A 247,966-nucleotide genomic window follows, 5' to 3' on the forward strand; every position below is an offset into this window, starting at 1 on the left:
GTGGGAAGATTATATAAGGAATGGGGCTTATGAGAAGTGGGATGGGTCAAAAAGGAAGGCCGGGGTCTGGCGCACCCCCATCCTAAAACTTCACCAGCCGCCACTGTTCTGACCCCTCCCCCCCTTTCTAGACCTCATTGTAAGAATTATGTCCTATAATAAAAAAAATAGATTGTACTGCATGCTACAGTCTGATAACCCGCCCATTATTCTTCATCATGAAATTACCATTCTATAGAGACTAAAAACGATGTAAATCAGATGTTCCGTTGTGTTCTGGGGGGGTCACTGCCCGGCTGTGGTGAGGGAAACCTGCTGTCTGTGTTTCTGAGCCAATTGTTCAGTGGGACACTTTAATGGCTAAATATGGATTTTGATTATAACCCCCCCCCCCCCCCCACCCCCGCCAAAAAAAAAAGGGACTCAGTACAGTATCGTAAAGTGAAAAGCTTTCTTTTTTATTTTGTGAAATAAAAAAAAAATTAACAGACCACAAACTGAATCAAAAAAGATTACATTTAGTATAAATTGGAGTAAAAAATGTATTACATTTATTGATAATTATGAATCTTCAGTAAAGCAAAAAGAAAAGAGTGATGAAGTGCAAAAGTCCAGGCACCTTTAATTGCATGGCTGGGGATTCTCTTCATCTATACCAGACACTTATCCTAGATAAGGGTCTAATAGAGATCTTAATGGTGATATCCCATAACACGGTATATCAGGCCCTTCAGGAACAATACATGTGAAGGGGCAAGAACAGTGGTCGCAGTGGTGACATCATTTCCCTGTAGCCATATTTAGCCAATAATGTCATTGCCTATCCCCACCCCTTTGCTTACGTGGACTAAGAATCCCCAGCCATATCATTGAATAAGTCAAGTGACATCAGTGGTTGCTAAGGACATGGTGGGTGCAAGCACCTGCTGCTTCCACAGAAACCATTGTTCCACACTGAAAGCTCTAAATTTATTAATGGGGAATCGCCACAAAAAAAAAAAACAAACAAAAAAAAACAATCAGCATTATATCAGGCCCTTGAGGAACAATACAAGTGAAGGGGCAAGAACAGTGGTGACATCATTGCCATGTAGCCATATTTAGCCAATGATGTCACTGTAACGGAACCCCGTTGCACTCCGCTTGAGTGCTTCCGTTATATACCTCCTTCTCCAGTCTGAATATAACTATTAGATATTATAGCCGCATATTACAACCAAGAACTAGGCATGACTTGTTTGGCTGCAAAGCTGGAACTCTTTATCTGAACAAGAATACAGGCTTTTATACACTTGACAAGGAGGTTCCTCCCTCCTGATCATACTGTATTACCCTAACAATACAAACTGTAACCAGAAACATAAATTAACATGAGCTAATTAACTAGTCATTTAACCAGCCTAGGTGACTCAGAGGTCTGACCTTTCAGGTCAGACTTGCCATCTTCTAACTCAGAAGACACAATACACATTATCATAAGTATAAACACAGAAAACCTTCACACAATAGCAGGAGCCCCCAGTAGAAGACGGATCGGCTCCTACATTGAAGACCATGAAATTCCATATCTAAGCAATGCTTTGATTAATCAGGGATTGCAGAAGGCATGGCAACAGTCTACAAAACTCTTACAATGTTCCATCATTTTCTCAGTCACCCTGTGCCCCTAATAGACTCAGGGTGACTTAGACATAGGAGGTGCATGGGGAGCTGAAACAAGGGTTTCCCAACCTCTCCAAGGGATTCTGGGTTCCATGCCCCCCCCCCCCCCCCCAAAGTGACTCCTGTCACAGTCATCACCTATCCCAACCCCTCTGCTAACGTGGCCTGAGAATCCCCACCGCCCAAAGTGACTCCCGTCACAGTCACCACCTATCCCAACCCCTCTGCTAACGTGGCCCGAGAATCCCCACCCATGTCATTGAGTAAGTCACGTGACAACAGTGGTTGCTAAGGACATGGCAGCTGCTGCTTCCTCAGAAACCACTGTTCCACACTGAAAGCTCTGAACTTGTTAATCAGGGATCCCCAGAAAAAAAAAATCAGCGTGGGGTTCCCCCATAATATCAGACCCTTCAGGAACAATACAAGTGAAGGGGCAACATCAGTGGTGACATCCTTGCCGTGTAGCCATATTTAGCCAATGATGTCACCACCTATCCCAACCCCTTGGCTTACATGGCCTGAGAATCAACCGCCCAAGGCAAATGACATCACTGGTTGCTAAGGACATAGCAGGTGCAAGCATCTGCTGCTTCTTTAGAAACCATCGTAAGCTCTAAACTTGAGTTTGGACTGAACACGAAGCTCATCTCCTTTCTCCGGGTGAAGGAGGAGGATCAGAGGTTGGTGGGTAATAAAAATCTCATGGTATGCATTCATCTCTTCAGGTCAGGGTCGGTATATATGATGGACCTTAATGGGGGACTCCCACTCATCTTCCTGGATTTGGTTATTGGGGAGAATGGAAAAAGAGGAATGGGGACAACTCAACTTGGCCAGAAAGAGAGCCAGGACTTTCAGCAGATGGAGTCTCCAAGAAAAGGAAGAAGCCAGTAGAAGACTCAACTTGACAGACTCCACCTGTAAATAAAAAATACCTTTTCCCGGGATGTACCCCTTTAAATAATCATTTTGGGAATCCTTGTGTGAATTCTTTGATGCCCAATTAGATTTCCTTGGTCTGTAACGCATTTCCCGCACTCTGAACCTGAGAAAGATGCTCACCGAGGTGACTTCTCTGGTGTTTAAGAAGGCTTATTTTCACAGTGAAACATTTCCCGCACTCTGAACATGAAAAAGGACGCTCACCCCGCGTGAAGTTTCTGGTGCTGAACAAGGTATCTTTTTGTAGCAAAACATTTCCCGCACTCCGAACATGAGAAAGGACGCTCAGCTGTGTGGATTCTCTGGTGTACGTGAAGCTTTTGCTTCAAAGTGAAACTTTTCCCGCACTCCGGACATGAAAAAGGACGCTCCCCCGTATGAATTCTCTGGTGATGAACAAAGTATATTTTCTGAGTGAAACATTTTCCGCACTCTGAACAAGAATAAGGACGTTCGCCCGTGTGAGTTCTCTGGTGCACAAGAAGTTTTTGTTTCAGAGTGAAACTTTTCCCGCACTCTGAACATGAGAAAGGACGCTCACCGGTGTGAATTTTCTGATGTATAAGAAGGTATTGTTTTGCAGTGAAAGATTTCCCGCACTCCGAACAAGAAAAGGGACGCTCACCCGTGTGAACTCTCTGGTGGTCCAGAAGGTATTGTTTCATAGTGAAACATTTCCCGCACTCTGAACAGGAAAAAGGACGCTCACCCGTGTGAACTCTCTGGTGTTTAAGAAGGTTTTGTTTCATAGCAAAACATTTCCCGCACTCTGAACATGAGAAAGAACGCTCACCCGTGTGAATTCTCTGGTGTGTAATAAGATATTCTTTCGTAAGGAAACATTTCCCGCACTCTGTACAAGAAAAACGAAGCCTATCTGCGTGAGTTTTCTGGTGTAGCAGAAGGCTTCTTTGATAGGGAAAACATTTTCCGCACTCCGAACATGAAAAAGGACGCTCACCTGTGTGCATTCTCTGGTGTTTAGAAAGATCTCCTTTTTGAGTGAAACGTTTCCCGCACTCTGAACATGAATAAGGACGCTCACCCGTGTGTATTTTCTGGTGTCTATGACGTATTCCTTTGTCAGTAAAACATTTCCCGCACTCGGAACATGAAAATGGACGTTCACTCGAGGGACTTTGTTGCTGTATAGGCGGTGCTCTATTATAAGTGAGAGATTTCTCACAATCTGCAGATGGCGAGGAACTCCCCCCTGTATGATCTCCATCATATAAAGAAGACTTCATGGATGGATGTATTGATTGATTGGCACTGTGAGATCTCAGATGGACATCTGAAGTCATAGTATGGGATTTATCAGAATGTTCCTCAGGATTAGAAGGACCCATTGATCTTAGATGGACATCTGAAGTCATAGTATGGGATTTCTCAGAAGGTTCCTCAGGATTAGAAGGACCCATTGATCTTAGATGGACACCTGAAGTCATAGTATGGGATTTATTAGAAGGTTCCTCGGGATTAGAAGGACCCATTGATCTTAGATGGACATCTGAAGTCATAGTATGGGATTTATTAGAAGGTTCCTCGGGATTAGAAGGATCCATTGATCTTAGATGGACATCTGAAGTCATGGTATGGGATTTATCAGAAGGTTCCTCAGGATTAGAAGGACCCATTGATCTTAGATGGACATCTGAAGTCATAGTATGGGGTTTATCAGAAGGTTCCATAGGATTAGGATTCATTGATCCCTCCAGATGGTAAGGTCTGCGATGTGCGGTTGGAGTAATGGGATCTTCTCCTGGAGAACATTGTGTGATCTCATCAGCTTCTGCTTTTAAATCTGGCGATAAAATTGGATCTCCCTCTGAAGTTTTCAGAAGAAAGCGTCCATCTGTAAGAAAACAATTTGTAAATAAAAATTAAAAATTATTTTTCTAGTCTTACATTCAGGAGTCATATATTGTATGTTGGTCCACCACTAAGAAGTGTCCCAGGGCTCTGGTATGGCATTGGGTGCAATAAGGGCAGGAATAAGTGCAGGAACTCAACTACGCCCCTAGTGATGGTGGTTGTTGCAGGGGGGGGGCACATTGCATCAAATGGTGGGCGCGGCCAGATTCCACAAACAGCGGGAGGGTCTTAAAGGGGCATTGTTAAATCGGTAGTAAACCACTAAAAAAAAAAAAAAACCTGCAAGACAATGGCATAATGTGCTAGTATAAATCGCACAGTACATAAAATACTTACCTTAGAACGAAGCTCCCGCAGCCCTACCTGGTCAACGCTGAGGGGGCTGACATGTTGCCTCGCCGTTTCTTCTGGGTTCACTGGCTCCGGCGCTGTGAGTGGCATGCACGCGAGAGTCCTCCGTTCCGGCTACACAGGACCTTCACTGCGCATGTGCCGCTGCATGCAAGGTGAATATCTCCTAGACCATGTAGGTTTTAGGAGATATTCATTTTACCTACAGGTTACATGTTACATACAGAATACAGGGTTTAGGAGTGTGTTACGCACAGTGTGCAGGGTTCAGGAGTGCAGGGTTCAGCAGTGTGCTACATGCAGGGTTCAGGAGTGTGTTACACACAGAGTGCAGGGTTCAGGAGTGTGTTACACACAGAGTGCAGGGTTCAGGAGTGTGTTAAGTACAGAGTGCAGGGTTCAGGAGTGTGTTAAGTACAGAGTGCAGGGTTCAGGAGTGTGTTAAGTACAGAGTGCAGGGTTCAGGAGTGTGTTAAGTACAGAGTGCGGGGTTCAGGAGTGTGTTACGCACAGAGTGCAGGGTTTAGGAGTGTGTTAAGTACAGAGTGCAGGGTTCAGGAGTGTGTTAAGTACAGAGTGCAGGGTTCAGGAGTGTGTTAAGTACAGAGTGCAGGGTTCAGGAGTGTGTTAAGTACAGAGTGCAGGGTTCAGGAGTGTGTTAAGTACAGAGTGTGGGGTCAGGAGTGTGTTACACACAGAGTGCAGGGTTCAGGAGTGTGTTAAGTACAGAGTGCAGGGTTCAGGAATGTGTATGCAGGGTTCAGGAGTGTGTTAAGTACAGAGTGCGGGGTTCAGGAGTGTGTTACGCACAGAGTGCAGGGTTTAGGAGTGTGTTAAGTACAGAGTGCAGGGTTCAGGAGTGTGTTACATACAGAGTGCAGGGTTCAGGGGTGTGTTATGCACAGAGTGTAGGGTTCAGGAGTGTGTTACACGCAGAGTGCAGGGTTCAGGAGTGTGTTCCATGCAGGGTTCAGGAGTGTGTTACGCGCAGAGTGCAGGGTTCAGGAGTGTGTTACGCACAGAGTGCAGGGTCTCAGGAGTGTGTTACGCACAATGTGCAGGGTTCAGGAGTGTGTTGCGCACAAAGTGCAGGGTTCAGGAGTGTGTTGCGCACAGAGTGCGGGGTTCAGGAGTGTGTTGTGTACAGAGTGCAGGGTTCGGGAGTGTGTTAAGTACAGAGTGCAGGGTTCAGGAGTGTGTTAAGTACAGAGTGCGGGGTTCAGGAGTGTGTTACGCACAGAGTGCAGGGTTCAGGAGTGTGTTGCGCACAAAGTGCAGGGTTCAGGAGTGTGTTGCGCACAGAGTGCGGGGTTCAGGAGTGTGTTGTGTACAGAGTGCAGGGTTCAGGAGTGTGTTACACACAGAGTGCAGGGTTCAGGAGTGTGTTAAGTACAGAGTGCGGGGTTCAGGAGTGTGTTACGCACAGAGTGCAGGGTTCAGGATGTGTGTTACACACAGAGTGCAGGGTTCAGGGGTGTGTTTATGCACAGGAGTGTAGGGTTCAGGAGTGTGTTACACGCAGAGTGCAGGGTTCAGGAGTGTGTTCCATGCAGGGTTCAGGAGTGTGTTACGCGCAGAGTGCAGGGTTCAGGAGTGTGTTACGCACAGAGTGCAGGGTTCAGGAGTGTGTTACGCACAATGTGCAGGGTTCAGGAGTGTGTTGCGCACAAAGTGCAGGGTTCAGGAGTGTGTTGCGCACAGAGTGCGGGGTTCAGGAGTGTGTTGTGTACAGAGTGCAGGGTTCAGGAGTGTGTTATGCGCAGAGTGCAGGGTTCAGGAGTGTGCTATGTACAGTGTGCAGGGTTCAGGAGTGTGTTGCGTACAGAGTGCAGGATTCAGGAGTGTGTTATGCACAGAGTGCAGGATTCAGGAGCGTGTTATGCACAGAGTGCAGGGTTCAGGAGTGTGTTACGCACAGAGTGCAGGGTTCAGGAGTGTGTTACGCACAGAGTGCAGGGTTCAGGAGTGTGTTACGCACAGAGTGCAGGGTTCAGGAGTGTGTTATGCACAAAGTGCATAGTTGCCAACACTTCAAATAGAGTTCCTGGGACATCTTTTTTAGTTGTGCGTTCAGCAAGCCACTGTAGAATGTGCTTTATGTGGGGGGCATTCATTTAAGTATAGAGTGTAAGTACAGGAAAGGAGAGCGCTGTGCATGACTATATGTACAGGAAAGGAGTGTGGTGTGTATGGCGGTGTGTGCAGGAAATGGAGCCACATGGCCATATTTGGGCAATGATGTCACCACTATCCCGGCTGCCAATAGTTGTTAAGAAAACAGCGGGGAATGAGCCCTAAATATGGGCACACGGCCATGTTAGGGTGATAACATTATTATTTTTAATGGGGCTTCCAGATTCCGATAAGCTCCCTTCAAGCAGACCCCCACAACCAACGGCCAAGGGCTGAGGGGGATGAGGCCCATGTCCAAGGGGGTCCCCCCTTACAAGGCATCCCCTCATTTTTTTTTTTTGCCTTGGTACATGTTCCTCAGGACAGTGCCCACCCCACATAGTATTTTTTGACACCACCTTGCCGATTAGCCCAGATAGGACAGATTCGGCTCCCGTTGATTATACTTTGGCATCTGAACTTCTTCGAAGTTTGCTGTGCCCCTGCTGCGTCGTACCCAGGAAAGTTCAGCTCATCACTATTGATGACGCTGGAACTGTAAGAATGGAGATGGACCTTCCTCATTTCTTGAACACATGACAACATACTGAAGAAGGGGGTTGTACTGTTCATATGATGTACATAAGGCACTAGATATAGGATTCTCTGACATCACTAAAGGACTACACATAATATTCAATGTACGATGAAATAAAAAAGATTTACCTCCGTTTATGGAAAGGGTTCTCTTCCGTAAGAGCTGTAAAAATATTTAATAATCTTCCACAGGAACTTGATCTACACCTGACTTAGCATATTATTTTTTTTAAATATCACTGGCTGTGTTTCTAAATACTCAAATACACATGGCATTGATATTTGTAGGAAGAACTATACAATCCTAATTTTAAATCCACAAATCATAGAAGTAAAATAAAAATGTGAATTGTTTCTGAAATGAGTGTATATTACTTACTTGTGTCCATATGTATCGAAGATTCCTCCTGTTTACTTTCCATAATCATCTCCCCCTCCTCCATAGACTGCTGATCTCCACTCACCAACCTCTCTTCTTCTTTAACCTCAACTTTGAGGTCTTTCTGTTCTTCACCCTAAACCCCAAAGATGATAGAATACAATTATAAAAAAAGGAACAAAAAATTATAAAAAAGAATGTCTACTTAAAGAACTATTTTTGAGTTATTTTTGGCCAGTCCCAGCTACCTCATCGTTTTCTGTATAATTGTGATCTTCTCGGGTGGAATCCCGATAATACAGAGGACCTCTCTCCTCAGTAGACTGTTGATCTCCACTCACCAACCCCTCTTCTTCCTCTTTAACTGTGATATCCTTCGGTTCTTCACACTACATCCCAAGGATAAAGAACATTTTAGTATCAAAGAGATTTCATAGTAGAATGTCCTCTCATAGAATTAATTCTAAGTTCTTTTTGCCCAGTTCCATCTACTTGATCATTCTCTGTATAGCTATGATGTTCCTGGGTGGAATCCCGGGAATACAGAGGACAACCCTCCTCCATAGACTGCTGCTCTCCACTCACCAACGTCTCTTCTTCTTCCTCTTTTACCTCAACTTTAAAGTCTTTTAGCTTTTCACCCTAAACCCCAAAGATGATAGAAAACACTTTAAAAAAAGGAACAAGAGATCACATAGAAGAATGTCTGATGGCTTAGAATGCATTGTTAAGTCTACATGGTCAGTCTCACCTACCTGATAATGGTGAGGGATGGTGTGACCTTCCTGTGTGGAATCCCGGGAATACAGAGGACGGGGACATCTCTCTGGTGGGTTCCCATTACTAGATCCATCTGTAGGAAACACACACACTGACTGAATACATTGTTTCTATGTGTTTATCAGATGATGGGGGATCTAGGTGGACCCTCCGTACTGCTCTTTCCTTTACAATAAAGTCTCCTCTTACCCGGTGATGTGAGGGGTGGCTGATTGTCCATCATGACGTCCTTGTAGAGATCCTTGTGTCTTTCTAAAGATGGTTCTTGGGATTGGCAGCTGTTAGTTAGATGTCCTCTTCACTATTTCATTTATCCTGTGCAATGAAATTATCACTAAGTACATTCCCAGACTCCCCCTCACCTCTCTGATCAGGTCTGTGTTTTATTAATATAGATAAGAGTGATGTCATGTGATTTGAATAAATGGTTCTATATTTAGGGTGTATCCGGTCTATAAACCAGAGGCTCTGGATGGACAGTTGGATAAATGGTTCTATATTTAGGATGTATCCGGTCTATAAACCAGAGGCTCTGGATGGACAGTTGGATAAATGGTTCTATATTTAGGATGTATCTGGTCTATAAACCAGAGGCTCTGGATGGACAGTTGGATAAATGGTTCTATATTTAGGATGTATCCGGTCTATAAACCAGAGGCTCTGGATGGACAGTTGGATAAATGGTTCTATATTTAGGATGTATCCGGTCTATAAACCAGAGGCTCTGAATGGACAGTTGGATAAATGGTTCTATATTTAGGATGTATCCGGTCTAAAAAACAATTAGAATGTATCTGGACTATGAAAACAAAGTTTATAAACATTTATAATATATACATATTTTATGTATCATCGTCTGTTGGAGATAAAAGACGTCACAGTGACTATGGAGGAAGAGGACGGACATGATGGGGGATTACTGGGTGTTAATATAAAATAATATCTTATTACCTCCTCTGCTTCCAGTTCCAGCAATGTCTCCTCTCTACTTCCTCCCAACTCACCGCTCACCTGATACTTCCTATTTATACTCTGACATCACTTCCTGTCTGTACCTGACATCACTTCCTGTCTGTACCTGACATCACTTCCTGTCGCTGCGCTCCACTGACAGCACATGAGATCACCACCTTGCGTTAAATATGAATACTGCAGTCTACGTTACAATCCATCGTTTTGCCCTCTGCCCTGTGGTCCATTCTTCTATTAGGTTACAATATTATTAGTATACAGGATGTATATAGTGATAACAGTTTGCGCAGCGCTTTACAATATAAAGGTGGACAGTCAAATCACAACACAGTTCCAAACAGAAGGAATAGTAGGGCCCTGCTCATGGACAATACAAAAAAATAAACAAAAAAACAATTGTAATATTTATAAATGTGAAACTAAAAATATTTATAGCAATTATATATAATTATATAAATATATGAATTGTTGACAATCCTGTAATTTAATTACCAATATACACAGGGTTCATTTAATTCATATACAGTATGTCATGTTCCTTTGCACGGTTCCTCTATTTCATGGATGATCCATCTTCTTGTTATTATGAAAAGAGATGAAACTTCCTCTTCTCACCGGGGATTCAGTACTTGTGTCTCCGGTAAGTGCTCAGTGCATAGAGTAGAGCCCAGATCTGAGTCCTCAGCCCTGACCAGATGATCACAGCTCAGATTTATACCACAGATTGGAACTTTCACTTTCACCGCCAGCAGAATCTACCACCAGGAATGGATGTACTATAAGAGGATATGTACAACTTATCACATCCGGTCTCTTCTGGAGTTTCCAAAGTTCTCTCCCAGTTCTCCTCCCACCATCCACATTACTTTCTATGGCACCTGTTTGATGTGATGGGGGAACCTCTGATGTTATGAGAATACTCTGATGTGAAGGGGGGACTATGATGTAAAGGAGGTGTTCTGATGTGAAGGTGGGGTCCTCTAAAGTGATGAGGGACCTCTGATGTTTTAGGGGTGATTTTGATGTGATGGGGGAATCTTTGATGTGATGGGGGAACCTCTGATATGATAGGAGGACCTCTGATGTGATGGGGGGACCTCGGATGTAATTGGGGAACCTCTGATGTTATGGGGAACCTCTGATGTGATAGGAGGACCTCTGATATGATGGGGGGACATCTGATGTGATGGGGAACCTCTGATGTGATTGGGGAACCTCTGATGTGATGGGGAACCTCTTATGTGATAGGAGAACATCTGGTGTGATGGGGGAACCTCTGATGTGATTGGGGAACCTCTGATGTGATGGGGAACCTCTGATGTGATAGGAGGACCTCTGATGTTATGGGGGAACCTCTGATGTGATAGGAGGACATCTGATGTGAGGGGGGAACCTCTGATGTGATAGGAGGACCTCTGATATGATGGGGGAACCTCTGATGTGATGGGGAACCTCTGATGTGATAGGAGGACCTCTGATGTGATGGGGGACCTCTGATGTGATAGGAGGACCTCTGATGTGATGGGGGACCTCTGATGCAATGGGAGGATGTCTGATGTGATGGAAAGACATCTGATGTGATGGGAGGACCTCCGATGTGATGGAAGGACCTCCGATGTGATAGGAAGATCTCTGATGTGATAGAAGGACCACTGATGTGATAGGAGTACATCTAATGTGATGGGGGGACCTTGGATGTGATTGGGGAACCTCTGATGTTATGGGGAACCTCTGATGTGATAGGAGGACCTCTGATATGATGGGGGAACCTCTGATGTGATTGGGGAACCTCTGATGTGATAGGAGGACCTCTGATGTGATGGGGGAACCTCTGATGTGATAGGAGGACATCTGGTGTGATGGGGGAACCTCTGATGTGATTATGGAACCTCTGATGTGATGGGGGGAACCTCTGATGTGATAGGAGGACCTCTGGTGTGATGGGGGGACCTCTGATGTGATTGGGGAACCTCTGATGTTATGGGGAACCTCTGATGTGATATGAGGACCTCTGATATGATGGGGGAACCTCTGATGTGATTGGGGGACCTCTGATGTGATGGGGAACCTCTGATGTGATAGGAGGACCTCTGATGTGATGAGGGAACCTCTGATGTGATAGGAGGACATCTGGTGTGATGGGGAACCTCTGATATGATGGGGTAACCTCTGATGTGATGGGGAACCTCTGATGTGATAGGAGGACCTCTGGTGTGATGGGGGGACCTCTGATGTGATTGGGGAACCTCTGATGTGATAGGAAGACCTATGATATGATGGGGGAACCTCTGATGTGATTGGGGAACCTCTGATGTGATGGGGAACCTCTGATGTGATAGGAGGACCTCTGATGTGATGGGGGAACCTCTGATGTGATAGGAGGACATCTGGTGTGATGGGGGAACCTCTGATGTGATTGGGGAACCTCTGATGTGATGGGGGAACCTCTGATGTGATAGGAGGACCTCTGATATGATGGGGTAACCTCTGATGTGATGGGGAACCTCTGATGTGATAGGAGGACCTCTGATGTGATGGGGGGACCTCTGATGTGATAGGAGGACCTCTGATGTGATGGGGGACCTCTGATGCAATGGGAGGATGTCTGATGTGATGGAAGGACATCTGAAGTGATGGGAGGACCTCCGATGTGATGGAAGGACCTCCGATGTGATAAGAAGACCTCTGATGTGATAGAAGGACCACTGATGTGATAGGAGTACATCTGATGTGATGGGGGAACCTCTGATGTGATGGGGAACTTCTGATGTGATAGAAGGACCTCTGATGTGGTGGGGGAACCTCTGATGTGATGGGGGAACCTCTGATGTGATAGGAAGACCTTTGATGCAATGTGAGGATGTCGGATGTGATGGAAAGACATCTGATGTGATGGGAGGACCTCCGATGTGATAGAAGGACCTCCGATGTGATAGGAGGACCTCTGATGTGATAGGAGGACCTCTGAAGTGATAGGACCACTGATATGATGGGGGATCTCTGATGTGATGGGAGGACCTCTGACATGATGGGAGGACGTCTGATGTTGAGGTTTGAGCGTCAATTGCCGAATGCCCTCAGCTGTTCGGACATTGGCGCCGCCTCCCCCCTGATCATGCAGCGTGACATTGGCAGCACACCGTGGCTGTCTGTTGCTACAAATAGCGCACGCTGCTGGAGCACTCCTCCTTTTCACCCTGAGGCCATACGCACCTTGGTTACTGTGCACTCCTTTTCAAGTTTAAGGTATTAATCGGTTGCTTGTTTGCTTTTTTACCCTTTTCACTGGGCTCTTTTGGTAATTCCTTCACCATACTAGCCTTCGTCAGCTATGTGGCTTCTATCACTAAGTGGTTGTACTCTCCACCTAGCCTTTCCACACTATCACATGCCCTCATGGCCTGTAGTCTTACCATCTGCCTTTGTGCAGGTTCACATACATATTTACACATTGTTATTTTTTCACAGAAGTCCTCTGGAATCATCATGCAGTATATACAACACAATTGCTTTTGGGGACTACAGTCCTTTAGATGTTGCACTCCCTGCTGTTTGTGCCACCACGTGGCCGTGGAGACTACTGCCTCAGCTCCCGAGGATGTTTGTTCCCATGGCGCCCTCAGCTGTCAGCACTACCTCCTTGAAGGTTTAGCTTACCTGTAGGTAAGAGCGATTGGGGAATTTTTGGCCCTCCTCTTCCTTCTCCCCCCCCCCCCCCCCCCCCCGTTCCAACTATCTGATCCTTTTGCATTAATTTATTTCTTTATAGATACTTTTACTTCAAATTGCTCCTGATGAGTGAATAACTCCACCAAACGCGTAGAGCCGTTATATGCTACACCTTGCACTCATGTGTTTGAGATTCTCCAGGACTGTGCATTTTATCAACAATTTTATCCTCACTATTGTCAATTTTAAGATCATTTATGTTTACATCTAACCTGAACAATGGATTCTATATCAATATGTTTATCACTACAATTGTGAATCATGTTGAGATATGTGTGTATATATATGAAATATAAAATATTAAGATGATATCTATTGTTACCAATGTTACATCATTTACTAAGGAATCATTAAACATGTTTTTGCATACTTACTTCGCAGTTATGCTTCATATAAAGTCCCACAAACCCTTCCCGTTTTTAGGATGTCTGATGTGATGGGAGGACCTCTTATGTGCTAGGAGGACCTATAATGTGATAGGAGGACCTCTGATCTGATGGGAGAACCTCTGATGTGATAGGAGTATCTCTAATGTAATGGAAGGGACCTCTGATGTGATAGGAGGACCTATGATGTGATAGGAGGACCTCTTATGTGCTAGAATTGGAAAAATCAGCGTGGGGTTCCTCTATGATTCATATCAGGCCCTTCAGGAACAATACAAGTAGGAGGACCTCTAATGTGATGGGAGAACCTCTTATGTGCTAGGAGGGGAAAAATCAGCGTGGGGTTCCTCTATAATTCATATCAGGCCCTTCAGGAACAATACAAGTAAAGGGACAACAACAGTGGTGACTAGGAGGACCTATAATGTGATAGGGGGACCTCTGATCTGATGGGAGAACCTCTGATGTGATAGGAGTATCTCTAATGTAATGGAAGGGACCTCTGATGTGATAGGAGGACCTATGATGTGATAGGAGGACCTCTGATCTGATGGGAGGACCTATGATGTCATAGGAGGACCTCTGTTCTGATGGGAGAACCTCTAATGTGATAGGAGTATCTCTAATGTAATGGAAGGGACCTCTGATGTGATAGGAGGACCTCTGATGTGATAGGAGGACCTATGATGTGATAGGAGGACCTCTTATGTGCTAGGATTGGAAAAATCAGCGTGGGGTTCCTCTATAATTCATATCAGGCCCTTCAGGAACAATACAAGTAAAGGGACAACAACAGTGCTGACTAGGAGGACCTATAATGTGATAGGGGGACCTCTGATCTGATGTGAGAACCTCTAATGTGATAGGAGTATCTCTAATGTAATGGAAGGGACCTCTGATGTGATAGGAGGACCTATGATGTGATAGGAGGACCTCTGATCTGATGGGAGGACCTATGATGTGATAGGAGGACCTCTGTTCTGATGGTAGAACCTCTGATGTGATAGGAGTATCTCTAATGTAATGGAAGGGACTTCTGATGTGATAGGAGGACCTATGATGTGATAGGAGGACCTCTTATGTGCTAGGATTGGAAAAATCAGCGTGGGGTTCCTCTATAATTCATATCAGGCCCTTCAGGAACAATACAAGTAGGAGGACCTCTAATGTGATGGGAGAACCTCTTACGTGCTAGAAGGGGGAAAAATCAGAGTGGGGTTCCTCTATAATTCATGTCAGGCCCTTCAGGAACAATACAAGTAAAGGGACAACAACAGTGGTGACATCATTGCCACATGGCCATATTTAGACAATGATGTCACCACCTATCCCCACCTCTTTGCTTACGTGGCCTGAGAATCCCCGATCATGTAATTGAATAAGTCAGGTGATGTCAGTGGTTGCTAAGGACATGACGGGTGCAAGCACCTGCTGCTTCCCCAGAAACCACCCTTCCACACCGTAAGCTCTAAACTTGAGTTTGGACTGAACACGAAGCTCATCTCCTTTCTCCGGGTGAAGGAGGAGGATCAGAGGTTGGTGGGTAATAAAAATCTCATGGTATGCATTCATCTCTTCAGGTCAGGGTCGGTATATATGATGGACCTTAATGGGGGACTCCCACTCATCTTCCTGGATTTGGTTATTGGGGAGAATGGAAAAAGAGGAATGGGGACAACTCAACTTGACCAGAAAGAGAGCCAGGACTTTCAGCAGATGGAGTCTCCAAGAAAAGGAAGAAGCCAGTAGAAGCCCCAACTTGACAGACTTCACCTGTAAATAAAATATAAACTTTTGCCGGGATGTACTCCTTTAAATAATCATTTTCTGAATCCTTGTGCAAATTCTTTAATACCCAATTACATTTCCTTGGACTGTAAAGCATTTCCCACACTCTGAACATGAGAAAGTTGATCACCGAGGTGACATCTCTGGTGTCTAAGAAGGCTTATTTTCACAGTGAAACATTTCCCACACTCCGAACACGAAAAAGGACGCTCACCCCCGTGAACTCTCTGGTGTTGAACAAGGTATCTTTTTGTAGTGAAACATTTCCCGCACTCCGAGCATGAAAAAGCCCGCTCAACTGTGTGGGTTCTCTGGTGTACAAGAAGTTTTTGCTTTAAAGTGAAGCTTTTCCCGCACTCTGAACATGAAAAAGGGCGTTCGCCCGTGTGAATTCTCTGGTGATGAACAAAGTCTCTTTTCGAAGTGAAACAGTTGCCGCACTCCGAACAAGAATAAGGACGTTCGCCCGTGTGAATTCTCTGGTGTACAAGAAGCTTTTGTTTCAGAGTGAAACTTTTCCCGCACTCTGAACATGAGAAGGGACGCTCACCTGTGTGAGTTCTCTGGTGTATAAGAAGGTATTGATTGGTAGTGAAACATTTCCCGCACTCTGAACACGAAAAAGGACGCTCACCTGTGTGAATTTTTTTCTGGTGTTCAAGGAGGTATTGTTTCATGGTGAAACACTTCCCACACTCTGAACAAGAAAAAGGACGCTCACCCGTGTGGATTCTCTGGTGCTTAACAAGGTTTGCTTTCTGAGTGAAACTTTTCCCGCACTCTGAACATGAAAAAGGACGCTCACCCGTGTGAATTTTCTGGTGTCTATGAAGTGTTCCTATGTCAGTGAAACATTTCCCGCACTCTGAGCATGGAAAAGGACGCTCACCCGTGTGACTTCTCCCCTGTGTAGGTGGTGCTTTGTTATTAGTGGAAGGTTTCTCACAATCTAGAGATGCCAACAAACTCTCTCCTGTTTGACTTCCACCACAGAAAGAAGGCTCCTTGGGATTGGATGGATGTGTGGATTGATCCACATTGTGAGATTTCGGTTGGGTATCTGAAGTCATAGTATGGAAATGTTTAGAAGATCCCTCAGAAAAAGAAGGATCCATTGATCTTAGATGGACATCTGAAGTCATAGTATGGGATTTCTCAGAAGGTTCCTCAGGATTAGAAGGATCCATTGATCTTAGATGGACATCTGAAGTCATAGTATGGGATTTATCAGAAGGTGCCTCAGGATTAGAAGGATCCATTGATCTTAGATGGACATCTGAAGTCATAGTATGGAAATGATCAGGAGATTCCTCAGGATTAGAAGGATCCATTGATCCCTCCAGATGGTAAGGTCTGAGATGCATAATTGGAGTAATGGGATCTTCTCCTGGAGAACATTGTGTGATGTCATCATCTTCTGCCTTGAAATCTGGAAATAAAATTGGATCTCCCTCCGAGGAATTCTGAAGAAAAAGTCCATCTGTAAGAAAGCAAGAAAAATGGTTCCAGTCTTACATTCAGAAGTCATATATGTTGGTCCGGTGCTAAGAAGGTTGGAGGAGCTCCGACATAGAATTGGGTGCAATCATAACACCAAACTACAAATACAAACCAGATAAAGAATGCTATGCACCCAAACCACACCAGGAAAGAGCGCAGTGTTCAGTCTGAACGTTAGGTACTTATTATGGGGCTTCCATATTCCAATAAGCCCCCTGAACTTGGACCCCCACAAACACCGGGCCAGGGTTGTGTGGAAGAGGCCCTTGAGCCAGTGATGAGAGAGAGGGAGCAGGGCCGAGCTAGGGAGGATGTGGGCTGCTCTGTGCAAAACCACTGTACATAGCAGATAAGAATAACATGTTTGTTATTTAAAAAGCAAAAAAAAAAACTCAGCCTTCAATATCACTTTAATGCAGTTCGAGGTTGGCATATAAACTTCTTTGAAGCTTGGCGAGCCCCAACCAAACCAAACCCATGGCAGTTCAGCGCATTGCTATTGATGACACTGGAGCTATGAGAATGGAGATGGACCTTCCTCTGTTACATTTCTTGGAAATATGACAACATACCAAAGAACGGAGATGTACTATTCATGTGGTGTACAGAAGGCACTAGATACAAGAGTCTTCAAGAGTGGCTGCTGGCATCCCCCAAGGGCTGCACATAATATTCAGTGTATTGTTAAATCAGCCTTTCTCAACCTTTCCAACATAGAGGAACCCTTGAAATAACTTTCCAGTCTCAGGGAACCCCTGCTAAACATTGCTATATCTACAACTCATGATACATTAGTGTGATGGCCAGTCGGCAGAATGCTCCTTACACTTGTGGTCATTTGGAAGAATTACCCCCTTACAGATAGCTAAAAGTATCAGTGGTAACTTATCTTAGAGGAAGAAATTGCTCATTGCTCAAGGAACCCCTAGCAACCTCTGAAGGAACCCTAGCATTCCATGGAATCCTGGCGCTCCTTACACTTGTGGTCATTGGGAAGAATTACCCTCTTACATATAGCTAAAAAAAACAGCGGTGTCAGTGGGAACTTATCTGAGAGGCATAAATTGCTTATTGCTCAAGGAACCCTTAGCAACCTATGGAGGAACCCTAACGTCCCATGGAACCCTGGTTGAAGAAGAATTCTCCTTACACTTGTGGTCACTGAGAAGAATGACCTCCTTACAGATAGCTAAAAAGTTCAATGGTGTCAACGGGAACTTCTCTGAGAGGTAGAAATTGCTCATGGAACTACTAGCAACCTCTGGAGGAACCCTAGGTTTTAATGGAACCCTGGTTGAGAAACCCTACTGTGGAGGAAGCTTAGGTTCCATGGAGCCTGGTTGAGCAAGAATGTTCCTTGCACTTGTCATCATTGGCACCTTCCAGATAGCTAAAAAGATCAGTGGTGTCAGTGGGAACTTATCTGTTAGGCAGAAATTGCTCAAGGAACCCCTAGCAACCTCTGCAGGAACCCTAAAGTTCCATGGAACGCTGGTTGAGGAAGAATTCTCCTTACACTTGTGGTCACTGAGAAGAATGACTTCCTTACAGATAGCTAAAAAGTTCAATGGTGTCAGTGGGAACTTCTCTGAGAGGTAGAAATTGCTCATCGAACTGCTAGCAACCTCTGGAGGAAGCTTAGGTTCCATGGAACCCTGGTTGAGCAAGAATGTTCCTTGCACTTGTCATCATTGGGAAGCATTGGCGCCTTCCAGATAGCTAAAAAGATCAGTGGTGTCTGTGGGAACTTATCTGAGAGGCAGAAATTGCTCATTGCTCAAGGAACCCCTAGCAACCTCTGCAGGAACCCTAAGGTTCCATGGAACGCTGGTTGAGGAAGAATTCTCCTTACACTTGTGGTCACTGAGAAGAATGACCTCCTTACAGATAGCTAAAACGTTCAATGGTGTCAGTGGGAACTTATCTGAGAGGCAGAACTTTCTCATTGCTCAAGGAACCCCTAGCAACCTCTGGAAAAATCCTGAAGTTCCAGGGAACCCTGGTTGAGAAACCCTGGGTTACATAAAAAGCTTTACCTCTGTTTACTCTGTAAGGGTTTTCTTCTGTAAGAGCTGTAAAATAATGTAATACTCTTCGGCAGTAACTTGGTCTACACCTGACTTAGTATATAATTTTTTTAATATGACTGGATGTGTTTCTAAATACACAAATACACAACTGATATTTTTAGAAAGAACTATGTAGAATGTTTGGTTACAGGATCGCCTTTTAAATCCAGAGATCATAGAAATAAAATAAAAAAATGTGAAGTTGTTTCTTCATTTAGTGTATATTACTTACTTGTGTCCATATGTAGAGAAGATTCCTCCTGTTTAATTTCCATAATCATCTCCCCCTCCTCCATAGACTGCTGATCTCCACTCACCAACCTCTCTTCTTCTTCCTCTTTAACCTCAAATTTGATGTCTTTCCGTTCTTCATTCTAAATTCCAGAGATGATAAAATATAAAATCAGGAACTACTGCTAACTATAAATGATTACATAGAGGGATGTCCACTCATAGAATTATTTTAATTTTTTTTTCCCTGGTCCCATCTACCTGATTATAGTCTTTATAGGTGTGAACTTCCTGGGTGGAATGCCGGGAATACAGAGGACCTCTCTCCTCCATAAACTGATGGTCTCCACTCACCAACATCTCTTCTTCTTCTCCTTTAACTTCAACTTTGATGTCTTTCAAATCTTCATCCTAAACCCCAAAGATGACAGAATGTATTTAGAAAAAGGAACAAGAGATTACAAAGAAGAATGTCTTCTCATAGAATTATTTTTAAATTCTTTTTGGCCAGTCCCATCTACCTGATCATTATCTTTATAATTGTGATCTTCATGGGTGGAATCCTGGGAATACAGAGGACCTCTCTCCACCATAGACTGCTGAACTTCACTCACCAACATCTCTTCTTCTTTCACCTCATTTTTGAAGTCTTTCAATTCTTCACCCTAAACTCCAAAGATGACAGAACACATCAATAACTAGAAATAGATTACATAGTGTACACTATAATTTAGGGCTACATGCTCACTCCTACCTACTTGAGAATAGTGAGGGATGGTGTGATCTTCCTGTGTAGAATCCCGGGAATACAGAGGATGGGGACATCTCTCTGGTGGGTTCCCATTACTGGATCCATCTGTAGGAAACACACACACTGACTGAATACACTGTTTCTATGTGTTTATCAGATGATGGGGGATCTAGGTGGACCCTCCGTACTGCTCTCTCCTTTACAATAAAGTCTCCTCTTACCCGGTGATGTGAGGGGCGGCTGATTGTCCATCATGACGCCCTTGTAGAGAACCTGGTGTCCTTCTAAAGATGGATCATGAGATTGGCAGCCGTTTTTCAACTGCTCAGATGTCCTCTTCATTACTTCATTAATCCTGTGCACAAATAAATTATCACTATGTATATTCCCGGAAACCTCCTCACCTCTCCAGTCAGGTCTGTGTTCCTCACCTACCTGGTCAGGTTTAAAACCATCCAACTGTTTCTGCCCTATATTGGCACTATATGTCCATTAGTGTATGCTGTAAGCAGATATATTTGTTTGCATTTTGATTAGAGTCGGGATTGACCAGAGAAGGATTACTCCGATGCAGTTGGACAGTGAGAACACTTATTGCAAGAATTCCAAAATTCCCGAAATATAGAAACATGTAAGAGTGTATAGAAGCATGCAGAGCATTCATCTAGAATTTTCGTAATATCCTTTCATTCACTTGACTGTGGTCCTAATTTATCCTTATCTATGTGGTCGTGTGATAAACCAGAGGCTCTGGATGGACAGTTGGATAAATGGTTCTATATTTAGGATGTATCTGGTCTATAAACCAGAGGCTCTGGATGGACAGTTGGATAAATGGCTCTATAATTAGGATGTATCTGGTCTATAAACCAGAGGCTCTGGATGGACAGTTGGATAAATGGCTCTATATTTAGGATGTATCTGGTCTATAAACCAGAGGCTTTGGATGGACAGTTGGATAAATGGCTCTATATTTAGGATGTATCTGGTCTATAAACCAGAGGCTCTGGATGGACAGTAGGATAAATGGTTCTATATTTAGGATGTATCCGGTCTATAAACCAGAGGATGGACAGTAGGATAAATGGTTCTATATTTAGGATGTATCTTTATTTGAAACCCCAGTAGACATCACGGTGACTATGGAGGAAGAGGATGGACATGACGGGGGGGGTTACTGGATGTAAATATAAAATAATATCTTATTACCTCCTCGGTGTAATCCAACGATGTCTCTTCACTACTCGTATTTCTCTCTCTTCCAAAACTTCCTGTCTTTACCTTATAAAATGCCATTTCTTTGTCATACATCATTTCCTGTTCCTACTTTCCATCACTTCCTGTTCTTTTTTACATCACTTCCTGTCTGAGCACGCGGAGTAAGTGATATTACCATCTTGTGGTGATTTTATTAACTGCATCCCATGTTGTGTGTTATTATTTTGCCCTCTGCCCTGTAGCTCATTCTTCGGTTATATTTCATACATTATAACACATGCACATTATACTGAATCAATAATAAATACGTTAGACCTATTTTTACGCCCTCTGCAGCCACCTGCAGCACAGCATTTTTTTTATTTTGCTCACACATTTTAAAATCTGCATCTTTGACTAGAAATACCATATATTTAATTCCCCCAGACTATTATGTTTTCTGAAAGCAGAGATCCTCTAGAATACAATAGTGGATGTTGCAATGTATCATGACTTTTTATAAATCTACATTTTCAAGAAAAAATGCACAAAAATGAATTTTAGTGCACACGCAATATAATCTCTAGTCTTTTTTGTGTACAAAATAAAAAGATGAAGTTGTGTCGAGTAAAAAAAGATATCAAAATGTGTTAGGCATAAAAACTGCATGTGCCCACAAAATAGTGAAAAATGTTGGTACCCAAAATGATGTTACCCAATCTCTTCCCATTCACCGTCCTGAAGTTAGTTGCTTTGTCCCTGACTCCAGGGAGGAGCAGAAGAGCTAAGGAAGCACCAAGGCTGAGCTCAGTATCTCCACCCTATTTGTCTGGAACATATTGTGACATTGAGGAATGCAGATGGACCTTTCATATGGTGTACACACTGTATAGTATCTCCTCATTTGTTGGGAACATGACAGTCAATTGAGGAATGGAGATGGACTTTTCATATGGTGTACAGTATCTCCTCCTCATTTGTTGGGAACATGACGTTATATTGAGGAATGGAGATGGACCTTTCATATGGTGTACAGTATCTCCTCCTCATTTGTTGGGAACATGACGTTATATTGAGGAATGGAGATGAACCTTTCATATGGTGTACAGTATCTCCTCCTCATTTGTTGGGAACATGACGTTATATTGAGGAATGGAGATGAACCTTTCATATGGTGTACAGTATCTCCACCTCATTTGTTGGGAATATGATGTTATATTGAGGAATGGAGATGGACCTTTCATATGGTGTACAGTATCTCCACCTCATTTGTTGGGAACATGACGTTATATTGAGGAATGGAGATCGACCTTTCATATGGTGTACAGTATCTCCTCCTCATTTGTTGGGAACATGACATTATATTGAGGAATGGAGATGGACCTTTCATATGGTGTACAGTATCTCCACCTCATTTGTTGGGAACATGACATTATATTGAGGAATAGAGATGGACCTTTCATATGGTGTACAGTATCTCCACCTCATTTGTTGGGAACATGACATTATATTGAGGAATGGAGATGGCCCTTAATATGGTGTACAGTATTTCCTCCTCAGTTGTTGGGAACATGACATTATATTGAGGAATGGAGATGGCCCTTCATATGGTGTACAGTATCTCCTCCTCGTTTGTTGGGAACATGACATTATATTGAGGAATGCGTCTTGTCTACCCCAACACAGGTGGTCAGACACTATAGCTGGCTACTGTGTGCTTCACCTATAGCAGCCCCCTTTCCCTTAAGACAAGCAGGCCTACCGGTACTTGGTTGCCCCCAGGACTTATACACGATGCTATAGTGTCTGGATACTATGCCAGGGCAGAGGCGAACTGAGCAAAGCAAACAGGTACTTGCAGTTAGCAGCCAGTAGCGTGGTTCAAAGACAGTTCAGGTAATAAGGCAGGCTGAGTTCAGGGGATAATCCAGTATCTGTTCCTGGGTAAAGGCAGGCTGAGTTCAGGGGATAGTCCAGTATCCAATCCGGGTCATACACAGGAGATCCAACAACAAACAAGGCAGACTAACCTGAGGCTTGATCTAGAACAATGCAGGTAAGTCTGTCTCTATCACAAGCAAGGGATATAGTGTTCAGTTTGCTTATATCAGGTGACTGATATACCCTGATCAATCACCAACAGGTGAACACAGACAGGGAGGATGCAACAGCCAACACCGGGCTGCTGGAATAGGGAGCAGGAGCACTTAAAGTGGTTGTGCACCCTTACAGACCACTTTTTACTACAGGTAAGCCTATAATAAGGCTTACCTGTAGCTACCCAGGATATCTCCTAAACCTGCATGGTTTAGGAGATATCCCCTGTCCCCTGCATGTCATCGGAACATGCGCACAGAAGCAAACTGAAGCAATGGCACGTATGTGCTGTTGCTTCAGTGAGTGTGCTGTTACAGGCGGCTCCCGCGCACATGCGCGGAAGTGACGTTATGGCGGCTCCAGTCAATCACAGCGCCGGAGCCCGCGATACCTGGAAGTAACCCCCAGGAGTGATTTTGCCGGCCGGTGCTGTATACAGCCACCGCAGCGAGGGCTTTGATCTGAGTATTACGGTATTACTATGCATACTAGCTCATTATGCTTTTGTCTTGCAGGTGTTAGTTTTTTAGTTTTTTTTCAAAGTGGGTTTACAACCACTTTAAGTGATCATGACAGAAATGAGATGGACTTTTTATATGGTCACCTCACCATCCAGAAGCTGAGAAAGACACTAGGGTGAGGGTAAGACGGGGGAATACATCATGCTAGGGGATACCTGGACTTTATCCCAGTAGGCCAAGGCACAGGTCTCTTTCTGAAGACTTAAGTGTAACTGTTTGTGCTGTGTTACCAAGATATTGTGTCACTGCCTGGGGAGTGGCCGAATGTACTGAACCTTGTTTCTTTGAATTATTCAGTAAAAAATACAAATGATATGCATCAGTCTGGACATTGCATTATTTCTAAGGAACAGGAACTTACACTGAAACTTTCCTGTGCACTTTGTAAATGTGGGGTCCCTAGCAGGAGATGCAGAACCAATATGCCATGAGATCCTGGTCAAGCCAGGTTAGGCTACCTTAAGGGGCTTCCAGATGGAAAAGAGCTAATGGCGGGCCCCCCCCTAGGGTTGCCACCTCATCCCTTTAAACCCTAACACATATGAATTACACAGGTTCTGAGGCTAATTAAATGCAGATAAGGCAACAAGTGAGTTTAATTACCACCTAATCAGCCACAGAACCTGTGTAATTAATATGTGTTCGGGTTTAAAGGGATGAGGTGGCAACTCTACCCCGCCCCTCCCCCCCCCTCCAGGGGTGGAACCCTGAAGGCCGCATTGGTAAAGGGTTCAACTGAGTCGTTGGGCACCACCCACTGCTGAGCTCGAGAGGGTTAAAAATGTATACAAGCCATTCAGCTACATGACATCACAAACCTCCCAACTTTAGAACTTGGGAATGAAGGACATCTCAGAGAGAGAACAAGACCAAAGTGCACCATGGGAAAAAGTCAGTGTGGTTAAAGTATGCTACATATTGGGCATGAATTAATTATCTGATTAGATGGGACAAATAAACCAAACTCAGGAAGTACTATACACCCAATTCATTTCTACACCTGTACACAATGACCCGCCCTCTCTACACACTGCTCATTTCTCCTGCAGGGTGGTGGCCCCTTTTCCCGGTAGAGAGGAGTCAGGCTGGCTCGCCAAAACTGTTATGACTAATTTCTGGTCTCCGAATAGAGGCAAGAGGGTATAGGCACAAGTAGAGGAGACTGTAATGGAAATTTGTAAGTTCTGTATATAATTGTATTCTATTTTGTATGTATTGCACACTGCCCTCACTGTGCACACGGCACTAATAATGTTTTCAGTACATGTTTGCATTCTTTCGAGTCCTGATTAGAATTAGCCTGCCTATGTTACGCCCCTTGTTACCATAAACGTACAATTGTAATATTAATGTGATACCTACGTAATCATGTTTATAAAAACCTTTAATTGTGTCATAATAAAGTAGAACAATTTGGAAAGATGCGTATCTTTTGTGTCTGTTCCCTACTGCAGTAGTTATTATTAATTTGAAACCACTAATCAATATGAGGATAGGAGTTGCCTATCTATAGAATGTCCAGCACAGAGACGTCAGGAGTACAAAATAAAATGAGTGCAGGAGTCAGGGGTGTGTAACGCACAGTGTAGGGGTCAAGAGTACAAAATTCCCCCCCACTATCCCCATTTAGGCAAAGACTCCTTCTCCCAACCCCCCCCTTTCAAAAAAATCCAGCATTAATCTTCATGCTCGCCCCTCCCAGCACAAATCTTTTCCCCCACTCAATCCCCTACCCCCTCTTAGAACAAATTATCTGTGTAGCTACACTAATGCCGCGTACACACGGGTGGACTTTTCGACGGACTAGGTCTGACGGACTTTCCGACGGACTTTCCGAATGAACGGACTTGCCTACACACGATCAACCAAAGTCCGACGGATTCCTACGTGATGACGTACGACCGGACTAAAACAAGGAAGTTCATAGCCAATAGCTGCCCTAGCGTCAATTTTTGTCCGTCGGACTAGCATACAGACGAGCGGACTTTTCGACCGGACTGGAGTCCGTCGTAAAGATTTGAAACAAGTTTCATTTCTAGGTCCGTCGAACTTTTGGGAAAAAAAAGTCCGCTGGAGCCCACACATAATCGAATTGTCCGACGTACTCCGGTCTGCCGGACCAAGTCTGCCGTAAAGTCCGCTCGTGTGTACGCGGCATTAGGAGTCTGAGACTGGGTAAACTGGAGATGCACGGAAGAGATAGGAAGGTGGAACTAGGACTGGGATCAGGAACGGGACGAATCAGTGGTTTATTTATTCTCCCACATGTACAACGCACTTCTGGTCACCCTTGGATAGGTGACTCTTTAAACATTTTAAATGGGGTCTAGACCAGACACTTACGTTGTATGGATGCAACTTTTAACTATGTGTATGAATAAAGCATTTTTCCTTTTAATTATATTGTTTCTGCACATCTTTCTTTGGCTGTCATAAAGTCCCACGGGAGATACCTCCACTGTACCTAGTCTATAGGGACGGAACAGCCTCTGACACAACATTATGAGGTCAGGAACAAGAGGCGTAGATAAGAGGCAGTAGGGCACAGGATGCAGGGCAGGAGCACATCAGGGTCGGGATCAGAATAAAAGGCACGCTGTCTCTGGCAGCAGAGCAAAACACTGGCGCAAGAGACATTAGTAAGGGAGGGCCTAAATACCCTACCAGCAGATCTAATAATCCATTTCCACTTGATGCTGGCTGATGGTAGGGTATTAGTGCCTCTCGCTAGCTGCTGCCATAACAACGATCTCCGCTGGCAAAGTTTGGACGTACATCGGCATGCGGCGGCCTGCAAGTGGTTAATGTGATACCTACGTAATCGTGTGTATAAAAACCTTTCAATTGCGTCATAATAAAGCAGAACAGTTATTTGGAAAGATGCGGAGTGTATCTTTGGTGTCTGTTCCCTACTCCAGTAGTTATTATTAATTTGGAACCACTAATCAATATGAGGATAGGAGTTGCCGATCTATAAAATGTCCAGGTCAATACACAATTTTCAACTCACTCTATATACACACACTAATTGACCCCTCTCATCATCTTCTATTAGCTATTTGATCATTGTATTTGCACTATTATTATTATTATTATAGTTATAGAACCATTTTTTTCTCTCTCACACAGAAAGTGGTAGACAACAATTTCGCACATATTTTGCACCATACCTCCGTGCTGTGGCCATCGGACCTGCTCCATTGGCTGTGTGCCCCCCATGGTTCTCCCTCTCTTTTTTTTTTGGGAGGTCTCCCGCCTCAACTTCCGGGTGAGACCACTTATACCGAGCCACCGATTTTACCCCATCTTTGGAGCCGACCCCTTTTTCTTGGGCTGCTTGGTAAGTAGCGCTGAAATTGCTCTTTTCTTTATTTTTTTAAAGGTAGACTGCATTTGCTTTTCCAAATAACATTTTATTAAAGTTTTGTGGTTGCGATACAAAATAAAGAGGTGCATATCATTTTTGTGCATCAGTACAAGTAGACTGTGTTTTCATAGATAGTTCATCTAAGTTATCAAATTTCATGAATTATTCATTTATTTACTTTGTAGTTCAATCTATGCCTCCAACTCCTGACGATTGGCAAAAGGCCATGAAACGCGTAGAGTGTTCATCCAGGGATGCCAAGTTAAGCTTGCCCCAACAACTGTAACAAAACATCATGCTTATTGTCTACATTTATTACGCTAAATTATGTATCTATTATCGGTATATCCTTGATTCTTCCAATGATTTTTATTGTCTGTCACAAATCATGTTTAGTAACTCATTAATTAATTATTAAATGTATTATTATTATACCAATTATGTTGATTGATTTTTTATGATTACATTATATATATCATAAATGTTTTATTCATTCGTGGTCTAATCATGTGCTTGAGTATTACTACCATGAACTACCCCTAGGGAGTTTTAACATTCAACTCATTTATATTTCATATACAGGTGATACTTGAAAAATTTGAATATCGTGCAAAAGTTCATTTAGTTCACTAATGCAACTTAAAAGGTGAAACTAATATATGAGATAGACCATGGCTCTTCAAACTATGGCCCTCCAGTTGTTCAGGAACTACAATTCCCATCATGCCTAGTCTACAATTCCCACCATGCCTAGTCATGTCTGTGAATGTCAGAGTTTTCCAATGCCTCATGGGACGTGTAGTTCTGCAACAGTTGGAGGGCCGTAGTTTGAAGATCCCTGAGATATGCAGAAATGAGAAATGCACAGCTACTGTAAGTGGAAAAGAGAGTCAACAATGCCCATTTGCAGCCTCACTGTGCCCATTTGCATGCCTCACTGTGCCCATTTGCAGCCATAGGTCCCCCGAACTTCAAACTCGGTAGTTAAGAGTTCCTAGATGCCCCCTAGCTGCAGCCAAAATTTGGGGTCTCTGAACCCAAAGGGTCCTGAAATGACATTGCTGCAGATGGACACAGCTGACCGACTTTGGGGCCCCGTTTATCAGGGCCACTTGGTTCTAGGAACCCCAAATTTGTTGTGCAAACCCAGTGGAACTAGCACTACAACATATCAAAAGCTGGGGTTCTTAGCACCAAGTGGCCCCGAGATACGGGGCCCCAAATTCGGTTCGGAAAATATCACGCACTTTTCTGCAGCAGAGAATGACATTTTCCAAATCGAATTTGGGGCCCCGTATCTCAGGGCCACTTGGTGCTAGGAACCCCACATTTGGTGTGCAAACCCAGTGAAACTCGCTCAACAAAATATCCAAAGCTGGGGTTCCTAGCATCAAGTGGCTCCGAGATATGGGGCCCCAAATTCGGTTCGAAAAATGTCAAGCACTTTTCTGCAGCAGAGAATGACATTTTCCAAATCGAATTTGGGGCCCCGTATCTCAGGGCCACTTAGTGCTAGGAACCCCACATTTGGTGTGCAAACCCAGTGAAACTAGCACTACAAAATATCCAAAGCTGGGGTTCCTAGCACCAAGTGGCTCCGAGATATGGGGCCCCAAATTCGGTTCGAAAAATGTCAAGCACTTTTCTGCAGCAGAGAATGACATTTTCCAAACCGAATTTGGGGCCCCGTATCTCGGGCTCACTTAGTGCTAGGAACCCCAGCTTTGGATATGTTGTAGTGCTAGTTGAACTGGAATTGTACACCAAATGTGGGGTTCCTAGCACTAAGTGACCCTGAGATACGGGGTCTCAAATTCGGTCAACTGTGTCCATCTGCAGCAATGTCATTTCGGGACCCTTTGGGTCCAGAGACCCCAAATTTTGGCTGCAGCTAGGGGGCATCTAGGAACCCTTAACTACCGAGTTTGAAGAAGTTTGGGAGACCTATGGCTGCAAATGGGCACAGTGAGGCTGCAAATGGGCATCGTTGACCCTCTTTTCCACTTACAGTAGCTGCGCACTTCTCACCCTAGGCTTATACTCGAGTCAATAGGTTTTTGGGTTCCCAAATTTAGGGTTCCCAGCACCATGTGGCCCGAGATACGGGGCCCCAAATTCGGTTCGGAAAATTCGTAAATTCCCGAAATTCGAAAAATCAAAAATCTGAAAAAGAAGAAAGAAAAATCAGTTTAATTTGAAATAATAACTAACTATTAAATTCTAGGTATTGGAATTCCCTTTCAAATTTGGCTGTTAGCGAACGTAACGAGTACGAATTTATCCGAAGTCACAAATTATTTGAAATAACGAATGTCGCATCTAAACAAATGAAACGGAAGGAATTAATAATAAATAATTAATAATAATAAAAAGGTTTTATTATTTTTATTATTGTTGTTATTTCTTATTATTATTAGATCGTTCCATTCCATTTGTTTAGATGCAGCATTTGTTATTTCAAATAATTTGTGACTTCGGATAAATTCGTATTCGTTACGTTTGCTAACAGCTAAATTTGAAAGGAAATTCCAATATCTATAATTTAATATTTATTATTAGTTAGTTATTAATTCAGATTTTCGGGTTTTTGAATTTCCAAAATTCCGAATTTTTCGGAAATTAGAAATTCGGAACTTCGAAAATTCGGAACCTCGAAAATTCGGAACTTCAGAACCTCGAAAATGCGGAACTTCGAAAATGCGGAACTTCGAAAATTCGGAAATTCGGAACTGCGAAAATTCGGAACTTCGAAAATGCGGAACTTCGAAAATTCGGAAATTCTGAACTTCGAAAATTCGGAACTTCGAAAATTCGGAAATTCTGAACTGCGAAAATTCTGAACTTCGAAAATTCGGAACTTCGAAAATTCGGAACCTCGAAAATTCGGAACTTCAGAACCTCGAAAATGCGGAACTTCGAAAATTCGGAACTTCGAAAATTCGGAACTTCGAAAATTCGGAACCTCGAAAATTCGGAACTTCAGAACCTCGAAAATGCGGAACTTCGAAAATTCGGAACCTCGAAAATTCGGAACTTCAGAACCTCGAAAATGCGGAACTTCGAAAATTCGGAACTGCGAAAATTCGGAAATTCGGAACTTCGAAAATTCGGAACTTCGAAAATTCGGAACTTCGAAAATTCGGAACTTCGAAAATTCGGAACTTCGAAAATTCGGAACTTCGAAAATTCGGAACTTCGAAAATTCGGAACTTCGAAAATTCGGAACTTCGAAAATTCGGAACTTCGAAAATTCGGAACTTCGAAAATTCGGAACTTCGAAAATTCGGAACTTCGAGAATTCGGAACTTCGAGAATTCGGAACTTCGAGAATTCGGAACTTCGAAAATTCGGAACTTCGAAAATTTGGAACTTCGAAAAATTTGGAAATTCTGAAATTTCGGAAAAATTTAAAAATTTGAAAATTCGGAAATTTCGGAATTAACGAATTTGTCAAAATTCGTTAAAGAAATGAATTTGGTACTACACGAATTGCACGTCTAATAAGAAGGGGGTTTCTTTCTCGGAAATACATCTTCCACACTCCGACCATAAATATGGACAGTCATCTGTGTGATCTTTTTTCATGTCTGCGAAGGTTTCCTTGTTCAGAAAAACATTTCCCGCACTCCATACAGGTATAGGGACGCTCGCCCGTGTGAATCCTCTGATGCTTAAAAAGGTTTCCCCGGTCAGAAAAAGTTTTCCCGCACTCTAAACAGGAAAAGGGGCGCTCGCCCGTATGAATTCTCTGGTGCACAAGAAGGGATCCTTTCTTAGAAAAACATTTCCCGCAATCCGAACACGGGTAGGGGCGCTCCCCGGTGTGACGTCTCTGGTGTTTGTGAAGGCTTCCTTTTTCGGAAAAGGTTTTTCCGCACTCTGAACAGCAAAAGGGGCGCTCGCCCGTGTGAATTCTCTGGTGTATAAGAAGGTTTTGTTTCTCTGAAAAACTCCTCCCGCACTCCGAACAGGAGAAGGGGCGCTCACCCGTGTGTGTTCTCTGGTGTACGAGAAGTTTTTGCTTCTTAGGAAAACATTTCCCACAATCTGAACATGTATAAGGAAGCTTAGGCTTGTGAGATAGCTGGTGTGCTTTAAGTGCGTTTTGCTTCGAGAACGTTTTCCCGCACACCAAACATAACAATGTGCGCAAATCTGTGACCTGCGGCTTGGGAATGGGGCCCATTCCTGTAAAAGCTTCCTCCTGGCTTGAAGAGGGTTCCAGGGATTTGGCTGGAGCTATTTTTCTGGGAGCCTTGTGAGAACGTCGACGGGCAGCGGAGGTCTTAGTACGGGAATTATCAGACGATGCCCCAGGATTAGGAGGGTCCGTTGGTTTTACGTACCAGTAAAGTGTTACTTTTGGAGGAGCTTGTGCAACGTCACTACCTTCTGTAGTGCAACCTGGAGATGTAGGAAGATTTTCCTCCGAAGTATTGTTCCCCGAACAATAATGTCCATCTGTTTGAAACAAACATTGCATATTTAAACATTCTTTCCAACACCTGGTACTCAGGAGTCATATATATCAGTTCAGCATTCAAAACTTTGGTAACATGATGCTATATTGAGAAACAGAGATGGACCTTTCATATGGTGTACAGTATCTTCTCCTCATTTGTTGGGAACATGACATTATATTGAGGAATGGAGATGGACCTTTCATATGGTGTACAGTATCTCCTCCTCATTTGTTGGGAACATGACATTATATTGAGGAATGGAGATGGACCTTTCATATGGTGTACAGTATCTCCTCCTCATTTGTTGGGAACATGACATTATATTGAGGAATGGAGATGGACCTTTCATATGGTGTACAGTATCTCCTCCTCATTTGTTGGGAACATGACGTTATATTGAGGAATGGAGATGGACCTTTCATATGGTGCACAGTATGCTCTCCTCATTTGTTGGGAACATAACCTTATATTGAGGAATGGAGATGGACCTTTCATATGGTGTACAGTATCTTCTCCTCATTTGTTGAGAACATGACGTTATATTGAGGAATGGAGATGGACCTTTCATATGGTGTACAGTATCTCCTCCTCATTTGTTGGGAACATAACCTTATATTGAGGAATGGAGATGGACCTTTCATATGGTGTACAGTATCTTCTAATCATTTGTTGAGAACATGACGTTCTATTGAGGAATGGAGATGGACCTTTCATATGGTGTACAGTATCTCCTCCTCATTTGTTGGGAACATAACCTTATATTGAGGAATGGAGATGGACCTTTCATATGGTGTACAGTATCTCCTCCTCATTTGTTGGGAACATGACGTTATATTGAGGAATGGAGATGGACCTTTCATATGGTGTACAGTATCTCCTCCTCATTTGTTGGGAACATGACGTTATATTGAGAAATGGAGATGGACCTTTCATATGGTGTACAGTATCTCCTCCTCTTTTGTTGGGAACATGACATTATATTGAGGAATGGAGATGGGCCTTTCATATAGTGTACAGTATCTCCTCCTCATTTGTTGAGAACATGACGTTATATTGAGGAATGGAGATGGACCTTTCATATGGTGTACAGTATCTCCTCCTCATTTGTTGGGAACATGACGTTATATTGAGGAATGGAGATGGACCTTTCATATGGTGTACAGTATCTCCTCCTCATTTGTTGGGAACATGACATTATATTGAGGAATGGAGATGGGCCTTTCATATGGTGTACATTATCTCCTCCTCATTTGTTGGGAACATGACGTTATATTGAGGAATGGAGATGGACCTTTCATATGGTGTACAGTATCTCCTCCTCATTTGTTGGGAATATGATGTTATATTGAGGAATGGAGATGGACCTTTCATATGGTGTACAGTATCTCCTCCTCATTTGTTGGGAACATGACGTTATATTGAGGAATGGAGATGGACCTTTCATATGGGGTACAGTATCTCCTCCTCATTTGTTGGGAACATGACGTTATATTGAGGAATGGAGATGGACCTTTCATATGGTGTACAGTATCTCCTCCTCATTTGTTGGGAACATGATGTTATATTGAGGAATGGAGATGGACCTTTCATATGGTGTACAGTATCTCCTCCTCATTTGATGGAAAACGTGACTTTCTATTGAGTGTAGGGATCTGCTGCCTTCTACTGTCTGTATTTGTAAATGCCTGTGAATATATTATGTATGCACTTCCTGTCCCTGTGTTGTTGGGTAAAAAACCCTAAAAAGGAGAAAGTTAAGAGAGAAAGAGGTTTTTTGGAGGCCACATGTGTACACATAGGAGCTGCATATATTTCACCAAGGTCAGAAGCAGAGATTATTATGCAAGTATTCCTACATTCTAAAAGTTTACCTGCAGCTGACCATAGCTTCTTGAGTATTTTTCTAAATTCTTATGACAGACATATCTCTGTCCTATTGTTATTATCTCACATGCACAGTGCCAGATAGCTAGGTTTGTGCTGTATGTATGTAGTGGTCAACTTCCAGTATATTAGTAGGCGAACCTGTTTATCACAATAGAATTTATATGCAGCTCCTGTTATTTTAGTCAACGCTGTCCCTCCTGGTCTGGGATTCCATAGCTAGTTTTAGCTTAGGGCTCAACACCCAGCATAGGCTAGAGCCAGGTTAGGCATCCAATGGCCACTTCTGGTAGTTAGAGGTCCAGTTGGTTGCATGTTAGTTTAGAAACTACTAGGAAGGTACTAGAGAACAGAGTATATAGGCTGATTCTGTGTTCCAGTGGCACACCACAGTTTCTGCGTGTGAGAAACTGCGTTCCAGGCTGGTTGGACAACCGTTGGAGTTACCACTGATCTTATATTCCGGTCTCCAACACAAGGACGAAGGCCATATCAGGCTCAGCCTTAGGGGCCCCTGGAACTAAACCTCAACATTCATCTGAATGTATCTATATTAATAACTATATATACCCGGGTATGCAGTATGTGAACAATTTCACCAGGACTCCTATCAGGCCCTTTGCTGATATCTGTTCATTGAATGTATGTACTGTTATTAATCTCTGCTTATATAAAGCTTGTATTATTTCTATACTGGTGTTCATCTATATACGTATGGTTAATGGTACATGCTGGGTGTAATACTAGTTCTTCTCCCAATTACTTTGATTAGATTACTGGTTAATTTCCCAGGAAGGGAATCCTGTTAAGTCAGCACTTGGGTAGTAACGGGTTCTCCAGAAGCATTTCTAGTGACCTTAAACTGTAAAAGCAAAATGTGAACAGTGTCTGCTCATTACTTACACGGGTTGATATACAGAGAAGGATCCTCCTCTTTAATGGTATCCATAACCTCATCCTCCTTCATATATTGCTGATCACCCATCACATACGTCTCATCTTCTTCCTCCTTCTTCACCTCGGCTTTTACATCAATCTGTTCTTCACCCTAAAACCACAAAATGATAACAAGGAACATCCTGAAAACATGAGCACTAAAACCCAGACATGTTTATCTCGTACAGTTTGGAATCATTTTTAAGTCATAGATGCTCCAACTCCACCAACCTGATGATGGTGAGGGATGGTGTGACCTTCCTGTGTGGAATCCCGGGAATACAGAGGACGGGGACATCTCTCTGGTGGGTTCCTGGTATTAGGTGGCTCCATCATATCCTTGTGTTCATCTGAAAACTCTTCCTTCACTCCATACTCCTCATCCTCCTCTTTATAATCTTTAACATCATTGTTGTCTCCAAGGTCTCCACTCTGAATAATAAATAAAACATTCATTGTAACAAACATGCTTGTGTATAGATCATAACTACTAATAATTGTCAATCACCTACCTGATGATGGTGAGGGATGGTGTGACCTTCCTGTGCAGAATCCCGGGAATACAGAGGACGGGGACATCTCTCTGGTGAGTTTCTGTAGCTGGATGACTCCACCATGGTGTCCTGGTACAGATCTTTGTGTCCCTTTGGAAACTCTGACTCCTCCATCACCCCATCCTCATCATCCTCCTCTTTTATCTCTTCTTTAACCTCAACTTTAGAATCTCTCAGGTTTCCACTCTGAATATATAATAAAAATGACATCAGTGGTAACAATGCAGATAATGTACAGATCCTAATGATACTATCAGTGATTGTTCCTCATCTACCTGATGATGGTGAAGGATGGTGTCACCTTCCTGTGTGGAATCCCGGGAATACAGAGGACGGGGACATCTCTCTGGTGGGTTCCCATTACTGGATCCATCTGTAGGAAACACACACACTGACTGAATACATTGTTTCTATGTGTTTATCAGATGATGGGGGATCTAGGTGGACCCTCCGTACTGCTCTCTCCTTTACAATAAAGTCTCCTCTTACCCGGTGATGTGAGGGGCGGCTGATTCTCCATCATGACGTCCTTGTAGAGATCCTTGTGTCCTTCTAAAGATGGATCGTGGGGCTGGCAGCTGTATTTCAAATGTCCAGATTTCCTCTTCGCTACTTCAATAATCCTGTACACAATTAAATTATCACTAAGTACGTTCCCAGAATCCTCCTCACCTCTCTGGTCAGGTCTGTGTTTTATTAATAGAGATAAGAGGGATGTCATGTGACCTCCCAGAATCCTCCTCACCTCTCCGGTCAGGTATGTGTTTTATTAATAGAGATAAGAGTGATGTCATGTGACCTCCCAGAATCCTCCTCACCTCTCCGGTCAGGTTTAATACCCTCCAGCTGTATCCCTCATATTGGCACTATATGTCCATTAGAGTATGCTGTAAGCAGATATGTATCTGCATTTTGAGTCGGGACTGACCAGAGAGGTATTACTTTGATGCAGTTGGCCAGTTTGAACACATATTGCAAGAATTTCCGAAATTCATGAAACATAGAAATATGTAAGAGTGTATAGCAGTGTGCAGATCATTCATCTACAATTTCCGTAATATCCTTTCATTCACATGATGGCGGTCCTTATCTATATGGCCATGTGATTGGATAATTGGTTCTATATTTAGGATGTATCCGGTCTATAAACCAGAGGCTCTGGATGGACAGTTGGATAAATGGTTCTATATTTAGGATGTATCCGGTCTATAAACCAGAGGCTCTGGATGGACAGTTGGATAAATGGTTCTATATTTAGGATGTATCTGGTCTATAAACCAGAGGCTCTGGATGGACAGTTGGATAAATGGTTCTATATTTAGGATGTATCTGGTCTATAAACCAGAGGCTCTGGATGGACAGTTGGATAAATGGTTCTATATTTAGGATGTATCTGGTCTATAAACCAGAGGCTCTGGTTGGACAGTTGGATAAATGGTTCTATATTTAGGGTGTATCTGGTCTATAGACCAGAGGCTCTGGATGGACAGTTGGATAAATGGTTCTATATTTAGGATGTATCTGGTCTATAAACCAGAGGCTCTGGATGGACAGTTGGATAAATGGCTCTATATTTAGGATGTATCTGGTCTATAAACCAGAGGCTCTGGATGGACAGTTGGATAAATGGTTCTATATTTAGGATGTATCTGGTCTATAAACCAGAGGCTCTGGTTGGACAGTTGGATAAATGGTTCTATATTTAGGGTGTATCTGGTCTATAGACCAGAGGCTCTGGATGGACAGTTGGATTAATGGTTCTATATTTAGGATGTATCTGGTCTATAAACCAGAGGCTCTGGATGGACAGTTGGATAATTGGCTCTATATTTAGGATCTATCCGGTCTATAAACCAGAGGCTCTTGATGGACAGTTGGATAAATGGCTCTTAATTTAGGATGTATCCGGTCTATAAACCAGAGGCTCTGGATGGACAGTTGGATAAATGGCTCTATATTTAGGATGTATCCGCTCTATAAACCAGAGGCTCTGGATGGACAGTTGGATAAATGGTTCTATATTTAGGATGTATCTGGTCTATAAACCAGAGGCTCTGGGTGGACAGTTGGATAAATGGTTCTATAATTAGGATGTATCTGGACACATATTATAAAATGACTCCAATATACAGGATGTGATATGTCTGTAGTAGTGGATGTTGGAGATAAAAGACATTACAGTGACTATGGAGGAAGAGGACGGACATGACGGGGGGGGGTTCTGGGTGTATATGTAAAATAAGTTAGCAATCTGCCTAGCAGCACTCGGGTTGTCAGTTCGAATCCCAACCACGGCGCTATCTGCCTGGAGTTTGCATGTTCTCCCTGTGTGGGGTTTTCTCCAGTTACTCCGGTTTCCTCCCACACCCCAAAGACATGCTGGTACTATGGTTGCCACCTCATCCCTTTAAAACCAGAACACACATTAATTACACAGGTTCTGTGGCTAATTAAGGTGGTAATCAAACTCACTTGGTGTCTTATCTGCATTTAATTAGCCTCAGAACCTGTGTAATTCATATGTGTTCGGGTTTAAAGGGATGAGGTGGCAACCCTAACTGGTACATCAATTGTCCCTAGTATGTGTATGTATAAAGGTACGTTCGGGGCCTTGGATTGTAAGCTCCTTGAGGGCGGGAACTGACGTGAATGTACATGTATATATAAAGCGCTGCGTAAATTGACGGCACTCTGTAAATACCTATAAAAAAAAATGACATTACCTCCTTCGTGTAATCCAAGCAATGTCTCCTCTCTATTTCCTCCCGACTCACCCCTGACCTGGAATTTCCTGTTTATACTCTGACATCACTTCCTGTTTGTACCAGACATCACTTCCTGTCTGTACCAGACATCACTTCCTGTCTTTGCGTTCCACGGACAATACGCGAGATCACCACCTTGTGTTGAATACAAGTACTGCAGTCTACGTTACGTTCCATCATTTTTGTCCTCGGCCCTCGTTGTCCATTCTTCGATGAGATTATGATTACAAACACACACACATAGGTTATCAGTGACGTCTCCAGCTTTCATATTTAGGGGGGGTACATGGGGGGACAGGGACAAAAGTAGGGGGGCAACTATAAAATGCAATTATATATATAATTATATATATATGTATCCTGGGGCCCTTTACTACGATCCCACAACGGGCCCTTTCACATGTTCTGCAGTGAGCTCCCTTCCTACTGTATTGCCCCCCCCCCCCCCCCCAGGGTGGCAGAAAACAAGAGATATATGTCACCAGCATACCAATTAAATATAAGGGTCCAAAGCGGTGGGAGAACTATCAGGGTTGCAAAGGTTGTCTAGCCACCGGGCCTTGGTGTTCTGCCACTGTGGGGTTCCCCAGCCTCCTCTTGCTGTCCTGCCCCTGCTATTGACAGCGCTGGTCTGGCATCTCTTGGAATTTACAGGCTGGTTCTCCTGTCCTAAGGACGGGAGAAATCAGTCTGTTTTTTCAGTAACTGAGAGTCCTGGTGGAGTCCTTCCTGCAACTCGCTCTTCTCCCTGCCAATGAGGATGCAGGGGAAGGAGCAGATCGGGCGGCCGTGGTTGTGTGAGCGCTCGTATTATGCAGTGTCAGCGAGCAGAGGGGGGGGGAGGAATCACCCGCAGGAGCTGACTGGGGATGCTCTCCCTCTCAATAGAGACTGTGTTGCTCCAGCAGCGGCCCGAGTAAGATGCCGCCGCTGGAATAACACAGCTTTACACAGATTTATAACACAGCTTGGGACTTTCACTTTCACTCCCGGAGGATTCTACTACCAGCAATAGATGTACTAGGAGAGGTTATGTAGAACTCATCACTACATTCTCCGACAGCTCTCCTCCACCAACCACACTACATTCTCCGACAGATCTCCTCCACCATCCACACTACATTCTCCGACAGATCTCCTCCACCATCCACACTACATTCTCCGACATCTCTCCTCCACCATCCACACTACATTCTCCAACATCTCTCCTCCACCATCCACACTACATTCTGCGACAGCTCTCCCCCCCCCCATCCACACTACATTCTCCGACAGCTCTCCTCCACCACCCACACTACATTCTCAGACAGATCTCCTCCACCATCCACACTACATTCTGCGACAGCTCTCCCCCCCCCCATCCACACTACATTCTCCGACAGCTCTCCTCCACCATCCACACTACATTCTCCGACAGATCTCCTCCACCATCCACACTACATTCTGCGACAGCTCTCCCCCCCCCCATCCACACTACATTCTCCGACAGCTCTCCTCCACCACCCACACTACATTCTCCGACAGATCTCCTCCACCATCCACACTACATTCTCCGACAGCTCTCCTCCACCATCCACACTACATTCTCCGACAGATCTCCTCCACCATCCACACTACATTCTCCGACAGCTCTCCTCCACCATCCACAATACATTCTCCGACAGCTCTCCTCCACCATCCACACTACATTCTCCGACAGCTCTCCTCCACCATCCACACTACATTCTCCGACATCTCTCCTCCACCATCCACACTACATTCTCCAACAGATCTCCTCCACCATCCACACTACATTCTCCGACAGCTCTCCTCCACCATCCACATTACATTCTCCGACAGCTCTCCTCCACCATCCACACTACATTCTCCGACAGATCTCCTCCACCATCTACACTACATTCTCCGACAGATCTCCTCCACCATCCACACTACATTTTCCGACAGATCTCCTCCACCATCCACACTACATTCTCCGACATCTCTCCTCCACCATCCACACTACATTCTCCGACAGCTCTCCCAGCATCCACACTACATTCTCCGACAGCTCTCCTCCACCATCCACACTACATTCTACGACAGATCTCCTCCACCATGCACACTACATTCTCCGACAGCTCTCCTCCACCATCCACACTACATTCTCTGACAGATCTCCTCCACCATCCACACTACATTCTCCGACAGATCTCCTCCACCATGCACACTACATTCTCCGACAGCTCTCCTCCACCATCCACACTACATTCTCTGACAGATCTCCTTCACCATCCACACTACATTCTCCGACAGCTCTCCCCACCATCCACACTACATTCTCCGACAGCTCTCCTCCACCATCCACGGTACATTTTCCGACAGCTTTCCTCCACCATCCACACTACATTCTCCGACAGATCTCCTCCACCATCCACACTACATTCTGCGACAGCTCTCCTCCACCATCCACACTACATTCTCCGAGAGACAGCTCTCCTCCACCATCCACACTACATTCTCCGACAGCTCTCCTCCACCATCCACACTACATTCTCCGAGAGACAGCTCTCCTCCACCATCCACACTACATTCTCCGACAGCTCTCCTCCACCATCCACACTACATTCTCCGACAGATCTCCTCCACCATCCACACTACATTCTGCGACAGCTCTCCTCCACCATCCACACTACATTCTCCGAGAGACAGCTCTCCTCCACCATCCACACTACATTCTCCGACAGCTCTCCTCCACCATCCACACTACATTCTCCGACAGCTCTCCCCCACCATCTACACTACATTCTCCAACAGCTCTCTTCCACCATCCACACTACATTCTCCGACAGCTCTCCTCCACCATCTACACTACATTCTGCGACAGCTCCCCTCCACCATCCACACTACATTCTCCGACAGATCTCCTCCACCATCCACACTACATTCTGCGACAGCTCCCCTCCACCATCCACACTACATTCTCAGACAGCTCTGCCACCATCCACACTACATTCTCCGACAGCTCTCCTCCACCATCCACACTACATTCTCCGACAGATCTCCACCATCCACACTACATTCTCCGACAGATCTCCTCCCACCATCCACACTACATTCTCCCAACAGATCTCCTCCACCATCCACACTACATTCTCCGACAGCTCTCCTCCACCATCCACACTACATTCTCTGACAGATCTCCTCCACCATCCACACTACATTCTCCGACAGCTCTCCTCCACCATCCACACTACATTCTCAGACAGATCTCCTCCACCATCCACACTACATTCTGCGACAGCTCTCCTCCCCACATCTACAATACATTCTCCAACATCTCTCCTCCACCATCCACACTACATTCTCCGACAGATCTCCTCCACCATCCACACTACATTCTCCGACAGATCTCCTCCCACCATCCACACTACATTCTCCGACAGATCTCCTCCACCATCCACACTACATTCTCCGACAGATCTCCTCCACCATCCACACTACATTCTCCGACAGCTCTCCTCCACCATCCACACTACATTCTCCGACAGCTCTCCTCCACCATCCACACTACATTCTCCGACAGATCTCCTCCACCATCCACACTACATTCTCCGACAGATCTCCTCCCACCATCCACACTACATTCTCCGACAGATCTCCTCCACCATCCACACTACATTCTCCGACAGATCTCCTCCACCATCCACACTACATTCTCCGACAGATCTCCTCCACCATCCACACTACATTCTCCTACAGATCTCCTCCACCATCCACACTACATTCTCCGACAGATCTCCTCCACCATCCACACTACTACGTGTCTGTCTTTTAGATCTGCGTTGCTCCTTCTCGTGAACAGAATCCTGTACAGTAGTTATGGCCCTCTTTTTGTTTGTGTATTGTTTCAAAATGTGATTGTACTGCTTGCTACAAGCTGATAAGCCACCTATTATTGTTCAGGTGACGTTACCATTCTATAGAGACTAAATACGATATACCTCGGATGTTCTGATGTTTTCTGTGAGGAAGGTACTGTCTGGCTGTATTATTAGATGCCTGCTCTATGTTTCTAAGCCAATTGTTCTATAGGACACTGATGGCTGAATGTGAATTTTGATTATGATCCCCCCCACCCACCCAATTCCCAAACCTCATTATAAGAATTATGATTCTTTGTAACAAAAAGAAAAGGACTCAGAACAGAATATCGTAAAGTGAAGAGCTTTCTTATTTATTTCCCAAATTTAAAAAAAAATAGATTAACAGACAATAACATTTTATTGAATCAAAATCACATTTAGTATAAATTGGGAACAAAAATGTATTACTTTTATTGATGATTATGTATTGGTAGGACCACATTCTTCTATAAAGCAAAAAAAAAAAAAAAAAGTAATGACAACCTAGACTCCTTAATTTGCATGGCCGGGGATTCTCTTCATCTATTCCAGACCCTTATCCTAGAGATCTATTATGGATGTCAATAGGGGATTCCCACAGCGTGGGATTCCCCCATAATTCATATCAGGCACAATATAAGTAAAAGGGCAAGAACAGTGGTGACATCATTGCCACGTTGTCATGTTTAGGCAATGATGTCATCCCCTACCCCCAACCTCTTTGCTTATGTGGCCAAAAAAGTCATTGAATAAGTCAGCTGACGTCAGTGGTTGCTAAGGATGTGGTGGTGGGGGGGGGGGAAGCACCTGCAGCTTCCTTAGCAACCATTGAAAGCAGGAAGCTGTCACGTTCATCCAAACTGAACACTCTAAACATTCAGCGAGTGTTCGGTCCGAACTTATGTGTGGGCCAAGCACAAAGCTCGTGCCCTTTCTCCGGGGGAAGAGGAAAGCTCAGAAGTTGGTGAGTAATAAAAGTCCTGTGGTATGCATTAATCTCTTGAGGTCAGGGTCCGTATATACACTATATTACCAAAAGTATTGGGACGCCTGCCTTTACACGCACATGAACTTTAATGGCATCCCGGTCTTAGTCCGTAGGGTTCAATATTGAGTTGGCCCACCCTCTTCTGGGAAGGCTGTCCACAAGGTTTAGGAATGTGTCTATGGGGATGTGTGACCATTCTTCCAGAAGCGCATTTGTGAGGTCAGGCACTGATGTTGGACGAGAAGGCCTGGCTCACAGTCTCTTCTCTAATTCATCCCAAAGGTGTTCTATCTGGTTGAGGTCAGGACGATGTGCAGGCCAGTCAAGTTCCTCCACCCCAAACGTGTTCATCCATGTCTTTATGGACCTTGCTTGTGCACTGGTTGTGATGTCAGGCACTGATGTTGGACGAGAAGGCCTGGCTTGCAGTCTCTTCTCTAATTCATCCCAAAGGTGTTCTATCTGGTTGAGGTCAGGACGATGTGCAGGCCAGTCAAGTTCCTCCACCCCAAACGTGTTCATCCATGTCTTTATGGACCTTGCTTGTGCACTGGTTGTGATGTCAGGCACTGATGTTGGACGAGAAGGCCTGGCTTGCAGTCTCTTCTCTAATTCATCCCAAAGGTGTTCTATTGGGTTGAGGTCAGGACACTGTGCAGGCCAGTCAAGTTCCTCCACCCCAAACGTGCTCATCTATGTCTTTATGGACCTTGCTTTGTGCACTGGTGCGCAGTCATGTTGGAACAGAAAAGGGGCCATCCCCAAACTGTTCCCACAAAGTTGGGAGCATGAAATTGTCCAAAATATCTTGGTATGCTGACGCCTTAAAGTGGTGTTCCGGCCAAAATTATACTTTTTAAATAAAAATACCCCTATAATACACAAGCGTAATGTATTCTAGTAAAGTTAGTCTGTAAACTAAGGTCTGTTTTGTTAGTTTATAGCAGTAGTTTGTTATTTTATAAACTTACAGCAGGCCGTTGCCATCTTAAGTGTGGGCATCTGAAGCCAGACTGTATTTCTTCCTGGATCTCATCCTTGCAGATCTCGCACATGCTCAGTGCAGCACAAGCAGTGTAATAGGTTTCAGGTCAGGTTTCCATAGCAACGGCAGTGTCAGAGGAAGTTGCCGCCCCTTCCCAGAAGGCATTGCAAACAGGAAATGATGCGATGAGCCGCGGCCAGGGAGGAGGAAGTGAAAAATGAATACAGCAGATATACAGTGGGTGCTGAGAAATTTTTTTTTTAAATATCCAATTCGTTTGCAGTGCACAGTTTAGTGAGGGATGCTGAAGAGTTGTAAAAGTGGGCGGAACTCCACTTTAAGGGTTCCCTTCACTGGAACTAAGGGGCCAAGCTCAACCCCTAAGGCCAGGACTAAGGTGCAGGCCGGTCAAGTTCCTCCACCCCAAACTCGCTCTATCATGTCTTCATGTACCTTGCTTTGTGCACTGGTCCAAATCATTTGGTGGAGGGGGGATTATGGTGTGGGGGATGTTTTTCAGGGGTTGGGCTTGTCCCCTTAGTTCCACTTAAGGGGAACTCTTAAGGCGTCAGCATACCAAGACATTTTGGACAATTTCATGCTCCCAACTTTGTGGGAACAGTTTGGGGATGGCCCCTTCCTGTTCCAACATGACTGCTCACCAGTGTACAAAGCAAGGTCCATAAAGACACAGATGAGCGAGTTTGGGGTGGAGGAACTTGACTGGCCTACACAGAGTCCTGTCCTCAACCCGATAGAACGCCTTTGGGATGAATTAGAGTGGAGACTGTGAGCCAGGCCTTCTCGTCAAACATCAGTGCCCGACCTCACAAATGCTCTTCTGGAAGAATGGTCAAACATTCCCATAGACACACTCCTAAACCTTGTGGACAGCCTTCCCAGAAGAGTTGAAGCTGTTATAGCTGCAAAGGGCGGGCCAACTCAATATTGACCCCTACGGGCTAAGACTGGGATGCCATTAAAGTTCATGTGCGTGTAAAGGCAGGCGTCCCAATACTTTTAGTAATATAGTGTATGATGGTCCTATTCTGAAGGACTCAAACTCATCTTACTAGCTTCTTAGGTTACTGTGGAGAATGGATAAAGAGGAATGGGGACATCCCAACTCCTGGAAAAGAGAGTCAGAGATTTCAGTAGACCAACTCCTGGATTCTCCAAGAAACAGAAGAAGCCAGTAAGAGTCTCGACATGACAGGGTCCACCTGTAACTGGAATGTAACTTTTGCCAGGATGGACACCTTTAAATAGTCATTTTTACTGTACACTACAGTTGTCCTATGTCTTGAACTTCTTCACCTGTTAAATGCCACCTTAAAATCGTCCATAGCATCAGTTAGTCTCTGAGGCCTAATTCGATTTCCTAGGACTGTAGAGCATTTCCCGCACTCTGGACATAGGAAAGATGCTCACCGAGGTGACACCTCTGGTGTCTAAGAAGGCTTATCTTCTGGGTGAAACATTTCCCGCACTCTGAACATGAAAAGGGACGCTGGCCCGTGTGAATTCTCTGGTGTTGAACAAGGTACCTTTTCGTAGTGAAACATTTCCCGCACTCTGAACACGAAAAAGAACGCTCGGCGGTGTGAATTGTCCTGTGCACAAGAACCTTTTGCGGCGAAATAAAACATTTCCCGCACTCCGAACACGGAAAGGGACGCTCACCCGTGTGAGTCCTCTGGTGCTGAAGAAGGTATCTTTTCGTGGTGAAACATTTCCCGCACTCTGAACAAGGAAAAGGGCGCTCGCCCGTGTGACTTTTCTGGTGTTTAAGAAGGTCTTGTTTCTTAATGAAACATTTCCCACACTCTGAACACGAGAAAGGACGCTCACCCGTGTGAATCCTCTGGTGTATAATCAGATATTCTTTCGTAAGGAAACTTTTCCCGCACTCTGAACAAGGAAAAGGGCGCTCGCCCGTGTGAATTCTCTGGTGCTTAAGAAGGTTTTGTTTCATAGTGAAACATTTCCCGCACTCGGAGCATGAGAAAGAATGCTCGCCTGTGTGGATTCCCTGGTGTATACGAAGGTATTGCTTGGTAATGAAATATTTCCCGCACTCTGTACAAGAAAAGGGAAGCCTACTGGTGTGAGTTTTCTGGTGTAACAGAAGGCTTCTTTGGTAGGGGAAACATTTCCCGCACTCTGAACATGAAAAAGGACGCTCCCCTGTGTGAATTCTCTGGTGTCCCTGAAGTGTTCCTTTGTCAGTGAAACATTTCCCGCACTCTGAACATGGGAAAGGACGCTCACCCGTGTGACTTCTCTGGTGTCTACGAAGGGTTGCTTTGTCAGTAAAACATTTCCTGCACTCCGGGCATGGAAAAGGGCGCTCACCCGTGTGACCTCTCCGCTGTTTAGGTGCCGCTCTGTTGTTAGTGTGAGATTTCTCACATTCTAAAGATGACGAAGAACTCTCTCCTGTGTGGCCTCCATCACATAAAGCCTTGGGATTGGATGGATCGATTGATTGATCGGCACTGTGAGATCTCAGTTGGATATCTGAAGTCGTAGCATGGAAATGTTTAGAAGGTTCCTCAGGATTAGAAGGATCCATCGATCTTAGATGGACATGTGAAGTCATAGTATGGGATTTCTCATAAGGTTCCTCAGGATTAGAAGGACCCATCGATCTTAGATGGACATCTGAAGTCATAGTATGGAATTTATCAGAAGATCCCTCAGGATTAGAAGGATCCGTTGATCTTAGATGGACATCTGAAGTCATAGTATGGGATATATCAGAAGATTCCTCAGGATTAGAAGGATCCATTGGTCTTAGATGGACATCTGAGGTCATAGTATGGGATTTATCAGAAGGTTCCTCAGGATTAGAAGGACCCATTGATCTTAGATGGACATCTGAAGTCATAGTATGGGATTTATCAGAAGGTTCCTCAGGATTAGAAGGATCCATTGATCCCTCCAGATGGTAAGGTCTGTGATGTGTAGTTGGAGTAATGGGATCTTCTCCTGGAGAACATTGTGTGATGTCATCATCTTCTGTCTTGAAATCTGGAGATAAAATTGGATCTCCTTCCGAAGAATTCAGAACTAAGCGTCCATCTGTAATAAAACCAATTTTTAAATAAAGATTAAAAATATTTGACATATACATTCAGTATTTGGATCTGCTGAAGGTTGATTGTGTTTCCTTCCTTTGCTTTAGCATGACATACATATTTTTCAGCGCTTCTAACAATGTAAATATGTACTTTAAACTCATAATTGTAAATTAAAAATGTGAAATTGTTTCTGCATTTAGTGTTTATGACTTACTTGTGTCCATATGTAGAGAAGATCCCTCCGGTTTACTTTCCATATCCATCTCCCCCTCCTCCATAGACTGCCGATCTCCACTCACCAACCTCTCTTCTTCTTCCTCTTTAACCTCAACTTTGATATCTTTCGGATCTTCAACCTAAACCCCAAAGATGATAGAAAACATTTATAAGAAGGAACAAAACGTTTCAAAGTCAATCAATAGAGTTTTTTTTTTGGTCAGTTTCATCCACCTGATCATTCTCTTTATAATTGTAATCTTCCTGGGTGGAATTCCGGGAAGACAGAGGACCTCCCTTCTCCATAGACTGCGGATCTTCACTCACCACTGTCTCTTCTTCTTTTACCTCAACTTTGATGCCTTTCTGTTCTTCGCTCTAAAATATTTTTAGAAAACATTTATAAAAAGAAACGAGAATACATCATTTAGACTATCTTTTAGGTCTGTTCAAAAGGAAAAAGAAAAGAGCAGCGCCACAGGAAATAATTGGGAAATGGGACACAATTTGCTTGCCTATATTTTAGGTCTACATGCTCAGTCCCCACCTACCTGATGATGGTGAGGGATGGTGTGACCTTCCTGTGTGGAATCCCGGGAATACAGAGGACGGGGACATCTCTCTGGTGGGTTCCCATTACTGGATCCATCTGTAGGAAACACACACACTGACTGAATACATTGTTTCTATGTGTTTATCAGATGATGGGGGATCTAGGTGGACCCTCCGTACTGCTCTCTCCTTTACAATAAAGTCTCCTCTTACCCGGTGATGTGAGGGGCGGCTGATTATCCATCATTGAATCCTTGTAGAGATCCTTGTGTCCTTCTAGATACCCCAGAATCCTCCTCACCTCGTCCTGATCTATAAGGGACGCTCCCCTCTGTAGACATACAATAAACTGAGAATTACCTGGACTGTACTGGGGTGAATAGTGTCTCTATAGTTCCTCGCTAGTTCCTGGATACATCCCCTTTAGTTCCTGCTTAGTTCCTCCATAGTTCCTGCTTAGTTTTCCCATAGTTCCTACTTAGTTCCTCCATAATTCCTACTTAGTTCCTCCATAGTTCCTCCATAGTTCCTACTTAGTTCCTCCATAGTTCCTACTTAGTTCCTCCATAGTTCCTACTTAGTTCCTCCATAGTTCCTACTTAGTTCCTCCATAGTTCCTACTTAGTTCCTCCATAGTTCCTACTTAGTTCCACCATAGTTACTACTTAGTTCCTCCATAGTTACTACTTAGTTCCTCCATATTTCCTACTTAGTTCCTCCATTAGTTCCTACTTAGTTTCTCCATAGTTCCTACATAGTTCCTCCATAGTTCCTACTTAGTTTCTCCATAGTTCCTACATAGTTCCTCCATAGTTCCTACATAGTTCCTCCATAGTTCCTACTTAGTTCCTCCATAGTTCTTACTTAGTTCCTACTTAGTTCCTTCATAGTCCCTGCATATTTCCTCCAACGTTTCTGCATATTTCCTCCATAGTTCCTGCTTAGTTCCCCCATAGTTCCTGCTTAGTTCCCCCATAGTTCCTCCATAGTTCCTGCTTAGTTCCCCCATAGTTCCTCCATAGTTCCTGCATAATTCCTCCACAGTTCCTGCTTAGTTCCTCCATAGTTTCTGCTTAATTCCCCAAAAGTTCCTGCTTAGTCCCCCCTTAGTTCCTCTTTAGTTTCCCTATAGTTGCTCCATAGTTCCTGCCTAGTGCCTCCATAGTTCCTGATTTGTTCCTCCACAGTTCCTGCTTAGTTCCGTCATAGTTCTGACACCTCTGAAGCCTTCCTATAAGGCCTCTTTCACACGGGGCAGATCAGTCATGATCCGCCCCGTGAACACACGCTGGCTCAGCGGGGATCGCTCCGCCGATCCCCGCTGAGCAGGAAGATGACAGGTGCATCGCTGCACGCTGTGCAGCGACGGACCTGTCAGAGCGCCGCTCTCCCCTATGGGGGGATCGGATGATGACGGTCCGTAGTGTCCGTCGTCATCCGATCCGATCCGAAAATGGAGGGAAAAGTAGGTTTTTCCTCCGTTACACTTTTCGGATCGGAGCGGGGTCGGATGTCAGCGGACATGTCACCGCTGACATCCGACGCTCCATAGGGATGACTGTATGTCCGTTTTTCATCCGAAAACGGATGGATGAAAAACGGACATACGGATCATCCGTGTGAAAGAGGCCTTACAGACCTTGTTCATATCACTGAAAGAAAATCTGGGACTCTCGTCAAAGCATGACTCTAACATTTTATCTATTGTAGGTTTGGATTGACTGGAGAAGAGTTAGAAGCTCTGTTGAAGGGGTCTTCTTCCTATGTTACAGTTTCAGAGAATTCCTTTCACTTCCTTTCCAGGTGAAGAGAGTCATAGAGAATGAGACATGAATGAAATCAGCCCAATAGGGACACCGAGAAAGATCTGACTAAAGTTCCAACCCCTCTTTTCTTTATATAAAAGTAAAGAGAAAACCTGTGGCTTCAGTTAGGCTTATTGAAGATGCATTGTCTGGTAAATATTGGATTGGAGAGAATAGAGGTTTACTAAATAGTACTGACCATGTATGATGGAGGATATGTAGACATGATGTTGTTCTGTGTGCACAGTTGTCGGGAATGTCTATATTGTGAGCCCCGTCCTATTAGTGTCAGTGGACACGGCATGTACTGTACACATTGATGTCACCCTGACAGCCAACTCCACCAAAATAGGTCTGGAGGCATCTGTACTGTGATTGGTTATCAGTATCACATGACAGAGACAGGGCAACCAGTCAGGTTATGGTGAGGGGCTAAAGGGAGACAAAAATCCTTCACCAACATACTTTAGAGGTATAGAATGGTAGCATCACTTCCATCAAATCACAAAAATCAGGAGCTTCATCCCTTATTCTATGTACTGTAGGGATGTTCATTCCTTCTGCTGCCTTCATTAGAACTTGTAATGTAGTTCAGTCTTCTTCCTCCCCATATCCTGATCCAGAGAAGACATGGTGTCCATTATCTCACAGTGACGAGAGCCAACAACCCTGAGACAGCTCTATGGAGGATGGATAAATGGTTCTATATTTAGGATGTATCCGATCTATAAACCAGAGGCTCTGGATGGACAGTTGGATAAATGTTTCTATATTTAGGATGTATCCGGTCTATAAACCAGAGGCTCTGGATGGACAGTTGGATAAATGGTTCTATATTTAGGATGTATCCGGTCTATAAACCAGAGGCTCTGGATGGACAGTTGGATAAATTTTTCTATATTTAGAATGCATCCGGTCTATAAACCAGAGGCTCTGGATGGACAGTTGGATAAATGGTTCTATATTTAGAATGCATCCGGTCTATAAACCAGAGGCTCTGGATGGACAGTTGGATAAATGTTTCTATATTTAGAATGCATCCGGTCTATAAACCAGAGGCTCTGGATGGACAGTTGGATAAATGTTTCTATATTTAGAATGCATCCGGTCTATAAACCAGAGGCTCTGGATGGACAGTTGGATAAATGGTTTTATATTTAGGATGTATCCGGTCTATAAACCAGAGGCTCTGGGTGGACAGTTGGATAAAGGGCTCTATATTTAGATTATCTCTGTCCTATAACAATATAAACATCAATAACATATATACTGTATATATACATATAATATGTATCATCATCTGCTGGAGATAAAAGACATCACAGTGACTATGGAGGAAGAGGACGGACAAGACGGGGGGTTACTGGGTGTAAATATAAAATAATATCTTATTACCTCCTCTGTTGCCAGTTCCTGCAATGTCTTCTCTCTACTTCCTCCCAACCCACCTCTGACCCACAACTTCCTGTCTGTATATTACATCACTTCCTGTCTGTACCTAACATCACTTCCTGTTGTTGCGTTCCACTGACAATACATGAAACCACCACCTCGTGTTGAGAATAAATATCGCAGTCTACCTTACGTCTCATCATCTTGCCCTCTGCCTCGTGGTCCATTCTTCTATTAGGTTATATTGATGATTACACAAATAATATAGCAAAGTAGTGGTATAAAATATAATTTTTATTTTTTTTTACAATGTCTTAATTTGATTACCAATATACACAGTATTCATTCATTTATTATCAGTCGTGCCTTTTCTTACATATTTAGCACTACCTCCCACAGGGGCTGCTGGTATCTGGCTCCCCTACTCCTGCACAGCCAGGCAACACGCATTTTCCACTTCCATCCGGACACAAGAAATCAGTCTCTGGGCTTGTTTTTGTTGTTTTTATTTGGGAAAAACAACTTGGATGGGGTACAGGGGTTATGGGGATGCCCAACATGATTGAAAAAACAGATGAGGACACCTTCCTTCCTATGTACAGAGAAAAGATCCCGGACTGTCCTCCTTCCTGGACTCAATCTGTCTTTAACCACTTTCCATCCGGGCCAATTCGATACTTCGCTCCTACATGTAAAGATCTACTTTTTTTTGCTAGAAAATTACTCAGAAACCCCCAAACACTATATATATATATGTGTGTGATGAGAGGACCCCTGATGTGATGGGAGGACCTTTAAAATGATGCAGGGGGGGACCTATGATGTGATAGATGAACCTCTGATATGATGGTAGGACCTCTGATGTGATAGGAGGACCTCTGATGTGATGGGAGGTGCTTTGATGTGATAGGAGGACCTCTTATGTGATTGGAGGGCCTCTGATGTGATAGGAGGACCTCTGATGTGATAGGAGGAACTCTGATGTGATAGGAGGACCTCTGCTGTGATAGGAGGACCTCTGATGTGATGGGAGGTGCTTTGATGTGATAGGAGGACCTCTTATGTGATTGGAGGGCCTCCTATGTGATAGGAGGACCTCTGATGTGATAGGAGGACCTCTGATGTGATAGGGGACCTCTGCTGTGATGGGAGGACCTCTGATGCGATGGGAGGTGCTTTAAAGTGATAGGAGGACCTCTTATGTGATTGGAGGGCCTCTGATGTGATAGGAGGACCTCTGATGTGATAGGAGGAACTCTGATGTGATAGGGGACCTCTGCTGTGATGGGAGGACCTCTGATGCGATGGGAGAACCTCTGATGTAATGGGAGAACCTCTGATATGATGGGAGGACCTCTGATGTGATGGGAGGACCTCTGATGTAAAGTGAATTTCATCAAAGTGGTTGTGTTCACTGTCCCAGGCTCAGGTTTCTCATTAATAAGTTTACATTTTTCAATTTTAAACTGGGCTCCTCAGCCCTGACCAGCTGATCACAGCTCAGATTTATACCACAGATTGGAACTTTCACTTTCACTGCTGGAGAATTCTACCACCAGGAATGGAAGTACTAGGAGAAGTTATGTAGAACTTATCACATCCGGTCTCTTCTGGAGTTTCCAAAGTTCTCTGACAGCTCTCCTCCCACCATACACACTACTTTCTATGGCAGCTCTATGGTGTGATGGGGGAACCTCTGATGTGATGAGAAGACTCTGATGTGAAGGGGGGGGGCTATGATGTAAAGGAGGTGTTCTTATGTAAAGGTGGGGTCCACTAAATTGATGCAGGACCAGTAATTTTTTAGGGGAGATTCTGATGTGATAGAGGAACCTCTGAGGTAATGGGAAAACCTCTGATGTGATAGAAGGACCTCTGATGTAATGGGGGGGGGTCTGATGTGGTGGGGGGAATTCTAATGTGATGAGAGGAGCTCTGCTGTGATGGGAGGACCTCTGATGCGATGGGGGAACCTCTGATGTAATGGGAGGACCTCTGATATGATGGGGGGACCTCTGATGTGATGAGAGAACCCCAGATGTGATGGGAGGACCTCTGATGTGATGGGGGGACCTCTGATGTGATAGGAGGACCTCTGATGTGATGGTAGGACCTCTGATGTGATAGGAGGACCTCTGATGTGATGGTAGGACCTCTGATGGGATAGGAGGACCTCGGATATGATGGGGGGACCTTTGATGTGATAGGAGGACCTCTGATGTGATAGGAGGTACTCTGATGTGATGGGGGGGGGACCTCTGATGTGATAGGAGGACCTCTAATGTGATAGGAGGACCTCTGATATGATAGGAGGACCTCTGATAAGATTGAGGGGGCTCTGATGTGATAGAAGGACCTCCGATATGATGGGGGGACCTCTGATGTAATAGGAGCATCTGATGTGATGGGGGACCTCTGATGTGATAGGAGGATGTCTGATGTGATGGAAGGAAGTCTGATGTGATTGAAAGAACGTCTGATGTGATGGGAGGACCTCTGATAAGATGAGAGGACCTCTGATGTGATAGGAGGACCTCTGATGTGATGGGGGGGGGACCTCTGATGTGATAGGAGGACCTCTGATGTGATAGGAAGACCTCTGATGTGATAGGAAGACCTCTGATGTAATGGTAGGACCTCTGATGTGATAGGAGGAACTTTGATGTGATGGGGGGACCTCTGATATGATTGAGGGGGCTCTGATGTGATAGGAGGACTTCTGATATGATGGGGGACCTTTGATGTGATAGGAGACAGCCTTCAACCTCCACCTCTGCAGCCTCAGCTGTACACAATGAATGGACAGGAAAAGCTCTGTACAGAGGCCTCCCCTTCATTCACAAACTGAAGCATAGGAAACACAGTAATGGATGAATACAGTTTACTACACTTCAGCTATGAATGAACAGAGTCAGTGATTGTGTCCATTCAGAAAAGGAAGAGGCCGGTAAATGACACATTTAGCGTCCCCTTTCCCCGCTCTCCATCCTGACACATCCCCTCAACAGCTGGTGGGAGAGGGGAAGGGGGGGGGGAGCCTGGCAACGCTGCTATACCAAAGTTATGAATGAGCAGTCAGTCATGGGTACCTATCGCTGACTGTGTCCATTCAGAAAAGGAATGACTCGTTTACCAGCCCCTTCCCCGCTCCTCATCCTGACACATCCCCCTTAACAGCTGGGGAAGAGGAGGGGGGAACTGCAACGCTGGGGGGGGGGGGGGGGGTCAGGGGATCTCACAGGGGCTCAGGGGAACCTGGATAAGAGGGGTGGTGAGGGTGGCATGTAGAGGTGCCAATCCCCTCAATGGAGGGCATCGGTTGCTCTATATGCCGCCCCCAGTTCCCCTCTTATCCATGTGGAGCATGGGTACCCTGTAGGTATGCACCTGTTTCAGACTTCATCATTGCGTGCAGCATGACCCTCCCCCCGCCCCCCCAAAAGCTGTGTTACCTATGCTGTGATTGGCCCACAGCTATCACATGGTACCTGGGCCAATCACAGCACCATGTACCATGTAATTTAAAGTGTAAAAAAAAAATCCCTGATCACCCCTCCAGTGTCATATAGTGTTACTACGGTGAAACTGGACTACTCTGATGAAAGTATTTTAAAAAAATACTAATAAATTTTTTAAAAAAATGTAAAAAAAAAATCCTTGATTACCCCTATGGTGACACTCGCCGCACTCACTCACAGTAAAAATGTAATAAAAATAAAATAATAAAATTTTAAAAAATGAAAAAAAATGTTTAAAAAAAAAAATGTTTAAAAAATTTAATAAAAAATGAATTCCATTTTTTTTTAATTAACATACTGTCACCAGTGTCCCTGATCTCCGCCGCACCAGTGATATGATGACGCTGTACTGCACTGGTAACAGGATGTATAAGAAAAAAAAATTTGTGAAAAAAAATGTGTAAAAAAAAAAAAATTGTGTGAAAAAAAAATGTGTAAAAAAAAAAAAAAAAATTGTGTGGAAAAAATACAAATAAATTATATATCTTAATTTTCTGTTTCAATATATTTATTGAAAGTTTTTCCAAAGAGGACACAAATTGTAGGCAAAGAATAACATCAAAAATAGGGTCCACAACGCAGGTGGAACATATCAAAAGGTTAAGAACAAATATAAAAAGGGTCCAAGTATTATACCAGCAGTCATTTCCAACACAAAGGGTTGCCATATAAAGTATGAAATTCAACATAAAAAGATAAAAGTTCTTGTAAAGCATCCAGCAATCCTCAGAAAACCCCACTAGGGGAAATATTAGAACCTTTCGCCACCACCATCCACCGGAGAGCCGGTACCGGCCACGAGTACACGAAACGCACCAAAACATTTCTTCATTTTCAAAAAAATTGTGCCAAAAAAATTTCCAAAAACTCCCTACTAAATACCTCGGAATGTCTACTTTCCAAAAAAGTGGTCATTTAGGGGGTATTTGTACTGCCCTGGTATTTTCAGGTCTGAAGAAATGAGATCGGCCGTCAGTACATCTGGTCTGATCAGTCCATAGTTTCTGGACTCCATAACAGACCGATTAAAATACACTTGTTGGGATTTTTTCGTGGGCCGTTCTTTTTCAGGCTTACCGTTTTCACTGGTGCATCTGAGAAACGATCTAACGGTGACGTTTGCTGGTCACAGAGGCAATGAGAGTCTAGATCGTCTCTGATCACCTCTATGACCTAGGAGAACCAGAGCAACGTCATCACCTCATTTCCAGTCTAGGGCGGAAGTAAACTATTTTTTTTTTTTAAAGCAAAAGATCACAAAAAAAAAATGTTTTATATATATCTTTTGCTTTTAAAGGTAAATGAGAGATTTGGGGTTCTTCTGACCCCTGATGGCTCCATAAAGAGGACCTGTCATCCCTTATTTCTATTACAATGGATGTTTACATTCCTATTAGTGCCCATCAGTGCCACCCATCAATGCCACCTATCAGTGTTGCCTATCAGTACAGCCTATTAGTGCCACCTATCAGTGTAGCCTATCAGTACAGCCTATTAGTGCCACCTATCAGTGCCCACCAGTGCCAATCAGTACAGCCTATCAGTGTCCATCAGTGCAGCCTATCAGTGTCCATCAGTACACCCTATCAGTGCCCATCAGTGCAGCCTATCAGTGCCCATCAGTACAGCCTATCAGTGTCCATCAGTATACCCTATCAGTGCCCATCAGTACACCCTATCAGTGCCCATCAGTACAGCCTATCAGTGCCCATCAGTACACCCTATCAGTGCCCATCAGTGCAGCCTATCAGTGCCCATCAGTACAGCCTATCAGTGTCCATCAGTACACCCTATCAGTGCAGCCTATCAGTGCCCATCAGTGCAGCCTATCAGTGCCCATCAGTGCAGCCTATCAGTGCAGCCTATCAGTGCCCATCAGTGCAGCCTATCAGTGTCCATCAGTGCAGCCTATCAGTGCCCATCAGTGCAGCCTATCAGTGCCCATCAGTGCAGCCTATCAGTGCAGCCTATCAGTGCCCATCAGTGCAGCCTATCAGTGTCCATCAGTGCAGCCTATCAGTGCCCATCAGTGCAGCCTATCAGTGCCCATCAGTGCAGCCTATCAGTGCAGCCTATCAGTGTCCATCAGTGCAGCCTATCAGTGCCCATCAGTGCAGCCTATCAGTGCCCATCAGTACAGCCTATCAGTGCAGCCTATCAGTGTCCATCAGTGATGCCTCATCAGTGCCCATCAGTGCAGCCTAACAGTGCCCATCAGTGCAGCCTATCAGTGTCCATCAGTACAGCCTATCAGTGCAGCCTATCAGTGTCCATCAGTGATGCCTCATCAGTGCCCATCAGTGCAGCCTAACAGTGCCCATCAGTGCAGCCTATCAGTGTCCATCAGTACAGCCTATGAGTGCCCATCATTACAGCCTATCAGTGCCCATCATTACAGCCTATCAGTGCCCAAAAGTGTCCATCAGTACAGCCTATCAGTGTCCATCAGTGCAGCCTATCAATACAGCTGAACATTGTCCTGGGCAGGAAGGGGAGTAAAAGCACCCTGATGGTATAGAATGGGTTAAAGCGTATTTTTTTCCCCCTAAAAAATTGCGTTTGGAAAACGGCCGCGCAAATTCCGTGTGACATAAATAACGGCAACAACCGCCATTTTATTCCCTGGGGTCTCTGCTACAATATATCATGTTTGGGGGGTAGAAGTCATTTTCTGATCTAAACCTGGTCAGCCCGTGGGCAGCCTCACTTGGTGTGAACACTCTGATGTCTGAGTACACTTCTTTGGCTTGCGAAGCTTTTCCCGCACTCTGAGCACGAATAAGGGCGCTCGCCGGAATGGGTTTTCTGGTGCTTTCGAAGGGTCCCTTTCTCGGTGAAACATTTCCCGCACTCCGCGCACGAGAAGGGACGCTCGCCCTTGTGGGTCCTCTGGTGCGCGTAAAGGTGCTGCAGCTGAATGAAACGCTTCCCGCACTCTGAACACGGGTAACGGCGCTCCCCCGTGTGGCTTCTCTGGTGTATGAGAAGGTATTGCCTCTGGGTGAAACACTTCCCGCACTCCGAGCACGGAAAAGGGCGCTCGTCCGTGTGCGTCCTCTGGTGTCTGATGAGGTTTCCTTTCACGGTGAAGCGCCTCCCGCACTCCGGACACGAAAAAGGGCGCTCGTCCCTGTGTATCATCTGGTGTCTAAGAAGGTTTCCTTTCTCGGTGAAAGATTTCCCGCACTCGGAACATGAAAAAGGAGACTGGTTTTTGTGGCTTTTCTGGTGTTTAAGAAGGTGGTCTATCCTAGAGAAAGATTTCCCGCACTCGGAACATGAAAAAGGACGCTCGCCCGTGTGAATTTTCTGGTGTCTGAGAAGTTTTCCTTTGTCGGCAAAACGTTTCCCGCACTCTGTACATGAAAAAGGAAGCTCATCCAAGTGATTTTCCTGGTGTTTGAGAAGTTTTCCTTCATCAGTGAAACTTTTCCCGCACTCTGAACATGAAAAAGGACACTCCCCCGTGTGAATTTTCATGTGTGTGAGAAGCTTTGCTTTATCAATGAAACATTTCCCGCACTCCGAACATGAAAAAGGACGCTCACCCGTGTGAATTCTCTGGTGTATGAGAAGTTTTCCGTTATCAATGAAACGTTTCCCGCACTCTGTACATGAAAAAGGACGCTCATCCAAGTGACCTCTCTGGTGTACACGATGTGCAGCTTTGTCAGCAAAACATTTCCCGCACTCCGAACAACAAAAAGGACGCTCACCCGTATGTGTTCTCTGATGTATAATAAGCTGTTGCATCCTAATAAAACATTTCCCGCACTCTGAACATGGAAAAGGACGCTCGCCCGTGTGTATTCTCTGGTGTTTATCAAGCTCTCCTTTGTGAGCGCAACACTTCCCGCACTCTGAACATGAATAGGGATACACACCGGTATGAATTCTCTGGTGTCTAAGAAGGGTGTTTCGTGAAATGAAAGATTTCCCGCACTCTGAACATAAAAAAGGATTCTCACACGTGTGAATTCTCTGGTGTATAAGAAGGTCACCTTTCTGAATAAAACGTTTCCCGCACTCCGAACATGAAAAAGGACGCTCACCCGTGTGTATTCTCTGGTGTCTGTTAAGTGTTCCTTTGTCGGTGAAACATTTCCCGCACCCTGAACAGGAAAAAGGACGCTCCCCTGTGTGAAGTTTCTGGTGTTTTTGAAGTTGTTCTATCTTCCCGAAACCTTTCCCGCACTCAGAGCATGAAAAAAGATGCCCACCTGAGGGACCGCTCTGCTCTTCAGGTAGTGGTCTGCTTTCATTGTGAGATTTCTCCAAATATGAAGGTGACAATGAAGGCTCTACTGTGTGGCCTCCATCACATACACAAGATTTCTTGGGATCTATTGATCTCTCCACATTGTGAGAACTTGGATGGACATCTGAAGTCATAACCTGAGAAGGTTCCTCAGGTTTAGAAGGACCCATTGATCTTAGATGGACATCTGAAGTCATAATATGGGATTTATCAGAAGATTCCTCAGGATTAGAAGGATCCATTGTTCTTAGATGGACATCTGAAGTCATAGTATGGTATTTATCAGAAGGTTCCTCAGGATTAGAAGGACCCATTGATCTTAGATGGACATCTGAAGTCATAGTATAGGATTGACCAGAAGGTTCCTCAGGTTTAGAAGGACCCATTATTCTTAGATGGACATCTGAAGTCATAGTATAGGATTGATCAGAAGGTTCCTCCGGTTTAGAAGGATCCATTATTCTTAGATGGACATCTGAAGTTATAGTATGGTCTTTATCAGAAGATTCCTCAGGATTAGAAGGACCCATTGATCCCTCCTTATGGTAAGGTCTTTGATTGGTAGTTGGGGTAATGGGGTCTACTTCTGGAGAACATTGTGTTATGTCATTATCTTCTGCCTTGAAATCTGGAGATAAAATTGGATCTCCCTCTGAAGTTCTCAGAACGAAATGTCCATCTGTAAGGAAACAAATTTTAAATAAAAATGTAAACATTTTTTATAGTCTTGTAATAAGGAGTCATATATGTTGGTCCAGCAAATTGGGTCAAACTCTATATGAGATCGTTGGGAGCCACTGTAGGTTAAGGATTGTGTCTACTGTTTTTCCTGTGGCCTGAATGCCTGATAAACAGTATGTCTTTTTTTCAACCCATCTACCAATGTAAGTATATACTTTATATTCATAGAAATAAAATAAAAATGTGAACTGGTTTTATATTTAGTGTTTACGACTTACTTGTGTCCACATGTAGAGAAGATTCCTCCAGTTTACTTTCCTTAATCATCTCCCCCTCCTCCATAGAGTCCTGATCTCCACTCACCAACCTCTCTTCTTCTTCCTCTTTAACCTCAACTTTGATGTCTTTCCGTTCTTCACCCTAAACCCCAAAGATGATAGAATACATTCATAAATAGGAACAAAAAATTACATAGAAGAATGTCCTCTCGTAGTTTAAGGTCTACATGATCTACCTGATGATGACCTTCCTGTGTGGAATCCCGGGAATACAGAGGACGTGGACATCTCTCTGGTGGATTCCCATGACTGGATCCATCTGTAGGAAACACACACACTGACTGAATACATTGTTTCTATGTGTTTATCAGATGATGGGGGATCTAGGTGGACCCTCCGTAATGCTCTCTACCTTTACAATAAAGTCTCCTCTTACCCGGTGATGTGAGGGGCGGATGATTCTCCATCATGACGTCCTTGTAGAGATCCTTGTGTCCTTCTAAATACTCCCACTCCTCCATGGAGAAATAGACAGTGACATCCTGACACCTTATAGGAACCTGACACACACAATGATACAGTCACCATCCAGACACATCCCTTGTCTGTTACTGGATAATGTCCCAGAATTCCCGGCACCGCTCACCTCTCCTGCCAGCAGCTCCATCATCTTCTTGATGACTTCTAGAATCTTCTTATCGCTGTCTCTCTTGGGTTTCATTGAGTGGGGTGGAGGCACTGTGATGGTGAAATGGTCACTCGACTCCACTGGAGGGCATCTCTGTTTGTAAGAAGCAACACCAATGTTATGTTACCCTCCCAGAATCATCCTCGCCTCTCCGGTCAGGTCTGTGTTTTATTAATAGAGATAAGAGTGATGTCATGTGACCTCCCAGAATCCTCCTCACCTCTCCGGTCAGGTCTGTGTTTTATTAATAGAGATAAGAGTGATGTCATGTGACCTCCCAGAATCCTCTTCACCTCTCCGGTCAGGTCTGTGTTTTATTAATAGAGATAAGAGTGATGTCATGTGACCTCCCAGAATCCTCCTCACCTCTCCGGTCAGGTCTGTGTTTTATTAATAGAGATAAGAGTGATGTCATGTGACCTCCCAGAATCCTCCTCACCTCTCCGGTCAGGTCTGTGTTTTATTAATAGAGATAAGAGTGATGTCATGTGACCTCCCAGAATCCTCCTCACCTCTCCGGTCAGGTCTGTGTTTTATTAATAGAGATAAGAGTGATGTCATGTGACCTCCCAGAATCCTCCTCACCTCTCCGGTCAGGTCTGTGTTTTATTAATAGAGATAAGAGGGATGTCATGTGACCTCCCAGAATCCTCCTCACCTCTCCGGTCAGGTCTGTGTTTTATTAATAGAGATAAGAGTGATGTCATGTGACCTCCCAGAATCCTCCTCACCTCTCCGGTCAGGTCTGTGTTTTATTAAAAGAGATAAGAGGGATGTCATGTGACCTCCCAGAATCCTCCTCACCTCTCCGATCAGGTCTGTGTTTTATTAATAGAGATAAGAGTGATGTCATGTGACCTCCCAGAATCCTCCTCACCTCTCCGGTCAGGTCTGTGTTTTATTAATAGAGATAAGAGTGATGTCATGTGACCTCCCAGAATCCTCCTCACCTCTCCGGTCAGCAGGTAGATGATCTCCAGGGTGAGGTTTAGTATCTTCTGAGTCATCTGACTCCGGTCCTCTTCCTCCATCTTCACTGGTGGAATCATGTCATCCACACAAGATCTCTGTAGATGGATAATATATAGCGGCCTCGCTGATCATTATAACTCAAAGACTAGTAGAGATTCATTTTAAACCCTCTGTGTAAAAGCGAAGGAAGTTTATGTGTTAATAAATACCAAGATATACTCAGCATCAAAACAACAAGCCTTTGCAAAAATTCTAAAATAAAAAACGAAGATACCTAAAATTGTAATTGTGTTTAAAAAGTCACATTCACGGTTTAAAATAAAAATACTTCTAATTATTCTCATATCTTATGGGGTCTTGTGCAAGGTCATTCAACATTTTTTTTTCTTAAATTATTTAATATATTTAAAAATATATTTTATTAATATATTCTATTAAGGTAGTAAGAATTTTTCATGGTTGTAGATATCGTACGTCCATCTAGTGGAAATTTAAAGTTTCATATTTAGGTGTATCTTTCATATAACCCATTTATATATATCATCATCTGCTGGAGATAAATGACATCACAGTGACTATGGAGGAAGAGGACGGAACATGACGGGGGGGGGGGGGATTACTGGGTGTAAATATAAAATAAAATCTTATTACCTCCTCTTCTGCCATCTCCAGCAACGTCTCCTCTCTACTTCCTCCCGACTCACCTCTCACCCGGAACTTCCTGTCTGTAAGTTACATGACTTCCTGTCTGCACATGACATCACTTCCTGCTGTTGCGTTCCATTGACAATACGTGAGATCACCACCTTGTGTTGACTATAAATACTGCAGTCTACGTTACGTTCCATCATTCTGCCGGCTCCAGCGGGGTCCATTCTTCTTTCAGGTTACATCGATGATCACACACACACAGATTATATACCTTGTGTCAAATCCAGACAATAACACCCACAGCCCCACCTCTCTCCAGTCTTTAGTGCAGGTACCCCGGGGGGGCACTCTGATGTAAGGGAAGGTATGATTGGGACTCTTACTTAACCACTTGCCCTCCTTAACCACTTAAGCCCCGGACCATTTGGCTGGCCAAAGACCAGAGCACTTTTTGCGATTCAGCACTGACAATTGCGCGGTCATGCGACATTGTACCCAAATAAGATTAAAGGTCTTTTAAAGACTGAAAATTTTGAAATAAAAAAAACAATATTTTTTACTTTCTGCTATAAAACACACCCAATAAAAAAAATGTAAAAAAAATGTATTTCTCCATCAGTTTAAGCGGATATGTATTCTGCTACATGTTTTTGGTAAAAAAAAAAAAAAAAATTTGAATAATCGTATCTTGATTAGGTTGCGCAAAAGTTATCGCGTCTACAGACTATGGGATATATTTAAGGAATTTTCATTTATTTTTTACTAGTAATGGCAGCAATCAGCGACCTATAGACTGCGATATTGCGGCGGACAAGTCGGTCGCTAAGTGACTCTTTTTGGGAAACCAGTGATCAGTGCTAAACATATCCACTGTCACTGTACTAATGACACTGGCTGGGGAGGGGTTTAACATCAGGGGGCTCAGATGGTAAAATGTGCGCCTAGGTAGTGCTTGCTAACTGCGTGGGAGGTGCTTGTACTATGGGAAGGCAGAGATCTGTGTTCCTGCTTTTGTAAGTCAGGTCACAAGTCTGAGACAGCAACAGGGAACAAGAAGGGTCAACAAGCCGGGGTCAGGATACAGATGAACACACGGGATAAAAGTCACAGGCAGAAGTTGTCGATGACCACTCAACATCGATCCTGAACCCTGTAGAGCTTTAAATAGGCCACTGGGTGCCAAAGTCCATCCAGACATGCACGTTCACGCCAATTCTATGCACATTTCTGTGGACCAGTATTTGCAGGGTATCAGTGAAATGGGGTTCCCAAAGGGATTCCAGGCTGGGGCACACCTGACTCCTGGTAGAGACCTCCTGTCTCCCGACTCCTGGTTGGAGCTCACCTGACTCCTAGTACAGACCTCCTGTCTCCCGATTCCAGGCTGGGGCACACCTGAACCCTGGTGGAGACCTCCTGTCTCCCAATTCCAGGCTGGGGCTCATTTGACTCCTGGTAAAGACCTCCTGTCTCCCGATTCCAGCCTGGGGCACACCTGACTCCTTGTGGAGACCTCCTGTCTCCCGATTCCAGGCTGGGGCTCATTTGACTCCTGGTAGAGACCTCCTGTCCCCCGATTCCAGCCTGGGGCACACCTGACTCCTGGTGGAGACCTCCTGTCTCCCAATTCCAGGCTGGGGCTCATTTGACTCCTGGTAGAGACCTCCTGTCTCCCGATTCCAGGCTGGGGCTCATTTGACTCCTGGCGGAGACCTCTTGTCTCCCAATTCCAGGCTGGGGCACACCTGACCCCTGGTGTAGACCTCCTGTCTCCCGACTCCTGGCTGGGGCTCACCTGACTCCTGCACATAAGTGGGGGGGAAACAGAACAACAGGAAATTTTGGCCTTTGGGTTAGGTCTTCTCTAAGATCACAGGTAACCACTTGGCCACCAACAGAAGTGGACAGGGATAACATATTTTGTACTATAGCATGGGTATAAAACAACAAGAACAATATAAACACTGGGAGGTGGACATCCATACAGATACCCCTGGAATCATAATATGGGATTATAAGATATAAGATATATAAGATTTTGTGGTTGAGACCACCTTAAAACTGGAAATAGGCCTACAAGATAGGAAAGCCTCTATCCAGTGGATATAGCTTGGTGTCCCCATGTTTTAAGTGAGTTTGCTTGCAAGAGTGGTTCAGCCCTGGTTGCTTTAGGTGTTATTATGAACTGATTGAATACATTCCAATCACCGATCATCTCAGACTTAACATTTGGAAAAAAAACAAAACAGAATATTGTAAAAGCATAGAACTTTCTTGTTTATTTTACAAAATCAGAATAAATGATTTATATACAAGGAAACAAATCTTGAATCAAAACAATTTCTTGAATTGTAAAATACATGCAATTTCTTGATAATTATCTATTGGCTGGACCAGCTTCTTCAATAAAGAAAATAAAGAGGTGAGAATAATACGGAGTAATGAGTAGAACATGAAGAATACAGAGTAGAACAAACTGACGAGAATTACAAGTATAACAATCTGCGTGCCTGGCACACTATTTATCTGGGGTATGGACCTATAAGATAGGAGCTACACCTGTCATAGACTATATGTCCTTAGAAGAATGTCAGGGTGGTCTTAACCACTTGACCTCCGGAAGATTTATCCCCCTTCATGACCAAGCCATTTGTTTGTTTTTTGTTTTTTTCTTTCTTGGTGTGGTGGTGGTGGTTGTTTTTTGTTTTTCCTTTATGACCAGGCCATTTTTTGCGATACGGCACTGCGTTATTTTAACTGACAATTGCGCCGCCGTGCGATGCTGTACCCAAATAAAATTGATGTTCTTTTTTTTGGTGGTATTTGATCACCTCTGCTTTTTTTATCTTTTACGCTGTAAACAAAAAAGAGCGAGATTTTTGAAAAAAAAATTATATATATATATTTTTTACTTTCTGCTATAAAACCAGGGCTTTTTTTCTCAGAGAGTAGGTGCAGGAACTCTGCCCTTTTGAGTCACCCTTCATCTCCACCGCCTACCCACTTCTAGGCATGTCCCTTGGTTCCACCCCCAAGCATGTCCCTTGGTTCCACCCCCAAGCATGTCCCTTGGTTCCACCCCCAGGCATGTCCCTTGGTTCCACCCCCAGGCATGTCCCTTGGTTCCACCCCCAAGCATGTTCTTTGGTTCCACCCCTACCCACCCCCAAGCATGTCCCTTGAATGAATAACTTATATAGCGCTACATATGCAAACAAAATCACTTCAAGGTGCTTTTGTCGCCAGTGTCCATCTGGGTTTTCAGAAGAGTTGGGTCTTGAGCTTCTTCCTGAAGGCCAGATGGTTTTCTTCCAAGCGGATGTCCGCGGGTAGAGCGTTCTGTAGCCATGGTCCTTGGACTGCGTACCTTCGTTCGCCTTTTAATTTGTAACGGGTCTTGGGGATCTGGAGGAGGTTCTGGTTAGTTGACCGGAGGGGGCGACTTGGGGTGTAGTGCTTTATTTGGAGGTATTGCGGGGCTTTTCCTTGTGTACATTTGTGAGTGAGGCAGAGGGTCTTAAATGTAACTCGGTCCTTCACGGCTAGCCAATGGAGGGTCCTCAAGGACGGGGTGATTGATTCCCAGGGTTTTTTTTTCAGTTACCAGTCTGGCTGCTGTGTTCTGGACAATTTGTAGACGTGAAATTTGGTATTTGGGAAGTCCTAGGTAGAGGGAATTTGCGTAGTCGAGTCGGAAATTGATGATTGTTCCAACTACTGCTGCTGTATCTCCTTCCAGGATGATGGGAATGAGTCTACGCAATAGGCGAAGAAGGTAGTGGGATCCGTTGAAGACTGATCCTATTTGTGCATCCATCGTCATGTCTGAGTCATCCCTTGATTCATCCCTTGGTTCCTCCCCCTACCCACCCCCAAGCATGTCCATTGGTTCCACCCCCTACCCACCCCCAAGCATGCCCCTTGGTTCCACCCCCTACCCACCCCCAAGCATGTCCCTTGGTTCCACCCCCTACCCACCCCAAGCAGGTCCCTTGGTTCCGACCCCTACCCACTTCCCAGGATCACCCCTTTTAGAGAAAACAGAACCAAGTATCATTCTGTGGTGCTTTGTAGGGAACTTGTTAGTTTAAAAAAAAAAGAAAAGCAGCAAAATATATCCCAGCAGCCAGCATCAATAGACCTAGCAGCAATTATCCTTCCAGGAATACAAGAACCCTTCCAGCAACAATAAATCACCCACACAACAATGCCACGCCCCCCCACCCCCGCAACAAACTACCACCCCAGCAACCATGGACCCAGCAGCCAGCACCAATATACCTCCCTCTCAGCAACAAATAACTCCCCAGGAATATAAGACCCCTCCCAGCAACAATAGACCCTCACACAAAAATAGATCTCCACCAGTGACAATAGACCCTCCAGCACACCCCAGCATTACTTCGCCATTACATACATTCAGTGCAGGAGGTGCCGGAACTGCGTTCCCCCACGTTCCTTTGAAAAAAAAGCCCTGTAAAAACATCCAAATAAATAAAAAAAATAAAAAAATGTAAAAAAATCAAATCTCTTCATCAATTTAGGCCAATATGTATTCTACAACATATTTTTGGTAAAAAAAATCCCAATATGGGCTTCTGTTAGCGGGAAATCGGTCCCCTCAGTGCAACCTCTCAGTGCGACCTATCAGTGCCACTTATTAGTGCCACCTCATCAGTGCATATCAGTGCTGCCTCATCAATGCAGCCTCTCAGTGCCCATCAGTGCAGCCCATCAGTGCCCCCTATCAATGCCACCTGATCAGTTCAGGCTATCAGAGCAGCCTGTGCCCATCAATGCCGCCTCATCAGTGCCTCCTGATCAGTGCCCACCCATGCCACCTCATCAGTCCTACCTATCAATGCCCATCAGTGCCACCTCATTAGTGCAGTCTATCAGTGCCGCCTCATCAGTACCTCCTGATCAGTGCCACCTCATCAGTGCAGCCCATCAGTGCCACCTCATCAGTACCCCCTGATCAGTGCCACCTCATCAGTGCAGCCCATCAGTGACACCTATCAGTGCCCACCAGTGCTACCTCATCAGTGCCACCTATCAGTGCTGCCTCATCAGTGCCTCCTGATCAGTGCCACATCATTTGTGCAGCCTATCAGTGCCCACCAGTGCCACCTCATCAGTGCCCTTCAGTGCAGCCTCATCAGTGAAGGAGAAAAATTACCTGTATTACCTGCAAAATTTTATAACAAACTATGAACTATGTTTTTTTTTTTTTTCAAAATTTTCCGTCTTTTTTTTTGTTTGTTTAGCAAAAAATTAAAAACCCGAGCTGTGATTAGATACCACCAAAAGAAATCTCTATTTGTGTGAAGAAAATGATACAAATGTCACATGGGTACAGTGTTGCATGACCGAGCAATTGTCAAAGTGTGACATCGCCAAAAGCTGAAAATTGGCCTGGGCAGGAAGCGGGTGAGAGTGACCAGTAGGCAAGTGGTTAAAAAAGCGTGTCCATACCAAATTTTGAAGGCCGGAGCCTGCAGGGTCCCTGAGCTTTGGTTTTCTTGTTGTCCTTCATGGTGTTTGGCGCTGTAATCTCCCAGCAGGAGTAAGACGAGATGGGCGAGGGTTCTGAACCGTTGCTTGGAGTCTCATGGCGGAGCGCAACCAAGGCTTCAGGCGGCCATCCCGTTCCGCTGCCAAGCCTCGCCTCCTCCTGGATCCTCTTTTTACTGGACATTGTACAGAATGAGATAATAGACACTGGGACACCCCCAATGTGGGCGGGAACAGGAATTTTAACACTTGGAGCTCATCACTGAGGTCTCCAAGAAACACAAGAAGCCAGTAAGAGACTCTGCCCGATTTTTTACTCCATACCACAGTTGTCCTATGTGTTGTACGTCTTCTCCTGTTAAATGCCACCATACGGTTGTCAAGAGCAGTGGTCTCCAAACTGGGGCCCAGGGGCCGGATGTGGCCCTTTGCTTGGCTTTATCTGGCCCTTCTTTCTACTGGACACGGTACGGAATGGAATAATAGGGTTCTGGGTTCTGAACTATTGCTCGGAGTCTCCTGGCAGAGCACAACCAAGGCTTCAGGCGGCCATCCAGTTCCGCTGCCAAGCCTCGCCTCCTCCTGAATCCTCTTTCTACTGGACACTTTACAGAATGGAATAATAGACACGAGGACAACCCAATGTGGGAGGGAACAGGAATTTTAGCACTTGGAGCTCATCACCAAGATCTTCAAGAAGCCAGTAAGATACTCAGCCCCATTTTATTTTATCCATACCACAGTTATCCTATATATTGAATGTCTTCTCCTGTTAAATGCCACCATACGGTTGTCAAGAGCAGTGGTCTCCAAACTGCGGCCCTTTGCTTGCCTTTATCTGGCCCTTGGGGCACTATTCCACCCAATGACACCATTAATAGGGCATTATTCATCTCATAAAAACCAATGATGGGGTATTTTCTACTCTCACTGGTCACAGTCCGGCCCCCGCCCCCCAAGCCTGAAGGACAGGAAACTGGCCCCTTGGATCCCCACGACTAAGCTCTGAGGGATGGAGTGAAACATGTTGGGGGCGTGGCCTGGTGGGAGCCCAGGCTGAGGTTGTGTCTCTCATACCACCATAGGACTCCGTGGATGTGCGGCACCAGGGAACTTTCCTCTCTTCCTCCCTTGCTTACAAGGTTTGGAGACCCCTGGTCAAGAGCATCGTTTTGCAAAAAATGAGAAGAGGGTGGCCGCACTCCAATATAATACCTTTATTTAAAAAAGCTTTGTCCATACTATAATGAGCTATGATTAAGCTCCATTAACGGTGCGAAACGCGTCGAAACGCATCATTTTTTGCCGTTGACTTTGCCGAGCCAGCACCCTTTATCTCCTACACACTAGGATGGTGTGAATACAAGTGATAGCACCTGGAGCGGTAATTATTCTGATCAAGAGCATCATTTAGTGTGAATTTTCTGATGTCTGATTAGATTCATTTGGTTTGCAAAGCTTTTCCCGCACTCCGAACATGAGAAAGGTCGCTCACCTGTGTGGACTCTCTGGTGTTTAAGAAGGACTTCTTTCAAGCCAAAACATTTCCCACACTCGGAACATGAGAAAGGACGCTCGCCTGTGTGAATTTTCTGGTGTTTAACAAGGGATCCTTTCATGGCGAAACATTTCCCGCACTCCGTACATGAGAAAGGGCGCTCGCCCTTGTGGCGTTTCAGATGCGAAACAAGGTGCTGTTTCTGAGTAAAACTATTCCCGCACTCCGAACAGGAATAAGGACGCTCGCCCGTGTGAATTCTGTGGTGTCTGAGAAGTTTTCCTTTCTCCGTGAAACATTTCCCGCACTCTGTACACGAAAAGGGGCGCTCACCCGTGTGACTTCTCTGGTGTATACGAAGCCCTATTCTGTCAGTAAAGCTTTTCCCGCACTCTGAACAATGAAAAGGACGCTCGCCCGTGTGAATTCTCTGGTGCGTATGAAGGTGCTGTATCCTAAGAAAACTTTTCCCACACTCTGAGCATGAAAAAGGACGCTCGCCTGTGTGTCTTCTCTGGTGTTCATCAAGCTCTCCTTTCTGAGTGAAACATTTCCCGCACTCTGAACATGAATAAGGGCGCTCACCGGTATGAACTCTGCGGTGTCTAACTAGGACTTTTTGCGAAGTGAAACATTTCCCGCACTCCGAACATAAAAAAGGATACTCGCTCGTGTGACTTCTCTGGTGTATGAGAAGTTCCCAGTTCTGAATAAAACCTTTCCCGCACTCAGAACATGAAAAAGGACGCTCCCCTGTGTGGATTCTTTGGTGTCTGTTAAGTATTCCTTTGGCAGTGAAACATTTCCCACATTGCGAACATGGAAAAGGACGCTCACCCGTGTGAGTTTTCTGATGTGCCTGAAGGTGTCCAATCCTAATGAAACATTTACCGCACTCTGAACATGAAAAAGGATACTCGCTCGTGTGACTTCTCTGGTGTATGAGAAGTTCCCAGTTCTGAATAAAACATTTCCCGCACTCAGAACATGGAAAAGGACGCTCCCCTGTGTGGATTCTCTGGTGTCTGTTAAGTGTTCCTTTGCCAGTGAAACATTTCCCACATTGCGAACATGGAAAAGGACGCTCACCCGTGTGAGTTTTCTGATGTATATGAAGGTGTCCAATCCTAATGAAACATTTACCGCACTCTGAACATGAAAAAGGACGCTCGTCCGAGGGATTTCTCCATTGTGCTCCGTGTGTAGTGTGAGATTTTTTGCAATGCCAAGTTGACAATGAAGGCTCTCCTGTGTGGCCTCCATCACCTAACGAAGACTCTTCGGGATTGGATGGATGGGTTGGTTGATCAGCTCTGTGAGATCTTAGATGGACATCTGAAGTCATAGTATGGGATTTATCAGAAGATTCCTCAGGATTAGAAGGATCTGTTGATCTTGGATGGACATCTGAAGTCATAGTATGGGATTTATTAGAAGATTCCTCAGGATTAGAAGGATCTGTTGATCTTGGATGGACATCTGAAGTCATAGTATGGGATTTATTAGAAGATTCCTCAGGATTAGAAGGATCTGTTGATCTTGGATGGACATCTGAAGTCATAGTATGGGATTTATTAGAAGGTTCCTCAGGATTAGAAGGATCTGTTGATCTTAGATGGACATCTGAAGTCATAGTATGGGATTTCTCAGAAGGTTCCTCAGGATTAGAAGGACCCATTGATCTTAGATGGACATCTGAAGTCATAGTATGGGATTTATCAGAAGGTTCCTCAGGATTAGAAGAATCCATTGATCCCTCCAGATGGTAAGGTCTGTGATGTGCGGTTGGAATAATGGGATCTTCTCCTGGAGAACATTGTGTGATGTCATCATCTTCTGTCTTGAAATCTGGAGATAAAATTGGATCTCCTTCTGAGGAATTCAGAAGAAAGCGTCCATCTGTAAGAAAACACATTTTGAATAAGAATTAAAAATATTTTTCGAGTCTCACATTCAGGAGTCATATATGTTGGTCCACCACTAAGAAGTCTCGGAGCTTCAGCATAGAATTACATTACACCAAACTATGAATACAAACCAGATACGGGATACAATACGGGGGGGGGGGGGGGGGCTTGAAATAAAGTTCACAGAGGTCCAATCAGACAGTTTTCTTCCAGCAGAGATCTGAATTACATCACAGTCCCCTTTTATGTCACAGCCCCCCCTGTACATGAATGTATTCAGCCTATCCTTCACATACTAGCCCCCTTTACATCACAGTCCCCTCTTTACATTAGTGTCCTCTGTCCCCCCCTGCACATCACAAATCCCCTTTACACCATAGTCCCCCCCCCCCCCCTTTACATCAGTGTTCTCAGCCCCCCTTTGCATTAGTGTCTCCAGTCCCCCCCTGCGCATCACAATCCCCTTTACATTACAGACCCCCACCCTTTAAATCAGTTCCCTCTTCACCCCCCCTTCCACATTATAGCCCCCCTTTATATCACTGTCCTCAGCCCCCCCCCCCCTTCACATTATAGCCCCCTTCCTCCTTACATCACAGTCCCCTCTTTACATCAGTGTCCTCTGCCCCCCTTTCTTTACATCTGTGCCCTCGGCCCCCCTTTAAATCAGTGCCCTCGGCCCCCCTTCACATCACAAATCCCCTTTACACCATAGTCTCCCCCCTCCTTTACATTAGTGTCCTCAGCCCTCCCTTCACATAATTGCCCCCCCCCCTTTTATATCAGTGTCCTCAGCCCCCCCCCCCCCCCTTTGCATCAGTGTTCTCATCCTCCCCTTTGCATTAGTGTCTCCAGTCCCCCCACCCCCACACACATCACAATCCCCTTTACATCAAAGACCCCCACCCTTTAAATCAGTTCCCTCCCCCCCCTTCCACATCAGTCCCCACGGCCCCCCTTTACATCAGTGTCCTCGGCCCCCCAGCCCATCAAGGCCCTCGGCCCCCCAGCACATCAGGGCCCTCGGCCCCCCTTTACATCAGTGTCCTCGGCCCCCCTTTACATCAAGGCCCTCGGCCCCCCAGCACATCAGGGCCCTCGGCCCCCCAGCACATCAGGGCCCTCGGCCCCCCAGCACATCAGGGCCCTCGGCCCCCCAGCACATCAGGGCCCTCGGCCCCCCAGGACATCAGGGCCCTCGGCTCCCCAGCACATCAGGGCCCTCGCCCCCCCCCCCCCCTCTAGAGGGCCGGTTCACACCTGAATCAGCCTGGTGCAATTTTTAGCCCATTCATTTCAACGGACTGAAATCATACTGAACTGTACAAGAAGTAATGCATACACTACATTTCATAAATGCACTTCCCCAAATGGTATGGTATGGTGGTACCATGCGATCCGGTGCAGGCAAACACGCTGCATTTGTGACCTGTATTTGGGGTGTCGTTAGGAATATATTGACACCCGCAGCGATTTGATTGCGGTGAGGAAACGCGCACGGAACCGCGTTCTGGTGTGAATGAGCCCTTACATCGCAGCCCCCCCTTCATATCACAGTCCCCCCTTTAACAGCAGTCCCACATTGTCCTCAGTTACCCTTCACATAGCAGCCCCCCCTTTACATTCCAGTTCCCCTTGCATCGGGGTACCCCTTAAATGACAGCCCCCCCAACACAATCCCCCCTGCAATCACAGCTCCCTCTTTTCTCCCTTGAATATTACAGCCCCCCTTTCAATTGCAGCCTCCCCTGCACAGTACCATGATAGTTGTAGAAAAAACGATTCAAAATGTTGTGTTATAAAATTCTTGTTTCCTTGTTGGAGGAAATTGGACCAAGCTCTACTAGAAATCCTTGGGATCTGCTGTACGTTTAGGACTGTGCTTCCCTTTTCTCCCTTGGAGTGAAAAATATAAAACTGTTTCTGTATGTATTTGTTACTTACTTGTGTCCGTATGTAGAGAAGGTTCCTCTTGTTTCATCATCTCCCCCTCCTCCATAGACTGCTGATCTCCACTCACCAACCTCTCTTCTTCTTCCTCTTTAACCTCAACTTTGATGTCTTTCAGTTCTTCACCCTAAACCCCAAAGAGGATGGAATGAATTTAGAAAAAAGAACAAGAAATTACATCAAAGAATATCTACTCAGAGAATTGCAGTATTTTCAAGTCCCATCTACCTGATGATTCTCTTTATAAGTGTGATCTTCTTGTGTGGAATCCCGGGAATACAGAGGACCTCCCTCCTCCAATGACTGCTGATCTCCACTCACCAACCTCTCTTCTTCTTCCTCTTTAACCTCAACTTTGATGTCTTTCCGTTCTTCACCCTAAACCCCAAAGATGACAGAGTACAGTATACTTGTTAAAAGGAAAAAGAGTTTCCATAAAAGAACGTCCTGTCATTATTTAGGTCTTCATGCTCAGTCCCACCTACCTGATGATGGTGAGGGATGGTGTGATCTTCCTGTGTGGAATCCCGGGAATACAGAGGACGGGGACATCTCTCTGGTGGGTTCCCATTACTGGATCCATCTGTAGGAAACACACACACTGACTGAATACATTGTCTCTATGTGTTTATCAGATGATGGGGGATCTAGGTGGACCCTCCGTACTGCTCTCTCCTTTACAATAAAGTCTCCTCTTACCCGGTGATGTGAGGGGCGGCTGATTCTCCATCATGACGTCCTTGTAGAGGTCTTTCTAAATACTTCAACTGTATTATAATCTACTGGAGATAAAAGACGTCACAGTGCCTATGGAGGAAGAAGACGGACATGACAGGGGGTTACTGGGTGTAAATCTCATGGAAGAAGAGGACATAATGAGGAGGAGGGGTCTGGATTAGGGTTGCAACCTTCTCGTCAAGCCAAAACCCGAACAATTTTATATTTTTTTGTAGTACATTAAATTCATGACCTCTGTACAAGGCAACGCAGAGCAATTTTTTATGTAGAATACAATATACATATAGTTTTTTGATTAAATAACATTTCTAATCATATGGAGTTAATCACAAGAGTTCCCCTTACAGTGTGGAGGGTGTGACAGTGGGTGGTTTGTACAGGAGAGGAGTGTATGACAGTGGGCAGTATGTACAGGAGAGGAATGTGGAGGGTATGACAGTTGGCAGTATGTACAGGAGAGGAGTGTGGAGGGTATGACAGTGGGCAGTATGTACAGGAGAGGAGTGTGGAGGGTATGACAGTGGACAGTATGTACAGGAGAAGAGTGTGGAGAGTATGACAGTGGGCAGTATGTACAGGGGAGGAGTGTGGAGGGTATGACAGTGGGCAGTATGTACAGGAGAGGAGTGTGGAGGGTATGACAGTGGGCGGTATGTACAGGAGAGGAGTGTGGAGGGTATGACAGTGGGCGGTATGTACAGGAGAGGAGTGTGGAGGGTATGACAGTGGGCGGTATGTACAGGAGAGGAGTGTGGAGGGTATGACAGTGGGCAGTATGTACAGGAGAGGAGTGTGGAGGGTATGACAGTGGGCAGTATGTACAGGAGAGGAGTGTGGAGGGGATGACAGTGGGCGCTATGTACAGGAGAGGAGTGTGGAGGGTATGACAGTGGGCGGTATGTACAGGAGAGGAGTGTGGAGGGTATGACAGTGGGCAGTATGTACAGGGGAGGAGTGTGGAGGGTATGACAGTGGGCAGTATGTACAGGAGAGGAGTGTGGAGGGTATGACAGTGGGCGGTATGTACAGGAGAGGAGTGTGGAGGGTATGACAGTGGGCAGTATGTACAGGAGAGGAGTGTGGAGGGTATGACAGTGGGCAGTATGGAGAGGAGTGTGGAGTATGTATATCTGTCAGCTGTGATCGGGCTGCAGACTCCCCTGTAGTAGTAGCCTCCAATTCCCAACACAACACAGGCACAGTGTATTTATCTAGAAGCAAGGACACTGCTGCTGTCTTTACAGTGACAAGTATGCTAATGCCCCCCGACCAAACGGTCTGTCCCTGGTCTGGACTTAGTAATGTGCCTGGGTTTCAAGAAGTACAAAAACCAGGCACATGATTCAAGACACGGACTGGTGGAAACCCTAGTCTGGATGTAAATAAAAAAAAATATCTTATTACCTCTGTTGCCAGTTCCAGCAATGTCTCCTCTCTACTTCCTCCCGACTCACCTTTCACCTGGAGCTTCCTGTTTATATTCTTACATCACTTCCTGTCTGTACCTGACATCACTTCCTGTTGTTGCATTCCACTGACAATACCACCTTGTGTTGAATATAAATACTGCAGTCTACGTTCTGTTCCTTCATTTCTGCCCTTTGCCCGGTGGTCCATTCTTCTAACAGGTTACTTCGATAATCACACACACAGATTACACCTCACAGCAAATCCAGACAAATATAAAATTAAAATGATGGGGAACTATTCCTCCCATGTACACCAATAGGGATGAGCTTTCTGTTCGAGTCGAACATGAGTTTGACTCGAACATCGGCTGTTCGATCGTTTGACGAATGTCGAACATTATGGGGCGTTCGCTCCAAATTTGAGCAGTGCGTCACGCCCCATAATTCACTGCGTTATCGCAGTGCATTGCTGGCTGATGATTGGCCAAGCATGCACTATGACCCGCATGCTTTGGTCAATCACAGCGCCGTCAGCAAAGAGAGCCATAATTGGCCAAAGGCAGGGTGCCTTTGGCCAATTATGGCTCAGGGGGTTAAGTTCACGCCCCACACTATATAAGGCCGCCTGCACGTCGGCCCTGTGTAGTGTGTTGCTGGCGTTAGATTGAGCAGGCACAAAAACATATTTGGGGGGCACACCCTAAAATGCGTTTAAATTCAAGATGGTGCTGCTATAAGACCAACAAACAGTACAAAACAGATTACAGCGCACACATTCAAGAATGACATTTCCTGCAAGGCTAGTTAAAAACACCTGAACATATTCAAAAAAATACGGGGGTTTGGTCACACTATATGGTCATATAGTGGTAAGCCCACTTACTGCGACAAAGTACCCCGAATTAGAGAGCCATAATTGGCCAAAGGCAGGGTGCCTTTGGCCAATTATGGCTCAGGGGGTTAAGTCCACGCCCCACACTATATAAGGCCGCCTGCATGTCGGCCCTGTGTAGTGTGTTGCTGGCGTTAGATTGAGCAGGCAGTCTGTTCCTGGTGTACTGTTTCTAATCTACTTCAGGCAGGCAGGTGATTCAGTTAGCTGCAGTGCATAAAGATATATATATACAGTCTCCTACATATTTATACACTGCATTCTATTCTAGCCAAGCCTATACCTGACTAAAGGCCATTCCTGGTGTAATTTTTCTAGTAAACTTCAGGCGGTGTTTTGTTAATCCAATGTCTGGAAGGCCACCAAGGAGAGACAGACACTCACAGGCCACTAAAAGAGGGCAAGCAGGCTCTGTGTCTACAGCCAACAGTGCTGGTCATGGACACGGTGTATCCTCAGCACGTGGCCGTGGGGCACGCTTGTCCTTTTTTTCGACAGCTGGCCGTGTTGAGCCACAACATGCAGAAGAGTTGGTAGAATGGATCACAAAGCCGTCCTCATCCTCCTCATCCTCTGTCAACCAGGCTAAGACAAGTTTGGCAGCCAATGCAGCTGCCAAAGCGGCCTATTCCATCGGCTCAATGGCATCAGTCACTCTTTCCTTAGCCCCACCATCATGTCCTGAGGAGTCCCCCGAACTGTTCGACCACAGTGTCAGGTACATGCTGCAGGAGGATGCGCAGCATTTTGAAGGCTCTGATGATGGTACCCAGGTTGAGGATGAAGGCAATAACGTGAGCCCAGAGAGAGGGGGTGCCCAAGAAGGACAAGAAATTGGCAGTCATGTTCCCCCAGCTGCAGCATACTGCCAGGTTTGCTCCAGTGACAAGGAGGGAGGGGGTGATGAGGAGGAGGAGGCACATCTCCAACGAGGCAGGATGCCCTCCAGGGGCCAGCTTAAGAACAGCCAACCGACTGCATCACACCGCAGAGCTCCGCATGTGCAGGGCGCTGCTGACTCAGCAAGTTTTTTCAAAAGTTCTTTGGTGTGGGACTTTTTTGAGACGTGTGCAGAAGATCGCACCATTGCTGTTTGCAACATATGTCTGAAGCGTATCAAGCGTGACCAAAACAGCAGCCGCTTGGGCACCACATGCTTGACCAGACATATGTCGAGCTCCCATGCAGTCCATTGGCAAAAGTACTTAAAAGACCCACACCAAAGAACAAGGCGGACCTCTCCTTGCTCCTCATCAGCTGGGATCTCCAACCCCACTATACCATCAGTCCTCTCAGAGTAGAATTAGGTGTCCCAAGCACTTGCGGAAAATCTGCTAGCGGTACACCTAAATCCAATTGTAGCAGGCAAATTTCCCTACCCCAGTTGCTAAACCATCGAAAGAAATTCAGTCCCAGCCATCCACATGCTCAGCGGCTGAATGCTAGTTTGGCTAAATTGCTAGCACTCCAACTGCTGCCTTTTCAGCTGGGAGACTCTGCCCCCTTTCGAGAATTTGTGGAACCTCAGTGGCAGGTTCCCAAACGCCATTTTTTTTCTCGGAAGGCTATTCCGGCTCCCTACTGGCATGTGGAAGGCATTGTCTTGGCCTCGTTGGACAGGGCGGTCAGCGGTAAGGTGCATATTACCGCTGACTCATGGTCCAGCAGGCATGGACAGGGACGTTACCTTTCTTTGACGGCGCACTGGGTAACTCTGCTGGCAGCTGGGAAGGATGCAGGACAGGGTGCAGTAATGTTGGAGCTTGTTCCGCCACCACGCCTCCAAAATGCTGGTAGTGGTGATTCTGCCACACCTCTCTCCTCCACCCCTTCCTCTTCTTCTTCCTCTATGGCCTCTTCCTGTGCAGATTTGTCCTCGGAACCAGCAGTGCTCCGTAGGCGTTCTAGGGGCCAATCAAGCACTCAGGCAAAAAGATGCCATGCGGTGCTTGAGTTGGTCTGCTTAGGGGACAGGAGCCACACTGGGGCAGAGATTCTGGCAGCTCTGCAGGGACAGGTTCAGAGGTGGCCGACGCCATGCCAGCTTCAGCCAGGAATTGTCGGTTTGCAACAGTGGCACCAACCTCCTCTCCGCCCTCCGACAGGGACACTTGACCCATGTTCCCTGTTTGGCTCACGTCCTTAATTTGGTGGTGCAGCGGTTCTTGTGCAGGTACCCGGGCTTACAGGACCTCCTGAGGCAGGCCAGGAAAGTCTGTGGGCATTTCTGCCTGTCATATAATGCCAGTGCTCGGCTGGCTGACCTACAAAAGGAATGCAACCTCCCAAAGAACCGCCTCATCTGTGACATGCCCACCAGGTGGAACTCAACGTTGGCAATGCTGCAGCGGCTGCACACGCAGCAGAGGGCCATTAATGAGTACCTGTGCGAGTATGGCACCAGGACAGGGTCAGGAGAGCTTGGCTTTTTTTCACCACGCCAGTGGCTAATGATCAAGGATGCATGCACTGTCCTGTCACCATTTGAGGGGGCCACGAGGATGGTGAGCAGTGACAGTGCACGCATCAGTGATACTGTCCCTCTTGTCTTCCTGTTGGAGCACACGCTGCGTGGAATAATGAACAGGGCACTTGAGGCAGAACAGAGGGAGGAAGAGGAAGACTTCCTTACCTCTCAAGGCCCCCTTTATCCAGACAGTATTCCTGCAGGCCCGCCTATCACACAGGAAGAGGAGGAGGAAGATGAGGATTGTGTCAGCATGGAGGTGAAGCCTAGCACTCAACAGCAGCAGCAGTCTTCAAGGGATCGTTTTCAGTCCCCAGAAACCCATGGACTTGTACGTGGCTGGGAGGAGTTGGCTGCGGATCATGTCATCCTTAGTGACCCAGAGGACTGCAGACCGAATGCCTCAACAAACCTACGTTGCATGGCCTCCCTGATCCTGCAAAGCCTGTGAAAGGACCCTTGGATTCGTGGTATCAAGGAGAGGGATCAGTACTGGCTGGCAACCCTTCTTGCTCCACGTTACAAGGGTAAGGTTGCGGAACTTATCCAGCCTTTGCAGAGGGAGAAGAGGATGAAACATCTTCGGGAGGCCTTGCAGAAAGGTTTGTGCAAAGCGTTTCCAGAGCCTGGGAGGTTACAATTTCCTGGTCCTCCTGGACAACGTGTTGCTGAGGCTTCGGTCAGTCACAGAAGGAGCGGTGGAGAAGGAGGCCGTCTGACCGATGGGTTCAGACAATTTTTTAGTCCGCAGCCCCAAGGTCTGATCTGTTCCAGCAACCATCGCCAGCGTCTGATTTATATAGTGCAGGAATACTTAGGGGCAAGATCAGACTTGGAGACCTTTCCGACGAAAATCCACTGGGTTACTGGGTCTTGAGGATGGATCACTGGCCAGAGCTTGAACAGTATGCAATTGAGCTACTGGCCTGTCCTGAATCCAGCGTTCTATCTGAACGCACATTCAGTGCTGCTGGAGGCTTTGTAACCGATGAAAGAGTGCGCCTGTCCACAGACTCGGTTGATCGCCTCATCTTCATAATAATGAATCAGTCTTGGATCACCAGCTACAAGCACCTGATGCAGATGTAACCAATACATTTTTTTCTGAATGTGAGATCCCTTGAAGACTGCCTATGCTGATGCTGAGTGACTATCCTGTTATGCTGAGTGACTATCCTATTCCTCCCCAATGTTAGCTTCTAAAAACATTTTTGGTTCTGGGCACCAGCACCAGTGCCTAAAGCCCAATTTTCCTGCCCCTGTTTAACAGGGGCGTGTAATTACAATTTCTGCTGTAATATTTTGCAGCAGGGCTCGTTCCTGCGCTCAACTAGAGTATCTGTGAGGGTTGCAGTGTTGTGGCACCACCACCGTCGCCTAAGGCCCAATTTTCCTGCCCCTGTTTAACAGGGGCAAGTAATTACAATTTTTGATCTAATATTTGACAGCAGGGCTCGTTCCTGCGCTCAACAGAATCTGTGAGGGGTTACAGTGTTTAACAGGGGCGTGTAATTACAATTTTTGATCTAATATTTCACAGCAGGGCCCGTTCCTGCACCCACCAAGAGTAACTGTGAGGGCTTACAGTGTTGTGGCACCACCACTACCACCGAAGGCCCAATTTTTCTGCCCCTGTTCAACAGGGGCATGTAATTACAATTCTTGATCTAATATTTCAGAGCAGGGCCCGTTCCAGCACCTACCAAGAGTAACTGTGAGGGCTTACAGTGTTCTGGTACCACCAACACCTAAGGCCCAAATTTCTGCAGAGTATATAGGGAAGGCCGTATAGTTTATACAGGCGGTCCCCTACTTTCAAACATCCGACTTACAAATGACTCCTACTTACAAACGGAGGGAGACAACAGGAAGTGAGAGGAAATCTACTCTTAGGAAGGGAAATTCTCTCCTGTAAGAGTTAATATGGGAAACAGGTGTCTCCACTGATGCTTTATCACCAATTCTTGTTTCCCTAAAAACCCCAAATTTTCAAAATCCAATTGTCATTGGGACAGAAAGTGAGGTGAAATCTTCTGAACAGGGGCACAGACAGCAAAACAAACGTTACAGGGGTGATTAAATCCCTTCCCTATGTTATCCAAAAAGCTTAAAAATAGATTTTTTGGCTGGAGCTACACTTAAAAAATGTACCTGTTCCAAAATTACAAACACATTCAACTTAAGAACAAACCTACAGTCCCTATCTTATTTGTAACCTGGGGACCGCCTGTATACTGCTGTCCAGAGTATCTTCTACCGTGCAACCTGACTAGTAGGGTGCTACAACTTCTAAGAACAAATGGACTCAGAAAAGAACATCGAAGAGTGTAGAACTTTCTTGTTTATTTTACAAAAACTGGAATATTTGATTATTAGACAATGAAACAAATTTTGAATCAAAACAAAAACACAACTTGTGAACAGGACTGTAAGGAAACCATTTTATTTAGTGACAGGGGCTTTGAATGGCATTCAGAGCGCTTTAAAAAGTGTGTCCGATGCCACATTCTGAAGGCCTGGGCCAGCAGGGTTTCTGGAACTTTGGTTTTCTTGTGGTCCTCCATGGAATCTCCCAGCAGGAGTAAGATGAGATGGACGAGGGCGCTGAAGCGTTGTTTGAAGTCTCTGGGTGGAGCGCAACTCAGGCTTCAGGAGGCCATCCCGTTCCGCTGCCAAGCCTTGCCTCCTCTTCCTACTGGAACTTCTTTCTACTGGACATTGTACAGAATGGAGTAATAGACATGAGGACAACCCGATGTGGCCGGGAACAGGAATCTCAGCACTTGGAGCTCATCACCGAGGTCTCCAAGAAACACAAGAGGCCAGTAAGAGATGATTTACTTCATACCACAGTTGTCCCATGTATTGAACGTCTTCTCCTGTTAAATGCCACCATACAGCTGTCAAGAGCAGTGGTCTCCAAACTGCGGCCAAGGGACCAGATGTGGCCCTTTACTTGCCTTTATCTGGCCCTTGGGGCACTATTCCTCCCAATGACACCATAAATAGGGCATTATTCATCCCATTAAATCCAATGATGGACCATTTTCTGCTCTCACTGGTCACAGTCCGGCCCCCCCCAAATCCTGAAGGACCATAAACTGGCCCCTTGCTTAGAAGGTTTGGAGACCCCTGGTCAAGAGCATCATTTGGTGTGAATTTTCTGATGTCGGATTAGATGCATTTGGTTTGCAAAGCTTTTCCCGCACTCTGAACATGGAAAAGGACGCTCGGCCGTGTGAATTTTCTGGTGCCTATGAAGGTGCTGTAACCTAACAAAACTTTTCCCGCACTCTGAACATGGAAAAGGACGCTCGCCCGTGTGAATTCTCTCGTGCGAATGAAGGTGCTGTATCCTAAAAAAACTTTTCCCACACTCCGTACAAGGAAAAGGACGCTCGCCTGTGTGTCTTCTCTGGTGTTCATCAAGCTCTCTTTTGTGAGTGAAACTTTTCCCACACTCTGAGCATGGAAAAGGGCGCTCACCTGTGTGAACTCTCTGGTGTTTAAGAAGGGATCCTTTCAGGGTGAAACATTTCCCGCACTCTGTACATGAGAAAGGACGCTCGCCCTTGTGAAATTTCAGATGTGAAACAAGGTTCTGTTTCTGAGTAAAACGTTTCCCGCACTCTGAACAATGAAAAGGACGCTCGCCCGTGTGAATTCTCTGGTGCGAATGAAGGTAGCGTATCCTAAGAAAACTTTTCCCGCACTCTGAGCATGAAAAAGGACGCTCGCCTGTGTGTCTTCTCTGGTGCTCATCAAGCTCTCCTTTCTGAGTGAAACATTTCCCGCACTCTGAACATGAATAAGGGCGCTCACTGGTATGAACTCTGCGGTGTCTAACAAGGGCTCGTAGCGAAGTGCAACATTTCCCGCACTCCGAACATAAAAAAGGATACTCGCTTGTGTGACTTCTCTGGTGTTTGAGAAGTTCCCGATTCTGAATAAAACCTTTCCCGCACTCAGAACATGAAAAAGGACGCTCCCCTGTGTGGATTCTCTGGTGTCTGTTAAGTATTCCTTTGGCAGTGAAACATTTCCCACATTGCGAACATGGAAAAGGACGCTCACCCGTGTGAATTTTCTGATGTATATGAAGGTGTCCAATCCTAAAGAAACATTTCCCGCACTCTGAACATGAAAAAGGACGCTCACCCGTGTGACTTCTCTGGTGTATACGAAGCCCTGTTCTGTCAGTAAAACTTTTCCCGCACTCTGAACAAGGAAAGGGACGCTCACCTGTGTGAATTCCCTGGTGCCTATGAAGGTGCTGTATCCTAAGAAAACTTTTCCCACACTCGGAGCATGAATAAGGACGCTCGTCCGAGGGATTTCTCCATTGTGCTCCGTTTTTAGTGTGAGATTTTTTGCAATCCAAAGTTGACAATGAAGGCTCTCCTGTGTGGCCTCCATCACCTAACGAAGACTCCTCGGGATTGGATGGATGATCCGCTCTGTGATATCTCAGATGGACATCTGAAGTCATAGTATGGGATTGATCAGAAGGTTCCTCAGGATTAGAAGGATCCATTGATCTTAGATGGACATCTGAAGTCATAGTATGGGATTTATCAGAAGGTTCCTCAGGATTAGAAGGACCCATTGATCTTGGATGGACATCTGAAGTCATAGTATGGGATTGATCAGAAGGTTCCTCAGGATTAGAAGGATCCATTGATCCCTCCAGATGGTAAGGTCTGTGATGTGCGGTTGGAGTAATGGGATCTTCTCCTGGAGAACATTGTGTGATCTCATCATCTTCTGCCTTCAAATCTGGAGAAAAAATTGAATCTCCCTCTGAGGAATTCAGAAGAAAGCGTCCATCTGTAAGAAAACACATATTGAATAAGAATTAAAAATATTTTTCGAGTCTCACATTCAGGAGTCATATATGTTGGTCCACCACTAAGAAGTCTCGGAGCTCCAGCATGGAATTGGGTGCAATAATTACACCAACTATGAATACAAACCAGATAGAGGATACAATACATGGGGGGGTCGTGAAATAAAGTTCACAGAGGTCCAATCAGACAGTTTTCTTCCCACGGTCCCCTCTTTACATCAGTGTCCTCAGTAGTCCCCCCTTCACATCACAAATCTCCTTTACACCATAGTCCCCCCCCCTTTACATCAGTGTCCTCAGTCCCTTTCACATCATAGTCCCTCTTTACATTAGTGTCCTCAGCCCCCCCTTCATACCATTGCCCCCCCCCCTTATATCAGTGTCCCCAGCACCCCCTTTACATCAGTGTCCTCAGCCCCTTTCACATCATAGCCCCCCTTTACATTAGTGTCCTCAGCCCCCCCTTCACATCACAATCCCCTTTACATCACAGACCCCCCACCCTTTAAATCAGATCCCTCTTCCCCCCTTCCACATCATAGCCCCCCTTTATATAAGTGTTCTCAGCCCCCCCTTCACATTATAGCCCCCTCTCCCCTTACATCACAGTCCCCCCTTTAGATCAGTGTCCTCGGCCCCCCTTTACATCAGTGTCCTCGCCCCCCCTTTACATCAGTGTCCTCGGCCCCCCCTTTACACCAGTGTCCTCGGCCCCCCCTTTACACCAGTGTCCTCTGCCCCCCCTTTACATCAGTATGCTCGGCCCCCCCTTTACATCACTGTCCTCGGCCCCCCCCTTTACATCACTGTCCTCGCCCCCCCTTTACATCAGTGTCCTCGGCCCCCCCTTTACATCAGTGTCCTCGGCCCCCCCTTTACATCAGTGTCCTCGGCCCCCCCTTTACATCAGTGTCCTCGGCCCCCCCTTTACATCAGTGTCCTCGGCCCCCCTTTACATCAGTGTCCTCGGCCCCCCCTTTACATCCGTGTCCTCGGCCCCCCCTTTACATCAGTGTCCTCGGCCCCCCCTTTACATCAGTGTCCTCGGCCCCCCCTTTACATCAGTGTCCTCGGCCCCCCCTTTACATCCGTGTCCTCGGCCCCCCCTTTACATCAGTGTCCTTGGCCCCCCTTTACATCAGTGTCCTCTGCCCCCTTTTACATCAGTGCCCTCGGCCCCCCTAGAGGGCAGATTCACACCTCAATCAGCATGGTGCGATTTTTAGCTCATTCATTTAAACGGACTGAAATCATACTGAATCGTACAAGAAGTAATGCATACACTACATTTCATAAATGCACTTCCCCAAATGGTATGGTATGGTGGTACCATGCGATCCGGTGCAGGTAAACACGCTGCGTTTGTGACCTGTATTTGGGGTGTCGTTAGGAATATATTGACACCCGCAGCGTTTTGAACGCAGTGAGGAAATGCGCACGGAATCGCGTTCTGGTGTGAATGAGCCCTTACATCACAGACCCCCCTTCACATCACAGTCCCACAGTGTCCTCAGTTACCCTTCACATCACAGACCCCTTGCATCAGGGTACACCTTAAATTACAGCCCCCCCCCCTAATCACAATTCCCCCTGCAATCACAGCTCCCTCTTTTCTCCCTTATATATCACAGTCCCCCTTTTACATTACAGACCCCCTTGTAATCACAGCCCCCCCATCATGAGACCCCCCTGCATTTACAACCCTCCTTTCAATTACAGCCTCCCCTGCACAGTCCTACCTTAACACAGCAGAGGTACTCATCAACCTGGATGTCCTCTCCTGGGTCTTCCATCCCATTGTCCTCCTTGCAACAGAGCAGGGAGCGGGAGATGGGGCAGGTCTGGACGGAGGGCGGGAGGTGCCCAACTTACTATAATAACAAGCGGGTAATTACCTGTACCTGATTGTTAATTTGAAAAGACTCCCACTCTCTGTGCGAAGAGGACAATGGCAGCCGGACGGGAGAGCTGCTAAATAGCAAAAACCGTGGTCCAGACAGGACTGGACTGTCACTTGGTCCAGGTGCGGACCGCGGTCCGCCATTTAACGATCCCTGCAAACTACACTGGGTAACAGGGTTTTAGGGCGTTGATGGCATTGGAACTGTGAGAATGGGGATAACTGGATGTGTTTCTGAACACAAAATAAATTATATTTGTAGGAAAAAATTATTCTTGTTTCCTTGTTGGAGGAAATTGGACCAAGCTCTACTAGAAATCCTTGGGATCTGCTGTAAGTTTAGGACTGTGCTTCCTTTTACTCCCTTGGAGTGAAAAATATAAAACTGCTTCTGTATGTATTTGTTACTTACTTTTGTCCGTATGTAGAGAAGGTTCTTCTTGTTTAATCATATTCCCCTCCTCCATAGACTGCTGATCTCCACTCACCAACCTCTCTTCTTCTTCCTCTTTAACCTCAACTTTGATGTCTTTCAGTTCTACACCCTAAACCCCAAAGATGATGGAATGAATTTAGAAAAAAAGAACAAGAAATGACATTGAAGAATGTCTACTCAGAGAATTGCAGTATTTTCAAGTCCAGTATCATCTACCTTATGATTCTCTTTATAAGTGTGATCTTCTTGTGTGGAATCCCGGGAATACAGAGGACCTCTCTCCTCCAACGACTGCTGATCTCCACTCACCAACCTCTCTTCTCCTTCCTCTTTAACCTTAACTTCGATGTCTTTCCGTTCTTCACCCTAAACCCCAAAGATGACAGAGTACAGTGTACTTGTTAAAAGGAAAAAGAGATTACATAAAAGAAGGTTCTGTCACAGCTTGGAATCATTATTTAGGTCTACATGCTCCGTCCCACCTACCTGATGATGGTGAGGGATGGTGTGATCTTCCTGTGTGGGATCCCGGGTATTCAGAGGACCTCCCTCCTCCATGGACTGCTCATCCCAAAACCTCTCTTCTTTTTCCACTTTAACCTCCACTTTGATGTCTTTCAGTTCTTCACCCTAAACCCCAAACATGACAGAATAGATTTGTAAAAGAAAGCAAGAGTTGACATAGAGGAAGATTATCTCAAAGCATTGAATTCTATTTGCGTTCTAGTTGCTCAGTCCCACCTACCTGATGATGGTGGGGGATGGTGTGACCTTCCTGTGTGGAATCCCAGGAATACAGAGGATAGGGACATCTCTCTGGTGGGTTCCCATTACTGGATCCATCTGTAGGAAACACACACACTGACTGAATACATTGTTTCTATGTGTTTATCAGATGATGGGGGATCTAGGTGGAGCCTCCGTACTGCTCTCTCCTTTACAATAAAGTCTCCTCTTACCCGGTGATGTGAGGGGCGGCTGATTCTCCATCATGACGTCCTTGTAGAGGTCTTTCTAAATACTTCAACTGTATTATAATCTACTGGAGGTAAAAGACGTCACAGTGCCTATGGAGGAAGAAGACGGACATGACAGGGGGTTACTGGGTGTAAATCTCATGGAAGAAGAGGACATAATGAGGAGGAGGGGTCTGGATTAGGGTTGCAACCTTTTCGTCAAGCCAAAACCCAAACAATTTTGTATTTTTTTTATAGTACATTAAATTCATGACCTCTGTACAAGGCAATGCACAGCATTTTTTTATGTAGAACACACTATACATATATTTTTGTGATTAAAGAACATTTCTAATCATATGGAGTTAATCACAAGAGTCCCCCTTTACATCAGAGTCAGAGTTCCCCTTACATCTGAGGCCACAGTTTCCCTTTACATCTGAATCTGCAGGAGAGGAGTGTGGAGGGTATGACAGTGAGCAGTATGTACAGGAGGAAGAGTGTGGAGGGTATGACAGTGGGCGGTATGTACAGGAGAGGAGTGTGGAGGGTATGACAGTGGGCAGTATGTACAGGAGAGGAGTGTGGAGGGTATGACAGTGGGCGGTATGTACAGGAGAGGAGTGTGGAGGGTATGACAGTGGGCAGTATGTACAGGAGAGGAGTGTGGAGGGTATGACAGTGGGCAGTATGTACAGGAGAGGGGTTTGGAGGGTATGACAGTGGGCAGTATGTAAAGGAGAGGAGTGTGGAGGGTATGACAGTGGGCAGTATGTACAGGAGGAGGCGTGTGGAGGGTATGACAGTAGGCAGTATGTACAGGAAAGGAGTGTGGAGGGTATGACAGTGGGCAGTATGTACAGGAGAAGGGGTATGGTGGGTATGACAGTGGGCAGTATGTACAGGAGAGGAGTGTGGAGGGTATGACAGTGGGCAGTATGTACAGGAGGAGGAGTGTGGAGGGTATGACAATGGGCAGTATGTACAGGAGGAGGAGTGTAGAGGGTATGACAGTGGGCAGTATGTACAGGAGGAGGAGTGTGGGGGGTATGACAGTGGGCAGTATGTACAGGAGAGGAGTGTGGAGGGTATGACAGTGGGCAGTATGTACAGGAGGAGGAGTGTGGAGGGTATGACAGTGGGCAGTATGTACAGGAGAGGAGTGTGGAGGGTATGACAGTAGGCGGTATGTACAGGAGAGGAGTGTGGAGGGTATGACAGTGGGCAGTATGTACAGGAGAGGAGTGTGGAGGGTATGACAGTAGGCGGTATGTACAGGAGAGGAGTGTGGAGGGTATGACAGTAGACGGTATGTACAGGAGAGGAGTGTGGAGGGTATGACAGTGGGCAGTATGCACAGGAGAGGAGTATGGAGGGTATTACAGTGGGCAGTATGTACAGGAGAGGAGTGTGGAGGGTATGACAGTGGGCAGTATGTACAGGAGGAGGAGTGTGGAGGGTATGACAGTGGGCAGTATGTACAGGAGAGGAGTATGGAGGGTATGACAGTGGGCAGTATGTACTTGAGAGGAGTATGGAGGGTATGACAGTGGGCAGTATGTACAGGAGAGGAGTGTGAAGGGTATGAATGTGGGCAGTATGTACAGGAGGAGGCGTGTGGAGGGTATGACAGTGGGCAGAATGTACAGGAGGAGGAGTGTGGAGGGTATGACAGTGGGCAGTATGTACAGGAGAGGAGTATGGAGAGTATGACAGTGGGCAGTATTTACAGGAGGAGGAGTGTGGAGGGTATGACAGTGGGCAGTATGTACAGGAGAGGAGTGTGGAGGGTATGACAGTGGGCAGAATGTACAGGAGGAGGAGTGTGGAGGGTATGACAGTGGGCAGTATGTACAGGAGAGGAGTATGGAGAGTATGACAGTGGGCAGTATGTACAGGAGGAGGAGTGTGAAGGGTATGACAGTGGGCTGTATGTACAGGAGAGGAGTGTGGAGGGTATGACAGTGGGCTGTATGTACAGGAGAGGACTGTGGAGGGTATGACAGTGGGCAGTATGTACAGGAGAGGAGTATGGAGAGTATGACAGTGGGCAGTATGTACAGGAGGAGGAGTGTGAAGGGTATGACAGTGGGCTGTATGTACAGGAGAGGAGTGTGGAGGGTATGACAGTGGGCGGTATGTACAGGAGAGGAGTGTGGAGGGTATGTCAGTGGGCAGTATGTACAGGAGAGGAGTATGGAGGGTATGACAGTGGGCAGTATGTACTTGAGAGGAGTATGGAGGGTATGACAGTGGGCAGTATGTACAGGAGAGGAGTGTGAAGGGTATGACAGTGGGCAGTATGTACAGGAGAGGAGTGTGGAGGGTATGACAGTGGGCAGTATGTACAGGAGGAGGCGTGTGGAGGGTATGACAGTGGGCAGTATGTACAGGAGGAGGAGTGTGGAGGGTATGACAGTGGGCAGTATGTACAGGAGAGGAGTATGGAGAGTATGACAGTGGGCAGTATTTACAGGAGGAGGAGTGTGGAGGGTATGACAGTGGGCAGTATTTACAGGAGGAGGAGTGTGGAGGGTATGACAGTGGGCAGTATGTACAGGAGAGGAGTGTGGAGGGTATGACAGTGGGCAGTATGTATAGGAGAGGAGTGTGGAGGGTATGACAGTGGGCAGTATGTACAGGAGGAGGCGTGTGGAGGGTATGACAGTGGGCAGAATGTACAGGAGGAGGAGTGTGGAGGGTATGACAGTGGGCAGTATGTACAGGAGAGGAGTATGGAGAGTATGACAGTGGGCAGTATTTACAGGAGGAGGAGTGTGGAGGGTATGACAGTGGGCAGTATGTACAGGAGAGGAGTGTGGAGGGTATGACAGTGGGCAGAATGTACAGGAGAGGAGTATGGAGAGTATGACAGTGGGCAGTATTTACAGGAGGAGGAGTGTGGAGGGTATGACAGTGGGCAATATTTACAGGAGAGGAGTGTGGAGGGGATGACAGTGGGCGGTATGTACAGGAGAGGAGTGTGAAGGGTATGACAGTGGGCAGTATGTACAGGAGGAGGCGTGTGGAGGGTATGACAGTGGGCAGAATGTACAGGAGGAGGAGTGTGGAGGGTATGACAGTGGGCAGTATGTACAGGAGAGGAGTATGGAGAGTATGACAGTGGGCAGTATTTACAGGAGGAGGAGTGTGGAGGGTATGACAGTGGGCAGTATTTACAGGAGGAGGAGTGTGAAGGGTATGACAGTGGGCTGTATGTACAGGAGAGGAGTGTGGAGGGTATGACAGTGGGCTGTATGTACAGGAGAGGACTGTGGAGGGTATGACCTTGGGCAGTAGTACAGGAGAGGAGTGTGGAGGGTATGACAGTGGGCAGTATGTACAGGAGGAGGCGGGCGTGTGGAGGGTATGACAGTAGGCAGCATGCACAGGAAAGGAGTGTGGAGGGTATGACAGTGGGCAGTATGTACAGGAGGAGGCGTGTGGAGGGTATGACAGTAGGCAGTATGTACAGGAAAGAAGTGTGGAGGGTATGACAGTGGGCAGTATGTACAGGAGAGGAGTGTTGAGGGTATCACAGTGGGCAGTGTGTACAGGAGAGGAGTGTGGAGGGTATGACAGTGGGCAGTATGTACAGGAGGAGGAGTTTGGAGGGTATGACAGTGGGCAGTATGTACAGGAGGAGGAGTGTGGAGGGTATGACAGTGGGCGGTATGTACAGGAGAGGAGTGTGGAGGGTATGACAGTGGGCAGTATGTACAGGAGGAGGAGTGTGGAGGGGATGACAGTGGGCAGTATGTACAGGAGGAGGAGTGTGGAGGGTATGACAGTGGGCAGTATGTACAGGAGAGGAGTATGGAGAGTATGACAGTGGGCAGTATGTACAGGAGGAGGAGTGTGAAGGGTATGACAGTGGGTGGTATGTACAGGAGAGGAGTGTGGAGGGTATGACAGTGGGCTGTATGTACAGGAGAGGACTGTGAAGGGTATGACAGTGGGCAGTATGCACAGGAGAGGAGTGTGAAGGGTATGACAGTGGGCAGTATGTACAGGAGAGGAGTGTGGAGGGTATGACAGTGGGCAGTATGTACAGGAGGAGGCGGGCGTGTGGAGGGTATGACAGTAGGCAGTATGTACAGGAGAGGAGTGTGGAGGGTATGACAGTGGGCAGTATGTACAGGAGGAGGAGTGTGGAGGGTATAACGGTGGGCAGTATGTACAGGAGAGGAGTGTGAAGGGTATGACAGTGGGCAGTATGTACAGGAGAGGAGTGTGGATGGTATGACAGTGGGCAGAATGTACAGGAGAGGAGTGTGGAGGGGATGACAGTGGGCAGTATGTACAGGAGAGGAGTGTGGTGGGCATGATAGTGGGCAGTATGTACAGGAGAGGAGTGTGGAGGGTATGACAGTGGGCAGTATGTACAGGAGAGGAGAGTGGAGGGTATGACAGTGGGCAGTATGTACAGGAGAGGAGAGTGGAGGGTATGACAGTAGGCGGTATGTACAGGAGGAGTGTGGAGTATGTATATCTGTCAGCTGGCACAGTGTATTTATCTAGAAGCAAGGACACTGCTGCTGTCTCTACAGTGACAAGTATGCTAATGCCCCCCCCCGCCCAAACGGTCTGTCCCTGGTCTGGACTTAGTAATGTGCCTGGGTTTCAAGCAGTACAAAACCCAGGCACATGATTCAAGACACGGACTGGTGGAAACCTGAGTCTGGATGTAAATAGAAAATAATATCTTATTACCTCTGCTGCCAGTTCCAGCAATGTCCCCTCTCTACTTCCTGCCAACTCACCTCTCACCCAGGACTTCCTGTTTCTATTCTTACATCACTTCCTGTCAGTACCTGACATCACTTCCTGTTTTTGCTTCCACTGACAATACCTGAGCTCACCACCTTGTGTTGAATATAAATACTGCAGTCTATGTTCTGTTCCTTCATTTCTGCCCTTTACCTCGTGGTCCATTCTTCTATCCGGTTACTTTGATAATTACACACACAGAATACACCTCACGTCAAATCCAGACAATAAAAAATAAAATGATGGGGAACTATTCCTCCCATGTACACCAATAATGGGACACTATTTCTCCCACTGACACCAAAGATGGGGCACTATTCCTTCCACCAACACCAAGGATGGGGCACCATTCCTCCACGTAACACACCAAGGATAGAACATCCACCAGGACATTTTCTACTCCCACTGGCCACTGTTCGACCCCCTCAAAGTTTAAAAACCAGTAAATTGGCCTTTTGGTTAGAAAGTTTGGAGACCCCTGCTCTAGAAGCTTCTTCTAGAGGCAGAGGGAACCAATCAAACTCTCAGCCTATGAAATCCTGAGCAGACCAAATCAAACAATCTCTGCTCCCTCAATTACAGAAGGAGCCAAAAACGAAATTTACAGAGCAATCTGACTAGTAGGGTGCTACAACTTCTAAGAAGAAATGGACTCAGAAAATAATGTCGAAGAGTGTAGAACTTTCTGGTTTATTTTACAAGACAGGAATATCTGATTAATATTCAATGAAACTCATCTTGAAGATCATTTCTTCATCCAGTAGAATACAAAAGATAGTAGACCGGGCTCCAGTTATTGTTCCTTCATGTTCTTGCCTAGGTATTGCCACTATTGGTTGTTTGTTGCTCGTGTATTGGAACAGCTGTCTTTGTATAGTCATGATTGTCCATTTCGTTCCTCCGTGTATTGCCATACCTGGCCATGTGTTACAACTGGTTAGTGCTATGGTGCCATCTATGTGAGTGTGGGGCCAAGTCAGCACTGCTTGTTTAGAGCACTGCGGCTCGGGGGCTGGATGTGGCCCTTTGCTTACCTTTATCTGGCCCTTGGGGCACTATACCTCCCACTATCACCAATGATGGGGCACTGTTCCTCCCCCTAACACCGAGGATAGAACACCTATCCCACATATTCCCACTGATACCAGGATATTTTCTTCTCCCACTGGCCCCTGTTCAGCCCCCTTAAAAGACTGAAGAGCAGTAAACTGGCCCTTTGGTTAGAAAGTTTGAAGACCCCTGCTCTAGAAGTTTCTTCTAGAGCAGGTGTCTCCAAAGGTGGCCTTTTGCTTGCCTTTATTTGGCCCCTGGGGCACTACTCCTCCAACTGACACCAATGGTGGGGCATCATTTTCATTCACTGTTGCCTAGGCATTTTCTGCTCCCACTGGCCACAGTCTTGCCCCCTAACGCCCGAAGGACAGTAAATGGGCCCATTGCTCCAAAAGTTTGGAGACCCCTGTTCTAGAGGCAGGGGGAACTAATCAAACTCCCAGCCTGGGAAATCTTGAGCAGACCAAATCAAACAATCTCTGCTCCCTTGATTACGGAAGGAGCCCAAAATGAGATTTACCGTGCAACCTAACTAGTAGGGTGCTACAACTTCTAAGAAGAAATGGACTCAGAAAAGAACATCAAAGAGCCTAGATTTTTCTGGTTTATTTTACAAAAACTGGAATATTTGATTATTAGACAATGAAACAAATCTTGAATAAAAACAAAACACAACTTGTGAACAGGACTGTAAAGGAAACCATTTTATTTAGCGATAGGAGCTTTGATTGGGATTCATAGCGCTTTAAAAAGCGTGTCCGATGCCACCTTGTGAAGGCCTGGGCCTGTAGGGTTCCGAGGGGGGGGGTTTGATTTTCTTGTGGTCCTCAATGGTCCTCGGCCCTGTAATCTCCCAGCAGGAGTAAGATGAGATGGACGAGGGCGCTGAACCGTTGTTCGAAGTCTCTGGGCGGAGCGCAACTGAGGCTTCAGGCGGCCATCCCGTTCCCGCTGCCAAGCCTTGCCTCCTCTTCCTACTGGAACTTCTTTCTACTGGACATTGTACTGAATGGAGTAAAAGACATGAGGACAACCCAATATGGGTAGGAACAGGAATTTCAGCACTTGAAGCTCATCACCGAGGTCTCCAAGAAGCCAGTAAGAAACTACGCCAGATTTTTTACTCCATACCACAGTTGTCCTATGTATTGAATGTCTTCTCCTGTTAAATGCCACCACACAGCTGTCAAGAGAAGTGGTCTCCAAAACTGTGGCCCTTTGCTTGCCTTTATCTGGCCCTTGGGGTCGATTTTTTTACTCCATACCACAGTTGTCCCATGTATTTGAACGTCTTCTCCTGTTAAATGCCACCATATGGTTGTCAAGAGCAGTGGTCTCCAAACTGCGGCCCAGGGGCCGAAAGTGGCCCTTTGCTTGGCTTTATCTGGCCCTTCTTTCTACTGGACATATTAGAGAATGGAATAATAGACATGGGGACACCCCAATGTGGGAGGGAACAGGAATTTCAGCACTTGGAGCTCATCACCGAGATCTCCAAGAAGCCAGTAAGAAACTCAGCCAGATTTTTTACTCCATACCACAGTTGTCCTATGTATTGCATGTCTTCTCCTGTTAGATGCCACCACACAGCTGTCAAGAGCAGTGGTCTCCAAAACCGTGGCCCTTTGCTTGCCTTTTTCTGGCCCTTGGGGCACTATTCCACCCAATGGCACCATTAATAGGGCATTATTCATCCCATAAAACCAATGATGGGACATTTTCTACTCTCACTGGTCACAGTCTGCCTCCCCCAAAGCCTGAAGGACAGGAAACTGGCCCCTTGGATCCCCAGGACTAAGCTCTGAGGGGCGGAGTGAAACATGTTAGGGGTGTGGCCTGGTGGGAGCCCAGGCTGAGGTTGTCTCTCTCATACCACCATAGGACTCCGTGGATGTGCGGCACAAGGGATCTTTCCTCCCTTCCTTTAAGGTTTGGAGACCCCTGGTCAAGAGCGTCATTTGGTGTGAATTTTCTGATGTCTGATTAGAGTCATTTGGTTTGCAAAGCTTTTCCCGCACTCTGAACAAGGAAAAGGACGCTCACCCGTGTGAATGCTCTGGTGCTTAAGAAGGTGCTGTGGCCTAAAAAAACGTTTCCCACACTCTGAGCATGAAAAAGGACGCTCGCCTGTGTGTCTCCTCTGGTGTTCATCACGCTGTTCTTTCTGACTGAAATATTTCCCGCACTCTGAACATGAATAAGGGCGCTCACCGGTATGAACTCTGTGGTGTCTAACTAGGACTTGTTGCGAAGTGAAACATTTCCCGCACTCTGAACATGAAAAAGGACGCTCCCCAGTGTGGCTTCTATGGTGTCTGTTAAGTTTTCCTTTGTCAGTGAAACATTTCCCGCACTCTGAACATGAAAAAGGACGCTCACCCGTGTGAGTTTTCTGATGTAAACGAAGGTGTCCAATCTCAATGAAACATTTCCCGCACTCTAAACATGAAAAAGGACGCTCACCCGTGTGAGTTTTCTGATGTAAACGAAGGTTTCCAATCCTAATGAAACATTTCCCGCACTCTGAACATGAATAAGGGCGCTCGCCGGTATGAACTCTGCGGTGTCTAACTAGGCCTTGTTGCGAAGTGAAACATTTCCCGCACTCCGTACACGAAAAAGGACGCTCACCCGTGTGACTTCTCTGGTGTATATTTAGCCCTGTTCTGTCACTAAAACGTTTCCCGCACTCTGAACAAGGAAAAGGACGATCACCCGTGTGAATTGTCTGGTGCTTCTGAAGGTAGCGTATCGTAAGAAAACTTTTCCCACACTCTGAGCATGAAAAAGGACGCTCGCCTGTGTGTCTCTTCTGGTGTTTATCAAGCTGTATTTTCTGAGTGAAACATATCCCGCACTCTGAACAAGGAAAAGGACGCTCCCCCGTGTGGATTCTCTGGTGTCTGTTAAGTGTTCCTTTGCCACTGAAACATTTCCCACATTGCGAACATGAAAAAGGACGCTCCCCCGTGTGAGTTTTCTGATGTGCATGAAGGTGATCAATCCTAATGAAACATTTCCCGCACTCTGAACATGAAAAAGGACGCTCGTCCGAGGGATTTCTCCATTGTGCTCCGTTTTTAGCGTGAGATTTTTTGCAATCCAAAGATGACCTCTCTCCTGTGTGACCTCCATCACCTACAGGAGACGCCTCGCGATTGGATGGATGGGTTGGTTGATCCGCACTGTGAGATCTTAGATGGACATCTGAAGTCATAGTATGGGATTTATCAGAAGGTTCCTCAGGATTAGAAGGACCCATTGATCTTAGATAGACATCTGAAGTCATAGTATGGGATTTATCAGAAGGTTCCTCAGGATTAGAAGGATCCATTGATCTTAGATGGACATCTGAAGTCATAGTATGGGATTTATCAGAAGGTTCCTCAGGATTAGAAGAATCCATTGATCCCTCCAGATGGTAAGGTCTGTGATGTGTGGTTGGAGTAATGGGATCTTCTCCTGAAGAACATTGTGTGATCTCATCATCTTCTGCCTTGATATCTGGAGATAAAATTGGATCTCCTTCCGAGGAATTCAGAAGAAAGCGTCCATCTGTAATAAAACACATATTTAAGAAGAATTAAAAATATTTTTCGAGTCTCACATTCAGGAGTCATATATGTTGGTCCACCACTAAGAAGTCTCGGAGCTCCAGCATAGAATTGGGTGCAACCATTACACCAAACTATGAATACAAACCAGATAGAGGATACAATACACGGTGGGGGGTCGTGAAATAAAGTTCACAGAGGTCCAAACAGACAGTTTTCTTCCAGCAGAGATCTGAATCACATCACAGTCCCCTTTAACGTCACAGTCCCCCCTCTACATGAGTGTCTTCAGCCTGTCCTTCACATACTAGCCCCCTTTACATCACAGTCCCCTCTTTACATCAGTGTCCTCAGCCCCCCCTTTACATCACAAATCCCCTTTACACCATAGTCCCCCCCCCCTTTACATCAGTGTTCTCAGCCCCCCCATTCACATCATTGGCCCCCCTTTACATCAGTTTCCTCAACCCCTTTCACATCATAGCCCCCCCTTTACATTAGTGTCCTCAGCCCCCCCTTTGCATTAGTGTTCCCAGTCCCCCACCCTGCACATCACAATCCCCTTTACATCACAGACCCCCACCCTTTAAATCAGTTCCCTCTTCCACATCATAACCCCCTCTTTACATCAGTGCCCTCAGTACCCCCTTCACATGACAAATCCACTTCACACCATAGTTCGTTCCCCCCCCACCCCCAGTTACATCGGTGTTCCCAGCCAATTTCACATCATAGCCCCCCTTTATATCAGTGTCCTCAGCTCCGCCTTCACATTACAGCCCCCTGCCTCCTTTACATCACAGACCCCCCTTTACATCAGCGTCCTCAGCTTCCTTTTTCCTCCTTGGAGAGAAAAATATAAACTGTTTCTGTATGTATTTGTTACTTACTTTTGTCCGTATGTAGAGAAGGTTCTTCTTGTTTCATCATCTCCCCCTCCTCCATAGACTGCTGATCTCCACTCACCAACCTCTCTTCTTCTTCCTCTTTAACCTCAACTTTGATGTCTTTCCGTTCTTCACCCTAAACCCCAAAGATGATAGAATACATTTCGAAAAAAGAACAAGAAATTACATAGAAGAATGTCTACTCAGAGAATTATTTTCGAGTCCAGTCCCATCTACCTGATCGTTCTCTGTATAGGTGTGATCTTCCTGGGTGGAATCCCGGGAATACAGAGGACCTCTCTCCTCCTTCAAAGACTGCTGATCTCCACTCACCAATGTCTGTTCTTCTTCCTCTTTAACCTCAACTTTTACGTCTTTTTGTTCTTCACCCTAAACCCCAAAGAGGATGGAATGAATTTAGAAAAAAGAACAAGAAATTACATGGAAGAATATCTACTCAGAGAATTGCAGTATTTTCAAGTCCAGCCATCTACCTGATGATTCTCTTTATAAGTGTGATCTTCTTGTGTGGAATCCCGGGAATACAGAGGACCTTCCTCCTCCAACGACTGCTGATCTCCACTCACCAACCTCTCTTCTCCTTCCTCTTTAACCTCAACTTTGATGTCTTTCCGTTCTTCACCCTAAACACCAAAGATGACAGAGTACAGTATACTTGTTAAAAGATTACATAAAAGAATGTCCTGTCAGAGCTTGGAATCATTTAGGTCTTCATGCTGAGTCCCACCTACCTGATGATGGTGAGGGATGGTGTGATCTTCCTGTGTGGGATCCCGGGTATTCAGAGGACCTCCCTCTTCCATGGACTGCTCATTCCAAAACCTCTCTTCTTTTTCCACTTTAACCTCCACTTTGATGTCTTTCAGTTCTTCACCCTAAACCCCAAAGATGACAAAATAGATTTGTAAAAGGAAACAAGAGTTGACATAGAGGAACATTATCTCAAAGCATAGAATTCTATTTGAGTTCTAGTTGCTCAGTCCCACCTACCTGATGATGGTGTGGGATGGTGTGATCTTCCTGTGTGGAATCCCGGGAATACAGAGGACGGGGACATCTCTCTGGTGGGTTCCCATTACTGGATCCATCTGTAGGAAACACACACACTGACTGAATACATTGTTTCTATGTGTTTATCAGATGATGGGGGATCTAGGTGGACCCTCCGTACTGCTCTCTCCTTTACAATAAAGTCTCCTCTTACCCGGTGATGTGAGGGGCGGCTGATTCTCCATCATGACGTCCTTGTAGAGGTCTTTCTTTCGAAGTACTTCAACTGTATTATAATCTACTGAAGGTAAAAGACGTCACTATGCCTATGGAGGAAGAAGACGGACATGACAGGGGTTACTGGGTGTAAATCTCATGGAGGAAGAGGACGTAAGATAATTCGTCAAGCCAAACCTGAACAATTTTGGAGGTGGTGTGGGTGTGGAGGGTATGACAGTGGGCAGTATTTTTTTTCAAAAAAGTGTATTTTTTGTGTAGTGCATTAAATTCATGACCTCTGTACAAGGCAATGCGCAGCAATTTTTTATGTAGAATACACTATATAAATATATTTTTGTGATTAAATAACATTTCTAATCATATGGAGTTAATCACAAGATTCTCCCTTACATCTGAGTCCAGTTTCCCTTTACATCTGAATCTGCAGGAGAGGAGTGTGGAGGGTATGACAGTGGGCAGTATGTACAGGAGAGGAGTGTGGAGGGTATGACAGTGGGCAGTATGTACAGGAGAGGAGTGTGGAGGGTATGACAGTGGGCAGTATGTATAGGAGAGGAGTGTGGAGGGTATGACAGTGGGCAGTATGTACAGGAGAGGAGTGTGGAGGGTATGACAGTGGGCAGTATGTACAGGAGAGGAGTGTGGAGGATATGACAGTGAGCAGTATGTACAGGAGAGGAGTGTGGAGGGTATGACAGTGGGCAGTATGTACAGGAGAGGAGTGAGAAGGGTATGATAGTGGGCAGTATGTACAGGAGAGGAGTGTGGAGGGTATGACAGTGGGCGGTATGTACAGGAGAGGAGTGTGGATGGGATGATGGGGCAGTATGTACAGGAGAGGAGTGTGGAGGGTATGACAGCGGGCAGTATGTCCAGGAGAGGAGTGTGGAGGGTATGACAGCGGGCAGTATGTCCAGGAGAGGAGTGTGGAGGGTATGACAGTGGGCAGTATGTCCAAGAGAGGAGTGTATGACAGTGGGCAGTATGTACAGGAGAGGAGTGTGGAGGGTATGACAGCGGGCAGTATGTCCAGGAGAGGAGTGTGGAGGTTATGACAGTGGGCAGTATGTACAGGAGAGGAGTGTGGAGGGTATGACAGTGGGCAGTATGTACAGGAGAGGAGTGTGGAGGATATGACAGTGCGCAGTATGTACAGGAGAGGAGTGTGGAGGGGATGATGGGGCAGTATGTACAGGAGAGGAGTGTGGAGGGTATAACAGTGGGCAGTATGTACAGGAGAGGAGTGTGGAGGGTATGACAGTGGGCAGTATGTACAGGAGAGGGGTGTGGAGGATATGACAGTGGGCAGTATGTACAGGAGAGGAGTGTGGAGGGGATGATGGGGCAGTATGTACAGGAGAGGAGTGTGGAGGGTATGACAGTGGGCGGTATGTACAGGAGAGGAGTGTGGAGGGTATTACAGTGGGCAGTATGTACAGGAGAGGAGTGTGGAGGGTATGACAGCAGGCAGTATGTCCAGGAGAGGAGTGTGGAGGGTATGACAGTGGGCAGTATGTACAGGAGAGGAGTGTGGAGGGTATGACAGTGGGCAGTATGTACAGGAGAGGAGTGTGGAGGGTATGACAGTGGGCAGTATGTACAGGAGAGGAGTGTGGAGTATGTATATCTGTTAGCTGTGATCGGGTTGCAGACTCCCCTGTAGCAGTAGCCTCCAATTCCCAACACAACCCAGGCACAGTGTATTTATCTAGAAGCAAGGTATCGGAACAGTAGAGATCTCCTCACGAATTGTATCAATCTTCTGTTTGAAGTGATTGGCGATCTCCTGGGCAGTGAATGAGTTGGCGGGTGGAGGCCGAAGTAGAGAGTAGAAGGCAGAGAAGAGTTGATGGGGACGGGATGATAAGGTGTTAATGAGAGTGATGAAATAGGTCTGCTTGGCAGAGAGGAGGCTGGAATTGTATTTTTGGAGGGCAGATTTATATTGGTTGAAATCTCTCGGAGACTTAGTCTTACACCACTGGCGCTCGTGAGCATGACTACGTTTTTTCAGACTTCTAGTATCATCTGTTTGCCAAGGTTGAAGGGGTCGAGGCCTGATTCTGTGTGTAGTGAGGGGGGCCAGTGAGTCCAGTGAGGCTAGAAGTGAAGCATTGTAGACAGAAGTGGCTAGGTTGGTGCAGGATAGGGGTGAGATTTTGTCGTAGAGGTTGTTGATAGCAGAGTAGAGAAGAGTTGAGATGACGTAGGTTTCTGTGGGTAACTTTAAGGTGGTTGGAGGGAGAGGAGGTGAAGGAAAGGGAGAGAGTGAAACTAATAAGGTGGTGATCATAGAGAGGCAATGGATAGTTAGAGAGGTTGCATGGAGTGCGAAGGTGAGAGAAAACGAGGTCAAGGGTATTGCCTTCGGAGTGAGTAGGAGCGTGTATCCATTGCTTTAGGTCAAAGGAGGATGTTAAGCTGAGAAGTTTGGAAGTGGCAGGAGTGTTAGTATTAATAGGGATGTTGAAGTCCCCGAGAATGATTGTGGGGATTTCAGAGGAAAGAAAGTAGGGTAGCCAGGCAGAGAAGTCATCAAGAAAGGTTGATACTGGTCCAGGGGGCCTGTAGATCACAGCTATCCTTAGCAAAATTGGAGTGAAAAGACGAATGCAGTGTGCTTCGAAAGAGGAGAGTGACAGAGAGGGAGGTGGCTGAAGTACCTGAAAGGTGCTATGTGGGGCTAGAAGGATTCCGACACCTCCTCCCTTACGTCCGCTGGATCTGGGGGAGTGAGTCCAGAGAAGACCACCATGGGATAGGGCAGCAGAAGACGCAGTGTCGGATTCGTGGAGCCAGGTTTCGGTGATGGCGAGTAGGTTAAATGAGTTGGCGATAAAGAGGTCATGGAGAGAGGCGAGTTTGTTTGCAGACAGAGCGGGAGTTCCAAAGGGCACAAGAGACAGGGAGTCTGGTCTTGGGAAGAATAGAAATGGGAACTAGATTGTGTTGATTGCGGCTGCTGCCAGAGGGTGCAGGGTGATGGGGTACAGTTAAATGATGGAGGCCCAGGGTTTGGGGATATATCTCCGGAGGTTAGGAGAAGCAGGAGAGTGAGGGAGGTAATATGGGAGTGCGATTTATATGAAGGAACATGCCCCAGGGTCTTGGAGATTTTTAGTGTGTGTGGATTTAGAATTAGCAGGAGTTGGTGGGTGCAGTAATAAGGAGAGGACAGAAGTGAGGGTGATCTATATATATGCTGTGAGGGGGAGAAGAGGGGTGAAGGAGAGATAGTTAGGATAGAGGACAGAGTTGTCAAAAGGAGTGGTAGAGAGTGCATGTTACAAGGAGAAAGAGCTGAGGGAGTAAAAAAAGGTCACCTGATGTCTCTCTGGTGTTTTTCAAAATGTTTATCTTGTGTCCCTTCACTTTGTGCATTCGCTAAAGTGCAGAGTCAGAAGTGCTTCCACTTATAGAAATCGCCCCACTTTGAGAAAGAGCCCCAGTTGCAAATGTGTGCCCCCCACAAATGCTTCCCCCAAGAGAAGCTTATATTTATACTGATAGGGGTGGGGTGGTGGATGGATTTCAATTATCACTCAGGGGGTACTAAAGCTTGGCTGGTTAACAGGGCAAGATTCCTAAGTCAGAAACAGGCTAGCAAGAGGGCACTAAAGTTAAACGGGCCATCATTTTGGGTAAGACAAGGGAGATAATAAAGCATTGTAATGTGGACAGGTCTACAGACAGTTACGTAGAAATAACATACCAGCAATTATTAGAGATACATAAGAAAAAAAAGATAGCAGTGTTTCAGTTTTTGGGTGGAGTTGCAGCAGTAAGAGCATACCAAAAGTTAGGAGACATAGGAGACAGCCCAGCTTGTCTGTCCCTGGTCTGGGCTTAGTAGTATAAAGCAGTATAAAACCCAGGCACGTGATTACAGACACCGACTGGTGGAAACCCGAGTCTGGATGTAAATAGAAAATAATATTTTATTACCTCTGCTGCCAGTTCCAGCATTGTCTCCTCTCTACTTCCCACCGACTCACCTCTCACCTGGAATTTCCTACTTATATTCTTACATCACTTCCTGTCAGTACTTGACATCACTTCCTGTTGTTGCGTTCCACTGACAATACGTGAAATCACCACCTTGTGTTGAATATAAATACTGCAGTCTACGTTCAATCCCTTATTTCTGCCCTTTGCCTCGTGGTCCATTCTTCGAACAGGTTACTTCGATAATAACACACACAGATTACACCTCACGTCAAATCCAGACAATAAAAAAATAAAATGATGGGGAACTATTCCTCCCACGTACACCAATAATGGGACACTATTTCTCCCACTGACACGAAAGACGGGGCACTATTCCTTCCACCAACACCAAGGATGGGGCACCATTCCTCCACGTAACACAACAAGGATAGAACATCTATCCCACATCCGCTAATACCAGGACATTTTCTACTCCCACTGGCCACTGTTGGACCCCCTCAAAGTTTAAAGAAAAGTAAATTGGCCTTTGGGTTAGAAAGTTTGGAGACCCCTGCTCTAGACGCCTCTTCTAGAGGCAGGGAGAACCAATTAAACTCTCAGCCTATGAAATCCCAGAGCAGACCAAATCAAACAAACAATCTCTGCCCCCTCGATTACAGAAGAAGCCAAAAACGAAATTTACAGAGCAACCTAACTAGGAGGGTGCTACAACTTCTAAAATGAAATGGAGTCAGAAAAGAATATCGAAGTGTGTAGAACTTTCTGGTTTATTTTATAAGACTGGAATATCTGATTAATATACAATGAAACTAATCTTTCTTGGCTCAAAACCACATCTTGTATAATCAGTGTCAAAATATATACATGTATTGATCATTATAAATTGGCTGGACCACCTTCTGTAGACAAGCGAATGAAGAGTGATGACGTTCAACGGTCAATGGCTATCTATAAAAAGGTTCATTGGTGAAGGACAAGTCCTGATTGCATACTGGGGGTTGATGTACCTTCAGAGATCATTTCTTCATCCAGTAGAATACAAAGATAGTAGACTGGGCTCTTGTTATTGTTTTTTTCACGTTCTTGCCTAGGTATTGCTATCATTGGTTGTTTGTTGCTTGCTGTCTTTGTATAGTCATGATTGCCCATTTCATTCCTCCATGTATTGCCATACCTGGCCATGTATTACCCCCCGGTTAGTTCTACGGTGCCGTCTATGTGAGTGTGTTCTCTATTTTCACTCACTGTTTCACTCACTAGACATTTGCTGCTCCCACTGGCCACAGTCTTGCCCCCCTAAAGCCTGAAGGACAGTAAATTGGCCCTTTGCTCAAAAAGTTTGGAGACCCCTGTTCTAGAGGTAGGGGGAACCAATCAAACTCCCAGCCTGGGAAATCCTGAGCAGACCAAATCAAACAATCTCTACTCCCTTGATTACAGAAGGAGCCCAAAACGAGATTTACCGTGCAACCTAACTAGTAGGGTGCTACAACTTCTAAGAAGAAATGGACTTGTTATGGAAATGATTAAGAGCTCCAATCGAGCTCAAGGTTATCTGCTGCTGTCTCTAATTTGAAAAGTGTTGATATGCATGCATATAAAAGTAAACACACTGAGACACGCTCAGTTTCGTTACTGTTACACTTCTAATTTATTCAAGGCGGTGTTAATGTTTTATACACACAAATACGTCATTGCTATGTCAGTCTAATAGGTACATCTCATTGGTCAAGATAGAAAAGAAGATGGATAATTTTCATAACGAGGTTTGGCTCTCTTTGTTCTTATCTCCAGTTCCGCGTTCTTCTGTGTGTGGGAGGTAGGGGGTAATCGCCATCTTGAGAAAATATAGGAACAGAGCAAATCTGTATACTTATATAATGAGTAAGGAGAAAAATATGTATGCACATAAGAAAATAGACATTTTCAGATTACTATTATTATTATCTACATCACATTCCTTCACAATCCCCCCTAAAATGACTATTTTCTCTTTTCTGTCCCTAATACTAAAGGTCCTACTTTTTAGCCTGGCCCTTCTCCTCAGCAACTCTTTTAGGCTGTATATAGAATTGGGCAGCAACTGTTCACTTCCCTCCTCGATACAGCTGGAGAGGTGCAGTCAGGCGCTATCTATCCCTATAACCCTATAGGATTGTGAGATTATGGACAGGGAGTGATTGTAGAGGAGTGAAGGGTTTGTCATCTTCCATCATAAGGGGGTCCTCTTCTTCTTGGTGGAGAAATGTAGGTGTGCTATTGTCTACAGCCTTGCTCATTAACTTTTTTACAAAAGGTAGAATACAGCATATAATCAGGGCTAAAAGATCCAGGATTATTAATACCGTTACCCGTATCTGGGCGAGCACCTTCTGCCACCCACTCATCCAGCTAAAGTATTGATCCCATGGGTCTGTGATACCTGAGTTCTTCAACTCCAATGACAGATCTTCTAATTTCTTTATAGCTAAAGTAACGTTACCATTTGGGCCAGTATTATCAGGAATGTATGTGCAGCAAGTTCCTGTTTTTTTCTATCATTTTACAGACACCCCCCTTCTCGGCTAACACCATGTCTAAGGCCATCAGGTCCTGGAATGTCATGTAGGAAGTGGGGGCTAGCTGGTCAGCAATTCCCTGGAGGGCGTCTTTAGTGTAATTTACGAATCTCTGTTGGTTATAATATGTGTAGTGTCAGGTCACCTAGAGGCTGGATGACAGATGCACACCGTTGGGATCAGGAATGCACCGCAAGGTAGTGGACCCTAGCACTGACTGCTGCGGATTGTACCCTGGGAGGTTCAGGAAGCAGGTTTACTGGATCACTGACACAGATCCCACTGGGAGCTAGAACATAGATTCCCCAGGGCGCGGAGTCTAAGAGCCAGCAGGTGTTCACCAGAGCCTCTAGTGGTGAGGATGGACTGCGCTGCAGTCTGGCTCCAGGTCGCGGCCCCCAGGGTCTCACAGCTCACGCTCACGGTAGACTACAGGAGCAGAGGAAGGAGGGAGCTGGCTGGAACATCAGGGTCACAGGCAAACAGGGATGGCCGGGAACAGGCCAAAGTCGGTAACAGAAATCAGATGAGGGAAACATAGCAAGTACACGTAGAGGCTAACACACAGTGGTTGATCAGCACTGCTGGCTTGCAGTGCACAGGTTAATATAGGGTTCCCTGATAGGGCCTGGGGTGGGGCCATGCTTAGAGGGGAGGTTACAAAAGCAGTCAGGTGAGGGTCAGCTGGTCTCTAGAGATGAACACATGGAGACAGGTAAGCTGATCGACAAACTCTATTGCATAACCATGACATGTAGTTAATTCAATCTACATTCTTGCTGACAGTTGTTATGGGGATCAAAGACTCAAAACCAGCTTTTACCTGATCCCTGCCTTTAAACTCATCAGGGACCCCCCTTGTAACCCCTATGACATGTATGTATACATGAGGATCAAAGCTTCCGGAGAGAGCTGCTCGCTTCCTCCTCTGACTGTGTGCTGGGTCAGTGTATGTATCAGGGGTATCTTTGGTTAGGATATGGGGCTTTCTATTTTCATCTTTTTTGTCTAATGCACTCTGTGGTCGCCCAGTCTGGCCCTGTGTTCCAACCCACTGGCCCCCACAGAAGCCACAACTCTGTCCCCAGTAACTGTCTGTGTGGCATACATATATGTCCTTACCGTCAGGGATATCACTGTACCAATGGCATCACCATGAAGGGTCAAACGGACAAGGTACTATGTCACAGTAATCTAAGGTAAAGGTGGTCACATGTGTACCTGAAGAGTTACACCAAAACGTAATTATGTTATCATTTTTGTGATGGCCACCTCCTGGGCCCCTCCCCCCTAGATCAAACAGAAAAAGGATATGCAGCACCCGAAAACACGCTCTCCTGCAGTGATAAGCGTGCATTCAGGTGTTCTTCCTGGCCAACTTGACTGAGGTGGCTGTGGTCAGCAAAACTTGGAATGGACCATCATAACTTGGCTCAAGGATCTCCAGACAGTAGTTGGTGTGTTCCTGTATCTAATTCAGGATCTGGAATGGAAGAAAACACCTGGACATGCATTCAGGTTAATTCTCGTGATAATGTGGTTACATAATTAGTCAACACATCAGACTGTAACTGTAACTGTTGTGGAAAGTAACAACCAAGTCTGGAAGCTGAACCAAACAAAATTTCATAAGGGGATAGGGCATGTTTCCCCTGGGGGTGTGTCTGACACTGAACAGGGCAATGGGCTAACTGTCTGGCCAACTCATGTTAGTCTCTTGGGCCATCTTTAACATCCTGTTTTTAGTGTCCCATTCATCCTTTCTACCTTCCCGCTACTTTGAGGGTGGTATGGGATGTGTAGTGCCAACTGAACCCCCAGTGCTGCCCAAATCTCTTTAGTAAGGGTTGTTGTTAGGGCTGGTCCCTGATCTCTCAATATCACCTCTGGGACCCCAAATCTACATACTATCTCACTCAGTAATTTCTTAGCTGTGGTCCTGGCAGTCATGACCACTTCCACTAGGGCGTATTCCAATCTGCCACTTCTTGGCACTTGAGAATGATCAATTTGCATCCTCTGGAATGGGGTATAGGGCTTTTGCCAGGTGCTTCTTCTGTGCATTCTGGGTTACATTTGGTGCAGATAATGCATGATCTGCAGAAGCTGTCGGTCAGTGGAGTAACTCTTGGTGCAACACTTGTTGATAAGAGAGTTCATAAAAGTCTTTGTCAAGTGGGCAGCTCCATGTGCCCATTGCACCACGGCTGGGTACATACTCCTGGGTAGACAAGGCTTCTTGTTGCACTCGAATAGTCCATTTCTGAGAGTTGTTCCTCTCCGTTTCCAGCTTTCCTTCTTATCCGGACTTGCTGTTTCCTGTAGTTCTTTTAGATAAACTCTGTCCACTGGGAAAGTCTGTAAGGTAAGCACGGGGTGGTCTTCTTCTACCACCCTGCTGTCCACTTCCCGTGGACCACCAGCTGTCTGTTTGGCAGCTGTATTGGCTCGATGATTGCCTCGAGCTTCCTTTGAGTTCAGTTTGTAGTGTGCTTTTACTCAGAATAGTCACTTGGGTTGTGAGAAGCAAGGCATCAATCAAGTTTTCACAGGTGTTCCTGCAGCCATCAGGAATCCTCTGTTCTAGATAACACCATAATCATGGGCAATGTTGAAAGCATATCTTGAGTCCATATGAATGTTGGCTCTTTTTCCCTCTGCCCATTTACGTGCTGTAGTAAGTGCTTATAGCTCTGCCTCCTGTGTAGACATCACCGGTGTTAAGGCTTCAGCTTGTAGAACAGTGTTTTCAGTGGTGACCGCGTGTCCTGTGCGGTCACGGGGGTAACAAGTCAAGACTCTACTCCTCCTCCTCCTTTCCCCCCTCGAGAAATGGAAGAAGGGTGGTAGGGTTCAGTGTTTGACAACTTAATAGAGTAATGCTGTCCAGTAGGAGGGAACACAGGAGTCTCAAGTGTCTGGTAGTGGACAAGTGTTTCGGCTGGATCTTGGTTGAATATGGCAACAATGTCATGGGGAACAAGCAGAACGAGGCAGTGTCCGAGGACCAAGTTCAAGGTTTTGTCAAGCAAGTCTTGTGTAGCAAATCCAGCTCGCAGACACAATAGGCCTCCTCTTGCTACCGCATCCAGCCGACAGGAATAATATCCTATGGGGCGTAGGCTGATGTCGTGTGATTGGGTGAGTACACCTGCAGCATGTCCCAGACGTTCGGATACAAAGAGCTTGAGCGTTTTGTCGTAGGCTGGGAGCCCTAGCGCCGGGGGTGGCGCACTCAAGGGTTTCAAACTTTAGATATTTCTTCAGGAGACATCTGGAAGGGTCTGATTGCAGAGCATCAGTAGGAAGGCTTCTGGAATCCATGCTCTGCACTAGGAAATTAGTCCAAGGAAAATGACAGGTGTTGAGCACCACTGCAATTTGGGCTTTGAGGCTCTGCAGCCCTGGTTGGCAAGATAGCACAACAGGCTTTCTGAGGTGACTTCAAGAGGGGGTAAGTCAGCTGCACAAAAGAGAAGGTCATCAACATGTTGGAAGAGAATCACTTCCGGGTGTTCCTTTTGTCATGTGTCAAGGATGATAGCCATAGCTTTTGCAAACTGGCTTGGAAAGTTCTGTGCCCCTTGTGGCACAACTGTTTAGGTATGTTGCCGTTTCTTTCCGTGGATGAATGCGAAAAGGTACCAGCAGAAGGGGTGAGGGTGGACACTGAAGAAAACGTTTGTAAGGTCCACCTCTGTGAGGTATTTTGCAGTCAAAGGCATCCACAGTAGGTACCTGGTTCTCTTTTTAGGATTCTCTTCTTGGGGTTATTGTGGTTTCCGGGGCAATGAAGCGCCCTCTTTTAGCTTGACTGAAACTGGTGGCACCTTTTAGTTACCGTTGTCTCCCGGTCCTGTGGACCATAGGCACGCAGGGATTCTGTCAAGTACTTCCTGCAGTATTGAACTTGAAGTTTTTTTTTTTTTTTTTTTTTTCTTCATTAAGTGTCATCAGGAGAGGCAGAGAACACAAAGCAGATGAGTCTTCTAAAGATAGGGGAGTATGTAACTTCACCCCCCTTCAGGCGTGTCCTGATTGAGGCCTGTAGTCTGGACAACACATCAGCTCCTAGTAGATTCAAGGGACATGTAGAGGACACCACAAATCTGGCAAGCAAATCAGGAAGTGGAAAGGAAAGAATTATTAGGCAGGTTCACCGCTCTCAACACACTTTTGGCTGCACCCCTGTCAATGAGGAAAGTGGTAGGTTTTTCGTCTGGGACATCTTGGGGCTCTGCATTCTTTCCTTATGTGACCCCGTTTCCCACAGTTGTAACAGGTGATCCTTACCCTGGTATTGGGCAGTGGTGGTGGACGAGTGTAGGCGGGATCTTCATCATGGGTTACCATGAGGGGCGTTGGTTTTTTACCTTTTTGATTTTCTATACCTCTGGCCACCAACAATAAATCAGACATTTTCATTGAATGGTATTCAGGGCGGGCCACCATCAGGCCTTTTCTGATATCCTCTCTGAGCCCTGAAACAAAAGCAGTTGATAACATGTGTGTGTGTGTCTTTATGAGTCTAGCATGATACTTCTTCACACACTACCCTTTATCTTGGGTAATATCTTGGATTGTGGTCTTCTGATCCGTCAACTTCTCCTTTGCCCAGTCGTGGAGTTGTGCACAGAACTCCACGCCTGAGGTGTAGGAAGTGGCACTTGTCAGGCAGGCATCATTGAAGGCCATCTGCATGACTGGCCAAAAGACATATCCTGCTTTGATTTGGCATAGGCTGATCAAGTCTCTCCAGGCAGCTGAGTAAGTTTCTTGTATCTGCACTATCCTGTGGTAGAAGGGAATTGGCTGCTTCTCTGGGTCAGGCAGACTTGTCACTAAGGCCGCTGCTTGTGATAGAGTAAAAGCGACATACATCACTGGTGCCCCTTCTGGTAACCGAGACTGTTGTTGGGGCGGGGGCTGACAAGAGGCACTGTTCTTTACGGTTGCCAGCATGTGTTTGAGATCCTCTCGGAACTGAGAGTCTGGAGCCGGATTGGGGGTTAAATCAGTGGGTGGCCTTGCTGCCTGCTGTCGGGCTTCCCACTCAGATGCTTCTTCATCATTAACATATCCGGCCTGGGAATGTGATGCTCCCGTATTGGGGAAGACAGGTGTGTGGTATGAACCATCTTGGTTTAAAACAGCGAGGGCTGGGTACAGGCTGTTTAAGCTTACTGGGTGTACCAAGATGGCCGCCGGCAGGAAGTGCACTGGACTGGGTAGAAAGTGAAGGCATGGGTGCACTAAGATGGCCGCCGGGCTGAGTTGTCACAGTGGGTTGTGCTTGGGTGGTGAGAAAGGAGTGGTTGTTAGACGGAGGGCAGTGCTGTCCCTCCCCTCCTTTGTTTAAAGTTCCAACATATCATCAGCTATACATACATAATACAATCGCCATCTTTCTTAACTTCCTTTATCCAATTTTCTTTATCACACAGGATTTTTCTCCCTGTCTCTTCAGCAACATAACTTTCGTCACTTCTTTCAACTTTGTTAACTATTTCAACATCTTCTTCTCTCCTTCTTTACAATATCACTTTCATTACAATATCACTTTCTGTTTCTCGGCTAACGGCTTGAGAGGGGAATACATACAACCAAGGAGTTAATATTTTTCTCAGCGTTCTTATCAGCAAATTCCTTCGGTGTGGGCACATAAGACTAATGTACAGTTAATCTCAGAACAAGAACAAACACATCAGGGGTAGTGAGGAGCAACGGCCCGCGACCCAACAGATCCCCCGGGCAGCCCCCCTCCCCCTCTCGTGTATATCAAACAATAAACCACAAATACACTCAGGACAGGACATTACACCTGCCACTCTCTGAACCGTAAAGCCTCAGCAGGCTAAGATAAACGCAAGGGCAGACCACCCTGCAAAAATAAACCCGTTTATAGACGTTTTTCTACAGCTCTACACCAAGAGGCCGACAACTCTTCTTGGGGTGAGTCCTCTGTAACGCTTTCAGACTGCAAAGCCCGCAGCTGAGATAACCCTCAAAGGTTCCTTGAACCTAGAGTACACCCGTCTATAAACGACTGCTACAAGGAAACTATCTCATCCCAGAGGCCGACAGCTCGTCTGGAGATGAGACCATACATTCACGCATGTAGCACTTTTAGACTGCTGAGTTTCGTAACCCAAAGAATGACAGACAGTGAACAAAAAAATACAGTCAGCAGAAACCCATCAGCAGGTTCGTTAAACAACCTCAGGCGAGGAAATACCTGCCTCTAAGACAGTCTCAGCATACCGACAGAATCCAGCCGTCAACCGAAAGATAAGAGAGTCGTACAGTGGTAAGAATATCAATCAACTCACCGGTACTGTTAGGGCTGCGCAAACCCCACTCTCATTAATCAGTTAACGCCCGAATGCTTGTCGCGGTATAACTTCGACCGTAGCCTGAGATCCCGGGTTTCGGCACCATCTGTTATGGAAATGATTAAGAGCTCCAATCGAGCTCAAGGTTATCTGCTGCTGTCTCTAATTTGAAAAGTGTTGATATGCATGCATATAAAAGTAAACACACTGAGACACGCTCAGTTTCGTTACTGTTACACTTCTAATTTATTCAAGGCGGTGTTAATGTTTTATACACACAAATACGTCATTGCTATGTCAGTCTAATAGGTACATCTCATTGGTCAAGATAGAAAAGAAGATGGATAATTTTCATAACGAGGTTTGGCTCTCTTTGTTCTTATCTCCAGTTCCGCGTTCTTCTGATGTGTGGGAGGTAGGGGGTAATCGCCATCTTGAGAAAATATAGGAACAGAGCAAATCTGTATACTTATATAATGAGTAAGGAGAAAAATATGTATGCACATAAGAAAATAGACATTTTCAGATTACTATTATTATTATCTACCCTTCACAGACTCAGAAAAGAATATCGAAGAGTGTAGAACTTTCTTGTTCATTTTACAAAAACTGGAATATTTGATTATTATACAATGAAACATATCTTGAATCAAAACAAACACAACTTCGACTGTAAGGAAACCATTTTATTTAGCTACAGGAGCTTTGATTGGCATTCAGAGCACTTTAAAAAGCGTGTCCAAAGCCACATTCTGAAGGCCTGGGCCTGCAGGGTTCCGGGGCTTTGGTTTTCTTGAGGTCCTCCATGGTGCTCAGCACTGTAATCTCCCAGCAGGAGTAAGATGAGATGGACGAGGGCGCTGAACCGTTGTTTGAAGTCTCTGGGCGGAGCGCAACTGAGGCTTCAGGCGGCCATCCTGTTCTACTGCCAAGCCTTGCCTCCTCTTCCTACTGGAACTTCTTTCTACTGGACATTGTGCAGAATGGAGTAATAGACATGAGGACAACCCAGTGTGGGCGGGGACAGGAATTTCAGCAGTCAGAGCTCATCACCGAGGTCTCCAAGAAACACAAAAAGCTAGTAAGAGACTCAGAGACCTGATTTTTTTACTCCATACCACAGTTGTCCTATGTGTTGAATGCCTTCTCCTGTTAAATGCCACCATACAGTTGTCAGTGGTCTCCAAACTGCAGCCCAGGGGCTGGATGTGGCCCTTTGCTTACCTTTATCTGGCCCTTGGGGCACTATACCTCCCACTAACACTAATGATGGGGCACTGTTCCTCTCTCTAACAAACACCTATGCCACATATTCCCACTGATACCAAGATATTTTCTTCTCCCACTGGCCCCTGTTCTGCCCCCTTAAAGTTGGAAGAGCAGTAAACTGGCCCTTTGGTTAGAAAGTTTGAAGACCCCTGCTCTAGAAGTTTCTTCTAGAGCAGAGGGCTCCAAACTGTGGCCCAAGGACTGGATGTGGCCCTTTGCGTGCCTTTATCTGGCCCTTGGGGCGCTAATCCTCCAACTGACACCAATGATGGGGCATCATTTTCATTCACTGATGCCTAGGCATTTTCTGCTCCCACAGGCCACAGTCTTGCCCCCTAAAGCCCGAAGGACAGTAAATTGGCCCTTTTGCTCAAAAAGTTTGGAGACCCCTGTTCTAGAGGCAAGGGGAACCAATCAAACTCCCAGCCTGGGAAATCCTGAGCAGAGCAAACCAAACAATCTCTGTTCACTTGATTACAGGAGCCCAAAACGAGATTTACTGTGCAACCTAACTAGTAGGGTGCTACAACTTCTAAAAAGAAATGGACTCAGAAAAGAACATCGAAGAGTGTTGAACTTTCTTGTTTATTTTACAAAAACTGGAATATTTGATTATTAGACAACGAAACAAATCTTGAATCAAAACAAAAAGGCAACTTATGAACAGGACTGTAAGGAAACCATTTTATTTCGCAACAGGGGCTTTGATTGGCATTCAGAGCACTTTAAAAAGTGTGTCCGATGCCACATTCTGAAGGCCTGGGCCTGCAGGGTTCCGGAGCTTTGGTTTTCTTGCGGTCCTCCATGGTGCTCGGTGCTGTAATCTCCCAGCAGGAGTAAGATGAGACGGACGAGGGCGTTGAAGAGTTGTTTGAAGTCTCCGGGAGGAGCGCAACTGAGGCTTCAGACGGCCATCCCGTTCCCGCTGCCAAGCCTTGTCTCCTCTTCCTACTGGAACTTCTTCCTACTGGACATTGTACAGAATGGAGTAATAGACATGAGGACAACCCAATGTGGCCGGGAACAGGAATCTCAGCACTTGGAGCTCATCACCGAGGTCTCCAAGAAACACAAGAAGCCAGTAAGAGATTATTTACTCCATACCACAGTTGTCCCATGTATTGAATGTCTTCTCCTGTTAAATGCCACCATACAGCACTCAAGAGCAGTGGTCTCCAAACTGCGGCCCAGGGACCAGATGTGGCCCTTTACTTGCCTTTATCTGGCCCTTGGGGCACTATTCCTCCCAATGACACCATAAATAGGGCATTATTCATCCCATTAATACCAATGATGGAGCATTTTCTGCTCTCACTGGTCACAGTCCGGCCCCCCAAAGCCTGAAGGACCATAAACTGGCCGCTTGCTTAGAAGGTTTGGAGACCCCTGGTCAAGAGCAACATTTGGTGTGAATTTTCTGATGTCTGAATAGATGCATTTGGTTTTCAAAACTTTTCCCACACTCTGAACATGGAAAAGGACGCTCGCCCTTGTGAATTCTCTCGTGCGAATGAAGGCGCTGTATCCTAAAAAACCCTTTCCCGCACTCTGAGCATGAAAAAGGACGCTCGCCTGTGTGACTTCTCTGGTGTTCATCACGCTCTCCTTTCTGAGTGAAACATTTCCCGCACTCTGAACATGAATAAGGGCGCTCACCGGTATGAACTCTGTGATGTCTAACTAGGACTTGTTGCGAAGTGAAGCATTTCCCACACTCTGGACATGGAAAAGGACGCTCCCCTGTGTGGATTCTCTGGTGTCTATTAAGTGTTCCTTTGCCAGTGAAAAATTTCCCACACTCTGAACATGAATAAGGGCGCTCACCGGTATGAACTCTGCGGTGTCTAACTAGGACTTTTTGCGAAGTGAAACATTTCCCGCACTCCGAACATAAAAAAGGATACTCGCTCGTGTGACTTCTCTGGTGTATGAGAAGTTCCCAATTCTGAATAAAACATTTCCCGCACTCTGAACATGGAAAAGGACGCTCCCCTGTGTGGATTCTCTGGTGTCTGTTAAGTGTTCCTTTGCCAGTGAAACATTTCCCACATTGCGAACATGAAAAAGGACGCTCACCCGTGTGAGTTTTCTGATGTGCCTGAAGGTGTCTAATCCTAATGAAACATTTCCCACACTCTGAACATGAAAAAGGACGTTCATCTGAGGGACTGTTCCATTGTGCTCTGTTTTTAGTGTGAGATTTTTTGAAATCCAAAGATGACCTCTCTCCTGTGTGACCTCCATCACCTACAGGAGACGCCTCGGGATTGGATGGATGGGTTGGTTGATCGGCACTGTAAGATCTTAGATGGACATCCGAAGTCATATTTTGGGATTTATCAGAAGGTTCCTCAGGATTAGAAGGATCTATTGATCTTAGATGGACATCTGAAGTCATAGTATGGGATTTATCAGAAGGTTCCTCAGGATTAGAAGGATCTATTGATCTTAGATGGACATCTGAAGTCATAGTATGGGATTTATCAGAAGGTTCCTCAGGATTAGAAGGATCCATTGATCTTAGATGGACATCTGAAGTCATAGTATGGGATTTATCAGAAGGTTCCTCAGGATTAGAAGGATCTATTGATCTTAGATGGACATCTGAAGTCATAGTATGGGATTTATCAGAAGGTTCCTCAGGATTAGAAGGATCCATTGATCCCTCCAGATGGTAAGGTCTGTGATGTGCGGTTGGAGTAATGGGATCTTCTCCTGGAGAACATTGTGTGATTTCATCAACTTCTGTCTTGAAATCTGGAGAAAATATTGGATCTCCCTCTGAGGAATTCAGAAGAAAGCGTCCATCTGTAAGAAAACACATATTGAATAAGAATTAAAAATATTTTTCGAGTCTCACATTCAGGAGTCATATATGTTGGTCCACCACTAAGAAGTCTCGGAGCTCCAGCATTGAATTGGGTGCAACCATTACACCAAACTATGAATACAAACCAGATAGAGGATACAATACACGGGGGGGGGGGGGGGGGGGGTCTTGAAATAAAGTTCACAGAGGTCCAATCAGACAGTTTTCTTCCAGCAGAGATCTGAATCACATCACAGTCCCCTTTTACGTCAAAGTCCCCCCTCTACATGAGTGTCTTCAGCCTGTCCTTCACATACTAGCCCCCTTTACATCACAGTCCCCTCTTTACATCAGTGTCCTCAGCCCCCCCCTTCACATCACAATCCCCTTTACACCATAGACCCCCCCCTTACATCAGCGTCCTCAGCCCCCCTTTGCATTAGTGTCCCCAGTCCCCCACCCTGCACATCACTATCCCCTTTACATCACAGACCCCCACCCTTTAAATCAGTTCCCTCTTCTCCCCTTCCACATCATAGCCCCCCCTTTATATCAGTGTCCTCAGCTTCCTTTTTCTCCCTTGGAGTGAAAAATATAAAACTGTTTTTGTATGTATTTGTTACTTACTTGTGTCCGTATTTAGAGAAGGTTCTTCTTCTTTCATCATCTCCCCCTCCTCCATAGACTGCTGATCTCCACTCACCAACCTCTCTTCTTCTTCCTCTTTAACCTCAACTTTGATATCTTTCAGTTCTTCACCCTAAACCCCAAAGAGGATGGAATGAATTTAGAAAAAAGAACAAGAAATTACATCAAAGAATATCTACTCAGAGAATTGCAGTATTTTCAAGTCCAGTCCCATCTACCTGATGATTCTCTTTATAAGTGTGATCTTCTTGTGTGGAATCCCGGGAATACAGATGACCTCCCTCCTCCAACAACTGCTGATCTCCACTCACCAAACTCTCTTCTCCTTCCTCTTTAACCTCAACTTTAATGTCTTTCCGTTCTTCCATCTAAACCTCAAAGATGACAGAGTACAGTATACTTGTTAAAAGGAAAAAGAGATTACATAAAAGAACGTCCTGTCAGAGCTTGGAATCGTTATTTAAATCTTCATGCTCAGTCCCACCTACCTGATGATGGTGAGGGATGGTGTGACCTTCCTGTGTAGAATCCCGGGAATACAGAGGACGGGGACATCTCTCTGGTGGGTTCCCATTACTGGATCCATCTGTAGGAAACACACACACTGACTGAATACATTGTTTCTATGTGTTTATCAGATGATGGGGGATCTAGGTGGACCCTCCGTACTGGTCTCTCCTTTACAATAAAGTCTCCTCTTACCCGGTGATGTGAGGGGCGGCTGATTGTCCATCATGACGTCCTTGTAGAGGTCTTTCTAAATACTTCAACTGTATTATAATCTACTGAAGGTAAAAGACATCACAGTGACTATGGAGGAAGAAGACGGACATGACAGGGGGTTACTGGGTGTAAATCTCATGGAGGAAGAGGACATAATGAGGAGGAGGGGTCTGGATTAGGGTTGCAACCTTTTTTTGTCAAGCCAAACCCCAACAATTTTGGAGGTGGTGTGGGTGTGGAGGGTATGACAGCGGGCAGTAATTTTTTATTTGTGTAGTACATTAAATTCATGACCTCTGTGCAAGGCAATGTTCAGCATTTTTTTATGTAGAATACACTATACATATATATTTTTTTGATTAAATAACATTTCTAAACATATGGAGTTAATCCCAAGAGTCTCCCTTTACATCTAAGTCCAGAGTTTACCTTTACATCTGAATCTGCAGGAGAGGAGTGTGGAGGGTATGACAGTGGGCAGTATGTACAGGAGAGGAGTGTGGAGGGTATGACAGTGGGCAGTATGTACAGGAGAGGAGTGTGGAGGGTATGACAGTGGGCAGTATGTACAGGAGAGGAGTGTGGAGGGTATGACAGTGGGCGGTATGTACAGGAGGAGGCGTGTGGAGGGTATGACAGTGGGCAGTATGTACAGGAGAGGAGTGTGGAGGGTATGACAGTGGGCAGTATGTACAGGAGAGGAGTGTGGAGGGTATGACAGTGGGCAGTATATACAGGAGAGGAGTGTGGAGGGTATGACAGTGGGCAGTATGTACAGGAGAGGAGTGTGGAGGGTATGACAGTGGGCAGTATGTACAGGAGAGGAGTGTGGAGGGTATGACAGTGGGCAGTATGTACAGGAGAGGAGTGTGGAGGGTATGACAGTGGGCAGTATGTACAGGAGAGGAGTGTGGAGGGTATGACAGTGGGCAGTATATACAGGAGAGGAGTGTGGAGGGTATGACAGTGGGCAGTATATACAGGAGAGGAGTGTGGAGGGTATGACAGTGGGCAGTATGTACAGGAGAGGAGTGTGGAGGGTATGACAGTGGGCAGTATATACAGGAGAGGAGTGTGGAGGGTATGACAGTGGGCAGTATATACAGGAGAGGAGTGTGGAGGGTATGACAGTGGGCAGTATGTACAGGAGAGGAGTGTGGAGGGTATGACAGTGGGCAGTATGTACAGGAGAGGAGTGTGGAGGGTATGACAGTGGGCAGTATATACAGGAGAGGAGTGTGGAGGGTATGACAGTGGGCAGTATATACAGGAGAGGAGTGTGGAGGGTATGACAGTGGGCAGTATATACAGGAGAGGAGTGTGGAGGGTATGACAGTGGGCAGTATATACAGGAGAGGAGTGTGGAGGGTATGACAGTGGGCAGTATATACAGGAGAGGAGTGTGGAGGGTATGACAGTGGGCAGTATGTACAGGAGAGGAGTGTGGAGGGTATGACAGTGGGCAGTATGTACAGGAGAGGAGTGTGGCGGGTATGACAGTGGGCAGTATGTACAGGAGAGGAGTGTGGAGGGTATGACAGTGGGCAGTATGTACAGGAGAGGAGTGTGGAGGGTATGACAGTGGGCAGTATGTACAGGAGAGGAGTGTGGAGTATGTATATCTGTCAGCTGTGATCGGGCTGCAGACTCCCCTGTAATAGTAGCCTCGGATTCCCAACACTGCTCAGGTACAATGTATTTATCTAGAAGCAAGGACACTACTGCTGTCGCTACAGTGGCAAGTATGCTAATGCCCCCCGCCCAACTGGTCTGTCCCTGGTCTGGACTTAGTAATGTGCCTGGGTTTCAATCAGTAAAAAAACCAGGCATATGATTCAAGACACCGACTGGTGGAAACCCGAGTCTGGATGTAAATAGAAAATAACATCTTATTACCTCTGCTGCCGGTTCCAGCAATGTCTCCTCTCTACTTCCTCCCGACTCACCTCTCACGTGAAGCTTCCTATTTATACTCTTACATCACTTCCGGTCTGTACCTTACATCACTTCCTGTTGTTGTGTTCCACTGAAAATACCGATACAGATCACCACCTTGTGTTGAATATAAATACTGCAGTCTACGTTCAGTTCCTTCATTTCTGCCCTTTGCCACGTGGTCCATTCTTCTAACAGGTTACTTCGATAATAACACACACAGATTACACCTTATGTCAAAAAATAAAATGATGGGCAACTATTCCTACCACGTACACCAATAATGGGACACTATTTCTCCCACTGACACCAAAGATGGGGCACCATTCCTCCACGTAATACAACAAGGATAGAACATCTAATACCAGGACATTTTCTACTCCCACTGGCCACTGTTCGACCCCCTTTAGAGTTTAAAGAACAGTAAATTGGCCTTTTGGTTAGAAAGTTTGGAGACCCCTGCTCTAGAAGCTTCTTCTAGAGGCAGGGGGGACCAATCAAACTCTCAGCCTATTGTTCCTCCCCCCTAACATCGAGGATAGAACACCTATCCCACATATTCCCACTGATACCAGGATATTTTCTCCTCCCACTGGCCCCTGTTCAGCCCCCTTAAAGTTTGAAGAACAGTAAACTGGCCCTTTGGTTATAAAGTTTGAAGAACCCTGCTCTAGAAGTTTATTCTAGAGCAGGGGTCTCCAATCTGTGGCCTGAGGGCTGGATGTGGCCCTTTGCTTGCCTTTATCTGGTCTATCTATCTATCTATCTATCTATCTATCTATCTATCTATCTATCTATCTATCTATCTATCTATCTATCCTTGGGGCACTACTCCTCCAACTGACACCAGTGATGGATCATCATTTTCATTCACTGATGCCTAGGCATTTTCTGCTCCCACTGGCCACAGTCTTGCCCCCCTAAAGCACAAAGGACAGTAAATTGTCCCTTTGCTCAAAAAGTTTGGAGACCCCTGTTCTAGAGACAGGGGGAACTAATCAAACTCCCAGCCTGGGAAATCCTGAGCAGAGCAAGTCAAACATACAATCTCTGCACCCTTGATTACAGAAGGAGCCCAAAACAAGATTTACCATGCAACTTAACTAGTAGGGATGAGCTTCGATTTCGAGTCGAACTCATGGCTTATATGCATGGTATTGTCATAAAAAGTGTTTCGGGACCTGGGTCCTGCCCCAGGGGGCATGTATCAATGCAAAAAGAAGATTTAAAAACGGCAGTTTTTCGGGAGAAGTGATTTTAATAAAGTCAAACAATAAAAGTGTAATATTCCTTTAAATTTACACATAAAAGTACATTGATAAAAACGGCATGGGAATTCCCCACAGGGGAACCCCGAACCAAAATTAAAAAAAAAAATGGTGTGGGGGTCCCCCTTAATTCCATACCAGGCCCTTCAGGTTTGGTATGAATATTAAGGGGAACCCCCGCGCCAAAATTAAAAAAAAAATGGCATGGGGGTCCCCCTCAAAATCCATACCAGACCCTTATCCGAGCACGCACCCTGGCAGGCCGCAGTAAAAGAGGGGGGGATGAGAGAGCACCCCCCCTCCTGAACCGTACCAGGCCACATGCCCGCAACATTGGGAGGGGTCTTTGAGGTAGCCGCTCAAAGCACCTTGTCCCCATGTTGATGGGGAGAAGAGCCTCATCCCCACAACCCTTGGCCAGTGGTTGTGGGGGTCTGCGGGTGGGGGGCTTATCGGAATCTGGAAGCCCCCTTTAACAAGGGGACCCCCAGATCCCGGCCCCCCCTGTGTGAATTGGTAATGGGGTACAAATGTACCCCTACCATTTCACAAAAAAAGTGTCAAAAAGGTTAAAAAACACAAGAGACGGTTTTTGAAAAGTCCTTTATTAATTTCTTCTTCTTTCGGCTTCTTCTTCCATCTTCTTTCTTCTAGTGTTCTTCTTCTTCCTCCATCTTCTTCCGCTCTTCTCGTCCTGCATCTGCCTCCAGGCTTCTTGTCCGCTCCATCTGCACGATCCGCCTCAGTGGGAGTCTTCAGCCGTGTGACGCTTCGCTTCTTCTGACATTTCTTATATCACGGAGGGTGGGGCCACCCGATGACCCCACCCTCCTCTGACGCACAGGGAATTCACGGGAGTTCACTCTGGCTTTCCCCGTGTTGTCAGAGGGGGGCAGGGTCACACTATTCTCTAAAGACTTCCCGAGATGGTATTATGCCGACTTGACTACAAAGAGATCTAAAGGAGTGGCAATTGGATTTGCCGCTGGGATAAGGTTCAAGTTGGGGGACAGGATGACTGACCCCGCAGGTAGATACCTCTTTTGGGGGATACGGAATGCACATTGGCAAATACATATGCCCCCAATTTGAAGCCAATAAAATACCTGAAAGGGGCTATGGAGAATTTGATGGATTTTAAGAAAGGAATTGTGATAAGGATGGGTGACCTGAACTTCTGCTTAGACCCTGGACTGGATAGTAGGTCTCGTGTACAGGGGACTGGAAGCGCATTACTAAAGAAGATCAAACAGAAATTGTATCAACATCAATTAATAGACGTATGGAGGATCATGCATCCTAAAACGCAAGACTATATGCTCTACTCCCCTGTACACGGGACGCACACTAGAATCGATTATATAATAGTAGACCATAAAGCTCTGGAACTAGTAACTGAAACAAACATAGAAATAGCGACGTTATCAGATCATTCCCCAGTAACTATGAAAATGAGAGTAACAGGATTACAAAGACCATCTTATACCTGGAGACTAAATGAATCGTTAATACAAAGTAAAAAAGAAGTAGAAATAATCCAAAAGGAGTTGGAGAACTCCTTCCAGTTCAATGATACGAAAGATATTTCCTCCGCTACCCTATGGGAGGCCAATAAGGCCTATATTAGGGGCATCCTCATCTCCATAGTAGCGGGGGAAAACAAAAGAAAGAACAAAAAATATGAAATTAGTAATAGAGGAAATAAATAGATTAGAACAAGCACATAAAAAGCATAAGGGCAAAAATCAGGAATTTTTTCATCGGTTGGTAGTTATGATAGATGGATTAAAGGATCTTATGGTACAGGATAGAAAAAGGACATTTAATAGAATACTAAAAGACAGATATCAATATCCCAATGTTGAGGGCATGTGGCCTGGTACGGTTCAGGAGGGGGGGCGCTCTCTCATCCACCTCTGTTCCTGGTCTAGTAGGGATTTTTGGGGGGACCCCACGCCTTTTTTTTTTTTTTTTTTTAAATTTTGGTGCGGGGTTCCCCTCAAAATCCATACCAGACCTGGAGGGCCTGGTATGGATTTTGAGGGGGACCCCCACGCCATTTTTTTTTTTTTTTAATTTTGGAGCGGGGTTCCCCTTAATATCCATACCAGACCTGAAGGGCCTGATATGGAATTTAGGGGGACCCCCACGACATTTTTTTTTATAATTTTGGCGTTTGTTCCCCCTAATATCCATACCAGACCTGAAGGGCCTGGTATGGAATTTAGGGGGACCTCCACGCCATTTTTAAAAAAATTTTGGTTCGGGGTTCCCCTGTGGGGAATTCCCATGCTGTTTTTATCAATGAACTTTTATGTGTATTGTTGGACCGACAATTCATTAATAGCCGCAAGTAGTTTTAAATGACTTTTTTTCCTTTGAAATGTCATTTTGCTGTCAGACTGTTCTAAACACGGGAAACATGCGCCCCTTTACAGGCATACTATAGACACCCCCCAGGTACGAAATTTAAAGGAATATTACACTTTTATTGTTTCACTTTAAGCATTATTAAAATCACTGCTCCCGAAAAAATGGCCTTTTTAAAAAATTCTTTTTGCATTGATACATGTCCCCTGGGGCAGGACCAAGGTCCCCAAACACTTTTTATGACAATACCATGCATATAAGCCTTTAAAATTAGCACTTTTGATTTCTCCCATAGACTTTTAAAGGGTGTTCCGTGGCTTTCGAATTTTCCGCGAACACCCCAAATTGTTCGCTGTTCGGTGAACTGGCGAACAGCCGATGTTCGAGTCGAGACTTTAACGGTGTTCGAGTGTTCGAACAAATTTTTTGCCTGTTCGCAAGTTCTGCTGCAAACCGAACTGGGGGGTGTTCGGCTCATCCCTATTAACTAGTAGGGTGCTACAACTTCTAAGAAGAAATGGACTCAGAAAAGAACATCGAAGAGTGTAGAACTTTGTTTATTTTACAAAAACTGGAATATTTGATTATTAGACAACTAAACAAATCTTGAATCAAAACAAAAACACAACTTGTGAACAGGACTGTAACGCCGCGTACACACGAGCGGACTTTACGGCATACTTGGTCCGGCGTACCGGAGTCCGTCCGACAATTCGATCGTGTGCGGGCTCCAGCTGACTTTGTTTTCTCAAAAGTTTGGACGGACTTAGATTTGAAACATGTTTCAAATCTATCCGACGGACTCGAGCGAAAAGTCCGCTCGTCTGTATGCTAGTCCGACGGACAAAAAAAACGACGCTAGGGCAGCTATTGGCTACTGGCTATCAACTTCCTTATTTTAGTCCGGTCGTACGTCATCACGTACGAATCCGTCGGACGTTGGTTGATCGTGTGTAGGCAAGTCCGTTCATTCGGAAAGTCCGTCGAAAAGTACGCCGGCCAAAGTCTGCCGTATAGTCCGCTCGTGTGTACGCGGCGTAAGGAAACCATTTTATTTAGCAGCAGGGGCTTTGATTGGCATTCAGATCGCTTTAAAAAGCGTGTCCGATGCCACATTCTGAAGGCCTGGGCCTGCAGGGTTCCAGAGCTTTGGTTTTCTTGTGGTCCTCCATGGTGCTCGGTGCTGTAATCTCCCAGCAGGAGTAAGATGAGATGGACGAGGGCGCTGAACCGTTGTTCGAAGTCTCTGGGCGGAGCGCAACTGAGGTTTCAGGCAGCCATCCCGTTCTACTGCCAAGCCTCGCCTCCTCTTCCTACTGGAACTTCTTTCTACTGGACATTGTACAGAATGGAGTAATAGACATGAGGACAACCCGATGTGGCCGGGAACAGGAATCTCAGCACTTGGAGCTCATCACCGAGGTCTCCAAGAAGCCAGTAAGAAACTACGCCAGATTTTTTACTCCATACCACAGTTGTCCTATGTATTGAATGTCTTCTCCTGTTAAATGCCACCACACAGCTGTCAAGAGCAGTGGTCTCCAAAACTGTGGCCCTTTGCTTGCCTTTATCTGGACATTGGGGTCGATTTTTTTACTCCATACCACAGTTGTCCCATGTATTGAACGTCTTCTCCCGTTAAATGCCACCATACGGTTGTCAAGAGCAGTGGTCTCCAAACTGCGGCCCAGGGGCCGAAAGTGGCCCTTTGCTTGCCTTTATCTGGCCCTTCTTTCTACTGGACATATTAGAGAATGGAATAATAGACATGGGGACACCCCAATGTGGGAGGGAACAGGAATCTCAGCACTTGGAGCTCATCACCGAGGTCTCCAAGAATCCAGTAAGAAACTACGCCAGATTTTTTACTCCCTACCACAGTTGTCCTATGTATTGAATGTCTTCTCCTGTTAAGTGCCACCACACAGCTGTCAAGAGCAGTGGTCTCCAAAACTGTGGCCCTTTGCTTGCCTTTATCTGGCCATTGGGGTTGATTTTTTTACTCCATACCACAGTTGTCCTATGTATTGAACGTCTTCTCCCGTTAAATGCCACCATTCGGTTGTCAAGAGCAGTGGTCTCCAAACTGCGGCCCAGGGGCCGAAAGTGGCCCTTTGCTTGCCTTTATCTGGCCCTTCTTTCTACTGGACATATTAGAGAATGGAATAATAGACATGAGGACACCCCAATGTGGGAGGGAACAGGAATCTCAGCACTTGGAGCTCATCACCGAGGTCTCCAAGAAACACAAGAAGCCAGTAAGAGATTATTTACTCCATACCACAGTTGTCCTATGTATTGAATGTCTTCTCCTGTCAAATGCCACCATACAGCACTCAAGAGCAGTGGTCTCCAAACTGCGGCCAAGGGACCAGATGTGGCCCTTTACTTGCCTTTATCTGGCCCTTGGGGCTCTATTCCTCCCAATGACACCATAAATAGGGCATTATTCATCCCATTAATACCAATGATGGACCATTTTCTGCTCTCACTGGTCACAGTCCGGCCCCCCCCAAATCCTGAGGGACCATAAACTGGCCCCTTGCTTAGAAGGTTTGGAGACCCCTGGTCAAGAACATCATTTGGTGTGAATTTTCTGATGTTGGATTAGATGCATTTGGTCTGCAAAGCTTTTCCCGCACTCTGAACATGGAAAAGGACGCTCGGCCGCGTGAATTTTCTGGTGCGTACGAAGGTGCTGTAACCTAACAAAACTTTTCCCGCACTCCGAACAAGGAAAAGGACGCTCGCCCGTGTGAGTTTTCTTGTGCGAATGAAGGTGCTGTATCCTAAAAAACCTTTTCCCGCACTCTGAGCATGGAAAAGGACGCTCGCCTGTGTGCCTTCTCTGGTGTTCATCAAGCTCTCTTTTGTGAGTGAAACTTTTCCCGCACTGTGAGCACGGAAAAGAGCGCTCACCTGTGTGAACTCTCTGGTGTTTAAGAAGGGTCCCTTTCACGGTGAAGCATTTCCCGCACTCCGTACACGAGAAAGGATGCTCGCCCTTGTGGCGTTTCAGATGCGAAACAAGGTGATGTTTCTGAGTAAAACATTTCCCGCACTCTGAACAGGAATAAGGACGCTCGCCCGTGTGAATTCTCTGGTGCCTGCGAAGTTTTCCTTTCTCAATGAAACATTTCCCGCACTCTGTACATGAAAAGGGCCGCTCGCCAGTGTGACCTCTCTGGTGTATACGAAGCCCTATTCTGTCAGTAAAACTTTTCCCGCACTCCGAACATGGAAAAGGACGCTCGCCCGTGTGAATTTTCTGGTGCGTACGGAGGTGCTGTATCCTAAGGAAACTTTTTCCGCACTCTGAACAAGGAAAAGGACGCTCGCCCGTGTGAATTCTCTGGTGCGAATGAAGGTGCTGTATCCTTAAAAAACTTTTCCCGCACTCTGAGCATGGAAAAGGACGCTCGCCTGTGTGACTGCTCTGGTGTTCATCAAGCTCTCCTTTCTGAGTGAAACATTCCCCGCACTCCGAACATGAATAAGGATGCTCACTGGTATGAACTCTGCGGTGTCTAACAAGGGCTTTTTTCAAAGTGAAACATTTCCCGCACTCTGTACACGAGAAAGGACGCTCGCCCTTGTGGCGTTTCAGATGCGAAATAAGGTGATGTTTCTGAGTAAAACAGTTCCCGCACTCTGAACAGGAATAAGGACGCGCGCCCGTGTGAATTCTCTGGTGTCTGAGAAGTTTTCCTTTCTCAATAAAACCTTTCCCGCACTCTGTACACGAAAAAGGACGCTCACCCGTGTGACTTCTCTGGTGTATACGAAGCCCTATTCTGCCAGTAAAACTTTTCCCGCACTCTGAACATGGAAAAGGACGCTCGCCCGTGTGAATTTTTTGGTGCGTACGAAGGTGCTGTATCCTAACAAAACTTTTCCCGCACTCTGAACAAGGAAAAGGACGCTCGCCCGTGTGAATTCTCTCGTGGGAATGAAGGTGCTGTATCCTAAAAAACCTTTTCCCGCACTCTGAGCATGGAAAAGGACGCTCGCCTGTGTGTCTGCTCTGGTGTTCATCAAGCTCTCCTTTCTGAGTGAAACATTCCCCGCACTCCGAACATGAATAAGGATTCTCGCACGGGTGACTTTTCTCGTGTACAAGAAGTTCCCATTTCTGAATAAAACATTTCCCGCACTCAGAACATGAATAAGGACGCTCGTCTGAGGGATTGTTCCATTGTGCTCCGTTTGAAGTGTGAGATTTTTTGCAATCCAAAGAGGACCTCTCTCCTGTGTGACCTCCATCACATACAGGAGACGCCTCGGGATTGGATGGATGGTCCACACGGTAAGATCTTAGATGGACATCTGAAGTCATAGTATGGGATTTATCAGAAGGTTCCTCAGGATTAGAAGGATCCATTGATCTTAGATGGACATCTGAAGTCATAGTATGGGATTTATCAGAAGGTTCCTCAGGATTAGAAGGATCCATTGATCTTAGATGGACATCTGAAGTCATAGTATGGGATTTCTCAGAAGATTCCTCAGGATTAGAAGGATCCATTGATCCCTCCAGATGGTAAGGTCTGTGATGTGCGGTTGGAGTAATGGGATCTTCTCCTGGAGAACATTGTGTGATCTCATCATCTTCTGCCTTGAAATCTGGAGATAAAATTGGATCTCCCTCCGAGGAATTCAGAAGAAAGCGTCCATCTGTAAGAAAACACATATTGAAGAAGAATTAAAACTATTTCTCTAGTTTTGCATTCAGGAGTCATATATGTTGGTCCACCACTAAGAAGTCTCGGAGCTCCAGCATGGAATTGGGTGCAACCATTACACCAAACTATGAATGTAACCAAATATAGGATACAATACATTGGGGGGCTTGAAATAAAATTCACAAAGATCCAGTCAGTTTTCTTCCAGCAGAGGTCCAGATCTCATCACAGCCCCCCCTTTACATCACCGTCACCCGCTTTGCATCAGTGTCCTCAGCCCCTTTCACATCATAGCTCCCCTCCTTTACATCAGTGTCCTCAGCCCCTTTCACATCATAGCTCCCCTCCTTTACATCAGTGTCCTCAGCCCCTTTCACATCATAGCTCCCCTCCTTTACATCAGTGTCCTCAGCCCCCCTTACATCAGTGTCCTCAGCCCCCTTCACATCATAGCTCCCCCCCTTTACATCAGTGTCCTCAGCCCCCCTTACATCAATGTCCTCAGCCCCCCTGCACATCATCGCCCCCCTTTACATCAATGTCTTCAGCCCCCCTTTACATCATAGTCCCCCCTTACATCAGTGTCCTCAGCCCCCCTGCACATCATTGCCCCCCTTACATCAGTTTCCTCAACCCCTTTCACATCATTGCCCCCTTTACATCAGTGTCCTCAGCCCCCCTTACATCAATGTCCTCAGCCCCCCTGCACATCATCGCCCCCCTTTACATCAATGTCTTCAGCCCCCCTTTACATCATAGTCCCCCCTTACATCAGTGTCCTCAGCCCCCCTTCACATCATAGCTCCCCCTTTACATCAGTGTCCTCAGCCCCCTGCACATTATTGCCCCCCCTTTACATTAGTGTCCTCAGTCCCCCCTTAAACCATCATACATCATACCCCCCTTGTTACATCAGTGTCCTCAGCCTTCCTTCCGCATTATAGCCCCCCCTTACATCGGTGTCATCAGCCATCATTCACATCATAGACCCTCCCCCCCTACATTAGTGTCCTCAGCCCCCCTTCACATCATAGCTCCCCCCCTTACATCAGTGTCCTCCGCCCACCTGCACATCATTGCCCCCTTTACATAAGTGTCCTCAGCCCCCTTCACATCATAGCTCCCCCCTTACCTCAGTGTCCTCCGCCCACCTGCACATCATTGCCCCCTTTACATAAGTGTCCTCAGCCCCCTTCACATCATAGCTCCCCCCTTACCTCAGTGTCCTCAGCCCCCCCCCTTCACATCATAGCTCCCCTCCTTTACATCAGTGTCTTCAGCCCCCCTTACATCAGTGTCCTCAGCCCCCTTCACATCATAGCTCCCCCCCTTTACATCAGTGTCCTCAGCCCCCCTTACATCAATGTCCTCAGCCCCCCTGAACATCATCGCCCCCCTTTACATCAATGTATTCAGCCCCCCTTTACATCATAGTCCCCCCTTACATCAGTGTCCTCAGCCCCCCTGCACATCATTGCCCCCCTTACATCAGTTTCCTCAACCCCTTTCACATCATTGCCCCCTTTACATCAGTGTCCTCAGCCCCCCTTTACATCATAGCCCCCCCTTACATCAGTGTCCTCAGCCCCCCTTCCCATCATAGCTCCCCCCCACTTACATCAGTGTCATCAGCCCCCTTCACATCATAGCCCCCCCCCCCCCCCACTTACATCAGTGTCCTCAGCCCCCTTCACATCATAGCTCCCCCCCACTTACATCAGTGTCCTCAGCCCCCTTCACATCATAGCTCCCCCCCACTTACATCAGTGTCCTCAGCCCCGCTTCACATCATAGCCCCCCCACTTACATCAGTGTCTTAAACCTTCCTTCCGCATCATAGCCCCCCTTACATCAGTGCCCTCAGCTCCCCCTCACATCATAGCTCCCCCCGTTACATCCGTGTCCTCAGCCCCCCTTCACATCATAGCACCCCCCCTTACATCAGTGTCCTTAGCCCCCCTTCACAACCCCCCCCCAATCACAATCCTCCTTGCAGTCAATCCCCCTTTTATCACACACAGCCCCCCCCCCCCCGCTTCCGATCGTAGCCTCCCCTGCACAGTTCTACCTTAACACAACAGGCCATAGGTATTTATCAACATGGATGTCCTCTCCTGGGTCTCCCGTCCTGTTGTCCTCCTTGCAGGAGGGCAGGGAGCGGGAGATGGGGCAGGTCTGGACGGAGGGCGGGAGGTGCCCAACCTCATATATTAACAAGCGGGTAATCACCTGTACCTGCTTGTTAATTTGAAAAGACCCCCCCTCTCTGTGCAGATCTGCCCCACCTCTTGTCCCCTGCCCTGCTGTGAGGAGGACAACGGCGCTCCGTTGGGAGAACCAGGAGAGGACACCCAGTTGCTAAGTGGCACATCCACGGTCCAGACAGGAGCGTCATCTGGTCCAGGACCGGACCGCGGTCCGCCATTTATTGATCCCTGCAAACCACACTGGGTAACACTGTTCGGGCATTGATGGCATTGGAACTGTGAGAATGGAGATGACTGGATGTGTTTCTGAACACAAAATACAAATAATTGTATGAAAAAACTATGTAAAATGTTGCGTTCTAACATTACCTTTAAGATAAGAAGAATTTCTTGTTTATTTGTTGAAGAAATTTGGGCCAAGCTCTACATGAGATCCTTGGGATCGGCTGTAAGTTTAGGACTGTGCTTCTTTTTTTCTCTTTGGAGTGAAACGCCCCTCAACACCTGATATATGTCTATTTTCAACCCATAAAACCATCTACCAAGGTAAATACAATAAAAATATGAATTGTTTCTATATGTATTTACTTACTTGTGTCCGTATGTAGAGAAGGTTCCTCTTGTTTCATCATCTCCCCCTCCTCCATAGACTGCTGATCTCCACTCACCAACCTCTCTTCTTCTTCCTCTTTAACCTCAACTTTGATGTCTTTCCGTTCTTCACCCTAAACCCCAAAGATGATGGAACACATTTAGAAAAAAAATGAACAAGAAATTACATAGAAGAATGTCTACTCAGAGAATTATTTTCGAGTCCAGTCCCATCTACCTGATCGTTCTCTGTATAGGTGTGATCTTCCTGGTAGGAATCCCGGGAATACAGAGGATCTCCATCCTCCATAGACTGCTGATCTCCACTCCCCAATGTCTGTTCTTCTTCCTCTTTAACCTCAACTTTGATGTCTTTCCGTTCTTCACCCTAAACCCCAAAGATGATAGAACGCATTTAGAAAAAGGAACAAGAAATTACATAGAAGAATGTCTACTCAGAGAATTATTTTCGAGTCCAGTCCCATCTACCTGATCGTTCTCTGTATAGGTGTGAACTTCCTGGGTGGAATCCCGGGAATACAGAGGACCTCTCTCCTCCTTCAAAGATTGCTGATCTCCACTCACCAACCTCTCTTCTTCTTCCTCCTTAACCTCAACTTTTATGTCTTTCCATTCTTCACCCTAAACCCCAAAGATAACAGAGTACAGTATACTTGTGAAAAGGAAAAAGAGATTACATAAAAGAACGTTCTGTCACAGCTTGGAATCATTATTTAGGTCTACATGCTCCGTCCCACCTACCTGATGATGGTGAGGGATGGTGTGACCTTCCTGTGTGGAATACAGAGGAGGAGGACATCTCTCTGGTGGGTTCCCATTACTGGATCCATCTGTAGGAAACACACACACTGACTGAATACATTGTTTCTATGTGTTTATCAGATGATGGGGGATCTAGGTGGACCCTCCGTACTGCTCTCTCCTTTACAATAAAGTCTCCTCTTACCCGGTGATGCGAGGGGCGGCTGATTGTCCATCATGACGTCCTTGTAGAGGTCTTTCTAAATACTCCAACTGTATTATAATCTACTGAAGGTAAAAGATGTCACAGTGCCTACGGAGGAAGAAGACGGACATGACAGGGGGTTACTGGGTGTATATCTCATGGAGGAAAAGGACGTAACATAATGGGGAGGAGGGGATGTAAATAGAAAACAATATTTTATTACCTATGCTACCAGTTCCAGTAATGTCCCCTGTCTTCTTCCTCCCTGACTCGCCTTTCACCCGGAAGTTCCTGTCTTTATACTGCTACATCACTTCCTGTTTGTACCTGACATCACTTCCTGTCTTCACCTGACATCACTTCCTGTTGTTGCCTTTCATTGATAATACATGATATCACCACCTTGTGTTGAATATAAATACTGCAGTCTACGTTCTGCTCCTTCATTTTTGCCCTCGGCCTCGTGGTCCATTCTTCTATCAGGTTACATCGATAATTAAACACACACAGATTATACCTCATATCAAATCCAGGCAATAAAAAATAAAACGAAAAACAACAAATTGATAGAGTTCTACTATTTATAAAAATGTGAAGCTATAGAATGAAAAATGCACAGTTGAAATACAACATCATAGGCTTAATTCACAAAGCTTTAATACAAGTGGAAGAAAGGTGGTCTTTACTTTGATTTTCATTATCTAGGAACTGGAAGTAGTTACACTATATTACCAAAAGTATTGGGACGCCTGCCTTTACACAGACATAAACTTTAATGGGACCCCAGTCTTAGTCCGTAGGGTTCAATATTGAGTTGGCCCAGCCTTTGCAGCTATAACAGATTCAACTCTTCTGGGAAGGCCGTCCACAAGGTTTAGGAGTGTGTCTATGGGAATGTGTGACCATTCTTCCAGAATCGCATTCGTGAGGTCAGGCACTGATGTGGACAAGAAGGCCTGGCTCGCAGTCTCCGCTCTAAATCATCCCAATGGCGTTCTGTTGGGTTGAGGTCAGGACTATGTGCAGGCCAGTCAAATTCCTCCACCTCAAACTCGCTCATACATGTCTTTATGGATCTTGCTTGTTGCCATGGCTGTCCGAATGGGACAGTGACTTGGTGGCCTGTGGTCCACCTTTTAGTGATGCCTGCTATACAGTCGCAGGTATACATTTTTTGGGTCTTTACTCACAAGTCCCAGGACAGCTGTCAACCTCAAACTTCCACTCAGTGAGGAAGTTGATCCTTCTCCAGGCCAGGTCCTTTGTATAAACCTTGAAATCAAATCCAGGCTACTTCTAGGTCCCAGCACTGCAGCTTCTGATACCTGGCAGGACAGCAACACAGTCCTTAGGCTGCCACAAGGGCAACAGCCCCACTGAGGATGGGAGTTCTTCCTGAGGAAAGACCATCGCTGCAGGGCTCAAAAATATTTATCAGCTCCCCAGCCACCATCTGGGCACACCTCTCCAGGCATTGGCTAGGCCCTGATCATTATTTAGGCTGGTCATTTGAATTCTGCCTCCTTAAGCTCTAGAAAAGTGATCTTCAATCTGTGGCCTGGGGCAGGATGTGGCTCTTGCTTGCCTTTATCTGGCCCTTGGGGCAACATAACTCCAAATGACACCACTAAAGGGGCATCATTCCTGCTGCTGAAACCAATAAAGGGGCACTATTCCTCCCACTAACACAAAATATGGGGCACTATTCCTCCTACTAACACCATTGATGGGACACCATTTCTCCCCCTAACACCAATGATGGGGCACTGTTCCTCCTACTGAGACCAATGATGGGGTGCTATTCCTCCCACTGATACCAATGATGGGGCACTATTCCTCCCACTGATACCAATGACGGGGAACTATTCCTCCCCCTAACACCAATGATGGGGCACTATTCCTCCTACTAACACCATTGATGGGACACCATTTCTCCCCCTAACACCAATGATGGGGCACTATTCCTCCCACTGATACCAATGACGGGGAACTATTCCTCCCACTGATACCAATGACGGGGAACTATTCCTCACCCTAACACCAATGATGGGGCACTATTCCTCCCACTGATACCAATGACGGGGAACTATTCCTCACCCTAACACCAATGATGGGGCACTATTCCTCCTACTGATACCAATGATGGGGAACTATTCCTCCCACTAACACCAATGATGGTGGGGCACTATTCCTCCCACTGATACCAATGACGGGGAACTATTCTTCCCACGAACACCAATGATGGGGCACTACTTCTCGTACTGACACCAACAATGAGTCACTGCTCCTCCCACTGTCCCCAATGATGGGGCTCTATTCCTCCCACTGACACCAATGATAGGGAACTATTCCCCCACTGACACCAATAATGGGACACTATTCCTGCCACTAATACCAATAATGAAGCACTATTCCATCCAATTACACCAACAATGGGGCACTATTCTACCCACCGACACCAATAATGGGGCACTATTTCTCCCACTAACACCACTGATGGGTCTATTCTTTCCACCAAAACCAATGATGGGGCACCATTCCTCCCCGTAACACCAAGGATAGAACATCTATCCCACATCCTCCCACTGATACCAGTACATTTTCTACTCCCACTGGCCACTGTTCGGCCCCCTTAGAGTTTAAAGAACAGTAAATTGCCCCTTTGGTTAGAAAGTCTGCAGACCCCTACTCTAGAAGCTTCTTCTAGAGGCAGGGGGAACCAATCAAACTCCCAGCCTGAGAAACCCCGAACAGACCAATCCAAACAATCTCTGCCCCCTCGATTACAGAAGGAGCCAAAAACTAGATTTACCGAGCAACCTAACGAGGAGGGTGCTACAATCTCTAAGAATGGACTCAGAAAAGAACATCGAAGAGTGTAGAACTTTCTGGTTTATTTTACAAAAACTGGAATATTTGATTATTATACAATGAAACAAATCTTGAATCACAATCACATCTTGTATAATTGGTGTAAAAATATATACAATGTATTGATCATTATAAATTGGCTGGACCACCTTCTGCAATAAAGAAAATGAAGAGTGATGATGTTCAACAGCCAATATCTTTATTGGTGAAGGAAAAGTCCTGATTGCATACTGAGGGTTGATGTACCTTTACGGAGATCATTTCTTCATCCAGTAGAATACAAAGATAGCAGACCGGGCTCCAGTTATTGTTCCTTCATGTTCTTGCCTAGGTATTGCCACCATTGCTTGTTTGTTGCTCGTGTGTTGGTTTCAGCTGTCTTTGTATAGTCATGATTGCCCATTTTGTTCCTCCATGTATTGCCATACCTGGACATGTATTACCGCTGGTTAGTTCTATGGTGCCGTCTATGTGAGTGTGGGGCCAAGTCAGCACTGCTTGTTTAGAGGAATGGTAATACTATAATGTAATCCCTGCCGTTCAGCAGATCCCCAGCTCATTAGTACCCTCGTTCAGCAGATCCCCAGCTCATTAGTACCCTCATTCAGCAGATCCCCAGCTTATTAGTACCCCTGTCCAGCAGATCCCCAGCTCATTAGTACCCCTGTTCAGCAGATCCCCAGCTCATTAGTACCCTCGTTCAGCAGATCCCCAGCTCATTAGTACCCCTGTCCAGCAGATCCCCAGCTCATTAGTACCCTCATTCAGCAGATCCCCAGCTCATTAGTACCCCTGTTCAGCAGATCCCCAGCTCATTAGTACCCTCGTTCAGCAGATCCCCAGCTTATTACTCTCGTTCAGCAGATCCCCAGCTTATTAGTACCCTCATTCCACAGATCAACCAGCTTATTAGTACCCTCATTCAGCAGCAGATCCCCAGCTTATTAGTACCCTTGTTCAGCAGATCCCCAGCTTATTAGTACCCTTGTTCAGCAGATCCCCAGCTTATTAGTACCCTTGTTCAGCAGATCCCCAGCTTATTAGTACCCTTGTTCAGCAGATCCCCAGCTTATTAGTACCCTTGTTCAGCAGATCCCCTACTCAGTAGTACCCCCAGCTCTGCTGACACATCACTTAGTAGTACCCCTCTCTTTCCGGTCCTCTCTCACCTTACCCAGTTTATTAGTACCCTCATTCAGCAGATCCCCAGTTTATTAGTACCCTTTCAGCAGATCCCCAGCTTATTAGTACCCTTGTTCAGCAGATCCCCAGCTTATTAGTACCCTCGTTCAGCAGATCCCCAGCATATTAGTACCCTTGTTCAGCAGATCCCCAGCTTTTTAGTACCCTCGTTCAGCAGATCCCCAGCTTATTAGTACCCTTGTTCAGCAGATCCCCAGCTTATTAGTACCCTTGTTCAGCAGATCTCAGCTTATTAGTACCCTCGTTCAGCAGATCTCAGCTTATTAGTACCCTCGTTCAGCAGATCCCCAGCTTATTAGTACCCTCATTCAGCAGATCTCAGCTTATTAGTACCCTCGTTCAGCAGATCCCCAGCTTATTAGTACCCTTGTTCAGCAGATCCCCAGCTTATTAGTACCCTTGTTCAGCAGATCCCCAGCTTAGTACTACCCTCGTTCAGCAGATCCTCAGATTATTAGTACCCTCGTTCAGCAGATCCCCTACTCAGTAGTACCCCCAGCTCTGCTGACGCACCACTTAGTAGTACCCCTCTCTTTCCGGTCCTCTCTCACCTTCCTCTATAGCGTTCCCATGTTGCGCACCACGTGTGCCGTCTGCTCGTTGCTCCGCTCCGGACCCCGCTCATCTTCCTGCTGCTCCATGCTGCACACCAGATGTGACGTCTGCACCACACACTCCTAGAATTTATACACATGAACTGGAAGTGACTGCTGATGACGTCTTTCCGGTTCGCTTGTCGGTTTCCCAGTGCATCCTGGGATATCTCATACCTGCAATACCTCCAAAACAAAGGAAGGTAACGCTGAATAAAAGCCTCTCAAAAAAGCTTCAGGTGCTGTAAGCGAGCGTTGTCATAGACTTGTATGGAGGCTTTGGAGACGCTTTGAAGCACCAAGAAAGCGACACGGGGGATCATTTTTGAAGTGAAGCAAACACGACGTGTGACCAGGACTGTAAGGTGACCATTTTATTTGGCGGCAGGAGCTTTGGTTGGCATTCAGATCATGTCCAATGCCAGAGGTTGAAGCAAGTGTGAAGGAGCCCTTAGAGTTTAAGGTAGTGGGAGGATCAGAGGCTGGGTGGGGGGGGGGTAACAAAGGTTCACAAGTATGCTTTTATCTCATGGTCGGGGTCTGCATAGTTGCTGGGCCTTATATGAGAGACTCCCATAGTTCCTGTTGGATCAATGAAAGGGGAAAAGAGAGGTAACAAACCTCAGGACTTTTAAGGTGCTGGGTAGGAGAATTTTTTTTTTTACTTTTACCTCTATTCTCCAAATTGATGTCCATTAGACATACATATTTTTGTTTCTTTATAGGAATTTTGTACTAGTTAATTTTCCTTCTACCAACACCGGAGGACATCTCTATAACGGGACGTCTCGTGTACCTATGGGATGTATCTTTCCATTTAAATTTCAAATTGTTTATAGATCTATAGCAGTTTTGGTAAGGTTCATTCTTCTCTATATCTCTACACTTTAAATGTCCTTTAATGTACCGTATATACTCGAGTATAAACCGAGTTTTTCAGCACATTTTTTTGTGCTGAAAATGCCCCCTCGGCTTATACTCAAGTCAAGCACTTTTCTGGTGCAAAGAATGACATTTTCTGAACCGATTTTGGGGCCCCGTATCTCGGGACCACTTGGTGCTAGGAATCATAAATCTGGTTTGCAGCCTCACTGTACCCATTTGCAGCTATAGGTCCCCCGAACTTCAAACTCGGTAGTTAAGGGCTCCTAGATTCCCCCTAGCTGCAGCCAAAATTTGGGGTCTCTGGACCCAAAGGGTCCCGAATTTACATTGCTGCAGATGGACACAGTTGACCGACTTTGGGGCCCCGTATCTCGGGGGCCACTTGGTGCTAGGAACCCCAAATTTGGTCTGCCCAGTGGAATTAGCACTACAACATATCCATAGCTGGGGTTCCTAGCACCAAGTGGCCCTGAGATATGGGGCCCCAAACTCATTTCGGAAAATGTCATTCTCTGCTGTAGAAAAGTGCTTGACATTTTCCAAACCGAATTTGGGGCCCCGTATCTCGGGGCCACTTGGTGCTAGGAACCCCAGCTATGGATATGTTGTAGTGCTAATTCCACTTGGTTTGCAGACCAAATTTGGGGTTTCTAGCACCAAGTGGCCCCCCAGATACGGGGCCCCAAAGTCGGTCAACTGTGTCCATCTGCAGCAATGTCATTTCGGGACCCTTTGGGTCCAGAGACCCCAGATTTTGGGTGCAGCTAGGGGGCATCTAGGAACCCTTAACTACCAAGTTTGAAGTTCGGGGGACCTATGGCTGCAAATGGGCACAGTGAGGCTGCAAATGGGCAAAGTGAGGCTGCAAATGGGCACAGTGAGGCTGCAAATGGGCACAGTGAGGCTGCCAATGGGTACAGTGAGGCTGCAAATGGGTACAGTGAGGCTGCCAATGGGCACAGTGAGGCTGCCAATGGGTACAGTGAGGCTGCAAATGGGTACAGTGAGGCTGCAAATGGGCACAGTGAGGCTGCAAATGGGTACAGTGAGGCTGCAAATGGGCATTGTTGACCCTCTTTTCCACTTACAGTAGCTGCGCATTTCTCACCCTAGGCTTATACTCGAGTCAATAAGTTTTCCCAATTTTTTGTGGTAAAATTAGGTGCCTCGGCTTATATTCGGGTCGGCTTATACTCGAGTATATACGGTAATTGATCTTTCCTTCTAAAATTTGAACATATGCATATTTATTATATGCCAACATGGTTGATAATTATTGTTTTGTTGTTTCGAAACAAATCTACATGAGTACTTATTCCAATGTCTTTGTTGTCTATAGCATATAATACGCCACACCGGAATCTCCTGATGAAGCTTTATAGAGCGAAACACGTTGAGTGGTAGTTTCTGTTTGTATGCCTTTCTGTAGATCAAACAATATGCGATGTGGATGAAATATTGTTCTCATGGTTTTTATCTTTGTAATAAATATTGAATTTTATCGATTTTGTAAATGTCTATTTCTCCTACCCAACACCTTAAAAGTCCAGAGGTTTGTTACCTCTCTTTTCCCCTTTCATTGTTCTAGTCTATTGGAATGTGGTGTTAAATTTGATTCCTCTGTCTCTCTCTGTTAAAATTGAGTTCCTGTTGGATGTTTTATTTATTGTAGAGAATGTGGACACCCCAATGTGGGCGGGAAAAGGTCCAGCAGTCAGATCTCACCACAGTGGTCTTCAAGAAATAGAAGAAGAAGCCTGAGAGACTCCATCTGTAACTGAACCGTAACTTTTGCCGGGATGTACCCCCGTCACCGACTCAGCCTCAGTTGCTGTGAGTTACCTGATGTCTGATTAGATTTCCTTGGAGCGAAAAGCATTTCCCGCACTCTGAACACGAGAAAGGACGCTCTCCCGTGTGGACTCTTTGGTGTTTGAGAAGGTTCCCCCTCTCGTTGAAACATTTCCCGCATTCCGTACAGGAGAAAGGCCGCTCACCCGTGTGTCTCCTCTGGTGTTTAAGAAGGTCGGCATTGAAAATGAAACATTTCCCGCACTCCGAACATGAAAAAGGGCGCTCGCCCGTGTGAATTCTCTGATGCCTAAGAAGGTGCTGCTGCTGAACAAAACGTTTCCCGCACACTGAACACGAAAAAGGACGCTCCCCCGTGTGACTCCTCTCGTGCGCAAGAAGGTAATGCTTCTGAGTGAAACTTTTCCCGCACTCCGAACATGAAAAGGGACGTTCACCTGTGTGAATTCTCTGGTGTACGAGAAGGTGTTCTTTCTTAGTGAAGCACTTCCCGCACTCGGAACATGAAAAAGGACGCTCGCCCACGTGACTTTTCTGGTGCGTATGAAGGTGTTGCTGCTGAATGAAACATTTCCCGCACTCCGAACATGAAAAAGGACGCTCGCCCGTGTGGCTCCTCTGGTGTATGAGAAGGTGTTCTTTCTTAGTGAAACATTTCCCGCACTCGGAACACAAAAAAGGACGCTCTCCCGTGTGTATTTTCTGGTGTCTGAGAAGTTCCCCTTTCCTACTGAAACATTTCCCGCACTCTGAACAAGAAAAAGGACGCTCGCCCGTGTGAATTCTCTGATGTATGATGAGGTTTTGTTTTGTGGTGAAACATTTCCCGCACTCCGAGCATGAAAAAAGACGCCCACCTGAGGGACCTCTTTGCTGTTTCGGTAGTTCTCTGTTTTTACTGTAAGATTCATTACAAACTAAAGATGACAATGAAAGCTCTATGGTCTTACTTCCATCACATAAAGAAGACTCCATGGGATTGGTTGGATGTGACAATCCAACCGCATTGTGAGATCTCAGATCACTATGTGAAGTCATAATATGGGATTTATCAGAAGGTTCCTCAGGATTAGAAGGATCCATTGATCTTAGGTGGACATCTGAAGTCATATTATGGGATTTATCAGAAGGTTCCTCAGGATTAGAAGGATCCATTGATCTTAGGTGGTCATCTGAAGTCATAGTATGGGATTTATCAGAAGGTTCCTCAGGATTAGAAGGATCCATTGATCTTAGGTGGTCATCTGAAGTCATATTATGGGATTTATCAGAAGGTTCCTCAGGATTAGAAGGATCCATTGATCTTAGGTGGTCATCTGAAGTCATAGTATGGGATTGATCAGAAGATCGCCCATGATTAGAAGGATCCATTGATCCCTCCAGATGGTAAGGTCTGTGATGTGCGGTTGGAGGAATGGGATCTTCTCCTGGAGAACATTGTGTGATGTCACCTTCTTCTGCCTTCAAATCTGGAGACAAAATTGGATCTCCTTCCAAGGTTTTTAGAACAAAATGTCCATCTGTAGGATAAGATTTTAAATAAAGGATTAAAAATATTTTTCGAGGTCTTACATTCAGGAGTCATATATATATTGGTCCACCACTAACAAGTCTCTCGGAGCTCCAGCATAGAATTGGGTACAATCTTTACAGCAAACTACGAATACAAACCACATAAAGGATACAATACATCCAAACCACACCGAGTAACAGGATTTGTGCATTGATGACCAGGAAAGAGCTACGTGTTCAGTCTGAATGTTAGCTATTTATTATGGGACTTCCAGATTCCAATAAGCCCCCATCCTCAGACCCCCAAAACCACAGGGCCAGGGTTGTGGGGTAAAGGCCCTTGTTCTCATCAGTGTGGGGACAACGTGCCAGGCACCCCCCATTTTGAAGCCATGTGGCCTGATATGGTTCAGGTTCAGAAGTGGGGGGGGGGGGGGGGGGCGCGCTTATCGCCGCTCCCCCCCTTCCCTGGCCAGCCGGGCTGCATGCTTGGATTAAGGATCTGGTATGGATTTTTAGGATTCTTCTTTATTATTTGTACATTTATGACATTGGAACAGTGAGAATGGAGATAGACCTACCTCCACCTCATCTCTTGGAAACATGACAACATACTGAAGAACATGGGATGGACCACTCAAAAGGTGTATAGTAGGTACTAAATATGGGAGGTCTTCAAGGATGGTTACTGACATTACTTAAGAGTGTCCCGTAATATTTGGATTTGTACATTGATGACATTGTAACTGTAATAATGAAGATGGGCCTTCTTCCACCTCATCTTATAAAAACATGACAACATACCGAAGAACATGGAATGGACACTCAAAAGGTGTATAGTAGGTACTAAATATGGGAGGTCTTCAAGGATGGCTACTGACATCACTTAAGAGTGTCCCGTAATATTTGGATTTGTACATTGATGACATTGTAATAATGAAGATGGGCCTTCTTCCACCTCATCTTATGGAAACATGACAACATAACTGAAGAACACGGAATGGACCACTCATATGGTGGACACATGAGTCTTTCTGTGCTGCCCCTGATGTCAATGACTTCCATTCTTTTTCTGCTGTAGGTTTAAGATCGTGTTTCTTTATTCTCTCTGAGGTGAACACACTCAATATTTGTCTTTTTCAACCCATCTAACAATGTCAATACATATTTTATTCTCCTAGAAATAAAATACAATGTTTCTGTATTTATTAATTACTTACTTGTGTCCATTAGGAGAGAAGATTCCTCCTGTTTACTTTCCATAATCATCTCCCCCTCCTCCATAGACTTCTGATCTCCAATCACCAACCTCTCTTCTTCTTCCTCTTTAACCTCAACTTTGATGTCTTTCAGATCTTCACCCTAAACCCCAGAAGATGATAGAATACTTTTAGAAATAGGAGTAAAGAATACAATGAAGAATGTCCTCTCATTGAAATTATTTTGTCCAGTCCCATCTACCTGAGCATTCTCTTTATAATTGGTGGAATCCCGGGAATACAGAGGACCTCCCTCCTCCATAGACTGCTGATCTTCACTCACCAATCTCTCTTCTTCTTCTTTTACCTTAACTTTGATGTCTTTCAGTTCTTCAGCCTAAATCCCAAATATGATATAATATATTTGTGAAAAGGAACAAAAATTACATAGAAGTATGTTCTCTCATAGTTTAAGATCTACATTCTCAGTCCCACCTACCTGATGATGGTGAGGGATGGTGTGACCTTCCTGTGTGGAATCCCAGGAATACAGAGGACGGGGACATCTCTCTGGTGGGTTCCCATTACTGGATCCATCTGTAGGAAACACACACACTGACTGAATACATTGTTTCTATGTGTTTATCGGATGATGGGGGATCTAGGTGGACCCTCCGTACTGCTCTCTCCTTTACAATAAAGTCTCCTCTTACCCGGTGATGTGAGGGGCGGCTGATTGTCCATCATGACGTCCTTGTAGAGATCCTTGTGTCCTTCTAAATACTCCCACTCCTCCATGGAGAAATAGACAGTGACATCCTGACACCTTATAGGAACCTGACACACACAATGATACAGTCACCATCCAGACACATCCCTTGTCTGTTACTGGATAATGTCCCAGAATTCCCGGCACCGCTCACCTCTCCTGTCAGCAGCTCCATCATCTTCTTGGTGACTTCTAGAATCTTCTTCTCATTGTTTCTCTTGGGTTTCATTGAATGAGGTGGAGGCACTATGATTGTTAAATGGTCACTTGCCTCCACTGGAGGGCACCTCTGTTTGTAAGAAGCAACAACAATGTCAGGTTACCCTCCCAGAATCCTCCTCACCTCTCCGGTCAGGTCTGTGTTTTATTAATATAGATAAGAGTGATGTCATGTGACCTCCCAGAATCCTCCTCACCTCTCCGGTCAGGTCTGTGTTTTATTAATATAGATAAGAGTGATGTCATGTGACCTCCCAGAATCCTCCTCACCTCTCCGGTCAGGTCTGTGTTTTATTAATAGAGATAAGAGTGATGTCATGTGACCTCCCAGAATCCTCCTCACCTCTCCGGTCAGGTCTGTGTTTTATTAATAGAGATAAGAGTGATGTCATGTGACCTCCCAGAATCCTCCTCACCTCTCTCTGGTCAGGTCTGTGTTTTATTAATAGAGATAAGAGTGATGTCATATGACCTCCCAGAATCCTCCTCACCTCTCCGGTCAGGTCTGTGTTTTATTAATAGAGATAAGAGTGATGTCATGTGATCTCCCAGAATCCTCCTCACCTCTCCGGTCAGGTCTGTGTTTTATTAATAGAGATAAGAGTGATGTCATGTGACCTCCAAGAATCCTCCTCACCTCTCCGGTCAGGTCTGTGTTTTATTAATAGAGATAAGAGTGATGTCATGTGACCTCCCAGAATCCTCCTCACCTCTTGGGTCAGGTCTGTGTTTTATTAATAGAGATAAGAGTGATGTCATGTGACCTCCCAGAATCCTCCTCACCTCTCCGGTCAGGTCTGTGTTTTATTAATAGAGATAAGAGTGATGTCATGTGACCTCCCAGACTCCTCCTCACCTCTCCGGTCAGGTCTGTGTTTTATTAATAGAGATAAGAGTGATGTCATGTGACCTCCCAGAATCCTCCTCACCTCTCCGGTCAGGTCTGTGTTTTATTAATAGAGATAAGAGTGATGTCATGTGACCTCCCAGAATCCTCCTCACCTCTCCGGTCAGGTCTGTGTTTTATTAATAGAGATAAGAGTGATGTCATGTGACCTCCCAGAATCCTCCTCACCTCTCCGGTCAGCAGGTAGATGATCTCCAGAGTGAGGTTTAGTATCTGCTCAGTTATTGGACGCCAGTCCTCCTCCATCCCTATTGATGTGATCATGGGATACATGCAAGTTCTCTGCAGACAGATAATATAGTAGTTTGGCTCATCATTATAACTTATAGACTAGTAGAGATTCTTTGTAAACCTTCCTAAAACAGAGGAACATCTGTGGATCCCCAAGTGGCAAAACATGACCCCACACGGGTGTACGGTATTGCATGCACTGTGTGAACGGGGCCGTACACAGCAACACCCGGCTTTAAAATTAACAACCAAGAAATGCTGCAAATGAGAATCAGGGGGGTATGGAAGCCGGGCAAACGGACTGGGCGTGCTACACCTGTCCTAACTACTTTGATGACATTTTTTGTCGTGTGTAGCACGTCCATTGTTATTATTGATTTTATTATGGTAGCTAAGAGTTCTATTTATACCAATATCATACATCCATATAGGGGAATATATGGCTCTATTTTTAGGATAGATCTATGTACATATTAAAAAAAATAACCTAAGTGTGTATCATCATCTGCTGGAGATAAAAGAGGGGGGCATGACGGGGATTACTGGGTGTAAATAGAAAATTAGATCTTATTACCTCCTTCGCTGCCAGTTCCAGTAATGTCTCCTCTCTACTTCCTTCCCACTCACCTCTCACCCGGAACTTCCTGTCTGTATGTGTCATCACTTCCTGTCTGTACCTGACATCACTTCCTGTTGTTGCGTTTCACTGTATACACAAGACCACCACCTTGCGTTGAATATAAATACTGCAGTCTACGTTACGTTCCATAATTTTGCCCTCTGCCTCACGGTCCATTCTTCTATCAGGTTACATCGATGATTACACACACAGATTATACTTTACCTCAAATCCAGACAATAAAGAATGAATTGGGAAAAAAAATAATTCTGTGGCACTCTAAGCTACGCATTTTATAAATGACTCTTCCTTTACTGACATGCTGTGTCTGAACTGTCTCTCAACTGTCATATTTCAGACTCCATCATCACTGACCCATAGAGTTGCCACCTCATTCCTTTAATCCCGAGCACATATGAATTACACAGGTTCTGAGGCTGAATAAGGTGGTAATTAAACTCACTTGGTGCCTTATCTGCATTAAATTAGCCTCAGAACCCGTGTAATTCATATGTGTTCAGGTTTAAAGGGATGAGGTGGCAACCCTACTGTCCCCTGTTGGTCAAACCCCCAAGCATATATTGAATACCTCTCGACAACGTGGTATTTGTAATGGCTTCATGTATGTAGGAAGGAGCCACCATACGGCACCACCGCCTTGGCAGCAAGGGGGAACCCATTTCAAATATGCTTCCAGCCCCACTACAGTAGAGATAATTATTGTGCGAGTTGTCTCCCTATTATGGCCAAGTATCGGTTAACCCCACTGGGTCTCACACAAGGACAGCGTCATCTTGTCAGCTGGTGACCTTGATCTGTTCCTACCTGTCCCAGCACTGGACTTCAGAGCAGAGGCGTCAATACAATCTTCAGGGCAAGAAACCATGAAGGGCCCCCTTGACCACGTCCCAAGGCCCTTTCCATCAGTCCCAGGGCCCTTCCTTTCGAACCCAGGGCCCTTCTCAGCAGCAGGAACCTTTCAGATGTTCTGCAGCAGGCCCCCTTTCTGCGATCTTGGGGCACCCCACAGTGGCGGAATGTCAGGGCCTAGTCGCAAGTGGGACCCTGGTAGTTTCACCACTGACTTTACTATTACTAGGGGGGGCATTTTGAAGGATGTAAGGGGGACCTCTGGAAGATGTAAGGGGGAACTCTGGAGTGCTCCCTTAATGTCTCCAGAGTGCACCCTAACATCCTCCGCAGTGCTCCACTACACTCCTGCACTGTGGTGGAACGCCAGTGCCCAATCACAAGTGCAAACTTTGTGACCCTGGTAGTTACTGCTTCAGAGACCTTTTGAGTTTAACAGTGTAGAACACTATGGTGGATATTTACTAAAACTGGTGCACACAGAATCGGGTGCAGCTGTGCAAAGTAACCAATCCACTTCTAAATTCAGCTTGTTCAATTAGGCTTTGGCGTTAAAACCTGGAAGCTGATTGGTTACTATGCACAGCTGCACCACATTCTGTGTGCCCCCAGGTTTAGTAAATCCCCCCAACTATCCACCACCAGTTCTCCAGCACAGGACACTTGTCTTTCTCCAACCTGTAGGCATGGAATGGGCAAGGATATACATTTCAATTGCGAGGTCTTCTTTCTTCTGTGGTCCAAGCCCTGCTCCTTGGAAGGTTCTGTACCGCAGCGGCCCTAAGATAAGGACCCATCTCTGAGAAGGGCATAACTAGGCTGACAGAACGCTACTCTTCCGACTGGAACCCTCTATCACAGGTCACCACGTTCCCCATCGCGAACTGGCTTGTCACGGTCTAGTCTGAAATTTTCTGTGTGTAAAATTCTTACCCCCTTGCAGCAATGGTTCTGATAGGTCTGTGATTCCATTCACATGTGCTGCTGGCTCCTGAGTTCACCTATGGGCGTTGCCTGCTCTACTGTGGATTTATATCCATTTCCCTTCTATCACTTCCTGGCCCGCCTCCCAGTTTGCTTCCCTATGTAGCACCCTGATGGTTAGGCAGGGTTGCTAGTAAATTTACCTGCCATGTATAGTTGCCTTGGCCAATTGTTAGGGATCAATTGACCTCACCCTAAGTATGGAATTGCTGCACTTCCGGTTTCTGCACTTCAGGTACCCGGCCACTGGGTGGCCAGGTACCTGATGACATTAGATAAGACAACAGCGATGCAAGGAAAGATTAGGAGTATATGGGGTGTCTCAGCCAATGGGCAGGGGTTTTCCTGGCCCCTTAGCCTGCTCGGAGAACCTATATATTTAGGTGGAGTCAGGTGATCAGGGTTCTGTGCCACCTGGACAGCTGTCTGGGTGGACATGTTGTTGGCTGGCCGGGCTGCTAGGCCAAGGTTCCCGAGTACATCTAGCTGCTAGGCTGTCTGAGGGCCTATCCAGAAGCAAGAGAGCAGCATAGGGTTGGGACTGTGGCTTGCAGTCCAACCAGAAGTGATGGTTCTGACGGCCGGAAACTTCAGCAGGTGCCAAGCCAGGGACCCAGCCAGTGGGGTGAGGGTTGAGGAGTATCTGGAGTGCCAAGCCAGGAACCCAGCAGGGAAGCGGGGGGGGGGGGGGGACGCTTGAGGAAGATACTGAGTAGGACGACTGGAAGAGCTCATGGGGCTCAGTGGCAGTGAACCAACAAGTTTAGTGAGAGAGACTGGGAGCTCAGTGGGCTGAGAATCTACAAGAAGTTATCGTAGGAGGAGTAAAGGAGTTTATTGCAACTTGTTTTAGGAACTGTTATAAGACTGTTGCCATAGGAGACAGCGCTCCCACACATGCAGATGTGGTGTCTTGCTGGATGCCTTTCCCTGCATGGCTGTTTAGCTTAGAAATCTCAGAGTCTGCAAATTAACATTGCAACTACTAAAGGGTGTCCTGGCCCTGAACCTTCTCTCCCACAGTTCTGTTTAAGAGACAATGAATCTTATTGCATTCAATAAGTGTCTTGCACTACACCCACCATGCCTTGTAACCCGCTCTACAAAGAAGGATGTCAGCTATCCCTAAGTCTAGAGGTTCTCATTAGACCAAAGGAGGCCTGGGACCTTGCTACAACAATAACAAAACGACGCGCTTAGTGCAGCCCAGGTTCCCTGGGCAACTTTCTGTTTTCTCGGAGCTCCTGGTTTGCCTTGTATAACGTGTATTCTGTGCCTGACTTCCCGTGTACCGACCCTGGCTTTGTCTACCATTTTTCGCTTGCCTTCCGCCCACCCTGACATCGGCTCATTTCCCGGTTCCTCTTCTGTCTCCTGCCATCTGTACTCTTCACACCCAAGCGGTCTCCGCATTGTCAGCTGGGCTTACCTGGGAGCCGTGACCTGGATTCAGTTTGCTGCAAGTCCATCCCCACCATCAGGGCCCTGGCAAAGAAGCAGACTGGGGCTTAGGCTCCACGTCCTGTTGAACCCTGAGATGGCTTTCTACAAGGGCTCACTATTATAGGAACCTGACATGGCTGCTCTTCCTTCTATATAACAATATTATTCATTTCATTCACTTACACTTTATTCACCTTTTATATTCACTGGCACACATGAACTCATCTTCATAAAGTGACCAGCCTCCGCAGAACAAATGAATCTGTTTATTGAAGACCGTATCTGGTCATGATATACAATGCATCAACACAGTTCAGTAACAGAGGAACTTTTGCGTCATAAGCATATCACAACAGACTTCTTCACTTCGATGTTACACATGTACGATAACGTCACTGTAACAATCACATGGTAGAGGTAGACACTTGAGAATAGGGCTTAAGCGGTAACAATGGTAATGGCTGAAACAACGGTACACATGCCCTCAGCTTAAACCAGGGTTTTTCAACTAGGTTTCCTCCAGAGGTTGCTAAGGTTTCTTTGAGCAATTTCTGCCTGATAAGTTTCCACTGACGCCATTGATCACTTTAGCTAGCTGTAAGGGGGGGGGATTCTTTTTAATGACCACAAGTGTAAGGGGCATTCTTCCTCAACCAGGGTTCCATGGAATCCTAGGGCTCCTCCAAAGTAGGGTTTCTCAATCAAGGTTCTATGGAATCCTAGGGTTCCACCAGAGTAGGGTTTCTCATTCAGGGTTCCATGGAAACCTAGAGTTTCTCCAGAAGTTGCTAGGGGTTCCTTACTCTCAGATAAGTTCCCACTGACACCATTGATCCTTTTAGCTATCTGTAAGGGTGTAATTCTTCCCAATGACCACAAGTGTAAGGAGCATTCTTCCTCAACCAGGGTTCCAACCGCTTGTTACTGACCTTTGGCTTGTTCCTCGACTATGCTTCTGCTTGATCCCAACCTGCAACCACTCGTTACCGACCTTTAGCTTGTTCCTCGACTACACTTCTGCTTAATTCCAACCTGCAACCACTCGTTAGTACCCTTGAGCTTGTTCCTCGACTATGCTTCTGCTTGATCCCAACCTGCAACTGCTTGTTACTGACCTTTGGCTTATTCCTCGACTATGCTTTTGCTTGATCCCAACCTGCAACCACTCGTTACCAACCTTTAGCTTGTTCCTTGAACTACACTTCTGCTTGATTCCAACCTGCAACCACTCGTTACTGACCTTTAGCTTGTACCTCGACTATGCTTCTGCTTGATCCCAACCTTCAACCACTCAATACCGACCTGTAGCTTACTCCTCGACTATACTTCTGCTTAATCCCAACCTGCAACCACTCGTTAGCGCCCTTTAACTTGTTCCTTGACTATGCTTCTGCTTGATCCCAACCTGCAACCGACCTTTGTCCTGTTTACGGACTACGTTTCTGCTTGATCCCTACCTGCTTTTTCTACTGAACTCTGGCTTGCTCACCTCCTGGTGGGGCGATCCTGAGGGCGGCGACCTGGTACTAAGACACAGCACTAACACCATCAGGAGCTCTAGCGAATACCGTTTAGAACCTTCACTCCACACCTAGGGTGAGCTTACATCATCTGCCAGGGGGACCTGCTTGTATACCTATCCTGCTGGTCGGTGGGAGCCTCTCTACTGCTATAGCTACTGGTCTCTGACCCTGACCCCTGCTTGTGACAATGGGGCACCATTTGGGTCTATTCTCTTAGTAAAGGGGTTTGATCAAAGGCTTGGAGGGATAACAAAAGTCCCCTTGGTTTGCTTTTATCACTTGCGATCAAGGTCTGTATATCTGATGGACCTACTATGATGGACTCCAATCCTCGCTGCTGAATTTTTAATGGATTATGAAGAATGGAAAAAAAATCGGAATGGGGGCACCCCAATGTGAGAAAGACAAGAGCACTCAGATCTCACCACAGGGGTCTACAGGAAGAAGTGGAAAACAGGAAGAGACTTCGTCAGGTAGACTTCACCTGTAAATGAAGTGCCACTTTTGCCAGTATGTATACTACATTTGTTCTATGTATAGAACTGTTCCACCTGTTAATTGCCACCATACAGTTCTCAGCTAGAGTTGGGCGAACATTTCGAGCAAAGCAAAAGTGTGGCCCAAACATCGCCTGTTTGGCGAACACCCAAATTTACAGGGTGCTCGGGGGGATGTCCCTCCCCCCACCCCACCGCCCCACAATGCCCAAAGGGCCTGGTATAGATTGAGGGGGGGGGGGGGGGGAACCACCACGCTATTCTTTTTAAACATTTTTCTATTGCCGGCAATTTAATTTCTTTTCTTTAAAAATGTTAGTTTTGCTGCAGCAGGTTCTATACATGGTACAGATGCACCACTTTACAAGCAGACTAAGGGGATCCTCCAGGCACTATATTTAAAGGAATTTTTCATTTTTATTTATTTTATTTTATTTCACTTTAAACATCATTAAAATCATTGCTTCTTTAAAAACAATCTTTTAAAAAAAAAAAAGAAACTTGCATTGACACATGTCCCCCAGGGCAGGTACCCGTGCCCCCATGCCCTTTTTATGGCCAATAACTTGGATATAAGCCTTCAAAATGGGGATTTGGGCCCCAAAGGACTTCAATAGGGTTTGTGGTTCAGGTCGGAACTTTTGCGGTGTTCGAGAGTTCTGGCGCGACCTGAACCAGCGGGTGTTTGGCCAACTCTATTCTCAGAAGCATCATTTGGTGTGAATCTGGTTAGATTTCCTTGGTGTGTAAAGCATTTCCCGCACTCTGTGCATGAGAAAGGATGCTCACCGGAGTGAAGTTTATGTTTCTTAAGGTTTCCCTCCTCAGTAAAACATTTTCTGAACTCTGTACATGAGAAAGGGCGCTCCTCCGTGTGACATCTCTGGTGTCTACGAAGGCTTATTTTCCAAGTGAAACACCTTCCCCACTCCGTGTGAATTCTCTGGTGCGTAAAAAGGTGTTGTTGCTGAATGAAACATTTCCCGCACTCCGAACATGAAAAAGGACGCATCATTTGGTGTGAATCCTCTGATGTCTAATTACATTTCCTTGGTTTGTATAGCATTTCCCGCACTCCGAACATGAGAAAGGACGCTCGCCTAAGTGAAGTTTCTGGTGTTTGAGAAGGTTTCCTCTCTCGGTAAAGCATTTCCCGCACTCGGTACAGGAGAAAGGGCGCTCCCCCGTGTGGCTCCTCTGGTGTCTACGAAGGCTTATTTTCCAAGTGAAACATTTCCTGCACTCCGAACATGAAAAAGGACGCTCGCCGGTGTGAATTCTCTGGTGCGTATGAAGGTGTTGTTGCTGAATGAAACATTTGCCACACTCCGAACAGGAGAAAGGACGCTCGCCCGTGTGACTCCTCTGATGTTTAAGGAGGTGTTCTTTCTTCGTGAAGCATTTCCCGCACTCCGAACATGGAAACGGACGCTCGCCCGTGTGAATTCTCAAATGGATGAGGAGGTTTTGTTTTGTGGCGAAACATTTCCCGCACTCTGAACAGGAAAAAGAACGCTCGCCCGAGGGAGTTCTCCGCTGTTTGCGACGGGCTTTGTTTTTACTTCGGGTCTTTTTACGAAAAGAATGCTCTCCCAGGAGATCAGGAGATTCCTCAGGATTAGAAGGATCCAATGATCTTAGATGGACATCTGAGGTCATAGTATGGGATTTCTCAGAAGGTTCCTCAGGATTAGAAGGATCCATTGATCTTAGATGGACATCTGAAGTCATAGTATGGGATTTATCAGAAGGTTCCTCAGGATTAGAAGGATCCATTGATCTTAGATGGACATCTGAAGTCATAGTATGGGATTGATCAGAAGGTTCCTCAGGATTAGAAGGATCCATTGATCTTAGATGGACATCTGGAGTCATAGTATGGGATTTATCAGAAGGTTCCTCAGGATTAGAAGGATCCATTGATCTTAGATGGACATCTGAGGTCATAGTATGGGATTTATCAGAAGGTTCCTCAGGATTAGAAGGATCCATTGATCTTAGATGGACATCTGAAGTCATAGTATGGGATTGATCAGAAGGTTCCTCAGGATTAGAAGGATCCATTGATCTTAGATGGACATCTGGAGTCATAGTATGGGATTTATCAGAAGGTTCCTCAGGATTAGAAGGATCCATTGATCTTAGATGGACATCTGAAGTCATAGTATGGGATTTATCAGACGATTCCTCAGGATTAGAAGGATCCATTGATCCCTCCAGATGGTAAGGTCTGTGATGTGTGGTTGGAATAATGGGATCTTCTCCTGGAGAACATTGTGTGATCTCATCATCTTCAGACTTGAAATCTGGAGATAAATTTGCATCTCCTTCCAAGGAATTCGGAAGAAAGCGTCCATCTGTAAGAAAACACATATTTAAAAAGAATTAAAAATATTTTTCCGAGTCTTACATTCAGGAGTCATATTTGTTGGTCCACCACCAAGAAGTCTTGGAGCTCCAGCAAGGAATTGGGTGTAAGAAACAATTTTTAAATAAAAAATAAAAAAAATTCTGCTACATATTTTTGGTAAAAAAATCCCAATAAATCGTATATTGATCGGTTTGGTTTACGTGAAAGTTAAAGCGTCTACAAAATATGAGATATATACTGGAATTCTTTCTATACTAGTAATAGTGGTGAACAGCGACTTATAGCGGGACTGCTACATTGCGGTGGACAATCAGACACCAACTGACACTTTTGACACATTGTGGGAACCAGTGACCCTAATACAGTGATCAGTGATAAAAAATATGCACTGTCACTGTACTAATGACACTGGCTGGGAAGAGGCCACCTAAAAGTAGAAGCTCCTGTTATCTGCCCCCCCCCCCCTCCAGTGCCACATTTGGCACCTTTCGGGGGGAGGGGGGGCGGGTACCTGTTTTTGACAGGTACCCTTTCCGACTTCCGAGAGATCTCGCAGCCCTTCTTCTTTCCTCCGCCGCCGGGCCATTCAGAAAGCGCAGCTCCATCCAGTGTGTCTCCTCGCCGATCAGCAGGTGTCGGTGGTCCTCTATTGGCCGGCACCCACCGATTGGCTGTGGCTAATCAGAGTACAAGTGGCGCGTACGAGGAGCAGAATCATGTATATATCCGTGACTCCACACAGCCGGCCCGTACTACTGTAGAAGTAAAGCTACAATAGGGCGGTGGATAATTGAAGGGAAGTGGTTTGCCTTTGTATATGGAAAGAGTTCTCTTCTGTAAGAGCTGTAAAAAAAATGTATATAGTCTTCCACAAGGACTCCGTCTACCTGGCTTAGTATATTACTGTAAAATTGTGTTTCTGTATATACACTCATTGGCCACTTTATTAGATACACCTGTTCAATCGCTCGCTAACACAAATTGGTAATCAGCCAATCACATGGCAGCAACTCAATGCATTTGGGCATCTAGACCTGGTGAAGACAACTTGCTGAAGTTCAAACCGAGCATCAGAATGGGGAAGAAAGGGGATTGAAGTGACTTTGAACATGGCATGGTTGTTGGTGCCAGACAGGGCTGGTCTGAGTATTTCTGGGATTTTCACACACAACCATCTCTTTACAGAGAATGGTGGGAAAAGAGAGAAAATATCCAGTGAGCGGCAGTTGTGTGGAGGAAAATGCCTTATTGAGGTCAGAGGAGAATGGGCAGACTGGTTCCAGATGATAGAAAAGCAAAAGTAACTCAAATAACCACTCGTTACATCCAAGGTATGCAGAATACCATCTCTGAACGCACAACACATCCAACCTTGAAGCAGAAGGGCTACAGAAGACCACACCGGGTGCCACTTCTGCCAGCTAAGAACAGGAAAATGAGGCTACAGTTGGCACAGGATCACCAAAATTGGACAATAGAAGATTGGAAAAACGTTGCCTGGTCTGATGAGCCTCAATTTCAGCTGTGACATTCAGATAGTAGGGTCAGAATTTGACGCATGGATCCATCCTGCCTTGTATCAGCGGTTCAGGCTGGTGGTGGGGGTGTAATGGTGTGGGGGGGATGTTTTCTTGGCACACTTTGGGCCCCTTAGTACCAATTAAACATGGTTTAAACTCCACGTCCTACCTGAGTATTGTTGCTGACCATGTCCATCCCTTTATGACTACAGTGTCCCCATCTTCTGATGGCTCCTTCCAGCAGGATAATGCACCATGTCACAAAGCTCCAATCGTCTCACCACTTGACAATGAGGTCACTGTACTCCAATGGCCTACACCCTCACCACATCTCATCCAATAGAGCACCTAGTGGAGATTGGCATCATGGATGTGCAGCCGACAAATCTACAGGAACTGTGTGATGTTATCATGTCACTATGGACCAAAATCTCTGAGGAACGTTTCCAACACCTTGTTGTATCTATTCCACCAAGAATGAAGGCAAAAGGGGGTCCAACCTGCTACTAGCAAGGTGGACCTAATAAAGTGGTGGGTGAGTGTATATGCTCTCTAATGTCTGTTGGAAAAGCAATATTAAATGTTGGTATATAAAATTATCTTTTCCGGATCAAGAAGGAATTATTTTATCCCTGTTGGAGCAAAGTGGGCCAACTCTAGCTGAGTTTTCTACCTTCTTCTGGATCTGCTGTAAGTTTAGGATTGGGGTGAACGTGCTTCATATACATCTTTTTCAGTCCATGTAAATCCATACTTTATACTCATAGAAGCGAAACAAAAATGTGAACTGTTTCTGGATTGATTTATTACTTACTTGTGTCCATGTGTAGAGAAGGTTCCTCTTGTTTAATCATCTCCCCCTCCTCCATAGACGGCTGATCTTCAGTCACCAACGTCTCTTCTTCTTCCTCTTTAACCTCAACTTTGATGTCTTTCAGTTCCTCACCCTAAACCCCAAAGATGAAAAAACATAATATCTGGAAAAGTCACAGCTAATAATAAGATATAGATAGAAGAATATCATGTCATAGAGCTATTTTTGAGTTATTTTTGCCAAGTCCCATCTACATGGTCATTCTCCATACAGTTGTGATCTTCCTGGGTGGAATCCCGGGAATACAGAGGACCGCTCTCATCCACAGACTGCTGATCTCCACTCACCAACATCTCTTCTTCTTCCTCTTTAATGGTGATATCCTTCATTTGTTCATCCTACACCCCAAAAAGAGAATGTTTTAGTATCAGGGGATCACATAGAAGAATGTCCTCTCATTAAATTCGAGGTTTTTTTTGCCCAGTCCCATCTACCTGATCATTCTCTGTAGAGTTCTTCAGGTTCCACCCAGGAACATCATAACACAGTGGACCTCTCTCCTCCATAGACTGCTGATCTCCACTCACCAACATCTCTTCTTCTTCTTCTTTTACCTCAACTTTGATGTCTTTCAGTTCTTCACCCTAAACCCCATGGATGATAGAAACATTTATAAAAATAAACAAGAGATTACATAGAAGAACATCCTCTCATGGCTTAGAATACATTTTAAGGTCTACTCTACCTCATGATGGCGAGGGATGGTGTGACCTTCCTGTGTGGAATCCCGGGAATACAGAGGACGGGGACATCTCTCTGGTGGATTCCCATTACTGGATCCATCTGTAGGAAACACACACACTGACTGAATACATTGTTTCTATGTGTTTATCAGATGATGGGGGATCTAGGTGGACCCTCCGTACTGCTCTCTCCTTTACAATAAAGTCTCCTCTTACCCGGTGATGTGAGGGGCGGCTGATTCTCCATCATGACGTCCTTGTAGAGATCCTCGTGTCCTTCTAAATACTCCCACTCCTCCATGGAGAAATAGACAGTGACATCCTGACACCTTATAGGAACCTGACACACACAATGATACAGTCACCATCCAGACACATCCCTTGTCTGTTACTGGATAATGTCCCAGAATTCCCGGCACCGCTCACCTCTCCTGTCAGTACAACCCCGAGACAGATTTATGGACAGTTGGATAAATGGCTCTATATTTAGGATGTATCTAGTCCATAAACCAGAGGCTCTGGATGGACAGTTGGATAAATGGTTCTATATTTAGGATGTATCCGGTCTATAAACCAGAGGCTCTGGATGGACAGTTGGATAAATGGTTCTATATTTAGGATGTATCCGGTCTATAAACCAGAGGCTCTGGATGGACAGTTGGATAAATGGTTCTATATTTAGGATGTATCCGGTCTATAAACCAGAGGCTCTGGATGGACAGTTGGATAAATGGTTCTATATATAGGATGTATCCGGTCTATAAACCAGAGGCTCTGGATGGACAGTTGGATAAATGGTTCTATATTTAGGATGTATCCGGTCTATAAACCAGAGGCTCTGGATGGACAGTTGGATAAATGGTTCTATATTTAGGATGTATCCGGTCTATAAACCAGAGGCTCTGGATGGACAGTTGGATAAATGGTTCTATATTTAGGATGTATCTGGTCTATGAGAAGAAAAACAAATTATAAACACCAATAATTTACACATATTTCATATAAAGCATCATGTGCTGGAGATAAAAGACATCACAGTGACTATGGAGGAAGAGGATGGACAGGACGGGGGGGTTACTGGGTATAAATAGAAAACAATCCCTCCACCCCTCTCTGCCAATCTCTACACCGGCTTCCCATTGCCCAACAAATAAAATTCAAAACACGAACAATAACATACAAAGCCATATAAACTCTGCCTTGAGCTACATCTCCAATCTTGTCTCCAAATATCACCCAACCCGTCCTCTCCGCTCCTCCCAAGACCTCCTGCGCTCTAGCTCCCTTGTCTCCTCCCCCCATGCTCGTCTACAGGAGTTCTGCAGAGCCTCTCCCATCCTTTGGAACTCACTACCCCAATCTGTCCTGTTATCTCCTACTCTGTCCATCTCCTACGCGATCCCCGAAAACTCATGTCTGCAGGGAGGCCTATCCTGCCTCCATCTAACAACCGAATCTTCTACTTCCCTCAACAGTTCATCCCTCTCAGTTACTACCTTTTGTTTTACCAGCCCCTTCCTATTAGATTGTAAGCTCACAGGATTAGGGTCTTCCTAATCTTCTTGCATTGAATTTTATTGTTGCTGTATTGTCTCCCTTTATATTGTAAAGCACTACTGTTGGCCCTGTATAATAATAGTAATAATAATACTATCCTATTACCTCCTCTGCTGCCAGCTCCAGCAATATCTCCTCTCTACTTCCTTCCCACTCACCTCTCACTTCCTGTTTATACTCTGACATCACTGCATATCTTCCATAGAGACTTCCTGTCTGTACCTGACATCACTTCCTGCTTTTGCGTTCCATTGAAAAAAACATGAGATCACCACCTTGTGTTGATAAGAAGTAGTGTAGTCTACGTTATGTTCCATCATTTTCGCCGACGGACTTGTGGCCCATTCTTCTATTAGGTTACAGTTGATTACACCTCCAGATCAAATCCAGACAATAAAAGATCCTGACACAAAAATCTTCAGTTTGATAGAGTTTTATTATTTATAAATGAAAAACAAAAGAACGAAAAAAAATGTAAAAACCTGAACCGTGAAATACAACATATGAGGGTGAATCACAAAGCTTTAATACAAGTTAGAAGGATCGGTATTTTAACCATTTGACCGGAACTTTCAAATCTCAGTGAACTTTTTGTGGATACATTTTAACATTATTATTAACAAAGTAACAATTAAAAGACCTGACAAGAAGGTCCATTGCTTTAGAGCAGTGGTCTTCACACTGTGGTCCGCGGGCTGAATGTGGCCCTTTGCTTGCCTTTATCCGGCCCTCGGGGGCCCTGTTCCTCCTAATGACATCAACAATGGGGTACTATTCCTTCCAATGGCACCACTAATGGGATATTATTCCTTCCAATTCCACTACCGATGGGGTACTATTCCTTCCAATGGCACCACCAATGGGATACTATTCCTTCCAATGGCACCACCGATGGGGTACTATTCCTTCCAACGGTACCACTGATGGGGTACTACTCCTTCCAATGGCACCACCGATGGGGTACTATTCCTTCCAATGGCACCTCCGATGGGGTACTATTCCTTCCAATGGCACCACTGATGGGGTACTATTCCTTCCAATGGCACCACCGATGAGGTACTACTCCTTCCAATGGCACCACCGATGGGGTACTATTCCTTACAATGGCACCACCGATGGGATACTATTCCTTCCAATGGCACCACTGATGGGGTACTACCCCTTCCAATGGCACTACCGATGCGGTACTATTCCTTCCAACGGTACCACCGATGGGGTACTATACCTTTCAATGGCACCACCGATGGGGTACTATTCCTTCCAATGGTACCACCAATGGAAAACTATTCCTTCCAATGGCACCACCGATGGGGTACTATGCCTTCCAATGGCACCACTGATGGGGTACTATTCCTTCCAATGGAACCATCGATGGGGTACTATGCCTTCCAATGGCACCACGATGGGGTACTATTTCTTCCAATGGCACCACCGATGGGGTACAATTCCTTCCAATGATGCCACTAATGAGGCACTATTCCTCCAATACCAATGACAGGGCACTATTCCCTATCCTACTGACCAAGTCTGAGACATTGTTTTTCTCCCACTAACGTTAGGACATTTTCTACTCCCGGGGGGACCACAGTCCGGCCCCTTTAATGGGTGAAGGACAATAAATTGGCCTTTTGCTTAGACAGTTTGGAGACCCCTGCTTTAGAGTATAGAGCCTACCAAGCATGTGCACGTGCAGATGCACGCAGGGTCCTAATTCTGTGGATCGTTCTGCATGCATGCGCATTCCTTTGAACACGGTTTTCCTGACAGCCTGAGGAACCCTGATGGGGTATGGATCACATACTTGCCCATTATGTTGCACTTACCTGCCAAGGAAGCCCATGCTGTCCCCGCTGTGTGGAAGCGTCCATCTTCATCCCTCTTCCTTCCGGGGACGCGGATTCCGGCTCTCTGACTGGCCGGAGTGACGTCATGCGCGCGGGAGCCACGGCACAAGCCCTTTAGAAATGGCCCTTTCTTCAGTGCGCATGCGCCGAGGACGTTGGCGCAAGGGTATATGGTAATTATCTCCTAAACCGTACAGGTTTAGGAGATGTTTCCAGTACCTACAGGTAAGCCTTATTATAGACTTACCTGTAGGTAATAGTGGTTGTACAGGGTTTACAACCGCTTTAACAGATGAAGCCCACCTTGACACTATCTAGGGACTTTGGTGAACAAACTTGGCTACCTGAGGGGGGGGGGCTGCCATCAGCAGGTACCAATTTTCTTATCACTTTTCCTATCCTATGGTGTACCTCGAGATTAACCACTTCAACACTGGGCAATTTCACCCCCTTCCTACCCAGGCCAATTTTCAGCGCTGTCACACTTTGAATGACAATTACACAGTCATGCAACGCTGTACCCATATGGCATTTTTATCATTTTTTTCACACAAATAGAGCTTTCTTTTGGTTGTATTTAATCAATTTTGCTAAACAAATAAAAAAAGACAGGAAATTTTGAAAAAATAAAGATTTTCTTCCTTTCTGCTATAAAATTTTGAAAATAAGTAATTTTTCTCCTTCACTAATGAGGCTGCACTGATGGGTGGCACTGATGGGCACTGATGAGGCTGCACTTATGGGCACTGATAGGCGGCACTGATGAAGCTGCACTTATGGCACTGATAGATAGCACTGATGGGCACTAATAGACGGCACTGATGGGCACTGTGGGCACTGATAGATAGCACTGATGGGCACTAATAGATGGCACTGATGGGCACTGTGGGCACTGATAGGTAGCACTGATGGGCACTGATGGGCACTGATAGGTAGCACTGATGGGCACTAATAGACGGCACTGATGGGCACTGTGGGCACTGATAGGTAGCACTGATGGGCACTAATAGGCGGCACTGATGGGCACTGATAGGTGGCACTGATGGGCACTAATAGACAGCACTGATGGGCATTGTGGGCACTGATAGGTAGCACTGATGGGCACTGATAGGCAGCACTGATGGGCACTGATAGGTGGCACTGATGGGCACTGATATGCAGCCTTTATGGGCACAGATTGGCGCCACTGATAGGTGGCATTGTTGGGAAGCCTTTATGAGCACTTATAGGCGGCACTGATGGGCACTGATATGCAGCCTTTAATGGCAGTGATAGGCAGCACTGATGGGCACTGATAGGCAGCCATTATGGGCACTGATTGGTGTCACAGATGAGCACTGATAGGCGGCACTGATGGGCACCGATAGGTGGTACTGATAGGTGGCACTGATGGCACTTATAGGCAGCACTCATGGGCATTTATATGCGGCACTGATAGATGGCACTGATAAGCAGCAATAATGGGTACTGATAGGCGGCTCTGATGTGTACTGATAGGCGGCACTAATGGGCACTGATAGATGGTACTGATAGGTTGCACTGAAAGGCATCACTGGTGGGAAGCCTTTATGGGCACTAATAGGCGGCACTGATGGGCACTGATAGGTGGCACGATGGGCAGCCGTTATTGGCACTGATAGGCAGCACTGATGGGCACTGGTAGGTGTCATTGATGGGTACTGATGAGCAGCCTTTATAGGCACTGATAGGCAGCACTGATGGGCACTGGTAGGTGTCATTGATGGGTACTGATGAGCAGCCTTTATAGGCACTGATAGGCAGCACTGATGGGCACTGGTAGGTGTCATTGATGGGTACTGATAGGTGTTATTGATGGGCACTGATGAGCAGCCTTTATAGGCACTGATAGGTGGCACTGATAGGCAGCAATAATAGGCACTGATAGGCGGCACAGATGTGTACTGATAAGCAGCACTGATAGGTGGCACTGATGTGTACTGATAAGCAGCACTGATAGGTGGCACTGATGTGTACTGATAAGCAGCACTGATAGGTGGCACAGATGTGTACTGATAAGCAGCACTGATAGGTGGCACTGATGTGTACTGATAAGCAGCACTGATAGGTGGCACAGATGTGTACTGATAAGCAGCACTGATAGGTGGCACTGATGTGTACTGATAAGCAGCACTGATAGGTGGTACTGATGGGCACCACTGATGGAGCTGCACTGATAACCTGATTATCAGTGCAGACCCCCCTGTCAGAAGAGACGCTTATCGTCTCTCCTCTCCTTACGCTCTTTCAGCAGTGAATAGAGGAATGCCAATAACCGGCACTTCCTAGTTACGCTGTGATGAGCTGTGATTGGACACCTCATAGGCTCTTTACTGCGGTTGGAGGTGCAGTGTGTCAGAGCGACACACCGCACTACCGATCGCCGCGCTGCACGCCCCCCGCGGGGCGCACACAAGCGGCTTGGTTTGAAAGACGTCATATGACATCCAGTCATAACAGGAACGCCACCGTTGGGAGCATGAAATTGTCCAAAATGTCTTGGTATGCTGACGCCTTAACAGTTCCCTTCACTGAAACTACGGGGCCAAGTCCAACCCCTGAAAAACAACTCCACACCATAATCCCCCCTCCACCAAATGATTTGGACCAGTGCACAAAGCAAGGTCCATAAAGACATGGTCTCCGCTCAGCCCGGTCCCCCTCCGCCGCCCTCTGCAAACCTGTCTCTGGAGGACAGACAGCCTGTGTCTGCCGGACCGTCCTCCTCCTCCTCCTCCCCCCTGGGCTCTCCTCCCGGGGACACGGACCACTTTCCTCTGGTGCCATCATCCGGGGGCTGTACATCGCTCCATCACCGCCACCGAGTACCGCCCCCCTACTATTCTACGTATACCGCTACTTGCCTTATACATCCCCCATAAGCGCCAGGCATCCAATAGGGTTGCCCTGCGCTTTGGCCAAACAGGAAGCAGGTCTGACTCCCTGCCTCCTTATTGGCAGAGAGGACGGTTAGTGTGGAAATATTGAAAATGAATTCGCTATCGTCACACAATTTGGTGGGGTTAGGGCGCACTCTCTGCGCCCCGAGCCCACCCTATTTTGAAGCCTATTAGAGCCTCTGCTTCTAATCAGCTGCTTCAAAAAGTACCACCCCCTCCTGCCCCCGCCATAGGAATCCATGTGTCCGGGCGTCCTGAAAGGAGCCAGGCGCATGGATGGGAGGGCGGCGCCCGTGTGACCACAGTGCACAAGCCCCCCTAATCCATGCACCCCAGCCCCTAATCTATGCAGGGCGCCAAACGCATGGATTCCAATGTTTTTGGTTTTTTTTCGAAGCATGTGATTAAAGGCTGAGGCTCTAATTTGCTTCAAAAAAGGGTGGGCTTGGGGGGCGCCCGGAGCCCACCCAGTTGCGTGACATTAGTGAATTAATATTTGCCAATGCCTTCCCGTTTCTCCTTCACGGCCAATCAGGAAACAGGTCCTGAAACTCGATTGGCCAGTAGTCCTAAGACCCGGTTGGCCGCAAGTCCTAAGTCCTGATTGGCCCGGGAGGAGAAGCGACCGCCGAGACTCGGAAGGAGACGCAGGGGGGGGGAAGCTGCCAAAGCCGTGACCTGGAAGTGCGGGGCTGGCAGGGGGCGATGTGGCAATTGAGCGATGGGGGGGCGATGAGCAAGCAAGCACTGGGGGTGGTTGGTGGGCTGGCTGGCTGGGGGGTGTCTGGCTGGCTGGGTAGGGTTGCCACCTCATCCCTAATTTAATGCAGATAAGACACCGAGTTTAATGACCACCTTAATCAGCCACAGAACCCGTGTAATTCATATGTGTTTGGTTTTAAAGGGATGAGGTGGCAACCCTATGGCTGAGTTGTGGCCTGGGGGGGGCCACGGCCTCCCCTTTCGAAGAAAAATTGAGTATCAGCCGCCCCCTGGTGGGAACAAGTTGTGTTAGGAAAATATAGGAACAAAAAATGTATAGAGGAAAAAGCTATATAGAGGCGGTGCAGGAGTATTTTATTATTTTGTTTTTGTTTTTAGTTATTGCATTGTGAATAATGACAGCAAAATGCATTTGTTTCCCCAGATATTTTAGTATTTATTTCCAATTAAAAAAAAAAAGGAAATACGAGTGATAAAATATTTTAAATGTATAAATGTCGATAAAATGTATAAAATATAATTATATAAAAAATGTGTATGCAAATTTGCTACCAAATTACTGGCCGTGCCCAAAATATATGTTATAGTAGACTACAAACTCTCAAAGGTAGACACCACCAAAAATGAAAAAATAAAAATAAAACACTCTGGGAGTCGGGGGAATTTAAAGAGAAAAAGGTTCAGGCACTGGGGGGGTTAAAAAAGAAGAAGAAGCTTGGCTGCAGTTTGTAGTTTGTCCATGAGATGGCGGTGTGAGAAGACACAGGAAGTAGGGAATGGTGGGGTTGGCGGAGTGGAGAAGACATCTCTGGAAGAGTCTGTAGAGGAGGTAATGAGATCTTCTTTTATATCCTCCCCTCCCCCCGGGTATAATCTGTGATTGGACGGACATGAATATATCGCAGTGAATGGTGGAGATGTGAGGAACACAATTCCAGGTTCTGACTTTGGCCAAACATGGAGATTTCAGGAAATGGTGACAGTGAAGGGCCGAGACCGGAGACCGGCCTAGAAACCGGCCTAGAGACCAGAGACTAGAGACCAGAGACCGGAGACCGGAGACCGGAGACCGGAGACCGGAGACCGGCCTAGAGGGATAGGAGGAGGAGTGGGGGAGGGGGAGGGATGTGAGGACTGGTTGGGGGTGCTAAAGGACCTTCATGTGAGCGACCAACCATGGAGGACTTCACATTGTTCATTGATTTGTTCCTCTGTGGGGGGGGGGGGCTCAGCTCTGCTCCTCTGTCATCTGTGGGGGGGGGGCTCAGCTCTGCTCCTCTGTCATCTGTGGGGGGCTCAGCTCTGCTCCTCTGTCATCTGTGGGGGGGGGGCTCAGCTCTGCTCCTCTGTCATCTGTGGGGGGGGGCTCAGCTCTGCTCCTCTGTCATCTGTGGGGGGGGGCTCAGCTCTGCTCCTCTGTCATCTGTGGGGGGGGGGGGGCTCAGCTCTGCTCCTCTGTCATCTGTGGGGGGGTGGGGGGGCTCAGCTCTGCTCCTCTGTCATCTGTGGGGGGGTGGGGGGGCTCAGCTCTGCTCCTCTGTCATCTGTGGGGGGGTGGGGGGGCTCAGCTCTGCTCCTCTGTCATCTGTGGGGGGGGTGGGGGGGCTCAGCTCTGCTCCTCTGTCATCTGTGGGGGGGGCTCAGCTCTGCTCCTCTGTCATCTGTGGGGGGGCTCAGCTCCTCTGTCATCTGGGGGGGGGGGGGGCTCAGCTCTGCTCCTCTGTGGGGGGGGGCTCAGCTCTGCTCCTCTGTCATCTGTGGGGGGGCTCTGCTCCTCTGTCATCTGTGGGGGGGCTCTGCTCCTCTGTCATCTGGGGGGGGGGGGCTTTGCTCCTCTGTCATCTGTGGGGGGGCTCTGCTCCTCTGTCATCTGTGGGGGGGCTCTGCTCCTCTGTCATCTGTGGGGGGGCTCTGCTCCTCTGTCATCTGTGGGGGGGTGGGGGGGCTCAGCTCTGCTCCTCTGTCATCTGTGGGGGGGGTGGGGGGGCTCAGCTCTGCTCCTCTGTCATCTGTGGGGGGGGCTCAGCTCTGCTCCTCTGTCATCTGTGGGGGGGCTCAGCTCCTCTGTCATCTGGGGGGGGGGGGGCTCAGCTCTGCTCCTCTGTGGGGGGGGGCTCAGCTCTGCTCCTCTGTCATCTGTGGGGGGGCTCTGCTCCTCTGTCATCTGTGGGGGGGCTCTGCTCCTCTGTCATCTGGGGGGGGGGCTCTGCTCCTCTGTCATCTGGGGGGGGGGCTTTGCTCCTCTGTCATCTGGGGGGGGGCTCAGCTCCTCTGTCATCTGGGGGGGGGGGGGGGGCTCAGCTCTGCTCCTCTGTCATCTGTGGGGGGGGGGGCTCAGCTCTGCTCCTCTGTCATCTGTGGGGGGGTGGGGGGGCTCAGCTCTGCTCCTCTGTCATCTGTGGGGGGGTGGGGGGGCTCAGCTCTGCTCCTCTGTCATCTGTGGGGGGGGCTCAGCTCTGCTCCTCTGTCATCTGTGGGGGGGCTCAGCTCCTCTGTCATCTGGGGGGGGGGGGCTCAGCTCTGCTCCTCTGTGGGGGGGGGCTCAGCTCTGCTCCTCTGTCATCTGTGGGGGGGCTCTGCTCCTCTGTCATCTGGGGGGGGGGCTTTGCTCCTCTGTCATCTGGGGGGGGGCTCAGCTCCTCTGTCATCTGGGGGGGGGGGGGCTCAGCTCTGCTCCTCTGTCATCTGGGGGGGGGCTCAGCTCCTCTGTCATCTGGGGGGGGGAGGGGGCTCAGCTCTGCTCCTCTGTCATCTGTGGGGGGGGGGGCTCTGCTCCTCTGTCATCTGGGGGGGGGGGCTTTGCTCCTCTGTCATCTGTGGGGTGGGGGGGCTCAGCTCTGCTCCTCTTTCATCTGTGGGGGGGGGGGCTCAGCTCTGCTCCTCTGTCATCTGTGGGGGGGGGCTCAGCTCTGCTCCTCTGTCATCTGTGGGGGGGGGGGGGCTCTGCTCCTCTGTCATCTGTGGGGGGGGGGGCTCAGCTCTGCTCCTCTGTCATCTGTGGGGGGGGGGGCTCAGCTCTGCTCCTCTGTCATCTGTGGGGGGGGGGGCTCAGCTCTGCTCCTCTGTCATCTGTGGGGGGGGGGGGGCTCAGCTCTGCTCCTCTGTCATCTGTGGGGGGGTGGGGGGGCTCAGCTCTGCTCCTCTGTCATCTGTGGGGGGGTGGGGGGGCTCAGCTCTGCTCCTCTGTCATCTGTGGGGGGGTGGGGGGGCTCAGCTCTGCTCCTCTGTCATCTGTGGGGGGGGGGGGGCTCAGCTCTGCTCCTCTGTCATCTGTGGGGGGGGGCTCAGCTCTGCTCCTCTGTCATCTGTGGGGGGGGGCTCAGCTCTGCTCCTCTGTCATCTGTGGGGGGGGGGGGGGCTCAGCTCTGCTCCTCTGTCATCTGTGGGGGGGGGGGGGCTCAGCTCTGCTCCTCTGTCATCTGTGGGGGGGGGGGGCTCAGCTCTGCTCCTCTGTCATCTGTGGGGGGGGCTCAGCTCTGCTCCTCTGTGGGGGACTCAGCTCTGTCATCTGTGGGGGGGGGGGGGGGGGGGCTCAGCTCTGCTCCTCTGTCATCTGTGGGGGGCTCAGCTCTGCTCCTCTGTCATCTGTGGGGGGGGTTTCAGCTCTGCTCCTCTGTCATCTGTGGGGGGGGGGGCTCTGCTCCTCTGTGGGGGGCTCCTCTGTCATCTGTGTGGGGGCTCAGCTCTGCTCCTCTGTCATCTGTGGGGGGGCTCTGCTCCTCTGTCATCTGTGGGGGGGCTCTGCTCCTCTGTCATCTGGGGGGGGGGGCTTTGCTCCTCTGTCATCTGGGGGGGGGGCTCAGCTCTGCTCCTCTGTCATCTGTGGGGGGGGCTCAGCTCCTCTGTCATCTGTGGGGGGGGCTCAGCTCTGCTCCTCTGTCATCTGTGGGGGGGGCTCAGCTCTGCTCCTATGTCATCTGTGTGGGGGCTCAGCTCTGCTCCTCTGTCATCTGTGGGGGGGGGCTCAGCTCTGCTCCTCTGTCATCTGTGGGGGGGCTCAGCTCCTCTGTCATCTGTGGGGGGGCTCAGCTCCTCTGTCATCTGGGGGGGGGGGCTCAGCTCTGCTCCTCTGTGGGGGACTCAGCTCTGTCATCTGTGGGGGGGGGGGGGGGGGGCTCAGCTCTGTTCCTCTGTCATCTGTGGGGGGCTCAGCTCTGCTCCTCTGTCATCTGTGGGGGGGGTTCAGCTCTGCTCCTCTGTCATCTGTGGGGGGGGGGGCTCTGCTCCTCTGTGGGGGGCTCCTCTGTCATCTGTGTGGGGGCTCAGCTCTGCTCCTCTGTCATCTGTGGGGGGGCTCTGCTCCTCTGTCATCTGGGGGGGGGGCTTTGCTCCTCTGTCATCTGGGGGGGGGGGGCTCAGCTCTGCTCCTCTGTGGGGGACTCAGCTCTGTCATCTGTGGGGGGGGGGGGGCTCAGCTCTGCTCCTCTGTCATGTGGGGGGGGGGCTCAGCTCTGCTCCTCTGTCATGTGGGGGGGGGGGGGGGCTCAGCTCTGCTCCTCTGTCATCTGTGGGGGGGGCTCAGCTCTGCTCCTCTGTCATCTGTGGGGGGGCTCAGCTCTGCTCCTCTGTCATCTGTGGGGGGGGGTTCAGCTCTGCTCCTCTGTCATCTGTGGGGGGGGGGGGGGCTCTGCTCCTCTGTGGGGGGCTCCTCTGTCATCTGTGTGGGGGCTCAGCTCTGCTCCTCTGTCATCTGTGGGGGGGCTCTGCTCCTCTGTCATCTGGCCAATCAGATGAGTTTGCGGTGATTTGACACCCTGGTTCCCAAATCTTCTTCCCCCTGGACTTCAGTTTGGGGCGAGGACTTCTTTAAACCCCAACTCTTAGCAGCATTGACCCTTCAGTTACTTCTCCATCCTTTGTTTTATTAACCCGCAGAGTAAAGCTGGCCTTGCAATGCCTCATGGGACTTGTAGTTCCGCAACAGCTGGATGGCCACAGGTTGAGCACCCATGACGTAACGCGTAGGATGGGGCCAGGCCCTGTTCACACTGGCATTAAATCCAGGTGTCTGAGGCTCGTTTTTTAACTCCCGAAACGCCTCATAAAGCATCTGCAATTGATAATATGGACAGCGCACAGAGTTCCTCACATTATCTAAACATGAAGTCACATGTTTTGAAGCATCTCAGCTTCTTCCATCCAACTCTATGGTAACATGCCAGACACACGTTGGGGATCAGCATTGCTAGGGTTACTACCGAGTGAGGGATGGGCAGAGCTGGGGGTTACCACCGAGTGAGGGATGGGCAGAGCTGGGGGTTACCACCGAGTGAGGGATGGGCAGAGCTTGGGGTTACCACCGAGTGAGGGATGGGCAGAGCTGGGGGTTACCACCGAGTGAGGGATGGGCAGAGCTGGGGGTTACCACCGAGTGAGGGATGGGCAGAGCTGGGGGTTACCACCGAGTGAGGGATGGGCAGAGCTGGGGGTTACCACCGAGTGAGGGATGGGCAGAGCTGGGGGTTACCACCGAGTGAGGGATGGGCAGAGCTGGGGGTTACCACCGAGTGAGGGATGGGCAGAGCTGGGGGTTACCACCGAGTGGGGGATGGGCAGAGCTGGGGGTTACCACCGAGTGAGGGATGGGCAGAGCTGGGGGTTACCACCGAGTGGGGGATGGGCAGAGCTGGGGGTTACCAGCTCTAGGTTCTTTAATGTGTGTTAAAGTTGAATCAAGTGTAAACAAACCTGAAGAGTTTTACACTTGTAGCTTTCTTTGTTGTATTGTCCACCTGCACTGTCCAGAACAGGACGGGGCAGAGACGGAGGGTGAGTAACCTGTGCCACACTGGTGGGCTCTCCAAATTGGCATAATGGTTTCATTAAGGAGTTTTGGGACATTGGCTCACCAAGGTCAAGAGTAGAGACTCATGCGGTGCTATTTGGAAGGCTTGGGCTTGAGGTCCCCAAGATGTCAGCTGAAAATCCTTAATGTGACTTTAAACGATGACCCCCAGATACTGTGCACCACACCACCACCGTGCCACTTAAGATGTGCTCTCACCTTGAGTGATGGACCTCACTGTTTTTATAAATAAGAGGTCAACAGCGCTTATAAATAATAAAACTGCTCCTCCCGGGTGAATGGTTGTCCACATGTACACACCAACTGGCATCTACCTTTAAAATTTGCTTCAATCTCCGGTAAGGCATGAAATCGGAAAAACGGTTCCATAGCATAAAACCGTTTGATTTTTTGATTACAAGGTGGAAAATGCACCTATTATTTCTTGATATAATAAAAAGCAGAACATCCACAGAGATACTATTTCAGTATACACTCCTCTTGGAAATCCAAGATGGCGCCTCGTACAACGTGATCATATCACTCCCGCCTGACGAGTTGCGTCCCTCCCGGACTTTCTCAAGGTCTTTCACTTATAATGTTGTGGCATCCAGCCTTGAACTAGAGTCGAATTTAGATTTTGTCTTTTTTTTGTGTGGTTGCTATGGTTGACCACATTATTTGTACTGATTTGCTAATTAACATCTGTCTAAAGCTCCACTTCAGTGAAAATTTAAATTGTTACGATTTCCTTTTATGCAGTATTATGAAGGAGTGAAGAAGGCAGATATTCAACAGTCATCTCCCATGTGCCATTTCCACCTCGCTCCCTGATACCTGAGAGGAACACCAACAAAAAACATTCCCAAGGTCACCAACAAGATCGCTGAGCTGCTGACAGGAGAGGTGAGGAGAATTCTGGGACATTATCCAGTAACAGACAAGGGATGTGTCTGGATGGTGACTGTATCATTGTGTGTGTCAGGTTCCTATAAGGTGTCAGGATGTCACTGTCTATTTCTCCATGGAGGAGTGGGAGTATTTAGAAGGACACAAGGATCTCTACAAGGACATCATGATGGACAATCAGCCGCCCCTCACATCACCGGGTAAGAGGAGACTTTATTGTAAAGGAGAGAGCAGTACGGAGGGTCCACCTAGATCCCCCATCATCTGATAAACACATAGAAACAATGTATTCAGTCAGTGTGTGTGTTTCCTACAGATGGATCCAGTAATGGGAACCCACCAGAAGCTAACACCATCCCTCACCATCATCAGGTAGGTGGTTAACGAATCCATTAATAGTCATGTTACGCCCTTAATAGGAGTTGCACTGTTACATTTAAGATTGTTTTCATTATATATTCAGAGTGGAAGCCTAAGCAATTTGAATGTTGCTGTCAAAGAAGAGATCAAAGAGGAGGAGGATGAGGTTGGTGTGATGGAGAAGTTTTTAGAAGGACACAAGGATCTCAACATGACGGAACCATCTGTTGACAAAAATCCTTCAGAGAGCTGTCCTAGTCTTTCTCATTCTTTGGATGGTACACAAGAAGGTCACAACTATGCGCATCATTATCAGGTAAACTGGACTGAGCGTTTTTAAGGCGTGAAAGTGCCTCAAAACTCTTGAGTTGATCCTACAAGCTAATGTTCTTCTATGCGGTGTCACAATTCTTATATGTTGAATATGTTATTTTGTATCATTTTATTGTCTCAGAATGAAGACCACACGGATATAAAGGCTGAGGTGAAAGAGGAAGAAGGAAAGCCATATGTGAAGGATGATCAACAGTCTCCAAAGGAGGATGGAACTTTGGTGGTAATTAAGGAGGAGGAATCTTCTCTGGATAGCAGTTCAGGTAAACAAATTCTAAATACAGGAAAAACCATTTGCAGTATATACTTCATTTTCTGAGAGTCTGTGTTTCCTTCCTCAATATAACGTGAAATTCCCAACAAAGGAGGAGGAGATACTGTACACCATATGAAAGGTCCATATCCATTCCTCAATATAACGTCATGTTCCCAACAAATGAAGAGATACTGTACACCATATGAAAGGTCCATCTCCATTCCTCAATATAATGTCATGTTCCCAACAAATGAGGTGGAGATACTGTACACCATATGAAAGGTCCATCTCCATTCCTCAATATAATGTCATGTTCCCAACAAATGAAGAGATACTGTACACCATATGAAAGGTCCATCTCCATTCCTCAATATAATGTCATGTTCCCAACAAATGAGGAGGAGATACTGTACACCATATGAAAGGTCCATCTCCATTCCTCAATATAACGTCATGTTCCCAACAAATGAGGAGGAGATACTGTACACCATATGAAAGGTCCATCTCCATTCCTCAATATAACGTCATGTTCCCAACAAATGAGGAGGAGATATTGTACACCATATGAAAGGTCCATCTCCATTCCTCAATATAATGTCATGTTCTCAACAAATGAGGAGATACTGTACACCAGTGGTTCTCAACCTCGGTCCTCAAGTACCCCCAACAGGCCATGTTTTGGGAATTTAACTTGGATAGAATAGCTGTCCTAAATACCAAGCCGTTGACTCAGATTTAAAGTACCTGTGCAAGATATAGGAAAACCTTGCATGTTGGGGGTACTTGAGGACTGAGGTTGAGAACCACTGCTGTACCCCCATATGAAAGGTCTCCATTCCTCAATATAACATTGTCAAGTTCCCAACAAATGAGGAGTAGATACTGTACACCATATGAAAGGTCCATCTCCATTCCTCAATATAATGTCATGTTCCCAACAAATGAGGAGTAGATACTGTACACCATATGAAAGGTCCATCTCCATTCCTCAATATAACATCATGTTCCCAACAAACCTGAAGAGATCGGTAAAAACAATTCTGTAATAGGTCAATATACTAGGGCTGCAACTAACGATTATTTTCATAATCGATTAGTTGATCGATTTATTGTTTCGATTAATCGGTTAATAACCTTAAAAAAAAAAAGTGTGGTGTATAATTTAGTTAATATGTAAAGTTTTTTAAAAAAAAAGCAATTTATTCTTAAATATCTCTATGCCGTGGTAAATATAAACAACCAACTATATGGTTAGGGAGCAAAATATTGAATCCACTCTGAGAATAACAGACAGAAGAGATATACTGTATACACTATTAGAGGAGAGATATACTGTATACACTATTAGAGGAGAGATATACTGTATACACTATTAGAGGAGAGATATACTGTATACACTATTAGAGGAGAGATATACTGTATACACTATTAGAGGAGAGATATACTGTATACACTATTAGAGGAGAGATATACTGTATACACTATTAGAGGAGAGATATACTGTATACACTATTAGAGGAGAGATATACTGTATACACTATTAGAGGAGATATACTGTATACACTATTAGAGGAGATATACTATTAGAGGGGAGATATACTGTATATACTATTAGAGGAGATATACTGTATATACTATTAGAGGAGAGATATACTGTATATACTATTAGAGGGGAGATATACTGTATATACTATTAGAGGAGAGATATATACTATTAGAAGAGAAATACAGTTTTTTGGCCAATTTGTTTTGTTGGGCAGATTAAAAAATACAAATTGCTGCAAAAACGCATTACATGCTTTTTTGCAGCTTCTGCATTGAAGTATATTGAACCAAAAAAGCACTGTTTTGCGTTAAAAAAAAAAAAAGTCGACTCTTTCCAAATACGCAGTGGCTGAAAAAAAGCATAGATGTGAACGTGTCCCATAGAAAACCATGTTAAATGAACTGTAGTGCGTTTCTGCAAAAAGCACCAAAAAACACGTAGATGTGAACCAGGTCTAAGACGTTTAGTAACATAATGGGGTTAAAAAAACTCAAATTAGCCCTTTTATAGTACAAAAAGAGCAAATATTCACTACTGTAAGGGGTTCATTTTCTTACCGTAGAACAGTGAAAGTAATATTTATAGTAGTGATTATTTGCTCTTTTTTGTACTATAAAAGGCTAATTTTATTATTTTTAACCCCATTATGTTACTGGCCGATTAATCTATTGATGAAAATAGTAATTGATTTCATAATCAATTAGTTGTCGATTAATCGATTAGTTGTTTCAGCCCTACAATATACTTGAATGTATTTCAATAATTCTTTTTTTTTACCAGCAGATAGACATGGTGCCAATGAGAAGACACACCCAGGGGAACATTCATTTTTATGTTCAGAGTGCGGGAAATTCTTCACATCAGAGGCAGATTTTACCAGACATCAAAGACGTCACGTTGAAGTGTGGCCCCACACGTGTAAAGAGTGTGGCAAATCTTTCCAAAAGAGATCGCAGTTTACCAGACATATGAGGAATCACACAAACGAGAGGCCCCACTCATGCTCGGAGTGCTCTCGATGTTTTAAATTGAAGAGCCACCTGATGGCACATCTCAGACTTCACAGAGGCGACACCCCTTTCTCGTGCGCGCAGTGCGGAAAAGCTTTTACGTCCAGATCGCGGCTTTTTAGGCATCGGATGTATCACATTGGCGTGCGGCCCTATTCGTGCTCGGAGTGCGGGAAGTCTTTCACCGAGAAGTTCATGCTTGTTCATCATATGAGAGTTCACACCGGCGAGAGGCCTTATCCTTGCCCGGAGTGCGGTCAACGTTTTAAGGATAAAAGCGTTCTGAAGGGACATCTGAGGGTTCACACCGGCGAGACCCCCTTCCAGTGCCCTGTGTGCGGGAAATGTTTTACGCGGAAAGATATCCTCACCATACACCAAAGGAGCCACTTGGACAAATTGCCGTACACGTGCGAAGAGTGCGGGAAAGGCTTTACGTGGAAGAGTACCTTCATCAGTCACCAGAAAACCCACACGGGCGAGCAGCCTTTTTGCTGCACAGAATGCGGCAAACGGTTCAGCCAAAGATCTTCTCTTTCGCAGCATCTGAAGCTTCACTCAGATGAAGGTTCGTTGGCGTGTGCGGAGTGCGGGAAATCATTCGAAACGAAATATGAACTTGGTATACACCGGAGAGGTCACACGGGCCAGGAGATCTTTTCCTGTTCGGAGTGCAACAGATGTTTTTTGCAGAAGGGACACCTTCTTATCCACCAGAGGAGTCACACGGGCGAGCGACCTTATACCTGTCCGGAGTGCGGCAAATCTTTCTCGCGGAAAGGAAACCTCCTTACGCACCAGAGGATCCACACGGGCGAGCGCCCTTTTTCCTGCTCGGAGTGCGGGAAGTGTTTCCCCCAAAAAGGATATCTGATTCAACACCAGAAAAGCCACGAGGGCGATCGCCCTTACTCCTGCCTGGAGTGCGTGAAGCACTTCAAAACCAAATCTGAACTCCTCCTGCACCAGAGACGTCACAACGGCGAGAAGGTTTTCTCCTGCCTGGAGTGCGAGAGGTCCTTCCTGAAGAAGTGGCAGCTTGTCGAACACCAGCGGGTTCACACCGGCGAAAAACCTTTTTCCTGTTCGGAGTGCGGGAGACATTTCTCGCACAAGGCGAGCCTCAAAACTCATCAGAAGCTTCACACCGGCGAGAAGCCGTTTTCCTGTTCGGAATGCGGGAAAAGCTTCTTACAGAAAGGACATTTAACGAAACATTATAAAACCCACTCCCGTTCGTGCCGGCCGAAAAATGTTTCTTAGCCTTTTTATAGGATGGGTTATTGTTTTTTTCATAGCATATGCAAGAAAGATCTAAAGCTTAAAGGCCTGTTCTTCAAAAACTGATCTTCAGAGTTTTCAAGAGTTGATCATCTCCAAGTAATCGAATGAGAACTTTAATGTCACTGCTGGGCAAATTTGGTCCTCAAATATTCATGATTAGATTTCTAATTTTTCAGATTTAAGAGCTGAGGAATATGTGTAGTAATACCACTGTATAAGTCAAAGGTTTGACCACACGGAAGGTTCCAAGCTAGGTCTTCTGCTCTTTGTTTGTCTCTCAGAAATTTGCATGTAATAATAAAGAGTTACAATTGGCACAACTCAAACGCAGCATGTAGAATGATGGGAGAGAAGACCACCATAAATCCAAATAATCTTCCCATTTCTAAGAGATAGGAGGTGTGGAAGGACATACCGAAGCTTGATGGGGTTCAGAGGCTTCAGTTATACTTGCCCAAGGCATACACAGTCCTGTAGGACAAAACTTACCTTTGACAATGCTTTTCAGTCCTTTGGCTACCAAGACCTGTATTTGACAATAATGTTCAATCTTTTGGTGACCAAGCCTTGGTGGAAAATCTTGGCAAGGCCTACCTTTTGACAGTCCTGTTCAGCCTAATGCCGCGTACACACGATTGGACTTTACGGCATACTTGGTCCGGCGTACCGGATTTCGTCAGACAATTCGATCGTGTGTGGGCTCCAGCGGACTTTGTTTTCTCAAAAGTTTGACGGACTTAGATTTGAAACATGTTTCAAATCTATCCGACAGACTGGAGTCCGGTCGAAAAGTCCGCTCGTCTGTATGCTAGTCCGACGGACAAAAAGCCACGCTAGGGCAGCTATTGGCTACTGGCTATGAACTTCCTTGTTTTAGTCTGGTCCTACGTCATCACGTACGAATCCGTCGGACTTTGGTTGATCGTGTGTAGGCAAGTCCGTTCATTCGTAAAGTCCGCTGGGCAAAGTATGCCATAAAGTCCGGTCGTGTGTACGCGGCATAAGACCTTACTTTGACAATTCTGTTCATTCCTTTGGTGAGCAAGCCCTGGTGGAATATCTTGGGAAAACTTTCTTTTTATTGGCACTGTTCAATCTTTTGGCAGCCAAGCCCTGGTGGATAGTCTTGGCAAGACTTGCCTTTGGCAGTCCTGTTCAGTCCTTTTGGCTACCAAGACCTACCTTTTGAAAATCTTGTTCAGTCCTTTTGGCGACCAAACCCCGGTAGGGAATCTTAGCAAGACCTTCTTTTTTAATGGCCCAGTTCAGTTCTTTGGCTACAAAGCCCTAGTAGAAAATCCCGGCAAGTCCTACCTTTGATGGTGTTGAAGAACCATACTGAAACTTGATGAGGTTCAGAGGCTTCAATTTTACTTGCCGAAGGCATAGATGGTTCTGCAGGGCCAAAGAGTGAGCTACAAAGCCCTGGTAGAAAATATCACGCAAGATCTACCATTTGACACTTCTGTTTGGTCCTTTTTGGCTACCACACCCTGGTGGTAAATCTTGGCAACACCTACGTTTTAGTGGCACTGTTCAGTCTTTTGGCTACTAAGGCCTCGTAGAGTATCTTGGCATGTTCCACCTTTGATGGTGTGGAAGGACATACCAAAGCTTAATGGGGTTCAGAGTCTTCAGTTTTTACTTGCCAAAGGCATAGACAGTCCTGTAGGGCCAAAGAGTATCATTTTAAGTTACAAAGCCTTGGTATAAAATCTAGGCAAGATCTACCCTTGACAGTTCTGTTCAGTCATTTGTCTACTAGGCCCTGATGGAAAATCTTGGCAAGACCTACAGTTTAATAGCCCAGTTAAGTCCTTTGTCCACTAAGCCCTAGTAGAAAATCTTGGCAAGACGCTCCTTGGATGGTGTGAAAGGACATACTGAAGCTTGATGGGGTTTAGAGGCCTCAACTTTACTTGCCGAAAGCATTGACATTCCTGTAGGCCCAAAGAGTAGCTCATTTTAAGCTACAAAGCCCTGGTAGAATATCTTGGCAGAACCTACCTTTGACCGTTCTGTTCAGTCCTTTGGCTAGGCCCTGGTAGAAAATCTTGGCTAGACATACTTTTTAATGGCACTGTTAAGTCTTTTTGGTTACCAATCCCTGGTGGAAAGTCTTGGCAAGACCTACCTTTTGACAGTTCTGTTCAGTCCTCTTGGTTTTCAAGCCCTGGTGGAACATCTCGGCAAGACATTCTTTTTAATGGTCCAGTTCAGTCCTTTGAATACTAAGCCATAGTAGAAGACCTTGACAAGACCTCTGACAAATCTGTTCAGTCCTACCACACCCTGGTGGAACATCTTGGCAAGACCTACCTTTTTAATGGTACTGTTCAGTCCTTTGTCTACTAGGCCCCACTGGAAAATCTTGGAAAAACTTACCTTTTGGTGGTCCTGTTCAGGCCTTTGGCTACAATTTTTTTTTTTTTTTTTGACAAATGAAGGTCTTAAAGTCAACCAGTCCAAGCGTGTCCATTTCAAACTTGGCATATAATGGGGTTCAGTAGGGGCAATTTTATAAGAGGGGTGGAGAGTTTATTCAGTCCTCTGGCTACTAAACCCCATTGGAAAATCTTGGCAAGGCCCACCTTTTGATGGTCCTGTTCAGCCCTTTGGCTACTAATATTTTGACAAGTGGCAGTCCTCAAGTCAACCTGTCCAAGAGTGGCAATCTCAAACTGAAAATGTGCCAGGGTTCAATGGGGGCTATCTTATAGGGGTGGAGAGTTTATTCAGAATCTTAAGAGGCGACTATTTGGATATGATTCTTCTAGAAAGAAGGGCAGCTCAGCAGAGATCTGATTATGTTTTGGAGATATCAGCAGTCGGTAATAAAGGACCACCAAGTGAGCAAACCTCTACAAAGCCCTGGGTAATGAGCAGCCTGAATAGGACCTACCTTCTAGATTTTTTGCAGTCCTGTTCAGCCCATTAGCTGTTAATTTTTGATAATCCAGGGTCTTAAAGTAAAACTGCTTCAAACTAAATATATATGGAAAAAAGCTGAAGTAGAGGTCTCCTCTCCATGTCAAAATGATGAGTAGATCTACAGATTTAGCAAGCTGGTGTAACTAGCAAATCTCCACTTTTCCGACAAGAGCCAACTCTGGTCCTGTCCCCACTTATCTCCCTAATGTCCCCTATTGGTCTATTAATCTGATAAGCAGTCTGGCCGATAGCAAGGCTCAAAAAGAGACAGGGCCAAGCTTAAAATTCAGTTAAAAGTTCATAATGGGCAATTCCTAACTCCGCTTAGAAAAGTCCATCATTGTCCCACCTCCTAATTATTTCTGCTGGCCATCATTGCAATAGGGAGAATGGCTGGGGGACCAGGTCTGACTTTTATAGGAAACCTTGAGACCTTTTAGATAACTCCTGCTGGGTCCCTCTTTGGATCTACAGATATTTTGATGCTGATGTGTTTTTCCAATTATATGTTGACTTTGAATTGCCCAGATTGGTGATGGGCTTGTTCTTGAGCCTCATTAGTACCACAGAAGTGCAACCCAACCAAACAACTACAAGAAAAATGAGATTTGTAGAAAGGCACTGTTGAGTGGGGGCACCCCAAACACCTCCTGAACTGTCCAAAATGACCCGTTTTAGGTTTTGCCTGTAGTCTTGGAACATCCAGGATTTGGTTCCTGTTTGATGGCCATGCCCTGTCCCTTAGACAGGAAAACAAGCTGAATGCAGTAAATTTTCTCCCACTGCGTTATCATATTCCTACCCCCCCTTACTTGAAGGCCTGTACTGTCAGTGGTTAACCTATAGCTGGTTAATATGGAACATCACCATTAGCACTATCATGACCTCCTGAGCTCAAACCTGGAATATTGCTACCACCATCACTTTCCATTTGGTCTTGTCTTTTGCCAAGTTGATATTCTGCCATAACCTGGATGTCATCTCTCCACTGTGTTAGTCTCCTCCCTGACCCTTTCTTTACCTTGCTCCCTTCCACAACCTTGAATAGCTCCTCTACTGGTGAGTTTATTGGGATATGGCCCCAGATAATTTGGTTTTCTTCATTTCAGTTTAATGACTCTTTGGAGCCATGATCCTTCTTTTTGTAGAGCGATCAAGAGGGAAAACCTTTTTGCCATACTGGAGAACAGACCAGGCTTGTATTTGTACAAGTCTTTTCTTTGTGCTTAGAGGAAGATTGTTCCTCATAAGCTGTTTATATCTCCAGAGACTTTGGTCTTGGTAATTCCAGCTTTGATGTCAACCTCTACTGAAGTCAAAGATCAACTGACCAACCACCCCATGGCAGTCCCCTTTTCTGGTCAGTCCTACAATAGCTAAAGATGAAATCAAAATCAACTGACCAACCAACTCATGGTTGTCCCCTTTCTGTAGCCAGTTCTACACTAGCTAAAGATGAAGCCAAAGATCAACTGAGCAACCACCCCATGGTCATTCCCCTTCTGTGGCCAGTCCTACACTAGCTAAAGATTAAGTCAAAGATCAACTGACCAACCACCCCATAGTTGTCCCCTTCTGTGGCCAGTCCTACACTAGCTAAATATGAAGTCAAAGATCAACTGACCAACCACCCCATGGTTGTCCCCTTCTGTGGTCAGTCCTACACTAGCTAAAGATGAAGATTTTGGCAATGTGAGATCTGGTGCTCAGATTTTGACCCATAATTGGCCTGTAGTGAATTGAGCCCAGTCTCTCGAGATACAGTGGAAGCTCCGTCTGTAATGTTTTGTCACCAGCTGACTAGACAGAGGTCATCTATACCGGAAAAATTGACCTATAGATTATAATGATTTTTTTTGATAATATATTTTTTCCCTATCAGCAAGCTTGTGATTTTGAAAAAGAAGGTTGATTGCACTGTTGACTTTACAATCATCATTTAGTGGATATAAATCAAGTGGTTTCTAGAGTGGCATAGGGCTATTGGTAAGACGTTGTAGTTACAGACAGCAGGTTTCTAGAATGTAATTGTTTGTTGTATGGAAATGCTTAGTTCAACGAGCCAAGCAATAAAGAAAAATCTATGTTGTGTGTGACTCTCTTTTGTGTATCTCAGGCATGTCCAAAGTCAGGCCCGTGTTCCGGTTTCATACGGCCCGCTGGTAATTTGGATATATATATATCTATATCTTTTGTGCCCCCCCCCCCCCCCCCCCCCCACGAATCCCCGAGTGCTGCGGGGGCCACAAAAGATATATTACCTGTATTTATCGTGCCTCGGAGGGGAGGCGGAACTAGTGCCGACAGATTACGTACAGGAGACTCTCCGGTTTACTCGACGGACCCTATTAGGAAGTCACGTCTCCTGGGGTGCCATTGGACGGCTGTTCTGTCTATCATAGGAGGCGGGACTTTGTAATAAAGAGGCCGCCAAGTAAACAGGAGATTCTCTTGTATGTAATCTATTGGTGCTCATCCCGCCCCCCCTCCAAGGCTGCAGATGGGCCTTGATCAGGCTGCATTCAGAGGCTGCGTTCATGGCACTGGTGAGGCTCCATTCAGAGGCTGCGTTCATGGCACTGGTGAGGCTCCATTCAGAGGCTGCGTTCATGGCACTGGTGAGGCTCCATTCAGAGGCTGCGTTCATGGCACTGGTGAGGCTCCATTCAGAGGCTGCGTTCATGGCACTGGTGAGGCTCCATTCAGAGGCTGCGTTCATGGCACTGGTGAGGCTCCATTCAGAGGCTGCATTTGGGCACTGGTGAGGCTCCATTCAGAGGCTGCATTCATGGCACTGGTGAGGCTCTATTCAGAGGCTGCATTCATGGCACTGGTGAGGCTGCATTCGGGCACTGGTGAGGCTCTATACAGAGGCTGCATTCATGGGACTGGTGAGGCTCCATTCAGAGGCTGCATTCATGGCACTGGTGAGGCTGCATTCGGGCACTGTTGGGGCTCTATTCAGAGGCTGCATTCATGGCACTGGTGAGGCTGCATTGGGGCACTGGTGAGGCTCTATTCAGAGGCTGCATTCATGGCACTGGTGAGGCTCCATTCAGAGGCTGCATTCATGGCACTGGTAAGGCTGCATTCGGGCACTGGTGAGGCTCCATTCAGAGGCTGCATTCATGGCACTGGTGAGGCTGCGGATGGGCACTGACCCTTATTCTGCTTCACAGTTCTTTATTTAAAATTTTCTTTTTTTTCTTGAAACGTCCCTCTTAAAGTGAAGGTGTGTGTTATACGCCGATAAATACGATATATCCAAATAACACGCCCGAGCTCGTCCTTAGTCCTGAGCGGCGCTCGGGGATTAGTTGGGGGCCACAAAAGAGATATATATCTAAATAACACGCCCGAGCTCATCTCTTCACCACACACAGCCACAAAGGCAGGAGAATTCTTGTTGGGCAGTGTATTAGTGCTCAGATGAACACACTTAGACCGAATTTTAATGGTTCAAAGGATGTCAGGCTAAATGGTCGCCCCTCACGCATGTTCACTTCACCAAATCTGGTCCTCTTTGAAAAAAGTTTGGAACCCCTGGTTTATGTATATGTAATAAATATATATACACTATATGAGATAGTTGAAGAGGCACCAGCCTGCAAAAGTCTATGGAAGATGTAGATGTGGTGCAGCGGTCAGAAGATCGAGGTTCTCAGAAGGATTTGCTGTACCCATCCGACACAATAAAGTCGCATTCCTTTGTTTCTATTGGTTGACCTATCTAAAGGAACCAAACATAAGGTACCATCCCATTGCTGATGGGAAGTGGGGGCCCAAGAGTTAGGTGATAGTATCGTTTTTGAGCTTAAACAGGAACTGAACTCGAGAAGCTGTGCCCAAAAATGGGCAGACCAAGGATTAGGCACCAGTATTGCCTGTGGTCTCCAACCAGCTGATTCTTTCCTAGCTATGGACCTACCATGCCCTGTTCTGCATGGTGTCTCTGGGTAGAGGTGGCCATATTGGTAGAAGAGCACCAACAGTGGAGCATAATTCCTTCCACTCCCATATGGTGGGGCACTATTCCTTCCACTGACACCAATGATGGGGTACTATTCTTCCCACTGATACCAATGATGGGGTACTATTCCTCCCACTGACACCAATGACGGGGCACTTACTGAGGGTCTCTATGTATACAAAGTATGCTCAACACATTTGTTCAGCAAATGTCTACATGGAGACCCTCAGTAAGTGACGGCTATCATATAACTCCAGGGAGAGTAGAGGGGGCAATGAATCCTCAGCCCCCCGAGAAGCTCTACTGCCATCACCTCCTATGAGTGGTAACTTATCTCCTCTACAAGATGATTCTGGAAAGGGGTCATCTTGTGCTCTGTGTTTCTGCTTGTTTTATTTGGTGTAGAATCAATAAAATGGAATCAGTCCAAAATATATATATTTTATTGAGAGTCTTCTATCACCTATCGCTGAGATTTCTACGCTGAGGTCCCAGGTCTGTACACCTGCTATTCCCAGTAAGAGGGGTTCCCACCATCCCTGCTCTCCTCATTATGAGGGGTTCCCACCATCCCTGGTGTCCCTGTTATGAGGGGTTCCCACCATCCCTGGTGTCCCTGTTATGAGGGGTTCTCACCATCCCTGCTCTCCTCATTATGAGGGGTTCTCACCATCCCTGCTGTCCATTATGAAGGGTTATCACCATCCCTGCTGTCCATTATGAGGGGTTCCCACCATCCCTGCTGTCCACAATATAAGGGGTTCCCACCATCCCTACTGTCCATTATGAGGGGTTCCCACCATGCCTGCTGTCCATTATGAGGGGTTCCCACCATCCCTGCTGTCCATTATGAGGGGTTCCCACCATCCCTGCTGTCCCCATTATGAGGGGTTCCCACCATCCCTGCTGTCCCCATTATGAGGGGTTCCCACCATCCCTGATGTCCATTATGAGGGGTTCCCACCATCCCTGCTGTCCCCATTATGAGGGGTTCTCACCATCCCTGCTGTCCCCATTATGAGGGGTTCCCACCATCCCTGCTGTCCCCATTATGAGGGGTTCCCACCATCCCTGCTGTCCCCATTATGAGGGGTTCTCACCATCCCTGCTGTCCCCATTATGAGGGGTTCCCACCATCCCTGCTGTCCCCATTATGAGGGGTTCCCACCATCCCAGATGTCCATTATGAGGGGTTCCCACCATCCCTGCTGTCCCCATTATGAGGGGTTCCCACCATCCCTGCTGTCCCCATTATGAGGGGTTCCCACCATCCCTGCTGTCCCCATTATGAGGGGTTCTCACCATCCCTGCTGTCCCCATTATGAGGGGTTCCCACCATCCCTGCTGTCCCCATTATGAGGGGTTCCCACCATCCCTGCTGTCCCCATTATGAGGGGTTCCCACCATCCCTGCTGTCCCCATTATGAGGGGTTCTCACCATCCCTGCTGTCCCCATTATGAGGGGTTCCCACCATCCCTGCTGTCCCCATTATGAGGGGTTCTCACCATCCCTGCTGTCCCCATTATGATGGGTTAATTTTCTTTATTGAAAAATCTTACAAACAGCAACTTATATGCAATAAAACCATAATAAATAAATAAAACATATTTACAAAATAATTGAATATGATTATACAAAACAAGAACATTATAAATGGTACAAACCAAATTGTGCACAACACAATTCCTACGGGAGAGCCAGACTAAGGAACATCACCGTCACCATGCATGTAGCCTTTTATCAAAAATAGATTTCATCTTGAAAATCTAGGGGAGTGAATCAAGAATAGAAAGAAAAGCCACACACCCCGAGATCAACAGGCAGCAGCTACAGAGTCCTGATATTCCTCCACACCCTTATCCAGGCCACCTGCCTTTCTCAAGACCCCGAATCTTCCCAACCTCACCCAGAATGTCCTGCACCACCACTTCGACAGGGAGGATTTTACTCCGTAAGGATACCTGACACCGTGCACTCCATGTGAAATAACGGACTACTAGACTAACTAAAAAAAGTTTTTCCAAATCATAATCCCGACGAGTCTGGAATGCCCCATACACCCACTCTGCATAACTCATATGGGGGAGGAAGGGTATACTCAGAGCCCTCCCCACCCTCTTGTACACCTCTATATTAAAAGGGCATTGAAGTAGAAAGTGATCCATGGACTCCACTACTCCTCCACACTCCACTCTCGGGCAGCCCCGATCACTCATGGAAAGAAACTTCAAGTTGCCCTTCACATATAGTTTTCCATGAAGGGAAGCCAAGCCTGATCCCTAAACTTCTTTGGGATTCTCTCCAAATTAATCAGTCGCAAACCCACCCCCAAAACCATACTTGGGCAATCCCTCAAGGCCAGTGGCTCGCAAAAAGCAGAGCTCATGATTCATTTCTCAAGAAGTTTCCTTGGAAGAGATCTGACTTCTCCTACTGTTACTTGCCACTGCCAAAGCATTTTCAAACACGGGGCAACATAAGCCGGGAGCTGTTCATGCTTGACCCTCAGGCTTTTCACTGGCTACCATTTTCCCAGTCTCGCTGAAAGGGCCTAAACCAGGATTGGAAAATATCAACCCACCCAGGCAGTCTCTCTGCCAACATGTTACCAAGATTGTACTTCACAAACATCAGAGAGAAAAAGACTACAGGGTTGATCATCCCTAGACCACCCTCCCGCCTAGGAAGGTAAGTCACATTCCTTTTGACAAGGTTTATTCTGTTCCCCCATAACAGCTGGAAGAAACAACTATAGACCCTGGTATAGAGAGAAACTGGCAAAATGCAAACAAAACTGACATACAGAAAAATTGGAATCAGGTAAGTCTTGATCAGATCAACCTTTTCCCTCAAGGAAAGCTGCCAACCTTTCCAGCTTGCCACCTTGACATCAGCATTCTCCAGCCTGTTCACCCAATTTGCATGACCATAGTCACCTGGACCGAATTCAATGCCTAGAACTCGAATTTTTTGTTGGGGCTCCGGGAAGTCATCCGGGAAAACAAAGCTCTCACCTTCCACACCCATCCAGAAAGCTTCACACTTGTCCTGGTTGACCTTTGAACCTGATGCCTCTGCACACTGCCTTATCACTGAGACCACCTCCTGCGCCTCCGCAGTCCCAGAGATAAAAACAGAAACATCATCAGCATAGGCCACAACCTTCAAAGGAGGCTCACCAGCGATGCCCAAAGGTACCCCAAACAGTGGTCCACTCTCTAGCGTTCTAATGAAGGGGTCGGTTGCAAACACATATAGCAGAGGACTCAATGGACACCCCTGAGGGCTGCCCGAGCCAACCATTACCCAGAGGAAAGCTTTCAGCCCCTTTGTACAAAATCTTGAGCCAATCAATGAAACCCCCCTCCAGGCCATATTTGTCAAGAAGGAGCCACAAGTACTCATGATTAACCCGATCAAAGGCCTTAGCCTGATCCAATGTCAGCAAAAATTTACCCCAACCAACAGCTCTACAACTCTCCAAAGCCTCCCGGACAGCTAACACTGCTGAGAAAGTTCTTCTACCTTGGACCGAACAGTGCTGGTGGCGGGATAACAAACTGCCTGCCACTGGTGATAATCGCCAGAAGAAAATCTTTGCCAGTATCTTTCTATCGACGTTAAGAAGGCTAATGGGGCGCCAATTCCCAATCATCGAAGGATCTTTACCCTTTGACAGAAGGATCACTGCAGATTGCCTCATGGAGAGAGGGAGAGAACCCTCATTCAAACAGCAATTAAAAACCTCCGCAAGGTAGGGAGCCAGGATCGTCTTAAAACATTTATAGAACTCGGCTGTCAAACCATCTGGCCCTGGCGTTTTCTTGATGGCTAGTTTATCAATAGCCTGGATTACCTCATCTGCAGTGATTTCATCTGTCAAATTCATCAAAGGAACATTACTTTCCAGTCCTGGTGTAGAGTCCAAAAAACCCAACATCCTTGTCCGATCAAGGTTCCTTCCTCCCAGGAGACCGGCATAGTATGACCTGACAACCTCCAGGATCCCTGACCTAGACTTCGTCAGAGAGCCCGTACTGTCCCTCAGGCCATTGACCGTCTTAACTGCTACGCTCTGTTTACAGTTCTGGTAAGGGTCAGGCGAAGTGAGGGGTTCCCACCATCCTTGCTGTCCCCATTATGAAGGGTTCCCACCATCCCTGCTGTCCATTATGAGGGGTTCCCACCATCCCTGCTGTCCCCATTAAGAGGGGTTCCCACCATCCCTGCTGTCCTTATTATGAAGGGTTTCCACCATCCCTGCTGTCCCCATTAAGAGGAGTTCCCACCATCCCTGCTGTCCTTATTATGAAGGGTTTCCACCATCCCTGTTGTCTCCATTATGAGGGGTTCTCACCATCTCTGCTGTCCCCATTATGAGGGGTTCTCACCATCCCTGATAATTAATTTTAGGTCAAAAGATGCTCATGTGTGTAAATACGGTATATATATATATAATAATTGTACAGACATAAAACTTCAACCATAAATGAGCCTCCACACGTGTGTCCTGGGTATGAACAGGTAGGTGTTCTCTAGTGTTCAGTTATATGTGCTTCCTCTGGTGTTCGGTCAGATGTACTTTCCTCTTATAAGTTTTCCCGCACACGGAACATGAAAACGGACGCTCTTCCGTGTGAATAGTCTGGTGTTCCCTGAGGTGAGCCTTCTGCGAGAAACATTTCCCGCACCTCAAACACGAGTACGGCTTCTCGTCCGTGTGCGACCTCTGATGAGCGATTAAAACCTCTTTCCGCACAAAGCTTTTCCCGCACTCTGAGCAAGCGTGCGGACGCACCCCGGTGTGAAGGATCTTGTGCCTGGCGAGACTCGCCTTCCATATGAAACTTTTCCCGCACTCTAAACATGTATAAGGACGCTCGCCCGTATGATGCCTCTGGTGCGCCAGGAGATACTGCTTCTCGCTGAAACCTTTCCCGCACTCTGTACATTGGAACCGCTTATTCCCGATATGAAGTCTCATATGGAGGGTGAGGCCTCGATTTTGTGAAAAACATTTCCCGCACTCGGAACAGGAATAAGGCTTTTCATCAGTGTGAGTTACTTTATGTCTATAGAGCTTCTTCTTTTTCTGGAACAGTTTCCCGCACACCGGGCAGGAAAACGGACCCTTGTCTATGTGATATACATCAAGAGGAGGTACAGATATCATACATTCCGAAAATTTCATATCACCCATATTGACCACAGAAAATTCCTCGGGATTAGGTGGATCGTTGGATTGATCTTCACTGTGAAATATTGGGATGATATCTTCATAAATTGAATATGATTTATCAAAACCTTCTGCAGGATCAGAGGAACCCGTTCTGTGGTGCCATCTGCAACGTGAGGGTTTAAAAACAAGGTTCTGTCCTTGAGGATATGGCACTGCGCCACGATCTTCTGCCTTACTGTCTGACGATGATACATGATGTCCCTCCAGTGTAATCGGGAGATGGTTGTCATCTGGTGGGAAGTCAATTTTTAATGATTATTTTATCCATTGTAGTTAAAAATTATATGTATTGGTCTAGTAATCAGTTGTATACCCTTCTTCAAGTGTCCCGAACAAATGAGGAGATGCTGTACACCATATGAAGGGTCCATCTCCATTCCTCAATATAACATCATGTTCCCAACAAATGAGGAGGAGATACTGTACACCATATGAAAGGTCCATCTCCATTCCTCAATATAATGTCATGTTCCCAACAAATGAGGAGGAGATACTGTACACCATATGAAAGGTCCATCTCCATTCCTCAATATAACGTCATGTTCCCAACAAATGAGGAGGAGATACTGTACATCATATGAAAGGTCCATCTCCATTCCTCAATATAACGTCATGTTCCCAACAAATGAGGAGGAGATACTGTACACCATATGAAAGGTCCATCTCCATTCCTCAATATAACGTCATGTTCCCAACAAATGAGGAGGAGATACTGTACACCATATGAAAGGTCCATTTCCATTCCTCAATATAATGTCATGTTCCCAACAAATGAGGAGGAGATACTGTACACCATATGAAAGGTCCATTTCCATTCCTCAATATAATGTCATGTTCCCAACAAATGAGGAGGAGATACTGTACACCATATGAAAAGGTTCATCTCCATTCCTCAATATAATATTATGTTCCCAAAAAATAAGGTCGAGATACTGTACAGCACATAAAAGACTCATCTCCATTCCTCAATATAATTTCATGTTTCCAAAAAATTAGAAGATACTGTACACCATATGAAAGGTCCATCTGCCTGTCAATTGATGGGAACACAAAGTTACATTTAGGAATGGAGATGGACCTTTCATATGGTGTACAGTATCTCCTAATTTTTTGGAAACATGAAATTATATTGAGGAATGGAGATGAGTCTTTTATGTGCTGTACAGTATCTCGACCTTATTTTTTGGGAACATAATATTATATTGAGGAATGGAGATGAACCTTTTCATATGGTGTACAGTATCTCCTCCTCATTTGTTGGGAACATGACATTTACAGTAGGGAGAACTAGTTAAACAACTGACCACTAGACCTTTTTCTGCATTTATTACTCACCTGAGCTGATATCTAGAGAAGATTCATCTTCTTTCATTGCGGCCAACATCCCAACCTTCTCCATCGACTGCTGATCACTCCTCGCAGGTTCCTCCTCTTCCTCTTCATCCTCAACTTTTATATCCACGTCGTCCCACTAAAGCAACACAAATGATTTGATGAAAATAGGGAGTACTAATAAACGAATATTACATATAATGAAACAAGGTCATACCTGGAGAATCGTGAGTCCTAGATCCTCATCTACCTGATGATGATGAGGGATGGTGTGATCTTCCTGTGAGTTATCCCAGGAATACAGAGGACGGGGACATCTCTCTGGTGGGATCCCATTACTGGATCCCTCTGTAGGAAACACACACACTGACTGAATACATTGTTTCTATGTGTTTATCAGATGATGGGGGATCTAGGTGGACCCTCCGTACTGCTCTCTCCTTTACAATAAAGTCTCCTCTTACCCGGTGATGTGAGGGGCGGCTGATTGTCCATCATGACGTCCTTGTAGAGATCCTTGTGTCCTTCTAAATACTCCCACTCCTCCATGGAGAAATAGACAGTGACATCCTGACACCTTATAGGAACCTGACACACACAATGATACAGTCACCATCCAGACACATCCCTTGTCTGTTACTGGATAATGTCCCAGAATTCCCAGCACCGCTCACCTCTCCTGTCAGTAGCTCCATCATCTTCTTGGTGACTTCTAGAATCTTCTGCATGTTGTGTCTCTCAGGTTTTAGGGAGTCACATGGAGGCACTGTGATGGTCCTATGATCACCTGACTTCACAAGAGGAAATCTCTGTATTGAGAAACAAATAGGAATATCATGTTAGAGTCCCAGAATCCTCCTCACCTCTCCGGTCAGGTCTGTGTTTTATTAATAGAGATAAGAGTGATGTCATGTGACCTCCCAGAATCCTCCTCACCTCTCCGGTCAGGTCTGTGTTTTATTAATAGAGATAAGAGTGATGTCATGTGACCTCCCAGAATCCTCCTCACCTCTCTGGTCAGGTCTGTGTTTTATTAATAGAGATAATAGTGATGTCATGTGACCTCCCAGAATCCTCCTCACCTCTCCGGTCAGGTCTGTGTTTTATTAATAGAGATAACAGTGATGTCATGTGACCTCCCAGAATCCTCCTCACCTCTCCGGTCAGGTCTGAGTTTTATTAATAGAGATAAGAGTGATATCATGTGACCTCCCAGAATCCTCCTCACCTCTCCGGTCAGGTCTCTGTTTTATTAATAGCGATAAGAGTGATGTCATGTGACCTCCCAGAATCCTCCTCACCTCTCCTGTCAGGTCTCTGTTTTATTAATAGCGATAAGAGTGATGTCATGTGACCTCCCAGAATCCTCCTCACCTCTCCGGTCAGGTCTGTGTTTTATTAATAGAGATAAGAGTGATGTCATGTGACCTCCCAGAATCCTCCTCACCTCTCCGGTCAGGTCTGTGTTTTATTAATAGAGATAAGAGTGATGTCATGTGACCTCCCAGAGTCCTCCTCACCTCTCCGGTTAGCAGGTAGATGATCTGCAGGGAGAGGTTTAAGATCTTCTCAGCCATGTGACTCCCATCTCTGTCTGTCCTTGAGTTGATCATGTCATCTATCTTCTCTGCGGATGGAAAATAAATGAGATTTCTCTGGACTGTAGTAGGACACATGATGTTTATGATAGAAAGTCAATCACAATAGTCCTAAAAAACAAAACAAAATCTGTATTGTTTTAAAAAGAAAATGCTTCTACTCCACGTTGATGTCACCAGTAAAGGTCCCATCTGTCGTTCAGAAGCTGCAACCGATTATACAAGACATGTATTGATCCATAGAGGGAAGTGAAGCCAGTGGCCAATGGTAAACCAGTGTGCCTTATGCTCCCCTGTCTCTCCAATGTGTCCCCGTGCACCCCCTTGTCTCCAAGTGTGCCCCTGTAACCAAGTGTGCCCTGAAGAACTGTGTTTTTCAAGTGTGCCCCATGTGCCTCTGTCTCCCCAGTGTACCCTATGGGTCCTTGTGTCTCCAGTGCGTCCTTGTGCTCACCCTTGTCTCCAAGTGTGCCCTATGGTCCCCTGTGTGTCCCCGTGCACCCCCCTTGTCTCTAAGCGTGCTCTGTAGACCCCAATAAAAATATTGAACACCCGCACCTTGGTGATAAACACCGGCCCAGAGAGTTGAACGCACGCCATGCTATAGGCAGCGACCACTACTCTTACACGTGCAGGGCCGTTTTTTGCTTTTGTGACGTTCAGTTTGGTCACATTTTGACAATTCAATCAATAGCAATACAATTTTGATGGATTTTTAATCATGTATAATGCCGATTTTCAATAAATTGTTTGAGGATTTTATACTATCAGGAGCTTTTTTCTCCATGTATCGCACATGTGCACATTCTGATCCTGGAGCTCCGGGGTCACCATTGGAGGTGACTCCACATCAGTGGGAGACATCAGAGGATATCACAGGGGGATAGGTCCCCATAAAGACCTACAAGCTCAGCAGACTTTTCTTGCTATATGGTAAGGGAGTCCATCATATCTGGTGAGTGCGGAGTGTTTACAGTCCCTCGTGAGGTGGATGCACAGATACCATAGGGATACGGAGCACACAGGACTTTATTACATTATAAAGAAAAGACTTTGTTTTGTACAGCCATCACTTTATATGTTACTTTAAATTTTCTATTCATCTATTTGACAAATTTATTACAAAGAAAAAACTTTGGTTTACACAGCCATCGCCATGTGCACTTTATATGTCACTCAAACATTTTTTTGACTTGATTTAGCAGATGTTTGGTTTATGAACTGATATGGTTTAGCAATAGACACAGAGTATATATTATTGTAGTACTGGTACTTTACCACATTATTAGGTGGAGCAAGCGCTGTCTATAATTCATTTATCCTAATCTGGAAAAACGGAGTGGCAAGAATTGGTCTGAAAGCGCTGCGACGGCCGAGAGAGGAGGGAGGCCTGGCGCTGCCAGGACCCCTGGAGTTACTTTTTGGCAGCCCAAATACAGTTTATGGGAGGCAGTAATCTGGTGGAAGAAAGGGTAGGAAGAAACAGTGTATGGATGTATAACATCAGTCATGATACGGAGGTGGAAGCAGTGGAGGCTGAATTTTTTGGATACAGCTGCCCAACAACTCAGCTAATGATTAGATGCTGGAAGACTGTAAAGGCTGTATTGGGATACACGGGGTTCTCCGAGTTTTCCCCGATATGGAACAACAAAAAGCTGAACAAGCTTAATATGATGGGGATAATAGAAGAATGGGACAGGAGGGGTATTCACTGCTTGGTGCAACTGTATAGGGCAGGGAGGTTGAAAACGTTTCAAGAGATAAGAGAGGAGTTTGAAGTGCCCAATAGATTGTTTTTTTAGCTATTTGCAAGTGAGGCATGCCCTGGAGGTACAATTCAGAGGTAAGGCGATAGAGTGGAGCGAAATGCCCTTGTTAAGGAAATTGGTAAACACTAAGGGGTCTAAAGGGCTGATTTCGGAAATGTACAGGAGTATAAATAAGGTGGGGCAAGAAGGGGAGGTGGAGTCCAGGAAGAGAATTAAATGGGAGGAAGAGGATGGTACAATAACGGAGGAACAATGGAAGTTTATTCTGGCATTAGGGCCAAGGATATCTCTATCACCGTCACAGGGGGTCTCTTATTTGTATTTGATTTATAGACTTTATTACACACCAGAGAAATTATTTAGGTTTGGTAAGAGGCAGGATGCGAATTGTCAGCGTTGTGGAGATGGGAGAGGAGACCTAGTGCGTATGTTTTGGCCATGCTCCAAGTTATATAGGTACTGGGAAAAATTAGTGGAGGAAATCAACGCAATATTTGGGTCCTCATTAGAAATGGAGGCCAGAACTTGTCTTTTGAGTTTGCTGGAGGAAAATGATATGCTGAAAGACACCCAGACCGCAATTATGAGATGCCTGTTCCAGGGTAGGAAAATCATAGCACGGAAGTGGCAGGCGAAAGAACCCCCAAAAGTAGGAGAATGGAGAAAAGAGGTTAAGGATATGATCATGAAAGAGGAATTCTGGTATAAAAGGAGAGGCAGTTTAAAGGAATATAAGAACATATGGAAGTTATGGCTGGAGTGTGAATGGGCTGGATAGGTATAAGAGTATTAGGTGGAGTAGGTGGTGTGTGTATGGGGTGAGAGGAGGGTGGAGGTGAATGGGGTGATGGGGGGGGGGGGGGGGGGGGTATGAGAGAAAAATGGAGGGCAAAATGTTTGGGGATACCACTGAAGATTGTACTTGTGGTGTTTATATTATCTGCTCACTTGGAGGAAAGCTGTGCTTCGCCTTTATTTTTAACTATAATGTTCAGGATTAATAAAGATAAGTAGAATATTAGCCACAATGATGTGAAAAAACAAGAGGGATGGGAGATATTTTGATTTCCAAAGTTGATACAACTTCTCTTAAGATAAATTTCGCTGAAATGGCAAAAAAAAAAAAAAAAAGAAAGAATTAATTTATCCTGTAGACCCCAATGTCTCCAAGCGCGCCTCTATGTCTCCTAGTGTGCCCCATGCACCCTTGTCTCTCCAAGTGTGCCCCTATGCACTCCCTTCTCTCCAAGTGTGCCTTTTTCTCTGGCGTTTCTCAAGTGTGTCCCTGTGCACCCCCTTGTCTGTAAGTGTGCCCCTGTGTCTCCAAGTGTGCCCTATGCTCCCCTGTGCCTCTAGTGTGTCCCTGTGCACCCCCATGTCTCCAAATGTGCCCTACGTGCTCCAGTGTGTACCCGTGTACCCCCTTGTTTCCAAGTGTGCTCCTGTGTCTCCAAGTGTTCCGTGTAGACCCCCATGTCTCCAAGTGTGCCTTATGCGCCCTTGTGTCTCCAGTGTGTCCCCGTGCACCCCCTTGTTTCCAAGTGTGTGCTGTAGACCATCATGTCTCCAATTGTGCCCCTGTGTCTCTCTGTGCACCTCCTTGTCTCCAAGTGTGCCCTATGCTCCCCTATCTCTCCAGCGTGTCCCCGTGCACCTCCATGTTTCCAAATGTGCCTGTGTCTCCCAATGTACCCATGTCTCCCTGTGCTCCCCTATGTCTCCAACAGTGCCCTATGAACCCTTGTGTCTCCACTGTGTCCCCATGCACCCCCTAGTCTCCAAGTGTGTCCTGTAGACCCCCCTTGTCTCCAAGTGTGTCCTGTAGACCCCCCATGTCTCCAAGTGTGCCCCTGTGTCTCCAGGTGTTCCGTGTAGACCCCCATGTCTCCAAGTGTGCCTTATACACCCTTGTGTCTCCAGTGTGTCCCCATGCACACCCTTGTTTCCAAGTGGGCCCCTTTGTCTCAAAGTGTGCCCTATGCTCCCCTGTCTCTCCAGTGTGTCCCCGTGCACCCTCATGTTTTAAGATGTGTCTGTGTCTCCCAATGTGCCCTGTAGACCCCCATGTCTCCATGTACGCCCCTATGTCTCCAAGTGTGCCCTATGAGTCATTGTGTCTCCAGTGTGTCCCCGTGTACCCCCTTGTCTCCAAGTGTGTCCTGTAGACCCCCATGTCTCCAAGTGTGCCCTATGCTCCCCTGTCTCTCCAGTGTGTCCCCGTACACCCTCATGTTTCCAAATGTGTCTGTGTCTCCCAATGTGCCCTGTAGACCCCCATGTCTCCAAGTGTGCCCTATGAGCCCTGAGCATGCCATATACATCCCTGCATCTTCAGTGTGTCCCTGCACACCCCCTTGTCTCCCAAATGTGTCCCTGTGACTCTGTGTCCTGTGCACCCCCGTGTTTTCTGTTCACCTCCATGTTAACAAGTGTCTTTTTGACTCCAAGCATGCCCTCTGCACCCCATGCGTCTTCAGTACACTCCCCATGTTTTCAAATGTGCCCCCCCCACTGTATCCAAGAGTGCCCCTGTGTTTCCAAGTGTGGTCTGTGCACCCCTATATTTCCAGAGCCTTCAGTGCACCGACATGTCTCCAAGTGACCCTGTGCACCCCTCTGTCTTTGGTGCACCCCAGTGGTTTAGGTGTAACCCAGTGCTACCAATGTCATGCCTCGTGCACCCGTGTCCCCACTGCACCCTAGTGTTTCCAGCCCACACCCATACCTCCAAGTGTGCCCTGTGGACCCCAGTGTCCCCAGCGCACCCCTGTGTTTCTGTAGCACCCCTGTGCACCTCCGGGACACCTGTGTCCCCGCATAGCCTCCGGTACGCTCATGCAAACACTTGGACTGTCCATCTCTCAGTGGATACGGCCCTCAGTCCCCGACACTAAATATCTGAAATTCGCAATACGATGCAATTCACGACCCTTCTCCTATCGATGTTTTGAATGAAAGTCTGGCAGCAATTCCCATTTTGTGGGATCAGTTAAAAAAAAAACAAAAAAATGCCAATCCTGGGAAATTATTATAAATAGCATTGTAATATATTAATGTATAACTGCTCCAACTTATTACCTCCTCTTCTGCCAGTTCCAGCAATGGCTCCTCTCTACTTCCTCCCGACTCACCTCTCACCCGGAACTTCCTGTCTGTATGTGACGTCACTTCCTGTCTGTGTGTCTTACGTCCAATACGACATACAAACTGCAGCTTTGTTATTTTTTTGGGGAAATGGCTGAATTCTGGCTTTTCAAGTTTTTTTGTTTTTTTTTTTTTACCATCCTTCTGTGCACATCCAGCTTATATCTTATTAAAAATCATAACCGCTAACAAACAATAAGGGGGCATATCTGGATGCCCCCTTATTGTAAAAAAAAAAAGGGTCTCACATTCTAATAGGACCCCCACAACCACCGGGCCAGAGTTGTAGGGAAGAGGCCCTTGCCCTCATCAACTTTGGAATAAGGTGCTTTAAGGACATGTGACCTGGTATGGTTCGGGGGGGGGCACCCTGGAGGGGGGGGGGGAACATCCAAGCACCTTTCTCTTTCTTGGCTAATGTGGGGGAAAGGGGTGGGGTTCCCCTTGACCGGCCAACCAGACCTCCGTCAAGGACATTGGGTCTGGTATGTGTTTTAGGGGGAACCCTATGCTGTTTTTTTTTGTGGCGTCCCCACTGACATCCAGACTCTCATCAACAATAGGAATACAAGGGCTGCTGAAATCAGTTTATAACGAGGAAGGGAATGGTACAGATATACACCGAACAATCCAAAAACCCCCCAATGTTCCATCCAGCTAGTCAGCAGGAAAGACCCAATTATAATGTTTCCAGCCTTTAATATGGGAGGGTACAAAGGTGAACGCGTACTTTTTATGGGATGGGGAGGTGCAGAGGTAGAGAGATACATGTTGTGGGAAATTGGTCATAAAATGTGATCTGATCTTCATCTAAGTCACAACAACAGACAATCACAGTCTGCTTAAACTAATAACACACAAAGAATTAAATGTTACCATGTTTTTATTGAACACACCATGTAAACATTCACAGTGCAGGTGGAAAAAGTATGTGAACCCTTGGATTTAATAACTGGTTGAACCTCCTTTGGCAGCAATAACTTCAACCAAACGTTTCCTGTAGTTGCAGATCAGACGTGCACAACGGTCAGGAGTAATTCTTGACCATTCCTCTTTACAGGACTGTTTCAGCAATATTTTTGGGATGTCTGGTGTGAATTGCTTTCTTGAGGTCATGCCACAGCATCTCAATCGGGTTGAGGTCAGGGCTCTGACTGGGCCACTCCAGAAGGCGTATTTTCTTCTGTTTAAGCCATTCTGTTGTTGATTTACTTCTATGCTTTGAGTCGTTGTCCTGTTGCAACATCCATCTTCTGTTGAGCTTCAGCTGGTGGACAGATGGCCTTAAGTTCTCTTGCAAAATGTCTTGATAAATTTGGGAATTCATTTTTCCTTCGATGATAGCAATCCGTTCCAGGCCCTGACGCAGCAAAGCAGCCCCAAACCATGATGCCCCCACCACCATACTTCACAGTTGGGATGAGGTTTTGATGTTGGTGTGCTGTGCCTCTTTTTCTCCACACATAGTGTTGTGTGTTTCTTCCAAACAACTCAACTTTGGTTTCATCTGTCCACAGAATATTTTGCCAGTACTGCTGTGGAACATCCAGGTGCTCTTGTGCAAACTGTGAATGTGCAGCAATGGTTTTTTTGGACAGCAGTGGCTTCCTCTGTGGTATCCTCCCATGAAATCCATTCTTGTTTAGTGTTTTACGTATCGTAGATTTGCTAACAGGGATGTTAGCATATGCCAGAGACTTTTGTAAGTCTTTAGCTGACACTCTAGGATTCTTCTTCACCTCATTGAGCAGTCTGCGCTGTGCTTTTGCAGTCATCTTTACAGGACGCCCACTCCTAGGGAGAGTAGCAGCAGTGCTGAACTTTCTCCATTTATAGACAATTTGTCTTACCGTGGACTGATGAACAGCAAGGCTTTTGGAGATACTTTTATAACCCTTTCCAGCTTTATGCAAGTCAACAATTCTTAATCGTAGGTCTTCTGAGAGCTCTTTTGTGCGAGGCATCATTGACATCAGGCAATGCTTCTTGTGAAAAGCAAACCCAGAACTGGTGTGTGTTTTTTATAGGGCAGGGCAGCTGTAACCAACACCTCCAATCTCATCTCATTGATTGGACTCCAATTGGCTGACACCTCACTCCAATTAGCTCTTGGAGATCTCATTAGTCTAGGGGTTCACATACTTTTTCCACCTGCACTGTGAATGTTTACATGGTATGTTCAATAAAAACATGGTAACATTTAATTCTTTGTGTGTTATTAGTTTAAGCTGACTGTGATTGACTATTGTTGTGACTTAGATGAATATCAGATCACATTTTATGACCAATTTGTGCAGAAATCCATATCATTCCAAAAGGGTTCACATACTTTTTATTGCAACTGTATATGGGTGAAAGGTCATGTGTTATGAAATGAGGAGGTGCATGGGTGAAGGGGTATGCGTATCGGATAGGGAGGTGTACAGGTGAAGGGGTACGCTCTTTTGGATGAGGGGTGCAGAGGTGAAAGGGTGTGTGTTGCGGGATGGGGAAGTGCAGAGGTGAAGGTGTACTTTTTATGGGATGGAGAGGTGTATGGGTGAAGGGTCATGTGTTATGAAATGGGGAGGTGTACAGAAAAAGGGTTACGTGTTATGAGATTGAGAAGAGCAGAGGTGAAAGCATACTTTTTTTTAGGATGGGTTGATGCAGAGGTGAAGAGGTACAGTGAGGGAAAAAAAGTATTTGATCCCCTGCCGATTTTGTACTGACAAAGAAATGATCAGTCTATAATTTTATTGGTCGATTCATTTTAACAGTGAGAGACAGAATAACAACAAAAATATCCAGAAAAAACGCATTTCAAAAAAGTTATCAATTGATTTGTATTTTAACGAGTGAAATAAGTACTTGACCCCTTCGCAAAACATGACTTGGTACTTGGTGGCAAAACCCTTGTTGGCAATCACAGAGGTCAGACGTTTCTTGTAGTTGGCCACCAGGTTTGCACACATCTCAGGAGGGATTTTGTCCCACTCCTCTTTGCAGATCCTTTTCAAGTCATTAAGGTTTTGAGGCTGACGTTTGGTAACTCGAAACTTCAGCTCCCTCCACATATTTTCTATGGGATGAAGGTCTGGAGACTGGCTAGGCCACTTCTTCTTCTTGAGCCACCCCTTTATTGGCTTGGCCGTGTGTTTTGGGTCATTGTCACATTGGAATACCCATCCATGACCCATTTTCAATGCCCTGGCTGAGGGAAGGAGGTTCTCACCCAAGATTTAACGGTACATGGCCCCGCCCATCGTCCCTTTGATGTGGCGAAGTTGTCCTGTCCCCTTAGCAGAAAAACACCCCCAAAGCATAATGTTTCCACCTCTATGTTTGATGGTGGCAATGGTGTTCTTGGGGTCATAGGCAGCATTCCTCCTCCTCCAAACACGGCAAGTTGAGTTGATGCCAAAGAGCTCGATTTTGGTCTCATCTGACCACAACACTTTCACCCAGTTCTCCTCCGAATTATTCAGATCTTCATTATTCAGATGGACCTGTACATGTGCTTTCTTGAGCTGGGGGACCTTGCGGATGCTGCAGGATTTCAGTCCTTCGCGGCGTAGTGTGTTACCAATTGTTTTCTTGGTGACTATGGTCCCAGCTGCCTTGAGATCATTGAGAAGATTCTCCGGTGTAGTTCTGGGCTGATTCCTCACCGTTCTCATGATCATTGAAACTCCACGAGGTGAGACCTTGTATGGAGCCCCAGACCGAGGGAGAGTGACAGTTATTCTGTGTTTCTTTCATTTGCAAATAATCGCGCCAACTGTTGTCACCCTCTCTTGACGATGGTCTTGTAGCCTATTCCAGCCTCGTGTAAGTCTACAATCTTGTCCTTGACATCCTTGGACAGCTCTTTGGTCTTGGCCATGGTGGAGAGGTTGGAATCTGATTGATTGCTTCTGTGGACAGGTGTCTTTTATACAGGTAACAAGCTGAGATTAGGAGCGCTCCCTTTAAGAGAGTGCTCATAATCTCAGCTTGTTACCTGTATAAAAGTCACCTGCGATCCATAAATCTTGCTGATTGATATAGGATCAAATACTTATTTTACTCATTAAAATGCCAATCGATTTATAACTTTTTTTAAATGCATTTTTCTGGATATTTTTGTTGTTATTCTGTCTTTCACTGTTAAAATAAACCGACCATTAAAAGTACAGACTGATCATTTCTTTGTCAGTGGGCAAACATACAAAATCAGCAGCCGATCAAATACTTTTTCCCCTCACTGTACGTGTTATGGGATGGGGAGGTGCATGGCTGAAGGGTTACGTGTTATGGGATGGGGAGGTGTATGGATGAAGGGTTACGTGTTATGGGATGGGGAGGTGTATGGATGAAGGGTTACGTGTTATGGGATGGGGAGGTGCACAGGTAAAGGGGTACATATTAGGGGATGGGGAGGTGTATGGATGAAGAGTTATTTATTATGGGATGGGGAGGTGCATGGATGAAGGGTTACGTGTTATGGGATGGGGAGGTGCACAGGTAAAGGGGTACATATTAGGGGATGGGGAGGTGTATGGATGAAGAGTTATTTATTATGGGATGGGGAGGTGCACAGGTGAAGGGTTACGCGTTATGGAATGGAGAGGTACATGGCTGAAGGGTTAAGTGTTATGGAATGGAGAGGTGCGTGAATGAAGGGGTACATATTATGGGATGAGGAGGTGCATGGTTGAAGGGTTATGTGTTATGGGATCGAGAGGTGCACGGATGAAGGGTTACGTGTTATGGGATGGGTAGGTGCATGTATAAAGGGTTACATGTTATGGAATGGAGAGGTCCATGGGTGAAGAGTTACGTATTATGGAATGGAGAGGTGCACAAGTGAAGAGTTACGTATTATGGGATGGGGAGGTGCACAAGTGTAGGGTTAGATGTTATGGGGTGGGGAGGAACATGAATGAAGGGTAACGTGTTATGGGATGGGTAGGTGCATGGATGAAGGGTTAAGTGTTATGGAATGGAGAGGTGCGTGAATGAAGGGGTACATATTATGGGATGGGAAGGTGCATGGCTGAAGGGTTACGTATTATGGGATGGGGAGGTGCACAGGTGAAGGGTTACGTGTTATGGGATGGGGAGGTGCATGTATAAAGGGTTACGTGTTATGGGATGGAGAGGTGCATGGATGAAGAGTTACGTATTATGGGATGGGGAGGTGCACAGGTGAAGGGGTACATATTAGGGGATGGGGAGGTGCATGGATGAAGGGTTACGTATTATGGGATGGGGAGGTGCACAAGTGTAGGGTTACGTGTTATGGGGATGGGGAGGTGCATAGGTGAAAAGTTACGTATTATGGGAAGGGGAGGTGCACAAGTCTAGGGTTACATGTTATGGGATGGGGAGGTGCACAGGTGTAGGGTTACATGTTATGGAATGGAGAGGTGCATGGATGAAGGGTTACGTATTATGGGATGGGGAGGTGCATGGATGAAGGGTTACGTATTATGGGATGGGGAGGTGCACAGGTGAAGGGGTACATATTAGGGGATGGGGAGGTGCAAAAGTGTAGGGTTACATGTTATGGGATGGGGAGGTGCACAGGTGAAGAGTTATATGTTAGGGGATGGGGAGGTGCATGAATGAAGGGGTACATATTATGGAATGGAGAGGTGCATGGATGAAGGGTTAAGTATTATGGGATGGGGAGGTGCACAGGTAAAGAGTTACGTGTTATGAAATGGAGAGGTGCATGGATGAAGGGGTACATATTATAGAATAGAGAGGTGCATGGATGAAGGGTTAAGCATTATGGGATGGGGAGGTGCACAGGTGAAGAGTTACGTATTATGGGATGGGGAGGTGCATGGATGAAGGGTTACGTGTTATGGGATGGGGAGGTGCACAGGTGAAGAGTTACATATTAGGGGATGGGGAGGTGCACAGGTGTAGGGTTACGTGTTAGGGGATGGGGAGGTGCGAAGCGGGGAAGGGTGCATATGTTATTTTAATCATTTAAAAAACCTGTTAAAAAAAATAAGGTTCAAACCTCCACAACTGAGAACTGGATTTATTGCGTCATCTATGCCAACAGAACAAGCTTTTACTCAACAACGTTTTTATACAGGATTACATAATTTTCACTGATAAAAGTCAACAGAGCGGCATTAGTAATTATCCTTAATGAAAACGTCTAGTCAATATATCCACCATGTGCCTTTATCAGCGTGACATCAGCGGGTTTCAAGAATATAAAATGTCCAACGTTACCGGAACCCGTCTAGGACTGGGTGGGTAGAGGTGTACTGGTTACATAACATTCATGTGGCTCCCCCAATCTCATAGCAACGTTATCAGCAATCCTTGATAAGAATAATCACTGTGTCAATAGGGAGAAAAATCCAGTGATGGACCTGCCAGGTCATAGGTCACATGACAGGAACACACTGGGCCACGGTCAGCCAATCACTAAAAGCTGTAGCTAGTTGAAAAGACTAATGTAATGTCCAATATAACGTCACAGACACTGAAGATGTGCCAGCATAAGAAGCCAGAGGAGGAGACTTTTAGCTGAGCCTAAAAAATGGTGGAGAACATAAAGGACCATCACCACAGGCTGATGGTCCCACATAGTACAATGACCAGTCTTGTAGGAGGAAAGGATGAGGGCTGTGGGCTCTTAATAATGGTGTCTCCCATCTATGAAGTGTTGTAGGATTGACTGAATAGGTATATTTAATTGTGTAGTTGTAGTTCTGACCTAAGATATATTATGGACAGTCTGAATAGTGATGGTCCACTAGAAACATAGCCTCTGACCGCCATCTAGTTCCACTTTCTCCTTCTACATCTCCTCCATCTTGTAGATTGTAAGATTGTTCAGGAAAGGTCCTCTTCTACTCTCGTGTTCAAGAAGGGTTCTTTTCTGCTCTTGTGTTTGAGAAGGCTCTGCTTTTTTTCTCTTATGTTTGGAAGGGTCTTTTATTCTTGTATTTGTAAATGGTCCTCTTCTCCTCTTTCGACCAACAAGGCTCCTCTTCTTTTCTTGGGTTCTGGTGGAGTCCTGTTTGCCTCATAAGTTAAGGAATGGTCCTCTTCTCCTCTTAGCTTTGGGAAGGGTCCTCCTCTCCTTCCAAGTTTGGGAAGGGACCTCCTCCCCTCTCAAGTTCGGGAAGGGTCCTCCTCCCCTCTCAAGTTTGGGAAGGGTCCTCTTCTCCTCTCACGTTTGGGAAAGGTCCTATTCTCCTCTCAAATTCGCGAAGGGTGCTCTTCTCCTTTCAAGTTTGGGAAGGGACCTCCTCCCCGCTCAAGTTCGGGAAGGGTCCTCCTCCCCTCTCAAGTTTGGGAAGGGTCCTCTTCTCCTCTCACGTTTGGGAAAGGTCCTATTCTCCTCTCAAATTCGCGAAGAGTGCTCTTCTCCTTTCAAGTTTGGGAAGGGTCCTCTCAAGTTCGGGAAGGGTGCTCTTCTCCTCTCAAGTGTGGGAAGGATCCTCTTCTCCTCTCAAGTGTGGGAAGGATCCTCTTCTCCTCTCAAGTGTGGGAAGGATCCTCTTCTCCTCTCAAGTGTGGGAAGGATCCTCTTCTCCTCTCAAGTTTGGGAAGGATCCTCTTCTCCTCTCAAGTTTGGGAAGGATCCTCTTCTCCTCTCAAGTTTGGGAAGAGTCCTCCACTCCTCTCAAGTTCGGGAAGGGTCATCTTCTCCTCTCAAGTTCGGGAAGGGTCATCTTCTCCTCTCAAGTTCGGGAAGGGTCATCTTCTCCTCTCAAGTTTGGAAAGTGTCATCTTCTCCTCTCAAGTTTGGGAAGGGTCCTCTTCTCCTTAAGTTTATAAAGGGTCATCTTCTCTTAAATTCGGAAAAGGTCCTCTTCTCCTCTTAAGTTGGGGAAGGGTCCTCTCCCCTCCCAAGTTTGGAAAGGGTCCTCTCATTCTCTCAAGTTCGAGAAGGGTCCTCTTCTCCAGTCAAGTATGGGAAGAGTCCTCTTCTCCTCTAAAGTTTGAAAAAGGTTTAATTTCTTCTGTTGTATTCGGGAAGGGTCTTTTTGCCCTTCTCATGTTTGTTTGGGTTCTTCTTTTCCGCTCATATTTGGAAAGGGTCCTCTTCTCCCATTGTGTCCTCCTCATGTTCCAAAGGGATCCTCTTATTTTGTGTTTGGGAAGGGTTCTCTTCTTGTGTCGGGGAAGGCTTTTCTCCTCCTCTTTTGTCTTATTTCTCTGAATGCTATGGTTGGCGTGCATAATTCGTCCACTATAATTCGATGTACAGTACTGTGTAGTATATATATATATATATATATATATATATATATATATATATATATATATATATATAATATAAATAGACAAAGGCCTGACCCTGTGCAGACTACTGTGGGTTTGTGTCTGAAAAAAAAGTACCCCTACAACATTTCTATTTACCTGTTCCACGGTGGAGCAAAAACAAAAAAAATGCTATCAAAAAAAGATCAGTCTCCTTTGGAGAATTAAAACACCCCCGAAAGTTTCTTATATCTCATGGGGCTTTGGTGGAGAGATCTCTGACAGGATCCCCCAGGTCTACACACATGCTGTGACTATATAGGGGATCCTCCGCTTCATGTTTATTTTATTTTTCAATACGGAAAATGGAACCAGTAGGGTTGGCACTCCAAGCCATTCCCCAGTGAAAAGGGCAGGAGCATAGGCAGGAGCTTTGCCCAGCATGTCTCAATAATGTCCCCAGGGCATAAGGAGCAAGCATGTGACTTAGTTCATCACGTCTACTCCATGTAAAGGGTTTCCCTCACTTGAGGCAGCAATGTGCTTCCCGCAAGCACGGCGTTTTAAATGCTTGTTAAGGCTTTCCTTTTGGGTAAAAAATCTGCCACAGGCAAGGCATGAGAAGGGCTTCTCGCCCGTGTGAACCCTCAAGTGCCTGAGGAGATGTGTTTTTGTGGTGAACGATTTCTCACACTCGAAGCAGGCAAACGGCTTCTCCCCGGTGTGAGCCTTCTGGTGCCTCTGGAGCTTCTTCCTGGTAATGAACAGTTTTCCGCACTCTAAGCACGGGAAGGTCTTCTCGCCGGAATGGCTCCTCAGGTGTATGTCAAACTGCGACTGCGTTGGGAAAGACAGCTCGCACTCGGTGCACGAAAAGGTCTCCTCGGCAGCGTGGATTTTGCGATGAAGGGCAAGGGCGGACTTCAGGCGAAAGTCTTTCCCGCACTGCGGACAAGGAAACGGACGCTCGCCGGTATGGATCAGGCGGTGATGGATCAAGTTACCTTTCTGCTTGAAGCTTCTCCCGCACTCCATGCACATATATGGCATTTCGCCCGTGTGCGTCCGCCGATGCATGTTGAGCGTGCTTTTTGCCGTAAATCCTTTTCCACAATCCTGACAAGAAAATGGAGTCTCTCCAGTGTGTGCCCTCAGATGCGTCATTAGATATGTCTTTCGCGTGAAGCACTGGCCACACTCCGTGCATAAATAAGGCTTCTCGCCCGTGTGGCTCCTCAGATGTTGGACCAGGTCTGACTTCTCTTTGAAAGATTTGTCGCACTCTGGGCATGAATAGGGGCGCTGACCGGTGTGATATCGTTGGTGCCTGGCCAGATGCGATTTGGACGTGAAACATTTCCCGCACTGTGCACATAGAAAAGGACGCTCGCCCGTGTGCATTCTCTGATGGACAATAAGATCGGACTTGTTTCTAAAGCTTTTATCGCATTCAGAACACCCGTGTTTGAATGATACATCAACATGACGGAGTCGGCCCATTCGGGTAACAGGGTTCCCTTCTGGAGAGATGTCACCGTCTTCTTCATTATAATCGTCAGCTGAGTTGTCCTGGACATAACGTCCATCTGTAGAGAAAGAACGTTTTCACATTAAAACATTTTCATCTTTTGTGAGAGTCATGTATATTGATCTTGTATATTGTCAACTATTTCACAGAACTATATCGAGTAATGGAGGTGGACCTTTCATATGGTGTACAGTATCTCCTCCTCATTTGTTGGGAACATGACATTATATTGAGGAATGGAGATGGACCTTTCATATGGTGTACAGTATCTCCTCCTCATTTGTTGGGAACATGACATTATATTGAGGAATGGAGATGGACCTTTCATATGGTGTACAGTATCTCCTCCTCATTTGTTGGGAACATGACATTATATTGAGGAATGGAGATGGACCTTTCATATGGTGTACAGTATCTCCTCCTCATTTGTTGGGAACATGACATTATATTGAGGAATGGAGATGGACCTTTCATATGGTGTACAGTATCTCCTCCTCATTTGTTGAGAACATGGCGTTATATTGAAGAATGGAGATGGACCTTTCATATGGTGTACAGTATCTCCTCCTCATTTATTGAGAATGTGATGTTATATTGAGGAATGGAGATGGACCTTTCATATGGTGTACAGTATCTCCTCCTCATTTGTTGGGAACATGACCTTATATTGAGGAATGGAGATGGACCTTTCATATGGTGTACAGTATCTCCTCCTCATTTGTTGGGAACATGACATTATATTGAGGAATGGAGATGGACCTTTCATATGGTGTACAGTATCTCCTCCTCATTTGTTGAGAACATGGCGTTATATTGAAGAATGGAGATGGACCTTTCATATGGTGTACAGTATCTCCTCCTCATTTGTTGGGAACATGATGTTCCATTGAGGAATGAAGATGGACCTTTCATATGGTGTACAGTATCTCCTCATTTGTTGGGAACATGACATTATATTGAGGAATGGAGATGGACCTTTCATATGGTGTACAGTATCTCCTCATTTGTTGGGAACATGACATTATATTGAGGAATGGAGATGGACCTTTCATATGGTGTACAGTATCTTCTCCTCATTTGTTGGGAACATGACGTTATATTGAGGAATGGGGATGGACCTTTCATATGGTGTACAGTATCTCCTCCTCATTTGTTGGGAACATGACATTATATTCAGGAATGAAGATGGACCTTTCATATGGTGTACAGTGTCTTCTCATTTGTTGGGAACATGACATTATATTGAGGAATGGAGATGGACCTTTCATATGGTGTACAGTATCTCCTTCTCATTTGTTGGGAACATGACGTTATATTGAGGAATGGAGATGGACCTTTCATATGGTGTACAGTATCTCCTCCTCCTTTGTTGGGAACATGAAAATATTTAGGACAAATAAAAGAAAAGATGGCAACTGTTTGGAAAGCCAAGATTGGCTGAAAAGCTACCTGAGCTGATGTTTAGAAACGGTTCCTCCACTTTGACGGTCACCATCATCCCATCCTCCTCTGTAGACTGCTGATCACCAATCACATACACGTCTTCTTCTTCCTCTTTGATCTCAACTTTCATACCCATTGGTTTGTCATCCTAAACTCACGGAATGATAAAAAAAAAAAAAGCATTAAGACTCATAAATGAGCCTCATGCACAGTAATAGGAGATAATATGGTCTCGGTTTTTTTAGGTCTGAACAAACCTCATGATGTTCCTGTGAACCGTCCTGGAAATTAAAAGGACTTCTGCTTCTGGGTGACTCCATCACATCTTCCATGGGTCCTTCTGAAAGTTTCTCCATCACACAAACCTCCTCATACTCCTCTTTTATCTCTTGTTTTACAATAATATTAAAAATACCATTCTGTAACCGTAACAAAATATGAACGTTAATTGTCAAGCTAAGGCGGAGAACAGAATGTCACTGTTGCTCATGTTCATCATACATCTACCTGATGATGGTGGGGGATGGTGTGATCTTCCTGTGTGGAATCCCAGGAATACAGAGGACGGGGACATCTCTGTGGTGGGTTCCCATTACTGGATCCATCTGTAGGAAACACACACACTGACTGAATACATTGTTTCTATGTGTTTATCAGATGATGGGGGATCTAGGTGGACCCTCCGTATTGCTCTCTCCTTTACAATAAAGTCTCCTCTTACCCGGTGATGTGAGGGGCGGCTGATTGTCCATCATGACGTCCTTGTAGAGATCCTTGTGTCCTTCTAAATACTCCCACTCCTCCATGGAGAAATAGACAGTGACATCCTGACACCTTATAGGAACCTGACACACACAATGATACAGTCACCATCCCAGAATCCTCCTCACCTTTCCGGTCAGGTCTGTGTTTTATTAATAGAGATAAGAGTGATGTCATGTGACCTCCCAGAATCCACCTCACCTCTCCGGTCAGGTTTGTGTTTTATTAATAGGGATAAGAGTGATGTCATGTGACCTCCCAGAATCCACCTCACCTCTCCGGTCAGGTCTGTGTTTTATTAATAGAGATAAGAGTGATGTCATGTGACCTCCCAGAATCCACCTCACCTCTCCGGTCAGGTCTGTGTTTTATTAATAGAGATAAGAGTGATGTCATGTGACCTCCCAGAATCCTCCTCACCTCTGCGGTCAGGTCTGTGTTTTATTAATAGAGATAAGAGTGATGTCATGTGACCTCCCAGAATCCTCCTCACCTCTCCGGTCAGGTCTGTGTTTTATTAATAGAGATAAGAGTGATGTCATGTGACCTCCCAGAATCCACCTCACCTCTCCGGTCAGGTTTGTGTTTTATTAATAGGGATAAGAGTGATGTCATGTGACCTCCCAGAATCCACCTCACCTCTCCGGTCAGGTCTGTGTTTTATTAATAGAGATAAGAGTGATGTCATGTGACCTCCCAGAATCCTCCTCACCTCTGCGGTCAGGTCTGTGTTTTATTAATAGAGATAAGAGTGATGTCATGTGACCTCCCAGAATCCTCCTCACCTCTCCGGTCAGGTCTGTGTTTTATTAATAGAGATAAGAGTGATGTCATGTGACCTCCTCACCCCCTGGTCAGTGTTTTCTGTACAGCACTTTGGTATATGTCAGAGCTATATAAATGTTACATAGTAGGTGAGGTTGAAAAAAAGACACAAATCCATCAAGTCCAACCTATGTGTGTGATTATATGTCAGTATATCCCTGTATGTTGCGGTCATTCAGGTGATTATCTAATAGTTTCTTGAAGCTATCAATGATCCCCGCTGAGACCACCGCCTGTGGAAGGGAATTCCACATCCTTGCCGCTCTTACATTAAAGAACCCTCTCTGTAGTTTAAGGTTAAATCTCTTTTCTTCTAATTTTAGTGAATGGCCGCGTGTCTTTTTAAACTCCATTTCACGGAACAGTTTACTCCCTATTGTGGGGTCACCAGTACGGTATTTATAAATTGAAATCTTCTCCAGAGAGAATAAGTTCAGTGCTCGCAACTTTTCCTCATAACTAAGATCCTCCAGACCCTTTATTAGCTTTGTTGCCCTTCTTTGTACTCGCTCCATTTCCAGTACGTCCCTCCTGAGGACTGGTGCCCAGAACTGGACGGTATACTCCAGGTGCGGCCGGACCAGAGTCTTGTAGAGCGGGAGAATTATCGTTTTATCTCTGCAGTTGATCCCCTTTTTAATGCCAATATTCTGTTTGCTTTGTTAGCAGCAGTTTAGCATTGCATGCCATTGCTGAGCCTATCATCTACTAGGACCCCCAGGTCCTTTTCCATCCTAGATTCCCCCAGAGGTTCTCCCCCCAGTGTATAGATTGCATTCATATTTTTGCCACCCAAATGCATTATTTTACATTTTTCTACATTGAACCTCATTTGCCATGTAGTCGCCCACCCCATTCATTTGTTCAGATCTTTTTGCAAGGTTTCCACATCCTGCGGAGAAGTTATTGCCCTGCTAAGCTTAGTATTGTCCGCAAATACAGAGATTGAACTGTTTACCCCATCCTCCAGATCGTTTATGAGTAAATTAAATAGGATTGGTCCCAACACAGAACCCTGGGGGACCCCACTACCCACCCCTGACCATTCCGAGTACTCCCCATTTATAGAAATCAAGATGAAGAGAAGATATCACCGCTCCAGGTGGGTCAAAAAGAAGTAAAAAGCCTCACCTCCAGTTTAGAAGCCTAAGTGCTGGCAATGCATATAGCAATTGGACATCAAAAGAAGTTCTGGACAGCCGCACTCCAAAAAATATTTTTTGCCTTTTATTCAAAAGTGCGAAAACGTACGCGTTTCGCAGTACAAACAGTGCTTAGTCATAGAATGACTAAGCACTGTTTGTACTGCGAAACGCGTAAGATTTTTTCTGCCCTGCTGTGATTTGTATCTTGGATGACACTTTTTTGAATAATAGGCATAAAATATTTTTTGGAGTGCGGCTGTCCAGGAACTTCTTTTGATGTCCAATTACTCCCCATTTATCGCCACCCTCTGAACTCTTTCGGTCTTTTTTTAGTTTGTTTAGCAAAAAATAAAAACCCCAGACGTGATCAAATACCACCAAAAGAAATCTCTATTTGTGGGAAGAAAATTATAAAAATGTAGTTTGGGTGCCGTGTTGCATGACCGCGCAATTGTCATTCAAAGTGCGACAGTGCTGACAGCTGAAAATTGTCCTGGGCAGGAAGGGGGCAAAGGTGCCCGGTATTGAGGTGGTTAAGGACCCTTGGGTGGAAGACATCTGGTCCCCATGACTTATTAATGTTGAGTTTTTCAAGTCTATTTCTAATTCTGTCCTCTGTTAACCATGGAGGTGCTTCCTATGATGTGTCCTGAGGATAAACACTGCAGTTTTGGTTACTGAATCCCCCCGATTCACTCGTGAAGACTGAGGAGAAGAATAAATTCAACACCTTCACCATCTCCCCATCCTTAGTACCCAGATTCCCTTCATCGTTCTTTATGGGATCAATATGATCAATATGATCTGACCTCCCTTTCTTACTATTTATATACTATACTTTTTTGCTCTCCTCCGCTATATGTACCTTTCGTGTTCTATCTTAGCCGCCCTGATTGCACCCTTACATTTCTTGTTGCATTCTCTGTAAAGTTGGAATGCTGATGATGACCCCTCAGCCTTGTATTTTTTGAAGGCCTTCTTCTTTTGCTTTTATATGCATTCTTACGTTGGAGTTAAGCCACGAAGGACTTTTATTAGCTCTTGTAAAATGTATTTCCCAGTGGGGTGCATTGGCTAATGCCCTTATTTAATATGCTCTTAAAGCACACCCTTTTTTTCTCCGTGTTCTTTGTTCCTAAGATTTTATCCCATATAGTATCTTCTAGCAACAATCGTAGCTTAGGGAAGTTGGCTCTTTTGAAAGTTAGTGTCCTTTTATTCCCCTTATGTTTCCTATTTGTGTGATTTACACTGAAACGAATGGACCTGTGATCGCTGTTTCCTAAATTCCACATCCGTGATCAGGTCTGTATGGTTGGTAATCAGTAGGTCTAGTAACGCTTTGTTTCTAGTTGGTGCATATACCATCTGACCCAAGAAATTGTCCTGCAAGACATTTAGGAACTGGCAAGCCTTAGATGAATGCGCGGTTCCCTCCGCCCAGTCTATTGCCCCGTACACACGGTCGGACATTGATCAGACATTCCGACAACAAAATCCTAGGATTTTTTCCGATGGATGTTGGCTCAAACTTGTCTTGCATACACACGGTCACACAAAGTTGTCGGAAAATCCGATCATTCTGAACGCAGTGACGTAAAACACGTATGTCGGGACTATAAACGGGGCAGTAGCCAATAGCTTTCATCTCTTTATTTATTCTGAGCATGCGTGGCACTTTGTGCGTCGGATTTGTGTACACACGATCGGAAATTCCGACAACGGATTTTGTTGTCGGAAAATTTTATAGCCTGCTCTCAAACTTTGTGTGTCGGAAAATCCGATGGAAAATGTGTGATGGAGCCTACACACGGTCGGAATTTCCGACAACAAGGTCCTATCACACATTTTCCATCGGAAAATCCGACCGTGTGTACGGGGCATATGTCTGGATAATTAAAATCCCCCATTATGATAAAACTTCCCATCCTTGCTGCTAATCCAAATTGTGATAGGAGATCTGTCATCACTTCCTCCCTCAGGTTAGGGGGCCTATAGCATACTTCCAGTATTATTTTCCCCTTAGCTTCATCCTTTTGGAGCTCTACCCATAAGGATTCCACCTCCTCCCCAACTCCCTCAGTGATGTCATCTCTCACATTGATGTATAACAATAATAGTGTGTGACTGTGGGGGGAGGGGACATTAGAGTGTAAGCTCCTCTGGTACAGAGACCGATGTGACTGGCTCAGTGTTCTCTGTACAGTGCTGCGGTATATGTCAGAGCTATATAAATGTATAATAATAGTAGTGTGTGACTGTGGGGGGAGGGGACATTAGAGTGTAAGCTCCTCTGGTACAGAGACTGATGTGACTGTGGGGGGAGGGGACATTAGAGTGTAAGCTCCTCTGTACAGAGACTGATGTGACTGTGGGGGGAGGGGACATTAGAGTGTAAGCTCCTCTGGTACAGAGACTGATGTGACTGTGGGGGGAGGGGACATTAGAGTGTAAGCTCCTCTGGTACAGAGACTGATGTGACTGTGGGGGGAGGGGACATTAGAGTGTAAGCTCCTCTGGTACAGAGACTGATCTGACCGTGGGGGGGAGGGGACATTAGAGTGTAAGCTCCTCTGGTACAGAGACTGATGTGACTGTGGGGGAGGGGACATTAGAGTGTAAGCTCCTCTGGTACAGAGACTGATGTGACTGTGGGGGGAGGGGACATTAGAGTGTAAGCTCCTCTGGTACAGAGACTGATGTGACTGTGGGGGAGGGGACATTAGAGTGTAAGCTCCTCTGGTACAGAGACTGATGTGACTGTGGGGGGAGGGGACATTAGAGTGTGAGCTCCTCTGGTACAGAGACTGATGTGACTGTGGGGGGGAGGGGACATTAGAGTGTAAGCTCCTCTGGTACAGAGACTGATGTGACTGTGGGGGAGGGGACATTAGAGTGTAAGCTCCTCTGGTACAGAGACTGATGTGACTGGGGGGGGGGGGAGGGGACATTAGAGTGTAAGCTCCTCTGGTACAGAGACTGATGTGACTGTGGGGGGAGGGGACATTAGAGTGTAAGCTCCTCTGGTACAGAGACTGATGTGACTGTGGGGGGGAGGGGACATTAGAGTGTAAGCTCCTCTGGTACAGAGACTGATGTGACTGTGGGGGAGGGGACATTAGAGTGTAAGCTCCTCTGGTACAGAGACTGATGTGACTGGGGGGGGGGAGGGGACATTAGAGTGTAAGCTCCTCTGGTACAGAGACTGATGTGACTGTGGGGGGGAGGGGACATTAGAGTGTAAGCTCCTCTGGTACAGAGACTGATGTGACTGTGGGGGGGAGGGGACATTAGAGTGTAAGCTCCTCTGGTACAGAGACTGATGTGACTGTGGGGGGAGGGGACATTAGAGTGTAAGCTCCTCTGGTACAGAGACTGATGTGACTGTGGGGGAGGGGACATTAGAGTGTAAGCTCCTCTGGTACAGAGACTGATGTGACTGGGGGGGGGAGGGGACATTAGAGTGTAAGCTCCTCTGGTACAGAGACTGATGTGACTGTGGGGGGGAGGGGACATTAGAGTGTAAGCTCCTCTGGTACAGAGACTGATGTGATGTGGGGGAGGGGACATTAGAGTGTAAGCTCCTCTGTATAGAGACTGATGTGACTGTGGGGGGGAGGGGACATTAGAGTGTAAGCTCCTCTGGTACAGAGACTGATGTGACTGTGGGGGAGGGGACATTAGAGTGTAAGCTCTTCTGGTACAGAGACTGATGTGACTGTGGGGGGAGGGGACATTAGAGTGTAAGCTCCTCTGGTACAGAGACTGATGTGACCGGCTCAGTGTTCCCTGTACAGCACTGTGACATATGGAAGAGCTATTAAAACAAATAAAATTATTATATGATACTGGGGGTGTTAATGTGCCTCTGCTGGAGATAAAAGACGTCACAGTGACTATGGAGGAAGAGGACGGACATGACGGGGGGATTACTGGGTGTAAATATAAAATAAGATCTTATTACCTCCTCTGCTGCCAGTTCCAGCAATGTCTCCTCTCTACTTCCTCCTAAACTCACCTCTCACCCGGAACTTCCTGTCTGTGTGTGACATCACTTCCTGCCATGACATCAGCACCCAGTGGAGAATCTAAGAACTGCTTCTACACTAATGCCCCGTACACGCGATCGCACATTCCGACGGATGTTGGCTCAAACTTGTCTTGCATATACACGGTCGCACAAAGTTGGTCGGAAATTCAGAACGTCAAGAACGCCCGTGGTGACGTACGACGTGCCGAGAAAAACGAAGTTCAATAGCCAGTGCGGCTCTTCTGCTTGATTCCGAGCATGCGTGGGACTTTGTGCGTCGGAATTGTCTACACATGATTGGAATTTACGACAACGGATTTCGTTGTCGGAAAATTTGAGAACCAGCTCTCAAATTTGGTGCGACGAAAATGTCCGATGGAGCCTACACACGGTCGGAATTTCCAACAACAAGCTCCCATCGAACATTTCCCGTCGGAAAATCCGATCGTGTGTACGGGGCATTAGGCACAGTTGCACACTAATGCCCCATAGACACGATCTGACATTCCGACAACAAAATCCATGTTTTTTTTTCCAACGGATGTTGGCTCAAACTTGTCTTGCATACACACGGTCGCACAAATGTTGGTCGGAAATTCCGAACGTCAAGAACGCGGTGACGTACAACACATACGAGGAGCCAAGAAAAACGAAGTTCAATAGCCAGTGCTGCTCTACTGCTTGATTCCGAGCATGCGTGGAGCTTTGTGCGTCGGAATTGCGTACACACGATCGGAATCTCCGACAACGGATTTCGTTGTCGGAAAATTTGAGAACCAGATCTCAAATTTTGTGTGGAGGAAACTCTGATGGAAAATGTCCGATGGAGCCTACACACGGTCGGAATTTCCGACAACAAGCTCCCATCGAACATTTAACGTCATTTTCTCGGCTCGTCGTAGTGTTGTACGTCTCCGCGTTCTTGGCGGTTGTAATTTCAGCGATCTTTTGCATGACCGTGTGTATGCAAGGCAAACTTGAGCGGAATCCCATCGGAAAAAGCCGTCATGTCTTTTTCCGACGAGAAAAACGATCGTGTGTACGCGGCATAAGGCTTCATGTACACGGGACGTTTTTACAACCTCTCCTGAACGATTTACCTTGAGAGACAGTAACTGACATTTAAAATGTCCATTTTGCCGCATTTAAACAGGCAAAAATGAAAAACGCCTGTAAACGAAACGCGGCTAAACGCGAGTTACCGCAATTATCCACGTTTAGCGCTTGAAATGCCTGTATTCTCAGCTTCTGAATGCATTTTTTTTGCGTTCCAACTGCCTAGAAACGACTGTAAACGACCCTGTGTACATGGACAGTAATGTTTCTACTATACTGGAGGTGATTGTAGCCGTATTTTAGTGCACTTGCAGCAAAAAACAATTGAGTATTGTCCGCGATCCTTTTTTTTTTTTTGCACTGACATCCAAGTTTTCCTTAAAGTGGAGTTCCACCCACTTTTACAACTCTTCAGCATCCCTCACTAAACTGTGCACTGTAAAGGAATTGGATATTTTTAAATTTTTTTTCTCAGCACCTACTGTATATCTGCTGTATTCATTTTTCACTTCCTCCTCCCTGGCCGCGGCCCATCGCATCATTTCCTGTTTGCAATGCCTACTGGGAAGGGGCGGCAACTTCCTCTTAAACTGCTGTTGCTATGGAAACCTGACCTGAAACCTATTACACTGCTTGTGCTGCACTGAGCATGTGCGAGATCTGCAAGGATTAGATCCAGGGCAATTTTTTATTTTTGCAGTAAACACTATAGGATTATAAAAGACCAGTGGGTGTGGCCAAATCGCTCTTGCTGACATCATCACCCCACCCTTCAGCGATGCCAAACCTGCCCCCAAACAGCCGCCCGCATCGGCAACAGATTTGTGTATGACTATCTCGGTTACTTGGGGAGCCACAGCCTGGTCTGAATAAGGTGGATTGAAACCCGGACACATGATTCAAAACCCGAACTGTGAATCCTGGACAGGTGGCAAGTCAGCCAATATGGAACTACAAGTCCCATTAGCTCAAAGCAGTATAGGCAAGGAACTACAAATTCCAGCAGCTAGCACCATGCAGTCAATATGGAGCTACACAGGGCTGGTGCAAAGGTTTTTGATACCCTAGACGAAACCTCATTTTGCCGGCACCCACCCTTGGCTCTACCCCTGACTCCACCCCATTTTCCCTGCCCATGTAAACCCCACCTTTTTAATGAAGCGTCCATCAAATGCAGCCTCACCAGCGCCCATCAAATGCAGCCTCACCAGCGCCCATCAAATTCAGCCTCACCAGTGCCGATCAAATGCAGCCTACCAGCGCCCATCAATGCAGCCTACCAGCACCCATCAATGCAGCCTACCAGTGCCCATCAATGCAGTCTCACCAGTGCCCATCAATGCAGCCTCACCAGCACCCATCAAATGCAGCCTACCACCGCCCATCAAATGCAGCCTACCAGTGCCCATCAATGAATGTTTGCTTGCTTCCATTCATTCGGAAGTCAGGACACAGACACAGTCCTCTGCCACCGCTGCTCCTCTGACACTATGTGTGAACGGTGTGCAGCTGCCTACTGTTGCTGAGACTTAGTTGCTTGCTATAGAGAGAAAGGAGTAGGAAAACCAGTGGCCAGGCGCCCTAGGCAGCAGGGCACCCTAGGCAGCTGCCTAGTTTGCCTAGTGGTAGCACCAGCCCTGGAGCTACACGTTCCAGCATTTGCTCACTACTGTTTAAATCTCCTTCTAGTAAGATCCTGTGACCATAAGTATCTCCATATCTATCACTGGAGTACACTCTGAACACAGGATTGTTCAACAGTCAAATAGATTCCAACTGTCCCGTATTTGCTGGGACAGTCTCGTATCAATGTGCTCTGTCCCGATGATGTTGTGTCCCAGGCTATGTCACATCAAGGTCCACAAGGAAGACTGCTGTTCCCCTATTCATCTGAAGTCGGTGTTGCCAAGGATGCCACGCTATACTCACCGGGCTCTGGAGAGAGAGGGAATGGGTCTGTTTCTAACCACTGCAGACGCTACCCATGGCCATCATGATTAGCAAAAGTGAGGGAACATCCAACCTTCTAAGGAAGGTATTGAGACATGGAGCCAGGGGCTGACTGGCAACTTTTGGCCCGGGGGGGCAAGTAGAACCCATAGCCCTATGATGCAGCGACTCGGTCCCCCTCCCACTTTCCCTCTTCCTCCTCCTGACCCCCATCCCAGGCTGAAGCTCCGCTCCATGTACTCTCTGTTCACCGGGCGGGTTGGGCTTGACCGATTCGGGTTTCCCAAACTGGGTGGCAAAGGCTGCAGAGGGGGGCTGTGGCGGCTTGGTCAGGGCTGGCTGGGAGACAGGAGCCTCCCATGGGGCACAGAGTAGGCCTCTGATCGACCTGCATTCTGTTCTTGTCTCGCACTTGGTAGGACACCAGCTGGGACTTTTCACTCCTCCACCAGAAAGCCTTTAGGCCCATTGCGGCAGAATCTACATGTGAACAGGACTGTAAGCTTACTATTTTGTTTAGTAGCAGGAGCTTTGGCTGGCATTTAGAGTGCTTTAAAATAGAATGTCCAATGTCACATTTGAAGTAAGTGTAAATGAGGACTTCAGATATCGTCGCCCACCTCTGTGAGTGGACATTGTTTTGTTTGTTACCTGGCGGTAGGTTACAAATTCTTGCTGCTCAAATCCTGAAGACTGAGCAGGTAGTTTTGGTTAAAGTTTTAAAATTTGGTATTGCTATGTTTGTCCAAGGTCTCATTCACACAGCTGCTTCAGGCCTCACACCATCAGGAATGTACATCTCAGGTGGGTTCCATAAGTATATATGATCAGGCATTCAGCATTTACAAATCAAAAACAAGCAGATAATGCCACCATGGCTGTTCACATGTCAACTGATATCAGAGGTGATACATAATGATTATGGCGCCGCTCAAGCCTGGGGGAGCCGCTTCCCATCCATTGGAAGACAGGGTGCCGGCATGTCCATGTGCTGCTCCAGATGGCTAACTTGTATGAATGGAAGGATCGCAGCTCCCCCAATCAGCCCACGGCTTCAGCCTACATGCCTCCACCAAAAGACCACCCGCTGATGCATTTCATTCTGCTCACGCCCCCTGACTAAGCCCCTATAGGTGGGGTGAAATGCTTCAGCTGGCCTGGTTTTGGCGTAGACATGCAGGCTGAGGCCACCTCTTATTTTTTGTCTACACGGGCTGATCAGGAGAGCGGCAATCCTTCAATTCATTCAGATATCAGAGGTGTTCAATGTGATTAGGGACATGTAACCGCCTCTTCCAGCAGGTTCATCTAAGCATCAGGACCTGCAAACACTATCCAGAAAGTTTCACTCATGGGAAGAGTCAGAGACCCACAATCTAACTTCTCAACAGAATTTACCAAAGCCATCGGCCCCAAGGGTGAGATCAATTCCTCCAGAACAGTCTCTACAGTACATACATTGATTTTTGTGGTTCCCCCATACACACACAAAGATATACTGTCGCTTCTACTTCACGACGGGACTGGCAGAGAGGGTTGGAAAACACTGAATGGAAGCCAGTGGAGGGATTGGCAGAGAGGGGTGAAGGACACTGTATGGATGCCAGTGGAGGGATTGGCAGAGAGGTGTGGAGAACACTGAATGGAAGCCAATACAGGGAAAGGCAGAGAGAGGTGGAGGACACTGAATAAATGCCAGTGGAGGGATTGGCAGAGAGGGGTGGAGAACACGAAGCCGAGGCCTGTGGAGGAATTGACAGAGAGGGGTGGAGGATACTGAATTGAAGCCAGTGGAAGGATTGGCAGAGAGGCGTGGAGGACACTGAGCGGAGACCAGTGGAGGGATTGGCAGAGAAGGGTGGAGAACACCAAGCAGGGGCCAGTGGAGGGATTGGCAGAGAGGGGTGGAGGACACTGAATGGAAGCCAGTGGAGGGATTGGCAGAGAGGCGTGGAGGAAACTGAGCGGAGACCAGTGGAAGGATTGGCAGAAAAAGGTGGTGGACACTGAGCGAAGGCCAGTGGAGGGAATTGGCAAGGAGGGGTGGAGGACACTGAGCGGAGGCCAGTGGAGGGACTGGCAGAGAGGGGTGGAGGACACTGAGTGGAGGGATTGGCAGGGAGGGGTGGAGGACAATGAGCGGAGCCAGTGGAGGGATTGGCAGAGAGGGGCGGGGCGCCGTGTTCTAATGCCGGGTACACACAGTCGGACTTTCCGACGGGAAATGTTGGATGTGAGCTTGTTGTCGGAAAGTCCGACCGTGTGTATGCTCCATCGAACATTTGCTGTCGGACTTTCCACCAACAAATGTTTCTTAGCAGGTTCTAGAGAAAATTGAGTACTGTTCGTGATACTTTTTTTTATTAATAATTTTCTCTATCACAATTGCACTAATACTCCCAGAATCCTCGTCACCTCTCCGGTCAGGTCTGTGTTTTCTTAATAGAGATAAGAGTGATGTCATGTGACCTCCCAGAATCCTCCTCACCTCCTCAAGTATTAGCAGGTTCTCAAATTTTCCAACAAAACTTTGTTGTCGGAAAGTCCGATCGTGTGCACACAAGTCCGTCGCACAAAAGTTCACGCATGCTCGGAACCAGGCAGAAGGAGCCGCACTGGCTATTGAACTTCCATTTTCTGGACTCGTCGTACGTCACGGCGTTCTCACGTTCGTGATTGTTGACCAACATTTGTGTGACCTTGTGTATGTGTAGCGCACTACTCCCTTGGGAGCTGCTAGTTAGTTCATTACAGGACATGCTGGTTTAACCCCCCGCTTCTTCCACCCCGCTGTAGTAATCACAGACACAGTTGAACAGTTCAAACAATAACTCTTATTCCTGATTCGGCAGTAGTGTTACTTGAATGATGCAAATGGATATAAGTTGCCTATTGTCTAAGCTGCTCGAGTAGTTAGAATCTTCCCTTAATGAACTGGCTTATGCCCCTCTGAAAAGCATGCGGTACTACTGAAATGCTGGGTGTCCCAGGCCTCACCTCCGGTCATTTCTTCCCTTGCCAGCTCAAGGAAGTCCAGGAAACCCCCCCGGTCTACTCAGGTCGATTTGCAGCCACTTCTTTGATTCTTGGTTGATTAAACCTTCCAGCTATGGAGTCTCTGAACCTCCATGCCTTCCGGCAAAGCTCCGTGGCTTTCCAGCTCTGGGTCTCTGAACCCCAGGCCTTCCAGCCCTGATCCCTAACGTCACATCTTGCTGCCTTTCCACTCCTACCCCACCACCCCGGGAACATGTGACCCCCCAGTGTATATGTATGAACCCGCCCCTGCCCAAACAAATTAACCATTGGCCCAGGGCCATACACACTGCCTGTCCTTCAAGCCCTGACCAGTATCCTTTCCAGAACATTACTCTGGAGAAGCAAAGCAGGGTTTTCCAGGGTGATGATGAACAGGTGGTCACACCCCCCTCTAACCTACAACTCCACCCTAACCGAAATCAAACCTCCAGACCTGTACAAACAGTAATGCCGCGTACACACGGTCGGACTTTTCGTCTACAAAAGTACGACGGACGCCGACGGACTAAAGCTGGCTGACAATCCGATCGTGTGTGGGCTTCCCCGGACTTTCAGCGGACTTTTCCAGCCTCAAATCTGATGGACTTTAGATTTGAATCATGCTTTAAATCTTTACGCCGTAACTACGCCGGACCCAGAAATCCGCTCGTCTGTGTGCTAGTCCGACGGGCGAAAAGCCCACGCTAGGGCAGCTATTGGCTACTGGCTATCAACTTCCTTATTTTTGTCCGGTGTACGTCATCACGTACGAATCTGTTGGACTTTTGTGTGAACGTATGTAGGCAAGTCCGCTCGTAAGAAAGTCTGCCGCAAGTCCGCCAAAAGTAGAGTTGCCACCTCATCCCTTTAAACCCGAACATCTTTGAATTACACGGGTTCTGAGGCTAATTAAATGCAGATAAGGCACCAAGTGAGTTTAATTATCACCTTAATCAGCCACAGAACCTGTGTAATTCACATGTGTTCGGGTTTAAAGGGATGAGGTGGCAACCATAGCCAAAAGTCCGCCAAAAGTCTGTCGAAAGTCTGTCGGACTTTTGTAGATGAAAAGTCCGACCGTGTGTACGCGGCATAAGGCACTGGTAATTTAACCTGTCTTTTAACCTAACAGCACCCACCTAAAGGTGGTGGGCGCTACATATGCAAGACAAGTTTGAGCCAGCAACCTTCAAAACAAAAATCCACGGTTTTGTTGGCGGAAAATCCGATCGTGTGTACGGGGCATTATTCTCCACACGAAAGAGCGCACGCACAGACAGGAAGTGATGTTAGGCGAAGGCAGGAAGTGATGTCAGGCACAGACAGGAAGTTCCGGGTGAAGGGGTGAGTCAGGAGGAAGTAGAGAGGAGACATTGCTGGAACTGGCAGTAGAGGAGGTAATACATTTTTTAATATATACATCGATGATGAATGATTGTGCTGGGATTGGGACTATGTAAAGGGGAAATCAGTCAATGCTGATGAGTAGATAAAAGTGTTTATACAGAAAACACATAAAATGGGATTACCTTATAGAAATATTGGGGAGAGGTGAGCTACTTCCAGGCACAGGAGGGTTTGGAATTCTGCATGAAATCCCATTACTCCTCCGACATATCTCGTAATGAAGTCCACTCCGATCCTCTCTGATGTCAAGTGCCGTACGTGCGTAAAAACCAAGAGCCTATGCCATAATCAAGGCCGAAATTCACCGGTGGAGATGTGCACGAGGGAAAAATTATTTTTGTTTCGGTTTCATTTGTTAAGTAAATCATTTTGTTTTGCCATAATCGTTCTGTTATAATGATTCGTTTTCGGAACGATTGATTATTTTCGGAGAGAGTATGTATTCGTTTTTTCGGAAGTTCTGTTACTGCTTTGTTATCTCAGAAGATGGTCTATATTCATTATGGTATTAAGTTGAAATCCGTTTCCCCAGGTCGTTGTCTTTGAATTCAGATATTCTTCACTCTCCTGCTTGGAGTGAAAAAAAAAAGGTTGAAATACTTTAACAATTTTATTTTAAACGTAAACTTCACTCAGCAAATTTACTTTATATTTGTTCCTCTGCAATAATAGCCAATGTTTTCTTATGGTTTTTATGTTTTGTTTTTTTTTGTTTTTTTGTTGTTTTTTTTTTTTGGGTCTGGTAATTCAGTTTTTTTTTTTCCCCCCAGCGTTTTGAGGAATCAGAGCTATGGAGGAGATTTCTGCAGACGGGATTCATACCAGTCTACTCTAGATAAATCTCAGTTTATTATCTGTCTACAGAGGGGAAAGTCCTGCATAAATCACAAAGCCACATCTACAAGGATGGATGAGGACCAAAGTCACATGACCAAGAGGCTATTAGACCTCACCCTGGAGATCATCTACCTGCTGACCGGAGAGGTGAGGAGGATTCTGGGAGGTCACATGACATCACTCTTATCACTATTAATAAAACACAGACCTGACCGGAGAGGTGAGGAGGATTCTGGGAGGTCACATGACATCACTCTTATCTCTATTAATAAAACACAGACCTGACCGGAGAGGTGAGGAGGATTCTGGGAGGTCACATGACATCACTCTTATCTCTATTAATAAAACACAGACCTGACCGAGGAGGTGAGGAGGATTCTGGGAGGTCACATGACATCACTCTTATCTCTATTAATAAAACACAGACCTGACCGGAGAGGTGAGGAGGATTCTGGGAGGTCACATGACATCACTCTTATCTCTATTAATAAAACATAGACCTGACCGGAGAGGTGAGGAGGATTCTGGGAGGTCACATGACATCACTCTTATCTCTATTAATAAAACACAGACCTGACCGGAGAGGTGAGGAGGATTCTGGGAGGTCACATGACATCACTCTTATCTCTATTAATAAAACACAGACCTGACCGGAGAGGTGAGGAGGATTCTGGGAGGTCACATGACATCACTCTTATCTCTATTAATAAAACACAGACCTGACCGAGGAGGTGAGGAGGATTCTGGGAGGTCACATGACATCACTCTTATCTCTATTAATAAAACACAGACCTGACCGGAGAGGTGAGGAGGATTCTGGGAGGTCACATGACATCACTCTTATCTCTATTAATAAAACACAGACCTGACCGAGGAGGTGAGGAGGATTCTGGGAGGTCACATGACATCACTCTTATCTCTATTAATAAAACACAGACCTGACCGGAGAGGTGAGGAGGATTCTGGGAGGTCACATGACATCACTCTTATCTCTATTAATAAAACACAGACCTGACCGGAGAGGTGAGGAGGATTCTGGGAGGTCACATGACATCACTCTTATCTCTAATAATAAAACACAGACCTGACCGGAGAGGTGAGGAGGATTCTGGGAGGTCACATGACATCACTCTTATCTCTATTAATAAAACACAGACCTGACCGGAGAGGTGAGGAGGATTCTGGGAGGTCACATGACATCACTCTTATCTCTATTAATAAAACACAGACCTGACAGGAGAGGTGAGGAGGATTCTGGGAGGTCACATGACATCACTCTTATCTCTATTAATAAAACACAGACCTGACCGGAGAGGTGAGGAGGATTCTGGGAGGTCACATGACATCACTCTTATCTCTATTAATAAAACACAGACCTGACCGGAGAGGTGAGGAGGATTCTGGGAGGTCACATGACATCACTCTTATCTCTATTAATAAAACACAGACCTGACCGGAGAGGTGAGGAGGATTCTGGGAGGTCACATGACATCACTCTTCTCTCTATTAATAAAACACAGACCTGACCGGAGAGGTGAGGAGGATTCTGGGAGTATACATAGTCATTATATATGCTTTCATTTTGCACTCAGAACTATGACGTAGTGAATAAAACCTCTGGTGAGCAGTCAACAACTAGCATCTATGCCCATGAGTTATCTCCCGACACAGTGTCTCAACCCAACTTCTCAGAAAGACACAATAGGCAGAAGATTCTAGAAGTCACCAAGAAGATGGTGGAGCTGCTGACAGGAGAGGTGAGCGGTGCCGGGAATTCTGGGACATTATCCAGTAACAGACAAGGGATGTGTCTGGATGGTGACTGTATCATTGTGTGTGTCAGGTTCCTATAAGGTGTCAGGATGTCACTGTCTATTTCTCCATGGAGGAGTGGGAGTATTTAGAAGGACACAAAGATCTCTACAAGGACGTCATGATGGACAATCGTCAGATTTTATGTTGTCTGAAAAGGGAATTTCAATTGAATGAGAAAATATTGAAGTTGTCTTTGGAGGTCATCTGCCTTCTAATCAGAGAGGTGAGGAGGATTCTGGGACTGTCAAATGTCATTACCCTTATCTCTTTTATAGATAGACCTAATCATAAAGGTGAGGAATTGTGGGTTTGTAATATTTGTTGAATCACATAGGACTGTGCGGTAGTGATGAAGAAGTCTATTAGACATAAGGCAACAACTGGATCTTCAGATCTGTCCACACAGCTAAGCAAAAGCCAGAGCCCCATTATCATTCTATCACAATGCCATCTGAAACCTGAAATACTAAATATCCAGAAGCTTCTAGAAGTCACCAAGAAGATGATGGAGCTGCTGACAGGAGAGGTGAGCGGTACTGGGAATTCTGGGACATTATCCAGTAACAGACAAGGGATGTGTCTGGATGGTGACTGTATCATTGTGTGTGTCAGGTTCCTATAAGGTGTCAGGATGTCACTGTCTATTTCTCCATGGAGGAGTGGGAGTATTTAGAAGGACACAAGGATCTCTACAAGGACTTCATGATGGACAATCAGCCGCCCCTCACATCACCGGGTAAGAGGAGACTTTATTGTAAAGGAGAGAGCAGTACGGAGGGTCCACCTAGATCCCCCATCATCTGATAAACACATAGAAACAATGTATTCAGTCAGTGTGTGTGTTTCCTACAGATGGATCCAGTAATGGGAACCCACCAGAGAGATGTCACCGTCATCTCTATTCCCGGGATTCCACACAGGAAGATGAGACCATCCCTCACCATCATCAGGTCGGTGGATTTGAGGGTCTGAAATGCCAAAGTGACTCTAGACTTTGAGATTGTATGTTTTCAGGTATTTGAAGGTATTATTTTTTTTGTTTGTTTAGCATGACAAACAAATGGATATAAAAGTTGAGGTTAAAGAGGAAGAAGAAGAGACATATGTGATGGATTATCAGCAGTCTATGACAGAAGTTGGGATGATGGGGACAACTAAACAGGAGAAACCTCCTCTACTTATCAGCAAGGGTGAGTGATGAACAAGACATTCAGAAACTGTTCAGGTATAAAGATTGATGATCTGTAGACCATCACATCATCAGATGAAAACATTTCTAGAACTTATTGTAAAGGAGAGAGCAGTACGGAGGGTCCACCTAGATCCCCCATCATCTGATAAACACATAGAAACAATGTATTCAGTCAGTGTGTGTGTTTCCTACAGATGGATCCAGTAATGGGAACCCACCAGAGAGATGTCCCCGTCCTCTATATTCCCAGGGTGCCACACAGGAAGATCACATCATCCCTCAACATCATCAGGTAGGTGGGGCTGAGAGTCTAGAACTCAAGAATGACTTCAAACTTAATGAGATTGTATCCTTGTGCGTGTTCTTCGGTTATCAACACTCATTTAGAGATGTTATCATCTTGTTTGTTATAGAGTGAAGAATTGATTTATATGAAGGTTGAGGTTAAAGAGGACGAAGAGGAGACATCTGTGAGAGATGATCAGCCATCTACAGTGACCACTGGAGAGAGGCAATCTTCTCGAGATACCCGCACAGGTAGGTAACACAAGTGTCTTTCACATTTTCGATATGCTATCCTGAAAGTATACAGGGTGACGAAAGATGACGGAGAATCCACAGACCTTCTGTTCATTTGGTAGGAGATTGGATAATAAATGGAGGGCCAGAAAAGTATAGCTGGCAATTTCATATGCAAAAGTCCCCTTACTATGATTGGCAGCTGATTTTCTCTTACATTTCTTTCGAATTTTACTCATAGCCAGGGCTAGGACAAGGGGTGGGCAGGAGAGGCAGCTGCCCTGAGCACAGTGGAGCAAAGGAGGCAGAGAATAGACACAGAGCAGTAAATCAACTCTAAGGCATGCATATATATAATTATATTTTCGAAGAGTTAATTGGAGGACACGATAGACATCAGAGTACAGGCCTAGGCTCAAGGAGCATGGACCCTAACCAAAAGCAGGAGGACCCTTTCCCTTGAAGTCTATGCTCCTCTGCCCAGAAGTAAGAGCTCAACTTTAGGTTAGTGTCATAGGAAGAAGAATGTCTAATTCATTTTCCTAGCTTGTTGTGAAGGTTGACCATTTTGACAGAAGATCGAAAAATTTCCTGGACTTGGAGTTATTCTATCTAGATACTGGCAAGATCAAACTAGGCTAGTTTTCAGATTCCCTGCCAGAGTAACACCAGGTAGCTGCTTTCGTTCATCATTTTTGAATTCCATTTCCTGGAGAATAAATCTAAAAAGTCTCAGAGGAGGAGATACTGTACACCATATGAAAGGCCCATCTCCATTCCTCAATATAATGTCATGTTCCCAACCAATGAGGTGGAGATACTGTACACCATATGAAAGGTCCATCTCCATTCCTCAATATAATGTCATGTTCCCAACAAATGAGGAGGAGAAACTGTACACCATATGAAAGGTCCATCTCCATTCCTCAATATAATGTCATGTTCTCAACAAATGAGGAGGAGATACTGTACACCATATGAAAGGTCCATCTCCATTCCTCAATATAACGTCATGTTCCCAACAAATGAGGAGATATTGTACACCATATGAAAGGTCCATCTCCATTCCTCAATATAACGTCATGTTCCCAACAAATGAGGAGGAGATACTGTACACCATATGAAAGGTCCACCTCCATTCCTCAATATAATGTCATGTTCCCAATAAATGAGGAGGAGATATTGTACATCATATGAAAGGTCCATCTCCATTCCTCAATATAACGTCATGTTCCCAACAAATGAGGAGGAGATACTGTACACCATATGAAAGGTCCATCTCCATTCCTCAATATAACGTCATGTTCCCAACAAATGAGGAGGAGATACTGTACACCATATGAAAGGTCCATCTCCATTCCTCAATATAACGTCATGTTCCCAACAAATGAGGAGGAGATACTGTACACCATATGAAAGGTCCATCTCTATTCCTCAATATAACGTCATGTTCCCAACAAATGACCTTCACATGTAACATTTGACTGTGAAAGAGGAAAAAGTCATTTACATTTAATATAATTAATTTCTAACAGATGGATGCCATGTCTGGAACACCTCAGATGGACATCTTACCTTGTCTACTGATTATAACGCAGGAGATCGAGGCGGAAAAAAAGGAAGCGGTTATCGTTCCAAACTCCTCAATGGTGAGAAGCCCTTTTGCTGCCCGCAATGTGGAAAATGCTTTGTTTGGAGAGGAGACCTTCTTCGGCACCAGAGAAGTCACACGGGCGAGCGCCCTTTTTCCTGTTCAGAGTGCGGGAAGTGCTTCACCCAGAAAGCTAATCTCATAGTGCACGAACGATTTCACACTGGAGTGAGGCCCTATTCCTGCTCGGAGTGCGGGAAATGTTTTACTCGGAAAGGAGACCTTCTTAGACACCAGAGAACTCACACAGGCGAGCGTCCTTTTTCCTGTCTGGATTGTGGGAAAAGTTTCACGCAGAAAGCCAGTCTCATTCTGCACGAGCGACTTCACACCGGAGTGCGGCCATATTCCTGTTCGGAGTGCGGGAAAAGTTTCACCCAGAAAGGAGACCTTCTTACACACCAGAGCAGCCACATGGTGGAGCGTCCCTTTTCGTGTGCGGAATGTGAGAAAACGTTCAAAAAGAAATCTGAACTTGTTCTGCACCAGAGAGTCCACACCGGGGAGACTTTTGCATGCTCGGTGTGTGGGAAATCGTTCACAAAGAAATACAAGCTCGTTACGCATCAGAGAGTCCACACTGGAGAAAAACCCTTTCCTTGTTCCGAGTGCGGGAAATGTTTTTCCATTAAAGGGAACCTTAGTAAGCATATGAAGTGCCACACCAGCGAGAAGCCGTTTTCCTGCTCCACGTGCGGGAAATGTTTCACCTTTAAAAACAGTTTTATCAGGCATCAGAAGGTCCATTCTGGGGAGAATGCGGGCCCCAAAAGTGCGGGAAACGATGTCGATCAAAAGTCAACACTCCCCTGAGAGTTCCAGAGAAGAACCTTTTTTTAGGTTGGGTGTGTGGATGTTGCTCTATGGTGTAGAGAAGCTCTTGTCCATCGCCAAGGAATCCACGCTGGAGAAGTTGCATTTTCCTTCTTGGAGTGCAGGAGAGTTGTTTGGCAAATGTTTTTGACTTTGTACAGAGGCATAACTAGAACCTTCAGGGCCCCGGTGCAAGAAACCAAGGGGGCCCTTTCCAGTGCTCCCAGGGCCCTTCCCTCCGAGGCTTTCCACTGAACCATGAAAGGCCCCTCTGACTGCCAAGGGGGCCCTTTCCATTGGTCCCAGGGCCCTTCCCTCTGAGGCTTTCCACTGATCCCAGGGCCCTTTTATAATCCCCGGTTCACAGTGCGGCGACTTATCATGCGACTTGCGACACAAAAAGCTGCGACCCCGGTAGTTTCACCACTGACTTTCTAAGTCTTAGGTTATTTTAGACCAGGGTTCTCCAAACTACGGCCCTCCAGCTGTTGCTGAGCTACACGTTCCACGAGGCATCCACTGAGTATTACCAGGGAGGCGGACTTTTTAGGCTAAGAAACAGTGGAGAAGATATAGCAGTATAAAAAATATAAATTTATTAAAAAATACAAATATCTAAAAAACAATGACAATTGTAACATATAGCATCTATGATTATTGTGCAGTGAGCCCTTGTATGTCTACGCGTTTCACCGTTAGGCTTCCTCAGGACACGGCCAAGGTTCACAGATGAGACAGAGAAGGGAATATGTCTCTCTATCTTAAATTGGAATGCAAAATCATGCAAGTCACGGTAGCATGAGAAAGTTCAATCAGCAGTAAGAAAGTATATTAGATATAGCTAAATATCTCAGCAGGGGCATGTAAACAATATTCCTAATTAAGGGAGCAGCCATTAGAGGGAGGAGGGCCAACACCGGATGCACCACTTAGATCCTGGATTTAGTATCAGCAATGCTGAAGGCTCAATACAATCCCATCGCTGCATATTCAGGATACAAATAATCCAGCGTGCCCCTGGGAGACAGCAATACTCTGCACTTCTCCACTGTTTCTTAGCCTAAAAAGTCCGCCTCCCTAGTAATACTCAGTACTACCTTATTTTGTATCCTCAATGATTTATGGACGTGGCTCATTTTTGGTGCGCTTTCCTCTCTTTTTTTTTTGCATTGTAAAACTCTTGACATTCACAGACATGACTAGGCATGATGGGAATTGTAGTTCCCGAACAACTGGAGGGCCATAGTTTGGGGACCCCTGTTTTAGACCATCCTTTCTCAACCAGGGATTTGTGAAACCCTACAACCCTAGGGTTCCTACAGAGGTTACCAAGGGTTCCTTGAGAAATGGTTAATTGACTTTCTCTTTGAGGGTCCATAATAATGGTAGCCGGCAACTCGGGGGCTTCTTAGTATAAATTCTTTATTGGTTCCTTGAATGCTGATACAGAATCCACAGTACTAACGTGTTTCGGCTTATGCTATGAGGAAGGCTTTGTAAGCCGAAATGCATTCGCACTTTGGATTCTGTATCAGCATTCATGTAACCAATAAAGAATTTATACTAAGAAGCCCCAAGTTGCCGGCTACCATTATTATGGATTTACACTGTGAAGGGTGCACATCTTAGTCAGACCACCGGTCTCCTGTCTCCACAATTCTAACACAGCAGTTGAGCTTGGTTAAGGTTTGTTTTTCTCTTTGAGGGTGCCTGGATAGTCCAACTGGGAGAGTCATTGGCATGACACCCATGGTGTTTTTAGTGATTTCTAGAGGAGACATTCTGACCACCATTGTAAAAAAATCATTTAGCTCCCCTGACCGCGAGGGTGTTCCTATAGTAGACTTCCAGCTTCCATTTAAAGCTGGTGGTCTTCATAATCTCATTTAGAATTGGAAATATGAATAGATCACATGGGGAGAAGCCACAGTCTTGCTCTGAGACGAGAAGGTATGAAAATCAGATCATCTAGATATTAGAATGTTCAAAGACCTTAGGGATCTTTTTAGTCAAGGACTGATGGAGATATTCTGGGAAGACGAGTGGTCCCACTCGAAGAATAAACTTCTTGTGACTGTAAACAGTATCATCCATAGATGAATATGATTGGTTGACATTGAGGCAGTTCCTGCAGTGTACTTTCTCGGCTCCCCGTCACCTTGGTGGTCCCAAAGGTCACCTTTGGCAGGCCCAAAGGAATTAAAAATAACATGAGAGGACTGAACCAACGTTTCCCTTGTTGTTTTGTACATGCTTTTTTTTCTTTTTCTTTTTTATGAATTATGAAGAGATCTGTTACCGGAGATGTATGCCGATATTGTTTTTTTATATTTCGATGGAGAGTAGACTGCAAGCTTCTACTTTTTGAATAAACCGGGAAATAAAACCAGAGCAACTAATCAGAAATGGTCTTTCACTTCCAATAGTATGTGGTCACCTGACCATTACACCTACTATGTGGCCAGACATATGTGGACGTCCCTCCAAATGATGGTGTTCCAGTGAAGAGTGCTGGTAATACTACGACAAACCCTGTGGTAACAGTTTGTTGAAGGCCCTTTTCTGTTCCAGTTTGACTATGTCCATGTGTACAAGGCCAGCTCCTTTAAGACATGGTTTGACCAGTTGGGTGTGGAGAAAATCTGAAGAGTCTGGATGGAGTCCTGACGTCAAACCTTACGGAACAACTTTGGGATGACCAGGAAACCAGGTCTTCTTATCCAACATCTCATCCAACATCATCCAATATCTGACCTGCGACCTGGGTAAAGAGCTTAGAGCCCCACTCAAAGCTGAAGAGTAGCCTGTTCCCTAGATCCAGAGAAAGGGTGTGACGGCATGTCAGTACACCCATCCAGAAAGTAACAAACATAAATAGAAAGGACCCGGCCCACCCGACCAGCCTGTGCAAATGTTGGCCTTAGCCTACATTTTTCTGCAAGACCACACCCCTCTGACGTGTTTCGCCCCACCCACCGAGACCCCTATGACTAAGCCCCAGTGGCGAAATGTGTGAGAGAATGGTCTGGCGAAGAAATATAGGCTCAGTAAGGCCGCTTCTTCCACCTTGCACGGGCTGGTCGGGAGAGCCGCGTTCTTTCTATTCATCGGTACCTGACCTCACAAATGGGCACAAATGCCAACAAGCACCCCCCAAAACCTTAGGGAAAGACTTCCCAGAAGAGTGAAGGCTCAAATGGCAAGAAAGCAGAAGAAGGGAAGGGTGGAGGTGCTATTCCTCACTAATGTCCAGAAAATGGAATGTCCAACAAGCTCATAGAGGAGGTGTGATGGTCAGGTGTTCTTATGGCCATATACAGTATATCTTTCATTTTGTTGCTGGGCGTATTACTTGACTCGTTGTAAATCTTTGGTTCCAGTTAATGACTCGTTGGATGTGTGCGATATTTGTATGTTGTAAGTTTACTCAATAAATATGAGCCCTTAAATCTATAATCTGAGATTGTTTCGTTTTTATCTACTTTATACAAATTCTTTTGGTGTCTGGAAATTAGATGCTTCTAATTTGAGTGTAGGAATGGGCCATACCAAGTCGTGGGTAGGAGGAGATAATGAGACATTCTCAATGATGCAAACATTTTTCATCTTCATTGAAAATAATGGTAGGAGATGGCATTGATCCATTGCCTTTTTATGGTGATACGGAAGGAGTTGACCAATTTTCAGCTGTAAACTATCACCATTATAGGTTTATTTCACCACTCTGAGTCTTCTCTACTTAGATAATTGCTAGCCACTGCCTGGTGATCATTGTTAGGGTCTTTGAGGTCTCCATTGAGGAATGGACTACACAAAGTCCTTGGTAGGAGGAGATAATGATTTCTTGGAAGATGGAAACATCTTCATTAAAAATATTGCTGAGAGCTGGTGTTGATCTATTTATTTTCTTTTTATGGAGATAAGGACAGGGTTGGCCACTTTTCAGCTGTAAACTATCACGGTTAAAGGTTTATTCCACCACGCTAAGTCTTCTCTTCTTAGATAATTGCTAGTCACTGCCTGGTTATCACTGTTAGGATCTATGAGGTCTCCATTGAGGAATGGACCATGCCAGGTCCTTGGTGTGAGGAGATGAGACCTTCCCAAATGATAAAAACATTTTCCATCTTCTTTGAAAATATTGGTGGGGACTGGTGTTGATCCATTCCCTTTTTATGGAGATGAGTAAGGGGTTGGCTACTTTTCAGCTGTAAATTACCACTGTTAGAGGTATATTTCACCACTCTGGGTCTTCTCTCCTTAGATAATTGCTAGCCATTGTTTGGTGATCACTGTTAGGGTCTACGAGGTCTCCATTGAGGAATGGACCATACCAAGTCCTTGGTAGGAGGAAATAATAAGGCCTTCTCAATCATGGAAACATTTTCTATCTGCATTGAAAATATTGGTGGAAATCTGGTGTTTATCCATTCCCTTTTTATGGAGAGGGAAGAGGCTGACCAACTGACTTATTTCACCACTCTGGGTCTTCTCTCCTTAGATAATTGCTAGCCACTATCTAGTAATCACTGTTAGGATCTATGAGGTCCTTGGTAGGAGGAGATAATGAGACCTTCTCAATCATGGAAACATTTTCCATCTTCATTGATAATATTTGTGGGAGTTGGTGTTGATCCATTCCCTTTTTATGGAGATAAAGGGGTTGGCTGTAAACTATCACGGTTAGAGGTTTATTCCACCACTCTAGGTCTTCTCTCCTTATATTTCACCACTCTGGGTCTTCTCTCCTTAGATAATTGCTAGCCATTGTTTGGTGATCACTGTTAGGGTCTATGAGGTTAACTCCATAATCTGAGATCATTTCATTTTTGTTTATGTAATACAGATTGTGTTAGATGCTTCTAATTTAAGGGGAGGAATGGGCCACACCAGGTCCTTGGTAGAAAGAGATAATAAGACCTTCCCAATGATGGAAACATTTTCCATCTTCATTGAAAATATTGGTGGGAACTGGTGTTGATCTGTTGCCTTTTTCTGGAGATAGTGAAGGGTATTTGTCTTCTAAAGTAAGGGTTTATTTCTAAAACATTTGTTGGATGAATGTTGCAACCATTCGGCCAACCTGCCCAAATTTTCTCTTGTCTTTTTCTCTAATACGATTATCGCCTATGATGGTCGGCTCCATCTAGTGTCCAGAATGCCATATTATATGGTATTTAAAAAAAATACTGCATTTGGCCGCTAGATGGGGCTGAGGAATACAACTGCTTGTGACATTCGTCCAACAAATGTTTTAGAAATAGACCCCCCTTCATGATAGGGTAGCAAATACTTCAATAGTCACTCTGGAAATGAACGATAATGGCTGTTTCCAGGCCTATGGAGTAAACTGGTGGTCACAGGAACTAGTGGTGAGGGGAAATCTTCAAATGGGGACACCTGTTCATGTGACAAATAACAAAGGGTTTTCCCTCACTTTGGAGAGATCTCCTCTTACCTGCTCGTTCCCGAGACGAAGATAATTTCTCTGATGGGACACAGACCGCAGAAAAATCCTGACAGGAGTGCTAACAATTCTCGTCTTCGACACCCCTCCAACCCAAAGCAACAAAATTTCCAGATGCATGCCGATCTATAAACATGGCCACATAGTAGGTGTGATGGTCAGGTGACCACATAATATTGGGCTTCAAAGCTTTATGTTTTATCCACATTTAGTACTTTTCCGCTTCCTGGTACAATGAGACACTGGTGATATAGCCAGGGCCCTACAGGTGCCTCCTGGGAAGGCTACGTCACCCGTGCCTTCAAGGAAGATATGGTATGCAAATTTAGAAATCTTGTGTCAGATCTTGTACAGCACATGCCCCATACAAGATCTGGAACAATGTGTCATTGTCTAATACTACGCAGTGTCAGATCTCTTCTGGCGTATACTTCTGATGTCACGCATAAACCATATCAGATCTGGCACAGTTTGGTATTGGCAAACAATAAATTGTGCCAGATCTTGTGAGGTGCAGGCATAAACATCATTGAAGGGCCAGAACAGATTGAGAACAAAGAAGCTGGCCACCTGTTTTGAAGTGTTAGGGAAAACTTAGGTCCCCCCCACTAGTGACACCTAACTGGAAATCCCACCTCCACGCCTCCAGTCCACTGCTGACCCCTCCTGCAGGTGTGAGGTTAATGTGACTATCCTGCCCCACTTAACAGGTCCCCTCTCGGATCGAAGACCACCCACAATAACCATAAGGACTCATCAATAAATACTGTATATATTTATTTTTCAGAAATGTACTCAACATGAACACACAAATACTTCATTGGTTGATCCACACATTGTCTTGTGTTCTTTTTTTTTTTCATTTGTTTATGCTTTGATATTTTAAGCGCCTCACTTTTGCTCACTTGCAAACCGACCATAGATGTGAAGGTGGCCATAGAGGTGAAGAAGTAAGCTAGACCCCAAAAACTTCTAAGATAAGAGAATGCCATAGATGTGAAGGTGGCTATAGGTGTGAACAAGTAAGCTAGACCCAAAAACATTGAAGGCAGGAGATGACCATAGATGTGAAGATGGACAATTTTTCAGGACAATCTGACCACCTGGAGGCATGGCTCTTTGACAGCCTTCTCCTGTTCGAGTATGTCCTCTCCCCAAGTCTCTTGTCTGTCTCTTCCATATCCACGCTCCCTGTAAGTGCAAGACGTTCATACTTACCATAAATTCATTCCTGGCCCCCAGGACACAGTTAATCCCTCCCACAGTCCACCTCAGGCTGTCCTAAATATAACAATGACCTTCTCCAATGATGTGTTGATAAACATTCATATTCATAATCCATGGAAATGGACCTTGTCAGGTTTCTAGAATGACCCTCATTCCCCCACTGGGCAAGGAGTTCCCCCGTGTGAGTTACAGTATCTAGTGGTCTTCAAATTTTAAACTGTCCTCAAAGCAACCTCTGTGCGCTGGTCGTGTTGGCAGCTTTGTGGGCCTTGATATGCCTAACAAGCTCTGACTTCCTTATGTAGCGTTTCCCACACTCTGAGCACGGCAAGCGCTCTGAGGTGTATGACAAGATCCGATCGACGTATAAAGCACTTGCTGTACTCTGAGCAGCAATGTGGCTTCACCCTGTGTGAATTCTTCAGTGATTGGACAAGGAAGATCTGTTGCCGTACTTCATACACTGGTACGGTTTCTCATCCGCATGGGATCTGTGATGGGCAGTAAGTTGGGCCTTTTCTACAAAGATTTTCAAGGTACAACTTATGTCCATGGATGATTGAAAGTTTTTGTCATGGTACAACTAAAGACCATGGGCATGTCAAGATACAACTTATGTCTATGGATGATCGAAAGTTTATGTCGAGTTACAACTTATGTCCTTGAGCCATCAGAAGTTCATATCAAGGTACAACTTTTGTCCATGGATAATTGAAAGTTCACGTCAAGGTACAACTTATGACCATGGACCTTCAAGAGGTCATGTCAAGGTACAACTTATGTCCATGAACCATCAGAAGTTCCTGTCAAGGTACTATTGTCATTGAAAACAAGTTCCGATTTTACTGACTAGGAAGAGACCTGGAGTTTCTCTAGGCTTCTTCCCTCTGTAGCACTTGTGGGCCACCATCACTACTTGAAATAATCGGCATCTTATAGATCACATTCCTGTGATTCTCAGATCCCGATTTGGATGAAAGTGGATGAAGAAAAGAATATTCACCCAACGTTTCATACAAACTCTATAGGGACCATGAAGGTGTGCAGGCTTATAAAGGGGACGTATAGTAGTAGGGGGTGGGAAGGGCAATATGATGGAGTTCTACACCCAGGAATGGAGAGCCCGAGGAACAAACATGCTGACCATCAACTGGGCAGCCATTGCTCCGCCTCCTGAAAAATTCCACCCACTTCTATCATGTGATCACTCAGTGTGGGCAGTGCCAGGATCCAACATGGCAACCAAGGGACTGGACAGAGAAAACACATTCTGTAGTTTCAGCCATCAGGTGGCAGCTATATTCTTGTAGCCAAATACAGACCTACGTAATACAAAGGGACTCCTCCCACCCACCGCACATTAACCCATGACTGCCTCTTCCTGATCACCGAACATTAACCCCTTACTTACCTAATTGCATTTACTGTACTTGAACTCTTTACTGCCCCCTCTCATCCATTGTACATTAACGTTTTACTGTCCCTTCTGATTCATTGTACATTAACCCTTCACTGCCCCCTCCAATCCACCCTTTTCTCCCCCCCCCCACCATTAACCGTGCATTAACCCTTTACTCCCTACCACCAGCATCCACCGTGCAGCAACCCTTTACTGCCCCCTCCCATCCACTGTATATTAACTCTTTACTGCCTCCCCCCAACCATCTGCCGTGAATTAACCATTTACACCCCCCCCCCCACATTCCATTGTACTGCCCTCTCCCATCTACCGTACACAAAACTCTTCACTACATCCTCCTATCCACTAGACTGTGCATTACCCCTTTACTGCCCCCTCCCACCCACCGTGCATTACCCCTTTACTGCCCCCTCCCACCCACCATACATTAACCCTTTACTTCCCCCTCCCATCCAACGTACATTAACACTTTATTGCCCCTCCTATCCACAGTACATTAACCTTTACTGCCCCCCTCCCATTTACTATAGATTACCACTTTACTGCCTCCTCCTATCTGCAGTACATTAACCCTTTACTGCTCCTAGTACGCAAGTCACTTTGGGCGGTGGAACCCAGCTTACCTTGGAGAGCACTGGAAGCTCCTTGTCCGGCTCCCCCCGGCCCCTCCTATGTGTAAGTTACCCTGTGTCTATTAGGGACACAGGGTGACTGAAAACCCCACTCGGGTCTGCCTAACCCAACTCACTATCCAACCATACCGGACTCAGCATTTCCTTTTACCCCTGTTGTCCCTGATTCTATATGTGTGGTTTGAGCTGAAGGAAGGAAGGGGCACTTTCACTTGGGACTGTTGTATGCTTTTACTAGATCGTTTGATGTGTGGTTGTACTGTGAGTCGGGTTAGGCAGACCGGAGGGAGAGTTTCAGTCACCCTGTGTCCCTAATAGACACAGGGTGACTTACACATGGGAGGGGCCCGGGGGAGCTCAGGTCCTATTATGTTACATGAGCTGAAAGAAAATATGTCTGTATGGACTTAGGAGAGCTTCTCTACTTTGAGAGGATGTGGGTGAAAAAGAACACAGCAAGCATTTATTCTATGGTAGCGCTCCACAGTACATAATCCAACATGTTTCAGAGGCTAAAAACCCCCTTCATCAGGGTCTACAATGTTACATGAACTGGAAGAAAATACACTATATCACCAAAAGTATTGGGACGCCTGCATTTACACGCTCATGAACTTTAATGGCACCCCAGTCTTAGTCCGTAGGGTTTAATATTAAGCCCCCCCCCCCTTTGCAGCTATAACAGCTCCTGGGAAGGCTGTCCACAAGGTTTAGAAGTGTGTCCATGGGAATGTTTGACCATTCTTCCAGAAGCACATTTGTGAGGTCAGGCACTGATGTGGATGAGAAGGCCTGGCTCGCAGTCTCCAATCAAATTCATCCCAAGGGTGTTCTATCGGGCTCAGGTCAGCACTCTGTGCAGGCCAGTCACGTTCCTCCACCCCAAACTCACTCATCCATGTCTTTGTGGACTTTCCTTTGTGTGCTGGTCCAAATCATTTGGTGGAGGGGGAATTATGGTGTGGGGTTGTTTTTCACAGGTTGGGCTTGGCTCATTAGTTTCAGTGAAGGAAACTCTTAAGGCGTCAGGGTTGAGGTCAGGGCTCTAAGCTTGATGGACATCCTACTTTAAAACCATGGACTATTATATAGAGTTGTCCCCCTTTGTGGCTATAACATCCTACACTCTTCTGGGAAAGCTTCCCACAATATTTTGGAGGGTGTCTGTGGACTTTTGGCCCATTTGTGAAGTGTACTGATTTTGAATGGGAAGACCTGGCTCACAATTAGCAGTATGATTCATCCCAGAGGTGTTCCATACGGTTGAGGTGAGGGTTATAAGCTTGTCGAAAATCCTATTCTAAGACCACGGCCATTGATATGAAGTTGTCCCTCTTTTTGACTAAAACATCCTCCTCTCTTTTGGGAAGGCTTTCCACAAAACTTTGGTGGGTCTCTGTGGGAATTTGTCCCATTTGTAAGGTCAAGGTACAATGCTGGATGTGAAAATCTGGCTCACAGACATTCCAACTCATCCCAGAGGTGTTCAGTAGGGTTGAGATGAAGGCTCTAGGCTTGTTCATGGCCATTAATATGAGGTTGCTTCTCAACATGGCCAATAATATGAAGTTGCCCCCCAACATGGCCATTAATATGGAGTTGCCCCTCAATATGTCAATTAATATGGAGTTGACTCCCAACATGGCCAATAATATGGAGTCGCCCCTCAACATGACCATTAATATGGAGTTGCCCCTCAACATCGTCATTAATATGCAGTTTCCCCTCAATATGGCCAATAATTTGGAGTTCCCCTCAACAAGGCCATTAATATGCAGTTGACCCCAACGTGGCTATTAATATGGAGTCGACCCCCAACATGGCCAGCAATATGGAGTTGCTCCACAATGGGCAGTAATAAGAAGTTGCCCCCCCCCCAATGACCATTGATACAGTTGTCCCCTTTGTGGCTATAACATCCTCCATTCTTCTGGGAAAGCTTTCTACAAGATTTTGGAGGGTGTCTGAGAGAATTGGGCCAATTTTGAGGTCAGTTGCTAATATTGGAAGAAAAGACCTGGCTCACTATTGCCATTCAAATTCATCCAAGATGTATTCAGTAGGGTTGAGGTCAGGGGTCTGAGCTTGTTGGATATCCTACGCTAAAACCACTGACATTATTATGGGGTTGTCCCCTTTTGTAACTATAACATCTTCCACTCTTCCGGGAAGGCTTCCCACAAGATTTTGGAGAGTTTCTGTGGACATTTGTCCCATTTGTGAGGTCAGGCACTGATGTTGGATCAGAAGACCTGGCTCACAATTAGCAGTCTAATTCATCCCAGAGGTGTTCAGTAGGGTTGAGGTGAGGGCTCTGGGCTTGTTGGATATTCTACTCTAAAACCATGGCCATTGATACAGAGTTGTCCCTCTTTATGGCTTTAACTCCACTCTTTTGGGAAGGTTTCCCACAAGAGATTGGAGTGTGTCTGTGGGAATTGTGTTGTCCCATTTGTGAGGTCAGGTACTGATATTGGATGAGAAGACTTGGCTCGCAATCGGCCTTCTTACTCACTCCAAAGGCATTCAGTAGGGTCGAGGTGCAGGACACTCAAGTTTCTACGCACCAAACTGGTCACACCATGTCTTTATGGAGCTGGCTTTGTGCATGGGAGGGGGGGGCACAGTCATTCCAGAACAGAAAAGGGTCTTCACCAAACTGTTGCCACAAGGTTGTCTACAGTGTTTTTGCATTATGTAGTATTAACTCAACCATTCACTGGAAATACTTGAAACCGAACCCTCGGAAGAGAGTTCACATACTGTATTTTTGGCCATATAGTAGGTGTGATGGCCATGTATCCACAAACCTATGGTTTATCAATAACTGTAGTTTTCACAAGCTCCCTCAGTGCCCAATCTTCCTTGGTGCACCCAGAGCCTGGGGCTCATCTGCTAGATGTGGTCCACCCCTACCCACCACTCAGAGCTTTCTACTGGTCTTTGAGGCTGCCTATCACATTGGTAGAGCAATAGGGAGTTGCAGAAAACCAGGAGAGGCAGATGTTGTTTTAAGACTAGACCCAAAGACATACAATGAGAGAAAGAAGCAGTAATACAAAACTGTTGAGCTGTAATTGCTAAGAAGGAAGCAGACTACGTGTAGGTAATGAGCAAATATATCTTCAATCACATACATATATAATTGTACAATATACAGAGAAAGAAGGTTTTAAAAAGAAAATAACATATTATTGATACAATGATTTACAAGAAGCTCATTATTTACACATTTTTGTTGCTTTTCAATTAGTTGCAGCCTTCCTTAAACTTTTTAACATGGAGGAACCCTTAAAAAAGCTTTAATGTCTCAGGGAACCCCTGCCAACAATTACTGTATCAGCCGCTCATGGTACCTTAGTGTGGTGCTCAGTGGGAAGAATGTCCATTACATTAGGGGTCAGTAAAAAGAATGCTCCTTACATTGGTGGTCAGTGGGAAGAATGTCCCTTACATTGGGGGTCAATGGGAAAAAATCTCCGTCCATTGGGGCTCAGTGAGAAGAATGTCCTTCACATTGGGGTTCAGTGAGATGAATGCTCCTTACATTGGTGCTCAATAGGGAAAAATTCTCCTTACATTGCTGGTCAATGAGAAGAATGCTCCTTACATTGGTGGTCAGTAGGAAGAATATCCCTTACATTGGTGGCCAGTGAGAAGAATGCTCCTTACATTGCTGCTCAATGGGAAAAATTCTCCTTACATTGCTGGTCAATGAGAAGAATGCTCCTTACATTGGTGGTCAGTAGGAAGAATATCCCTTACATTGGTGGCCAGTGAGAAGAATGCTCCTTACATTGCTGCTCAATGGGAAAAATTCTCCTTACATTAGTGGTCAATAAGAGGAATGCTCCTTACATTGGTGGTCAGTGGGAAGAATATCCCTTACATTGGGGGTCAATGGGAAAAATTCTCCGTCCATTGGGGCTCAGTGAGAAGAATGTCCTTCACATTGGGGTTCAGTGAGATGAATGCTCCTTACATTGGTGCTCAATAGGGAAAAATTCTTCATTAGTGGTCAATAAGAGGAATGCTCCTTACATTGGTGGTCAGTGGGAAGAATATCCCTTACATTGGTGGTCAGTGGGAAGAATATCCCTTACATTGGTGGTCAATGGGAAGAGTTCTCCTTAAATTGGTGGTCAATGGGAAAAATTCTCCTTGCATTGGTGGTCAGTAATGGAAATGTCCATCTTACAGATAGCTAAAAAGATCATTGCTGTCAGTGGTTATATACCTTAGAGACAAAAATTGCTTGTTGCTTAAGGAACCCCTAGCAACCTTTGGAGGTCTAGTGGCTACGACTGACCAGTCCTCTATTGGCATACATTGTTGCTGGGAGGGATCTACTGTTGAGGGAAGGGTTTATTGTTGGGAAATTGCAAGCTTTCTCTGATCTCCAATCAGCATTTTTTGCTCCCTTCATCTATGCATTTTTATTATTTGCAGCTCCAACCTGCAATAAAGGCCCAACAGGGGGTGGATCAATGGGTACCAGAGCCTACTCTTATCTTTAACTATATGTTTGAGGTCACTAATTATTAAGGGTTTATCTCAAGTAGTTATGCTATGTTACTGAATATCTTTCTTCCGGACTCACCTCCTAAAGTGGTGTCCCAATGGGAACAGGATGTTGGAGCCTTTGAGGAGGAATAATGGGAAGAAGATTTTCAATCTGTTACCCAGTGTTCTCTAAATGTGGCTCAACACCTTTCACAATTATATATAGTCTTGAGGGCACATTATACACCGGCCAGGTTAACTCCAATGAGAGTTCGATCGGATCCCACCTGCACTAGCTGTTGTAGAGCAGTGATTCTCAACCCTGTCCTCAAGTACCCCCAACAGGCCATGTTTTGGGAATTTCTCTTAGATAAAATAGCTGTCCAAAATAGCAAGCCATTGACTCTGATTTAAAGCACCTGTGCAAGATAAAGGAAAACCTGGCCTGTTGGGGGTACGTGAAGACAGGGTTGAGAACCACTGTTTTAGAGATCATGGGGATTTGATACATCTCCTATAGAGGTTCCCAAAGTTGCACTTATACTGGAAGAAGGTCATAGACACTCGGGTCTTCCAGGTTCAGATTCCAGAGGACCCTAAACATTGTCTGTTGGGTATATTAAATAACCTCCAGGTTGAGGAGAGTCCTAGACAGGTCGTTGCTAGAGCCCTTTTTCAGGCCCGAAAAATTAATTTTGGGGCACTGGAAGTCTACAGAGCCTCCCACAGTAGAGGAATGGACTACCCAAATGGGTGCTACCATCTGACCTGAGAAGTTAATTTATCAACATGGAGGTAGCAGGGGAAAATTTGATCAATTATGGTCCTCAGTTCCAGTTTCAGATTCCAGAGGACCCTAAACATTGTCTTTTTTGGGAATATTAGATAACCTTCAGGTTGAGGACACTCCCAGACAGGCCATTACCAGAGCCCTTTTTCAGGCCGGTAAATTAAATTTTGAGGCACTGGAAGTCTACAGAGCCTCCCACAGTAAAGGAATGGACTACCCAAATAGGTGATACCATCCGACTTGAGAAGTTAATTTACCAACACGGAGGTAGCAGGGGAAAATTTGATCAATTATGGCCCTTATGGCTTGATGTTCCGGGTTTAGCTCCTGTGGACCTAGTTATGGACTGTATACTTCAATAGCTGAGAAAAAAAAAAAAAAGCCCCACCTACACTGTGATACTAAGAATAATGACTTTAAGGCACTGGCAGTCTACAGAGCCTCCCACAGTAAAGGAATGGACTACCCAAATGGGTGATACCATCAGACTTGAGAAGTTAATTTACCAACACGGAGGTAGCAGGGGAAAATTTGATCAATTATGGTCCTCAGTTCCAGGTTCAGATTTCAGAGGACCCTAAACATTGTCTGTTTAGAAATATTAGATAACCTTCAGGTTGAGGACACTCCCAGACAGGCCATTGCCAAAGGCCCGTAAATTAAATTTTGAGGCACTGGAAGTCGACAGAGCCTCCCACAGTAAAGGAATGGACTACCCAAATGGGTGATACCATCGGACTTGAGAAGTTAATTTACCAACACGGAGGTAGCAGGGGGAAATTTGATCAATTATGGTCCTCAGTTCCAGGTTCAGATTCCAGGAGAACCCTAAACATTGTCTGTTTGGGAATATTAGATAACCTTCAGGTTGAGGACACTCCTAGACAGGCCATTGCCAGAGCCCTTTTTCAGCCCCGTAAATTACATTTTGAGGCACCGGAAGTCTACATAGCCTCCCACAGTAAAGGAATGGACTACCCAAATGGGTGATACCATCTGACTTGAGAAGTTCATTTACCAACACGGAGGTAGCGGGGGAAAATTTGATCAATTATGGTCCTTATGGCTTGATGTTCCGGGTTTAGCTCCCGTGGACCTAGTTATGGACTGTATACTTCAATAGCTGAGAAGATATCGAACTAAGCTAGGTGGTCCTATAGCAATGGTTTAACAACGATACTTTGATGTAATTGTCCTCTGAGGAAAAAAAAAAGCCCAACCTACACTGTGATACTAACAATAATGACTTTTCGGCACATTGAAAGACCTTATTTACAGAATGTGAATGACTTTACGTAGGGGAAGTGTAGAAGAAACTTTAAAGGATCCCAGAGTTCAGCTTTGAAGCCCAACCCCAGTTCCTGATGTTCACCATTTCCACAGAAGCAGAAGAAACATGGAATCACCAATGGAAGTACCAACTGCTGTCCAACTGGCAACAAAAGCCTCCAGAATCCAACATTAGCGAGAACTGATCACCATATTGGCTTTGACCTCGAAGGGACGTCATGGCGCAAGGTAGACCAAACCCTCTCAGACGCCGTGCTCAAACTGGTGTAGAATAAAGTCAGATTTCGTTTTGAACGATTTCCCACACTCCAAGCATGTAAAAAGAGGTTTGTTCGTGTGAGTCCTCTGGTGTCTTAGAAGGTGCACCTTCTGAAAGAAGCATTTCCCGCACTCTGAACAGGAATAGGGCCTCACTCCTGTGTGAAGTCTACCGTGCCTTACCAGACCCTCTTTCCTCGTAAAGCATTTCCCGCACTGCGGGCAGGGAAAACGAAGCATGCCCGTGTGGCTACTTTGGTGCCTCTGAAGGTGTCTCTTCTGACTGTAACATTTCCCGCACAAAGGGCACGCAAAGGGACGCTCTCCCATGTGGATCCTCTGGTGCGAAAGAAGGTCCTGTTTTTGACTGAAACACTTGCCGCACTCCGAACAGGAATGCGGACGGTCTCCGCTGTGAATCTTCTCGTGCCTAATTAGGCTATCTTTCCGGGTAAAACTTTTCCCGCACTCCGAACAGGCGAAGGGATGCTCGCCTGTGTGACTTTTCTGGTGTTTAATAAGGTACCTTTCCTGACTGAAACATTTCCCGCACTCTGAACACGAAAAAGGACGCTCGCCCGTGTGACTCCTTTGGTGTTTAATAAGCTGTCTTTCCTGATTGAACGATTTCCCGCACTCTGAGCAAGAAAACTTGCTTGTGTGACTCCTCTGGTGTTTTTTAAGGCATTTTTCCAGTCTGAAGGTCTTCCCGCACTCTGAACATGAATAGGGAAGCCGACCTGTGTGGGTTTTCTGGTGTGTTAGAAGGTGTACTTTTTGATTAAAACATTTCCCGCACTCTGAGCATGAATATGGACGCACACCTGTATGGAGTCTCTCGTGCCTAATCAGACCTTCTTTCCGCGTGAAACATTTCCCGCACTGCAAACATGAAAACGGGCGCTCGCCCGTGTGACTTGTCTGGTGTCTAAGAAGGTGCCTTTTCTGACTGTAACATTTCCCGCACAATAGACAGGAGAAGGGGCGCTCGCCCATGTGACTTCTCTGGTGTGCGAGAAGGTCTCCTTTCTGAGGGAAACATTTCCCGCACTCTGAGCAGGAATACGGTCGCAATCCACTGTGAAGCTTCTTGTGCCTGAGAAGACTTTCTTTCCGCGTAAAACATTTCCCGCACTGCGAACACGAGAAAGCGCGCTCTCCAATGTGACTTCTCTGATGACTGACAAGATACCTTTTCTGACTGAAACACTTCCCGCACTCTGAACATGCAAAAGGAAGCTCGCCCGTGTGAACTCTCTGGTGCGCAAGGAGGTGTGTTTTTTGAATGAAACACTTCCCGCACTCCGCACAGGAGAACGGCTTCTCACCCGTGTGGACTTTGATATGCACGTCAAGGCTTCCTTTCTGTGTGAAGCTTTTCCCGCACTCAGAACACGAAAAGGGCCTCTCGCCAGAGTGAACTCTCTGATGTCTAACCAGGTCTGACTTCCTCACGAACAGTTTCTCGCACTCCGAACACGATAGGGTCTTCTCGCCCGTGTGAGCGCTTTGATGCACTTGAAGCTCCGATTTCGTTTCGAAGGTTTCCCCACACTCCAAACACAACGTGGAACTCTCCTCTACGTGAAGCTTCCAGTGCCGCTGCAGTGACATTTTCTGCTTGAAGCGCTTTCCGCACTCTGCGCAAGAAAACGGCCGCTCGCCCGCGTGGGTTTGCCGGTGCATGATCAGCATGCCCCTGTGGGCGAAACCTTTCCCGCACTTCTTACACGTGTACACCCTCTTGCTCGTGTGGGTTCGCTGGTGTTTAATGAGGGTGTCCTTCCGGTGGAAACACTTCCCGCACTCTGAACACGAAAAAGGGGTCTCGCCCGTGTGAAGTTTGGAGTGCCTATTCAGGTGGGCTTTCTCTACAAAGGACTGCCCGCACTCCGCGCACACAAACGGCCTCTCGCCTGTGTGATATCTCAGGTGTTTGACGAGGACACATTTGTCGATGAAGGATTTCCCGCACTCCGAACAGGAATAGGGCCGCACCCCCGTGTGATGGCTTACGTGTCTGGTGAGATGCGATTTCGAGGTGAAGCTTTTCCCGCACTCCAAGCACACAAAGGGCCGCAGTCTGCTGTGAACTGTCACGTGACGGACAAGGTGCAATTTTGTGGCGAAACGCTTCCCGCACTCGGAACACGAGAACAGCAGATCGTCCATGTCTGTGCTCGGGTGTACTTCAAGAGTTGATGTTAAGCCTTTCTCATCCAAAGACAATGGATATATCTCTTCAGATTTGTATAGAACAGTATCTGAGGGACTATAAGAAGGTTCCTCAGGTTTCGGATCTGGTGTCCTTTCTGCAATGGAAGCTCCTGGAGACAAACTCAGGGTAATAATGTGTAACTTATCAGAAACGTCCTCAGGATTGGAGGAATCTGCCGACGTGTCCATACTGTGAACTCCCGAATAAATATTCGGGATATCAATACGTAACTCAGAAAGCTCCTCAAGTTTACATGGATCTTCTGGAGCAGGTGTACTGTGAAGGTCTTCATAAATATTTGGGGCATCAACAAAAAGTTCCTCGAGATTAGAGGGGTCCGCTGATCTCTCCGCACAGTAAAGTCCGTGATCTACATGTTCAATGGTGGGCTTTATGTCTGGAGAATATTGTATGATGCTGTAATCATCTGTGGAGGACATAAGATGTTCCTCTGAGGTATTCCACACATCGTGTCCATCTGCTGGAAAAAAAAGATGTAAATGTAAAAACAGAAATAGGTCAGGTAAAAAAATAATCAAATAAACAACAACACACTGGGTTACGCTGTATATACATTGATGACATTTGTATAGTGAGGAATGGAGATGGACCTTTCATATGGTGTACAGTATCTCCTCCTCATTTGTTGGGAACATGACGTTATATTGAGGAATGGAGATGGACCTTTCATATGGTGTACAGTATCTCCTCCTCATTTGTTGGGAACAGGACGTTATATTGAGGAATGGAGATGGACCTTTGATATGGTGTACAGTATCTCCTCCTCATTTGTTGGGAACATGACATTATATTGAGGAATGGAGATGGACCTTTGATATGGTGTACAGTATCTCCTCCTCATTTGTTGGGAACAGGACGTTATATTGAGGAATGGAGATGGACCTTTCATATGGTGTACAGTATCTCCTCCTCATTTGTTGGGAACATGATGTTATATTGAGGAACGGAGATGAACTTTTCATATCATCTACAGCATCTCTTCTTCATTTTTGAGAACATCAGGTCGTACATTCAGCACAATAGTTGCTCTTATGAACAGCAATATAGTTTTCTTTTTTCGTTCTTTAAGAATGTGTTAATGAAGCAATACCTGTTTTCTTTGTTAGGGGACAGCATACACTGTGTGGAATTAAAGGATGTGTAGAAGACACAGACAACTGATTTTTCAATGTTTTATCCAAGTATGACGTCCCTAAAACATGATATTAATCTGCCTACCATTCACAGTACAGTTTTCTCTTACCTGGTGATATAAGGGTCTCCTCGTTCTCTAGCTTGACGTCCTTGTAGAGATCCTTGTGTCCTTCTAAATACTCCCACTCCTCCATGGAGAAATAGACAGTGACATCCTGACACCTTATAGGAACCTGACACACACAATGATACAGTCACCATCCAGACACATCCCTTGTCTGTTACTGGATAATGTCCCAGAATTCCCGGCACCGCTCACCTCTCCTGTCAGCAGCTCCATCATCTTCTTGATGACTTCTAGAATCTTCTGCATGTTGTTGGTTTTCTCAGGTGTGAGGAATTGAGGTGGAGGAACTGTGATGGTCACCTGGTCACCAGACTTCACTGGAGGAAAACTCTGTAAAGACCAAAGTAAATCAGATCATGTTCACAGAATCCTCCTCACCGCTCCGGTCAGGTCTGTGTTTTATTAATAGAGATAAGAGTGATGTCATGTGACCTCCCAGAATCCTCCTCACCTCTCCGGTCAGGTCTGTGTTTTATTAATAGAGATAAGAGTGATGTCATGTGACCTCCCAGAATCCTCCTCACCTCTCCAGTCAGGTCTGTGTTTTATTAATAGAGATAAGAGTGATGTCATGTGACCTCCCAGAATCCTCCTCACCTCTCCGGTCAGCAGGTAGATGATCTCCAGGGTGAGGTCTAGGATCCTCTCAGTCATGTCCCCCTCCATCATCCTTTAGGTGGTCATGTGATCTCCGTAGGACTCTTCTCTGTAGACGAAAAATAAATTGAGAATTATCTGGACTGTACTGGGATGAATAATGTCTGCACAGAGTTCCTCCATCGTTCCGATACCTCCAATTGCTCTGTTATAAGAAGTACGAACTCTACGGTGACACCACCAAATGGTCAAATTTACCCATTGAAATCATAAACAGAATTTATAAAAATTAAGGAAAAATTATCTTGATTTTTTTTATTTCAAATTAAGGTGGATCTCCTGCAGATGATCTCTGGATTTGACCCGATTTTTTGTGATTTGACCACAACAATAGGAAGTAACCCAATAGAATGTCTTTAATTGTTCATATTTATATTTTTTTATCATGCTATAAATGAGTTTAAGCAGATCTTTTATTACCTCCTCTGCTGCCAGTTCCAGGAATGTCTCCTCTCAACTTCCTCCTGACTCACCTCTCACCCGGAACTTCCTATTTATACCTGACATCATTTCCTGTCTGTACGTGACATCACTTCCTGTCTGTGCGTTTCAAATGACATATTAGCGATGGCCACCTTGTGGCGGTTTTCATTTTTGCTGCGTACCCTTCAGTGTTTCCGTACTCTGTTTTCTGTTCTGTTGACTGTATTTGAGTTTTTTTTAACAAAAAAAAGTCAAAAGTTTTAAAATCCCTGATACGTTGATGACATTTTTAAGATCCGAATATCGTGATCCATGGAAATTAGGCGTTCTGAGTGCATGAAATATTGTAACTCTTTTTTTAGGAAATGTACACAGACGATCTTCCGAAATTCCGGTCTTAATGTCTCTTCTTTTTCTTCTTAAAGTGAACTTGTTACTAAAATAAAGGAGTTTAGTGCTACCCCCGAAGGGGCCCCTAGTAATAACTTTTTTTACCCAGAGGCTGCCCACCACTGCAAGCACCAGTCCATTTACACTGGTTCCAATAAGACAGTCCAGGGTTGCCAACCATCCGTAAATTATTGGACAGTCTGTAATAGGCATGTGCAATTCGTTTCGTTCCGAATTTGTTTTTTAACGAATTTCGACAAATTCGTTAGTTCGGGAATATCCGAATTAACGAAAACTTGTTTAACGAATTTGTTCCTGAATATTTGTAAATTCGAAAAAATTGGACATTCGTAAATTCGGGCATTCGTACATTAGTAAATTAGTGAATTCGTAAATTTGTAAATTCGAAAATTCGGAAATCTGAAATAATAGTTAACTAATAATAACTTAACTATTAGTAATTACTAGTAACTTTTAAATTCTAGGTATTGTAATTTCCTTTTAAATTTGGCTGTTAGTGAACGTAACACATACAAATTTATCCGAAGTTATGAATGATCCGAAAAAACGGAATGGACTGTAATGAATTAATAATAATAAATAACAATAATAATAATAACAACGTTTTATTATTATTATTTATTATTAATTTGTTCCGTTCCATTTGTTTAGATGCAGCATTCGTTTTGGATAATTCGTAACTTCGGTTAAATTTGTATTTGTTACGTTCACTGACAGTCAAATTTGAAAGGAAATTACAATACCTATAATTTAATAGTTAGTTACTATTTCAGATTTTTGAATTTTCGGGTTTTTGGATTTTCAAACTTGGAATTTACAAATTTCCGAATTTTCTAATTTACAAATGTACGATTTTACGAATTTACGAATGTAAGAATTTACAAATGAACAAATGTAAAAATGTACGAATGAACAAATGTACGAATGAATGAATGTACAAACGAACGCATTTACGAATTTACGAATGAACGAATTTATGAATCGCGATCATAACGACTGACCCGAAAAACGAAAAAAAAAAATAAACGAATGAAACGAAAACAAAAAGGAACAAATTTTTTGGCTGTGCACATGTCTAGTCTGTAAATATGAGCCGATTTACAGGTTGTCTGTAAAAAAAAAAAAAAAAGACTTTAAGCCGTTTTTGGAACTATGCATGCGGTTGGGCTCGGGCAGGGGGAGGGTCACGCGTAGGGTTGCCACCTCATCCCTTTAAAACTGAAGACACATTAATTACACAGGTCCTGTGGCTGATTAAGGTGGTAATTAAACTCACTTGGTGCCTTATCTGCATTAAATTAGCCTCAGAACCTGTGTAATTTATATGTGTTTGGGTTTAAAGGGATGAGGTGGCAACCCTAGTCACGCGGTGATGCCATTGCGCCATTTGGTGCCTTTTATGAATCACACAGCAGGACTGGATGGGGAGCCGGGACTCAGGAGCGGGAGGCGGGAGAGCCACTGGGAGTCGGGACTGTGTCACTTGAGTGGAGGAGGTTGGAGGAGAAGAGGTGGCGATGAGGAGGAGCTTCCCGGACTGGTTTGACTACCTGCCCCTTGTGCACCCGAGCAAACAATGGAGGAGCCCGTAGGTCAGGTGACAGTTCCTAGCCAGCTAGGCCACACAAAGTCTGTGGTGGGGGAGGGGGTCACTGAGGTAAGGGGGAGTGAACACACCAAGGTAAGGGAGACACCCTTATATAAGTAACCCCCTCCCTTAACTTAGTGTATTCACTCAGCAGAAGGTGGTCACCAGAATCCCCCCCAACATCAGAGTTCCCAGCATTCCCCTAAATCAGAGTCCTCAGAGTTTCCCCCTACATCAGAATCTGTAGGATTCCCTCTTACAGCGGGGGGAACTCTGCGGACCTTGATTTTATGTGTCGTGCCAGTTAAAAATTGGCTCTGTCAGTAAATTTTTGGTGTCATGTCAGTAAATTTCACTTCGGGAGGTTGGAGACCCTGCCACAGTCTAGGGCAGTACTGGCGAACCTTGGCACCCCAGATGTTTTGGAACTACATTTCCCATGATGCTCATGCACTCTGCAGTGTAATTGAGCATCATGGGAAATGTAGTTCCAAAACATCTGGGGTGCCAAGATTCGCCATCACTGGTCTAGGGGATGTCTTTTTAAGATTAACTGCTTGAAGAAAATTTAAAAGGAGAGGGGTTAGGGCATTGCCTACTTCAAAATAATTGGCACGTAGCAATTTGAGGACAATCTTTATCTTATGTAGACATGAATGTTGGACAGTCTAAACCGCCACAGCTGAAGACCACAAAGTAACTCTCTGAACAGGCTAAGACCTCACAGTTGGGGGCCATGAGGCACATTTCATTGGTATTTGGCTACCTTGCGCCTCTGCACAACTACTGCTAGCCAATGCGATTTCCAGAACACTGCACAGTCACAGGGATCAGTTTAAGGTCTTTACTCACAAGTCCCCAGGACAGCTGCCACCTTCCAGCTTCCTCCAGACATGACCCAGTGAGTGACAGTCCTTCCCCAGACCAGATCCCTTGTGGTGAGGTCCTGCAATCAGCCTCTACGAAAATCCATCTGGGCCCTCAGCCCTGACAGGCTTCTAGAACAACTGTACAGTCCAAGGACTGCCTGGGGGCAGCTGCTTTTTAGGCTCTGGAACCCTCCTAGGGAGAGATGACCCAGCTATCCAGTGCACGGTGAAGGTGCCTGAAATGGATGGAAGACAAGTCGCTGCTTGCAGAGATTCCGCTATGACCAGGGCTTGAAAGTTGCTGAAGCTGGGCAATTCATCTTTTAAAGATCAACCCCTGGTGAAGAACATTGTGGATTTGGAGTATCTAGTGCTATGACAACCAATACAGTATTAGTTGAGATATTGGGAGCACTGGGAGATTAGCCATGTACCAGAACAAACTCA

At 45.9% G+C, this 247,966-nt stretch overlaps 10 protein-coding genes across 17 annotated transcripts; 2 read left to right on the forward strand and 8 right to left on the reverse strand.

Annotated features, from left to right (window-relative positions):
• Positions 1–544: 544 nt before the first annotated feature.
• LOC141106791 (uncharacterized) lies at positions 545–61,977 on the reverse strand. The gene is given in 19 exon segments (XM_073597719.1): positions 545–2,722; positions 2,725–2,812; positions 2,814–3,736; positions 15,707–16,476; positions 30,870–31,770; positions 34,560–34,704; positions 34,824–35,024; positions 35,105–35,332; positions 35,422–35,519; positions 35,636–35,769; positions 44,855–44,894; positions 45,134–46,849; positions 47,063–47,204; positions 47,299–47,442; positions 47,616–47,713; positions 59,985–60,108; positions 60,195–60,329; positions 61,187–61,303; positions 61,860–61,977. Coding segments are annotated over 19 exon segments (6,120 nt in total). The 5' UTR covers positions 61,875–61,977; the 3' UTR covers positions 545–2,621.
• A 3,874-nt stretch (positions 61,978–65,851) lies between these two features.
• LOC141104688 (uncharacterized) lies at positions 65,852–75,092 on the reverse strand. Its single transcript, XM_073594358.1, has 5 exons — positions 74,871–75,092; positions 73,428–73,535; positions 73,214–73,311; positions 72,723–72,855; positions 65,852–70,770 (listed from the first exon to the last, which is right to left on the reverse strand). Exons 2-5 carry the CDS (start codon positions 73,459–73,461, stop codon positions 68,780–68,782), a joined length of 2,256 nt encoding a protein of 751 aa, XP_073450459.1. The 5' UTR covers positions 73,462–73,535; positions 74,871–75,092; the 3' UTR covers positions 65,852–68,779.
• Positions 75,093–80,617: 5,525 nt separating this feature from the next.
• LOC141106792 (uncharacterized) lies at positions 80,618–143,048 on the reverse strand. Its single transcript, XM_073597720.1, has 20 exons — positions 142,970–143,048; positions 142,333–142,446; positions 141,193–141,327; positions 140,983–141,106; positions 140,769–140,866; positions 129,229–129,361; positions 124,331–126,421; positions 97,862–97,966; positions 97,648–97,745; positions 97,389–97,532; positions 97,131–97,280; positions 96,874–97,026; positions 96,640–96,772; positions 94,153–95,750; positions 86,376–86,430; positions 86,162–86,259; positions 85,903–86,046; positions 85,633–85,782; positions 85,393–85,525; positions 80,618–83,061 (listed from the first exon to the last, which is right to left on the reverse strand). Exons 2-20 carry the CDS (start codon positions 142,435–142,437, stop codon positions 81,380–81,382), a joined length of 7,329 nt encoding a protein of 2,442 aa, XP_073453821.1. The 5' UTR covers positions 142,438–142,446; positions 142,970–143,048; the 3' UTR covers positions 80,618–81,379.
• On the reverse strand, positions 101,859–118,213 carry LOC141104703 (uncharacterized). Of its 4 annotated transcripts, none has more exons than XM_073594385.1 (6): positions 118,071–118,213; positions 116,154–116,233; positions 115,940–116,037; positions 115,670–115,819; positions 115,431–115,563; positions 101,859–114,802 (listed from the first exon to the last, which is right to left on the reverse strand). In XM_073594385.1, exons 2-6 carry the CDS (start codon positions 116,185–116,187, stop codon positions 113,385–113,387), a joined length of 1,833 nt encoding a protein of 610 aa, XP_073450486.1. In that variant the 5' UTR covers positions 116,188–116,233; positions 118,071–118,213; the 3' UTR covers positions 101,859–113,384. The 4 variants fall into 4 exon arrangements, with proteins under 4 accessions (XP_073450486.1, XP_073450485.1, XP_073450484.1 ...); XM_073594384.1 differs by having other exon boundaries at positions 101,860–114,802; positions 116,154–116,236; positions 118,071–118,211; XM_073594383.1 differs by having other exon boundaries at positions 101,860–114,802; positions 116,154–116,261; positions 118,071–118,184.
• A 5,544-nt stretch (positions 143,049–148,592) lies between the features above and the next one.
• Positions 148,593–155,522, reverse strand: LOC141106793 (uncharacterized). The gene is made up of 7 exons (XM_073597721.1): positions 155,442–155,522; positions 153,996–154,119; positions 153,782–153,879; positions 153,531–153,680; positions 153,384–153,434; positions 153,037–153,169; positions 148,593–150,688 (listed from the first exon to the last, which is right to left on the reverse strand). Exons 1-7 carry the CDS (start codon positions 155,520–155,522, stop codon positions 149,343–149,345), a joined length of 1,983 nt encoding a protein of 660 aa, XP_073453822.1. The 3' UTR covers positions 148,593–149,342.
• Positions 155,523–160,889: 5,367 nt separating this feature from the next.
• Positions 160,890–177,324, forward strand: LOC141104697 (uncharacterized). 3 transcript variants are annotated; one of them, XM_073594373.1, is made up of 7 exons: positions 160,890–161,650; positions 167,369–167,512; positions 167,592–167,715; positions 167,832–167,887; positions 167,979–168,191; positions 168,330–168,471; positions 170,791–177,324. In XM_073594373.1, exons 3-7 carry the CDS (start codon positions 167,631–167,633, stop codon positions 172,281–172,283), a joined length of 1,989 nt encoding a protein of 662 aa, XP_073450474.1. In that variant the 5' UTR covers positions 160,890–161,650; positions 167,369–167,512; positions 167,592–167,630; the 3' UTR covers positions 172,284–177,324. The 3 variants fall into 3 exon arrangements, with proteins under 3 accessions (XP_073450474.1, XP_073450476.1, XP_073450475.1); XM_073594375.1 differs by having other exon boundaries at positions 170,794–177,324; XM_073594374.1 differs by lacking the exon at positions 160,890–161,650 and adding an exon at positions 161,668–161,759.
• A 2,265-nt stretch (positions 177,325–179,589) lies between these two features.
• On the reverse strand, positions 179,590–192,573 carry LOC141104728 (uncharacterized). Its single transcript, XM_073594427.1, has 6 exons — positions 192,226–192,573; positions 187,298–187,404; positions 186,242–186,586; positions 185,995–186,125; positions 185,781–185,916; positions 179,590–184,675 (listed from the first exon to the last, which is right to left on the reverse strand). The coding sequence occupies exons 3-6, from the start codon at positions 186,324–186,326 to the stop codon at positions 183,753–183,755; spliced, it is 1,275 nt and encodes a 424-aa protein (XP_073450528.1). The 5' UTR covers positions 186,327–186,586; positions 187,298–187,404; positions 192,226–192,573; the 3' UTR covers positions 179,590–183,752.
• Positions 192,574–200,514: 7,941 nt separating this feature from the next.
• On the reverse strand, positions 200,515–210,232 carry LOC141104717 (uncharacterized). Its single transcript, XM_073594412.1, has 6 exons — positions 210,161–210,232; positions 204,186–204,309; positions 203,972–204,069; positions 203,722–203,883; positions 203,471–203,612; positions 200,515–202,079 (listed from the first exon to the last, which is right to left on the reverse strand). Exons 2-6 carry the CDS (start codon positions 204,268–204,270, stop codon positions 200,980–200,982), a joined length of 1,587 nt encoding a protein of 528 aa, XP_073450513.1. The 5' UTR covers positions 204,271–204,309; positions 210,161–210,232; the 3' UTR covers positions 200,515–200,979.
• A 7,232-nt stretch (positions 210,233–217,464) lies between these two features.
• On the forward strand, positions 217,465–227,940 carry LOC141104691 (uncharacterized). 2 transcript variants are annotated; one of them, XM_073594362.1, is made up of 11 exons: positions 217,465–217,647; positions 218,522–218,641; positions 220,087–220,251; positions 220,338–220,532; positions 220,644–220,835; positions 220,922–221,045; positions 221,162–221,259; positions 221,358–221,499; positions 221,696–221,793; positions 221,915–222,038; positions 223,556–227,940. In XM_073594362.1, the coding sequence occupies exons 2-11, from the start codon at positions 218,564–218,566 to the stop codon at positions 224,482–224,484; spliced, it is 2,145 nt and encodes a 714-aa protein (XP_073450463.1). In that variant the 5' UTR covers positions 217,465–217,647; positions 218,522–218,563; the 3' UTR covers positions 224,485–227,940. The 2 variants fall into 2 exon arrangements, with proteins under 2 accessions (XP_073450463.1, XP_073450462.1); XM_073594361.1 differs by having other exon boundaries at positions 217,466–217,647; positions 218,428–218,641.
• A 9,305-nt stretch (positions 227,941–237,245) lies between these two features.
• Positions 237,246–244,740, reverse strand: LOC141104676 (uncharacterized). Of its 2 annotated transcripts, none has more exons than XM_073594335.1 (5): positions 244,649–244,740; positions 244,169–244,279; positions 243,764–243,901; positions 243,554–243,677; positions 237,246–242,767 (listed from the first exon to the last, which is right to left on the reverse strand). In XM_073594335.1, the coding sequence occupies exons 2-5, from the start codon at positions 244,238–244,240 to the stop codon at positions 240,057–240,059; spliced, it is 3,045 nt and encodes a 1,014-aa protein (XP_073450436.1). In that variant the 5' UTR covers positions 244,241–244,279; positions 244,649–244,740; the 3' UTR covers positions 237,246–240,056. The 2 variants fall into 2 exon arrangements, with proteins under 2 accessions (XP_073450436.1, XP_073450435.1); XM_073594334.1 differs by having other exon boundaries at positions 237,246–242,770; positions 244,169–244,277; positions 244,649–244,729.
• Between the last annotated feature and the right edge of the window lie 3,226 nt (positions 244,741–247,966).

The sequence above is a fragment of the Aquarana catesbeiana genome, linkage group LG08, assembly GCF_042186555.1.
Source record: "Aquarana catesbeiana isolate 2022-GZ linkage group LG08, ASM4218655v1, whole genome shotgun sequence".
In the NCBI taxonomy this organism is placed as follows: domain Eukaryota; kingdom Metazoa; phylum Chordata; class Amphibia; order Anura; family Ranidae; genus Aquarana; species Aquarana catesbeiana.

Bases quoted from the DNA above. Each gene is read 5' to 3' on its own strand.
- LOC141104688 (XM_073594358.1), bottom strand. From the start codon at position 73,461: ATGATGGAGAATCAGCCGCCCCTCACATCACCGG. The intron at 72,856-73,213 runs GTAGGTGGGACT...TTTGGGGTTTAG, and splicing joins CCATCCCTCACCATCATCAG to GGTGAAGAACTGAAAGACAT. The intron at 70,771-72,722 runs GTAAGTAACAAA...GTTTTCTTACAG, and splicing joins TTCTCTACATACGGACACAA to ATGGACGCTTTCTTCTGAAT.
- LOC141104703 (XM_073594385.1), bottom strand. From the start codon at position 116,187: ATGATGGACAATCAGCCGCCCCTCACATCACCGG. The intron at 116,038-116,153 runs GTAAGAGGAGAC...TGTTTCCTACAG, and splicing joins GCCGCCCCTCACATCACCGG to ATGGATCCAGTAATGGGAAC. The intron at 115,564-115,669 runs GTAGATGGGACT...TTTGGGGTTTAG, and splicing joins CTTATAAAGAGAATCATCAG to GGTGAAGAACTGAAAGATAT.
- LOC141106792 (XM_073597720.1), bottom strand. From the start codon at position 142,437: ATGTATCCCATGATCACATCAATAGGGATGGAGGAGGACTGGCGTCCA. The intron at 129,362-140,768 runs GTAGGTGGGACT...TTTGGGGTTTAG, and splicing joins CCATCCCTCACCATCATCAG to GGTGAAGAACGGAAAGACAT. The intron at 97,027-97,130 runs GTAGATGGCTGG...TTTGGGGTTTAG, and splicing joins CTTATAAAGAGAATCATCAG to GGTGAAGAACAAAAAGACGT.
- LOC141106793 (XM_073597721.1), bottom strand. From the start codon at position 155,522: ATGTCAGAGTATAAACAGGAAGTGAGAGGTGAGTGGGAAGGAAGTAGA. The intron at 153,681-153,781 runs GTAGAGTAGACC...CATGGGGTTTAG, and splicing joins CCATCCCTCGCCATCATGAG to GGTGAAGAACTGAAAGACAT. The intron at 153,170-153,383 runs GTGAGTGGAGAT...TTTGGGGTTTAG, and splicing joins AGGAAGAAGAAGAGATGTTG to GGTGAGGAACTGAAAGACAT.
- LOC141104697 (XM_073594373.1), top strand. From the start codon at position 167,631: ATGGAGGAGTGGGAGTATTTAGAAGGACACAAGGATCTCTACAAGGAC. The intron at 167,716-167,831 runs GTAAGAGGAGAC...TGTTTCCTACAG, and splicing joins GCCGCCCCTCACATCACCGG to ATGGATCCAGTAATGGGAAC. The intron at 167,888-167,978 runs GTAGGTGGTTAA...TTATATATTCAG, and splicing joins CCATCCCTCACCATCATCAG to AGTGGAAGCCTAAGCAATTT.
- LOC141104728 (XM_073594427.1), bottom strand. From the start codon at position 186,326: ATGGAGGAGTGGGAGTATTTAGAAGGACACAAGGATCTCTACAAGGAC. The intron at 186,126-186,241 runs GTAAGAGGAGAC...TGTTTCCTACAG, and splicing joins GCCGCCCCTCACATCACCGG to AGGGATCCAGTAATGGGATC. The intron at 185,917-185,994 runs GTATGACCTTGT...GTGTTGCTTTAG, and splicing joins TAGGACTCACGATTCTCCAG to TGGGACGACGTGGATATAAA.
- LOC141104717 (XM_073594412.1), bottom strand. From the start codon at position 204,270: ATGGAGGAGTGGGAGTATTTAGAAGGACACAAGGATCTCTACAAGGAC. The intron at 203,884-203,971 runs GTAGATGTATGA...TTACGGTTACAG, and splicing joins CCATCCCCCACCATCATCAG to AATGGTATTTTTAATATTAT. The intron at 203,613-203,721 runs GTTTGTTCAGAC...CCGTGAGTTTAG, and splicing joins GTTCACAGGAACATCATGAG to GATGACAAACCAATGGGTAT.
- LOC141104691 (XM_073594362.1), top strand. From the start codon at position 218,564: ATGGATGAGGACCAAAGTCACATGACCAAGAGGCTATTAGACCTCACC. The intron at 220,533-220,643 runs GTGAGGAGGATT...TGAATCACATAG, and splicing joins TCTGCCTTCTAATCAGAGAG to GACTGTGCGGTAGTGATGAA. The intron at 220,836-220,921 runs GTGAGCGGTACT...TGTGTGTGTCAG, and splicing joins TGGAGCTGCTGACAGGAGAG to GTTCCTATAAGGTGTCAGGA.
- LOC141104676 (XM_073594334.1), bottom strand. From the start codon at position 244,240: ATGATGGAGGGGGACATGACTGAGAGGATCCTAGACCTCACCCTGGAG. The intron at 243,902-244,168 runs GTGAGGAGGATT...TGGTCTTTACAG, and splicing joins TCTACCTGCTGACCGGAGAG to AGTTTTCCTCCAGTGAAGTC. The intron at 243,678-243,763 runs GTGAGCGGTGCC...TGTGTGTGTCAG, and splicing joins TGGAGCTGCTGACAGGAGAG to GTTCCTATAAGGTGTCAGGA.